Below are 221,681 nucleotides of genomic sequence, written 5' to 3'. Positions count from 1 at the left end.
GTGGCCACACCCACCGAAGGGTGTTCAGCGCTCCTGGATCTGTGCTCAGGAATCCATCCTGTCGATGCTCAGGGACCCCGGTGGTATCAGGGAGCCAAGCCCAGGTGGGCCATGTGTAGGATAAATGTCTTACCCGATGTACTGTCTTTCGGGCCCACCAAGAGATCTTTTTATAAATGGAATTTTTTTGTGTGTCTTTTTAATTTTTATTTTGGTTTTTGGCCGACTGAGTTTGGGGTTACTCCTGTCTCAATGCTCAGGAATTATTTCTGGTGGTGCTAGGGGGACCATATGGGATACTAATGAGCGAACCGTGATCCACCTGGTTCAAGGCAAGCGCCCTACGTGCCCCTAAGCAATTAGGGGTTTTAGGTATCATCATGTTAGGAGTTTTAGATATCATCCTCCCATTCTTATATCTTATAAGGGATATCCCAAATAGATTTCCCTTATCTATTTGGGATAGACAAGGCTATCCCAAGTCACAGAAGAGAAGGGGATCCAATTTTGTCTTTAAAAAATTGAAATCTGGGGGGATGGAGAGGAAGTACAATTCTCTTGCCTTATATGTGACCCACCAGGGTTCGATCCCTGGTCACTGTTCAGAGTAATCCCTGAGTTTAGAACCAGGACTAAATCCTGAGCACCACTGGGTGTGGCCTGAAAAACAAATTGAAATTTGTTGTTGGACCTTATCAATCTTGGAATTTACCAATCTGGCAGGCTAATGAGCTAAAGATTTGTGGGAAAATGTTAATGATCTCTCTGTTCAAGTTTACTGGCTGTGACAGTGGTTTGTTTAGTCAGAATTGAAGATGTGCAAATTAAAATGTCAAATACATTACTGACTGCCTATTTGAGTCGATATATTGTCTATACTATGTATGGTTCATATGTAGACTACTACATGTGCTGTTTGAGTAACTGGAAATTCATTTTTAAACATATCTACATTTACAGGGGCTGGAGCCCCTGTAAATGCACAGCTATTGCACAGCAGGTAGGGCGTTTGCCTTGGACACGGCTGACCCGGGTTCGATTCCCAGCATTCCCATATGGTCCCCTGAGCACTGCCATGGGTAATTCCTGAGTGCAGAGCCAGAAGAAACCCCTGTGCAGTGCCAGGTGTGACCCAAAAAGCAAAATAAATAAAAAATAAATAAATAAAACATATCTACATTTACAGTATCCACATCCACTTTCTCAGGCAATTTATGTGCCTAGAGAAGGGGATCCAAGAAATCCTCTATTGCCAATTTTTCTTTTTAACCTTAGGCTCTAATATGATTCTGCACAGCTCCATTATTAACATTATTAAAATGTATTCATCATTGAAGTGGAGAGAGGCTCAATAAACTGAGAAATGCTTTGTATTCAGTAGGCCCAGGCTTAATCCCTTGCCCTGCATGGTCCCCAAAGAACCTCCAGCTCCCAGCAGAGTTGGGAGTAGCCCTTGAACCCAAGCAGGTGTGGCCCCCAAAACAGAAGCCCTACCAGGTGTGATTCCTGAACCCAGAGCCAGGAGTAAGCCCTGAGCTCTGCTGGATGTGATCCAGTCTACCTTCATTCCTGCTTCCACACTCAAAGAAAAATTATTCTGGGAGATAGAATTTGATCATACCCAGCTCTGGTTCTATGCCCAGGGATCCTTCTTGGCAGTGCTCAGGGGACCACATATGCAGTGATGGAGATTGAACCAGGGTCACTATATTCAAGACAAGTTCCTTACTTTTTACACTATCTCTCAGCCCAGATTTGTTTTTTGTTTTGGACCACACCAAGCAAGCTTAGAACTTACTACTGACTCTGAACTCAGGCATGACTCCTGGTTGGGTTGTATGTGGTGCTGGTGATGAAACCCAGGCCATGTGTAAGACAAGCACCCTGCTCACTGTACTTTTGACTTTGGCCCTTATCTCTAATTTTTTGTTTAAAATATTATTTTCGGGGCTGGAGCAATAGTACAGTGGGTAGGGCATTTGCCTTGCACACGACCGACCCAGATTCGATTCCTAGCATCCCATATGGTCCCCTGAGTATTGCCAGGAGTAATTCTTGAATGAAAAGCCAGGAATAACCCCTGTGCATCGCCTGGTGTGACCCAAAAAGCCTATATGTATATTCATATTACCTCAAATAAAAAATATAAAAATGTGTATTAACCAAAGAGAGCTAGTGGGGGCGGGGTGAGGGAGAAGAGACAGCTGAGAAACAACAGGCCCAAGGCTCAAGGTACATCGGTGGTGTTAAGGACTGATAGAGCTAAATATCCAAACCACACAGTCAACAACACTGAAATCAGGAGACTCGAACTTTAATAACTTTAAAAGGTGCCTGTCAAGATGGCTAGCTGGGGAGGGAGTAGGACTGGTGGAGGGATGTAAACACTGGTGGCAGGATCCGTGACGGAACTTTGTGTACCTAAAAGCCAACTGTGAATCACTTTGTAAATCATGGTGCTTTAATAAAATAAAGTGTGTGTGTGTGTGTGTGTGTGTGTGTGTGTGTGTGTGTGTGTGGGAGGGGGGTAGGGGAGAATACTAAAAAACAAAAATAAAAGTGTATTACAAGTTTTGTTTGTTTGGGGGCCACACCCAGCAGTACGCAGGGCTTACTCTTGGGTCTATGCTCATGTAAATATTCTTAGCATGCTCATCGAATTTTGGAGCATCTGACCCCCTGAACATTTCTGATCTAAAGCAAGTGCCTAATTAGCCTTACTCTAATTGCAGCACTGCTCCTGGATATGTATTTGTTTCCCCCCAAGGGGTACACTGTTCCTGGAGGTACTGTATGCAATACCAGGTTGACATCTGGAGTGCACCGATCACTCCTGTGGACTCCGGATGATATGGGATGGTGGGGATCAAACCCAGATTGATTGTGGGCAAGGCAAACACCCTGCATGCTGGACTACTGCTCTGGCCCTCCCTAGCCTTTTTTGAGGCCGAGAGGAGTTCTCGATTGGTGCTCACAGAGTTCAGTGACCACTCCCAGGGATTAGGTCAGCAGTTCAGTGTTAGGTCCGGAGGGTGTGGTGCTTCGAGGGTCCTGCGATACCTACTTGGTCAGAGACACCAGGGTTGCCTAGTGGTACTAAAGGGCCTTCAAGACTACAACATGTGATGTGGTGCTTCTCCTCAGTGCTACGCTTTTTAAACTCTTTCACGGTAGGGTTAATGTTGTCTGGTTATATGTCTTATCCCTTTCCACCCCTCATCTCCCCACCCCTTGGTCACTTCAATTGCTGTCATAAATGTTCAAGCCTGCCTGCCTTCCTTCCTTCCTTCCATCCTTCCTTCCTTCCATCCTTCTTTCTTTCCTTCCTTCCCTCCATCCTTCTTTCCTTCCTTCCATCCTTCTTTCCTTCCTTCCATTGTTCTTTCCTTCCTCACTCTATATGAGGAACCATATGCAGTTCTAGGAAAAAGCAACTGACCCAGGGTCAGCTGTGTGCAGGGCAAGTGCTCTTTACCTGCTGTACTATCTCTCTGGCCCCTTTAGTTTTCTTCTTCTTCTTTTAGCTTTTTGGGGTCACACCTGGTGATATCCAGGGGTTATTGCTGGCTCTGCACTCAGGAATTACTCCTGGTGGTGCTCAGGGGACCATATGGGATGACAGGGGTCAATCTGGGTCAGCCATGTCCCTGAACTATCACTTCGGTCCATACCTCATTTTTTTTATCTACTCAACTGTATCTGGGCATTTGGGTTGCTTCCAGATGCCCAAATACACTGCCCAAAATACAGACACATATATCTTTTCTTTTCTAATAAGCATTTTTTTTGTAGGGTAGTAGGGTGCCACACCTATAAGTGCTCAGGGCTTACTCCTGGGTCTGTGTTAGGGATCACTCCTAATACAGGAGTGAACACAGGCAGGTTTGGGGAACCACATGGGGTACCAGGGGTGGGTATGGGGGATCAAATCTGGGTTGTTCATATCTAAAGTAAGTACCCCACCCTACCCTACCCCTACCCACTGTACTACCCTTTTGGAACCCTCCTAATACAGTTTTGTATTTGTGAAATATATGATGAGAAGCAAAATCACTTAGCATTCCCTAACTTTGATCAGCTTTAGACAACTTAAAAAATGTCAAAACTTGGGGCTGGAGTGATAGCACAGCGGGTAGGGCATTTGCCTTGCACACAGCTGACCCGGGTTCGATTCCCAGCATCCCATATGGTCCCCTGAGCATAGCCAGGAGTAACCCCTGTGTATCGCCGGGTGTGACCCAAAAAGAAAAAAAAAGGTCAAAACTTGGGTTCAGAGAGATAGCAGAGGAGTAAGGTCCTTGCCTTGCATGTGATGATCCCAAATGGAAGCCTGTAACACATATGGTCCCCTTTGCCCCACCAGGGAGTGATCCCTGAGCGCAGAGCTAGAGAGGCCCTGAGCACTGCTGGGTATAGCCCCAAGCCCCCTCTCCCCCAGAAAATGAAAAATTGTAAAGTTTTTTTTATAATAATTATAAAAGAGTAAAACTTGAGAGCTCTAGAGAAAAAATACAGGGATTAAGACACTTGTTCTGCATCTTGCAGGCCAGTTAAGAATCCTCAATACTACATATATTTCCCTGAGCACCACCACGGGTCACTCCGGAGCACGGAATCATCGGAGTTGACCAATAACCCACTAGCAAATATTTACATTTCCAAGAACAATTATGAACATCTCTTAGGAGAAGAAACAAATCCCCTTGAAAGCCAGGGAGGAAGACTTCCTTAGTTCTGGGATGGAAGCCTGGTCTTAAGAGCCCAGCGGCAAAAGACATTCTTAGGCAGCCAGCACTGTTAAGGATGGAAAATTCCCTGGGGTATCTGGGTGTTATTCCTCAATTGGCAACATACAAAATTGCTTTTACATTAAACATTTGGGTGGAGAAGGATAGAAAATACAGGGTGGGGGTGACAGGGAGAAAGTATGAGGAGGGGGGTGTGGAGCAGTAAGGCACTTGCTTTACACTGGGAAGTCTGGTTAGATCCTGCACACCATATATGGACCCCAGAGCATAGCCAGAATGATCCCTGAGCACAAACCCCAGGGTAAGCTCTGAGTACCGAATGGTGCAAGGTAAGTCTCTAGCCCTACAATTTTCCTTTTCTGTTTTTGAGGCCACACCCAGCAGTGCTCAGGGTTTCTCCTGGCTCGATGCTTAAGAACAGTACACTACTGAGGGTGCTCAGGAGACCCTATGTGCAGTGAACAAACTTCAGACAGCTTCATGCAAAGGAAGTACCCTGTCTGCTGTACTCTCTCCAGTCTCTCTATAATTTTACCAGTGAAAATTGTTGCAACCGTTTGTGGTAACTTGGTTATGGAATTCTTCAATACAAAAACGTTACATACTTAATAGCTATTGAACTCCCAAATCCTAATGTGAAAATAATGTTGTCTTTTCCAGCACAGCATACACAACTTTCTCCTTGCATAAAGACTGCCTTAGATAGGGAGCAGGGCTGAGGTCTTGCATGTGACTTGATGTTGCAGGTTAAATGCTCAGCATGTGGGTTGAGCTGAACTCCACCAGGTGTCAAATTCCTGTCTGAGACATATGATGGACCTTATCTATCAACAAACAGGGATTTGAAGATTACATAATTTTTCGCTATTACTAACCAGAGTCACATGAGATTTGGAAGTTTCTGAAAGCCCCTCAAAGCGGACACTTCTTGGTAAGGGCCCTGGCACCATCTGTCGCAGGAGCACTTTACAAAAATTCTCTCGAAAACGCTTTTAAAACTCTCGCTGGTCCTTTGAGGCCAATTAAAAAACAAACCTGGGGGGCTCGAGCGATAGCACAGCGGGTAGGGCGTTTCCTTGCGTGCGGCCAACACGGGTTTGATTCCCAGCATCCCATATGGTCCCCTGAGCATAGCCAGGAGTAACTCCTGAGTGCAGAGCCAGGAGTAACCCCTGTGCATTGCCAGGGGTGACACAAAAAGCAAAAAAAAAAAAAGAAAAAAAAGAAAAGATTCCATCTCGCACTGGGTGACACTCACAAACGTAAAAAAAAAAAAAGTAAGTAAAAAAAGGTAAAGTAAAAAAAAAAAAACAACGCGGCCAATCCGGGTTCGAGTCCCAGCATCCCATAAGGTTTCCCGAGCACCGCCAGGAGTGATTCCTGAGTGCATCCTGAGTAACCCCCCAAAAAAAAGCAAAAAAAAAAAAAAATCCAACCTGATTGGGGGATTCACTAACTCGGAAGGGAAGCTCAAGGGACCCGACTTATTTCGCAACTTCAGGAAGGCGAAGTTTCCTGCGCCCGACCACCCACCCACCCACCCAACGGGAACCGCGCGCAGGTCGCGGGAGCTGCGAGCGGCGCGTGACGCTCCGCCTCCCGCGCGAGCGCCGGATAAGGAAGTGGCGTGGGCATCGAGATGAGGCGGAGGCCAGGCCAGAGCGGCGCGGGCCGAGGGGCGGGAAGGGGGCGGGGCCGCGGGGCGGAGCCGCCGGGGCTGCGCGGGTTCTCAGGTGAGCGCTCCGTGGCCGAGGCGGGCGGACTGGAGCTTGGCGCTCGGGGGCAGAAGCCACAGGGACCGCGAGGGCATCCTGAAAAGGCGCGGGGGGCACCCTGGACGGGGTCGGCTTTCAGGACCCCGGCCTGAAGCGGCGAGGGGCTCTGGAGCTGCGGGTGAGTGGTGTCGTCCGTGCGGGCCCGGGTTTGGGAGTCCGAGCGATGGAACCGTGACCCTGGTTCGAGTCTCCCCGACCCTTCACCGGCTGTGTGATCTTGGACGAGTCTCGGTCCCTCTGCTAAGCCTCAGTGACCTCAGCCGTGAAAAGCGGCGGGGGAGGGGGTCGGGGGGAAGTACTGCCGAGAGTTGGTGCACATGGAGATTGAAGAAGGAGCCCCCGTCTTCCTCTTCTTGCCGGGGACATGAATGGCGAAACCTAATTAATGGGAGTGCCTGTCGCTCTCTGATTGACCTTGGGCAAGTCCCTTGCTCTGGCCCTCACTTGCCTCATCTGCAAAAGGAGTGTGCTAACTTCTTTTAGATCTCCTTCGAGGCCAGTGTGGGGTTTAGATAGACAGTAAGAGCCCGGGGTGGCCATAACTTCAGGACTGAAATAGACTGTCCCCTCGAGGTTGGTCTGCACCCTGACTCAATCCGCCTTCCTTCCTCAATCACAGGATTCCCCAATTCTGTGATTCTCTTCGTTCTCCATTCCTCCACGCGTAGGAGTGATTTCACCCAAAGGTTGGTGCTCCCTCTGCCTGAACCTTTACCAGTATTTTCACTGCACCGAAAATGAAAGAGGAGGAGGTCCGTTGGAAAAGTCTGACATTGGGGTCTCTGTGTTTGTGTTACAGTGGCGGAGAGGCAAGATGACTTCTCTGCCCCAAGCTTGGAATAGCTGAAGGAGACACCGGTACAAAATGAGAACAACAAAGGTCTACAAACTTGTCATCCACAAGAAGGGCTTCGGGGGCAGTGGTCAGTATCGATCAGTTCTGTCAGTTGTTGGCTGAGGTTCTGGTGTGTCCAGTGACTTAAAAACGATTCAGTGACTCTGGTGATATTCGAGGCAAGCCAGACACCTGAACTGCGTGAGCTGTCAAGTATCTTATGGTGGCTGGGAGGGCGGGTAGGACCAGAGAACGTAGGCGCCTTTGAAAAGCATTCTGGCTTTTAAGGAGCATTGTGAATACTGCGAGTTTACTCTCCTCTGTTGGCCTTTTTATTACCTGTTTGCTGTATGAAGTTCCAGTCGGCACTCGTTTGGCAGATAAGAGAAACTTATATTCAGTAAGAGAGAAGTAGGAGAGTGCCCACAAGACAGGTGGGATCAAAGCTTGAACCTCTTTGCCTGGCTCCAAGGCCTGGTGAGTAGGGGCAGGACAGAGCATGTTGGCCCACACTAAACCAGAATCCGGAGTATCAGCTCTACCTCTGACATGGCCTTTGATCACCAGCAACCCCCTCGTTTACCTTATTGAGGATTGAGGAGGTCAAGAAAGGCTTTAGAACAATTTTTTTACATTCTCTTAAGCATTAGTAGTGTGTGTGTGTGTGTGTGTGTGTGTGTGTGTGTGTGTGTGTGTGTATGCAGAATAGAATAGGAAGTACTGGCCATGTTACTTTTATTTTTCTTTTGTAAAGGAAGAATTTCCCTTTCTCCTTGAAGACTGAAACAACAAGTTTCCCACGTGTGTATTTTTGGAGGGGCCTCCCAAACATTGCTCAGGGGCCCAAAGGCTACTCTCTGCAGTGTTCAGCCGATCAGACTGGGTGCAGCCAACCAGACTGGGTGGGTCAGTATGGGCCTGAGGATGTGGAACTACTCTGTTCCTGTGGTACTGGGGATCACCAGGACCACATTAGTGATGCTTGTAACCCTGATGGCTATCCCCAGTGGTACAGGGGTTTGAACTCCTATCTCAGTGCTTGCAAATTATGCACCCTGGTCACTGAGCTATTGCCCTAGCCATGACAGTTCTTTTAAAGATTGTATTTCACAGGGGCCAGAGTGATAGTACAGCAATAATACAGTGGGTAGGGTGTTTACCTTGCATGGGGCTGACTCGGGTTCAATCCCTGGCATCCCACATAGTCCCCTGAGCACCAGTAGGAATAATTCCTGAGTGCAGAGTCAGGGGTAACCCCTAAGCATCTTCAGGTATGACTCAAAAAGCCAAAAAACAAAATTGTATTTCAGGGTAGAGTGATAGTATAACAGGTAGGGCATCTTTGCCTTGTATCTGACTGACCTGGGTGTGATTCCCAGCACCTCATAGTAGTCCCCTTATATTGTTCATAGGTGTGGCTCAAAACCAAAAAAAAAATTGTATTTCGGTAAATGTTTATTCTTTGGGTGTTTTGTTTTGTTTTAGAGTTTGGGCCATATTTCACAGTATTCAGGAGTTATTGCTGGCTATGTACTCAGGGACCACTCCTGATGGTGTGATGGGATCCTGGCCATCAAACCTGGGTTGACCACCTGCAAGGCTAGCTCTCTACCTGCTGTACCATCGCTCTAGCCACAGTAGATGATCATTTCTATGTTGTGTCTATGTAAGTCTTATTAGGAGTAAGGATTGACTAAAAGGGAAAACTTTGTATATGTATTTATTTATTTATTTGTTTTTGGATCACACTTGGCAGTGTTCAGGGCTTACTACTCCTGGTTCTGCATTCAGGAACTGCTCCTGGTGGGCTTGAGGGACCATATGGGGTGCCAGGGATTGAACCCAGGTTGGCCCACTTGCAAGATAAATGCCTTCCTGACTGTACTATCGCTCCAGCCCTCCTCCTGTTAAAATTTATATATTTTTGCAACACCCTGCAGTGCTCAGTAGTTACTCCCAACTCAGTGCTCTGGGTTTGCCCCTGGTGGTGCTTTGCAACATGTGTTGATCATCCATGTCTCTTGCATGTAACATATTTGTTTCAGCCTGTTGAACTCTCTCTAGTCTATTCCATTTTATGGCGCTGTGGTGATGTTTGTGAAGTATTTAATAGAGTACCAGGCTGATTTGTGCTACTCAATGTATCTATTATTATTACCAGGGAAAAGATATACTGAGTCTTACTATATTTATTTATTTATTTATTTTGCTTTTTGGGTCATACCCGGCTATGCACAGGGGTTACTCCTGGCTCATGCACTCAGGAATTACTCTTGGCAGTGCTTGGAGGACCATATGGGATGCTGGGAATCAAACCCAGGTCGGCCGTGTGCAAGGCAAACCCCCTACCTGCCCTGGTCTGGTCTGCCTTCGCTCCACCCCCTGAGTTTTACTATATTTAAAGCACAGTTTCTACCAAAACACTTTTTGTTAACACTGTACATATTCTGACTTGATGTTGCCTACTCTGTAGTGTGATATAATTGAATAGATAATAGAAGTAACTTTTTTGTTGTTGATTTTGGGCCACACTAGGTGATGCTCAGGTTCTCCTGGTTCTGCACTCAGGAATTACTCCTGGTGGTGCTGGGGAGAACATATGGGATGCTGGGCATTGAGACTGGGTTGGTCGTGTTCAAGGCAAATGACCTACCCACTATACTATCTCTCCGGTCCCTTGAAGTAACTTTTAAAAAATATTTTATTTGTTTATTTAATTGATTTTGGGGCCACACCTCTGGCAGTGCTCAGGGTTTACTCCTGGTGAGACTCGGGGAGCCATATGGGATGCCGAGAATTGAACCGGGTCTGCCATGTGCAAGGCAAATGCCCTATACACTGTACTGTCTACTATGACTCAGGGCCCAATAGAAATAACTTGACAGGTAAAAGAATAGCAAAGATACAGTTCATACAATTGTAAACAATGTATACAAGTTTACTTTCACCTGTGTGAAAGTCAAGGAAGGGAAGTTAGTTGCTGTCCTCAGCCTTCCCCAGGTCTATAAATGGAAATCAATGAATAGTCAGTGCAGACCTGTCCCTAACATAAAGATTCCAAATATGACAAGGTTCTCTCATCCCTAAGGGAGTTTATAGCTTGATGAGGCAGATGTAAAGAAAGGAAATGAGGCCAAGATTTTGCCTCAGGTGATAAATCATGTCATATGGGAATCCCGCCTGGGGATGTGCCAGGGATATATCCTGTCCCCCAACACCAAATTGTGTGGTTTCCTCCTCATCACCCCAAAAGAAAATGATAAAGCAAGAAGGTGTATGAGCTCAGAGAACTCAGTTTACACCATTGGAGTTAGGAGAAAGTTTCACAGAGAATTTGGGGGTATTCTCCAGGGCACCCCAGCAATGTTGTGGAATGGGCCTGATTATTCAAGACTCAGTCCTGGTTATGTGGTGCTGCTGAGGCCTGATAGTGCTGGGCCACCAGGGCTAGGCACGTGAGGGGCATGCATTGTGACACAAGATATCCTCCAGCACTTTGAACTGTCTTCCTGAGCCCCGGACAGTTTTGTTTTAGGACTACAACTGCTACTGTTCAGGTCTTACTCCTGGCTCTGTGTTCAGACAGAGATCACTCTTGGTGGGGCTCAGGGAATCATAAGGGGTTCCAGGGATTAAACCCAGGCCGACTATGTGCAAGGCAAGTGTCTTCCTTACCTTCTATGCTGTATCTCCAATCTTACTTCTAAACAAATGTTTAAATATTTACAGTGCCAGGGTTCAAACCCAGGGCCTTACATATGCAAGGTCCAGTTCTGGTTTTTTTTTTTTTTTTTTTTTTTTTTTTGCTTTTTGGGTCACACCTGGCAATTCTCAGGGGCTACTCCTGGCTCTGCACTCAGGAATCACTCCTGGTGGTGCTCAGGGGACCATATGGAATGCTGGGAATTGATCCTGGGTCAGCTGCGTGCAAGGCAAACGCCTTACCCGCTGTGCTATTGCTCCAGCCCCACAAGGTCCAGTTCTCTACCCACCACATTACATACCCAGTCCCAGTACAACTTGTTTAGTTTCTTTTTCTTTTTTTTGGAGGGGCCAAACCACTGCATGACTTGGGGACTACTGTTGCCAGCTCCGTCCTCAGGAGTCATCCCCAGCAATGCTCAGCGACTCACGTGGTGCCGGCGACTGGACCTGGGCCTTCTACATTCTAAGCATGAGCAGAATTCTTTGAGCTTTCTCTCTAGTCCACCTCAATGAAACTCTAACTGGAAATAATAGAACATCATTTGAGATTCATTCAGTGCTTACCTTTGCAGACTGTGTTTTTGTTGGGTCTAATTATACTTGAAATATCCATTTAATTTATTTGTCATGTTTTTAGCACATTAAAGGTCATGTCTTATTTTTTTTTTTTAATAATCACCATGAGGTAGACCGTTACAAAGCTGTTCATGATTGGGTTTCAGTCATAACACCCATCCCTCCATCTATGCATTTCCTACCATCAATGTCCTCAATTTTCCTCCCACCTACCTCAACTTCCCAGCCTTCCTCTATGGCAGGCACTTTTCTTTTCTCTCTCTCTCTCTCTCTCTCTCTCTCTTCCCCCCCCCCGTCTCTCCGTGTCTCCGTGTCTCTCTTCCTCTTCCTCTTTCCCTCTCTCCCCCTCTCCACCACTTCATTTTGGGCATTGTGGTTTTCAGTACAGATACTGAAAGGTTATCATGTATATTCTTTTACCTACTTTCAACACTCAGTTCTTGTCCAGCGTGGTCATTTCCAACTATTATGGCATACTGATCCCTTCTCTATCTTAAAAAGGTCATGTCTTTCCCCCAAAATTAAAACAGAAAGTCATCCCATCTTTATGATTCCAAGTTTGTTAAATTTAAAAGCTCTTCCCACTGTGATCAGTGTGTATGGCGGGCAGGACAGGTAGAAGGTAAAATTAGCCATAAAGTCAAGTTTTGATGTATATGATGTGTGTGTGTGTGTGTGTGTGTGTGTGTGTGTGTGTGTGTGTGTGTGTGTAGGTAGGTAGGTAGGTTTTGGTTTTTATTTTGTCTTTTGGGCCATGCCCAGTAATGCTTAGGACTTACTCCTAGCAGGCTTAGGGTGCTGGAAATCAAATCATGGTTGGCCCATGCAAGGCCAGTACCCTACTCGCTGTACTATTTCTCCAGCCTCCATGTTGGTTTTTGAACCATATCCAGTGGCCTGCTTTAAACTGATTTCTCCAAGTACTCTTGGTAGTGCTCAGGGTACCTCGCAGTGTGGGAATGGAACCAGGCCTCTGGGTTGCAGAGCTTGAGTTCCAACCTTTCATCCTTTCATGCCATCTCTCTCTCTCCCTCTCTCCACACCCAACCCTCCCCCACCCCCTTCCCTTTGCTTATTTTAAGGACTTCTGCGCTAACTGATAACAGGGATTTTTCCCTTATCAGGTGCGGCCATCCAAAGTCCAGTGTTTTTTATTTGACTTTTTAGTTTGGGCCAAACCCAGCATTGCCAGGGGAAGGGGTGCTACTCTGCGACCTGGCTCTGTGCTCTGGGTCCCTGTATGCTGTTGAGGGATTGAAGCCAGGCCTCTGGAGGAGATCTGTCAGGTCCATTGCCTGGTATTTTTTTTTTTTTAATCTGTGTGAGAAGTGGTCATATTTAGGTAGAAGGAAATCACTTTCTAAATCAACCCAGGCTAAGCCAGTTCCTTAGCACTATAACCTTAGGCAACTCATTGTAGCTCCTGGGTCATTTCCTTCTTTCACTCTGATCTAAAGATCTAGTAGATATAAAGATTCAGTGTAAGCACTGCATTATGACCCAATGCCTGGAATTTGTTTTTGTTTTTGTTTTTTTTTTGTTTTGGTTTTGGTTTTATTTTTGGTCTTGGGCCATACCCAGTAGTGCTCAGAGCTCGCTCTTGGCCCTGCTCTCAGGGACCCTCCTGGTGCACTTGAGGGGACTGTTTGGAGTGCCGGGATCAACCCGGCTGACCCTGGCTGACCGCATGTAAGGAACATGCCTTACCCACTGTACTTTGTCTCTGCCCAGTTCTCTTTTTTGAGGTGGTGGTGGGAGGGTCAGGCATACCGGTTTATGGCCAGGGTTTAACTGGCAGTTCCCAGGGTTTAACTTCTTGCTCTTGGCTCAAGGACCCCTCCTGATGGGTAATCATATCCACAGTCCAGATCAAACCAGGGTAGGAGGCATGCAAGGCAAGTGCCTTACCCCCTGGACTTGTCTGCCCAGCTCCTGGAAATTCTTTAAACCTTGTACATATATCGCGAGATTGTGAGATACTACCTGTTTTGTTTTTGATTGATGACAAATGCATGGAGTTTGAGAGCATAAACGACTGTCCCAGAGGCCTAATTTCTCGAGAGCAAAGGGTCATTTGCTAGAAATACTGAGCTAGTAGACAGAGCATGGACTCCAGAGAGGAAAACTCTTGGAATGCTGGCCCCCTCAGCTACCTGCTAGCTTTGTATTCCTGGGCAACTCTAAGCGATCGAAATAAGTCTTAATTAGAAATGGAATCTCATCTTTGAGAGGGAGTAGCATTACCAACCAGATGGGGTTGGGAGCCTGCTGTGTGAAAGCTTACACCACAGCCTGCCACCCAAGTGAGGAATGTTTTCTGTCTGAGCCTGCTGAATTGCCTTTCAGATGATGAGCTGGTCATGAACCCCAAAGTGTTTCCTCACATCAAGCTAGGGGACATTGTGGAGATTGCTCACCCCAACGATGAATACAGGTAAGCCCCTCTGGAATCCAGGGAATGAACCTGGCAGCCTTTGGCTTTCAGTGTTAATTTTGCTTTGAAAGGCAGGAAACCTTTTGGCCTTTGGAGAGAAATGCTTCTGCCCTCTAAGATTTGATAAACAAATATTTTTTGGGGAGTGGGAGTAGGGGTGGGAGGTTTGGGCCATACCTGGCAATGCTCAGGGCTTACTTCTGGCCCTGTGCTCAAGAATCACTCCTGCCGGTACTTGGGGAACGTTTAGGATGCCGGGAATCAAACCCAGGTCAGCCACGTGCAATGCAAGTGCCTTACCTGCAGTATTATCACTCAGGCCTCAGATTTTAGTTTGCTTTTGAGGCCACAACCTAAAGTGCTAAAGGCTACTTCTGGCCTCGTTTTGGGGTGGTGAAGGGTTGTTATCCTGCTAAGCTTGAGGTCCATGCAGTGCTGTGTTTCAAGCCTGGGCCTCCCTGATTCTAGCCCTTTTACCTCCCCAGTACTTATTTTTTTGAGTGGGGAGTTGCTCGAGTGAGTAGACCTGAGGACCAGTGCCAGGGGCCAGCAGGGCCACCAGGACCGCACCCAGAAATACTTAGGGGTCACCAGGTCTCTGCCCAGCAGTTCTCAGGGCAGGTAGAGCACACGGTGCCAGGGAACAGACTGGGCTAGGGGACATCTCTGTGCTATTTGGCCAGCCCCAGCCATTGCTTAGTTTTTAAAGTATTCTCATCTTGTTTTTTTGTTTGTTTTTTGTTTTGGGGTCACACCCAATGATGTTCAGGGGTTGCTCCTGTCTCTGCACTCAGGAATCACTCCTGGCAGTGCTTAGGGGATCATATGGGATGCATGGAATCGAACCTGGGTCACCCTTGTGCAAGGCTAATGCCCTATTTGCTGGTCTGTCTTTCTGGCCCCATCTGCATTGTTCCCATTGACAGAGCTCAGGGCTTTCTCCTGGCTCTGTACTCAGGGATCGTTCCTGGGGGCATAGGGTTGGGGTACCATGTGGGGTACCAGATACAAATTTGGTCAGCTAAGTACCAGGCAAGTGCCTTATCTGCCGTCTCTCAGCTCTCTCCTCCCCCCACCATCCTGTTCTTAAAACTGAGAGGACAATTCTTTAATTCTTTGGGAGTGTAGAGTTTCTTTGTTTCCAAGGGAACTTTCTTCCTCAGCTCTGCTGACAGTTACAATGTGTCCAAAGAGATAGGCTACTTTTTAAATGTATTTATTTACTTTTTGGGAGGGGTTGAGAATAAGGGAGTTTGTTAGTTACTTGCCTCAGCATCCCATCCTTTTTTTTTTGTTTTCTTTTTCAGTCCTCTGCTCTTGCAAGTCAAGTCTCTTAAGGAGGACTTACAGAAAGGTAAGAATTCCATCTTCTCTAAGATTTTATACTTTATGGCCTCAGAAATTATAAAAAACAATAACAACAACCAAACTCTCTTATCACAGTATCAGGGAACACAGTACAGTAGGCCGTTCGCCATACATGTATGAGGTCCTATATTAGAACCCTGGCACCACAAATAAATAAATGAAAGAGGCATAGTACTTTTGTTCTTTTCAGTCAGGTGGTGTTCCCCTGTTAAAGGTGGTCAGTTTCTAAAACTGCCAGTGAATTTCATTTGTTAGCTTGTTGGAGGCACCAAAGTGATTATCTTTAATATTCCTTGAGTTTTTCTTACTAATTTTACTTTGCACTTCAAAAATGTATTGGCAGGGCTGGAGCAATAGCATAGCGGGGACGGTGTTTGCCTTGCACGCAGCTCACCCGGGTTCGATCCCCAGCATCCTATGTGGTCCCCCGAGCACCACCAGGAATAATTCCTGAGTGCCAGGAGTAACCCCAGAGCACCACTGGGTGTGACCCCCAAAGAAAAAATAAAAGAAAAAAATAAAAGAAAAAAATGTATTGGCAAAGTGGACTTTCCTAAATACTGTAATTTGGGGTGGGGGTGAGGGATTGTTTGGGTCACATCTGGCAGTGCTTGGGATTATTCCCAGATCTACTGGGGGTTGCACTCAGTGATAGTTGGGGACCACACAGTGCCAGAGATCGAACTGGGGTTACACTGGGGTTGGCTACATTCAAGGGCCCCAGGATATACCCAGATGTGTAAATCCCTGCACTATCTCTTTGCCTCTCTCTTATTTTGGCCTCCCAAGTACTGCTAAGGAGTCTCAGGGCCCCACCGGGGTTTCTTAGTGAACTGAGCTGGTGGTTTAGTGCATGGACCTGATGATGCTCAGGCTTTGCAGCACTGAGCATATCCGGATCTCTCAGAGGGTGCTGGAGGCTTTCAGGATTGCACCCAGGTTACCTGGGGGTCTAAGTGGTGCTGGGAATACCTGTTAAACACTGTAAACTTTCCCCGCCCCTTCTATATTGGGTCCCTTCTATATTTCAGATTGATTGCAATTCCTTCCTCCCTCCCTCCTTCCCTCCCTCCTTCCCTCCCTTGCTTCCTTCCTTGAGGTTTTCAAAAGAGGCATTGAGTGGCAATCATGTTTGGTCTATAGTCTACTTTCAGCATGCCTCTCCCATCCTGGGAGGATCCTCCCAACACCCTTTATTTGGTGCTCCCTTCTCTATCTGAGCTCCCTTTTCCCCTAGCATGTGTGGCTGGCCTCCAAGTCATGGAGCAAAACTCCTGGTACTAATTTCGGCCACTCTTGGGTGTTAGTCTCCTATTTTGTTACTTTATGTTCCCCAGATGAATGCAATCTTTCTATGTCTATCCCTTTCTTTCTGACTCATTTTGCTTAGCATGATACTTTCCATGTAGTACCACTTGTATGTAAATTTCATGACTTCATCTTTTCTAACAGCTCCATTGTGTGGATGTACCAAAGTTTCTTTAACCAGTCATCTGTTCTTGGGCACTCAGGTTTTTTCCAGATTCTGGCTATTGTAAACAGCCACCAAAACTTTTATTACAAATATACAGATGAGAAAGGATCTCTTGCTTCTTCTGGCACAATCTGGATCTAGATTCTTTTTTTTTTTTGCAAGTGGGCTACACCAGCTGTGCTTAAGGCTGTCTCCTGTCTGTGTACTCAGGGATCATTTCTCACTCCTGGCTGGGTTGGGCTGGGGGTGGGGGTGGGCTGGAGGGGCTTATGGGGTTCCCAGGGTGCTTCATTGGGCTATTGCTCCAGCCCTGAATCTGGATTCTGTGTTGAATGGTCTTTTTTCTTAAACGTTTTCTTCTCACTCTCCTCCCTTCCTCATTTGAAAAATAGGGGCCACCTCTGTTGGTGCTCAACCCCATTCCCTGGTTGCTTGGCCAACAGAATATGTGGTGCTCTGGGACCCCCAGGGCTACATCCATAGGCTCAGAGACCCTGCTCTGTCGGGGATGAACTCAGTGCCTCACAAATGCTAAGCATGTGTTCTATTGAACTATCACCCCCCCCAAGTAACTCATTGTGAGGGGGTATTGGGGGAGCCATCCCATCCAGGGCTCAGGTGCCATTTCTGGCTCCAAGCTTGGGGACCTCCTTAGGTGCTCAGGGGACCATGTAGTGACAGAAATTGAACCTGAACCTCCTGCCTGCCAAACGTGAACACCAACTCATTGAGCTAGTTATCTGGCCCGATTTGTTTCTTGTTTGTTTTTAGTTTGGGAGCCACAACCAGTGTACTCAGGGGCTATTCCTATTCTCAGGATTGATCCCCTAAAACTGCTTGGGAGACCATATGTGGTGCTGGGGATTTGAACCAGGATCAGCAGGATTCAAGGCAAGTGCCTTATCCACTGTGCTTTCTTTGCCCCTCCAAATTTTTTGGTTTTTTAATTCATGAGGTACAGTTGTAAACTTACAAATTTTTGTGCTTGGGTTTCAGTTACACAATGATCAAGTGCCCCTCCAAAATTTTTATTTTTTTAATTAGCCTCAGGTCTTCATCAACTAAAAGGCAAGAGCTCTTTAAGTTTTTTGTTGTTTTTTTGGGCCACAACTGCCAATGATTAGGATTTACTCCTGTTCTGTGCTCACGGATCACTCCTGATAGTGCTCAGTGTACCACATGTGGTGCCAGGTATTGAACCTGGGTTGGTCACATACAAGGCAAGCGCCTTACTTGATACACTATTTTTCATGCCCCATGCTCTCTAAAATTATAACTCCTAGAGGACAGAGAACTTGTCTTGCCCAATGGCAAGTAGTCAGTTAGGTTGCTTGTAGAAAGTCTGAGTAATTATAGATCAGAATATCTTCACCTACTTTTTCGGAATATTATCTGATCCAGATTTTGTTCTGTTCCAGAAACCATCAGTGTGGACCAGACAGTGACTCAAGTGTTTCGTCTAAGACCTTATCAAGATGTCTATGTTAATGTTGTAGATCCTAAGGTATCTATCTATTTATTTTTTGGTTTTTGGGCCATGCCCAGATGTGCTCAGGAGTTAGTCTTGGCTTTATACTCAAAAATTACTCCTAGCAATGGCTTGGGGAACCATATGGGGGTGCCAGGGATTGAACCTGATTGACAAGCATCCTACCCGCTGGTAAAAGTCTCCAACCCAAATTATCTTTTTTTTTCTTTTTGGGTCACACCTGGAAATGCACAGGGGTTACTCCTGGCTCATGCACTCAGGAATTACTCCTGACAGTGCTTGGGGGACCATATGGGTTGCTGGGAATTGAACCCAGGTCGGCCGTGTGCAAGGCAAATGCCCTACTTGCTGTGCTATTGCTCCAGCCCCCCAAGTATATCTTTATGTAGGACTTGAAAATCTTTTTGAACTAATTACTGCCTTCTTCAAAACTAGGTCTGTAAGTTCATTTGAGTGGTGTTAAACTATTAAATCTATGTTCATGTATAGATTATTTGAATCTAAATAAAATAGACAGCATGTAAATCACTTTTAAAACGCTCCACTTTCTAATTATTTGGGAAGTTCTTATTTTGTTTTTGGCCACACCAAGTGTTACTCAGGGGCTCATCCTGGGTCTTCTGCTGGCAAAGCATTTGCTCAGCCTGTTGAGTTACCTCTCCTGACCCTAAAAGAAGTTATTTTGTTTGCATGCTTGTTTTTCATTTTTGTTTTTAGGTTACACCTGGAAGTGCTTAGGGATCATTCCTGGCAAGTCCAGGGGGACCACTTGGGGTGTTTTCAATTTTCAAGGAGTGGTATAGCAATAAGTGAAAAGTGAAATGTGGGTAAAAAGAAATGTTGGCATTATCTAGAGAAATAAAGCACGTTTCTCATAAAAATAAAATCTTGTCTGTGTGCCAGAATCAAGACTAAAACACAGGGTTAGTCCTGGCACTCCTTGCACTGAGCTCTGATACAGCTGCTGTAACATCTGCTGTAGTCTTAACCTCTGTATTAGAAAGCCTTCTTTGCCAGAATAAAGTTTTTTTCTAGGAATCTGCTTTGGTGTGCCTCTCCAGTAGTTTTCATTTTCACCAAAAGGTTTTTTTCTTAAATTTTTATTAGTGAAACACCATGAGGTACAGTTGTAGACTTAAAAATTTTTGTGCTTGGGTTTCAATTATACAATGATCAAATATCCATCCCTCCACCAGTGCCCATTTCCCACCACCACGGGTCCCAGTATCCCTCCGACCCCCCCATCCCCCCATCCTTTGTGGCAGGGCATTCCCTTTTGTTCTCTCTCTCTCCTTTTGGGTGTTGTGGTTTGCAAAAGAGGTACTGAGTGGTAATCATGTTTGGTCTATAGTCTACTTTCAGCATGCTTCTCCCATCCTGGGAGGATCCTCACAACACCCTTTATTTGGTGCTCCCTTCTCTATCTGAGCTCCCTTTTCCCCTAGCATGTGGGGCTGGCCTCCAAGCCATAGAGCAAACCTCCTGGTACTAATCTCGGCCACTCTTGGGTCTCCTATTTTGTTACTTTATGTTCCCCAGATGAATGCAATCTTTCTATGTCTATCCCTCTCTTTCTGACTCATTTCCCTTAACATGATACTTTCCATGTAGTACCACTTGTATGTAAATTTCATGATTTCATCTTTTCTAATAGCTACATAGTACTCCATTATGTAGATGTACCAAAGTTTCTTTAACCCAGAGACTGATCTTTGATTATCTCTTTTAGGATGTGACACTTGACCTGGTGGAATTAACCTTTAAGGATCAGTATATAGGTCGTGGGGATATGTGGCGGCTAAAGAAAAGTTTGGTATGAATGAAATTTCTTTTTTGAGTCTATTGCCATTTTCCTGGTATTGTAATCTATATTTATTGTAGAGATTTAAAAGATCTAACAGTGTAAAATAACTTCCTTCCTTCCTTCCTTCCTTCCTTTCTTCCTCCCTCCCTCCCTCCCTCCCTCCCTTCCTCTTTTCTCTCTCTGTGATGTTTTGCTCAAAATTTCCCACCACCGTTCAAGCTTACCTGCCAGGGGCAGATGCTAGATAATTTATTTTCCGTTGCGCATTTTGAATATCCTGAGAGCTCTCATGGCTGCGATTGTAAATGTAAATTTCTAGATTGTAAATGGTTGGGTTCCAGAGACATCTCTGTATGGCACTAATCTATTTTGGGATTCAATTGGGAGTCTCTGGGCCAGGGCTGTTGGCGAGCTAAGATGGCATCCAGAGGCAAATTGTAGGCTTGACAGTCAGTCTGCTGGGTGGGCAGAGACCTGGGGAGGGGCAGCCTGGGTCCTCTGCCACCGTGTGGCCTGGATATTCAGTCCTGGAACCCGCAGGACTCTAGTTTTCGAATTTCGCTTGACCTATTTGGTGCTGTACATGTCTTTATAGAGAGGCATTCATTATTTGAAATTACAGATGTGAAATTGAGATGAAGAAGTTAGGTGAGGACTAAAAATATAGTACAGAGATTAAGGAATTTGTTTTGCTTTCGGCTGAGTCTGACACCTGATATCACATGTGGTATTTTCATCAGCATCAGGAATGAGCACAGAGCCAGGAGTATGCCCTTATCACACATGGTGTGGCATAAAAACGAAAGCAAAAACAACAAAGAAGTTGAAATGAGAACCAGGGTTCTGCCTCAGTGCTAGAACGTGGGGCTAGAATTTGTGGATCCTGAACTTGATTCTTGACACCCGCACCCAAAGTTAAGGGAAGTGAAGTGAAGCCCACCCAAGAAGAGAAAGCTAGTGCAAAATCACTTGACTCTAGGCTAGAACTCCACTTTCATAGCTTCCACTTAGACTACTTTTAGCTGTCTGCTTGCATTTTCTTTAGTTTTTAATTTGTAAATAGCATTTTCCACTTAAAATGTTCAAGCTGTCAGGATTGTGATGTGTCATGAAAAATTGTTATTCACAGACTTTTATGTTAGGAAGCAACAAATTAGAGGTAGAATTTCTGTAGTATTTATTTTCAGAAAAAAATATTAGTCCTCTTTGTGTGTGTGAAATGGGGGTTGTTTTTGTTTTGGGGGCCACACTCAAGGATTTGCAGGGCTTACTCCTGGCTCTGCACTCAGGGATCACTCCTGGTAGGGCTGAAGGCCATATGGGTTGCTGGGGATCAAACCCAGGTCAGCTGTGTGCAAGGCAAGTGCCCTGCTCGTAGGACAATCACTTTGGCCATGATGCTAATTTTTTTTTTTTCCAGGGAAAACATAGGAGTCCTCAGGGGCCATTTCTGGCTCAGTTCTTAGGGAGTAACTATGCGGTGCCAGGATTGAACCTAGACCTTCAGAATGCAAAGCATGTATTCTAGCTCTTTGAGTTACTTTCCTGGCATGATCTATATTTCTCTTTTTTTCTTTTTTTTTTTTTTTTGGATGATACTAGGCGTTGAGGGCTGGAGCGATAGCACAGCGGATAGGGCGTTTGCCTTGCACACAGCCAACACGGCCCAACCGAGTTCGATTCCTTCGCCCCTCTCGGAGAGCCCGGCAAGCTACCGAGAGTATCTCACCTGCAGGGCAAAGCCTGGCAAGCTTCCCGTGGCGTATTCTGATATGTCAAACACAGTAACAGTTGTCACAATAGAGACGTTACTGAACCCGCTCGAGCAAATCGATGAACAACGGGAGGACAGTGACAGTGACTAGGCATTGCTCAGGGATCACTCCTGGTGGGGTGTGATATAGGGTGTTGGGGATTGAACCTGAGTCTGCTGTACTGTCTTTCCAGTGTTCCCTGTGCTCATTTTTTTTTTCCTTTTTGGGTCACACCCAGCGATGCACAGGGGTTACTCCTGGCTCTGCACTCAGGAATTACTCCTGGCAGTGCTCAGGGGGACCATATGGGATGCTGGGAATCGAACCCGCGTCGGCCGCATGCAAGGCAAACGCTCTACCCAATGTGCTATCGCTCTAGCCCCTACCCTGTACTCATTTTTTATTTGGTAAGAAAAGGTTCTATTTTCTAAGATGAGAGCTAAGTGTTCTGCATTTTGATAAGAACGTAAATGTAGGTGTGTATGCAAGTATATGTAAAGCTAAGTACGTTAGTAAAGCTGGTCACTTCTAGTCTTTACTGTTGCTTATACTTGCCAGACCTTTCAGAACCTACTATTGTTCTGGCCCCAGCAGGTTTTCCCGTGGGACAAATCTGTGACTCCCAACTTAATTTAGTTTTGTTCTTAGAAGAGATTAGAAAGCACGAAGACTTTCTTTGTGAAATTTTTATGGCCTTGATGTGTTGTTGACTATCTCTCTCTCATCCCTTAGGTCAGCACATGCGCCTATATCACTCAGAAGGTGGAATTTGCTGGCATCAGGTAGCTATTACATTTCTCTTGATCAACTAAATGGGTGTCAGATCTAATTCAGTAACTGACCACATTAGGCATTTGATTACCCTTATATTAAGATAAACAATGGCTTAGAATGTTAGATTGCTGTAGTTAAAAGAAACCCAACAAAAACCAAAAACTAGGGGCCAGGGAGATTGTACAGGGTATAAGATGCTTTCTTTATGTGGGCCAATCCCAGCTTGATCCCCAGTGCTGTATATAGTCCCCAAGAGTCATTCTCAAGTTGGAGCCCTGTAGCTTTTAATATACCCCTTTTTTTGGGGGGGGGGAATGAATCCTTTATCCATTATTTCTAATAGAGCCATGAGTAAGACCTGAGTACAGCTGGAAATGGCCAAAAACAAAAACAAAAACAAAAACCCAACAAAAACCAAAACCAAAAATTCTCACATTAGCAAATTAGAAACATATTGGGAGATGTGTCTATACAATGGTTCCTAATTTGTTGTCTTTTAAACTATATCTCACTGCTTTTGATTTACTGAAATTAATTCTTCATTTAAATTTGTGAAAAAGAAAGGGATTTGGGAGAGATTCCTTTTAAATTAATAAAGCACAGCAGCCACATACTAAAAAAATTTAAAGTACAAAAAAGTGTACATTGAAATATGAATCTTCCCTCGGATAGACTGTTTTTCCTGAAGTTTGCTGGATATTACCCAGCATCTGGTTCAGTCCGCTGATGCAGTGTTGCCCCTCATTATGGTGTTCAGGATCATCAACTTGTCTCCTAATCGTTTTACACCGTTGGTTGTGAAGATGATGCTCTTCTAATTGAGCCATTTTCTTCTACTTTTGGTTGCCAGAATCTTTTTGTAAAGAACATTCATCAGCATTGGATTAGTCTACTCCTGAAAGAAATAATGGATAAAGGATTCATCCCCCCCACCCCCCCCCCCAGCCACCTCAAAAAGTGGTGTATTAAAACTTGCAGGGCTGCAATTCTTTGAAAATCTTAACAATTAAAGGATAGCCAAAGAAGTCACCAAGAGTTGAGGAAAACAAAATGCTACAAGATCAATCCCTCCCAGTACAAACTGGTCCCACTGAACTGGAGGGCCAGAGGTAGAATACCTACATTTTCCTTTGGTTTTTGTTTTTTGGCAGGTGGGGGGGGTGAGGTGGGTGGTGCATTCCAGGGTTACTCCTGGCTCTGCACTCAGGAATCACTCCTGGCACTGCTTTGGGAACCATATAGTATGCTGGAGTTCAAACCCAGATCGGCTGTGTGCAGTGCAAATGCCCTACCTGCGGTACCATCGCTCCAGCCCAACAATATATTTTAATACTGGGATTGCAAGGCAAGCATTTGGGAGGCAAAAGCGTAAGAATCTCTGTTCAACAGTGTCATTCTACTAAATATTTTCCATGGAATCTCAGTAGAACTTTTTGAGAGCTATTTAAGAGTCTTGTTTATCTTTCTTTTGCTCTTACATGTTGGTATGCAAATTAAAAAGAAAGATGTAGGGCATGGGAGGGGGTTCTAAAGGCTGAGTGTCTGCCTGTGTACAAGGGGCCCTGGTTAAATTTCTGGCACTGCATATTCTCGCCAGGAGTAGCCTCCAAATACTTTGGTCCTCCCACCCTCACACATAAAATCATAAAGATGGTTTCTGTTGAAATTCACTATCAAAGCCAGGGTTAGACAAATTATTTATTGAGATATTTTTTCCTTTTTTGTTTTGTCCTTTTATGGGCGGGGGCGGGTACACCCAGAGGTATTGTTCATGGCTTGGTGTTTGGGGTTGCTCTTGGCAATACGCAAATGTTCTTTACAAAAAGATTCTGGCATCCAAAAGTAGAAGAAAATGGCTCCATTAGAAGAGCTTTACCTTCCACATGCAGAGCATGTCCTTGAACCCATTGAGCTATCTCCATCACCTATCAGTGCATCTTACCTATTATATGACATCGCATCTTTCGAGAATGTCGATTCTCTTCCTGGAAGTTTTTGTATATCATTTCAGAAGGTTCATGGGTTTGCTGAAACCCACCCTTAAATAAAACTCCCAGATTAAGAGCATCTATTGTACAAACTCAGTGCACTCTGAAAATTATGTTTGTTGTTGTTGGGTGTGCTTAGGAGAGCATGGTGGTTGGATCAAACCCTGTAGTGCTTTGTAGCTCTTGTCTCTGTGCTGAGGAGTGATCAGTGTTGGTGCTCAGGGGCCGTGTATGATTCTAAGGGTCAAACTGAGTGCTACTGCTTGTGAATTCTTTGTTATGGAATCTATTCATGGACCTTTCTCTTGAAATCTCTTACCAGCTCGTTCCTTTGGCTGTAAATAAGAGAGAGCTACCTTGAAGTCCCCTTGTTTATTTTTGGTGAGTTATGAGAGTAGTAATAACTTATATATGTGTGTATTCTTCCAGGGCTCAGGCTGGTGAGCTGTGGGTCAAGAATGAGAAGGTCATGTGTGGTTATATCAGTGAAGACACCAGGGTGAGATCATTGTGTTTTTTTTTTTTAATTTTTGTTTTTGTTCTTAGGCACAAACCATCATGTCTAAGTCCTGAAATTTAAAAACAAACAAACAAAAGCACAACAACAAAAAAAATTGAGCAGGGGAACAAAGAGACAGTACAGCCAGAAGACACTTGCCTTGCATGTGGCTCACCGGGCTTCAATACCCATCATCCCCAGATGGTCCCCCACCACTGCCAGGAGTGATTCCTGAGCTCACAGCCAGGTGTGACCCCAAAACATAAAAGCAAAACAGAGAAATGAGCATAAAATGTAGTCATCTCACAATTGCCTCTGTCCAGGTGGGCAGTGTTGTCGGGCACTTCTGTAGGTCTTATGGTTGGATCTTTCCTGTTTGGAGTTATTCTTAGTTTTTCAGTTTTTTCCTCTCCCACCCCTCCATCCTTTCCTGTTGTTGTTGTGATGTCCAAGGGCTACATACCTGTTTATTCAGCACCAAAGTTCACACACATATTGTTGCACTGAAAATCACCATGGCAGGGCTGCTGGGATCATACACAGTGATATGAGGCTGTTTTGGGATTCAAACTCAAAGCAGGACAAGGCACGCTCCACTGAGCCACATCTCCAGGCCCTTGATCTTCATTTTCTTCTCTGAAATAGATCTGTTTAATATCGGAGACAGTATGGCTTCCGGCCTGAGGCATCTCAGTCCATTAACACATAATCGAAGTTAAACTCTGACAGATTGTTTTGATGATCAAGATGAGAGAACATTGCAGAGGAAGAGTTCCAAAGATTCCAAAGGAATCTCCTTTGGCTCTCAGTTCTGGTTGGGAAATTCCAAGCTAAGCCACTGTGAACGTTTCCCATCTGGTGGAACCTGTCTGTCCTCCTTTGTTGCCGTTCCCCTGCCTCCCTGAACACAGTGTTTGATACTAGTGGTAAAGTCTCCTCCTTGGGTTCTTTGTGAATGCGTGGAGACATTTTAGGCTGTCACCACTGTGTGATATGTGGAGGATGCTACTGCTAAACTTGCCATAATCATAGGACAGCCCTATAGATTGAAGGCTCCTCTGACCCCAAGTTGCAGTAGTGCTGTTGCGCAGCTGCTTGTGGGGTGCTTAGCACCTTCTCTGGCTTTTCCACTTCACTAGAATCCTCCCACCCCCTACCTGGCAAATCATGACGACCAGAAATGTCTTTGTACTATGCCAAATCTCCCCGAAGGGGCAAAACTGTCCCAAATAGAGAACCAAGTGACTTTAGCTATAACTACTCTTCAAATTTAATTTTTATAATTTCCTTGATGCTTGCATAGTAATAACACACACACACACACACACACACACACACACACACCCACACACACACACACACTACAAAAATCCTAAATATCACTTTGCTTTATGGGAGAGTGGAGTTGGAACTTTTGCACTGTTTTTTAATTTGGATGGGTTGCTGGGTCACATCATTGGTACTCAGGGATCACTCCTGGAGGACTTGGGGGACCATTTGGGGTGCCAGAGTTCAAACCCAGGTCAGCCATATGTTAGGCAAGTGCCCTACCCACTGTACTATTTCTCCAGCCCGTGTGCCTATTTTCGTGAGGGTGCCTCTTATACACAAGGGGTGTGGGGTCCACTTCTGGTGACACTCGGTCAACCAGACTAGACTAGATGGTAAGGTGCTGGGAAATACCCAGTGCAGCCCCAGTACTGTTCAGGGGACCATGTGGTGCTGGGGTTTGAATTCTGGTTCTTGTTCACGCCAGGCTTGTGCCTCTGACTACTCACCCATCTCCCTGTCCCTTTTTTTTTCTTTTTAATTGCAGTTCCTGGGATAAATCCCAGAGTATCACATGTGCAAGACACATATTCTACAACTAAGTCACACCCCTTGCCCTGTTTTGCTTATTTTTGAGCTTTATTAGAATGAAATAAAAGTGTATCTCATCTTTGTTAGCTAGGTTTTTTGGGGGGGGAGGTGGCAGGACCACACCCACAGATAATACTAAACCATCCCCTGCGTACCAGCTATTGTGCTAGGTTCTGGGGATCCATGGTGGAGAGCACAGACAGGATCCCTGCTGCAAAGGAGCTGGTGCCCTAGGTGGGAGGTGGATGCATGGAGTCACCCAGTCCATAAAGGTGGTAATTACAGATTATGACCAGTGCTCCAGAAGAAATTAACTAGGTAATGAGAAGAAATAACTGAAGGTGGCTTGCTTAGTAAATAAGTTAGAATTTTTGATGCAGGGGCTGGAGAGATAGCTCAGTGAGCTGAGTGCTTGCTTTGCATGCTGGAGGCCTGGGTTGATCCCTGGAACCGCATGGTATCCCAAACTCTACCAGGAATGATCCCTGAGAACCAGTGGGTGAGGTGCAAACACAAAACACAAATTCTGGGTGTTTTTTTTTTTCAATGTTTTTGGGTCACACCCAGTGATGCACAAGGGTTATCCTGGCTTATGCACTCAGGAATTACTCCTGGCGGTGCTCAAGGGACCATATGGGATGCTGGGAATCGAACCCGAACCCGGGTCAGCCATATGCAAGGCAAGTGCCCTACCTGCTTTGTTATTGCTCCAGCCCAAATCCTTAAAATGAAGGAGACGTGGCATGGGGATAGAGAATAGCAGAGCACCTTCTTTACAGAGGTGTGCAGGGAAAGTTTCCGTGAGAAGGTGCCTGAGAGACGAGCCTTATCTAGCTTTTGGAGGTTCGGTTCACAACATTCTAGCCAGAAGCAGCAATTATGATGGGTCAGACGCCCAAAGCACAGAATTGAGTAGGGAAACTGATGTCAGTGTTGAGATAGGTTCCAGCCAGTTCATGGAGGACCTTTGGGACCATTACAACTAGTTTTGAATTTATTCTCGGGGCAATTAAGAATCAAGAAATTTTAAGTGGAGAAATAATACAAAAATTTTGCTCTCATTTATTTATTTGATTTTGGGGGTCCCATACACTGTGTGCTCAGGGCTTACCCCTGAATCTGTGCTTAGGGATCACTCTTAGCAGTGCTGGGGGATTATATGTGATAGTGGGGATTGAATTGGAGTTGGTCCTGTCCAAAGCAAGTGCCTAAATCCCTGCATTCTCTGTTTTTTTTTGGGGGGGGGGGGGACTGGGGGCAGAACCAGCAGGGCCCTGCACTCAGGGATCACTCCTGGTGGGGCTGTGGTGACCATATGGGATCCTGGGGATTGAACCCGGTTTGGCTGCATGCAAGGCAAGTGCCCTACCTGTTGAACTATCTCTCCTGCTCCAATAGTTAACATTTTGTTGTGTCTTATTTTGTGCGTGCGTGCATGCGTGTGTGTGTGTGTGTGTGTGTGTGTGGTGCCAGTAATCGAATCCAAGCCTCATATCTACAAGACAAGTAAGTGTTCTATCACTGAAAATCACCCCTAGCCCAACAGTTAACATTTTAGAGTTATAGTTTCTCCCTTCACATTTCTATGTGGTGGAGTGGGAAAACAAATTTACTGAGTGGATGTTCTGCCCCAAAGGGTGTGGAAAGCCTAAGGAAGAAATTATAAGCAGGCTGCTGTCTTTAACGAGTGAGGTCTCTATGAGGTTGGTCAGATAGTTCAGTGGATAACATGCTTGCCTTGCATGCAGCTGACCCAGGTTTGATCCCCAGCATTCCATATGGTCCCATGAGTACCACCAGAAGTAATTCCTGAGTGCAAAGTCAGGAATAACCCTGAGCATCAGAGATTGACGTATGCTTTTCTCCCAGAATGAGCTGTGTGGTAAAGCTCACAGGCCCAGCAAATCTCCATACTTTTCTTGGAGACATTTTGGATATTAGTGTGTGTGATGGGCTGGAGTGATAGCACAGGGAGTAGGCCATTTGCCTTGCACACGGCCAACACGGCTGACCCGAGTTCGATTCTTCCGCACCTCTCGTAGAGCCCGGCAAGCTACCCAGAGTATCTCGCCCACATGGCAAAACCGGGCAAGCTCCCTATCACGTATTCGATATGCCAAACACAGTAACAAGTCTCACAATGTTACTGGACCTGATTGAGCAAATCGATGAACAACAAGAGGATGGTGACAGTGACAGTGTGTGTGATGAGCATTATAATTGGACTGGCAGTTCAGCCACTGGTGCCTCTTAGGCCAAGTTCCTACCCCCATCCCATCAATGGAATTTGTAGACTTTCTCAGATAGAAAGTCCTTCTCTTATGCTTCTGGAACTTTCATGAGTTGTATATGTTACAACGTTTTGCAAAGTTTATCCTCTCTGTAAACTCCTCATCATCCAAGATGCCAGGAATGAAGCTAACTTTTAGGAGTCCCTTGGCAGGACTGGAGAGAGAACTCAGTGGATTAGAGTGCATGCTTTGCCCAGATTTGACCCCCAAAACTGTGTGGTTTGTTGAGAAATGACCCCAAGCACTGTGCTGAGAGTAGCCTCTGATTACGGTCCAGTGTTGCCCAAGCCCCCTAGCATCCCCCCCCCCCAAAAAAAAAGATATAGGCTCTTTTGTTGAAGGTTCTAGGATTTGGCTGAGTGGTAGAGCAATTGCCTTAGAAACTGAGGTCTTGAGTTTAATCCCTGGCATGGAAGTGGGCGTTGGGTGGAGGATCTGGACATACCCTCTCATAATTTAGAAAATTTTTCCTAGGGCCAGGAAGATAATACAGTGGGTTAGGCACCTGCCTTGCATACACTCAGCTTGGGTATATATGATCCCCAGCATCCCATATGGCCCTCTGAACATCACTACCAGGAGTAACTTCTGACTGCAGAGCCAGGAGTAATTCTGGGGCATTGTTGGGTGTGACCCAAAAACCAAAGAGGAAAAAAAAAGAAAGGAAGAAAGAAAAAGGAAACAAATTAGAAGGAAGGAATGAAAGAAAGAGAGAAAGAAAGAAGCAAAGAAAGAATTTTCCAGCAACTAAAGAGATAGCATAGGGCCTAAGGAGCTTACTTGCCGTACACATGGGTTACCCATTTCAATCTCCAGCACCTCATAAGGTTCCCCAAGCAGCACCAGGAGTGATTCCTAAGCAGAACCAGGAGTAAGCCTACCATGTGTTCTTATCTCCCCCAGAATAATCTTCTAGGACTAGAGAGATAGCAATAGCTTACTGTGTGGAGTGCCTGCAAAGTTCTCAGAGTCAGTAGTGGTTGGTTTACTTCCAGGTATAGCCCCCAAACAAAAAAAAAAAAAAAGAAAGAAAGAAAAAGAAAGAAAAAGAAAGAAAAAAGGAAATTCTTATGCCATTTTCTTTTATTGTAGTGAAAAAAAAAAGACTAAGATTTACTTTCTTGGGGCTGAATGTATATTTTATATGTGGGAGACCTGGTTCAACCCTTCATACCACATGATTCCCCCCAAAATCTCTGGAAGTGACCCCCTAATACTGCTAAGTTCCCCTCCCCAGTTTTTGTTTTTTTTACTATCCCTGGCAGTACTCAGGACTTACTCTGGCTCTACTCAGGGATCACTGCTCCTGGCAGCTTTCTCAGAACCTTCGAGGGCCAGGGATTGAACACAGATTGACTTTGTGCAAGGCAGTCTCCTTACCTGTTGATGGGGCACATATCTCTGGTCCCCATCTCAACCTTTTAAAAATAGCCCAGGGGCTGGAGAGATACTACAGTGGATAGGGCACTTGGCTTGCATATGGCTGACTCAGATTCTGTTCCCAGCACCCCCTATGGTCCCCTGACCCCCTCTAGGAGTGATCCCTGAGTGCTGAGCCAGAAATAAGCTGTGTGTGACTGAAAAACCACAAATATACATTTCAGGGGGTGTGGAATTGGTACAAGGTTTAGGTGCCCGACCTGTGTACCACATGGCCTCCTAAGCACTGTTGCTGGGATATAGCCCTGAGGACCCCTAGGCATTGCTGGTGTGGCCCTGGAGACCCCTGAGCACTGCCAGGATGTCCCTCATGGCTCCAGCACTGCAGGGTCCAAGCAGTATCACATCTTTGGGCTCTCACCTTGATCCCCCAGCTGGATTGGTAGAGCATTGGTGATAGGGCCTCTGGGCCCCCTGATCACTGCTTGGGAGGTCCAAAAATAAATAAAAAATTTAAACAGTTTTTACAGTTCAATGGTATATTGACATTGTTGTGTTTTGGTTGTGCTTTCTTTTGTGTGTCTGTTATCATGCACACCCCAAGCTCCAGTGCTTTTATGCAATTATATTTTTATTTATTTCAGGTGGTGTTTCGCTCTACGTCAGCTATGGTTTACATATTTATTCAGATGAGCTGTGAAATGTGGGACTTCGATATTTATGGTACTGTTCCTAAGTGGTGGTTGTAATTGTGACTGGAGAATTTTCGGGTTTCTCCCCAGTTGGTATGATTTTTAAAGGAAGCTCTTGACATTTCCTGAAAATGTGTCCTAAGGGCGAGAGAGAGAGATCAAAGGGTGAGCGCATGCTCTGTGGATGGGAATCCTGGGTTCAGTTCCTGGCACTGCATTATCTACTGAGTATGGCCGGGAGTGACTCCCAAGAACTGAGCTGCAAGGGACCCTGTGCACCACAGGAAGTGATCCCCAAAGCAACAAGAAAATGTATGATAAGATCTTTCCAAATCCTCAAATGCCAAAGTAAAGAAATAAGATGCTTTATGTATTTTCCATATATGCTTAGTGAATTTCATGAAATGCAATCAGGTAGTAATGAAAAATCTGACTTCCCAGAACTTTAATTATTTTTTAAATCCATACAAGAGGAAAAGACATAGTGAGAGTTAATCTACAGCTCAGAACCAAGATTTGCTTTTTCAGTGTTGTTTGTTTTCGGTCACCTCCAGCTGTGCTCAGAGCTTACACCTGCTCTGCACTCAGGGATCACTCCTGGTGAGCTTGGGGAACCTTATGGGGTGCCAAGAATCAAACCCAGGCTGGCTGTGTGCAAGGCAAATGCCCTACTCACTGTATTATCTCTCTGAATCCTTGACTTCTTTCTTGCTTACTGGGTGAGAGAGGAATTAAATTTAGTTATATTAAAAAATGTAGGTTGAGGGGGCCAAAGAGATACTACAGCAGGTAGGGTGCTTTCCTTGAATGCATTGACCCAGGTTCTGTCCCCAGCACCCCATATAGTTCTCCTGAGCCTACCAGGAGCGATTCCTGAGTGCAGAGCCAGGAGTAACCACTCTGAGCACTGCTAGATGTAGACCAAGAAACAAAAAATTAAAGTAAAAAGTGCAGGTCAAGAGGCTATATAGCACAGACGGTAAGACACTTGCCTTCTATGGGTTTGATCTCTGAGCTCCATCAGGAATAATCCCTAATCCCTAAGCACAGAGCCAGGAGTAAGCCCTGAGCACTGCTGGGTGTGCCTCTCCCTCCCAAAGCAAAGCAAAAGAAAAAATGTATAAGTTTGAAGCCATTTTATTTGGAGTTGTATTATTATTTTTATTGTTATTACTTTTATTGTTTTGTAGCAGGACCCACTTTCTCTCTCTCTGGTCCCATTTCTGCTATTTTACTGAGAAGAGAAATTGCAAGTAGGAAATAAAGGTCATTTCACCATCTTTTGTTATTTCTTTTCAGGGGATTTGTACTTTGAGAAAGCTGTGAATGGTTTCCTTGCTGACCTTTTTACTAAGTGGAAGGTATGTTTCTTCTGATGTACTAAGTCTCATTGAATAAACATAACTCTATGTAGATTTGAAAAATACCCTGTTTCAGACCCAGAGTGATAGCTCAATCGGCTTAACAAATTTTTTGCATTTTAGAGGTCTAATTTCAGTCCCTGACACATTGGTCCCCTGAGCAGTGCCAGGAATAACCCCTAAGCACTGAGCCAGTAATAGCCCTTGAGCAGTGCAAGGTGTAGCACCAAAAACGAGAGTAAGAGAGAGAGAGCAGAGAGAGAGAAAGAGAGAGAGAGAGAATATACACAATTTCCTTGAGTAGCTCTTAATTGAGATATCTTAGCTAATGCTTACATTTATTAGAGTGGATTTAAATTACCAATATCACTTGAAAATCACAAAGATCATTTGTGAAAAACTCACAGCTAGTATCATCCTGATGAAAGACTGAAAACTTTTCTGCTGAAGATCCGGAACAAAATAGAAGTGCCTCCTGCTTTCTCACTGTTACTCAACATCTCAGTGAAAGTCCTTTTTTCTTTTTTTTTGCCCCTTTTTGGGTCACACCCAGCATGCTCAGTGGTTACTCCTGGCTTTGCACTCAGGAATCACTCAGTGCTCGGAGGACCATTGGGATGCCATGATCAAACTCAGGTTGGCTGCGTGCATGGCAAGCAACCTACCTGCTTTTCCTTTCCTGACCCTAGATAGGAGTTTAATCTCAAGATTTCTTTTTTCTTTTCTTTTCCTTTCCTTCTCTTCCCTTCCCTTCCTTTCCCTTCCCTTCCCTTCCCTTCCCTTCCCTTCCCTTCCCTTTCCTTTCCTTCCTCTTTCTCTCCTTCCTTCCTTCTTTCCTTCCTCCCTCCCTCTTTCTTTCTCTCTCTTTCTCTCTCTCTTTCTCTCTTTCTCGCTCTCTTTCTTTCTTTCTTCCTTTCTTTCTTGCGTGGAAGCATCTAGCAATGTTCAGAGTTTACACCTGGCTCTGTGCACAGGGATGCAGAGGCAGGCTTTGGGGACTGTATGTAGTGCTAGGGATGGAACCTGGGTTGGCCATGTGCAAGGCAAGAGCCTGAACTCTTGTACTAGATCTCTAGCCCCTCAATATTTTAATTTACTTTTAGTTCATTGTATTATTACTATCATTATTATTATTATTATTATTTTGGTTTGGGGCCACACCTGGAAGTGCTCAGGGTTTACCCTGGTTCTGTGCTCATGGATCACTCCTGGCAGGGCTTAGAGAACTATTTGGGGATCAAACCCAGGTTATCAGCAGACAAGCACACTACCTGCTATACGATCACTCTGACCTGTCAAGTTTTTATTTTCATTTTTAAGAATCAAGAACTTGAGAGTTGGGAGGCAACTAAAAGTGGTGTTGTATAGGCCTTACTTGTCTGATGTCTTAGGTTCAATCTACTGCAATGCAGAGATTGATTTCAATATGTTGGATTCAAAATAGGGGGTTACTGCATACTCTTAATACTGCAATACTCTTAAGTATTACCAGATATAACCCTCTCTCCCCTGAGACAACTAACAAATAACAGTGACAATCACAATTAAAAGAACCAAGCACTTAGTTTTAAAGGAAGAGAAAATGACTCAGGTCCTGGACAAAACTGTTGATTTAATGAAGTTTGGTGAAGGTTGTGTATTCATATAATCTATTGAATAATTTTAAGCTAAAGCCATGGGTAACAGCACTAAGCAGGGGAGTTTCTAATTTCTGAGTCTAAATTTAGTGATGGTGGGGAAAATAGCAGTGTCAGTTAACAGTTATTGACTATTTGGAGATGCTAGCTATTGTAGGGTAAGTATTTTGGCCATATCATCTCACTTAGTCCTTGTGTGCCTCGTACAGTCAGGGAAAGTAAGAGATTGGGATAACTTGGGGCTGGAGCAATAGCACAGCGAGTAGGACATTTGCCTTACATGCGGCCGACCCGGGTTCGATTCCCAGCATCCCATATGGTCCCCCGAGCAATGCAAGGAGTAATTCCTGAGTACAGAGCCAGGAGCAACCCCTGTTCATGGCTGGGTGTGACCCCCCGCCAAAAAAAAAGAGAGAGATTGGGGTAACTTTCTCATGATCAATATCCTATGAAAGTGGGAAAAGATTTCTTGTCTCATTTTATTCTTTCATCCAGAACAGGCCTGAGACCATGGCCCCCGTGCTGTTCTCTGTTTCTGTAATTCCAGACCATAACGCCACCATTGTATCTCCTCTCTGACACAAATGGGTGAGAGTCTCACCAACCAGTTACAAGGCTTTATTTTTTAAAAACTGAATAGCACACATATACACATTTTTTTGGCAGGAGGTTCACACCTGACTGTGCTCAGGGCTTATTCCTAATTCTATATTCAGGGATTACTCCTGTAGGGCTTGGGGAACCATGGGTCCTGGGCATTACCCAGGTCAGCCATGTGCAGATAAGCACTTTACCCACTGTCCCTCCAGTGTCAGATATCACTTACATCAACATCAGATAGATTTAGAACTGAGTTTGAAACACTAGGAGTTTGATAAGTTAGTCCATAACTTTTTTTTTAATGTGGTGCAGAATTTAACTCAGTCTCATATATGCAAGCATGGCATGTGCTTTACCCATTGGGCTACATCCCCAGCCTAGAGTATGATCAAAGATCTTTTCTTTCCTAGCACTGTGCTCTTGGTATATGGCTTATATTTAGGAATTTTTGTTCACTTGGGATATTTACCCTTGTAGGAATATAGGGTGGCGGTGCTGGAGTGATAGCACAATGGGTAGGGTGTTTGCCTTGTATGCAGCTGATCCAGGTTCGATTCCCAGCATCCCCTGAGCACCGCCAGGAGTAATTCCTGAGTGCATGAGCCAGGGGTAACCCCTGTACATCGCCGGGTGTGACCCAAAAAGAAAAAAAAAAGAATATAGGGTGGCATGTAATATGCTCTATTTTGAATATGGTAAATATTAGATTTTGGACTTATTTAGTCCAATTGATGTATTGGGCTTGAATGCCCTGATTGGCTAGGGCTTCAATGACCGCTTCCGTCTCAACAGAATCAAAGGCCTTCTTTAAATCAATGAACGTTAAACAGAGCGGCATCTTGAACTCCTGAGAAACCTCAATGAGCTTGGTTATCGTGTGGATATGGTCGATGGTGCTGAATCCTTTGCGGAACCTGGCTTGCTCTCATGGTTGTCCTTCATCTAGTGTTCTGCTAATCCTATTTAGGATGACTCGAGTGAACAACTTGTAGATGACAGACGATAGGCAGATTGGGCGATAGTTGCCAATGTCATGGATGTCTCCCTTCTTGAACAGTAGTACGGTCCTGCTGGTTTTCCATTGGGACGGAACCTTGCATTCAGACAGGTAGCGTGTGAAGAGCCGAGCCAGTGTATTGATGAGTACTGACGGCAGGTTCTTCAGGTGTTCAGGTCTGACCTTGTCTGGGCCGGGTGCTGTTCGTTTCTTTACTGACGAAATGGCGTGTCAGATTTCGGAAGGGAGAACGTTGGGAACGACATATCCATCCTGTGGAATTTGGTATGTCGGCAAGTGGACATGGCTATCGAAGAGATTTGAGTAGAAGTCATGGATAATCTTCTCCATTGCCGTTCTGGAGGATGTGATGGATCCATCAGGACGTCGGGGGGCAGTCATCTTGGTCTTATAGTTGGCGAAGGACAGGCGGGCGTTACGAATACTTTTCCCGGCTTCTGCCACATCTACCAGCACTTCTGCTCTTCTCTCTTTGAGGTCTTCCTTGATCGCATCTCTGCACTGATTTGCGAGCTCGGACGTTAGCTTGCAGTTGCCTGAGGCATGCGCCAAACCACGCTCTCGAATAAGCTCGAGTTTTCGAAGACAGGCATTTTTTTGTGGCTATCTCTCTCTTGGCATTCCTTGCACAATCATGGAGGTGCTGAACCAGTCGATTGTATTCCTCATCAATGTTGTCAACAATGGCATCTTTCCATGTTGCCGCAATAGTGCCACAAAAGAGCTCCCAGTTGGTGGTCGTTCTGGGAGTTCTCTTTTTAAACTTTGCAGCCCTTTCTCCCCGCTCTGTGAAGTAGAATTTTGCATGAAGGAGACGGTGGTCCAATCCCGTTCGGAATTTTGGGACAACAGCGACATTGGTCAGGCAAAACTGTTGATTGAATATGATGTGGTCTATTTCATTGTGGAATCGTCCACCGGGAGACTCCCATGTCCAACGTTTAGATTCTGCCTTCTGGAACTGTGAGTTACCATGCATGGTCTTGGTCGACATGATTCAAGCCCAATACATCAAGATCCTTCGTGAGCTGTATTGTGGATTCACTACCACAATAGCTGTATTGTGGGCTACACTAGGATCTCACCATTCTACAAAGAAGTAATCATTGATGTCAAGAGAGGGGTTCGGCAGGGTGATACCATTTCACCGAAACTCTTCAGTGCCACCCTCGAGAACATCATGCGACGACTGGAATGGGAAGGAATGGGAGTGAAGATAGATGGTCGGCAACTACACCACCTCCGCTTTGCTGATGACATTGTTTTAATAACACCAAACATCAGCCAAGCGGCACAGATGCTGGCCGACTTTGACCGTGAGTGTGGAAAGTTAGGACTACAGCTGAATCTTACGAAGACAATGTTTATGAGAAATAGCCTCGTTCCTGATGCCCCATTCGCTCTCAAAGGAACAACCATCTCCGAATGCAACAGCTATGTGTACCTAGGTCGAGAGGTCAACATGACAAATGACCTGGCACCCGAGCTGTGCAGGAGGAAGAGAGCGGCTTGGAACGCCTTCAAGAATGTCAAAGAAATAGCTAAGAGGATGAAGAACCTCCGGCTCCGAGCACATCTCTTTGATTCCAGTGTTCTTCCTGCATTAACATATGCCTCAGAGACCTGGGCCCTATGCAAACAGGATGAGAATGCTATTCAGGTCTCCCAAAGAAGAATTGAAAGAGCTATGCTTGGAATATCACGTTTCACTCAAATGAGAGAAAGAATCCGGAGTTCGGACATCCGTCGACAATCAAGAATCAGGGATGTTGTCTCGTTTGCCAAGGTGTCAAAAATCAGATGGGCTGGTCACGTAATGAGATTGAAAGACAACTGCTGGACTAGAACTGTTACCGACTGGATTCCACAGGATGTCAAAAGACCGTGTGGCCGCCCACCTACCAGATGGTCAGACTTCTTCATCAAGATCATGAACGATCGGTTTGAGGCTCTTCATGTTCCCAGAGTGAACAGATGCCATTGGGCTACACTAGCATGCGACAGGGACAAATGGAGACGTTACTGGCGCCCACTGGAGCAAATCGAGGACTAACGGGAAGTTAGGTGATTAAGTGATTAAGTGATTAGTCCAATTGGGTTAGAGATGGGGGTGGTCAATGTAGGTTGTTTTCAAAGACCAAAAAGGAACTGAAATTGAGTTTGCTGACTGGCTGGTGCAAGGTGTCATTTCCTACTCTGTAGATACCTTCCCAAATAGACACCTGAACTCCTTGACAATGCTTATTCTTACCCCATGATGTCCTGACTTTGATCCTGCATTTCTCAGAATCCATTCTCATCCTAATTACAGTGATAAAAGGTGGAATAATTTTTGAGTCTTTGTTTTTGTTGTTTGAAACCAAAAAACTTTGTTTTGGTTCTCAGCATCTACAGCCAGCGTGGTGCTCAAAGGACCATGTGGTGACAGATCAAATTCAGGCCTCCCACAGCTTCAGAATCTATTCAAGTCTTCTGATCCCAGCAGTGCTCTTTCCATTATATTATGCAACTTACATATGTATAAGTGACATATTACTGATAACATTCTGGATAACATAGTTCGTGATGTTATCCAGTATTGTATATTTCCTCAGAGCCCGCTAGAATTGAGCATATTATTATACTTGTGCAGCTGCTTCATGGTAAAGTAAATGAAATAAACATTTTTCTACTCATGCCTAGGAAAAGAACTGTAGTCATGAAGTGACAGTGGTCCTGTTTTCTAGAACTTTCTATGATGCAAAATCTCTTGGTAAGTCTCCTGTAGTTATTTTTGTTAAGCTTCTCCATCCCACCCCCTTATCCATTCCTTGTCATCATCTTCTCCTTTGCACTGTTTCATCTTTTTCATCTTTTTTGTTGTGAAGACAGGGCAAAAAACATAAATAGCACAGTCAATTATTGAACGTAAGAAGTCTATGACTCATCTTAAAACCAATATATAGGGTATACAATTATTCTTGGTACATTATTATATATGTATGATGTAAATATTCAACCCAGAAAGGGCAGCAGAGATGTTAAGTTTTTTTCTTCAGTCACATCTATATGCTTTTTATCTGTTTCAGATGAATTTCCTGAAATAAACCGAGCCTCAATTCGACAGGATCACAAGGGTCGATTCTATGAAGACTTTTATAAGTATGTTTTGGTGCTCTACTGTGCCTTTCGTTGTTTCTTTTTTCTTTCAGTTTTTGGACCACACTTGGCAGTGCTCTAAGCTTGATCCCAGTGTTCCTCAGGGGAGCATGTGGTGCTGGGATTGAATCACCCTTCCAGCATGCAATCCGTGTCCTCAGTCTGTTAAACTGTCTCTCTAGCCCGTTTTGTTTTCTTTTCTAACTTTAAAAACTCTACCTTTTTATTTCAAAATAATTTTTGATCTGTAGAGAACTTAAAAGGGTAGTAAAAATTTATATATATACATATATATATCTCACAACATATATATTTCCCCCGTTAACATTTCATCACTCATCTCTGGCATTGTATGATCTTCTGAGCTGGGAGAAGCCCCCAAGCACCATTTGTTGTGAACCTAAAAAGCATAAATATTTCACCACCAAGGTACATTTGTCAAAACAGTGAGATCAGGGAGATGGCCCAAAAGGATTGGTGCACATGCTTTGTTCGTGGGAGCCCTGGGTTTGATTCCTGGTAGCAGTGTAGCACTGTCCTCTCATTGTTGTTCATCAATTTGCTGGTGTGGGTATCTGTAAAAAACTACGCACGCAGAAGGTTGTGTGTTCGCAGGCTCTCTGGACGGCTCTATCTCACTGCCCGCGTTCGGTGCCCTAGAGCCGCTGTGTGTGGCCTGCATCGGGACGGCTGTTGGCCAAGGGCAAATGAAGGAAGAGACGAGGGCCAGGCTGGTTGATCTTAGTGGCAGTTTATTACAAGGAAGTTTATCCCATAGATGAACCTTATGTTATGGAGGGCCTAGGTTCTCTTAAGCACACGTTCCCCTAGCTAGTCTCCCCGTGGTCCATCTTTCAGCCCTGCTCTCTCCTCCAGCTCCCTTCTAGTCTGGGCTGACACTCCACCCAGTCTGGTAGCCAAATCAACATAAGAAAGCCCTTCCTGACTGCTCAAGGGCAAGGTACCTCTTAAGGTGTTTTTCTCTTTTCCTCAGTCCAATAAACTATCAACTATTCCTGAGGTTATGCAGGAAGGACAGAACAGTGTTATCCTACAGGTATCAGTAACGTCTCCATTGTGAGACTTATTGTTACTGTTTTTGGCATATTGCATAGGCTTTTGGGAGCTTGCCAGGCTCTGTCGTGTGGGCAGGATACTCTCGGTATCTTGCTGGACTCTTAAAGGGGGTTGAAGGAATCGAACCCGGGTCGGCCACGTGCAAGGCAAACGCCCTACCTGCTGTGCTATCGCGCCAGCTCTAATTCCTGATTCCTGGTACCATGCTGAATTCTCCGGGAGCATTGGCAGGTGTGTCCTTGAAACAATGCTAATGAGATTAGCATTGGAACATTTTACCAATGAAATTTCAGACTAATTTTGAATTTCACCAGTTTTTTCCCACTTATGTACATTTTGTGAGTTAAGGTTTCAGCCAGAATACCACATTGCATTTAAACCTGGATTTTGTATTGTGAAGAACTTCAAACTCAGAGGAGAGAAGAATGAGTACAATGACTCCATTTTATTCTCAACACATGGATTTAACAGTAGTTTTTTGCTAATATTTTTCAGATACACCTTTATGTTTGACTCAAATATAGATATTATAACATTTTGGTATTGTCAATAGTTGAAGAGTAGGACATTTTTCACATATAGCAATAGTATGATTGCTTTAACAAAATAATAGGAGCCAGAGAGATAACAGAGGGTAAGGTTGCTTGTCTTGCATGACTGACCCTGTTTCAGTCCCTGCTTCCACATTTGGTCTCCTATGTACCAGGTGTGATCCCTGAGCTCAGAGCCAGGAATTAATTAACCCTGAGCACCACTGGGTATAGACTCTAAATCCAAAAGCATTAAGAAAAATTTATTACTCAGTATCTTGATGCTGGATAATATAATTGTATTTATCTAAAATAACTTCTTAAGCTTGTTTTCTTTTTTTTCCTTTTTTTGTTTTGTTTTGTTTTGTTTTGCAGGAGTGGGGGGTGCGCACTGGGTCATATCCAGAGATATTCAGTAACTTTTCCCTTCTCAGAGCTTGGGGGTAACTCCTGGCTGTGCCTGGGGGATTATACAACACCAGGGATAAAAAATCCAGGCTTCTACCTTGGAAAGCTCCAGCCCATTGAGTTATCTCTCTGGCCTTTCTGATCTTACATTTAAATCTAAAGTAGTCCTCCTTAATTTCCTCACCCAAATGGTTGATTTGATGAATCTGGGTCAGTAGTCCTGTAGAACTCCACCTCCACCTCAGTGCACATAGAAACCTCCCTCTGGAGTGGTGTTCAGATACTGTTGGGAATCATTTCAGTAGGTCTGGGTTGGGTCTGGGATGCTGTTTGTCTTAACCATCATCTGTGGGTAGCAATTCAGCAATGTCTAGAGATGGTTTTTTCTTTTGTTTTGTTTTGGAATCGCACCAGCAGTGCTTGAGGGCTTCTGGCTCTGTGCTCAGGGATCATTCCTGGCAGAACTTGGGGGACTATATGGGGTGCTGGGGATCAAACCTGGGTCAGCCGCATGCAAGGGAGGCAGCCTTTCCACTGTACTATCACTCTGCCTCCTAGAGACAATTTTAATTTTAAAACTATGGATAGTGGGTATCTAGGTATGCATCTGTATGTTCTATAATCAGGAGACAGCACCCAGCATTCATTTGGCCCCCAAAGTCGTTAGTGCCAGCATTGAGAAACCCTCTTTAAAGACTTGACTGGATTTCAGTGTAACCATCTATTTATTTGGGGTTTGGGGGCCACACCCTGTGGTCCTCAAGGACTATCTACTGACTATCTAATGCCCCCTAGTGGTGCTCAGGAGACCATATTTGATGCAGGGGATTAACCAGGGTAGGTTGTGTGCAAGGCAAGCATCTTACCTCCTATTCTTTAATAAGACTTATCTTATTACTGAGGCCTATACTTACTGCATCGACATAAGATTGCAGGTTGGTCTGGTGGTCCCAACAGAGCCGTTGAATACGGCACACTGTGTGAAATAATGAAAGTGTTCCAGGTGCAGTTGGACTGGGTTGCTCTGTGGCGTGGAGTGGAAGAACCCTGACCTCTCTGATTTCCAGTAGTGTGGAGAAATTTGCTGCTTGATTATTGCTACTTCAGGTCGAGGACAGAAGAGTTATCAAGAGATTTTAGAAAGCCCTTTGCTTGGGGCCAGACCGACAGTACAGCTGGTAGGGTGTTTGCCTTGCATACAGCCAACTAAGATCTGATCCCCAGCATCCCATGTGGTTTCCCTGCGCACCATCAGGAGTAGTTTCTGAGTGCAGAGCCAAGAGTAACCCCTGAGCATCACTGGGTGTGATCAAAAAGAAAAAAAGGAAAAAGAAAGCCCTTTGCTTTACAGAAAATATTTTATTCTTGTCCAAGTACAAAGATTTTGTGCTTAGGTTAAAACCAATTCATTTGATCATAGACATTTTATCAGCTCTGGCTTCACCTATTAAAGACTTTAGAAATTGCTTCTCTGTAATCACTATCCTGTTATTAATTCAGCCTTGCTTCCATGGACTGTTTCGTTCCATAACTGAGGGAAGGTCCTCCTCATTCGGTTCCTCTCCTACCTCAGATTAGAAAATACAGGATCTTTCTGTTCCTGCAGTAAAGATCCTTTGGTTTTTGTTTATCTTCGGGGGACGGGGGGGGGGGGGGGGGGGGGGGGCAGTATACCTGGTATACCTGATGGTGCACAGAGTCAACAAAGTGCCAGGAAATGAAACTCTGTGCTAAGCATACACTCTAGCCCTTGAGCTTTCTCCTCTGCACTCAGGTATTTGTTTGTTTGTTTATGGGCCACACCCGGCTGTCCTCAGGGCTTACTCCTGGCACTGAGCTTGGGGATTACTCCTAGCAGGCTTGGAGGACCATATGGGGCACCAGGGATTGAACCTGGGTCAGCTGCATATAAGGTAAGCGCTTTACCCACTGCACTAACTCTCCAGACCCAGGTGTTTGGTTTTTTGGTTTTTTTCAGCTGAGGCCACACTCTGCTGAGTGGGGCAATGAGGGGACACTTAGGTCCACTCATCACAGTGATGATGAAGGGAAACATGCAGTGTCAACATTGGACTCAGGGCCTCACACACACTAGACATATCTCTTCCACCTCAGTCACATTTCTGGCTATAATGACCTATGTCTCTTACAAATATTTTTTATCCCAATCTGTTATTTTTGTTATTGTTGTTGTTGTTTTGGGGGGCATACCCAATGGTGCTCGGAACCTACTTTTGGCTCTGTGCTCAGGAATAATTTCTGGTGGTTCTTGGGGTATGGAGGATAGAACCTGGGTTGGCCACATCCAAGCATGTACCTCTGTACTGTACTACCTCTCCAGCCCACCAATTTGTTATTTTTGATTTGTTTTTATGTTTTGGAGGGTCAGACCCAACTGTGCTCAAGGTTAGCTTCAGGCTTTGTTTTCAGAGATCATTCCTAGCAGGGTTTGGGGGATTATTTGTGATGCAGGGGATCAAATCCAGATCATCCGTGTGCAAGGCAAGCATCCTACTCATTGTACTACTGCTCGGACTCTATAATAACTTTTCCTTGTTAATGTTTATTCAATGCACTTAACTCATCACTTCCTATTATGTGACACTATCATCTTCTTTCCTTTGAAATTGTAAAGGCTAAAGAATTTAATATTCCCTTTGTGTAATAGCTACTTGATTTTCTATTTTCTGGTTATCCTCCTCTCAGAGTGGTGGTGCAGAACGAGAGGAGAGAAGAGTGGACATCACTGCTTGTGACCATTAAAAAACTCTTCATCCAGTATCCAGTGTTGGTGCGACTGGAACAGGCAGGTACTACATCCACGTGGCAGGAGATTTGCCAGGGAAGGAGGTACCTGCTGGAGGTGGGGAACAAAGATGTCTGTGCCTACTCCCCTTCCAGTGCTCGGTATACATTCTACTTCTGGTGAGGTTTCTATTTCTGGGTGGGTCCAAATGTTTATTGTATCACTTGTATCACTTATCCTCCCATTGCTCATTGATTTGCTTGAGCAGGCATCAGTAATGCCTCCATTAGTCCCTGTCACATGCTAGCGTAGCCCAATGGTGTATTGGGGACTCTTTCAGGGTCTGAGGAATGAGACCTGTTATTGTTATAACAATTGTTGCACTGTTTGAGTGCAATTGTTACTGTTTTTAGCATATTGAATACATCATGGGTAGCTTGCCAGGCTCTGCTGTGTAGGCGGGATACTCTTGGTAGCTTGTTGGGCTCTCCGAGAGGGAGAAACTGCATCGCTCTCTTCCAGGAGCTTTGTTTTATAGTCTCTGGATCTTGGCTGTTGATAAGATTACATGGTGCCGGGGGCAGTTTGTGGGTGTGACTACTAAGCTACTGGAAAATGGGGGATCTAGATGGAGGAGGCCCCGTCTTGACCCAAGCAGGCTTGGAGATGTCAGCCATGGGTCCTGCACACCTGGGTTCCTCTGCCAGTCCCTTCATGCATGAGGCTCATCCGAGGGTGTGGAGAGTGCCTTGAGCATGGCTGTGGCTGGGTTCTGGAGGTTTTCAGCTGCCAGGGTTCTGCTTGGGGTGGGGAGGGAGGCTCCCTTCCTGCCTCAAATGTTTATTATATATGTTATTTATTTATCTATTCATTTATTTATTTATTGTTTTTTGCGTCACACCCAGCGATGCACAGGGGTTACTCCTGATTCATGCATTCAGGAATTACTCCTGGCAGTGCTTAGGGGACCATATGGGATGCTGGGAATCGAACCCGGATTGGCCACGTGCAAGGCAAATGCCCTACCTGCTGTACTATCTCTCCAGCCCCCTATATATGTGTTTAATTCAGTACTGTCTTTCTTATGGGTGTGGGGGGAACTATAGAACCAGACACCTTCCGCCTTTTTGTGTTTTTTTTTTTTCCCACTTGATTTTAAGAGTTCATCTTTTCTGAAATAGCACTTCTTCTCTTATGTCTTTTGCTTCAGAGGGCTTTCCTCAAGGAGATAATTCTACCTCAGCACAAGGAAACTACCTAGAGGCGATCAATCTGTCATTCAATGGTGAGTAAGCCCCCCAACTCCCCAGAGCATACAAGCATTTTGCTTCCTCCACATGGCTCTGAACTTCTCTTTACTAATGCCCAGAGACCCAGACCTAATTGAGAATGCCTCCTGCACCCGTCCCTCAAATCAATTAAAAGCATTAGTCAGTTTCAATCCCTGGCACCCCATAAGGTCCCCTGAGCCCCCCAGTAGTAATCCCTGACTGCAGAGTCAGGAGTGAGCCCTGAACACTACCATCTATGGCCCCAAAATAAAAACAAAAAACAGGAAAACAAGAAGAAGAAGAAGAAGAAGAAGAAGAAGAATGAACAACATGCATTTAGTGTTTAGAGGATTAACAAAGGCAAAATGGGTCTGATTTCCCACCCTCCCATTTTTTTTCCTGGAGGTGCTCAGAATTGATTCCTGGCTCTGTGCTCAGGGATCAATCATGGCTAGGCTCTGGGGACAAAATGGGGGACTAGGTATTGAACTCTAGTCAGCCTTGTGCGAGGCAAATCTGCTGAACTCTCTCTCCAGTCCTCAAACGCATAGTCTTTTATTTATTTTTTTAACTGTTTAATTAAAAAAAAAAATTGAGGTGAGGGGGGTAGGACCACACTTGACAGTGCTCAGGGCTTACTCCTGGCTCTGTATTAGCGATCACTTCTGGCGGGGCTTGGGGTACCATATAGTGTGCCAGAGATCAAAACACATGCAAGGCAAGCACCCTGGCTTTGTGTTATCACTCTGACCCCCATATCTTTTTTTTGGTGTGTGTGTGTGTGTGTGTGTGTGTGTGTGTGTGTGTGTGTGTGTGTGTGTAGGAGGTATCTCCAAAGCAGTACTCATGGGACTTCCTGGGACTATGCACAAGTTGTGCTAGGAATAACACCCCAAGTTGTGGGGTTTTTTTTTTTGAGTTATCTCTGTGCCAAAAGTGACATAATTTTACATTCAAACAGTTCCTTATGTTGAAGAGGAGGGCAGATATGCCCAGGACTATCTATATTTCAGGTCAGAATGTGGCAATGGTTATAACAGAAAAATGATCAAGTTTCTCTGAGAGGTCCCTGAGCACCTCCAGGCAGGACCCTGAGCACAGCATCAGGAGTAAGCCTCGATCATCGCTGGGTGTGTTCCAGGCCTCCACTCTTTTCCCTGACCCCACTGCCCCCCTGTGCCCACCATGTACTGAGAGCAGAGTTGTGTGCCTATTGTGATTTCTCAAAAAGCTGTGACATCTTCGTTAAAGACCTTTTGCTTTCTTTCAAGTGTTTGACAAGCACTACATCAATCGCAACTTTGACCGGACGGGGCAGATGTCTGTGGTGATCACCCCCGGGGTGGGTGTATTTGAAGTGGACCGCCTGCTCATGATCTTGACCAAGCAGCGGATGATAGACAATGGTAATGCTTCTGGGTGTCTGTGTTCACCGTGTGTTCATAGCCTGAGTCACTGTATGTCACTGAGCTTCTCCTGACCTAAGACTGACAGGTGTTACCTGGGTGCGCCATTGGAGTTGTCTAGGGATGTGTGTGAGGCGGCAAAAAAGAGTTCCATGATCATTTCTGTCTTTCCCCTTACATCGCTCATGTCTCTAAGTTTCTTTACATAAAAACTATTTTGCTTAACAAAAAAAAAGAAAGAAAAAAGGAAAGAAAGAAAGAAAGAAAGAAAGAAAGAAAGAGAAAGAAAGAAAGAAAGAAAGAAAGAAAGAAAGAAAGAAAGAAAGAAAGAAGGAAAGAAAGAAAGAGTCCCATGATGTAGTCAGTTTGGGAAAAGCTGGTTAATATAGGTAGGCAGGTTACCTAGTTGCAGTTTTTAATATGTGAGTCCTATCTCTAAAGGACAGCACTGATACTGAGTTTCCCAAGTAAACTTGAACCTGGAGGTCCTGTTGGAGGGGGTGAGTTGAATCTCTTTCTTTGTTCTTTATTTTTAAATTTAATTTAATTTTAATTTTTTGCTTTTTGGGTCACACCCGGCAATGCACAGGGTTCACTCCTGGCTCTGCACTCAGGAATTATCCCTGGCGGTGCTCAGGAGACCATATGGGATGCTAGGAATCGAACCTGGGTCGGCCGCGTGCAAGGCAAATGCCCTACCCGCTGTGCTATCACTCCAGCCCCCTCTTTCTTTGTTCTTCTTGGTTTTTGTTCTTGGACCACACTTGGCAATGCTCAGGGGGTATTTCTGGCTTTGCACTCAGGGATAGCTCCTGGTGGTAGTAGGGGGACCATATGGGATGCTGGGGATTGAACCCAGGTCCGTCGTCTGCAAAGCAAATGTACTATGGCTCAGGACCTTTCCTCCTCTTCCCTCCCCTCCCCTCCTTTCCCCTCCCTCCCCTCCCTCCCCTCCCTTCCCCTTCCTTCCTTCCTTCCTTCCTTCCTTCCTTCCTTCCTTCCTCCCTCCCTCCCTCCCTCCCTCCCTCCCTTCCCTCCCTTTCCTTTCCTTCCCTTACTTCCCTTTCCTTCCTTTTCCTTTTCTTTCTCCTTCCTTCCTTCCTTCCTTCCTTCCTTCCTTCCTTCCTTCCTTCCTTCCTTCTCTCCTCCCTTCTTTCCTTCCTTCCTTCCTTCCTTCCTTCCTTCCTCCCTCCTCCTTATTCTTTTCTATCTCCTCATCTTCCTCCTCCTTCTCCTCCTGTTCCTCTTCTCTTCCTCCTTCACTTCTCCTCCTCTTCCTCTTTCAGGTCAGAACGATAGTACAGCAGATAGGGCACTGCCTTACATACAGCCAAACCAGGTTCAATCCCCAGCAGCTCATGTGGTCTCCCAAGCACCACCAGAAGTGATCCCAGAGTGGAGAGCTAGGAATAAGCCCTGAGTGATTAAAAAAAAAAAAACAAAGATGAAAAATGTTAGCCTTTTACTTTTTATTTATTCTTTATTTTGTGTTTTTGGGGCCATTCCTGGTGATGCTCAGGGGTTACTCCTGACTGCTCTCAGGAATTAACCCTGGTAGTGCTCAGGGGACCATTTGGGATGCCGGGATCAAATCCAGGAGCCACTTGCAAGGCAAACACCCTACCTACTCTACTCAATCTCTAGCCCTCCACGTTGAATTTCTTTTCAAGGACATACAGGCCACCAGCCTATCTTGGGAAATGCCTTTGGATACCTTGGTGATGTCCTTCTTTCATCATGTGCCATGTTTCCCCCGAGTCTTGGGACCCCTCTCCCCAGTTTGATATGTGTTTCAGTAACAAAATGGATTTGAGAATGATTGCCAGAAAAAGTTTTATTTTGCTTTTGCAGAGATTCTTTTACCTCTTTTTTTCTTTTTCTTCTTCATTTTTTGATCACATCCAGCAGTGCTTCAGGGTAGTAGACTTTCTCCAGTTTTTGAACTTTAGTAACAGAGGCCTGATTGTCTTTTAGATAGATCATGATCTGACAGTCCAAAACTTTTTGTCAAACATCGAATAGTACAGGTATGATGGCACTCAGTAAAGAGGAAATAGACACACTATAATCTCTATACTTCTTTGTTACACAGGTAACACTGAGGATGTCACTAAGTCTAGAATGTTAAGGTAGCTTTGAGACATTGCCTAACCTGGTGAAATGCCATCATTAATAGACTGAGAGACACCTTTCTCTTAGATACATGTCTAATATGTACATGTTTCTATTCCCCATCCCTCCCAACATTTTTCTTTTCAACCTTTGTTTTTTTTAGGAATTGGTGTGGACTTGGTGTGCATGGGGGAGCAGCCACTACATGCAGTCCCATTGTTCAAGGTAATTAGACTCGGGGTTTATGTACTGAAAGTGCCAGACTGCAGGATGATCATAAGAATAAATTCAAATGGAACTAGAGAGACAACTGGACAGGTTGAGTGAATGCCTTGCATGCGGAAGACCGTTCCTGAGCCCCAACACTGCATGGTACCCCATACGCTGCCTGGAGTAACTCTGAGCATAGGCCTGCGAGAAGCCTCTGAGCACCTGCCAAACAAATAAGCAAAAAAGTAAATAATTAAAAATAGAAAAATTGGAGCTCTTCAACATCCTACTTTTGGTTTTGTTTTTGGGTCACACCTGGTGGTTTTCTCTTTGTGTATTTGTTTTTGGGTCACACCTGGCCATGCTCTGGACTTACTCCTGGCTCTACACTCAGGAATCACTCCTGGCAGTGCTGAGGAACTATATATATGGTTGGCTGCGTTAAAGCAAGTGCCCTACCCGCTATACTATTGCTCTAGCCCACACCTGGTGGTTTTCTGGGGCTGTTCCCTCTCTACTTTGGGACTGTGAGTTGCCAAGGATCAAACCAGGGCCTTCTGCATGCTTTGTAGCCCTTTGGGTTATGCCTCTGGACCTCCACATCTTAATTTTCTTTATTTTTCCTTTTTCTTTTCTTTCTGTTTTTTTTTTTTTGGGGGGGGGGGTCACACCCAGCGATGCTCATGGTTTACTCCTGGTTCTGCACTCAGGAATTAATCCTGGCAGTGCTTAGGGGACCATAAGGGATGCCAGGGATATTGAACCCGGGTCAACCGTGTGCAAGGGAAATGCCCTACCCACTGTACTATCACTCCGGCCCCACATCTTAATTTTCTAGCTGATCTGCATACTAATTTTTTCCCTTTTCAGCTACATAATCGAAGTGCACCTCGTGATTCCTGTCTGGGTGATGACTATAATATTCCTCACTGGATAAACCACAGGTGGGTGTGATCTTGATTCATAATGGATGAATAATTTTATATATATATATATATTTTTTTTAGTGTGTATGTGGGGGGGGAGGCGTGGCACATCAGTTATGTTTCAGGGCAAGTCTTGACCCTGTGCTCAGGGCAGCACCTGGTGGTCTGCAATGTGCCATGTGCTGTGCCAGGGATCAAATCAGGATCTGCTGCATGCAGAGCAGGCACCTTACCCCCTGCACTATTTCTTCGACTCTTCCTTGCCATTTTCCCTTCAAATATATACTATAGAATCTTTTGTCAAAAAAAAATGTGGACGGGGCTGGAGCAATAGCACAGTGGGTAGGGCGTTTGCCTTCCACGCAGCTGACCTAGGTTCGATTCCCAGCATCCCATATGGTCCCCTGAGCACCGCCAGGAGTAATTCCTGAGTGCATGAGCCAGGAGTAACTCCTGTGCATCGCTGGAACCAAAAAGCAAAAAAAAAAAAAAAAAATGTGGACACTAGAATGTGGACATTATGGATGTGATTCAGTGGTAGAGCATTTGCCTTGAAAGTGTAAGGCCTTGGGTTTCATCCCTAGCACCATGAAAGGAAGGAAAATTTTGGGACGAGGTAGATACACTAACTTTCTAACTGTATATCTCATGGTGATTCAATTAAAAATTTATTTAAAAAAATAATCCTCTATTATGTAAAGCAGTAGAAGAGATATGAGAACTATCAATGTTGAAAAACCCAAAAGCACATTTTGGGGGCCAGAGAAAGTATGGTGGGTTAGGCATGTTGCTTATTCAACCCAGGTTTGTTCCCTGGCACCACATATGGTCCCCTGAGCACTGCTAGGAGTGATCCCAGAGCACAGAGCCAGGAGTAAGCCCAGAGCACCTCTGAGTATGGCCCCCAAAACCAAAATTAAGACAGCAAAGTTTGAAGAATTTCTTTTAAACTCATATTTCCAACTCTCACAGACCATAGTTGACCAACATTGTATCTGATCACCCCCATTTGTAGAACAATCCTGATGCCTTTATTCACGGGGGCATTCCTGTTAATTCCTCGGGAATGGCGCATAGAATCACCCTGCCAGTGCCAGCACCTTAACTTGACCCGCTTCTTTGGAACTATTGCAGTCATCTAATAGTATTTGTACTTCTAGTTTCTGTCTAGTTTTTCCTTGATACCAAGTTTCTCAGCAGTTTGGGCCGAATCACTTTTCGTTGTTGAGGGGGCTACCCTATATGTGGTCGAATATTAGTAGCATCACTGGCCTTCATCCACCACGTGCCTATAGTATAGAGCCCCAGTTGTAACAGCCCAGACTGTATGCAGATCTTTGCTGTGTCCTGAGAGTAGCGTAAATACCCGCCACGCCACCTCCTACCCAATAAGAATCATTTCTTTAGATCAGTGGTTTTCTGCTCCCCTCCCCTTTTTGTTCCATACCTAGCAATGCTTGAGCTATTCTGGCATGGTGCTTAAGAGTTCATGTTGTGCTGGGGATAAAACCTGGGGTTCTCACATGCAAACCACATCCACGTCTGCTTTTTGAGCTATCTATCCAGCTGCTTGTGGTGGGGCTGGTGAGGGCTTTTTATTTTTCCCTTATTTGATAGAGAGCTTTCTTTCTTTTGTTCTTTAAAAATCTTCTTGTTTTGTTTTTGCTTTTGAGTCACACCCAGCGATGCTCAGGGGTTATTCCTGGATCTGTGCTCAGAAATTACTCCCGTTAGTGTCCAGGGGACCATCTAGGATGCTGAGGATAGAACTTGGATTGGCTACATGCAAGGCAAATGCCTTACCTGCTATACTATTGCTCCAACCCCCCCCCCCCTTTTTTTCTTTGCTTTTTGGGTCACACCCGGCGATGCTCAGGGTTACTCCTGGCTCTACACTCAGAAATTACTTCTGGTGGTGCTCAGGGGACCATATGGGATGCTGGGTTTCGAGCCCAGGTCGGCCGCGTGTAAGGCAAATGCCCTACCACTGTGCTATCACTCCAGCCCCGCTCCAACCCCTCTTTGACTTCTACTGTCTCTTCTACTGTTTCTCTTTCATTCTGCTTGACTGACATCCACATTTTAATGATTTTCTTCCTGGCAGGTCTCTCCACCTGTCCTTCTCCCTGTAATTGTCTGCTTTTCCTCTGAGATCCAGCCCCAGAATGTGTCTTCCATGATTTCAGACAGCCAATAGGTTCTTTTTCTTCAGAACATCTGCAGTCGTCTGCCTTTCTCAGTGTTGTCTGTCTGAAGCCCAGAACTTGTAGAATGCCTAACAACCCACAGGCCTTTTTATTATTTGTAATTTTTATAATTTTTATTATTTGTTTCTACTTCCTTAACAACTCTTTGCTCAAGACCAGCTTGAAAATTCATTACAAAAATTAATTTCAACCTTGAGGTATATCCTTTATCTTTATCATTGGATATATTCCCCTGCTTGCTTTTGGTCATTCATAGGTGAAAAATCAGGGGCTGAGAGATAGCACTGAACTTGTGCTTTGGATGCAAGGAATGAGGGCTAGCAAAACCAAACCCAGGTGAAGAATCAGTTTCGTGAGTAAAGAAAGGTTATGTGGCCAGTCACACTGTAATTATTCTTTGCCACATGAATCTCTCTAAAGATGCTCTTAGAGTAAGATAATCTCAGTCCGGTAATCTGTGTTATCCTTATACTGGGTATGTATAGTGCCTAGATGGGATTCTTTAGGGAAACTCGATTTTACATGACTGTTTTTTGTTTTGGGGCCACAGTCAGCTGTGCTCAGGGCTTGCTTACTCCCGGTTCTGCACTCAGGGATCACTCCTGATGGGGCTGGGGAATTGTATGTATTGCAGGGATCTAACTCAGATTGGTTATAAACAAGACAAGCACCTTACTCACTGTACTATCTCTCTGTTCTCGATTTTGCATATTGTCACTGCATTTCGTGATGAAGTCACTTCCAGAGTGATTACCAGCATATTCTCACCTTTGGAGATGTGTAATTCCTTTCTTTCACATTATGGCACATTCTCTACCTTATAGATTGGCTTACATCTCAGCCTGAAGATTTGTACTCTTGGCTTTTTTCCCCTCTGGAGAAGCCTGTGTTCTCTCTTGAACATTTATTTCTTTCCCCTCACATTTCTCTTAATTATACTATTTTACTTCACACAAAAAAAGAGGAAGAAAGAAAGATTACTTCATAAGATGCCTCCAGAATCTTCCTCATCTCGTGTTATGCTACTATTATTTAAAAAAATTGTTTCATAGGACCACAGATATGGCGTAGGTATAGAGCACGTGCCTTGTATGTGTATGGCCCTAAGTCTGATTCTAGGTTGATTTTTTTTCTCTTTTGTAACAAAAAGCAAGCAAGGAATCATAGAAAACTCAATATGGTAAAATATAGAATAGGAATTTGAGCTTCTCTTTTTATCACTTATTTTAGATGCCAGTGTATCTTTTTCTTTTCCCTTTTGTGCTGGGCCCTCTAATTTTGGATTTGTAATCTTCAAATAGATGTTCAAAGTATATTCCCAATGATAAAATAGCAACTGTTTAATTATACACATTTCATGCTTTTAAGTTTAGTGTAATAAATAAGGCAGAAAGCAAGCTATCACTCATACAACACTGGTAGAAATTTAAATATTACAGTTGCCTTAAATTTTACTTGTGGTAACTTGAACGTGTTTTCATTGGTCCCCGTGCTTTTCTTCCAGAATTGGCTCTCTGATGTAGTTGTGGTGGAGGATGGAGCCACATTTCAAGGCCCGTTGCCTGAGTGATGGGAGGGTCTGAGGCTGGCCTTGCACGTCGCCCTGTGAGCCATGTTGGCTTGAGCCACCCCGTGACAGGAACAGGAAGGCCTGAGCTGGGCGACTGCAGCTGCTCGCAAGTGCCGTTACTCTCATCCTGGGGGGAGAGCCTGTTTAGGAGCAGGCGAAGAATTCCCACTGTGGGAGCCCCGAGCCCTTGCCAAGCTAATCAAGTTGACTGCAGTGAGAACACAATGGTCCCACACAATGGTCCCACAGTATTATTGGCTAAGAATGAATGTTGTTCTAATGGTATATTCATATCTGAGATAAAAGCGTTATAAAACTAGGATTTAGGGAAATGATGCGTTGTAGCTGAATTCTGTCAGGAGCTCATCAGGGACATCCCAGCGGCTGGGGAGGTAGCTCAGGGGTGAAGGCACTGGCGTTGCACTTGGCACACCCTGGTAGCACCACCAGGAGCGAGCAAGTGATTCCCTGAGCACAGAGCCAGGAGTGCTCCCTGAGCACCACTGGGTTTGGCCCACCCCACCCCCACACCAGAGAGAGAGAGAGAAAGAGAGAGAGAGAAGGGGGGAGGGGGAGAAAGAAAGGGGAGGAGAGGACAGAGGAGGGGAGGAGAGGAGAGGGGAGGAGAGGAGTATGTGGTACAGCTGAGGCACCTGAGGCCCAGAGAGGAGATGTTGACTTGTCTGGGTTCGAACATGTTCTTGGCAAAGTTATAGCTATTGCTTTGAACCATTGAAATGTTGATTTGAGAATGTTTTGGCCTTTCAAAACAGCAATTTCCTAACATTCATATCTTTCTAGTAGAAACTCATTCTCCAGACTGACATCACTTTACCATGCAGATCTTTTACTATTAATGTCAGGAAAGAGAACAGTCACTTCTTTTTTTTTTTAAACTGTTTCTTATTTTTATTTTGAGCCATACCCACTGATGATCAGTGGTTATCTCAGGTTCTGTGCTCAGAACTTAACTCCTGGCGGTTCCCAGGGACCATAGGGGATTCAAACCATGGAGTTTGAACCCAAGTCAGCCACGTGCGTGACAATTGCCCTACCCACTGCACTGTTGCTCCAGCCACTGAGAGTTTCTTCTTTTACATGCTTTTCTTGGTCCCACTGAGGCCACAACTCAGGCTGGTTACACTCCTGGTCTGACCGAAGGTGGTGATTTTTCTAAAAATATTTTTACTTTTATGTTTGTTTTACAGCCACACTCAGCAGTTCTTGGGGCTACTCCCAGCTTCTTTGGGGTTACCCCTACTGTGCTTGGAGGAACCAAACTGTGTTGGAAAATTGGAAAATCCAGCGACTCCCTCATAGGTCCTTGGCCCAGTAGTCTCTTTCATCCCCCCAATGGGGTCAGACTCTTCAGTAATCAGGGTCCCTGGGACCACCCCCAATGGTGCTCAGCCTAGTGGTGCGGGCCTGATAGGTTGCTCTGCTTTGGGACCACCAGGGAGGTGCCCAGCAGTGCCAGATGCTATGCAGTGCCAGAAATCAAACCTGGGGCCTCACACATGCTAGGCAACTGCTTTACTACTTGACCTATCTCCCAGCCCCATGCAGGTGATATTTTAAATTTGGGAGTTGGTAGGGGGGGCAGCACTCAGGGGGCCTTGGGGCTACTCTCAGTGATACTTGACCAATGGGGCCTGTGGACATAGTGATGCTCTGAACTTATAGTGCCGGTGACCACCAGGCCACCCCGTGGTGCTCAGGAGTCTCTAGGACTGCAGCTGGCAATGCTCGGCTGGCCACTTGGATTGAATCTTTGGAACCTTGCATGGACTTTAACCCCAGTCCTTTCTCCCTGGCCCCATGGTGCTATCCTGACAGCCTGATGTCCCTCTGGGCTTGTCCTGTAGCTTGCTGCTTATTTAACACCCTCTCTCCAGCCCCTTGGGCCATCAGTTGTGAGCAAAGTTATGATACATGGTGGGGATAAATTGGTCAATTTTCAAAGCATCCATATCACACATTAACTATAGACAAAAGAGACTGTAGAGACAATTGATCAATAGAAAAAAAGCTGTACATTCTCTCTTCACTCATTCTTTCTTTCTCTCTCTTTCTTTCTTTCTTTCTTTCTTTCTTTCTTTCTTTCTTTCTTTCTTTCTTTCTTTCTTTCTTTCTTGGTCTCACCCAGCTATACTCAGGGGTTATTCCTGACTCTGCACTCAGGAATTACTCCTGACAGTACTTGGGGGACCATATGGGATGCCAGGGATCAAACCTGGGTCAACTGCATGCAAGGCAAACACCCTACCCATTGTACTATTGTTCTCATTCTTTAAAATTTTTTTTTCTTCTGTAAGTGTGGTGATTTACAATACTGATAATGGCAGGATTTTATTCATAAAGTGTTCCAGCCCTACACTCTCCACCTGAGTGTCTGCTTCGTTCCACCAAGCCCCTCGCCGTGACCGCTACCCCCTATAATATTTGCACCATCTGCCTGTAGTAATATGCTTCCTATTAAAAACCATTTTTAATCAATTTCTCTTGCTTTTGGGCATTTTTTGTTTCTTTATATACCAGATATGAGAGATCGTTCTGTATCTGTCCTTCTGACTCACTTCACTCAGCATTATACTCTCAAGATCCATCCATGTAGCAGCCCATCAAATGATTTCTAATCTTTTCCCTCCTCCTCCTCCTCCTCCTCCTCCTCCACCACCACCACCACCACCACCTCCTCCTCTCTCTTACTTCTCCCTCTTCCTTTCTTCCTTCTACTTGTTTCCAGAATACATCTGGCCATGCTCTGGGTTTTCTCCTGGCTCTGCACTCAGAGGTCACTCCTGGCGGGACATGGAGGAACATGTGGGGTGCCAGGGATCAAATGTGATCCGCCTATATGCAGAGCAGTACCCTGACTCTCTCTGGCCCTAATTTCATCTTTGCTGTTGTTGTTTCATTTGGGAGCCACAACTGGTTATGCTTAGGGCTTAGTCCCTGATCTGTGCTCAGGGATCATTCCTAGCAGTCCCAGGGGACCACATGGGTGTCAGGGATCAAACCTGGGCTAGCTACATAGAAGACAAGTGCTTTTCCTCTCCCCTCTCTCCCCCTCCCCTCCTCTCCTCTCTTCTCTGTGCTCCTCTCCTTTCCCCTTCCTCTCCTCTCCTTTCCTTTCCCTCCTCCTCTCTTCTCTCCTTTCCATTTTTTGGGGAGGGCCATAGCTGGGAATGCTGGGGAGCTCTTCATTGCTTTTTTTTTCCATTAAAAGTATTTTATTGCATATGAAATTTGCTACAAAAGCTCAGAAAATTTACAAAGAATTTTAACTCCATCATCATTATATTTATAATTATATCTCTCAACAAAAATTTCTGTATTTTCTTCTTTTTTTTTTTCCTTTTTCTAACACACCTGGTGATGCTTAGGGATTACTCTGGGCTCTGTACTCAAGAATTACTCCTGGTGGTGCTAGGGGGACCTTGTGGGATGCTGGGAATCAAACCCAGTCTGTCACATGCAAGGCAAGTGCCCTACCCACTGTACTATCCCTCTGCCCCCAAATTTCTATACTTTTTTTTTTTTATAATTTATTTATTTATTGAATCGCTGTGGGAAAAGTTACAAAGCTTTCAGGTTTAGGTTTTGGTCATGCAAATATCAAACACATTTCCCTTTACCAATACTTATTTTTCACCACGAGCTCTTCGTTGCTTTGTGCTCAGGGGTTGATCCTGGCAGTGCTCAGGGGACCATGTGGTGCTGAATATTGATCTAGGGTTGACTAGATGCAACGTCCACCTTTCTGACCCTTTCTCACCTTTCTGGTCCATCTCTCTAGCCCCTCCTTTTCTTTTCTTGCTGGGCTACTCTTTCTTACTAAGTGCTTGTCAATCAATAAGAACACCCTGGAGTCTAGCACACTGAATATAGAGGTGAAGTATCCTAGATAAACACATTTACTCCCTGCCACAAGGAGGAGATTCAAATCCAGTTAGGACTCAGGGCTCGTGTCCATGAAATGAATCATGGAAGGGAAAAAAGAATAAGAAAACATTAAAGACATGTTTTGTGGTAATAACACAGGAAGTTGGAATGGGGAGATCGATGAATCCTGAGACAGAGTCATTCATTTACAGAGGTCTGGGATTCCATCAACTCTGTCTGTAAGTTTAAAGCAAAAGGTGCTTATTTCTTGTTTATGTCTTTATTTCTCATTTAGTTCCTATTTATTTCTTTTACAGTTTCTACACATCCAAAAGCCAGCTCTTTTGTAATAGTTTCACCCCACGAATAAAACTGGCAGGAAAGAAGGTAAGTTTCACACACCAGCAGAGCCTTCAAGAGCCTGTCAGATACCAACAGAGTTTTTTTTTTGATTCTGACATATCCTCTGCTCTCCAAATGGTTGCAAAGAGTTTAAGGAATATATCTTTGAACTTCATAAGTTTTTATTTGGGGGGCATATCCAGTGGCAGCAGGGCTTGTTGCTCAGGGGCTTTCTTGGTGGTGCTCTGCAGACCCTATGATGCCAGGGATCAAACCCAGACCTCCAGCATACAAAGCCTGTTCCATGATCCTTTGAGCTCGGTCCCCAACTTCAGAACTGTATATATTTTTTCCATTAGCTTTTGGCCCACACAAAGCCGTGCTTAAGGCTTGTGCTTGACTCTGCAGTCAGGGATGACTCCTGGCAGGGCTCTGGCAACTACATGTCGTGCCCAGGATCAAATCAAGCCCAGGTTGACTGCATGCAAGGCAAGTGGCTTACCCCCTGTACTATCTTTCTGGTTCAGAGCTTTATAATTTTTTTTAAGTTTAAATAAACAGCAATATAAACCCCAGACTGCAAGAAATATTTTTGGTACAAAATATAAAATTTTATTATGCTATGCCCATCTTATTCATGCACTGAGTGAGACCTTTCAGATACCAGTGGGGACAAAGAAGTGAACAAAGATTACAACAGAGGGGGAGTGTGAAAAATAAGATCACATCGTAGCAGTAGAGAAATGCAAATTCGAAGAAAAATGGAGATTCTTTTTCTGCCTACCAAGTATAGTTTCAAAACACATTGGGGCTGGAGTCATAGTACAGCGGGTAAGACATTTGCCTTGGGAATAGCTGATGTGGATTTGGTCCCCAGCTTTCCATATGGTCCCCCAAGCAGTACCAAGAGTAATTCCTGAGTGCAGAAACAGGAGTAACCCATGAGCATTACCAGGTGTGACCTAAGAAAGAAAAAACAATCAAGCAAACAAAAATACTGCATTGATAATTTGGGCTGGAGAGATTACAGTGGTTAAGCTAATTGCCTTTCATGCTGCTGACCCTGGTTTGTTTTTGTTTTTGGCCCATCCAGTGATGCTCAGGGGTTACTCCTGACTCTCTGCACTCAGGAATTATTCCTGGTGGTGCACATATGGGATTCCAGGGATTGAACCCAGATCAGCCACGTGCAAGGCAAATGCCCTACCCACTGTACTGTTGCTCCAGGCCTCACCCCAGTTTGATCTCTGCTACCATGTACCCAGAGCACCACCAGGGATTGATCCCTGAACACCACTGAGTATGTCTCCATAAACCAAAATAACTCAAGTAATAAATAAATAAAACAAACCAAGAATTATATCAAATGCTAGAAAAAGAATCTATTTAATTTTACAGCCTGCCTCTGAGAAAGCAAAAAATGGCCGGGATACATGTGAGTATTTTTTAAAATCCTTTTTTTCATAACTTTTAGAGTCAGGTAACCCTGGCAGTAAGGTTATGTGAGGTCACATAAAATGTTCACAGCCAAATAGAGAGATATGAGTACTCTTTGTATGACCTTTGAAAGATTCACTTAACTACTCTGTATGTGTGTGTATGAGTGTCTGTGTGTGTGTATGTGTGTGCACATGTGTGCACATTTTCTTCCCTAGTGTTTTGATCTCCTGTGCAATGCTCAGGAGGCCCAGAGCCACTTCCAGTAATTCTTGGCCAACTGGCCCACAGTTCAAGGCAAGATACCCTATATATTCTTGTCCTATTAAGTGCAAAATGGATATGACAAAGCCTCAAGACCAGGAATGTAGCTCAGTATAGCGCACATGCCTTGCAAGTATAAGACTCTGAGTTCAATCCCTAACTCTGGAGGAAATAAAAATGTCTTCTTTTTTTTTTTTCCATGCGTCCATTATAGGAAACTGATAGAAAGTATTTTATTTTATTCTATTTTTTTCTTTTGCTTTTTGAATGACACCTGGTGATGCACTGGGGTTACTCCTGGCTCTGTACTCAGGAATTATCCCTGGCGGTGCTCAGGGGACCATATGGGATACTGGGAATCGAACCTGGGTCGACCACGTGCAAGGCAAACGCCCTACCCTCTGTGCTATCGCTCCAGCCCTGATAGAAAGTATTTTAACTTAATTCTTTTTTTTTTTTTTGGTGCTAGTAATTGAATCCAGAAATTCATACATGCAAATGTGCTCTTTCAGTGAGCTCTACCCTAACTCCTAGAAAGTCTTTTTTTTTTCTTTTACTATTTTTGTTTTGATTTTTAGGGTGACCTCTGGCTTTGCTTGGAGGGTACTCCTGACCCAGAGCTTGGGGTTGCTCCCGGAGGTGCTCAGGGAACCATGTGGGGCTGGGAATCAAACCTGGGCTTCCTGCATGCAAAGCATGTGCTGTACCTCCTGAATTATCTCCTCAGCCCTGACCGTGCTCTGAGATCATTCCATGCTCTATGCTTGGAGGTTATTCTTGGTAGAGCTCTGGGGAACAGGGCAGGTGGTTTTATTTTTAGGCCACGCCTGCAGTGAGTGGGGTTTACTTCAGCTCCAGAAGTGCTCCAGGTATATTTGGTGCTGGGGAACAAACTATGGCTCCCATACACAAATAGGGAACTTCTGGGATCTAGTTCCTCTAGCCCTGTAGATGATATTTTTCTTTTTTTTCTTTATTTTTGAGTCACACCCGACAATGCACAGGGGTTACTCCTGGCTTTGCACTCAGGAATTACTCCTGGCAATACTCAGGGGACCATATGGGATGCTGGGAATCGAACCTGGGTCGTGTGCAAGGCAAACGCCTTACCCACTGTACTATTGCTCTAGCCTCTCTAGATGATTTTTTTTTGACTTCTTGGGTCACACCTGGTCATGCACAGGGATTCCTCCTGGCTCTGCACTCAGGAATTACCCCTGGCGGTGCTCAGGGGACCATATGGGATGCTGGGAATGGAACCCGGGTTGGCCGTGAGCAAGGCAAATGCCCTACCCTCTGTACTATTGCTCCATCTCCTGTAGATGATATTTTTAAAGTAGACGAAACAGAAGAGTGAACCGCTTCCAACACTTTGCCTTTAGTTACTGCTATAGGATTTCTGTGTCACTTTGGCATCTATGTCCTTTAATCTCAACAATCCAATCTAATAAATGTGTTAATGACCTCTTTTTTAATGGGAGATGATAGATGATAATCCTTTGCCTTGCAGGGAAAGACCCTCTGTAAGGATGTGCTTGAAATGTGTTCTGAGGTTCTGCTGACAAATTGCGTTTGTGTTTTTCAGCTCTTGGAACTCCAAAAGAATCGGAGAATGCCCTTCCCATCCAAGTGGACTATGATGCCTATGATGCACAAGTGTTCAGGCTGCCTGGCCCGTCTCGGGCTCAGCGCCTCGCCACCTGCAGGTTTTCTGCCAGATTCATTTTGGGGTGAATCTAAAGCTTCTTAGGAGTACAGGGATATGCCTCAAGTTGTAGAGCACATGCCTTGCTGCGTGAGACTGGGTTCTAGCACCAGCTTTGCATAGCGCACTGAGAACCACTAGGCGTGGCCCCTACACCAATTAAAAAAATTGTTTAGGAACTGAGGACATTGGTGGCAGGAAATATGCGCGGGTGAAGGGACGTGTGTTAGAACACTGTATGACTGAAGCTTAATCAGGAACAATTTGGTAACTGTATATTTCATGGTGAGTCAATAATTTTTTTTCTTTTTGGGTCACACCCCGCGATGCTTAGGAGTTATTCCTGGCTCTGCACTCAGGAATCACTCCTGGCGGTAAGCGGGGGGACCATATAAGATGCTGGGAATCGAACCCGGGTCAGCTGCATGCAAGGCAAACGCTCTACCCATTGTGCTATCACTTCAGCCCCCGGTGATTCAATATATATATATATTTTTTGGCTTTTTGGGTCACACCCGGCGATGCACAGGGGTTACTCCTGGCTTTATACTCAGGAATCATTCCTGGCAGTGCTCAGGGGACCATATGGGATGCAGGGAATCAAACCGGGGTCAGCTGCATGCAAGGCAAACGCCCTACCCGCTGTGCTATCACTCCAGCTCCAATAATTTTTAAAAATTTTTAAATAAAGTAAAAAAATTGTTTAGGAAAATCTGGTATGTGATAGGACTCTTCAGGAACGCAAGCTTGAAGATGTTTCACATTTGGGGCTGGAGAGCTAGCTCATATAGGAGACAGGTTTGTTTCCCTGTCACCATATGGTTCCTTGAGCATTCCCCAAGTCCCCCCCCCCCCACCTCCCCCCCTAAAAAAAACAAGTTGTAGCATTCAAATTGGCCAAACGGAAGTCTTACCTTATGGAACTTGAGAGGTTCTATGTTCATTATCATTCTTCAGCCATTACGATTGCTATGAAGGATTGTTCCCCAAATCAGGAGAGCATTTTTTGCTTTTTCACATTAAGAGAAGCAATTCTTGTATTCTGGGCTTTCCACTGGGCTGATAATAGATAGATCGATCAACTGATGGATGATCTTAAGCATCCAGTGTTTGAGTAAATCTTTGAATAAATCTTTGAGATTTATTCCTAGAGACAGAAGACTTTCCTGTCTTTAATTTTTGGTGCTATGGCGACATAATAGTTTTTTGGTTTGTTTTGTTTTTTGGGGGAGCCACATCTGACAGTTTAAACTCTGTATTGTCTGGCCTGAAGCTTCTATTCTTTTTGTCCTTCTTTCTTTGCTTACAGGGCACCCCTAGCTGCTCAGAGCAAAGTTATTTTCTCCCATTCAGAGATCACACTGGGAATTGGGAGGGTGAGGTTGGGGCCATACTCTACAGTGCTCAACGTCTCAGTGCTCAGGGATCACACATGGCAGTGCTGTGGTGGGGGGGGGGGGCAGGCTATATGGTGTCAGGGATCAAACCGGAGTCGCCCATAGCCAGAGCAAGAGCCTTAACTCCTTTGCCATCTCTCCAGCATCCACACTGGGAAATTTTATCAGAAGTTTCCTAAGAACTCTGGGCAGGTGACAGTTCAGGGCTTTCCTCCAGGTGGGGCAGTGCTTTTCCTTGGTAATCACTTGTCTGCTGTCTGTCAGGTCTGTTCGAGAGCGAGAGAGCCACAGTCGGAAGAGCAGCAGCTTCTGTGACGTCTCCTCCAGCCCTTCCCTGCCCAGCCGTGTGCTGCCCACCGAGGAAGTGAGGAGCCAGGCTTCTGACGACAGTTCCCTGGGCAGGAGCGCCAACATCCTGATGATCCCACACCCGCACCTGCACCAGTATGAAGTCAGCAGCTCCTTGGGCTACACCAGCACCCGAGGTCAGAGAACTGATGCGTGGGCAGAGCTGGGCAGAGTGGGAAAACCCCCTCCTCTGTTCAGGGATGGCAGAGTGGCCAGGTGTGGGGTAATGTCCCAAGTCTCAGTTATTTCCATACCAGGGCAATGAGTACAATTGCCTTAGGTGTGGGTATGAATGTATTATCCTCCTCCATCACTGGCAGTATACTCCTTTCAATATGTTAATGCCAAGCTTTTCTTAGGCCTCGGTTCAAAGATACTCACTTAGTTTCTTACTATATTTGTTTGTGCCTTATTGCTAATCGCCAGGTATGACCCCAAAACGTAAAAATCTTTAAAAACCCAAAATAAGTAGTAGGGTCCAGACAAAATTTCATAATTATAACCATCCCCAAATTATCTGTTGTAAAGACAAAGTGTTGTCTTTTTTGTATGTTTATGCAAATAAGATATTGTTATGAAGGGTTTAAAAAAATTGTAAAGGTGTAGAGAATAGTGAATGTTTCCACTCTTTTGAATCATAAGACATAATTTTTCAGGTTTCTTTATATTTATTCTGCATAGTTCATTTCAGTTCCATGTAGAAGAAAATCTTGATTTCATGTACTTTTTTCCAATTTTTTTTTTTAATTCCTGACTCTGCACTCAGGAATTTCTCCTGGGGGCCTCGAGGACAATAAGAGATGTGAGGATCCAACCAGGTCTCTGTATGCAAGGCAGATACCCTCACCACTGTGCTATTACTCTGTGATCAGTTTTTCTATAAGCTTTGTAACTTCAGTCTTCAGACTTATCTCTGACAAGTCTGCTCTGAAGCATCTGTCACAGACTTTTTCTCCACAGAGTTCTCTGAATAAGTCAGTAGAAAAATTCTACAAATGATAAAAGGCTTTATGTTACTTCTTATATAACCGCTCCTCAATGTAATTGGCAAGGAAGTCTGCTCAGTTCTTGTCACATAAACTTCCTAAAGTACTCAGAATTAGTCAGAAGTATTATAGCTTTTAGAATTTTCAGTTGATTTTAGAACACCCATACTGTTATTCACATATATGTTAAGGTTCTATCGCTAGCGGGTAGGGCGTTTGCCTTGCACGCAGCCAACCCGGATTCAATTCCTCTGTCCCTCTCGGAAAGCCCAGCAAGCTACTGAGAGTATCCCGCCCGCACTGTGGAGCCTGGCAAGCTCCCGGACGTGGTATATTCAATATGCCAAAAACAGTAACAACAAGTCTCACAATGGAGACGTTACTGGTGCCTGCCCGAGCAAATTGATGAACAACGGGAGGACAGTGCTGCAGTGCAGTGTGTGTGTGTGTGTGTGGGGGGGGGGGGGGTTTGGGGCCACACCCAGCAACGGTTAGGGTGCTTCTGGCTTTGCACTCAGGCATCACTCCTGGAGTGCTTGAGAGAACCATATGAGGTGCTGGTAGTAGAACCTGGGTCACCAATATGAAAGGCAAGCACCTTACCCACTGTTCTATCTCTCAAGCCTCCTATTATTGCTTTGTTTTGGTAGTACTCAGGGATCACTCTTAGTTCTGTGCTCAGAGATCTTGCCTGGCTGTGATTAGGAGACCAGGTAAAGTGCTGGGGATCGAACCAGGTCCACAACATGCAAAGAAAGTGTCTTGACCCCTGTACTGTCTTTCTGGCCCAGGAGCAGAAATTTAATTATGTGATTATAGAAAATAACTCATGTCACTTACATGAATTAGACTTAGTATTCAAAAAAATCTTAATCCAAGAAACAGTGACCAAAATACAAAGACAGTCTACAGAATCGGAAAGGATATTCACCGAATATCTGACAAGGGGTTGATATCCAGGATATACAAAATACTGGTTAAACTCCACAAGAAGAAAACATCCAACCCCATCCAAAAATGGGGCAATGAAATGAACAGAAACTTTCTCAAAGAAGAAATCCGAATGGCAAAAAAGCACATGAGAAAATGCTCTACATCATTAATCATCAGGGAGATGCAGATCAAAACCACAATGAGATACCATCTCACACCTCAGAGACTGGCCCACATTCAAAAGAACAAAAGCAACCGATGCTGGCGTGGATGTGGCGAGAAAGGGACACTCCTTCACTGTTGGTGGGAATGTCGACTGGTTCAGCCCTTCTGGAAAACAGTATGGACGATTCTCAAAAAATTAGAAATTGAGCTCCCATTTGACCCAGCAATACCACTCCTGGGAATATATCCCAGAGAGGCAAAAATGTATAGTCGAAGTGACATCTGCACTTATTTGTTCATTGCAGCACTCTTTACAATAGCCAGAAACTGGAAGAAACCTGAATGCCCAAGAACAGATGACTGGTTAAAGAAACTTTGGTAATCTACACAATGGAGTACTATGTAGCTGTTAGAAAAGATGAAGTCATGAAATTTACATACAAGTGGTACAATATGGAAAGTATCATGCGAAGCGAAATGAGTCAGAAAGAGAGGGATAGACATAGAAAGATTGCATTCATCTGGGGGATATAAAGTAACAAAGTATGAGATTAATACCCAAGAATAGCTGAGATCAGCACCAGGAGGATTACTCCATAACTTAGAGGCCAGCCGTGTATCCTAGAGGAAAGGGCAGCTCAGATAGAGAAGGGAGCACCAAATAAAGGATGTTTGGAGGATCCTCCCAGGAGGGGAGATGCATGTCGAAGGTAGACTATGGACTGAACATGTTTGCCACTCAATGCCTCTTTTGCAGACCACAACACCCAAAAGGAGAGAGAGAACACAGGGGATTGCCCTGCCACAGAGACAGTGGGGGGATGGGGGGATGGGGGTGGGGGGATATTATCCATGGTGGTGGAAAATGGGCACTGGTGGAGGGATGGGTATCTGATCATTGTATAATCGAAACCCAAGCACAAAAAATTGTAAATCTACAACTGTAAAAAAAAAAAAAGGGAAAAAATAAATAAAAAAAAATTATAATGCCAAAAAAAAAAAATCTTAATCCATTTGAAAATTTTCTAAGTTGCTTTTCCACACTAGAAAATTTCTAAGTTTGCGTGACAGTTGATGTTCATAGAAGGATCTGTAACAAAAGCTAAATTAAACTGATTGTTCATTTTTAAAATGAACAATTTTGTTATTTTTATAAATAACAATTTTTTTTGTTATTCTAAAAACCAGATCTCTGAGGAGATAACACTGCTTTTATTATGATTCGTCATTGTTGTTTGGGGGCCATACCCAGTTATTCTTGGGGTTTGTTCCTGGCTGTGCTTGGCGGTCCATATGTGTGCTATACTGTCTCTCCAGCCCCACAAAGCAAGATCCTTACCCCCTGTCTGGTTTCTTCACATTTTGGGTATTTTTTTTTTGTTTTGAGAACACAATAACAGTCTGACTTACTCATGTACCAGATGATCACTGAGGCAATGGGAAGGGTTTCTGATTCGGGGCCTTTGGCCTCCTTCCACCCTGGATGACAAAAGAATCAGTATTGGTTTCCAAAATTGCCAAAGGCAGGGAAAAGAAAATGGAGATCGTGGGTAGAGTTACTTATGGTCCAAGTTTTCAGTTGGAGTATATGTTCTTTTGGCTTGAATTAAGTTATTTGGTCCTAGTATCAAGGGACTGAAAGTATATTATGTTAGTGTTGTGTACCAAAAACAGAAAGTCACCTGAGTTTTGGGAACATCAATTTTCTCTGTCAGTGTCTGCCATTCTCGTATCAAAATATCTCTCTTTATCATTCCTCCCACAAACAGAAGATGTCCACCCCTTCCTTAAGAGAAGGCTGCCAAGTCCCATCATTCACTTGCACCCAGCTCAAAATCCAGATTCTTTAGTGGATGTGTGATTCCTCTCCACTTGAGTTGGGTCTGGACCCAATAATTTAGGATCTAGAACCTACCATCTTCCAAGTATACTTGTGTAAACCCAGTATTTCATTTCCTCATGACTTGGGGATTTTACTCATCTTCTTTAGCTCCTTATCTGTTGTCCAAGGTTCTTTGGCCCTTGGTGAGTGGTCCAGACTAGTTCTTATTTTATTGTGGTTCTGTGCTCTTTTTTTGTGCTTCAAACCTGCGACATCTGGTAGACGTCCTGGAGAACATGGTGGAACCACCACAGCGAGACTCTAGTGCGCCAGGAAGGTTCCACGTAGGCAGCGCAGAATCCATGCTGCATGTTCGACCTGGGGGATACACTCCGCAACGGGCCCTGATTAACCCCTTTGCCCCCTCACGCATGCCGATGAAGCTCACGTCCAACCGAAGGCGCTGGATGCACACGTTTCCTGTGGGTAAGTAGGTCATGGGAAAAAGGGAAGTTGGTTCTAGACTGGGAGCACCTGGTCTTGAACCTCAGCCCTGCCCCTCCATGTTATTATGCTAAATGTCGTATTTTCTCCTCATTTCCAGTGCCCACCCTTAACAGGGTCCTGCTTTGCCTGGGATTCTTTTCTTTTTTTTTAATTTTTATTAGTGAAACGCCATAAGGTACAGTTGTAGACTTACAAATTTTTGTGATTGGGTTTCAGTTATACAATGATCGAGTACCCATCCCTCCACCAGTGCCCATTCTCCACCACCACTGAACCCAGTATCCCTCCCACCCCCCACCCCCCCATTCCACCCTGCCTCTGTGGCAGGGCATTCCCCTTTGTTCTCTCTCTCCTTTTGGATGCTGTCATTTGCAAATTACCTGGGATTCTTGCAAGGACCTTTGTGGACTCAGTGGAATTGGACTTTGCTTGTAACTGTAGCTCAATATCCACTTCAGGGCAAAGGGGCTGATCTTTGCTCCCTGGTTCGTTTTCTAAGATTAGTGTCTTTCATTCTCATTTATTCCTTTCTCTCCTCGCTGTCTTTGGTATTTAATTTACTGATTTGGATATACAGAATTGGGGGAACTTCTTTCTCAGGAGTCTCTGAAGAAAAAGTGGTTTTCACAGGACTGGTATGGTTCCCTGAGTCCTTCCAGGAGTAAGCCCTGAGCCCCACCGGGTGTCGCGCACCAAATCATAAACAAAAACAAAGTTTGTTTTCCAAATTGATATTTATATGTTTGGTTTTGGCCCATACCTGGTGGTGCATGGGGTTCCCTCCTTTCCTGACTCTGGGCTCAGGGATTACTCCTGGGGGGGTGGGGGCGCCCAGGCAACCACAGCCAATGCTGGAAATCGAACCCTGGTTGATTGCTTAGAAGGCAAGCGCCTTACTGTACCATCTCTCTGGCCCCTGATACTTTTAATTTTTTTCTTTTCTCTTTGTTTTTGGTGGAGGGAGGGTACCCAGGGGCAATTTCTGGCTCTGTGGTTCGGAGTGTTCATTGGCAGTGCTCAGGGCACTATATGGAGGTTTGAACAACTGTCAACAACATGTAAAGTAAGCAGTATACCTCCTATACAATCTCTCCAGTTCACCTTTTTTCTTGTCGTGGCACATTTTTTTCCCCTGAGCCATGCCTTGCAGTGCTGAGGCTATTCCCAGTGTGGTGTTCAGGAGCTGCCTCTGGGGTTGCTTGGGAATTGAAACCAGGGTTTATTTTGTTTTATTTTGTTTTGTGTTGGGGGCCAGTGGTGCTCAGGGCTCACTCATGGCTCTGCACTGAGGGATCACTCCTGGACAGCTCGGGGAACAATACGGGATCGAACCCGATCAGCCATGTGCAAGGCAAATGCCATACCTGCTGTGCTGTTGCTCCTGCCCCCGAACTCAGGCTTTCTGCTTGCAGAGTATGTGCTCCAAACTTTTGAGCCATCTCTCTGGTCCATCGCTCATATTTTTCATCTGTGTCCTGTTCAAAAGAAGATAATAATAGAGTTTTATAAAGCAGTGACTGAAATTAAAATTTAGCTTAATGGATTCTTACAGGGCTGGGAAGGAACAAAGACATTAAACTTCTGTGTTTTTTTTTTTCATGGAAGTCATCCTGCTATATGCCTGGAAATGCCCATTTTCTTTTGTACTTGCTTTATATGAAGTTAAATAAGTGAGAAATGAATTTGGTTCTTTGGTCTATAATTTCAGAGTCATTTCTGCCCCTTTCTCTCTGCCATTATGAATCACATGACTTGTTTCTCGCTGGTGCACCTTTCTCTCCGTTGTGAGCTGGTCCCTCTGGCTCCCCTCAAATTCTCTTACAAGAACCATTGTTATTTCTTCCCTGACCTTTAGTTCGTGCTTCTTGTCTTTCCTCCTCCCACCCATCACACACTCACTGCTAAAACAGACTCCATCCTGTCTCATTCTGCCTTCCCTGCCTTCTGCAAGCTAAAACCCTCTATCCCATCCTCCAAACATTTTTCTCTCTTTCCCTGTCCCATGGTCTCCTGAGCCTGTTCACACATATTTCTTTCACACGGCTGCCCTCTCTTTCTATTCCTGCTAAACTTGTTTAACACTCAGTTCTAAAATACCTCTTGTTTATGGAAGTATTTCAAAGTAGATTTGTCTAATTCTGATTCAGCCCCTACTCTGGGTCTCTCTGTTTCTGTTTTTTTTTTTGTTTTGTTTTGTTTTTTGCTTTTTGGGTCATACCCAGCAATGCACAGGGGTTACTCCTGGCTCAGGAAATACCCCTGGCGGTGCCTGGGGGACCGTATGGTATGTGAGGAATCGAACCCGGGTCGGCCGCGTGCAAGGCAAACGCCCTACCCACTGTGCTATCACTCCAGCCCCTGGGTCTCTCTGTTTCTGAACACTCAGTAGTTACTGTCTTTTGGTTTTTGTTGGTTGGTTTTGATTTTTGGGCCACATATGGCAGTGCTCAGGGCTTACTCCTGCTCCTGGCTCTGCGCTCAGGGATCTCTCCTGCTGGGGCTCAGGGGATCATATCAGGTGTTGGGGATCAGACCCAGGTTGGCCGCGTGCAAGATGAGTGTCCTACCCACTGTACTGTCATTTCGGCCCCTGTTCCCAATAACAGGGAACAGGGGATAGGCCATCTGGGGTTCCCTTCACACACACACACACACACACACACACACACACACACACACACACACACACACACACTGTATTTACCTTCTCAATTCATTTCAGTCCTCTGTGAATGGGTCCTTCCTCCTGTGTTTCTGCGTTTTCCTTTTTATGCCATCTCAGTTGTCATGTATGAGACAGAAGCGCCTAAAATCTTTTTTAGTTTGAATAAGAGAATGAACCCGAGGCCCCGCAGGAGGCTGTGCCCTGCTGGGGAGAGGAGGGGTCCGCTCCCGGAGCCACAGCAATGCGGATAGTATTCCTCAGTGGGGTACTCTACTTCCCGCCTCTCCCACACCCATGTCCCAGCTGCAGCAAAGAAGGGAGCTGGATATTAAGTTCACGGCACTAGCTCTGAGGTGGGAATGATGCTCGGTGGATTTTTGTCTCCCCAGGACCATCGGGAGAGGCCATCCAGATCCATCACCAGACCCGACAGAATATGGCAGAGCTGCAGGGCAGCGGGCAGCGGGACCTAACTCATTCCTCTGCAGAGCTGCTGGAGTTAGCGTATCATGAAGCTGCTGGAAGGTGAGGATGTTTCCAGTGCTCTGGGGGTGGGGGGGCCTCTTGAGCACACACTCTGGCATCCAGGACAATGCACACAACAGGCTATTGATAAACTATCATGTTCTCACACGTGAAGGGACAGCACAAGAACGGGGCCTTCTTTGTTCATCCCTTACCAGTCCAACTGCAGAGCTTGAGCCTGATGTTTTGGCCTGAGATGTTACTTAGCTTTAGACTTTATTCTTTTAGCATTTTGTAAACCCTCAAGGATGAATTTCTTCTAAATATTTATCAAAGTTGAAAATGAATTCTAAGACAGGTAGTTTATGCTACCTGTTTTGGGGATTAGGCCTATGTTTTATTGTTATTTTAGTCATCAAATAATAGAAATCAGGAACTGTTTTATTATTAGCACCATGCTCTAACCAACTGAGCTAACTGACCACTCAGGACTCTGTTTTAGAAGAAGTTAATTTATTTTACTATAATTTGAATGGGGGATTGGGCTTACTCTCAGGGGCTATTCCCAGCTCTGTGCTCAGGACTGACCCTGCAGGTGCTCCAGGAACTGTATGTGGTGGCAGGGATTTGAACTACATCCCATGCCAGGCAAATGTCTTCCCTCTTGTATCATCTCTCTGGCCCCTAGAAACAATATGTCTTGTTTTTGGGCCATACTCATTACTCCTGGCTCTGCACTCAGGAATTACTCCTAGCTGTGCTTGGGAGATCATCTGGTATGCTGGGAATTGAACCCGGGTTGAGTGTGCAAGACACATGCCCGACCCGCTGTACTATTGCTTCGGCCCCAGAAGCAATTTTTTTAACTGGAGCTCTGATTGTGTTACAGGGTATGTGAGAGAATCAACTGTAGGAAGCAAGTCCTGGCTTACACCTGGACTGTCTTCTTATGAGGCTTTGGGACTCTCCTTGGAAAAAGCAGTCAGATACTTTTTGGGAAAATAATCTTCGACCACTTTTTCAGTCATCTTGATATTCCTGGGCTGGATGAGAGACCCAGGCAGGCTTCGGTGCTCTTTACCAGATTAACTTGGTTTGTCTATTCAAGCACCCCACATCTTCCTGGCTGTGTTAGCAGGGAGAAAGGAAGGGGTGGTGGCGGGATGGGAGGTGGGGGGCGGGCAGCCGATCGGGGCAGTGGGAAGGTAGCTGGGGTACCAGGGAAGGAGTCAGAGGAGGCCAGAGCTGGCACTCAGACCAAGCACCGCAGCCTTGGAACCTGTGATATGGGTCCCCGTGTTGCCAGCCTGTGTGCTGAATATTCAAAAATGGCTGGTGTTTTTACCTGGGGTGTGTGTGTGTGTGTGTGTGTGTGTGTGTGTGTGTGTGTGTGTGTGTGTGTGTGTGTGACACCTGGCTACTCCCTTCTCTGTTCAGGGGCTCAGGGGACCTGTCCATGCAGTGCTGGGAGTTGAACCTGGGCACCCCACCACATACCCCCATGCAAAACTTGTGCTCAGTCTTTTGGGTTCTCTCACCGGCCTCAGGACTGTTTTTGATGAGCCCCCTGGACTCCAGGGTAGGCAGGATAAAAGGCTATGATCTGCATTAAGCCAAGTGACGGGGCTCTGTTCTCTGCAGGCACAGCACTTCCCGCCAGCCTGGTGACGGCATGTCCTTCTTGAACTTCAGTGGCACGGAAGAGCTCTCCGTCGGCCTGCTTAGCAACAATGGTGCAGGTAACCCACCCGGCCGCTCAGAGCTGAGTCAGGCTGCTCCGAGCAGGCTCACATCAAGCAGCGACATGAGGAATGGCAAAAGCAGGGCCACGTCTATTTCGGGAGCATTTCAGCTACAATTTTGGGTGACCTATTTAGAAGCAGTGCTGTATAATGCATGGAATTATAAATGGACTGCACATTACGTTTTTAGCCCAGAACACGCTGGTCAAGCCACATTTATCACCCATCTGTCAGTGAGTCGTGATGGAGCACTGCTGTTGAGGGCAGCACCAGGGACAGCAGCAAGGGTCTCTGCATAGAAGAGCTTTCAGCTTTATGGGGTGGCAGGGGGGTGGTGGGGGGTCAAGCCCACCCTCCCTAAAAATCATCCGAAGGATTTAGAGAGGAAAGACATGATCTGGCAGTGTGATCAGGAGAGAGAAGCATGGAACAGTTGCTTGGGGTTGTGGGCATACACCTCACACCTGAAGGGTTGAGTTTGACTAGGAGAAGAATTTGAATGTGAGAGCAGTTTAAGTGGGTGGTATGGGGGAGGAGAGAGTATGAACTTCTATTAATGTACATTTTGTGTCTTCTGAATCTTGTCCCATCATCCCATAGATAATTGTCATTAGATATATTTTATGGATAAAGCAACCTAATGCCCAAAGATATTTGTTCAATAGAGGCATTAAATGAATCTCTCAAATTAGTGGCCAGTTATCCTAATACAAGACTGCTGCTTCTCATGTGAACCTGTCAGGTTTAGGGGAACATGGTTGTGGCTGAGAGGGGACAGATTTTGGGAAGCCTTTAAGAATAGATATTGTATGGGACCGGAGCGATAGTACAGCAGATAGGGTGTTTGCCTTGTATACGACTGACCCAGATTCAGTTCCCTGACGTCTCATATGGTCCCCAAGCACCACCAGGAGTAATTCTTGAGTGCAGAGCTAGGAGTAACTCCTGAGCATTGCCAGGTGTGACCCAAAAATCAAATTTAAAAAAAATTTAAAAACATGGATACTGTACAAAATGAGTGTGAGAGACAGAAAAATTGAAAAACAAAAATGTGGCGCATCTTCATGTCTTTGTTATGAACAAGTTAATTTGCTTTCTGAAACTTTTCTGAAACTTAAGTCTGTAGCAAAGTATAAAATAATGAGATTTCCCTTCATTTATTGGTATATTCATCAGCAGTACTTCTAGAGGTCTATGGCTAAGACTTAGAAACTGGGTTAGTAATAAGAGAGACCTTAATGGATCCTTCCTTCCTTCCTTCCTTCCTTCCTTCCTTCCTTCCTTCCTTCCTTCCTCCCTCTCCTAAGTCAGTCCCCTTGGCAGGCATATGGCAGATTTATTTCATAGTACTTGAGAGGATTGTTTTTGTTATTTAATGACATCGTCCATGTGAAATGCTTGGAATAGGACTTGGCAAGCATGATGGATGCTCAGCAAATGAGAGCTGTTGTTATTGTCTTTGTTGTTTGATGAGTATATTGTATATTCCAGCCATGCTGTGTCTCCTTAGAATAGCCTTGTCCCCACATTGCTTTGCATGAATTACTCCCTTATAGAATGTGCTTCCCTTGTCTCTAACTCCTGATTCTGCCTGGTAATTGCCCTCCCTTCTTGTTCTTTCTCCTATTTTTTTCCAGAAAATGTTAGGCATGTTTCCATATAGTTCCATACATGTAACCTAATCATACTAATTGGCACATTATGATCCCACTGTTTATTTCCATATCTGTCTTACCACTAGACTGAAAGAGTTTGTTTTTATTCATCTCTCCAAAGTCTTTGTACATTTATTGATAAGTAAATTTATATTTCCAAGACAGAGCTGCCATATGTGGGAAGCACTTGAATAAGCCACAAAATAATTTTTTTAATTGGTATGCAACTGTTCAGTTACATAAAAGTATTCTATAATCTTTAATTTAGAGAAGGTGTGGACTCCTTTGATGTTTTGTTATTTTTTAATGAGTGTAATATGGTTACTGTAGTTAAATAGTGTCATCATTGCCCAGATCCATTATTGTTTTTGTGTGTGAAGCAAGAGAAATTTTACTGAATGAAACTTGCTTAGAAGGATGTGAGTGGAGGGACAGAGTGATGGTCCAGCAGGTAGGGCACTTGTCTTGCATGCAGCCAACCCCGGTTCGATTCCTGAGATCACATATGGTCCCCTGAGTCTGCCAGGAGTAATTCCTGAATGCAGAGCCAGGAGTAAGCCCTGATGGACCAGATATGGACTCCAAACAAAAATAAAAACAAACAAACAAGAGAGAAAGACTTGAGGGGAGAGAAAGAGATAACATGCAGGTTCAGGTGAGAAAATGGATTCCCCAGAATGACAAAAGCAAGCAAAAATACAAGATAAGTAAGCAAGATATATGGTCAAGGGAGAACATGGGCTTGATGAGAAAGCCTGATGCAGCACTTTTGTAACCAATCGTGTGTGTGTGTGTGTGTGTGTGTGTGTGTGTGTGTATGTGTGTGTGTGTGTACGTGTGTGTGTGTGTCTATGTCTGTGTCTATGTCTGTGTGTATGTTTGCTTTAAGGGGCCCACCTAGTGGTCTGAGGCCATTCTCATCTGGGCAGTGAGGCCTGATGGTTCCATGGGCTGGTGGTGCCCAGGAGGGGTAGGACGACATGTGCAGTTAGGGATTGAACTCAGGGCCTGGCATATGCTAAACATGTTGTTTACCACAAAAACTATCTTCTGGATGCCAAGATGTATTTTTAAAGGGGCTAAGCGCCATACAAAAGCTATCTTCTGGATGCCAAGATGTGTTTTTAAAGGGACTAAGCGTCATGAGGAAATGATCTGTTGAAACACTGGGCTCTCACAGTCTTTAAACTCTCATCTTTGATCTTGTGTCTTCGAAGGGGAGCATATATTAGCCAGCCTCAAAAGGAAATAAATAAAGTCATTTTGATTTTGATTTTTATGTGCAATCACCAATTGTTAGATCTGTCTTCAGGGTATAGCTGGAATCTTACCGTATGCATTACTGCCAGTTCTGAATCCATGTTTTTTCTTTCCCTCCCTTCCCCTTCCCCCCTCCAATCCTTCCTTCCTTCCTTCCTTCCTTCCTTCAAATCACTCCTTGTGGTGCTTGAGGGACCACATATGGTGCCAGGGATCATAGCCTGGGTAGGCTGTGTGCACAGCAAGTACCTTATCCACTATCCTTCATCTCTGGTCCAGTGCTGTCAGCTTCCCTCTGGATTGCCACAGTAGCCTTGTAACTGACTGCCCCACCATGCCCTTCCACGAAGTTTAATTTCCTCTTAGCAATTCAGAGTGATCCTCCAAAAATAGAAGCTGGGCCATGAAACTTGTCTGCCTAAAACTCTCCAAGGGTTTTCCAACGTACTCGAAGTAAAGACGAAGGTGTATGGTAGCCAACAGTCTCCTGTGACCTCATTTCCTATTCTTCCGTCTCCTGCATTTCCAACGGTTCCCAGATCTTTCAGGCATACTCCCTGTCTTAGGTTCTTTCCTTGCTCTCCTCCTCTACGATGGCCTTATTTGGGGGGAACTTCTTAGCTAAGATCCATATTTATGCCTTTGCCCAGGGTGCTGCTGCACGATTATTAATAGTGCCCCCTTTCACTCCAGAGGTTTTCCCGTAGCCGGTTTCACTTTCATGAGGTAGCCTGATTTGCCACTCTTTTTTGGCCGGAGGTGTGGGCCCTACGCAGTGGTGTCAGTCACACTGCCTGAGTGCTTGTGGGTGGCTCCTCTCAGAATTCAAGTGCAAAGTGTAAGGATTGAACCTCTGATTTGCTGCTTTTTATACTGTCCCTCCCCATCCATCTTCTCTGCCTAATATGTCTCTATGATACTCACATTTTTCATTTGTGAATTTTGTTTTTGTTTCTGGGGCTCTACCCAGCAGTGCTTAGGGCTTACTCCTGACTCTGTGCTCAGGGATCACTTCTGGTGGGGCTTGGGGAGCCATATGAGATGTCTGGGATTGAACCCAGGTTAGCCGTATGCAAGGCAAGTGCCCTGCCTGTTGTACTATGTCTTCGACCCCTCACATGTACATTTTATCATAAATTTCATAAGGGTGATTTATTTTTGTTTTCATTTTGTTCAGTGATTAAGTGATTCATTTTGTTCAAAACACATTATTCTCCGCATCTTAAACAGTTCATGGAACATATCAGTAATTAAATTAATGCTTTGAACCTTTTTTCTGTGTAGAATAATGTGTTTCTTCTTCTTCTTTTTTTATACCCTTGAGAAGCAATTAACTGATTCCTTTGCATAAAGACTTGGGCAGTCTTTCTTTTCAATCTTGCCTTGATTTTTTTGGGGAGTCACACTTGGTGGTGCTCAGTAGCTCCTCCCAGCTCCCTTGGGGCAATGTTCTCCATTGAGAACTGGACTGAGAGTTGTTCTGACAATAGGTGATTTGAACATGTGATATATATATATATATATAGATAGATAGATAGATAGATAGAAAGAATATAGATAGATATAGATATAGACAGATTTTTTTTGAGAGGTGTGTGTGTGTGTGTGTGTGTGTGTGTGTGTGTGTGTGGTGGGGAGGGGGTGTACATATCCAGTGGTGTTTGTTGACTGTACTTGGTTCAGTGCTTCTTGGGAAACTTATGGTGCAGGGGATCAAACCCAGGATTTCTGCATGCAAAGCATGCGTTTCAGTCATTTGAGCCATCTCTCTGTTCCCTGAATGTATGATCTTTGCTGAATGATGACATGATCATTGAGGGAATGTGCTCTGATGAAAATTATCTGGAACAAAGTCTCAGCCCTGCTCTTCAGAGCCTTTGGAGTTTAGTCTTCAACCTTTGCTGATTGACAGTCTCTTTATCTGCGTAACAAACATAAAGATCTTCTTGGGTCTGCCTCTCTACCTCACTGAATTGTAAGGATCAAAAGTAGATCAGATTCAGGGGCTGGAGCAATAGCACAGTGGGTAGGGTGTTTTTCTTGCACATGGCCGGCCCGGGTTCGATCCCCGGCATCTCATATGGTCCCCCAAGCACTGCCAGGAGTAATTCCTAAGTGCAAAGCCAGGAGTAACCCCTGAGCATTGCTGGGTGTGACCCAAAAAAGAAAAGAAATAAACAAATAAATAAATAAAATTGGCTTCTTTTAAAAAAATAAACCAAAAAAGCAAAAGTAGATCAGATTCATTAGGGCACTATTTCCATGTTAGATTCTTATTTTGGGACAAGGTATGTCTAAACAAACAACTGGTTAACATTTAATTTATTTATTTAAGGAAAAAGAAAGGAAACAGGAAAACCTCATCTGTGACCCCACCTTTTCTTTCTGTGCAACACAGTTTGCACCATCTGCAGGCACTGGATTGTGACTCACATTTTCTCTTGCACTTGGACATGAGTCATGTGTGAGTCATGATTCACAGGAGTGGTGTCTCTGTGGGTTTTCCTCCTGGTCCTATAGAATTTGATTTTCAGTGTTGTTGCTGGGGCCTTGTAGCTATGCTGTTCAACTTGTTTTCTACCCTGCTTCCTAGTAGGGGCTACTACATGATGGAACTGTGCAGATCAATTTTGTTTTTTGTTTTTCTTTTTGGGCCACACCCAGTGATGCTTAGGGTTTACTTGATGGCTCTTCACTCAGGGATTACTTCTGATGATGCTCAGGGGATCATATGCTATGCTAGGGTCAGAGCCAGTCTGTCATGTGCAAGGCAGATGCTCTACCCGCTGTGCTATCTCTCCAACTCCTTGGTTTTGTTGTATGATGAAAGCCAACCCATATGCAACACAAGTATGCAGCCACTGAGCCCCATCCCCAGCCCTGTGCAGATAGTTTTTATCCCCTTTGTTTCCTTTCTTTGGGGATGAGCATTCTAGAGATTATTTTGAAAGGGAGAAACAAGTAGATGCCATGTTTTCTTTCTCTTTAGGAATAGGACACAGAATTTATATGTTCATGTTTGTGTTGAGTATTTGATATATGGAGTAGATCTCACCTGAACACTAAAATAAAGTTAGTTATAATATATTGGTGCCCAACCAGATCATGAGGGTGAGTCCTTGGATGCTGCCCTGCAAGCAGGAAGCAGAACCAGGTATCTTTCTACCCATCTTTCTACCCAATCTGGTATCTAATTCCCAGAGACTTAGAAAACACTTGTTAATGCATAAAATATTACATTGAGAATAATAGAACTCCAAAGTACATTTAAGGCTCACCTTCCTACTCTGGGGTCCTGGTTCTTCTTCCTGCTTCCACGGTAGCGTCCAAGGACTCATTCTCATGATCTGGTTGGGCACCAATAATAATAATTTTAGAAGAAAGGGCTTCAGAGTTACTCATCCAGGCCAGGTTGAGGTGTTTGTTTGTTTGTTTGTTTTGTGGTGGTGGTGGTTGATGGAGAGGGGCACCCTGGCCTTAATCTTGGCTCTACTCTCAGGGATTATTCCTGGTAGTGGTCAGGGGACCATATGGGGAGCTGGGGTTTAAACATGGGTTGGACATGTACAGGGAAAATGCCTTGTCCACTGTACTATCTTTCCAGCAGCGGTTGAGTTTTGTTTTGTTTTTAGTTAGGAGCAGTCTCTGTCAGCCAGGGAAGAGAAATGATTTGCCCCAGGCTCAGGTTTCTAGGTGTCACTAGGGACTGGCCCCAAAGATCCCAGACTCATTGCCCTCTTTTGGCCTGAGGTTAACAACCAGAGGAGAACATGCTCAGATTCCTGACTCTGAACAGACGTCAGAGATAAAACCGAGTTGATTTTTTGCACCATTATCTTTCCATGTTCTGTGTCTGGCTTTGGACTTTGGAGAGAGGTTTGATGTTGGGTTGGGGCAGAGCTGATTAACCATGAGGTCTCACTTCTGTTATGTTGGATTATTTGGACTTTTCATATACCAACTAGAATCTGCTTGACCAAAAGGAAAACCTCCGTGGTAGTCAGTAAGAAAGGAAGTGTGTCAGGCTTCATCCACAAGGGAACTGTAGTAGTTTTAAAGAAGTCCTTAAATATTTCTTGAGTGGGGAAGGTAACTCAAGTGGTAGAGCACATGCCAGGCATGTGCAAAGTCCTGAGTTCAATCCTGGCATACACCATCAGGTATGGTTCCCAAAAAAAAAATTTTTTTTTCCAATGTTGTTTCACTGTTGTTTAAAATCTTAGACATGCTTGTGTCCATTAATGATGTGCAGGTCTGTTTCTGATCTAGAAGTCAAAGATGTTCTGAGAACCCTTTTATTGGTTGCCTTTTTTAATTTTTAAATTATTTATTTATTTATTTATTTTGCCTTTTGATTCACACCCAGCAATGCTCAGGGCTTACTCCTGGCTCTGCACTCAGGAATTTCTTCTGGCAGTGCTTGGTGGATCATATGGGATACCGGGGACTGAACTGGGGTTGGCCGCGTGCAGGGCAAATGCCTTAACCTGCTGTGCTATTGCTCCAGCCCCCTGATTTCCTCTTTTTTTTTTTTTTTTTTTTTTTTTTTTTTTTTTATAATTTATTTATTTATTGAATCACTGTGGGAAAAGTTACAGAGCTTTCGGGTTTAGGTCTCAGTCATGTAGATACCGAATACATTTCCCTTTACCGATACTCATTTTTAACCCCGAACCCCAATAGACCCCCACCTCCCACCCCTCCCAATTCTTGTGAGGTAGATGAGTTCTAGTTAATACTCTATCTACTTTGACTAGATAGATTATTTCGATAAAAGATGCACAATTATTGTTAAGAGTTTACGACCCACCCCCCCCCCCCCAATCAGACATGCTGAAACAGCGTTGTGAAATGATTTGCTTTCTACAACTTGGTTTAAGAATAAAATGATGTCGCGCGGCCGCGATAGCGGCCGCGCGGTTTTGAATTTCTGCTATTTTACTTATTGACCCTGGAAGAATTTCTATTAAAAGTTAGCTAGTTAAGAGATTGGTTTCTGTGTCCTGGAGTCGTGGCCGTGCCGGAGAGCCGCTCGTGGGGGGCAGCTGGCGACCCCGGTGGGGCGTGGGGGACGGCCCACAAAGCCCCCCTTCCCATGAGGTCCCCGCTGCTCCCCCCCCCCCCCCCGAGCCCGGCTCAAACCCGCTTTCCACAAGGCTCCCGTGCGGCCGCCATCTTTCTTTCCAGAGAGGAGCGGGCGGGCTGGTCAACGCCCTTCCCCCTCCGGGCAGGCTTGGTGGCGCGGATCAACACAAGTCCATTTGCTTTTCTGCTCCAAGCGGCTGGTTCTCTGTGCTAAGTCCTTGTGCCTCCGGGGCCGTGGCCGTGCCGGAGAGCCGCTCGTGGGGGGCAGCTGGCGACCCCGGTGGGGCGTGGGGGACGGCCCACAAAGCCCCCCTTCCCATGAGGTCCCCGCTGCTCCCCCCCCGAGCCCGGCTCAAACCCGCTTTCCACAAGGCTCCCGTGCGGCCGCCATCTTTCTTTCCAGAGAGGAACGGGCGGGCTGGTCAACGCCCTTCCCCCTCCGGGCAGGCTTGGTGGCGCGGATCAACACAAGTCCATTTGCTTTTCTGCTCCAAGCGGCTGGTTCTCTGTGCTAAGTCCTTGTGCCTCCGGGGCCGTGGCCGTGCCGGAGAGCCGCTCGTGGGGGGCAGCTGGCGACCCCGGTGGGGCGTGGGGGACGGCCCACAAAGCCCCCCTTCCCATGAGGTCCCCGCTGCTCCCCCCCCCCCCGAGCCCGGCTCAAACCCGCTTTCCACAAGGCTCCCGTGCGGCCGCCATCTTTCTTTCCAGAGAGGAACGGGCGCTGATTTCCTCTTTTTAAACTTTATTTAAACACCATGGTTTACAAAGTTGTTCATAGTATAGTTTTTATGGGCACGCTATAATGTTCCAACACCAATCTCGCCACCACAGTGACCTTCCCTCCACTATTGTCCCCATTTTCCCAAACATCTCCCAAAACCTGCCCCCTTAGTAAAATGATTTGTTTTATATTGTTTGTTAAAATTAAATGGCTGGTATGATATGAATGATATGAAAAAATACTTCAGTAACAGAAAATTTGTAAAAATTTTTATATCCCCCTATGGACTCATTTAATCCTTCTCTGAGAGTTCACAAAGCTGTTTGTTGCTAATTGAGCCTTTGTGTTATTTTTTTTTCCTTTTTTTCCTTTTTGGGTCACACCCAGCGTTGCACAGGGGTTACTCCTGGCTTGTGCACTCAGGAATAACTCCTGGCGTTGTTCAGGGAACCATATGGGATGCTGGGAATTGAACCTGGGTTGGCCATGTGCAAGGCATAGCCCTACCCGCTGTTCTATTGCTCCAACCCCAGTGTGTTATTGTTTTTGCTTATTGAGCCTAGTTGGTTTCTGTTATTTTCCCATCAAATTTGGAGTTGTCGCTCCAGAAACTCCCAAGATAGAAGTGCCCAAACTCCAAGATGTGTAGAAGTGGGCCGATGAGTTTACATGGTGGTGCCTGTGGGGTATGGGTGTGGCTACTGGGGCTTCTGGAAGTACGGGGGCAAGGGGCAGGCTGCACACCCCCACTCTGCAAAGGCCCCATCCTGAAAACCTGAAATTTTTGTCAGTTCAGTGCCTCTGCAGAGATTAGTCATAAAGAAGTGGAGTTGGGTCATTGGCATGGCGGCTGCTTGGGAGTGTGGGTGTGGGTGCCAGGGTTTTTTTTTTTTCTCATCCCCCTCTCAGGGGCACCCCAGAGTTTTTAGTGAGAAAACCGATGCACCCATGAATTCTAACAGCTTGGCTTACATCTCTTCTGAGATTTAGTTGTGAATTTGTAAAGCTGGGCCCATGGATGAGTTTACATGGTGGCAGCTGTGGGATGTCTGGTTGCCATTTTGAACTTGAATAGTTGCTTGTATAATTGTAAGTTGTATTGTTTCTTCATTAGTATGAGAATTCCAATTCTTACAGGCCAAATGATTTTTTTTTTTTTTTGCTTTTTTGGGTCACACCCAGCGATGCTCAGGGGTTACTCCTGGCTCATACACTCAGGAATTGCTCCTGGCGGTGCTCAGGGGACCATATGGGGTGCTGGGAATCGAACCTGTGTCTGCCATGTTGGCTGCGAGCAAGGCAAACGTCCTACCCGCTATGCTATCGCCCCAGCCCCCAGGCCAAATGATTTTAAAAAGGACAGCATCTGATTGGCAGTTTACATCTGTAAGGTGGCACTATTGATACTTGTGTCACTCAGGTTGTTTGGGGAATGCTAACCTTCGAATTGAACTCATAGCAGTTCTCAGGCTGAACACAAAGATATGCCTCATCTGCCTCTTTTAAAGTCATGCTTTTTCATTGAGTGAAAATGAATGTGGTCAACCAAGATAGTTTTTTCAGAAAATTTATCTCCAAATGGTTTTGGCTCTTAACAAAGAACAGCTAACATTTTCAACAGTGAAAAGTTATTGCCCAGATGGATAGTCAGGAAAGAGAGATTTTGTTGATTTGAAGAAAAAGAGTCTAAATGCAGGTTTCACCTATTTGCTGTGTGACCGTCAATAAATTATTGAACTTCTCTGAACCTTTCTTTCCTTTTCTCTCTCTTTTTTCTTTCTCTTTCTCTGCCTTTCTCTTTTGTTTTCTGTTTTTTCTTCTCCATTTCTTCTTTTTTCTCTCCTCTGCCTCCCTCAACTTTTCTCTCTGCCCTTTCTCCCTGCTTCTTCTCTCTCCCTCCCTTCTCCTCTACTTTTCTTTTGTGTTCCCAAGCAAGCCCATGGGCGCAACTGGTGATTCTTGGGCAACTGGGCTACTTATTCAATGCCAGGGACCTAGGATGTGGTGCTTCAATGATGGGGATTTTCCAGGCCATGCTGGTGGTGAGCAGGGGCCCTCAGGGCTGCACCTGGCTGTGGTTGGGCTGTGGTGCCAGGAATCAAACTTGGGTTGGGTATGTACTTTAATCATCATACTATCTCTTGGTCCCTGAGCCTGTTTCTTTATCTGCCGAAAAGGATAACATCTACCATATATGTGCCTTATAGTGTGGTTTGGATTAAGTAGAACACTATTTGACAATATATTGTATTTTATTATGATGACTACTCATTTTTTTTAACTCTACTAAAGGTAATTCCGAAGGTAATTTCAAAATTGTTTTGGTCAAAAGATATCATCCTAAAACAATCAAGATATAAAACAATCAAGATATAAAACAATCAAGATATAAAACCATACCATTACCCCTAAATTCTTTTTTTTTCTTTTTTGTTTTTGGGTCACACCCGGCAATGCACAGGAGTTACTCCTGCTTCTGCACTCAGGAATTACTCCTGGCAGTGCTCAGGGGACCATATGGGATCTGGGAACCGAACCCGGGTCGGCTGCATGGAAGGCAAACGCCCTACCCGCTGTGCTATCGCTCCAGCCCCACCATTACCCCTAAATTCCTTCTGCTGCACTTTGTATTCAGCTTCCCTGCTCTCATCCCCATTCCTTTATTACTGGTCTGTTTTCTGTCTCTCTAGTTTCATTTTTCCTAGTGTGATGTGCACATATAATCAGACAGCATGTAAACCTGAGAGTCTTGACAGCCTTTGCTTTTTTAATGTATCTGAAATTTATCTGAGTTGTTGCATGCATCATTAGTAACCATTTATTAATCTTGCCAAGTAGTACTCCATCTATTCATATGCTAGTTGATTATTTAACCAGTTGAAAGACACTTGAATTATTTTCAGGCTTTGAAAAGCTAATGATTTTAGTGACTTTTTTCATAATAAAGCATATATGAAGCAGGGTTTTGTTTTTATCACATGTGGCAGTACTCAGGGACAACACCTGTGTCTGCTCAGGGGTCTCTCCTGTAGGTGCTCGGGAGACCATATGTGGTGCTGGCATTCAAATTGGGGCCATAGGTGCAGCCGCATGCTCGGCAAGTGGCTGCATTTACCTTTGTTCTTTGGCTCTGGGATAGGTATTTGTGTGAACAGACGTTTCTCTTTTTCTTGGGCTAATTCCTAGGAGTTGAATCACTTGATTGGATGGTAAATACATGCATATGTATTCGTGTATGTTTTATTTCGTGCACATCTAGCAGTGCTCAGAGACCATTTGGGCCCTGTGCTGGTGAGTTGTTCCTGGTGATTCTTGGGGAACCAGAGAGTGCTGAGAATTGGACCCAGGCCTCCTGCATTCAAAGCATGCACTGCAGCTTGTTGAGCTGTCTCTCTGGTTTCAGATATTTAACTTTTAAAGAAACCGCAAAACCATTTTCCTAAGCAGTGCACCATTTTGTATTCCTACCATCAGTTACTGGCTAAGAATTTCAGTTTCTCCATATCCCTGTTAGACTCTGAATGACAAGCCATTCTAACCATTCAGAAGAAATATTTCCCTGTTATTTACCATTTTCCTAAAAACTAATGGTTTTGATCATCTTTTCATATATTTGTTTGTGTCTGGAGTGATAGCACAGAGGATAGGGTGTTTGTCTTGCACGCAGCCAACCCGAGGACCCGGGTTCGATTCCTCCACCCCTCTTAGAGAGCCCGGCAAGCTACTGAGAGTATCGCGCCCGCACAGCAGAACCTGGCAAGCTCCCTGTGATGTATTCGATATGCCAAAAACAGTAATAACAAGTCTCACCATGGAGATGTTACTGGGGCCCGCTGGAGCAAATCAATGAACAACGGGAGGACAGTACTGCAGTGCAGTGTTTGCGTCTGTATTGAGGACATGTCTTTTTAAATTTTTCGCCTATTTTTTTTTTTAATGGGCTAGGAATTTTGAGTTTGTTCTTGTGCTCTGAGAGTCTGTTATATACTTTGGATATAAGTCCTTTTCCAGATATATTATCTGCTAAATGTTTTCTCCCAGGTTACATCTTATCTTTTGAAACATTTTATGAGGGATTTCTAAATACTTGTTAGAAAAGATTCAGATGACACAAAAGTAACTAGCATGAGAAAGCACAAGTATGTTCCCTCCTACCACCTCCTACAGCTTTCTTTTTGGAGATGGCCACTGTAGGCAGTTGGGAGGATCAGTCACATCCGTTGTATTTCAAAGAATCATCCTCATTTTCCTTGCAGTCCAGTTAAAGCTAAAGTCATTATTTTTCTCTAAAAGTAGTGAGTTTTGATATCCTATGTCATATTCCAGCAATTCATAATTTGTGGAAGAATGTTCCAGATAAGGATGATGGTTGGGTAACAGTATTTAAACAAGTTATTTTATATTTGCTAAAGGTAAAGGCCCTCCCGTTGATCGTCGATTTGCTCGAGCGGGCCCAGTAACGTCTCCATTGGAGACTTTGTTGTTACTGTGTCTGGCATATCGAATACTCTCGGTAGCTTGGTGGGCTCTCCGAGAGGGGCGGAGGAATCGAACTCGGGTCGGCCATGTTGGCCGCTTGTAAGGCGAACGCCCTACCCGCTGTGCTATCGCTCCAGCACAGCTAAAGGTTACCCTAATTAGTTCAGATGAATTTGGAATATATCCATTTTCTTAAAATAAGCAGTGATTTGCTTTTTTTTTGATATATGCCTGTAAAGGGGTATGTCTCTGTGTGTGTGTGTGTCTTTTGGGTCAAAGAAGAATAGCCTTGATAACCGCAGAGTAAAGTTTTGGTTCATTTGCAGATTTTAGGTCTCTTATTTTTCTCTGATTCTATTGTATTGTTTTGCAGTCACAGAATTTGGACTTGGTTCAGCATTTTTTAATTTTTATTTTTAGTACACTTTGGTTTTTTTTCAGCCCTGACACATCAGAATTTCTTTGCAGAATGAGCCTCATTAAAGCAAACTTTTCATCTTCCCATAGGTATGAATCCTAGGACCCAGAATAAGGATTCGCTAGAGGACAGTGTTTCTACCTCTCCAGATCCAAGTAAGAGGGGTGGCAGAGTCTGGGTGGATGTTGGGTGGTGTTGACATGACATGTTGGCATGAGAAAGCAAGGGGGACCCCTGTTGGAAGAGAAGTCTGAAAGTCTGTTCCAGAAGTTCTGGGATGCCAAAAGGCAGTGGACAAGGGAAGGCTCTATAGCCCATTCCTCTCCGATGGACAGTGAGAGAGGAATAGCCAAATGACTTGTCCCTGAGTGAGATTCAAAGGCACATGGGAAGGGAAGTGGAATCTTTTTTTATTTTTTTTTTTCTTTTTGGTTCCACCTGGCAATGCTTAGGGGTTATTTCTGGCTCTGCATTCAGGAATTACCCCTGGTGGTGCTCAGGAGACCATAGGGGATGCTGGGGATCGAACCTGGGTTTGTTACATGCAAGGTGAACACCCTACCCACTGTGCTATTGCTCCATCCCCGGGCAGAGGAATCTTCATGAGGCCTGTGCAGAGCTGACCTCAACTCCTATATGTCTGCTGGTAATGCCAGGGAAAATTCAGAAAGAAGTCATAGGAAGTGGATCTGTTTACATACTTGTAGTTGAAATTTTCTGACTATGTTGCATTTGTTTTGATCATTCTTATCTTTTAAAATAGCTGCATAGTAAGAAAATGAAATATACATTAATAGCAAAATACTAGAAAATAAATTCTACCAGTTAATAGATCTTATTTTATTTTGCTGCGACCAGTGGGTATACATCACTGACTCTTTTTGTCTCCATTTAATATATTAATTTCACTAATATAGGGAATTTCTTCATGTCTCATGTCTATGTTGTTCACATTGACATATCCCATTTGGAATAATTATATCTTATTGGTGCCCTTTGGGTAGTCTCTAGGTTGTTTTCTTTCTTTCTTTAGCAATAGCATATAATACAAACGCAACACACAATACAGTGTGTATTTCTTTTTTCAGTTCATGTTCTTGGACTATAGTCCCCCAAAGCCGGTTCAGCAAATCTGGTGAGAGAGCTACAGTGCTCAGAGAGGGCATGACAAATATAACCCTCTACTGCTTCCAACTTTCCACTGTAGTTTGGTCAAGTCTCTTCTTCCTGTTCAGGTGCTAGCCAGTAAAGAGGAGCAACTCATCCTGGGTCTTTCAGAAAGCTTGGGTTGATGAATTGGGCTACTTTGGGCTGTATTTTGAATTTTTTTTTTTCATCGTTGTTAGTTTGTTTTTGGACTACACCCGGCAGTGCTCAGTACTTACTCCTGGCTCTGCGCTCAGGGATTACTCCTGGCTGACTTGGGGAACCACGTACAGTGCCGTGAATTGAACCTGGGTCAGCCACGTGCAAAGCAAGCGCCCTACTCACTGTACTATCATGGCGGAGGCGGGGGGGGGGGGGGGGGGGCGGCTCTATTTTGAATTAATGAGGTGTTAATGAGCTAACAAGTGTGTTAAACTCCACTGATTCAGAGAACAGAATGTTGATTGCCAGGGACCCAGGGAAAGTACTAAATGGGTAGTCACTAATCAGTGGATGTAAAGTTTCACTGATTACAAGAGGAATAGACAAACATTGTACAACATTGACCTAAGTTAATAATATTGTACTGGACACTTAAAATTTTAAGAATTAGACTGCATGTTATGGGTTCCTTCACAATAGGTCTGGATCTGGGACTCTACACTAGACCACGTGGCTTGCATCGTCTAAGGCTCTGGGTTTGATCTGTATGATCACAAATATAATGAAATAAAAACAGGGGCTGGAGAGGGCATTTGCCTTGCACGCGGCTGACCTGGGTTTGATTTCCAGCATCCCATAAGGTCCCCTGAGCGTGCCAGGAGTAATTCCTGAGTGCAAAGCTGGCAGTAACCCCTGTGCATTGCCGGGTGTGACCCAGAAAGCAATAATAATAATAATAATAAAATAAAAAAACAGAAATATAAAAAGGACTCATACTACACTAAAATAAAACTCAAGCAATCATAAGGTGTCTGTAATGCTTATAGCTGGGCCTTGGCAAGTTAAATCTTCCCTTTCCCTGTGTGACTTAGCACCCTAGTCCTCTTCTCATACTTAAGCTTTGAATTATGTGGAACTCTGTGGTACTAGGTAGTGGTGCAGAGATCTCTGAACCACTCTCTGACCCTGTAACCTTGGGAGGTTCAACTAGGCCAGGGATTTACAGGGTCCATGACCACACCTGCTCTTTGGAGGGGATGTGAGGGCCAGTGAGGTCATAAGCTGTTTTCCACACTGCACACCGTGCAAAGACAAGGTCCCGCTTTAGACTCAGAGACAGTCTAAAGACATGGTGTATTTCCACTTTGCACTGCTCTCTCGTATGGAGAGTGAGATACTCGCAGGAATCACTCCTGGTAGGCTTAGGGGACCATATGGGATGCTGAGGATCAAACCCAGTTCGGCTGTGTGCAAGGCAAATGCCCTGTGTGCAAGGCATACTGTCCCATCTCTCTGGCCTTGGAGAATGGAAAAATAATTGAATGTCACTAACTTTGACTCGGTGGTTCTTAACCAGGGATGTTCGTCTCCCCATTGAACCATGTAACTGCTGCAGACATTTTTGGTTTTCACAACCAGGGGGTGCCGCTGGCTCCTAGTGAATACAATCTAAACTGCTCCTCAGCATCCTGCAGGGACAGCCCCCACACAGCAGAGAATCACCCAGTCCAAAATGTCAGCAGTGCAAAGGAAACCCTGCTTGAAAGCCAGCGAGCAAGCAAGCGTAGGAGGTGGGGCCCACTCTGCCAATCACAGCGTTTGTTCCTGGATCAGAAGCCTACCTCTTAAAAGTCCCAGCCTCCCCACTGCCCCAGATACCCTTTCTTGATTTCCCCATGTATCCTTTTGGATCTGACTTATTTTTGCAATTCTGAAAGTATTGCTGAATTCCTGCTACCATGTGCTGTTTGCTCCCAGATCCAGCTGAGCGCTCCTCCTTTCCCCGCCCAGCCGCCCTGCAGACCGCCAGAGAGCCTCTGGCTGGAGCTTCCCCTCTGCTCTTGGAATGTTGATTTGCTTCCACATGTAACTCTGCCTGCCCTGCCCTGCTGTAACCTCACCGGCATTGCAGCTGTAGCTTACAATCAGCAGAAGCTGAGACTTGTCAGCTGTGGATCCCATTTGCATGATGGGATCGGATAAGCACGTGCACTGCATTGTCTAACAGACTCTGTTTCTCTTTCTCTTTTTCCCTCCCTCACCCCCCTCGCCTCTTCTCCCTCCCTTTCCTGGCAATTTTGTCACAATCCACTGTGAACTGTTTCTCCCTCCCCTGTGTCCCACACCTGCCCTGGTGACCGCACATACCTTTTTCCCCTGTTACACGAGGCAGTTCTGACACTGTCTGCTCCCCCTGTAGTGCCAGGCTTCTGTTGCACAGTTGGAGTGGACTGGAAGTCTCTCACTACTCCGGCTTGCCTCCCCCTCACCACCGACTACTTCCCTGACCGCCAGGGCCTGCAGAACGACTACACAGAGGGCTGCTATGATCTTCTCCCGGAAGCTGACATGGACAGGTGGGTAGCAGATGACAGCACTTTGCTTTGTCTGCAAGGGGTCCAGGTATCTTTGGGGATGCGTTGAAACACTGAATTGTCAAACCCATGGGTTGGGGGTTTTTTTGTTTTTGTTTTTGTTTTTGTTTTTGCTTGTTTTTGTTTTCGTGCCATACCCAGCAATGCTCTGGGGTTACTCCTGGCTCAGCACTCAGGAATTACTCCTGGTGGTGCTTGGGGAAACCATACAGGATGCCAGGGATCAAACCCAAGTTGGCCATGTGCAAGCAAATGTCCTACCCACGGTATCATTCTTGCCCCAACAAGTTATTTATTTATTTAATTTTTAAATTTATTGACTCATCGTGAGAAAGTTACAAGCTTTCATGCTTGGGTTACAATCACACAACGATCAAACACCCATCCCTCCACCAGTGCCCATTTCCCACCACCACGGATCCCAGTATCCCTCCCACCCCCCATCCCCCCATCCCACCCTGCCTCTGTGGCAGGGCATTCCCTTTTGTTCTCACTCTCTTATTGGGTGTTGGACACCAACAAGTTTTAACTGAGGCGAACCACTGTGGAGTGGGTATAAGGCTCGGATTCTGTGGCTGAAGCGCAGAGCAGATGGGACTATGCACTCTGAGTGACTGTATCCCCAGCCAAGCGCACTGATGGGAACAATTGTCTGCTTTTTTAGGAGGGATGAGGAGGGTGTACAGATGACAGCCCAGCAGGTGTTTGAGGAGTTCATCTGCCAGCGTCTCATGCAGGGCTACCAAATCATAGTGCAGCCCAAAGCCCCCAAGCCCAGCCCTGCCGTCCCGCCTCCCCTCAGCAGCAGCCCGCTCTATAGCCGAGGTGAGTGTGTGTATCAGGTTCTCACATGCTGTGGAAGAGCTCAATTTAGAAGTATTGTGTTTCAACCCAACTCTTTCTGAAATTTACTTTATGTGAACGATAAGGGCTCAGCAGGTGCAGATTTTTATTAAACACCCTTTAATGTACAACTCTTTCTCTCTTTTGGGGAGCCACACCTGGTGGTGCTCAGAGGCTACTCCCAACATCGTGCTCTGGGGACCATGCTGTGCTGGGGAACAAACCTGGGCCTCCAGCTTGCAAAGATGCAGAGTGTGCACTTAGCCCTTTGAACCATCCCTGGCCCCTGCAACTCCTTTTAAGGAAGACAATAAATACAGCCAAGTTTAAGAATGTTACAGCCTAGGTTGGAGCAATAGTACAGTGCGTAGGGCACTTGCCTTGCATGTGGCTGACCCTGATTCCTTCCCCAGCACCCCATATGGTTCCTCAAGCCTGCTAGAAGTCACCCTGAACACAGAGCCAGGAGTAATCCCTGAGCACCACCAGGTGTGTCCCCCAAACAAACAAAAAAAGGATGTTACAGCCTGATTTGGGCAGCACTTAAAGAGCTGACTGCTGAGCCAGAATGAGTTTTCAAAGTTCATCGTGAATATTCTAGACCCAAGATCTTTATTTATTTCTAGAACAGAGTTTGATGCATAGCAGGTTCTCAGATGTAACCTCACTCTGAAGTGTGTGATTATTCCATTCCTCCTATTGTGAACTCATTGTTCTCTTGTTACCGAAGCTTAAAGACTTGAAACAAGAATGGGTCATCTCTGAGTGGCAGAGGATAATAAATGACAAAGACCTGGTGACGCCAATAGAGTTAGAGCCAGGCTCTGGAGAGCGCTTCTATAATTAGTCAGGTGTCTGGAGTGAGAGCGTATCAATCACGTTCCCCCCTAAAAAAAATCAATGAGCAGCCATTAGTAGGCTTCCTCCTGCTAGCTAAAAAGATCCCTGTCTAACCACTGAGTTCAAAACCTCAGATCATCTTTGGCCCCATTAAAACTCCTCTGACCAGGGGGAGAAACGTGGATCTAATAGAGCGAGGTCCGTGGTCGCCCTGTCCAGGCTCCATTGCTTAGGATAAAACTCTGAACTCACAATGGATTTTCTCTGAAAGTACCTTATGACATTTACTACATGCTACTTCTGTCCATATCCTAGGCTCTACTGATTATTAACCTCTCGGAATGCCAGGAAAATTTCAGATTGATCTTTCTTTTTTTCTTTCTCCTTCTTTTTTAAAACTAAATCACTGTGAGATACACAGTTACAAAAAGATTGATCTTTCTACCCTTCACTATGGAAAACACTGTGTCTGGTGTTAGAAAGATACAAATTTTATTAGTGTTTTTGAAACTTTCCCTCCAAAAGATTTATGTATCACCCAGGGTGGAGGGGCAAACATCAGTAGTCTGTGGAATATAATTCCCTGGTATGATAAAGAAGGTAAGGGAAAAGTGAAGGAATGTGGGAATAATTAATGAGGGGTTCTGACCTGATCTGAAGGGTCAGGGATGTGTTTCTTAAAGGGGTATATATATACATATATATATATTTTTTTTATTAGTGAAACACCATGAGGTACAGTTGTAGACTTACAAATTTTTGTGCTTGTGTTTCGATTATACAATGATCAAATGCCCATCCCTCCACCAGTGCCCATTTTCCACTACCATGGGTCCCAGTATCCCTCCCAGCCCCATCCCCCCATCCCACCCTGCCTCTGTGGCAGGGTGTTCGAAGGGGTATATTTGAGCTGAAACCAGAGGCATGTTTGGGAGTTATTAGGGGCAGCAGGTTGCAAGTAGACGGGAAGAACATGCCAGGCAGGTGATGGGTGTGTGCAAAGACCCTGAGACAGGATGAGTCATACTTCTTTTTTTTGCTTCACCTTTTGGGTCACACCCAGTGATGCTCAGGAGTTACTCCTGGTTCTGCACTCAGGAATTACTCCTGGTGATGCTGGGAGGACCATATGGGATGCCAGGGATCGAACCCAGGTCAGCGTTGTGCAAGGCAAATGCCCTGCTCTGACCCCAGAGTCACACTTTCTTGTCTGTGAGAAAGAAGCTGGGATGGTGGGGCAGTAGGAGCAACCCAGACACAGGGCCAGGATGTCAAGAAGCCTGGTCCTCACGATAGAGTGGAATGTTTTGTTTTCTTCCCAAGAGTATTAGAAAGAATTTAACTTTGGTGTCATTGGCCCCACCACACTGTCCACTTGCTCTTCTCTGGAATGACTCATCAGTGTCCTTTGAGGCCGTCATCCAGCTCTTTGTTTTAATGAGCCTCAGGTCATGCTGATTGATCAGAGGCTGCTCGCTTGATTGGACCCTTCCTCACTGCTGTTCTCCTTTGCGAAATGTGTTCTCTTTTTATTTCTGTGGTAACAGGAATCGTAGCATTGTTATTACAATCCCTGGGAGAATAACCATCATAACAGCCTGTGCTACTCACTCAGATTTAGTGAATACCCGTGTGAGTGGGACCTTGTTCCAGAAGTGACTAGGACAGCAGCAGCCCCGTCCTCAGTGTTTGCAGTCTGTTGGGGGATACGGATATTAGACTACTTGTGAAATCTTGTGCAGGATGAAAAAAAGGAATAACTAATTGTGCTAACCCCATTTCAACCCCATTTCGATTTCAATTGTGCTAATCCCATTCTTGGGGCCAAACTAGAGGCCCAGGAGCATTGTCTTGTGGCGTTGCTTCATGAATGAAAGAATGCTGGGGTGGGAGCAAGCCCTCTTGCTGCAGGAAGTAAGACCTAGAGATTTGGTCCCCAGGATGATTCAGCTGGCAAATGAAAGAGCTGGCATTTAACCTGGGTCCTGGGCAAATTAGAAGAACTAGATTTTTAAGTGAAATGAGTCAGAAAGAGAGGGACAGACATAGAATGACTGCACTCATTTGTGGAAGATAAAGTAACATAATGGGAGACTTAACACCCAAGGACAGTAGAGATAAAGGGCCAGGAGGATCGCTCCGCGGCTTGGAAGTCAGCCTCACATGCTGGGGGAAATGGCAGCTGAGATAGAGAAGGGACCGCCAAGTAAATGATGCTTGGAGGGCTCGCCTGGGGTGGGAGATGCATGCTGAAAGTAGACTATGAACCAAACACGATGGCCACTTAGTAACTGTATTGCAAGCCATAAAAGGAGAGAGAATAAAAGGGAATGTGCCTGCCACAGAGACGGGGAGGGATGAGAGGGGGGTGGCAGGAGGGATACTGGGAACATTGGTGGTAGAGGATGGCCACTGATGGAGTGATGGGTGGGTACTCGATCATCGTATGATTAAAATGTAGTCACAAAAGTTTGTAAGTCAGAAAAAAATTTAAAATAAATTAAAAATAAAGGAAAAAGAAGAAGAGCAGCTACATTTTAACTTTGGGGGTCTCCTTGTGTCAAAACCCGGCCTTATTTTTTTTTCTTTCTTAATTTGGTATTGGGACACACCTGGCTGTGCTCAGGGCATACTCCAGGTTCTGTGCTCAGGGATCATTCCTGAAAGGGCTTATGGGACTGTATGGGTACCCCGATTAAAATGGGGTCAGCTGCACACGAGAAAAGTGCCTTAACCCCTCTATGATCTCTCCTGCCCTGCCCTGGTTCTTATATGCAAACTGTCTGCTGCTCCCTCTGAATCATCTGGGAAATTTCCATCTCACGGAGATGATCCTCGGCTCCTACCACCTTCTTCTCATCTCTTGATCCCTCCCTGATGCTGCTGCCATGTAACACTCTCACAGTCAAACCGCAGAACTTTTTTTGATTATGGGTAGCGTGGCTTGGTTGGTCATTGTGGCACTCTTGAAAACTGGTTGTTTCTTCATTTTTTTTTTGCTCTTTGGGTCACACCTGGCATTGCACAGGTGTTACTCCTGGCTCATGCACTCAGGAATTACTCCTGGCAGTGCTCAGGGGACCATAAGATGGTCTCATAAGATGCTGGGAATCGAACCTGAGTCAAAAGTTGCATGCCAGGCAAATGCCGTACCCTCTGTGCTATCTCTCCAGTCCCTTCATTGTTTTTTTATCCCCTATTTTCAAGTCAGTTCAGCTCATTTTATTTGAATACCTGCTGTGGGAATGGAACTTTGTCAGGAGCTTCTAGAAATAAAAGATGAACAAGCTTTGGGCCCTGCCCTCCTCAGCTTTTAATTTGTAAGTGTGTGAAACATACACCCCAGGAGCTCTGTGAGGGTTGAATGCAGACTGCTGTTGGACTCTGCTTGCTTTCTGGCAGAAGTGGCACTCAACGGTGACCTTAATTGAGCATAGGACATCGAAGGTGGAATCCTAAGGGAAGAGAAGGCAACAGCTGCAGTAACTGGTGAAGGGAATTGCAGTGAATAAAGTAAATGGTAGTTTGAGACTGGAACATGATACAGCAGAGTGGGAGTCTGGGGAAGCTGAGACAGGAGAGCTAGGTTGGTTGCCACCACGGGGACCTGGAATGCCAGCGGGCAGCTTGGGCTTGGGGGAATGCAGTTCCATTAGCATCCCAATAGTCTTCAGCCTGTCAACATCTACTCCAGAACATTCCTTGTCAGAGCCTGAGACCTTCATGTGATATCCAGGACCCAGTATCCCTAGGCCTGATGTGCTGCTAGTTGCTCTCCTAACAGGAAGCGCTCACCATCTTGAGGACTATTTAAAAAACAAGAATAACTCGTTTTCATAAAACTTCCCTTTCACACCGAGTGCTACCTCTTTTGGTTCTCCTTTTCTGAGTCTGTCTGGAAGAACAGTAATGGCCTATTAAAGAAGAGCCCCCCACCCCCAGCCAGATGGAGGAAATGATTTTGCTTTTTCTCCCCATCAGGCCTCGTGTCCCGGAACCGCCCCGAAGAAGAGGACCAATACTGGCTGAGTATGGGCAGAACTTTCCACAGAGTGACACTGAAGGATAAGATGATCACAGTCACACGCTATCTTCCTAAGTAAGTCCTTGGATAGTTAAGGGTTTCAGCTCTCGCTTGAGTTGAATCCACTGAGTAAGTTATATTTGTAACATCATGGACATGCTGTCTGCAGAGTGGATTATGGATAGGACACAATTTCGGCTTTTCTGTTTTGGGCCACACCTGGCCGTGTTCAGGGATCCCTGTGGTGCCAGGAATCGAACCCAGGTCAGCTGTGTGCAAGTCAAGCACCTTACTTGCTGTTCTATCTCTTCAGCCCCAGAACACACAATTCAAGACGAGGAGGTTGGAAGGTTGTTTTTGTTCTCTGACAATTAATGTTATCTTCTCTTTTGCTTTTCTCTCTGGGCCACACCCTGCAGTGCTCAGGGATGATTCCTGGCAGTGTTCAGGGGACCATATGAGGTACTGGTGATTGGACTGGGTTGGCCACGGATAAGGCCTTGCTCACTGTATTATCCCTCCAGCCCCAGTAATGTTCTATTTCTAAGATTATTTTACACTTACAGCTCACCTGCTTTTAAAAAGGATTTGGCTCCGCTTAATGTGTTTAGCCTGATGAGTGAGATTCAGTTAAACATGTAGGATGTGAGTCTAGAAGAACAAAGGATGATTAAGATCTCAGAGATCTCTGTTAACATTCTCTGGGAAGAATTGGTTACTACTTTCAAGGGTGGAATGCCGGAATGGTGCTCTGTATATTGAGAGAGTAAAGGTACGGAAGAAATGGAAGGTAATTCTTAGGATTTGGGGGCATGTGCGCTTTATTTTTCAGGTACCCTTATGAATCTGCCCAGATCCACTACACCTACAGCCTCTGCCCCTCCCACTCTGACTCAGAGTTTGTCTCTTGTTGGGTGGAATTCTCTCACGAACGACTGGAGGAGTACAAGTGGAATTACTTAGATCAGTATATTTGTTCTGCTGGCTCCGAGGACTTCAGGTCAGAGACTGTGCTTTCACTGCCTGGGGAGTTCCTTGATTCTCAGAGTTCTCTTCTTTAACTCATGGCAAATGATGTCTGTTTCAGAGGGGGAAAAAATGGAAGAGCAAAAGTACTTCTCCATTGGGTTAAAAATCAGAGACACAGTGGATAGTGGTGATGTCTGCTCAATAATGTAAACATACTTAATGCCAGTCAGTTGCACTTCAAGATGATTTTCAGAGTAGTAACTTTTATGTGTGTTTTACTGCACACGAATGCAAAAAACCCTTGGCGATGATGTGCTCTGGGGTAATCCTTTGATACAAATCATGCTCTTAACATTTCCTTGACTACCTATGCTATCTCCTGTAAAGAAAAATGTGGGTTTTTTCTCAAGGTGCCAGAGATGGAACTCAGGGCCTCATAAAGGCATGTGCTTTCTTTACTATTTAGCCATATCTCCAACCTGGTTTCAAATTTTCATAAATGCTTTATGATTGCGATGAGAAACATCCTCTAAAGCCTGTGCACAGAAACATATTGTTATCTCTGGAATAGAAAGTAAAAGCAACTTTTTTGTTTGTGGTCTGCCTTTGGAACTTGTAAATGAACATGAAAGCCTCAGATGAACGCCACCTCACAGAGATGTGGACCACTCCACAGCCAGGAGACGGCTGAGCTGGTCTGTTCATTGGGAACACGTTTATTATCTCCTTTGTCTCAGTACCAAATCCTTTTCCTTCCCTTCGGTCCTCCATAGCTTAATTGAGTCTCTGAAGTTCTGGAGGACCCGCTTCCTGCTGCTGCCAGCCTGTGTCATGGCCACCAAGCGCATCACGGAGGGTGAGGCACACTGTGACATCTATGGGGACAAGCCCCGGGCCGATGAAGAGGAGTGGCATCTCCTGGATGGCTTCATTCGCTTTGTGGAAGGCCTGAACCGAATCCGCAGGCGCCATCGTTCCGATCGCATGATGCGGGTAAGGACTCTGGGACCCTTGGAAATGTCTCAGGACCCTCTTCCCAGGCTGGCCCACCTCCTCCACAGCATCCAGCCTTGATCATAAGCACAAAATGGGGTGACCCCCGCTCAGGATGCTGGAGGGAGGTACAGGGTCCAGACAGTGACAGGCAGTGTTCCATAGCACGCGGAGGCCCATGCTGCCTGGCCGAGACCTCGTGGTGAGCACAGCCGCCAGAGTACTGGGTAGAGGGGGGTAGCAGCCATATTTGTTTACTCTTGTATCGCTTTATGTCTTTTTTATTTGTGGCCATTCCCAAAGCTACATAGTTGTGTGTGGGGACAACCAGGGTGACAGTTGGTGGGTTCTGGAGGCTATGTGTGCTAAGGCCTCACACATGCAAAAGATGTGCTCATTCAAGCATCACAGTCCTGACCTTTTTATTATTTGGGATTTGGGGTCACAACCAGTGGTGCTCGGGACTTATTCCTGGCTTTGTGCTTGGGGGTCACTCCTGGCAGTACTCTGGGGGCCCACCTGTGGTGTTTTTTTGTTTGTTTTGTTTTGTTTTGTGTTTTGCTTTTTGGGTCACACCCAGCGATGCACAGGGGTTGCTCCTGGCTCTGCACTCAGGAATTACTCCTGGCGGTGCTCAGGGGACCATATGGGATGTTGGGAATTGAACCCAGGTTGGCCGCATGCAAGTAAAACACCCTACCCACTGTGCTATCACTCTAGTCCCCCATCTGTGGTGTTAGGGTTTGCACCAGGGTTAGCCACGTGCAAAGCAAGTACCTTAACCCCTGTACTATCTCTCTGGTCTCCCTCTTGTTTGTTTGGGGGTCATAACCGATTGCTCAGGGACTGCTCTCCAGTCTGTGCTCAGGGGTTGCTTCTGGTGGTGCTCAGAGGACTCCTCATTCAGTGCCGGGAATCAAACCCAAGTCTCGGATGCAGAGCATGTGCTCTCTCTCTCGGAGTGATTATTCTAGCCCTTCCTGGTCCTCTTATGTTACTTCTACAGTTTCTAACACCCTTGAGCACTCATTCAAACACATTCTATCAAGTGAAGACATTGAGACTCAAAAGGATACTCCAGAGATCCCCCTTTGATAAAGGGTAGATCTGAGATCAGGCTGGGTTTGGGTTTGTATGATGTCTGTTTTTTTGGTTTGGGGTTTTTTTGTTGCTTGTTTATTTTTCTTTTTGGGTCACACTCAGAGATGCTCAAGGGTTGCTCCTGACTCTGCACTCAGGAATTACTCCTGGTGGTGCTTGGGATACCACATGGGATACCGGAGATCGAACCCAGGTTGGCTGTGTGCAAGGCAAACTCCCTACCCGCTCTACTATCGCTTCAGCCCCTGTGTGATGTCTATTTTAACAAATACATTGATGCCACCATGATCACGATCTGTATCAACACTCCAAACAAAGCTTCCCCATGCTGCCCTCTGTAGTCATACCTGCTCTCATCTTTATTCTCTGCCAGTCACTGGTTTTCCATTGCTGTGCAATTGTCTTTTCCAACTGTTATATGAATGACATCATATAATATGTAACGTTTGTGGATGCTTTTTTTCACTCAGCACATGGCTCGTGAGCCCTAATTAATAGTCTATTCTTTTTAATTGCTGAGGAGTGTTCCATTATCATCCCTGGTGTGTATTTTTTGGGGGATTGGGAGGGCTACACCTGATGGTGCTCAGGCTTACTCCTAGCTCAGTGCTCAGGGATCATTCCTGGTGGAGCTCAGAGAACCAGATGAGGTGCTGGAGTCAAACCCAGGTCAGCTTCATGCAAGACAAATGCCCTATCTAATGTACTATTTCTTTGGGCCCCATCAACCGTGTTTTTATTTTTGTTTTTTCAACTTCAAGTTTAGTGTTCTTTCCCTAACTATAGTTCTTTCCCTCCACTTTGTATTATCACTCATTATTAGAAACATTTGCAAGAGAGATTGTAGAGGAGAAAGAAACTTGACTTTAAAGTTAGGTAACAAGTGTGAATTCCAACTCTGTTGGGATTTGGGATAATTTACTTGTCTGAGACTCTGTTTTGTTTTGTTTTTTTCTTCTGTAAATTAGGTCTAACATTATGTTCTATAACTGTGATAGGAAAATCAAAGGAAATGATATGTAGAAATCACCTCAAAGAGGCTTTTTTTTTTTTAAGTCCAAGAGGCATGCAGGGACCTTTAGTTTTTTTTTTTTCTTTTTGTGTCACACCCGGCGATGCACAGGGATTACTCCTGGCTCTGCACTCAGGAATTACACCTGGCGGTGCTCAGGGGACCATATGGGATGCTGGGAATCGAACCCGGGTTGGCAACATGCAAGGCAAACGTCCTGCCCACTGTGCTATCTCTCTAGCTTCAGGGACCTTTAGTTTAAATGAAAAGCAGCTTTCTGGCAATTAAACTGAACATGGAGAGGCTTCATTCCTCACTCTGTTACCTGAGTTCCCAGAGGCTCAGGATGAACGATGAGGTGACATGCACTGAGGGACCTACTGAGGGAGCCCACACAGGCTGGTGCCTTGTTTCTGCTTCTGTGTTTTAGAAGGGGACAACCATGAAAGGTTTGCAGATGCCTGGGCCCATTGCCACCCACCCCCTCGAGTCAGCTGGCCCTCCTGTTGGGAAGAAGGGGACCTCAGCGCTCTCTGCCCTGTTGGAGATGGAGGCCAGTCAGAAGTAAGTGTCCGTGAGGAGAGACTCATTCCAGCCCTGCAGGTTTGAGGATTTTCAGTTCCCACTGTGTAAATGATGTGAAATAGGATTTCTGTCTACAAGGGATCTGTAATAAGTGGAAAGATACTTATATGTAAAGAAAGTTAGGTTCATATCTGGTAGATGGCAAATAAAATGAAATAGATAAGTTCTAAATCCTCAGTCTGGGGTTTAATTTCAACTACAGATACATATGGCTTGACCCCCAAATTATTTTTGGTTGGTTTTATTATAAGAATTTCTGTGTGTGTGTGTGTGTGTGTGTGTGTGTGTGTGTGGTGTTTGCACCATACCTGGTGGGCTGAGGGGGGCTACTCCCAGTTTTGTGTTCAGAAGTCACTCTTGGTGGTGCTCCGGGAACCATGCAGTATCAGAGATAGAACCTGAGTCACCTGGGTCTCCTATGTGCATAGCATGTGCTCCAGCCCAGGAGCTATCTCTACAGCCCTGTTTGTTTCATTTTTAAATTTGGGAAGGGTTGTGTATCTGGAGGTGCTCAAAAGCTACTTCTCTCTCTGTGCACTGTATAAGATTCTTCATCCCTGTCAGTGTTGAGGGATCTTGGGCTTGGCTGCATGCAAGGCTAAACACCTGTACTTATATACTGTCTTTATAACCCTATTTTAAAATTCTTATTTATTTATTTACAAAAAGTTGGGAGTGCCACATACACTGGTGCATGGGAGGGCTATTCGCTTTTGGTGCTCCTGGTACCATGCAATGCCAAGGATGGGTGCCAGGCTCCTGCATGTAAAGTATGGACTCAACCCTGTGAGCTATTTTCTCTGGCCCCTATTTTGTTTTGGGGGTGATTTTTGTTGTTTCTGTTGTTTTGGGGACCACACATGGCAATGCTCAGGGATTACTCCTGCTTTGTATTCAGGAATTACTCCTGGTGGTACACAGGACCAGTGGGATGCCAGGGATCAAACCTGGATCAGCTGCTTGCAAGAACCCTACCCACTGTACTATCACTCCAACCCATAGTCTTGACCAGAATCTCTGGCATTCGTCCACATAAGGACAGCAAGTGCATGATTCTCAGGACACTGATGGAAGCACATCTGTATCAATGGGCAGGGAGAGCATCCTAGGAGGTGGGGTTCATGTTGATCTCCAAGGAAGGGAAGCATTTCTTCAGGTGTTAGTGGAGACCGGAGTAAAGCAGAAGTGATTGCGCTGTGCAGGTGAGACTTGCCCCTGGGAACCTTCCCTGCCCTTCTGTCCTCCCAGCCAGATCAGGTTCCTCTGTTGTTGCCCAGCGCACCAGGCAGACACTGGCCAGAGCACACAGCAGTCTTCTACTAAGGGCTGTGGTCCTGGCTTGCTCATCTTCCCGCAGCATGTCTGAGGGCAGAGACTGTGATTTGGGTCTGGTGCACAGGGGCCACCCAGATGCTTATTGACTGATGAAGGAAGGGATACCGAAGGCTTCCCTCTACAGACGTAGGGCAGCAGTAACATGGGGAGACTAGACTTTGTCTCTCTAATGCAGAAGTACACATTGTGCCATGCAATCTGGAGCCTGTGCACATTATATTGGACTTTCCAGAAGAAGCTCCAATGAGCAGGTATAGTCGGGAAGGTGACGGCAGAACAGTGATTGGTGTTGGATGCCTGGCTGTCTTCACATGTTCTTGAAGCAAGAAATTTTCTTTGAATTAAATTTTTTTTCCTTTTGTTTTGTTTGGGGGAAGCACCAGACAGTGCTTGGTGTGGGAATCACTCTAGCAGTACTCAGAGGACCATGTGGTGCTAGAGGTCCGAATACAGGGCTCCTGTGTGCGGAACATACACTCCAGCCCTTTGAGGTGTCTCACAGCCCATTGCTATTGTTATTCTAATATGATGAGGGTGCTGGGTCATGCCCAGGGTGTTCTATAGGAGTGACCCCCTGGAGGTACTTGTGGGACCATCTGTAGTGTTGGGGATCAAACCAGAGTTGTGGTGGAAACAGCCACATGCAGTGGTACTGCTTTATCTGCTCTCATCTCTCTGGCCCACCCTTATTTTTAAATTTTTATTTCTTGAATTGTTGTTGTTGTTTTGATGCTACATCTAGCAGTGCTCAGTGGCTGTTCCTGGCCCTGTGCTCAGATCCCTCCTGGCAGTGCTCAGGGGACCTTCTGTAATACTGGCATTAAACTATTGTTGACTGCATGTAAGGCAAGTGTCTTGACCTCTGTACTACTCTAGGCCTTATTTTTAAAAATTTAATGTAAAGTTCCAACTTGAAAAAAAAAAAGTAGACAGACTAATATTTTAAATCCTCATTTTACCTTTTTTTTTTAAATTTTAATGCATAGTTGGTTCTTGCTTAAAAAATAGACTAGTATATCAAATCCTCATTTACCTATCACCCAGCTTTTATGACTAGTAGCTCACGGCTGATACGGTTTCACTTACATTGCTTTTGCTCTCACCTCCTTTTACATTTCTTTAGTTGGTTAGTTATGGTAGTGACCACACCCTGTGTGCTCAAGGGGCCATGCAGTGCAAGGGACAGACAGATCCTAGGGTCTGACACATGCAAGACATTTATTAAATCCCAGATATCACATCACTTGATCTAGACCACTTCATTGTGTATCCCTATACATTAAGTGCTCGTTTAAAAAAAAAGAAGAAGAAAAGAAAACACCCTAATACCATAATTTACCTTAGTTAGAGCAAATGCTCAATCCCATGAAGAGCCAGCCAGTTTCTTTGACTGATGCCGTGTCTTCAGAGGTGATCCCTCTGTACCCCAAAAGCCAGTGGGTGCATCAACATTGCATGCAGACTCTTACCAGTTCAGCAAGAGGCAGCAGAGGCTGGATGGAGGGTGCTGATGCCCTAGGAAGGAAAAGATACCTGGGGAGGAGTGAGGAGCAGAGGAGAGGAGGAGAACTGGGTAAGGTTGGGCTAGTCACTCAAGGTCCTGGGTTCTCTTCAAGAAATAGCTTCACCAAACCTAGAAGAGACCCCAGAAGTCTACCTGCAAGATTCTTTTGTAATGAGTCACACACAATCCTTTCCCCCCTGGAAAAAAAAAGAACAAGGAACATATGTTGCTGGGAGGGGTGTGAAGCTGGAGGCGGGGGAAATCTTATTTTAATTTGTCCGTGAGTCATCATTTCTTACACTCCAAGGAGCCTGTTTCTGCTCATCCTGGAAGAGGCAGGAGAGCTTGGGGGAGGGGGTGGTGTCCCCTTGAGTGTAGGGTGAGACTTCTCAGTTACTCCACAGCAGGCGACAGGACAGGGGACCGAAGGCCCGGCCTGGCCCCAGAGGAACGCTCCAGGTCACATGGTCTGTTTTCTCAATGCCGGTGGCACAGTACAGACCTTTATATTACGTTCGCTTACACAGCGTTTTCTTGTTTGTGTGCTTGCCTTTTTCTTTTGCTGTATCAGGAACATCTAATTTTGTTTATTATGGAAAACAAGGTGTAAGCACACGAAGATGAAATTTTTAAAAGTCAAATCATTTTCTTGAGGGAGGATAGGAATTCTGAGGAGAGTGTCTGAGAGAAAGAAAAGGGAGCCAGTAATCAGGAGAGACAGAGGAGAAAGAGAGAGAGGAGAGATGAGGAAGACAGAGGGGAGATGGAGGAGGCATTATACACCCTGAGCTAGGATGCAGGGAACCCCAGCATGAAAAGGAATTTGGGGAGAGGAACTTTCGATCCACACTCAGGGCTGCTCAAAGCTTACTCCTGGTTCGGTACTCAGGGATCACTCCTAGTGGTAGCAGGGATTCAGCCCATGCAAGCTAGCACCCTTACTGCTGTACAATCTTTCTGGCCCTCAAGAGGAAATTTTTAAAGACTGGACCTGCCAGTACCTAGACAGTTACACCCACCAGCTGCCATGTAACCCCAACAACGGCCAGGATCCAGAGATTATCACACTCAGCTCCTGGAAGCTTATCATCTCATTCCTCCTTTGGACAAACTGGCAGGCTACCGAATGTAACCTGCCCACACGGCAGAGTCTGGCAAACTCCCCGTGGTATTCCCAATATGCCAAATACCAGTAACAATGATGGGTCTCATTCTCCTAACCCTGAAAGAGCCTTGAATATGGCACTTTTAAAAAAAATCTCAGTGCTAGGACGAAGGAGACGTTACTGGAGCCTGCTTGAGGCAATCGACGAACAACAGGATGGTCGTGATCGTGATCGTGATTTTTTTTTATTGAATCACTGAGATAGACCCTTACAAAGTTGTTCATGATTAGGTTTCAGTCATGCAGTGTTTCAACACCCATCCCTCCACCAGTGTATGTTTCCCAGCACCAGTGTCCCCAGTTTCCCTCACATCATCCCCACCCCTCACCCCCAGCCTGCCTCTATGGCAGGGACTTCTCTTTTTCTCTCCCCCAAAGAGGAGTTTTTAAAATTGCTTCTGTAGACCTAACATCATATAGTATATTGATTTCTCCCACTTTCCTTCCATTCTTTTTCCATGATCACACACATTTACATGGGCTCTTGCAGGAGAAGACAGTTTGGATGGGACCAGTTTAGGTGGTAGGTGCGAGAGGCACCATTCTTCTAGATGAAGATAACCCAATGACAACCTGTAAGAGGAGAGACAGAGACAGACAGACTGACGGACTCTAGATGTTTTGTCCCTGCTGTAAGAGGAGAGAGAAGAGAAAGGAAAGAGAGAGAGAGAGAGACAGACAGACAGGCAGACAGACAGACAGACCGACCACCGACCGACCGACGGACACTAGGTGTTTTGTCCCTGCTGTAAGAGGAGAGAGAGGAGAAAGTAGAGAGAGAGAGAGAGAGAAAGAGAGAGAGAGTAGATGTTTTGTCCCTGCAGTGTGAAGGTTGACTGGTGACACCATCCAGTCCTCATGTGTGTTCTTGCATACATATGTGTTTGAATCCATGACTTCTAGTCCATGGGTCACTGCAAGGGAGGAAACTGTGTAAATGGGAATTGTGCTACGTATCAGAACATGCATATGAGGGACACAAGCTTCCTGTGACTGCTGTGAGTCTCTGAGTCTGGGGATAAGGCTCAGAGGAAACCCTGCGATGTGTTAGGGAGTGATGATGTGATTTCAGTGGACAAGGAAAAGAGCCACACATTTATTCTGCTTTCCTCAGGGTGACCAAGTAATCGGTGTGGAGAAATTTCCCTTTTGAAAAATAATTGCAGGCCAAAGTGATAGTATAGCAAATAAAGCGTTTGTCTCACATACCGCAAACCCAGGTTCAATCCCTGACACCACGTCTTGCCCTGACCCCTGCCAGGAGTGATCCTTGAGCACAGAGCCAGGAATAAGCCCTGACCTTGGCCAGGGGTGACCCTAAAACCAAATATCTTTGATTTAATAGGTACAGAAGGAATGATAAAACATTATCATGGAGAGTCTCCAAGGAACTAATAGACAAGCAGAGAGCATCAGTGGTGACTTCCATTACCAGAAGGAGGCTGTTAGACATTATAGGTCTTCTTAGGGAAATACACAATACACTCAGGAAGATTTCTTGCCCAAATTTGAGACTAAATCATCTTTACCCATAACTTTTTTTTTTTCATTTGGTTGGTTGTTTGTTTTTTGGGTCATCACACCTTGCTCTGTGCTCAGGGATCATTCCTGGTGGGTTTGGGAGACCATCTGGGGTTTTGGGGATCAAACCCAGGTGAGCTACATGCAGGGCAAGAGCTGTACTCTCGCCCTGGCCCCTTACCTATAACTTCTAGATCTCAGTAAATGCCAGACACAGAAGGACATGATAAACAATAAAGAGATAATTGCATCTAGACTATAAATAACTTTCCTATTTTTGCAGTGCCAGTAATCAAACCAGGACCTTACACTTGCAAGGCATGTGCTCCACCACTAAACCACATCCAGTCCCATTTAACAAATACATTGCAAGAATAAGAAGAGACAAAGAAGAGCTGATAGCTTAAAGGAAAATTGAGAAACATAAAATATTTCAGTGTACGGACTTTAATTGAATCCTGTTTTGTACAAACTAAGAAAAAATTCTAGATGATTGGGAAAACACACTCCCCCTTTCTTATTGGTGTAACGTTATTTAGGATACTGCTAATGATAATTTCATGCTTATCATTCTAACACCACCCTCATCTCCAGAGTGCTCTTCCCACCCCCACCCCCCACTGATGGCCCAAAGGTTTCTTCTTCCACCCCCTCCTCAAAGCTCAGTTCAGCAGACAAACTCTTTAGTTCTTGTATCTTTGGCTGTTTGTTGTTGATTGGGGAAATCCTTGATATTTTAATATGGTGTAAGCCATTTTCTTTTAGAGACACAGTATATCTGAAAGAAATATTACTGGATAAAAAAATATGACTCTTCAAAATAATTAGAGGGGGTCAGCAAGTAGTGTAGATGGGTTTGCTCTAAAGTATATAATTTGGGTGCTGGTCATGAAGAAGTTCATTATATTTTGCTCTTTCGTGTACATTTGAGATTTTTCCATAATAAAAACTAAAAAAAGAGAGTGTAAAAGGTTGCTATGGAAACAGATTCTTAGTCTCTAGTATATGATTACTTCATGACCAGTAACAAAAATGTCAAAATTTAAGACTAAAGAAGTGTCACAGTCAGGTTGGTTCCCCGTGAACAGAATGAATTGTGTTGAACACAGGGTGTTTATTAAGCAGACTTCTTGGGCTTCAACAAGAGCCATTATGTGTTGAGGGTGATGGTGGGTGGAGGGAAAAATCAAGATGCAGTGCAGCCCCAAAGAGCCTCAGGCAATCAAAATTGGGTTCTAGAGTCAGAACAGCCTTTTGGTTATGCTGGGTTGGGACAACATAGTCAAACCTTTTTCCCTCCTCATTGGTCATTCATTGGGCAGCCCACAGTGTGGGAGTGCCGTTCTGCAACTGGAACTGACCTTGAAGGGACTGGCCGCTGAGCTAGCTAGACAGGACACACAGCTACTGTAACAATGTGGCTTCATCAGAGAGCTCTGGGAGCCATAATAATGAAATATTTAAGACCTTCACATGAACGTTGTGAAGATTACCAAATGAAAATACAATGATAAAACAATATGAACTGGTGGACTGCTTAAGTAATACCAGTTCCTAGTAAGTTTTAGCCAAAAATAATTAAGAAGCATCAGAACTGGGATGGGATAAGATAGCACAAGAAAACCCTAGTTACCTTGTGTTGGGAGGTAATTTCTGTTGGTTTTCTGTGAGTTGGAGGGATGAGGATGGGTTGATATCATTACATACATTTGAAAGACTTGAAGATGCTTCGAGTCCACACGTTTGCCCCCATTTAGTTCATGCCACACATTAATGCAGCTCTGACTTGCAGAGTATGTTTTTCATGGTCAACTTAATAAAGCTGAGAAGCTCGACATCTTTTCAGAGGATTGGTGTTCATGGGTGGTGTCACTTAAATCATTTCACTTGTCTTTTCAAAGTAATATCACAATTATGCACCAGATGCCTTTTGCTTGTTGGTTTTAAAATTTGGAGTCATGGGGCCAGAGAGATAGTATAGTGGGTAGGACACTTGCATTGCATGCAGCCAACCTGGATTTGATCCCCATCATCCCATATGGTCCCCCCAGCACGACCAGGAGTAACTCCTGAGTGCATAACTGGGAGTAACCCCTGAAAATCATTGGGTGTTACCCAAAAAAAGGGAGCACAGAGCTATAGTACAGCAGGTAGGGCATTTGCCTTGCCTGTGGCCAACCCAGGTTTGATCCCCAGCACCCCATATGGTCCCCGAGCACTCCAGGAGTGACCTCCTGAGTGCAGAGCCAGGAGTAAGCTCTGAGCACCTCCAGGTGTGGCCCCCCAAACCAAAAATAAATTTTCCTAAGCCACACCCAGCTGTGCTCAGAACTTAACTCCTTGGCTCTGGGGATCACTTCCTGTGGGGCGCAAGGGACCATATTGGGTGCTATGGATCAAACCTGGGTTGACTTCATGCAAGGCAGACATCCTACCTGTTGTATTACCTCTGTGGCTCAGATATTTTTTTAATTGGGTGGTTCTCTGATATGCAATAGTAGACCAATTATTATTCAGGAAAGTGATTCTAAGACCCTGAAGAAACAAAGCAGAAGAGTGTGTTTCGGGCAGCCATGGAACTGTCTTCACTCTCCTGCCTAATGAGGGTCTTTCTCCAGGGGGCTCGGGGCATGCTACAGTCATATATTTTTCCTGCTTTCAGGTGCCTGGGAGAACAGCAGGCAGCTGTGCACGGCGGCAAGAGCTCTACCCAGCCAGCCGAGAGCAGTAGCGTTGCTATGACTCCCACCTACGTGGATAGCCCACGAAAGGTAAAAGGAGGGCACATCAGTGGGGAGCTATTCTGGGCTCTCAGACTTGGATGGGGTCGAAAAGGAATCCTGCTCAAATCTAGGGTTCCCTGTGAATGAATTCTGCTCCAAGCCCTTTTAATCAGTTCTTATTGAGGAACTTTGCTCATCGTTGTAAGGAAGCAAACTTCCTCCTAAGTGCAGATGCAAGACAATTCAGTTAAGTTATATTGGTTGAGACCCAAGATCCGGCTTGAGCTTGGAAATTGGCCATCTGGTTCTCCTCTAGCTACCTCTGACTACCTCTGACTCTCCCCGAGGGGAGGCAGAAGCTACTGAATTGGCTTCCACGAGAGCTACTCCTCTTTGTTAGTGGAATTCCCATCAGTTTGCCAAGACTCCTGAAATACACAGATAATGGGAGCTGCTAAGGTGGAAAACCCAAACCTGAGGCCTTACGGCCACCTCTGTGTAGGATTGCAGAAAACAGCCCAGATCAGATGTTTTGTATGGGTAGACTTAGCTATGTCAACCCTTCTCCGGGGAAATTCAGAATCTCAGATCACCCCTATGTGATACGGTGAGTTGATGATACTTTCTCATCTGGTCTCTATCACTGTGAAGTGCAGGAGATTCAATAGATGAATCTATCATTCAAAATTGCGATAAAAATTTTATTTCCATATCATGACATTTATTTCCATATATCATTTGATATTTTTTTTCAAAAGCATGATTTCAAAAAATAAAGGGGCCGGAGTGATAGTACAGCAGGTAGGGTGCTTACCTTGCACACGGACAACCCGGATTCAATCTTCGGCGTCCCATATGGTTCCCTTAGCGCTGCCAGGAGTAACCCCCTGAGCATTGCCAGGTGTGGCCCCGAGCCAAAATAAATATGTATACTAATTTATGGTGACTAGATTTTCACTGACAACTTTTTAAAAAATGTAGAAGGCCTCTAATTTTTAAAAATATTCCTTATGTTTTTATAATTATTTTTCTTTTTTTTTTTTTTTTTTTTTTTTTTTTTTTATAATTTATTTATTTATTGAATCACTGTGGGAAAAGTTACAGAGCTTTCTGGTTTAGGTCTCAGTCATGTAGATACCGAACACATTTCCCTTTACCAATACTCATTTTTAACCCCGAACCCCAATAGACCCCCACCTCCCACCCCTCCCAATTCTTGTGAGGCAGATGAGTTCTAGTTAATACTCTATCTACTTTGACTAGATAGATTATTTCGATAGAAGATGCACAATTATTGTTAAGAGTTTACGACCCACCCACCCCCCAATCAGACATGCTGAAACAGCGTTGTGAAATGATTTGCTTCCTACAACTTGGTTTAAGAATAAAATGATGTCGCGCGGCCGCAATAGCGGCCGCGCGGTTTTGAATTTCTGCTATTTTACTTATTGACCCTGGAAGAATTTCTATTAAAAGTTAGCTAGTTAAGAGATTGGTTTCTGTGCCCTGGAGTCGTGGCCGTGCCGGAGAGCCGCTCGTGGGGGGCAGCTGGCGACCTCGGTGGGGCGTGGGGGACGGCCCACAAAGCCCCCCTTCCCATGAGGTCCCCGCCGCTCCCCCCCCCCGAGCCCGGCTCAAACCTGCTTTCCACAAGGCTCCCGTGCGGCCGCCATCTTTCTTTCCAGAGAGGAGCGGGCGGGCTGGTCAACGCCCTTCCCCCTCCGGGCAGTCTTGGTGGCGCGGATCAACACAAGTCCATTTGCTTTTCTGCTCCAAGCGGCTGGTTCTCTGTGCTAAGTCCTTGTGCCTCCGGGGCCGTGGCCGTGCCGGAGAGCCGCTCGTGGGGGGCAGCTGGCGACCTCGGTGGGGCGTGGGGGACGGCCCACAAAGCCCCCCTTCCCATGAGGTCCCCGCCGCTCCCCCCCCCCCAGCCCGGCTCAAACCTGCTTTCCACAAGGCTCCCGTGCGGCCGCCATCTTTCTTTCCAGAGAGGAGCGGGCGGGCCGGTCAACGCCCTTCCCCCTCCGGGCAGGCTTGGTGGCGCGGATCAACACAAGTCCATTTGCTTTTCTGCTCCAAGCGGCTGGTTCTCTGTGCTAAGTCCTTGTGCCTCCGGGGCCGTGGCCGTGCCGGAGAGCCGCTCGTGGGGGGCAGCTGGCGACCTCGGTGGGGCGTGGGGGACGGCCCACAAAGCCCCCCTTCCCATGAGGTCCCCGCCGCTCCCCCCCCCGAGCCCGGCTCAAACCTGCTTTCCACAAGGCTCCCGTGCGGCCGCCATCTTTCTTTCCAGAGAGGAGCGGGCGTATAATTATTTTTCAACAAATGTATCACAATTCTAAATAATACTGCAAGCAGAATCCTTTGTACCTAATTATTTCACTAGCTCTCTTTGTAGGATAAATTCCTAAAAGTAGATACTAGGATATGAAATTAAAATATGACGAAAATAATCAGTTGAGGCTATAGGCAGCTTCTAGAATCTAAGACAGCATTAAAAAAATAAAGAAATTATAGATTCAGCTGCATGAAAGTTAAAATACACCAATAACCAAAATACTAGATTACTTTTTAGAGCATTCTTCTTATCTGACAACTGAACTCTAAAGTTTGTATGAATGGCCATCAGTCATACCAGGTATAGATTCCTAACATAATTAAGGAGAAGCAAAGTTGTTATGGAATGGTCCTAGTGAAGAGTTCTGGCTAACATACATAGAAATGCCTGACAATATCTTGTCAGGATCTCGTGTTAGGATATGTGGAGGACTATTTGAAGGTCTATTTGAATTTGCATTTCCATAACCAAGTGTTTCCACGGTTTGTTACTCAAGTTTGCTTTGCAATGGCATGTGGAAAATGGCAGCCATCACGATAAAATGGACATCCAGCTATTTCATTGGATGTCCTTCAGTGATTTCTCCTCTTAGAATTGAATAAGAATTGTAGGAAAGCCTGGTCTTTCTTGCTTATCAAGTATGAGTCTGAAAATAAAGCATAAGAAGTAAAAGATTATGAAGGAACAGAAGGATACTTTTTTCTTCCTATTTTCAGGCCACACCCAGTGGTGCTCAGATTCTATTCCTGGATCTTTTCTGGGATATCCACGTAGGGCTGGGCATCAACCCAGGCCTCCCACATGCAAGGATACACTCAGTCCATTGAGCTATGTATCAAGCTAGCCCAGCAGAAGGATAAAGCTTGACCCTTAAAAAAGACGAAAGGGGTGATCTTTCAGAGGCTTCATTTTTGTTTCTAATACTTGGTCACTTGAATCCTACACAAACAGGTCAAGGAAAGAATGGCAGCTAGAGCATCTGTATCTGATAGCATGGAGTTCAGTTACCTGGTGATTTCTCTTACATAACCAAGGGAGAAGGCATTGCTGCTTCTGTAGCCCCTGTTTCCTTAGGAAATTAAGCACCTTTCCTGCCTTGAACTCTCTTATCCTTGCTGGCTGCCATGTTGAGTTTTAGACAGAAGGGGAGACTTCAAGCCTCTCTGTATCTCTCCAAGAGGGTTGCTGGTCACCCAGCCAGATGGAAGGCCAGGATACTGTCCCTGAAGTCTTTTCCCCCACCCTCACCTAACTGATCTGAAGTCTCTGCCTTGGCATGGGTCTGAAGGAAGTTCACGGCTAAGAGAGATGGGGAGTGAAAACATCCAAATCAGGCTCCAATGAGACCAGGGGAGCTTGGCCATACCTTCTTCCCAGGGGCTTTCTACCGCATGTATGGGATATTCTGCCTAAGAAGGTGTGAGTTCCTGCTAATGCTTTGCATTTGAGTATTGTCTGCTTTGGTGATGGAGAGTGTCTCTCTCTCTCTCTCTCTCTCTCTCTCTCTCTCTCTCTCTCTCTCTCTCCCTCTCTTTTTCTCTCATTCTCTCCCTCTTTCACTTTCATTATCCTCTTTCTCTCCCTCCTCTTCCCTCTGTCTCTTCTCTTTCTTCCCTTTCTCTCCTTTTTCCTCACATTCTCAACCCTCTCCTACATGCCCTTGATTCTCCCCATCCCTACTGTTTATTTTTATTTTTTTCTTTCATACTCCTCTCCTTCCCCTGATGGTTCACCACTGGCCAACATTCTGTTCCTTTGCCGCTTTGCTGCGCCGCTGCTGCCGCTGCTGCTTCCTCTTCTGACTTCAGGACGGGGCCTTCTTTATGGAGTTTGTCCGCAGCCCTCGAACAGCATCGTCTACCTTCCACTCACAGGTCAGTCAAACTCTTGGGCCCAGCAGCCCATACACTCCTCATCCTATGTACAGAAGCCACGAGTTGTCTTTCTGCTTGGCACAGAACAGATAGAATTGTGCTGACACTTAGTTGAAGATTGGCTGAAATTGGATTTGCTTCCAGTGGTGTAGCTCCCCCATTTGCAGTATTTGCTGCAGCAGTTAGGAAATAGTCACTGTAAGAGCCAATGATGGCCTGCAGGAGATGGGGTGCGGAAGTGGGAGCACATGCTTATTTGCAGGAATCCCTGGGTACCATCTCCTACAACTTCTGTCAGAAGTGACCCCCAGGCATGCAGCTGGGGGCAGTCTTAAAGTACTGCTGGGTGTGACCTCCAAACCACACTCGCCACCCCATCACCCTCACCCCACCTCCCCCTAAAAACGGATGGCTCAGTATTGACTGACATATTCTCTGCCTGCTTGTTTCCCATGGCCGCCACAGAGGAAGGCTGCCATATACACTACAGCTTTCTTTCCAGGGAGGTCTGTTCAGATAATAAAAGCAGTGTGAAACATGCTTATTTAATTTTCCTCCCAGTACAACCAGGGACATTTATTTTTTATTTATTTATTTATTTATTTTTTCTTTTTGGGCCACAACCGGCGATGCTCAGGGGTTACTCCTGGCTCATGCACTCAGGAATTGCTCCTGGTGGTGCTCGGGGGACCATATGGGATGCTGGGGATCGAACCTGTGCAAGGCAAACTCCCTACCCACTGTGCTAGCGCTCCAGCCCCCAACCAGGGACATTTATAACCCTGTAGCAGGAAATGGTGAAAACTGCAAACATTTATGAATAGACCTATGCATGGCGGGCGACTCTCCTCACCACTGAACTTCCCTTCACTCATTGTCCAATAGAGTTGTTTGTTTTCGTTTTGTTTTGTTTGTTTTGGCACCTCACCTGACAATGCTCAGGGGTTATTCCTGGCTCTGCGCTCACTTATGGTGTTGCTGCAGGGACAGAAGATGGTGGAATCTGGGTTGGCTGTGTGCAGGGCAAGCGCCCTATGCACTCTGGTCCCATTGTCAGACAGGGCTTTGGACCAGGTCTTTCAGTGTCCCTCCAGGTCTTAAAATTCTTCATTTACAATGATGTAAGCACATAGTATTGTTGCATTTCATCCCCATGACCTAACCGATGGTAAATAGAAATATTATCTCATTAAACAAATGTTATTATTTTTAAAATTTGTTTCATTCTGGTTTAGAATTTGTTTTATTCTGGTTTAAAAAAAGAAGAAGGGAATTGTTTTATAAATACCCTGATATGGTAATCCTCGCAGCTCCAACGGTAGGGTTGGTGAGAACAGTAGACAAGGATCTGCGTTGGAAATAGTGGGCAAGATACCAGAAGAGGCCATGAGTAGCCACCAGAGGTTAAAAAGATACATAATTGGAAAAGTTTTTACCTCAGTGTATGGGGCTGGAGAGATAGTACAGCAAGTAGAACACTTTTCTTGCACACAGTCAACCCTAGTTTGATCCCTGGTGCAACATACCATCTCCAAACCTCTCTAGGACTGACCCCTGAGCACATAGCCTGGAATTAGTCCTGAGCATCTCCAGGCATACCCCCCAAAAAATGAAAAGGAAAAACATTACCTTAAATTCTTTTTCCTTCTTTGTGTGTGTGTGTGTGTGTGTGTGTGTGTGTTGGGGGAGGGGCTGTTGTGGGGCAGAGGGGGCTTGGACCACATCTGGCAGTCTCCAGCGGTTAGTCCTGGCTCTGCACTCAGGGATTATTCTTGATGGGGCTTGGAGGATATGGGGTGCCAGGGATTGAACCCAGGTCTGCTGTATGCAAGGCAAACACCATACCCACTGTATTATCTCTCCGGCTCCACCTTTCATTTGGTTTCTTATTGAGTACAATTTTCTTTTCTTTTTCTTTCTTTTCTTTTTCTTTTTTTTTTTTAATTTTTATTGGTGAATCATCATAAGGTATAGTTACAGATTTACAAACTTTCATACTTGTGTTTCAGTCGTACAATGCTCAAGTACCCATCCCTCCACCAGTGCCCATTCTCCAGCACCGATGATCCCAGTATCCCTCCCATCCCCCACCCCAGCCCCCCGCCCCAGCCCTACCCCATCTCTGTGGCAGGGTATTTCCTTTTGTTCTCTCTCTCTCTCTCTCTCTCTCTCTCTCTCTCTCTCTCTCTCTCTCTCTCTCTGGGTATTGTGGTTTGCCATAGAGGTATTGAGTGGCCATTGTGTTTGATCTATAGTCTACTTTCAGCTCCCATCTCCCATCTCAAGCGGGTCCTCCAACCACATTTTACGTGGTGTTTCCTTCTCTATCTGAGCTGCCTTTTCCTCCAGCATGTGAGGCCAGCTTCCAAGCCGTGGAGCAAACCTCCTGGTACTTATCTCTGTTATTCTTGGGGCTAGTCTCTCATTCTGTTACTTTATATTCCACAAATGAGTGCAATCTTTCTATGTCTGTCTTCTCTCCTTTTTTACTCATTTTCACTTAGCATGATACTTTCCATGTTGATCCACTTATACGCAAAGGTCATGACTTCGTCTTTTCTAACAGCTGCATAGTATTCCATTGTGTAGATGTACCAAAGTTTCTTTAACCAGTCATCTGTTCTTGGGCACTCGGGTTTTTTCCAGATTCTGACTATTGAAAACAGTGCTGCAATGAACATACAACTACAATTTTCATAACATAAAATTTGCTTTGCTTCCTAAAATTCAGCATGAAAAACGGGGAGATAGGCTAATGAAGTCAAATGATTCCTTTCCGGTCTTGGTTTCAGCACATGGGTCTGTGGTGGGCATGTTCATCAACTGCCTGAGCCTCAGTTTCCTTACTTGTTAAAGGAAATAAAAATAAATTTTTCATAGGTTTCTTTTGAGGATGAGCTCTAGTGCTTACTTCTCAATAGCTTTTAGGGGAATAAAATCCATACAGAGTATTAAGTACAATTCAGTTACTCGTCAGTGACAAAAAAAGATAAGAAATTTGCCTTGCAACTTTGGAAATTAAAATGTGTCACACTTTGAGTCAAGCATGAGACAGCAATAATGTATGTCACCTGTCTAGCATGGGACTTGGAATGTAGGGGTACAGAGCAAATTCTAGCTGTGTTTAGGATTAGAATCTCTACGATGCCAAGTTTCAATGCCAGTTTCATAGAATTCTGTATAGAGTGTCAACGCCCTATTCTTCCTGTCTGCTCTCCACCCTGATTCCAGGACCCAGAAGTACCTGTGAGCTCCATTAAAGAAAAGGGACCTCTTTGGGACCTCTTATTAATAGGATGGCCAAGTGTTGACTCTGGGGTCAAGCTGTCTACCATGTGCTAACTGTGCAACCCTTGGCACCTGCACTAACCTCTCTCTTTCTCATATCTGGATTTTTCTCCTCAGATTGCTGTGAGAATAGAATGAGATGAAGTGCTTTAGTGGTTCTTTGGATTATGGCACATAGATTTCCATGCTCATATCTGTTTGTGGGAAGGCAGGTAGAGTATGGGGAGTGGGTAGCAAGTTGGTGAATAGGCTTGATTGTACTGGTCAACTCTTTGCTCTTGGGGATTTCTCCTAGCACGCTAGTGGAACCATGCAGTGCCGGGAATTGAACCTGGAACCTTCCACAGAGCCACATTCTTGACTCTTCGTGTGTGTGTGTGTGTGTGTGTGTGTGTGTGTGTGTATGTGTACTAGGTAAATTCTCCCCTCTCCTCTCTGCCTGAGTGTTTGCCCATGGTTTTGGCTTTTCAGAACAATTCCTCACTGCTGAGAAAGTTTCCTATTGACCCAGAGGAGTGGGCAGGTCAGACTCTGCTTCTAATAAGGGAGGGAGATGCCTGTTACATTCCAGTGGACCCCAGTGCTCTGAGGGTTCCGGACTCTGTGCCAGTCTTAGGAAAGGTTGGTTCATGTCACTGCCTCATCATTCTCTCGCTAATGAATGTGTCACTCTGTCTGACAACTAGATCGAGGGCGCACAGTTTTCCTCTCTACTTTCCTGTTCTCTAGAAATGAATTTTTGAAACAAATTTTATTTTAACATGAAACTATTTTTCACCATATAGTTTTAATACACATTTTACATTTTTTTTTACTATTTAAATTGGGATGCCAGTATTTATAATACTGTTAATTATACTTTTCATACATACATGGTTACAATATCACACTCATCACCAGAGCCAGACTTCCTTCACCTGCATCCCAAGGACCCTTCCCAGCCACCATACATCCCTCGCACGGATGCTCAGTTCTGTAGGCAATATCTCCAGTTCCAATGACTTTGACCATTTGTTGTTCCCTAACTATGTTTCTTTATAGCCTCCATGTGAGAAACCTTTTCTAAAAAAAAAACATTATGGAGGTGGTAATACCTACACACATATAGATGAATAAAACTAAATTCCTGAAATTCCACAATATTGTCAATCAGTAAGATGATAAAAAAAATTCTCAAGACCTGTATATGTTTTTTATAAGTATAAATTTAAGAGTGTTATGAGTAATTCTCTGAAATACATTTCAAATGTATTGTTTACAGTGTTTGCCTTGCACACAACCAATCCGGGTTCAATTCCCAGCGTCCCATATGGTCCCCCAAGCACCAGCAGGAGTAATTCCTGGGTGCAAAACCAGGAGCAACCCCTGTGCATCGTCGGGTGTGACCCAAAAAGAAAAAAATAAACAAAAAACTATATAAATGTAAAAATAATCACCTGACTGGGCATAGCACATTCAGTATAAATGAAACGTTGATTCATTATTATGAAAGAATAATACTCTTAGCAAGCAAGGGTAGATATATATTTCTTAATCTGCTAGAGGACAACCCCAAGTACCAGGAGTGAATGTCATACTCAGTGGCAAAGTTTGGCTTGTCTTTTTTTTTTTTTTTTGCTTTTACTTTTACTTTTGAGACTTTTTTCCATCTTTTCTTATTTTTAGTGGCATCTCACTTCTCATCTTGGAGCACCTTGATCTTGCTCAGACCTATTGAGCTTTTTTCCCTTTTAAATACTCTTCATACTCTTCATTTCTCCCTTACTCCCCATTTATGTCACTTCTGTTTGTAAAACTACAACTCATTTCTGCTTACAATTTCTTATTTTCTCCCTGTCCCATTATTTCTTTGAGCTTATTACACATCCTTAATATGAACCAGAGTGATAGCACAGAGGGCAGGGTGTTTTCCTAGTGTGTGACTGACCCAGGTTCAATCCCTAGCATCCTATATGGTCCTTGATACCACCTGGAGTTATTCCCGAGGGCAGAGTCAGGAGTAAACCCTGAACACTGCCAAGTGTGGCCCCCAAACCAAACAAAACCACCTCAACATGGTGCAACTAAAGTTATTCTCTGAGAATTTCTAGACCTAGGGCTGTCCCTGTTATTGTTGTTACTAAGTAAGCTTGGTGGGTTTCTACCGTGCTCCCCACTGTATTTGCTGTGCTCCTACTATGCTGAGGGTACGTCTTGCTACTTAGTTCCCCTGGGAGTTTCAGAGATAGACGAGGTGCTGCTCTTTTCTCTCCCTACCTGTCTTCACCCAGGTAGCAGGAGGGATAGTGTGAGGTGTGATGAGAAAAGCATACCCAATTCAGGAGATTAACCTCGTCTGCAATAGGAGAGGAGCGAGCAGAGTGTATGAGATCTGGAAATTGAATTTTATCGGTGTTTGCATTTTCCAGCCCAAAGAAACAATGGTGAAGGGTAACAGGCTGCTGCCATGAAGCCCCAGCCTGGTCACTGTCATGATGGCTTCCTTTCCCCTTCTCCCCACCCCCCCAGCCTGCTTGTAGGTACTCTGACAAGGAGCCTAGATCTCTGCAACTCAGGCCAGCACATTGTGTGGACATTACATGGTGAAAGTGTCAGCAGTCCACTTCTCTCCATCATTTACGTAACCACTATCGTAACCCCTAGTCCAAAAGAACATGTATCACCTTGACCCTGTGGCATCCTTGGACATCCTTATCATGCTTCAATCCTGGTTCTTTCTTGACCATTTCAGCCCTTAGAGGGATGGGCTACATCTGGCAGTGCTTGGAGGAATAGCATAGGGTCAGGGATTGAACCCAGGCCTCCTGCATGCAAAAACATGTGCCCCAGCTCTTTGAGCTATTTCTCCGGCCTCTTCCTAAATTAAATTAAATTTAGTTTCTTTTTTACCACACCTCATGATGCTTGGGAGCTATAAGTATGGTGCTCAGGGGCCCACATGGTGCCAGAGATCAAAGTTGGTGGTTCAGCCCTCTGAGCTATCTCCCTGGCAGATTTAAACTTTTGAAGCAAAAAATCTCATCATGTCATCCTAAATTGAGCCTCCCTATGGTCTATGAGCTTGGGCTTCTGTGTAATAGCACAGATAGAAACGCCTAATCAACACATTGACTTCTCACAGTGTTCTCTCTCCATGTCCAAGATTAGAGTGCCAGCACACTGGGTTCCTGGAAGGGCCCTGCTTCCTAGGAGCCTTGCAGACGGCTGCATTCTCAGCATCCTCACTGCTCTGGCTTGCCTTTTCTAATAAGTATGCTTATTAATCCTCTTTTGGGGACCATGGCTTCATGACCTCATCTAAATCTAACTCCCAAAGACTTTGCCTCCAAATACCATCACTTTGGAGCTTAGGGATTCAGTCTATGAATGGGGATTAGGGGATACCCACAACTTGTAACCCATGACATTCCTTCCTTTAGGCCAGAGTTCAAAATCCTTTGGCTAGCCTGAGAGGTCTCCCATGATCGAAGCCCTGCTTGACTTTCTGACTGAGTCATTTGGCATCTCCCTCACTCTTTCATTTCACTGATTCAGGCCTTTCTCCAGACCTCTGTGGGCTCCAGGCTTCCTGCTGCCCTGCCTTGGTATATGTCATCCTCTCCATTTGTTTCTACTTTGTACTCCATCATGTCGTCAAATCCTGCATCCCAGACATTCAGAGTTCCAGTGCTTCTACTTTTACCCCTTTGCATCCTTCTGCCTTTGCATTTGCGTAACAGGGTTTAAGTGATGCCCATCTTCCCTAGGAACTGTAAGCTCGAAGAGCTCATTTCCACAGTTCTTAATTCTTCTAAGACATAACTAATTTTTCCATTTTCTTGTGTCTTCTATTTCTTTTAATGTTGACAGTGTTTTGTTTTTTTTTGTTTGGGGGACACAGCTGGCAGTGCTCAGTAACTACTCTGGACTCTCTGCTCAGGCATATTCCTGGCATTGCTTGGGAGACCATATGCGGTGCCAGGGATCAAACCAGGGTCAGCCTGTGAGGCAAGTGCCTTAATTCCAGTACTATCTCTCTGATCCCAGTAGTGACTGGTTTCTTTTTTCTTTTCTAAATTTTATTTTCATAAAGTTGTTCACAATAATGAATTATGTTCAATATGTCAACACCAATCCCACCACCATTACACCTTCCCACCATCATTATTTCGAATTTTCCCACCACCACTCCGACCTGCCTCAACAAGGCAGATGCTGAATAACTTATTTTGTATTGCTTGTTAGGAATAGCATGAGATGTTGGAATTCTAAAAGTTTTAATAGGGTCTGGAGAAATCTCTGCAGTGAGCTGCTCAGTTCCAAGATTCATTTGTGAGTCTCTGGATCATGGCTGTTAATGTGCTTGAATGGCACCTGGAGGCAGTTTGTGGGCATGATAGCCAGGACATCATAGAGGCGGGAAGATGGGAAGGAGCGGCCTGTTCCTGGTCCCTTGAGGCCTGTTCCTGGTCCCTTGAGGAGTTTGCAGTCAATAGTAAGTTTGTGTGTCCCTATTGTAGTGTCCTCCCGTTGTTCATCGATTTGCTCGAGCGGGCCCAGTAACGTCTCCATTTAGAAACTTGTTGTTACTGTGTTTGGCATATCGAATACATCACGGGGAGCTTGCCAGATACTCTCGGTAGCTTGCCGGGCTCTTCGAGTTTGCTGGGCTAGTATGTTTAATTCTTTTTTTTTTTTTTTTTGCTTTTTGGGTCACACCCGGCAATGCACAGGGGTTATTCCTGGCTCTGCACTCAGGAATTACTCCTGGCAGTATTCAGGAGACCATATGGGATGCTGGGAATCAAACCCGGGTTGGCCGTGTGCAAGGCGAACACCCTGCCTGGTGTGCTATCACTCTAGCCCCCGATCTGTAATTCTTTACCTCCTTTGTTGAGTGCTAGGTTCTTGATATTTTTAGACAAAATTGCACATGGGATTTCCCCTCTTTTCTGGTTTATTGTTTACATGTAGAAATACAATGTGTTTTTGCATGTTGTTTTTGTGGCATGTTATCTTACTGTGTTTGTTGTTTTTAAACATTTCTTGGTGGAGTCTTGAAGATTTTTTTAAAAACTTGTGTATTATTTCATTTTGTATTATTGTCATGTCCTCTGAAATAGGGATAAGTTTAACTTTTTTGTTTGTTTTTGATTTGGGGGGCCACCCCTGGCAGTTCTCAGGACTTCTGACTCTGTGCTCAGGAATTACTCCTGGCAGGCTCAGGGAACGATATGGGATGTTGGGGATTGAACCTGGGTTAGAGGCATGCAAGGCAAGCAAACACCTTGCCAGCTGAACTCTCTCCAGCAAACTTCTTTTCCAACCTGACTCCCTTTCATTTGTTTTTCTTGCCTAGTTGTGGTGGTGGGCTGGAGCAATAACACAGCGGGTAGTGCGTTTGCCTTGCATGCAGCCAACATGGCTGACCCAAGTTCTATTCCTCCGCCCCTCTTGGAGAGCCTGGCAAGCTACCAAGAGTATCTCACCTGCACGGCAAAGCCTGGCAAGCTACCCGTGACGTATTCGATATGCCAAACACATTAACAAGTCTCATAATGTTACTGGGCCCTCTCGAGCAAATCGATGAACAACGGGAGGACAGTGACAGTGACAGTTGTGGTGGTGCTTCACCTTGTTTTGGAACCATATGACAAAAAAATAGAAAGAACCATTTATAATAAGATGTTGGGATGGACATGTAGAGGAGAGAGAAACTTCAGCTTTGTTGAGATTGAAGACTCAGAGCATCTTCTAGATATAGAACTGTGCCAGCTGCCATGGGAGACAGAAGGGTGAACTGAAGACTTGATTGACACTACCTTATTAATGTCTGTTTTCCTGCCCTTGCCCTCAGATTATAAACTTAATGAGGGGTGTTGGGTAGACAGGGAGACTTTTATTGGGGATGGTAGTCCTTCCTTCCCCGAAGGAAGCCTTGAAAAACACCTTGGTTATGGGGCTGAGAGTTATTCCCAGAATTTTTTAGCTCTAAAAGGACTCTGGAGTCCCTTTATAGGGCTCAAAGTACCTCGAAAAAGCCAAGTGACTGGACTCAGGAGCACCTTTTAGCCCATTTGTCTCCACATAAGACAAAGTAATAATATCACCTCTACTTGCTGGAGAACTGGGCTGGCAGATATGACAGCTTTGAGGTGACTGTCTCCCAGCAGCAGTAAGGGGGCCTCTGACAGGCACAGGGTTGGAGGGCTGGCCCATGGTGCATCTTTGAGGCTGGTATTAATCTCAGAGACATCCCTGCAGCATTTCTTCCCCTACCTTCCACAGCTTTGAACTTATGGGAAAGTAAGAGGAGACCAGGAATTGATATTGCTGGTGAGGGTTTGCTTGTTTGATTAATTAACTAAATGTCAGACTTAATTTATTAGGTTTTTTTTTTTTCTGTTAATATCCTGTTTCTGTTCCGGGACTCAGACCAGGGCAACACCTCACATGTAGCTGCCAGGCTTCCCCAATATTCTCTGGTTGGTGGCTTTTTTGTGTATGTATCTTTCCTTGTTTAGTACTTTGAATGTTTAAGGAATCCTGACCAGGTATCCTATAGAATATCTTTGAATCTAAGTTGATGTTTTTCTCATGGTTAGACTGCAGTTAGAAGGTTTTGAGAAGAATATTGGAAAGGTGAGGTACCTTTCCCTTTGCTTCATATCAGACAATAAGTAGGATGAACCATCTCATGTAGATGTAGTATCCACCAGACAGCTCCACTCTGAAATTATAGTTTCTATTTATTTTTCTTGTTTTGGGGCCATACCTGACAGTGCTCAAGGGTTACTCCTGACTCTGCACTCAGGAATCACTCCTGGCAGTGCTCAGCGGACCAGATGGAATGCCAGAGATAGAACCCATGTCGGCCGTGTGCAAGGCAAATGCCCTACCTGATGTACTATTGCTCTAGCCCCAGTTTCTACTTCTATATTCTTCCTTAGATTCAAGTCACTAAAACAGCCCACTCAAGGAGGAAGGGGAAGGATGGAATTGAAGGCCACCTTTTGGGAGAGGGGTATCCACATAATTAAATGAGACTTGTGTAAGGGAGATTTAAAACTTCCCTGTGTTTTGTGGTGACTGGCGTTGAACCCAGGGCTGCACACTAGCAAAGCACATGCTCTACCACTGAGTTGTGTTCATCCCAGCCCTGTGTGGAAGATGTTTTGTTTTTTGAGGGGTTTGGGGAGTTTGTGTTTGAACCATACCCACTGGTGATCAGTGGCTATTCTTGGTTCTGTACTCAGGAATGATCCCTGGCTATGCTTGGCACTGCATGAGTTGCCTGGGATCGAACTAGGGTTGGCTGCATGCAAGGCAGTACCCTACCTCCTGTACTCTCTCCAGCCCCATGTGGGTGGAGTTTCTAAGATGAACTGCATCTTACACCAGCTGCTCTCTTCACATGGCTTCTCCTCAGCCTCTGGAAAAGATTGCCCTCTGTTTGTGTAGTCTCTGTTTCTTTAGATTCATATCAGTTCAGGTAGATTATGGAAATAAATGCAGCCACCAGGATTAAAATGTGATAAGATAGGTAAATTCAGGAAATTAAGTTCGGATATTATCTGCAGTTTTAGAAAGTAGCTTGTTTTGGGCTAAATTCAGCCCTGAACTTCTGATAGCAAATAACAATGGAAAAATCTGTTGCAAGATTCAAAACGGTCATAAAATAAAGATAAGCCATTTCCCTGGGAGAAGCATAATGTCTAAGAAAATGTGTTTTTGTACAACCCATGGGATAGAGAGCAGGCAGAAGCAAACTAGGGAGCAAATCTGCCCCTCCACCCACCTCACACTAGTCTACTTTTTTGTTTGTTTTTGTTTTGGGGGGGCACACCCAGAGGTGTTCAGGGGTTACTCCTGGTTCTGCATTTAGGAATTAATCCTTGTGGTGCTCTGGGGACCATATGAGATGCCAGGGATTGAATCCAAGTTAAGGGCATGGAAGGCAAGCATCCTACCACTGTATTGTCTCTCCAGCCCACTACTTGGTCTTTGTTTTGGGACCATACCCACTGGTACACAGGGCTTACTCCTGGCTCTGCACTCAGAGATCACTCTGGGAGTGCTTGGGGGACCATATGGGATGCCAGGGATCAAATCTGGGTTAGCCATGTGCAAGGCAGATGCCCTATTACTCTGGCCCTGCACACCAGTCTGCTTAAGTAATGATTTGTTGGAACAGAGCCATGCCCGTCAGTTTACATAATGCTTTGGTGCTTTCAGGCACCAAATAGCCTGAATAGCTTGACAGGCAATATAGCTCACAAAGGCTAAATAAAATATTTACTGTCTGGTCCTTTCCCCAAAGTATTTGCCAGCTTCTCGTTTAGTGGATCGCTCTTTAACCACATCCCGACTGAAATCATGTAAGTTGCTGGGAACCCCCTCAGTTTAGGCTGGTGAGGCAGTTCTCAGGAGGTGGCAGATGAGGGTGAGCCCATCCAGGCTGTGGGAAGGCAATACCAAGTGCTGTCCGTCTGTGCCTATGAACGGGGTTTGGTTCCCAGCCGTACATTTCTAGCTGCATCTCATGGTATCATCATGCCTGTTGCTAAGTCTTGCTGGCAAGGGGTAGATGATCCGTAACTTCGAACTGTGTCTTATGGCCTTTCTCTGCTTCTTTATAATGCTTGCAAAGCCTGTGTGGTCCTCCCCTTTTTAACCCTTCCCTTTCCCCTTTTTTCTTTTTGCAAGTAAATTGAACCTATTATAGGAGAGCACAAAATGGTTCTTTCTGAAGCAGGGGCAGTTTTATCTCCCAGGAACATTTGGTTCTCTCTGGGAGACACTTTCATTTGTCATAACTCGGGTTGTGGCAGAGAAAATTAGAGAATTGTTATTTGCATTTTAGAGATTAGAAGCCAGAGTTATTGACATTATATGTAGTTCATAGGACAGCTCCCCCCACAGCAGAATGGCCCCTAATGGCAAAAGTACAGAGGTAGAGATTCCCTGTTTTAGAAATTATTTTTTAAAAATTATTGAACAGAAAATCTGATAGTAAGGGGATGGAGCTACAGTACAGCGGATAGAGCACTTGCCTGATTTGGGTTCAATCCTTGGCACCCCCCCACCCACCCCCCAATAAAGTCCTTTGAGCACTGCCAGGAATGATCCTTGAGCACAGAGTAAGCCCTAAACACCACTAGGTGTAACCCAAAAACAAACAAAAACTCGGATAGCCTAGGACTCCATTTTGGAAGTACTTAAGAGAGGGACACTAAGGACTGAAATCGTACTTTGGTCCAGAAGATGCTCCAAACTCATGTTCTTCCTATGTCCTTGCTGTGGGTTGCATCCTTGACCTTCAGGGCACTTGAAGAGAATGATCTGCCAACATTGTATGAGGCAGAGTCTGGCTGCTCCCAGGAAGGGGCACAGTGGTCTTAAAGGAGAAGGATGGTATTTCTCTGGGGTCTGAGTTGGAGTGATCAAGAAAACATTTCACCAAGGAGAACGGCCTTTGAAATGGCCTCCAGGATGGATGGGGGTTTTGTGTATGGTGGGGCAGAGACTCCCTGGGTGAGGGGCCACGTAAGCAAAATAAAACCCACCCTGGCAGGGCACATTGGAGCATGGATTGGTGCCATTTGTACAGGATTCCTTCAGGGCCCTGGGGGTTAGCTTTTAGTTTGGGTAGCTCCTGGGGAGACTCAAGGGATACCTAAGTAAATGAGCAGTGGAATTGAACTGTGCTGTAGGATGATGGAAGTGGAGGTGACTCCCAGTTAGGAGTTGCCAGGGCAGAGGCTGCAGTCAGGGAAAGGTCAGGAGACCCCCTCTTAGGTGCACAGGCCTGAGTGAGGGCAACTGAACAGACACATCTCAGAGGTGCATGTGAATTTCCAGAGAGCAGCCCATGGGGGGAGAGAGAGAGAGAAGCTATTGGATACCCCTTACATAACTGGGCCACAGACGGGCTGATTCTACTTCTGACAGAGATGGAAGGGAGGATTGGGGTGGAGAAGGGAGAGCCTGAGAAATGGAGGTGCCTACCATGATACTCACCCGCTGTCTTCCCCTGTCTCATTAGGGATGAGTCTTCTACCTTCTCTATTCTTTCTTAGTCAGAAGCAAGTTATTTTCTTATTTTATTTTTTATATTTTGTGTATTATTGTGCAGCACTGGGGATCCATCCCAGGGCCTCATACACGAAAGGCAAATACTCTATCACCGAGTCAACTTCTGTATAATTTCTCTTTAAATATTATGGTTTCAGTCAGGTCCTGCAGCGATTTCTTTGGTCTTGGGGACTTATTGTGAATGCTGGCCTCTGGTCGCTCTTTGTTGAGCATGCAGTTTTGGGCATATTACCCCCGTGGAAGGCGACTCAGATCCCAGTACTGGGTGTGGGCCCTCGACCTGGTGAGCACTGTCAAGGACCGGTGGGGACCAGGAACAAGAGAAGCAGAAAGCAGCTTTGTATATTACCAACCTTAAAGAAGGTTGACTGATTGGTTGTTCATTTTAAATCTCTTCCAGGTGTCTGTGGACCAGACGGCTGCGCCACTGTTGGACGGCTCCGGTTTGGGGATAAGCACAGGCCAGTCCACTGACAGAGTCAACAGCCAGAACGCTGGGAACACTCAGAACTCAGGGGAACAGGGCTTCCCCTCTGCAAATCCCAGCGATAGCAGGTGAGATTCCTGACAGCACACGTTATGCTCCTGGGCAGGGAATTCTAATTATTTACAGGTCCAGAGTTCTGGGTTCACATGTTCTGCCTGCCACAAGTTATATCTAAGACCCCCTCCCCCTCAACCCTCTCCTCCCCCAAGCCAGCCAGCTGCCGCATGGAGGATGAACTACTGTCCTGCCTTCTAGGGGCTAAGGGGCCCACAGAGACACCGACATCCCAGGCACTGTGCAGGAATGGGCTTCAGGAAGGTGCCAGGACGAATCCACCCTGAGCACCGTGGTACTGTGGCTCCAGGCCCCACCTGTGACGGGGTGTGGCAGTACCTGCCACTCAGGGAAATGGTGAAAGTGAGCGTCATTCGTTGTGCCCAAACATAACCATTCTTCACGGCTTCCTGAAGGGAGGCTGCTTGGATCTCCTTTGTGTGAAGAAGTGCCTAGAAATGCCCCTTTCAAGGCTCCTGTCCGATGGGAGGAACTTCCTTTTTGCGTTTTGGTCCCCCTTGTGTTTGCTGTGTATTCTCGCCCATTCTGATCCATTTTGCTCACTGTGCCAAAGGCAGTCCATGGCTAAATGGTCTAAGAAACTTGACTTTTGTTCCCCCTACCCCTGAGAGCAGAAATGGGGCCACTGGGGCCCCCTCAAAAGTCACTCCCTTCCCATGGTGCTGTTACCTGCGCCTCGTGCCCTGCAGCTGGATTACTTTGTCCTGGCGAGTGGGTTAGAGGGAGGCAGAGACAGGCCCGAGTTTCTCCTCTGGCCTGAATCCCCAGTAAGCCTGGTGGCTGGCTTTTTACTTCTGCCTGTGGGGGAGGTAAGAGTTGCTCCCGCGCCCACAGGAAGGGAGTCCGTTTCTCTGCTTCCTCCTTGCTTGCTGGCTTGCTGCTTTTGTCAGATAAAAAGGAACTGGGGATGCTTGGGCTGGGGATGACATCTAAAATGACACAAAGTCAGAGCCAATGATTGAAAATGACAGAGACCCAATTCTGTGTCACAATAAAGCACTTGGGATTTATACTGCTTCTCGAATTGGTACTGCATCAGAGAAGTTGATTTCTCTGCCTCTGAAGACATCCCGTAGATGGAATGGCCTCTTATCAGAGCTCACTGCAGGACTTCCAGCATTAGAAGGAAGTTTATTTCTAGGGTCTCTGGCCTTAGAAAGAAAAAGGCTTTTTCAAAACTCTAAGATTCTAAAATGCTCCAGTGGATCTTGGATCCTGGAATAAGGAAAGGAACCAAGAGATTAAAGGAGCCAAAGGAACTTTAGGACAAGCCCCAAAACTGGCCCGGTTTGTGTGGGAGAGGAGCCACATGTGGCTGGTGATCTAGATTCAGTTCGTGGGTTTTTTTTTCTTTTTTTTTTTTCTTTACTTTGTGTGGGGGGTCACACCCGGCGATACTCAGGTGTTACTCCTGGCTCTGCACTCAGGAATTACTCCTGGTAGTGCTCGGGGGACCACATGGGATGCTGGGGATCGAACCTGGGTCGGCCACGTGCAAGGCAAATGCCCTCCCCGCTGTGCTATCGCTCCGGCCCCCTGTGGATTTGTTTACGGGACCATTGCATCATCAAGGAATTCAGGTAGAAACTCCTAGAAATATTTGGACTCTGGAGTCAGCAAAACTTGGATTGAAATAAGATTCTGATGTTTCTCCGTCTTTCATATCACCAATCACCCATCCATGCTATTATTATGTTTAGTGTCCTTGAGCATTTGGGACTTTGTGGTATCAGTCTTGTGCCCAGTATTTTACATGTGAACCTCACAAAAACTCTGAGGGTTCAGAATAATATTATCCCCGTTTTTCAGATGAGAAAACAACCAGCAATAGCAAGAAGTTCCAGAGGCTGTGGAGCTCATGAGCGTCCTTTATTGTTGTTGCTTGTTTTTGGTCCACACCTGGCAGTGCCCCGGGGTCACTCCTGGCTCTGCACTCAGAAATTACTCCTGATGGTGCTCCGGGGATACTTTATGAGGTGCTAGGGATGAAACCCGGGTTGGCCACGAGCAAGGCAAACACCCTACCCAGTGTACTATTGCTCCAGCCCCTGAATTTTTTGTTTGTTTTCAGTGTTGTGTGCCTTGTGAGCTCTGTCTGGGGTGTGGGTTCTGGGATCTGCTTGAATGCCGTCAGTGTCACTGTCACCCTGGGTCTCAGTGTTCAAGGAAGCAGGAAGCATTCTCAGTTTTACACTCTTGATGGTGAACGCACCCGCTGGCTGTGCTGACCTGCCTCTCTGTTACAGCTCCCAGCAGCTGGCGGTGAGCTCCCTGACGTCCTCCTCTACCCTGGCCGAGATCCTGGAAGCCATGAAACACCCCTCGTAAGTGACGCCCCTTGCGTGCAAGTGCAGTTGTGGGTGGATGAAGATGGGGCTTTCTGCAGGCCCAAACCACAGGCTGTGCTCAGGCAGTGTGGATGGGTGGATTCATCCTGACTCTGTTGCTCACGTGCTATGAGATCTCAGGCAGCTTACTTGTCCTCTCTGAACCTCTGTTGAGTGGCTTGTGAAATGGGAGAACAGAGCTGGCTTGGGAGTTAAATGAAATAACTATGCAAATTACTTTTTAATAACTAATAAGTATAGATCATCTCCAAAATTGGGTTCTTTGTCCTGCCCCTTTCTTGTTTCCCCTTGAGACAACTTCTTTTGTTCTGTCATAGGGATTTCCCTTGGTCTAAAGAATAAAGTCGATTTTGATCTGCATCTCCTGATGATTAGTGATGAAGAACATTTTTTTATGTGCCTTTTGGCCATTTGGATTTCTTCCTTGAGAAAGTATCTGTTCATTTCATCTCCCCATTTTTAGTGCTGCAATGAACATACAAGTGCAGATGTCCTTTCTTCTGTATTTTTTTTTAATCTCTGGGATATATTCCCAAGTAAGTAAGTAAAGGCCCTCCCGTTGATCATCGATTTGCTCAAGCGGGCCCAGTAACGTCTCCATTGGAGACTTTGTTGTTACTGTGTCTGGCATATCGAATACGTCACGGGGAGCTTGCCAGGCTCTGCCGTGTGGGCGAGATACTCTCGGTAGCTTGCCAGGCTCTCCGAGAGGGGTGGAGGAATCGAACTCGGGTCGGCCATGTTGGCTGCGTGCAAGGCAAATGCCCTACCGCTGTCCCCGTGACGTATTCGATATGCCAAACAGTAACAACAAAGTCTCCAATGGAGATGTTACTGGGCCCACTCGAGCATTCCCAAAAGTGTTATTGCTGGGTCAAAGGGGAGCTCAATTTCTAGTTTTGTTTTTTTTTTTTTTTGAGAAATGTCCATATTGTTTTCCAAAAAGACTGAACCAGTCGTCATTCCCACCAGCAGTGAAGGAGAGTTCCCTTCTCCCCACATCCTTGCCAATACCAGTTGCTTTTGTTCTTTTGGATGTGTGCCAGACTCTGATGTGAGATGATGCCAGCCTCACATTCTGGGGGAAAAGGCAGCTGGAATAGAGAAGGGACCACTAAGTGAATGATGGTTGGAGGGCTGGCTCGGGATGGGAGATGCATGCTGAAAGTAGACTATAGACCAAACATGATGGCCACTTACTGCCTATATTGCAAACTATAACACCCAAAAGGGGAGAGAGTATAAAAGGGAATGTGCCTGCCAAAGAGGTGGGGTGAGGTGGGGAGGTGGTCTGGGGATGGGGGGGGTGGCTAGTGGGATACTGGGAATATTGGTGGTGGAGAATGGGCACTGGTGGAGGGATGGGTACTCGGTTATTGTATGACTGAAACATAGTCATGAAAGTTTGTAAGTCTGTAACTATTTCATGGTGATTCATTTTAAATATATAAATAAATAAAAGAATAAAGTCAAGAAATTGTGCTCAGGGCATTCAGAATTCAGGTGCTGAATGCTGTAGCAGGAGTTCCCTCCTTTTCAACTTCTCTTTTTGCTCTTTGCTGCCCTTCAAACTCTGACTCGGCTCCCTGCTCATGTGCCGGCCTTCAGGACAGGGGTCCAGCTGCTCTCTGAACAGAAGGGCCTCTCGCCGTGCTGCTTCATCAGTGCAGAGGTGGTGCACTGGCTGGTGAACAACGTGGATGGGGTCCAGACACAGGCCATGGCCATCGACATCATGCAGGTGAGATGGCAGGGCAGGGCTCGGCCACCAGGAACCAAAGCCTTTCTCCGAAGCTTGCGTGCTTTTCAGTTTTGAGATCTGCAGGTTGGGATAAGGACTCCTGGTCGGAATCCACGTGAGAACTGTCTGGAATTAGTGAAAGCAGTCTTGCTTTGAAAGGCACTCTTCTTTGACTTAAAAATCTGGCAGCATTTATTGTTTGAACTAAAATTTTATGGAAGGAACCTGCACTTCTGAACCTCAGAGAACTGTGGTGAGAGTATTCCCAGGGAATGCTCTTCACCAACCTCAGACTCCATTGTTCCCCTAGCTCCTCCATCATGACCCAAAGCTGAATTGAAGACTCTGCCTCAAGAAACTGCTGGTGCTCTGAACATCCTTGTCAGCATGCAGCACAATAGTGGGAGAATGTGTCTAGTTCTCCTTCATCTTCTGCCTTCCTTTATTGGACTTCTTGAGGGCAGGACCACCTATATATTATCATGTGTTTCCATGTTATGAGTGCACAGCATGTTACTTGGTACATGGTCGACCAGAGCAAATGCCTGTATATTTCTTCTTCTTCTTCTTCTTTTTTTTTTTGGCTTTTTGAGTTACACTGGCAGTGCAGAGGGTTTACTCCTGATTCTGCACTCAGAAAGTACTCCAGGCGATACTCAGGGGACCATATAAGATGCTGGGGATTGAACCCGGTCAGCCGCATGCAAGGCAAATGCCCTCCATGCTGGACTATCACTCCGGCCCAATGCCTGTAAATTTCATTGCGTTATTGAGAACTAGAATGGAACACAAGAGGAGAGAATGGGAAAGATTTAGTTGGACGAGGGAGTTCACACCATCCTGGGTGCACAAAGACTCCCCTTGGAGATGAGTACAGTTTCCCAAGTAGTAGTTGGCTGAGTAGTCAACACTGAGATGTAGACTCAGTAACTGAGCTGGTCAGTATTCAATCCTCAGTTCTCTTTATATAGGTCACCATAGGCTGTTTTGCATGACCTTTGCTGCTCACCATGGTTACTGCCCCCACCACTATCACCACAATCATAGTTCTGAGTCACACAATGGAGAGTTATCATCAGTTTAAGTGAGGTGGGGGTACAAGTATTAATACAAAATCAGGATCCTGCTTTTGAGGGAGTAAACATTTTTCAAAATGGTAATAGCATTGCTCTTTTTATTTAGAAACAAAATAGAAACGTAAATTCATATGAATATACCTTATATTCTTTATACGTATGTGTGTGCGTGTGTGCGTGTGTGTGTGTGTGTGTGTGTGTGTGTGTGTGTGTGTGTGCCTATAAAGGGAACTAGAGAGACAGTCCAACAATCAGACCTGCTCAGGGGATAAAATGCATTGTCAGGAATCAAACTGGGATTGACTGCATGCAAGGCAGCTGACTTAACCCCTGGATTACTTCTCTGGCTCAGGCTCCATCCCTTAACTTTTTGATTTTTATTATATTTTTTTTTCTTCCCCACTGCCACTTCCTTTCTTGTTGAAGCTGTGATGGTGACCAGGGTTTGCACACTTTTAGCTGTGGTGCTCATTGGGAGTCACACATCCTGCTGTGGTGCTTGCACACAGGTTCTTATTGCTTGCTGAGGTGCTGCTTGGGTTGCACTCTTACTTGAGGCCCACAAGCTGTGGTTGTGGTACTCAGTGGCGGGAGGTTACTGCAGTGCTCATATCCATGTTTGCAGGGCTGCACGGACTGACTGGTACTCCCAGGTCTTTATATTTGTAGTGCTCACTGGGGCTTGCACCCCTTTTTGTGTCGCTTTTATATACCTGACCACGGCATCCCTGGAAATTGCCTGGTCACAGATAGAGGTCACAGATAGAGTTGCCAGGGTAGTGCTGAACACATGGAACCAGAAATTTGAACCCGTGACCATTTGCTTGCAAGGCAGACACTCAAGGCTCCTATGTGTGCTGTTCCTCTAGATCCTACAGTTTCTGTTTTTTATGAATGGCTCTGTGGTTAAATTATTAACCATTGCATGAGAATAATATTAAACTAGCCTTTTAGTTATGCCTGGGGGAAAGAAGAGGAACGGGATGTGGGCAAGTCAACAGGTTTTATTTTTTCCCTGAGATTTTTTTTTTAATTTAAAAGATTTGAAGTCATTCATTAAATTACATGGATCAATATTTTTTTAATTTTAAATTTTCAAGTTTACTAAATTTAAAGGCATTAACTATGTTTTTCAAAGATTGTGACTTTTGTGCCCTAAAAAGTCTAAAATGTCTCATAGGTGTTATATTACGTATAAAATTGAGTAGAAAAGGCAAATAGTGATAAATGATGCTGGAAAGTAGGAAGGAGAATGAAAAAAAAAAGATTTATATACAAGAACTCTATATACCAAGGAAAGTAAAGCACATGTATGTGTATGATGGAGAACCTATAAAGGACTCTAGTCATGATTGGTTCTGAAATAATTGACTTTTTATATTAAAAGGAAATTAGTGCTTACTTCCATGCCCTCATCTGTAAAATATGTGAGATTTAGTATAGACTTTTTTTTTTCTTTTTGGGTCACACCCAGCGATGCACAGGATTTACTCCTGGCTCATGCACTCAGGAATTACTCCTGGCGGTGCTCGGGGGACCATATGGGATGCTGGGAATCGAACCCAGGTCGGCCCCATGGAAGGCAAACACCCTACCCACTGTGCTATCCTATCACTCCAACCCCAGGTATAGACCTTTGAAAATGTCAGTATTTGTTTCTGGGGAAAAAAAAAAACGGGTAACATGATGAAATGTATATATAGGATTAGTGAACCATGTTACATGAAATGTTGTTACAGTGAAAATATTTTGTATGTATATGGTTATTTTTATAATACGGATTAAAAATGATTTGTCTGTAAAAAAGATATTTGAAGTCATTGTAGCAAAATGTTAAATTTTAAATATGGAATGGTGTTATACCTAGGTTTTCTTTATATTCTTTTTGAAATGTCTGGTGACATCATAGTATGCTTTTGCAATTTTTTTTTTAACATCATTTTTGCCAGGCACAACATTTAACCTAGTGTGGTTGTTCCACCGACAGTGGGTGGAGATGTTCTCCTGACTCCTTCAGTTCAGGCGTTTCCTTAACTCCAGAAATAACTGAGGGTTGTACCTCTAAGCTGTCTCTGTGAGAATTTCAGAGTTGTCATTGTCTCTCCTTCTAGAAAATGCTGGAAGAGCAGCTCATCACGCACGCGTCTGGTGAAGTCTGGCGGACCTTTATCTATGGCTTCTATTTCTACAAGATAGTAATGGACAAAGAGCCCGACAGAGGTCAGAGATGAGGCTGATGCCTCCCTGGGGCAGGTGTTTTCCGGTGGGTGACTGTTCTTCCAAAGGATGGAACTTCCTCAGCTCCTGTGTGCATGCTGAGTTGACAGACCTGTCAGCTCCCTTCAGAGTCTATATTACTGTAAATATACCTGGAGCTGACTGGGTTTTCTCAAAGCTAGAAAGCATTCTTGGGGAGATAGGTGCAGGTGGAAGATAACCCTAAAAGAGGCCAAGGAAACTTGTATGAGAAAATCTTTATGGGTCATTTTATGATAGCTGTTTGCGGGGGGTCAGGAGGCATGAGTTCTATTTTTGGTGCCACATACAGTAGTTCTCAGAGCTTACTCCTGGCTCTGCACTCAAGGATTATTCCTGGCAGTATTATTCCTCCAGGGACTATATGAGGTGCCTGGGATTGAATTTAGGTCAGCTGCAAGGCAAGTATCGTACCCACTGTATTATGTCTGCAACCCCTGATGGCTATTTTTGTTCATTTGTCTGTTTGTTTTCTGACCACCCTGGTTGGTACTCAAGGCTACTCTTGACTCTAGTTGGGGGATGCTCCCAGCAGTTCTAGGGGGACTGCATTGTTAGGGACCAAACCCAGGGCTCCTGCATGCCAAGCAGATGCTCTGACCCTTTGAGCTATCTTTGAAGCTTCAGGGGATAACACATATTGGATAATTTTAATACGTTCACATGACATAAAATGAAGCATTTTATTTACTTATTTTTATTTTTTGCTTTTTGTGTCACACCCAGCGATGCACAGGGGTTACTCCTGGCTTTGCACTCAGGAATTACTCCTGACGGTGCTTAGGGAACAATATGGGATGCTGGGAATCGAACCCAGGTTGGCTGTGTGCAAGGCAAACGCCCTACCCACTGTGCTATCGCTCCAGCACAGAATGAACCACTTTAAAGTGAATGGTCTGTGGCCTTTATGTCGTTGACAGCATTGTGCCACCATCACCTCTCTAGTTCCTGACGGGTGTCGTCACCCTGACCGCTTTCCATCCCTAGCAATTGGCCTCTTGTGGACATTTCACTTGAGTGGAACCCTCCCCGTGGCTTCTTCCACTCCGTGCAGGGTCTGCACCACCCCGTGCCTGTGGTAGTTTTGAATCAGAGAGATCAGAGAGGCAGCACATGTTTGAGCTGAGGGCACCCTCCCTCCCCTCTCTTTTTCCAGTGGCCTTGCAGCAGCCCGCCTGGCACACGACAGCAGTGGACGACTTCGCCAGCTTCCAGCGCAAGTGGTTTGAGGTGGCCTTTGTGGCCGAAGAGCTCTTGCACTCGGAGATTCCGGCTTTCCTGCTGCCCTGGCTGCCCAGCCGACCTGCCTCCTACGCAAGCAGGCACAGCTCCTTCAGCCGCAGCTTCGGCGGCCGGAGCCAGGCTGCCGCCCTCTTAGGTACCCAGTGGGGCCTGGGGAGGGGTGGGAGGCTGGAGGGAGGAGGTGGACTGCTGGAGGGGACAGCCAGCTTCCCACTGGCTGGCTCTCTGGCTACTCCTTGGTCGGCCTGGAGCGATCGCGTAGACTGTGCTTGGATCGTTATGCAGCAATTTTCAGATCAGGCTGCAGTGTTAGACATGCAGGGATCGGAGAGATTAGACAATGTGAGCACTTTTCCCAGGAGGCTCTCAGGGTACTGGGGGTATTCTCTGGGGCTTTGGTTTAGAGGGCAAAGGTCCAGAGGCTTCCCCAGGACTGCAGGTGGTCCTCAAAGGTGGTCCTTTCCAAATACTTGAACTGAGCATGACCCTCGCCTCTGCCCTTCCTCCTCAAATCTCCCTTCCATCTTGAGGCGTGTAAACTCAGACAGTTCTATTTTTTCCTCGTTTTCTGCAACCCTAAGATATTCCTCTCAGAGGCAGTATGCTTGTGGCATGTGGGGCCCTCTGATGGGGAATGGAGGACTGGATTGGGAAGCTGGGTTGGAGCCACCTAGAAAGCACAGCTCTCTATTACAGAGATAGCACAGTGGGTAAGGTGATTACTTGCACGTGATGGACCCCGGTTCAATCCCCAGCACTGCATATGGTTCCCTGAGCACTGACAGGTGTGGCCCAAAACAAACAAAAAAGAAAGAAAAATAAAACACAGGCTCTGGACAGGGCCCTGGGGAGATTTCTCTCAGAAGCAGTCTAGAGAGACCCCAGAACCCTCAGAAATGCCTCTTACTGAGTGTGCCTGGAAATACCAGCTAACTAGGATTCTTACCTCGCAGGCAGAATGGAAATGTGAATAGTCCACTGTTTCCAGATCCTCAGAGGCACCTGGAGCATGTGGCTCCTACCTGCCTTCCACCCTTATCAGAGACCAGCCGCAGGTGAACAGGTCTGAAGTAGGGACGCCATGAGGATTAAGAAAAGAGACAGATGTTTGTGGGCTATTAAGTAACATAATATGAGACTGACATCCAAGGACAGTAAACTCAAAGGCCAGGAATATTGCTTCATAGTTGGAGGCCTGCCTCATGATCTGGGGAGAAGGCAGCTGGAATAGAGAAGGGTCACTAAGTCAATGATGGTTGGAGGGATTGTTCGGGATGGGAGATGTGTGCTGAAAGTAGATAAAGGATCAAATGTGATAGCCTCTCAATATCTGTATTGCAAACCATAATGCCCAAAAGTAGAGAGAGAGTATGGGGGAAATTGTCTGCATAGAGGCAGGGGGAGGGTTGAGCTGGTGTTGGGGGGAGATACTGGGGATATTGGTGGTAGAAGATGTGCACTGGTGAAGGAATAGGTGTTCAATCATTGTATGACTGAAACTCAAAGCTTTGTAACTATCTCACGGTGCACTGTAGCACTGTCCTCCCGTTGTTCATCAGTTTGCTCGAGCGGGCCCAGTAACGTCTCCATTGTGAGACTTTGTTGTACAATGATTCAATAAAGGAAAAGAAAGAAAAAGAAAGAAAGAAAGAAAGAGAGAGAGAGAGAGAAAGAAAGAAAGAAAGAAAGAAAGAAAGAAAAGAGATAGACATAAGAGAGAAGGGCAGACACGATGATCCCTCTCCTTTGAGCAATATAAAGAAACCCAGTAGAGGGGTACTAATGCCCAAAGATAATAGAAGCAAAGGGCAGGAGAATGGGCCTTTAGTAGGAAGTTTCCTTCTGTGGAGAGGGGGTAGGTCAGGGAAGGAACCACTACCACAACGACAGGGGAGCTAAATTCTGAAAGTAGTAAAGTGATAAAGCATGATACCTTACTGATAATGCCATTGTAAACCGCAGTGACCATAGGCAAAAAAAAAAAAAAAAAAAAGGTGCATGCAAGAGTGGCAGGCTTGGAGGAGAGATACTGGGCACATTGGTGGAGGGATGTGGGCACTGGCGAAGGGCTGAGTGCTTGAACATTGATTCCTGGAAAACTCAATCATGAATAATGTTGTAATTGTGTAATTCATAGTAATTCAATATATATATAATATTTTTTTTAAATAAGAGGAAAAGCATGGGGTGGGGGGCTCACAGCCTGATAGACTGAGAGCCCAACCATCCACACAATCTTAATGCTTAGAACCAGTAATCATCAGAAGGAGAAGTGCAGCATTCTTTGGCCAGATAGCTAACTAATCTTTCCAGGTTAGACTTTTACACATCCGGGGCCTTATCTTATTTGGATTAGCATCTTTGTGTGGGCTTTCCCAAGCAGAGATTCTTCTGGGAGAGGGAGCAGAGATAGAGCAGTTACAGGACCTCCGCCCCCGGCGCCAGCATTCTGGGTTTAAAGGTCCCATAAACTGCCCATCCTGTCCACCTCCTTTATCTGTCTATCTGCCCCAGCACACTCTGACCTGCTTGACCAGTAGGTACCGTAAGTGACAAATAAAATAGGATTAGCCCCTCTTTCCTGGCCACTTACTCTTATCCCTTTGTTCTTATCTTTTTAGACTTTTGGTTTCTGGGGCCAGAGAGATAGCAGTGAGTAAGGCACTTGCCATGTCTGGAGCAGACCCAGGTTTAATTCCCGGCAACCCATATGGTTTCCTGAGCACTCTCAGGAGTGAGCCCTGAGCACACAGCCAGAAGTAAACCCTGAGCACTGCTGAGTACAGCCTAAACACCAAAACAGTAAATAAATAAACCTCTTTATTTCTGCTTTATCTTTATTTATTAGAGGGTGAAGTGGGCCACCCACTGTGTGCTCAGTGTCTTTTCCCAGGCCCCTGCTCCTGGGTCTCTGGAGGAGGTGGGCATCTGGTACTAGGGATGGAATGAGGATTGGTTGCAGGCAAGACAAGTGCTACCCCTGTACTATCTCTCCAGTGCCCTATCCCTGGTGACTCTCCAGTTTTTTCAGTCAAGAGGCCTCATACATCCTCCATAACCCTAAATCATCCCAGGCAACCTCAACCCCCAGGATTTAATACCAAAGTCATCGCCCAACCAAGAGAACAGGCAACAGGCTTCTTTATTTCATGCCGTGAATGGGTCTGACCATCCTTCAGAAGCAGAAATGAAAGGAAAGGCAGGTCCCCGTGAACCTTGAGAGAAGCCAGTGCCAGTGCAGTCAGGAAAATCAGGAAAATCGTGACCCCAGGAAGCAGAGCAGAAACTTGAGGGTACAGGGCCAGAGTGATGGTACAGTGGTTAGGGCCCTTGCCTTGCACACAGCCAAACTCGATCCGATCCCTACTACCCCATATGGTTCCCTGAGCCTGCCAGGAGTGATCCTTGAGCCCAGAGCCAGAACTTTGCTGGGTGTGACCCAAAACTAGTTCTACCAAGAAGTAGGGGGGTGCAGAGCTGCCCAGCCATTCACTGCCCTGCTGGTATGAATAGTTTCTCCGGAAACCAAGTTTTACTTCATTACCCCACCCCTCTGCCCCCAGCCTTACCCCGATCAAGCTTCCTTTGGCCATGTTTTATCTCACCCCCCCCTTTTTTTATTCATTGTGAGATACACAGTTATAAAGGTGTTGGTTATTGGGTTTCAGTCATACTACGTTCACATCTGTCCCTTCACCGGTGTACATTTCCCACCACCAATGTCCCCAGTTTAAAAGTCCCCAGTGCCAAACTTTAAAAATTGTAGAGTTGTAGAGCCTCCTTTTCTGGGGGTGTTGGATACAACAATTTGTTCTGGTGTGAACTGTCTCCTGCAGAGTTTATAAAAACCTTGGAACAGGATCTCCCAGCCTTGATACTCTGGCTGTTTTGTTCTGTTTTTGTTTTGGGGCCACACCTGGCAGTGCTCAGGGGTTACTCCTGGCTCTGCACTCAGGAATTACTCCTGGCAAACTTGGGGGACCTATGCCGGGAATTGAACTCAGGTCAACCGCATGCAAGGCTAGCACCCTGCCCACTGTACTATCACTCAGGCCTATACTTCAGCTATTTTGAACCTGCTCATTCTTTGTTCTGTGCCTTGAAGCATCCCAACGTGATAGCATCTCAGGCCTCTCCCTGTTCGGCAACAAGTGTGTGTGAGACCAAAATGTGCCTTGTATGGCCAAGTTTACTCAGGGAGCTCACATTTACCTCCAGCTGAGAACCACTGCTTAGAGGAAACAGAACGATTCCAGTAAGGAACCAGGTTCAGCAAAACCCAAGTGACTTTGAAGTCACCCAGTGACTTAGCAGGTGTCAAGTTGAGAAAGGAGACATTTTCAGAACATAAGGATAAAGGAGCAGAGGTGGGGTTCGGCAGGGGCCATGGAAGGAAGTGCTACCATCTCCTCTGTCCTGCCCCCATTCTCTGATTGTGCTCAGGAGCCTTTGTGGTCGAAGTAACCCTGCCTGATGCAGCACAGCGGTGCAGCACTAACTGCCAGAGACTTGTAGAGCATTTGTGTGTCAGGCATTGTCTCAGCAGAAAACGTTTCCATTTACTCATCATCTCACATGCTAGGATTCGTGTTTTCAGAGTTCACAAAATGAGGCTTTAAGTAATGAAGTAATTTGTCTGAGACTGTGTGTCTCAGGGAGCTGTACCTGGAGGCTCTTCCTTGGTCTCACAAAGGCAGAAGACAAAGCCCGTCAGGAGCCTGAGGGATGCAGGACACGCAGGCCCCCTCGCTACAAGGACGGAGCTCTCGGTACAGTGTGCCTTTTGCTCCTCTCTGCTCCCTCCCGCTGATCTTCCCTGCATGTTCCCTTCAGTCTCGACACTGGCAGCTTCCAACCCACCAGGGCACAGAACCAACCGGCCCCGTTCTTCCTGTCTCCACCACCAACCTCCTGTCTTCTGTCACAGCTCAGAGACCTCAAACCCCTCCCCTCCAGTTCCCGGGCACCACCCTGAGAAAAGTGAAGCCGGCAGATTTTAACTCCAGACCCCCAAGCTGCCCCCTGCCCTTCTGCCAGCTATGCCTTGGCCTCTCCTTGGCCTCCTCTCCACTGTGGACGCGCCACCGAGCTGTCTCAGCTCCTCCAAGGCCACTGCCTACTTGTGCAGAAGACACTCTGCGCCTCAATGGAGCACCCCTAGGGGCCCCCATTTTCTGAATTCTTCCCTTCGCTAAAGCAGCCCCACCTTTAGTTTGCAGGAAGACACCTCCTCTTATGGGCAAGGGTGAAGTGAAACAAAGCAGAGAAGCTCAGAACTGGTTTTTGTTCATCCCGAGTCTAGAACAGCCATTCCCGGAATTACAGGGACCGCCACATTGCAGTCTGGTGGTCAGTCCTTAGTCCTGCCCCTTCTCCCCTGCCTCTCTCTCTGCCCTCCCTTTTCCCTCTCCCCTGCCCTTTTGTTTCTGCGGTGCAGGGGGCACTCCTTTGGTGGCAGTGCCTGCTGGGGGTTGCACACTCATCACTGACAGCGTTTGCTATAGAGCCTCCCTGGGCCTGTGGGGTGGTGCCGGGGATCGGACTTGCACCCTCACCCTTGCAGGGCAGCTGCTCTTCTGGAGGGCTCCCCTGCCCCTGCCTCCACCCCCCGGGCTGATCTTACTTGCCCTGCCAGGGCTGTTGGTCCGATATTGTCTAATCCTCCTATCAGCAGTTCTCCCGGGGGGCCTCCTCATCGTGGCTAAGGCCTATCAGGGCTGCACACAGCGGTGTGGTGCCAGCAAGGCCGTGCCAGAGATCGAACCAAGGGGTCCTTGGCCTGCTCGGCATGTGCCCCAGCCCTCTAGCTAGCTTCCCGGTCTTCAACAATCCCTGGGCTTGGCTCTCAGGACCCTCCTCCTCTCCTTAGGCTCTCCTCTACCTGTTTCCCTCAGCTCCCTGATCTCTCAGCATCGCCCAGGCCTCCTCTGCTGGTCTCTGCTCCCCGAAGCGTCTCTTCCAGTCGACCAGCCCGCATCCCCACCCCCCTCCATCTGCTTATGCTCAGATCTCTCCACCCCTCTCCAGTCCCTCTGCCCACTCTCCTGGCTGTAGGTGATGGAAGGTGCCGTATTCTGCCAGCACTCCCACCCCCTGCCGTCGCTTCCCCCTCATCCCCCTCAGTCATCCTGTCTTGCTGCAGTAGTCAGAGGCCAGGAAGCTCAGCCAGCTCATGATCCTCCATTGCCCTGCCCTCCCTCCAGCCAGCCCATCAGCAGAATTGTCTTCCTGGTATCGAATTTCAGTTGAGACCCAGGATCAGTCTCATCAGTGACCCCTAGTCATGAGTCATCATCATCTCCTGCCTGCATTACTGCAGTCACTGCTGAGGGTGAGGGGGCAGCAGGGGGGCCTTCTCACTTCTACATTTGTCCCCACCACACACCCTGTTCCCCCCCTGCCCCCCCAGTCTATTCACCTCATGAATCAGACCCTTCCCAAAGTAAGTTGAATTAGATCCTTATTTTTTTTTTCCTTTTCGTGGATGTTGGGCTACACCCAGGGGTGCTCAGGGCTTACTCCTGCCTCTGTGCTCAGGCATCACTGAGTGGCGGGGCTCCAGGGACCATCTGGGGTACTGGAGATCGAACCCAGCTCAGTCACGTGTAAGGCAAGTGCCCTCCCCACTGTCCTATGACCCTGGCCCTGGATTAGGTCCTTTCTGAGTGGGCCTCTCCATGGCTTCCAGCTCCCACTAAAATGCAAGCCAACCCAACAGCCCCAGTTCTCAGCATGAGGCCTGTGCACGCTTCCTCCTGCTCCCTTGGCGTCCCCACCCTGGCCCTCCTGTGCCTCGGAACACAGCAGCACCTTCTGCTCTGCGCCCCCAGATGCCCTCGGGGATCCCCCAATGGCACTTGCCTCTCTTCCAGGATCACAGAATGAAGGAGGCCTTCTCTGACCACTCCCGCCCCGCACTGCTTGGTCCCGTACTCTGTGCTCCAGTCCCCGCTGGGATTTAGTAGAGTGACCTTTGTTTCACTCACTGGCTGCGCTGGCCCTGACCATGAACGGACAGAGTTTGGCATAACTGGGGAATGCTGAGTCTGGCCCCTCAGATCTGGAGTCAGTAAACCTTCCGACTCATGCAGAGAATTGTCAGTGAGCTGTGGACATGGCCCCCGACACTTGCCACACGCTGGCCTCAGGCAGCGTCACCACTTCTGGAAAATGCCTGCAGATCTGCCTCCCCCCCCCCCCCCCCACTTGGCTTCATTGATTTTTGTTTTGTTTTGTTTTTTTGGTTTGGGGGGGCTGCACCTGGTGCTACTCAGGGCTTATTCCTGGCTCTGTGCTTAGTATCACTCCTGGCAGAACTCAGGAACCATATATGGTTCTGGGGATCAAACTCAGGTTGGCCACATGAAGGAAGTGCCTTAACCTCTGTACTATCTCTCCAGTTCTCTCTATTCAGTTCTTTTTAAATTTTTTTGTGTGTGGCAGCAGGGATGGGGTGGGGGAGGGCGAACACACTCAGGACTTACTCCTGGCTCTGAACTCAGGGATCACTCCTGGCAGAGCTCAGGTAACTAAATGAGGTGCCAGGGATTGAGCCCAGGTCAGCCGTGTGCAAGGCAAACTCCCTACTCACTGTATTATCTCCCAGGCCCCTGGGTCCAGTTTCTGTGTGAATATCTTCATTTCCTCAGTCCCTTCAACAGGCTGAGGGAACTCTCCCATGACCCCGTCATCGTCAGCTCAAGATGAGATCATTGTCATTTCACTTGAACCGCGGTGCTTAGTTCCTGCAGAAACTTGTGCCCCAAGAGGAGTGGCAGATGGAAAATTGTCATATGTCGTCCAAGGAGGGGGCGGCTAGAGACGGGAGGAGTGAGGGAGCCCTGTTCGTGGCCTGCAGTTTCTGAGGCAGGCTTTCTTTATCTGTGTGTGCGTGGGCATTGGGGGTCATTGGCTTTGCAGCTAGGCAGGAGCCTGTGTATGCGCACACTCGCTTCGATGGCCTTTTCGGAGGTTCCCATGGATATGGTAGCGGAATTTCACCCCATCTGCTTCCTTTCCCATCACCCCTCCCACAGGAAGTGGTTTCTTTTTCCTGTTAAACCCAACCTGGCAGCATTGCAAAATAATTCTGTCCAGAAACATCCCTGAGACCTTTGTCTCAGGATAGAAAATACTGCTTCCCAGTGTTCTTTTCAGATTTTTACTGTATCACTTACTTAAGAAAGATCCATTGTCTAAAATATACTGGCATCATTGCAGTTGGAGTCTTTTTTCCCCCTTTGGGAAAAAAATGTAGGCAGGATTTATAAGGGGAAAGAACCCTATGTATTTGTTTGTGTTGACATATTTCTTTTTAATGCAGAGATGAACTTACCCCTCATTTCTGCAAACTCAAGAGGTGCCTGCCCCCCACTGCTGCACAAAGAAAAAGTTGGACTGTGGCAGCAAAATTGTGCTGAAATGTTGGGGCGCAGCCCGTGATTCTGTCAAGTTTGGTCCTAGGTGGCTCTTATTCCCATCCCTGTCATCCTGGGTTTCTGCTCAGCTGTCTGCTCCTCTGGGTGGGCAGATCTTAGACTCATGCTGCCTCTCAGTCCCAATGTGAATGAATTGGTTCTCATGGAACTTAAGTTGTGATTTCAGATAACTCACCAAAAGCCAACTCAGATGGGTTTGCCACTCACTCAACTTTATATACCTGCTTGCCCACAGCCCAACAGTATAGAATAACCCAATAGTGTAATGGGTAAGGTACTTGCCTTGCCTGTGACTGATCCCGGTTTAATCCCAGACACCCCATATGGTCCCCCAAGCCTACCAGGAGTGATCCCTGAGTGCAGAGCCAGGAGTTAGCCCCAAGCGCCCATGTGTGGTCTCCAAATACCAAAAACCCCACCACTGCCCATCTGCTGTCCTGTCAGTTGTCCAAGCTAAGTCTGAACTGTGAAGCCAGTGGGACCCAGAGTCTATGACCACTTAGCTGGACAGTGCCCTTCTTTGCGCTTTCCAGACCAGCCTGTTCTGAGCCTGGCATGATGGAGAGAAAAGTCACTGCTGGTATTCACCAAGTGTCCCCTCTTTCAGGACAAGAGGCTTTTCAACCTGGCAGGGGCTATACGGTCTCTGTGCCCAGGAAGTGAAGCTTTCTTCCTTCGATTTGGGTTGTGAAGTCAAGAATTAGGTTGATGGTATCATGGCCTGTTTGGTTAGGGTGGTGGTGGTTGATGATGCTGTTGTGATCTCTGGGCATCTCATGCTTGGTTGTGGTGCTCACACACACGGTTCAAGTTGTACATGTGGTGGCACCATGGCTCACAACTCCAGTGCTGCTGTTGAATTCGTGGCCTCATACCACACATTGCAGGCCTCGGAAGTTAGTTCCAAGGAGGCCTTTAGCAATCAGAGTTGCTGCGCTCTTTATCATCATATGTGACAGCAGCTAAGCAGTGTGCTTTGGAATCATGACTGAACATGGGCAAGTTTATGCTTAAACTGGGAAGAATGAGTGGCCGGAGGAGAGGAAGAGAGTTGCAAGTGAGAGTGGCAAGAGAAGCAAGCAGGGGAAGCCCGAAGCACCTTTTCATCTGTATATGCCCGATAGCACAGCGGTAGGGCGTTTGCCTTGCGCGCAGCCAGCCTGGCCGAGCCAGGTTCGATTCCTCCACCCCTCTTAGACAGCCTGGGAAGCTACCGAGAGTATTCAATATGCCAAACACAGTAACAAGTAGTCTCATAATGGAGACGTTACTGGGCCTGCTCGAGCAAATCCATGAACAACGGGAGGACATGCCCGATCCTCAAGCTTTCCTTTGTGCAGCAGTGGGGAGCAGGCACCTCTTCAGCTTGCAGAAATGAGGGGCTCAGTCAGCAACATCATCAGGAGCATGTGGCTAGTGAGTACAGGTCAAAGTTGAGATCTTTTGACTCTGAACCAGAAACATCACCATTTTTTATGTTCTGGGTTTATTTGTAGTGCCAGAACTCAAATTCAGGGCCTCGTGTATGCAAGGCTAGCTCTCTACGGCTGAACCACATTCCACTCATGTTCTGGCTTTGCAAGTATGATAAGCCGTACAACAGTCACGTGGGCATGAGTCCTCCTTGGCACCGTTTATTGTCCTCGCTGACTCCCCTGAGTCCCAGCAGAGGCTCTTGAAAAACTGCTGACTCACAGGCGGTTTGTGTCCTTGTCAGTGATAAACACAGGGTTTCTACCTGCAGATCCCACTAGTAAACTGACGATTCCAGATAAAGAAGTGCCACTGGACTTAGGGGTATCAGGCAGGCTGAGGCACCCATGGGCATTGATAGACTCTCTGTTCTGGCAGTACCTGGCCAAAGCAGAGTGCTCCTGGTTTTCTGTTTGCTTCTGAATCTATTTCAGGCCTTCAGCCTCTTCAGGAACTGAATCATTATGGTCATCTGTAAGCCATCCCAGCCCTTGCTGAATGGAATATTTCTTCCTTCCCTCCCTTCCTTCACTCCCTTCCTTCCTTCCTTCCTTCCTTCCTTCCTTCCTTCCTTCCTTCCCTCCCTCCTTCCCTCCCTCCCTCCTTAACTCTCTCCCTCCCTCCCTGCCCATCCTCCCTCCCTCCCTCCCTCCCTTCCTTTCTCACCTGACAGTACTCAGAACTTAGTCCTACTCTGCACTCAAAGGTCATTCCTGGTGGGCTTGAGAGAACTAAATTCATACCAAGAGTTGAACCCAGGTCAGCCATGTGCAAGGCAAGCACCTCACCCACTGTGCATTCTTAACATGGAGCAGGATGTTAAATCTTCATTTACACGATATCATTTACATGGTTTAATTTCTTAAAAAGAGATGATCAAAGAGTTTAAAACCAAAAAGCAGGGCCAGTGTGATTGTACAGTGGGTAGGGCACTTGCCTTGCATGCAGCTGTTCAATCCCCAGCATCCCATATGGTCCCCCAAGCCTGCCAGGAGTGATTCTTGAGCACAGCTTACCTTCACAACAGAGGAACCTACAGTGATGCATGTCTTCCCAAAGACTTTGGTTTAATAGGTACCCATCCTTACAGTCACATACAGAGTTATTTCAGTGCCCTAAAAGCCCATCTGTTTCTGTCAATAAATGTATTTGTTGGAACCTGGCCAGGCCACTCACTTACAAAATGTCTGTGGCTGCATTTTCACTCTTAATAGCAGAGTTGAGTAGTTGAGAGACCATATAGTGCACAAAGCCTAAAATATTTATTATCTCGCCTTTTACAGAAAATGTGTGCCCATCCCTGGACTAGATGGTTTCCAGGAAGCTTCTAGAATCTTTGAGGGTGGGGGGGTGCTGTTGTTGAGCGATTTTGCTGTTTCATTCTGGATTCTTAGTTGTTTGTTTTTTTTCCTCCTCCTCCTCCTATCCTTCTCCTGTGGGACTCCACTGTGTGCTGATTTAGCTGCCACTGTCCCTGAGCAGAGGACAGTCACCCTGGATGTCGATGTGAACAACCGTACAGACAGGCTGGAATGGTGTAGCTGCTATTACCATGGAAACTTCTCACTGAATGCAGCCTTTGAGATCAAGCTCCACTGGATGGCGGTGACCGCCGCAGTCCTCTTTGAGATGGTGAGACTCCCCTCGCTTTGGGGCAGGGGCCTTGCTTGCCTGGCAGAAGGGCACTGTCAATGCTTCACCAAGATTCCTGCTTCTTCTCTTTAGTTTTGTTTGTTTTGGAGTGACGCCCACAGTGCTCAGTGCTTACTCCTATCTCTGTGCTCAGGAATCACTCCTGGTGGTGCTCAGGGAACCATATAGAGTAGAGTGCCTGATGAAACTGAGGTCAGCAAAGCAATTGCTGTCTCCCCTCCCCCTCATACTATCTCTCCACCCCTTTCTTCTTCCTTATTTTTTCCCAGTTTCGTCTCCTATTATCTTTCACCTGGGGCTATTGAAATATCCACTTACACAATTAAATCGTAGTTTAAAAAATGATAAGTTCTCAACCCAGTGGCATCTGGGGCCAGACAATTCTCTGTTGGGACATGGGGGAGCTGACCTGGGCATTGTAGGATATTGCATCCTATCCCAGTGCTCTTCACACTACATGCCAGTAACATGCCTCCCTTGTGAAAATCAGAAAAATCTCTGAATATTTTCCCATGTCTCCAGGGAGGAGGGTGTATTGTCCGCTATCGGGAATCACTGCTCTTGGGTGAAAAGTCTCTCCCCCAGCCTTTCCCCTTGGATCCTGGGGCATTTGTGTAAAAACAGCCACCTTAACGTCAGGCTGCATATATTTCCAGAGGGGTTCTGTGCTTCCAGAGTTCTGGTAGCTTCTCTTTTTTGCACAGATAGGGTAGCTGGGATATATACTGTTTACATTCTGGTTTTCTTAATTCTGCCATTATGTTTAATATCACTATAAACAGCTCTACCCTGTAGACGATGGGCTTTTATTTTAGTTTTTGTTTTGCTCCATTGCTTCTAACAGTTACAGAACATTCTATTTCCTCTTTGTATCATACCTTATATAACCATCTTTTATTAATGACTATCACTGCTTATACTCTGGTTTTCCATGAGGCACAAGGGGAGATTTTGTCCCTATAGGGGTCAATTGAACAATATCCACCAATACCTAGGAACATTTTCAACCCTTGCAAATGGGACTGCTGAACCCCTAAGGCGTAGAGAACAAGGGTGTTCATCATCCTACACTGCGTGGGACAGTCTCCATGGCAAAATGTTAGCCAGCCCAGATGTCACGAGTGCTGAAGTGGAGAAATCCTACTTGACCTAGTATTCTGCCTCTCTTCCTCTAATCCACCTGCCTCTGTTTCCCTAATCAGGGTATTCACTCTACTGCCACTAAGAAGCCAGCATTAGCACTGGATACTACCCTGCCCCCGTCCCTAGTACCACTGTCTATAGAGTCAAGACTCATTGACCAAACTGTCATTATTTTTGGGAGCCTTCTTTCAAGCACTTGTCCACTCAACTATGCTTCTTGAGCTCAGAGATCACTCCTGGTGGGTCTCAGGGGACCATATGGGAGGCCAGAGATCAAACCTGAGTCAGCCGTGTGCAAGGTAAGTGCCTGCCTGCTGTATTACTGCCCCGGCCCAATTTGCTCCACTCTTTATGCATCTTTACCTTCTGGCCAGAAAAGAATATTTTTCCCTGTGGCTTCGGCTGGGTCCCACTTTCTTTTAACAGTGGCCCAAAGCAGCTAATCACACAGCTGAGAGCAGCTGGAAAGTTAGTTCAGAAAGAGTATGAGAATCTAGGAGATGATCAGAGATACAGCACAGCACTGGCTGGCAAAAGACAGACTGTTTGTCTCAGAGTTATGGGTTCATTTTCACCCCAGAAGCCGGTATCCTGAGGAAGAGGTTGGCCTGGGTCTCTACCTGCTTCTTGTGGCATTAGCACCTTTAGAGAGTCCCATTAAGAGAGTGTCCAGATTGTCTCCCTCTCTCTCTCTCTCTCTCTCTCTCTCTCTCTCTCTCTCTCTCTTTCTCTCCTCTATCCTGTCTCCTCTCTCCTTCCTTCCCTTTCTCTTTCCTTCTCTCCTTCCCTCCCTCTCTCTCTCCCTCTTTCTTTTATGCTGGATAATCAAACCAGGGCCTTATGCATTTAGGCACGTACTCTACCACCAAGTTACATTCTCGGCCCCAGGAGAACATTCTTAAAATCCAGATCAATTTGACAGGATGTCAGCTGCCATCCTGCTCAGCTTACAGAGAGCACTAGCTCTTCCCAGCTGGCCAACTCTGGAATGACCACTCCCTCTCAGCGGCACTAACTGTCTGACCCCACATGCTAAGTCTTCTCAGATACTCCTACCTCCACAAAGCACTTCCGGCTCTCACACACAGCCAGTTTAGCAGGAAGGAGAGCATTTCCTCCGCGGAATTAGCAACTGTCTTTTGAAAGATCACTTTCACATCTGTTTGTGTAAAACCCACTGAAAGTGGCTAGTCCTTTTATCATTTCAATTTAATGATGATGTTTTTTGAACTCTCTAGTGTAGGTTAATTATTATTTTAAGACAATATCTGCATTTGTCACAAATTGCATTGAGGTAAGTGTTATGTAAAATGAAGAAATTAGAGCTTAGAAATTGTTTTTGTCAGAGATCTTGGTGTTTTCAGTTGTTAGCACGAGTATTTCTGGTAGAAAAACTTAAGCATAGCTTCTCCATTTTTTTAAAGAGTCATACTTATTTAAGGTAAGGTATGGCTCAAAGAGTATTTTTTCAAATAATATTTAACACAGATCTCATTTGTTTATCTGACACATGTATCAGCTCTTAAAAACAATGTGCATTCATCAAATTTGTGATTTTTAAAAGTGTCATTTAAAAAGGTGCAGGAAGGGGGCTGGAGCGATAGCACAGTGGGTAGGGCGTTTGCCTTGCACGCGGCCAACCTGGGTTCGATCTCCAGCATCCCATATGGTCCCCCGAGCACCGCCAGGAGTAATACCTGAGTGAATGAACCAGGAGTAACCCCTGTGTGTCGCCGGGTGTGACCCAAAAAGCAAAAAAACAAAACAAACAAAAAAAAAGTGCAGGAAGATAGCTTTATTTTAAAGTCCCTGGGGCTTTAAATAAAAGAGATATTACAGCACATAGGCGGCATGGAGGGCATTTGCTTTGCACGCTGCTGATGCAGGTTCAATCCTGGCACCTCATATGTTCCCCCAAGGCCCGCCAGGAATGATCCCTGAGGACTTCCAGGTGTGGTCCCTCTCCCTAAAATAAATAAAATGAAAAGCTGAGGCACATGTTTCATAGGCACACTCTTGGGTTCAGTCCCCAGCACCGTCAGTAAATGATAACCAGGCTCCAGAGCTAGCTTGGTGGGCTGGAGCACGTTTTGCACACAGAAGGCCCAGGTTTGATCCCTGGTAGCACAGGTCTCCCCCAAGCTCCATCTGGAGCAGCTCCTTGAGCACAGAGCCAGAGTAGCCCCAGAAACAACCAAAAAAAAAAAATAAGTAGAGTAAGCAAAGACGGCGCTTCAGACGAGAACACTGCTGCCGTCTGCTAAGGAAGTGTTACTGCTAGGCCGGTTTTATTGCCCAATAGCTTTCCTTGTCTGCCAGCCTGTGAAGCAGTCTCTTTCCTGCCTTGTCAGGGCTTATCGCTTCTGGCCACAGGCCATCGTCCTCGACTTGCACTCGGCGTCATGTCCGCGAGCTGGCCTGGTGGATTGTCTTCCCCCTCTGATACATTAGACGTACTGCATTTTTTATAAAGGGCAAAATGAGAAAGTCTCAGCCTCTCTCCGGTGCCCTTCCCCTGACATCTCATAGAATGAGAAGGCCCCTTGCAGGAGGCAGGAAGTCGCTGTCTCCAGGCTTTTCCTTCCCGAAGAAGCGCTGAAGCTGCAGCGGCTCTGGTGTGCTTCCTGCAAGGCCTCTTAAAGCGTTCGTGCCCGTCCTGCCCAAGGCTGGTCTGGAACCAGCGAACGTGCATCCATCCTGCCCGACAGCTCAAGATGCTCCCGCCAGCCAGCGCTTGGGAAGGGTTGTCTCTTATCTGAGGGAACTCGGAAATGACACTGCTGATTCCTATGCTTTCCCCCAGGTTCAAGGTTGGCATCGCAAAGCCACCTCCTGTGGCTTTTTGCTAGTCCCGGTTTTGGAGGGCCCCTTTGCGCTGCCCAGTTACCTATACGGCGACCCGCTGCGAGCCCAGCTCTTCATCCCGCTCAACATCAGCTGCCTGCTCAAGGAAGGCAGCGAACACCTGTTTGACAGTAAGCAACGTGTCCTCTTAGGGTCTGTCCCTGTGAGCAAGGCCCCCCGCACCAGTCTCCAACTGCCATGGGCCAAGGAAAATAGGGCGCCTTGCTGGGAGCTGGGTTCTTCTGGATGAGCCCACTTTAGTCCCTCAAGGCTCCGTTTCTCCCCCAAACTGAGGGTGACTGAGGCTTGCCTCCACTGATCCCAGAGAACCTGGTGAAACGGTGTGCAATCATGGGTGGGAGAGGGCAAGATCTCTGATCACCAGGAGAGGCCCTGGCATTCTCACACTTTCCATGCTGCTCACCCATGTCACTGGGTTTGGGTTACAGGAATCGGAACATCACTGGAGACTTGAATCTGTGGTCCCATGCAGAAGAGTTGAGAAAGAGGGAGGCTGGGGCTGGAACAATAATACAGTGGGGAGGGTGTTTGCCTTGCAGACCTGGGTTCAAACTCTGGCACCCCATATGGCCCCCTGAGCCTGCCAGGAATGAGCCCTGAGCATATAGCCAGGAGTAAGGCCTGTGCACCACTGGGTGTGGCAGAGAGTAAAGGAGGAGGAGGAGGAGGAGGAGGAGGAGGAGGAGGAGGAGGAGGAAGGCAGGCAGGCAGGCAAGAAAGAGGTACCAAATATGAAACAGGCCCTGGGGTGCAGAACTGTGAATACCACTAGCCTCAATTCTTATTTTTCTTATTTTTAATTTTTAAAAAAAATTTTTGAGGAGCTGGAGAGATAGCACAGGGAGTAGGACGTTTGCCTTGCACGCAGCCAACCTGGGTTCGATTCCCAACATCCCATATGGTCCCCTGAGCACCACCAGGAGTAACTCCTGAGTGCAGAGCCAGGAGGAACTCCTGTGCATCTCCGGGTGTGACCCAAAGAGCAAAAAAAAAAAAAAAATTTAATTGAATATCCATGAACAAAACTGTTCATGTTTGTGTTTCAGTCAAAGCCTCACTTCTTAAGGAAGGCAGCTCAGGAGGAAGTCAACAGGACCCACACCCGGGCCCTTCCCCTGCCTCCACCCCAGCCACCAGCACTCTGACAGCAGGCCTGGGGTGGACCAAAGGATGAGGCTTGCCTCACACCTGCGTGTGTATCCCCAAGTGCTCCCAATGGTGGACATAGAAACAGCTCGAGCTCACAGGTGCTCTCTCTGAAAATGGAAAAACTCACACCACTGCAACTGCTACCTCAGGACCCATTTCGTTTCTCAGATATAGAAATCACAGGTGTAAAAGAAAAGCCTGGGGCTGGAGTGATAGGTAGGGTGTTTGCCTTGCACGCGGCCGACACGGGTTCGATTCCCGGCATCCCATATGTTCCCCCTGAGCACTGCCGGGAGTAGTTCCTGAGTACATGAGCCAGGAGTGACCCCTGTGCAACGCCGGGTGTGACCCAAAAGCGAAAAAAAAAGAAAAAAAAGGAAAAGCTTGTGCTCCAATGGAAATGCTTTCCTCCCATCCCCTCAGCATCATGGTTGGTGGCAGTGCACCCCAGAGCCTGAGTGTGCTCCTCAGCCTGGCAAGACCCTAGTAAGGTCCTTGTGTTTTCCCATGACAGGCAGCCCCGACTGCAGACAGTTTTGGTTCTAAAGGCCCATCCGTGTGCATGTCCTCTGTGCACATGTTGGGATGCAGTGTTTTGACTGAGCAGGTTCCAGGCGGCCCCACAGTGCCAGAGTTTGCACCACGCTCTTGACACACACATTTTCCTTCACTTTTCCAACGTGGCCGAGCAAGAACCATTTTTATAGTCTTGAAATGCCACATGATGGTTTGTATCTATGACTTTGAAGCCAGGCACCTCCTCCTGTGGCTGCAGATACTCTGAGAGGACAGAGGCTCTTCCCCTCACTTCCAGACATCCTTCTAGACCCCCTGCTCTCGCTGTGACAGCACAGAATTGCACTGTGGCTGGCCCGGGAAGACTTCTTTTTTTTTTTTTTTTGTATGAGCTGATGGTTTTTCCCTGACACTGTAACCTGGACTGGCAGCCTCTGTCAGTTGCTATGGTTACAGCTGAAGACAGGCGTTCTAATTTAAAGGAATAAGGACCTGAGTCTGAACATCGATTTTTCTGGCTTTTGCGCCAACTTCTTCCTCTTATCTCCCCTTTCAGTAACCATGAGTTCAACATCTTACAAATCTGACTAGAATCTGCTAGACGTGAGTGTGTTTTCCTCTTAAAGTTACAATCTTCTCTCTCTTTTCTCTTCTCCTCTCTCCCTCTCTCTCCTCTCTTTTTCTCTTCTCTCTCTCTCCCTCTCTCCCTTTTCTCTTTCTCTCCCTTCTCTCTTTCTCTCTTCTCTCTCCCTCTTTCTCTCCCCCCCCCCCCTCTCTCTCTCATTGCCCAGAATCCTCAGATCTGTCCTACACAGAAGTTCCCAAGCATATAAAGTGTAACAAAGCCCCTACCAGTACCTCAGGTCTTTGGGATGTCATGTCAGTAACTGCCTCCTCAGAGCTGACCCGGCACGGCCGGGTGTGTGTCACCTGTCCAGCCCTGTCGACTCCTCCCATTCTTTGGGACCCCACACCAGCCTGGCCTCCAAGAAGGAGGGCACAGAGAAGGCAAGTGGCAGTGGGAGCAATGGAGCTGGCAATGGGAACGGGCACCTGTTCGCTCTGCACCCCTCCTGAGTCCATCACCTCACCTGAGAATGTTCTGATACTTATTTACTTCAGTTTCCCCCCAGCTGTAAAGCTTGAAATATTTTATTTATTTATTTATTTTTATTTATTTTTTTGGAGGGGTCACACCCGGTGATGCTCAGAGGTTACTCCTGGCTTTGCACTCAGCAATCACTCCTGGTGGTGCTCAGGGTACCATATGGGATGCTGGGAATCGAACCCGGGTCGGCTGTGTGCCAGGCAAATGCCCTATCCGCTGTGCTATTGCTGCAGCCCCATTATTTTTTTTAAGAAGTTTTATTGGATTACCATGAGATAGAGTTACAAAATAATATTGTCATTTTCCTGCTAGGGAAATGTAAAGTTGGTCCTTTCTATTTTTAATTTTTATTTTTAAGTGTTTTTGCTTCATAGAAAGCTGATAACATACATTTGAAAAGTGCCTTTTGTCTGCACTTTGATATAATGAGGCAGAGGAAGTCATTGGCAGGAGCCTGAGAGTGGGCCCTCGGGCTCATGCTGGTGGCAGAGGCCTCCTCCGTGTCCACCCCTCTGTGGACCCTATTCGAGTGTGGGAGGGAGGGCTCCACATCTGTCGGTGTTACCTCCCGTGGCATCAAGGCTCTCCAAAAGTAGGCACTATGGGAAGATGACCCAGAGGTCTGGAGCTCAAGGGGGACAAACTGACTGGAGGGGCGAGGGGCCCGGAAGACCAGGCAAAGAAGAATCGCAGACTGTGGAACCACCACTTGCCACTTGTTCTTTTTTCCCTTTCAGGTTTTGAACCAGAAACATACTGGGATCGAATGCACCTTTTCCAGGAAGCCATAGCACACAGGTTTGTCCCCTCGTCAGTGGGCGCGGTAGGAGGGCCCAAGTGTGTGTCCCAAAAACAGTCGCCCAGTGGGGAAATGAGTCAAGTCCACCCGACAGATTTTTGTTTATCCCTTTTGCCCGGGTGTCAAAGATAAGCACCTCTCCCGCGCCCAGGGCTCCTGTTCTGACCTCATTACCTCCTCCCCAGAGGCTCCCTCCTCAGCTCCCATCAAGACCCCATGACACGAGATGAAAACCTCTGCAGTGTGTGGGGAGGTGCAGGAAGGTGGCCCAGAGGGCTGGGGTGTGCCGTGCTGGCACTGGTGTGTGTGCCAGGGAAAGCCTGGGCAGGTTTAGCTGCCCACTCATCAGTCATGTCCAGCTCTGCCTCTTGGCATCACCACTTCATCGCCAGGTGGTACCTCACGACAGTCGTGGCAAAAGCAAAGCCGTGTGTTGTTGCCCCAAAACCCCCCCAGCTTCCATCCTCAGCATCCCATTTTCCCTCATCCGAGCTTCTGTGGCCGTTATCTAGCCCCTGTCGCCGACACCTCTGCCACAGGATGAGGGCTTCTCCTTCCTTGTCCATCCCTCACAGGTTGCCAGAAGGGTTCTCTGGTGGCCCCAGCACTCTAGAAGCCCCAAGTAGATAGATTATTACTATAGGTGATTATTCCCAGGAGGACAGAGCCACCTGCTTAAGAGTTGCTTGCATACTCACCACACTGCCCGTCACTCAGGACACAGCCTTAATGGGTTAAACCTGCTTTTAAAAAATACCAGATTTGGGGCTGGAGTGACAGCACAGCGGGTAGAGCGTTTGCCTTTCACGCAGCCAACCCGGGATCGATTCCCAGCATCCCGTATGGTCCCCCGAGCACCACCAGGAGTGATGCCTGAGTGCAGAGCCAGGCATAACCCCTGAACATTGCCAGATATGACCCAAAAAGCAAAAAAAAAAAAAAAAAAAAAATCAGATTTAATCCACACCTGGAGTTCTCAGGACTTACTCCTGCTCTGCACTCAGGCATCACTCCATGGAGTGCAGGGGCCATATGGGATGCCAAGGATTGAATTAGGGTTGGCTGCATGGCAAGCACCCTACTTGCTGTATTATCTCTCCAGCCCCAGCATCCACCTTCTGATCCACCTTGGTTCAGATCTTAATCATCTTCTCCAAATGATTGCCCTTTCCTCTTCAGCCCGCCTTCCTGCCCTGCGGTACCTCACATCTGTCCCAGGCCTGTGTAGCACCTAAAAGTTGTGCTGTGTCCCTTCATCTAAACCAGCTCCCACCTTCCTACCCAGAGCCACTTCCCCCGTCTCTCCACCTAGACTCCCCACAAACACCCTCAACCCCTTCCTGGCTTCCCCACCTAGGCCCCCTCCCATCTCCCTCCCTATAACCATCACCACCATCTTCCCCCGAGGCCTTCCCTCCACTCTCTCCATCTCTTCCAGCAATTGGGCTGTGAGAGTGTGTGTGTGTGGGGGGCGGGGGGGGGGGTGTCCCTCGAGGGAAAAGATAAGCACTTTCTCTTATTTCAACAGAGTTTAGCAAAGTGCCTTGCCCAGAAAATTGCTGTTATACAGGAGCTCTTGCATGGAGTGGAATTCTAGATGGGAAATGGAACATTTGTGGCTTTGAGATGAAACACTAGCCCGTCCCTAAAGTCTGTCTCAGAGCTTTCCTGGACCTCTCTGCCGGGGCCCCGGGCACTGTCTTCTTTACCTCTGGACACCTAGCTTGAGATGAGTCCACCCCCTTCCCAGGGACGGGATCCCTTTGTCCTCACTTCCATCTTAGCTTATATTTCCCATCACTTCCTTGAGTGGCCAGCATGGGGGCCAAGCACTATGTGATGAAAGTGCCTTTGAAAGAAAACAAAACAAAGAACCAGGGACCGGAGCAGTGTACAGTGTGTAAGGTGCTTGCCTTTCATGCAACTGACCTGATTCGATCCCCTGCATCCCGTACGGTCCCCGAACCTGCCAGAAGTGATCCCTGAATACAGAACCAGGAATAATCCCTGAATGCAGAGCCAGGAGTAAGCCCTGAGTGAGTGGCCCCCAAACAAACAAAATCCCCCCAAACTTATTTCCTGGCGACCTAAGAAAGGAATAAGAAAAGAATCTGCCAGGTTGATCCATACTGAGTCTCTTCGTCTCCTTAACGCCTTAACTGGAAGTGGAACAGAAGGCAGATAAAGTTGAGAACCATTCCTACGCCTGCAGTAATCAGGAGAGCACTTCCAACCCTGTCCATTCAGTGTGTGTCTGGCTTCATGTATTCTTCTCAAATAGGTCCCAGACAGGGGCATGGGCTGTAGCGCAGTGACAGAGCACCTGCTGTGGCATATGTGAGCCTGGGAGTTCGGTCCCTGACACTGCACACACAGATTCTCCCATCTCAGGCTGGCAGCTGACAGCGAGGCACCGCAGGGAGCTCATTCTCGGAACAGACGGCGCTTCGCCTCCTGTAGTTCTGCCCGCACCAACGCCCTCACTCCATCAGCCCCGGTGGGGCAGGGCTGGCCTGCACCTGTTCGCACATCCTTCACTGTGCCCGCCAGGTAGAGCTGGAATGCATGTGCCTTATAGAAATAGCAAAACCAGGAATAGAACGCGCCATCGACAAGAAGCAGAATCGAGCAAGCCCTGGGAGAAGAGCAACACCCCCACCCCTTTTCCATTTCCAGAACGGGGTAAAGCAGAGCGCCCCGGATTAGCGATCCTCACTTTCAAGAAAGAGACTTCAGTGAAACTTCATTTCCTTTCACTTCAAATATAGCCTTCCCCCGAGAGCCTGCTGTGTTTTTGTTGTTGTTGCTTTGGGGGCCACACCCAGCAGTGGTCAGGGCTTACTCTTGGCTCTGCGCTTGGGGGTTACTCCTGGTGGGACTTGGGGGACCCTATGCAGTGCTGAGGACTGAACTGGGGTTGGCTGCATGCAAGGCAAGTGCCCTACATGCTGTACTATCTCTTCTGCCCCTCTGCTGTGTGTCTGACACGTTGGAAATGGAGCACGTGTGGCTAAAATGACTTCCAGCAAGGCCCCGTCCCTTCGGGAGGTGACAGTCTGGTGGGTAGGGAATTATATGGGCAGGCACATGGCCCACATGTGAGGCAGATTCCAGGGAGAGGCTGGGGCAGGGCAGGTGTACAGGCAGGGGTGCGGGTGGCTGGAGGGGAAGGAGGGCCCAGGAGAGGCTTTCACTTCGGAGATGGGAAGGGGTTTGGGGATGGGAGATGGAATGGTGTGTCCCTGAAGGCGGGTGAGTGCTGAGCCCACCATGAAACAGCCTGGAGTCCGTGTCCGGTCTCTTTGTTTGGCAGTGCTGAAACACAGGCCCTCACACTTGACTCAGCCACATCCCCAAGCTGGGGCCCGTCTTGAAGGAGACCTTTCTAGAACGATCTCAGGCTGATGGAGAGCCCCCTTCAGTCCCATTTGCTCTTTAGCTCACAAGAGGCCCTAATCGGTGCGTCTCTCTGCCCTTGCCTTAGGTTTGGGTTTGTGCAAGATAAATATTCCGCCTCAGCTTTTAACTTCCCTGCCGAGAACAAGCCGCAGTATATCCACGTTACAGGTGAGGCGCTGCATCCTGAGTGATACGAGTGTGCGGGGGTCCCGCATGCAGGCACAGGGGCCTTGAGAGGGGCTAGCCCTGTGCCGCAGCTTCTTTCTGCTGTTCCAAATCTGGGGTGGCAGAACCAGCCCTGCTGACCCAATCCCCCCACTGATGCAGGGGTGACATGAGTCCCAGTGACCCAACCCCCCACCTGGTGACCATGATATGGGTTCCCTGCTGGCCCCAACTGCCTTCCTGGTCACTGTGCCCTGGGAACCCTCTGACCCTGGCCTCTCACCTGATGACTGTGACCCGCATCCCCTCACTGACCTCCTCCTGGTGACTGTGACCCGCATGCCCCCTTTCAGGAACAGTCTTCCTGCAACTGCCCTACTCCAAGCGCAAGTTCTCGGGCCAGCCACGGCGGCGACGGAATTCCACCAGCTCCACCAGCCAGAACATGTTCTGTGAGGAGCGGGTGGGCTACAACTGGGCCTACAACACCATGCTGACCAAGACGTGGCGCTCCAGTGCCACAGGGGACGAAAAGTTTGCCGACCGGCTGCTGAAGGACTTCACGGACTTCTGCGTCAATCGTGACAACCGCCTGGTGACATTCTGGACGAGCTGCCTGGAGAAGATGCATGCCAGTGCCCCATGAACCGCCCCAGGCTCTGAGGATGAGGAGGGGTCCAGGCTGGCTATTGATATTCACTAGGATCAGTCAGACTCTGGGCATCCCAGGGCAGCTGGTCACTGTCGAGATGGGGGGCCTTGGCCTTGGTGGCTTCCCCCCACGAGGTGTGCTCCACTTAAGGAGAAAATACCGGAAGCCGTGGGCGCAGAGAGCAGGTGGGAGGCCCAGACAGTCAGGGTAGAAGCGTTCGTGCTGGGGGAGGGTCAGGCAGTCCCCCTGAATGTTCTCTGATGGGGGCAGGACAGTTCCTTGTTCGGAGCTAAACCTGCCACTCCCCACCCGGAAGTGTGCACAGGGTGTAAGATAACTTTGTGAAATAATGTATCATACGCTCACCCAACTGTATATACCTGTACATAGAGGAGGAATAAAGTGCCACTTGCAGCATCCTGGCCAGCACAGCCTGGCAGCATCAGTTCTGTCTGGGGCTGGCCCGTTGTGGCCCAGGAGGCAGCCTTGGCTGTGAGGAGGACTTCAGAATCCGCTGCCTTGAGTGCGTAGCTCTGAGTTTCCTGAAAGTTCTTCCCACAGGTCTTGGGTCTGGGGGCAGGCGGGTGAGCGGGCAGGACCACAGACGGGGAAGCTGTGGGCTGGAGCTGACGCGGGGCGAATTCAACTATGTGAATGGGCCCAGCTGTGAGTGACCGACCCAGACAATCTGAGAAATTCCCCAGGGAAGCCTCCCCTGCCTGTCCGGAGTTCAGGGTCCACTTTCTCAGGCTCAGACTCAGCCGAGGCTCCCTGCTTATGCCCCCTTTCCCATTTATGCCCCCTTTGTGCCTTAAACTTTGCGGTTTTTTTTTGTTTGTTTGTTTGTTTTATTGAATCACCGTGAGATAGTTACAAGCTTTCATGCTTGGGTTACAATCACACAATGATCAAACACCCATCCCTCCACCAGTGCACATTCCCTACCACCAATGTTCCCGGTAAACACCCCTTTCCCACCCTCCCCCTGCCTCCATGGCAGACAATATTCCCCATACTTTCTCTCTACTTTTGGGCATTATGGTTTGCAATACAGACACTGAGAGATTATCATGTTTGGTCCTTAGACAGTTTTCTTCCCTATTTACGCAAGGAATGTAGCATGAATGAGCACTACCAGAAACAGCTCAGATTCCATATGCATTTGATTTTGAATTAATTATTTGGTCATTACCCCATCAGAAACATTTTGTTCTTGCCAACTTCTTCCCAACCCTCTTGTTCAGTTCCAAGACTCCATATATTGTGTAAGCAACGCCCCGTCCCACCCCACCCCCCTCCAGTTTAGGAAGCTAACTAAACTGGGGCCAGAGAGGTAATGTAGCAGGTAAGGCATTTGCCGTGCACACTGTCAACTCGGGTTCGGTCCCCAGCACTGCATTCCAAGCTTTCCAGTAATAACCATGAGTGCAGAGCCAGGAGTTACCCCTGAGCACCGCTGGGTGTGGCTCCAACTGCCCTCACCACCAGCAGCTAAACTCTGACCTGCTGTAGGGGTGCTACAGGCTAGCGGGGGCGCTCAACAGTCACCTCCACTTCTTCCCTCACCACTCTGTGGCCTTATCTTCACAATCTGTCCTGTTGACCCCGCTGCTGAGCTCAGCCTGGCCCACCCTGGTCTTCATTTTCCTGCAGGCATTAAAGAGCCTCTTTTCAGCATCTCCCCTTTCTCCAGCTCCTTCTCCACTTGGCAGAGTCTTCGGAGACCACGCTGACCGCACCCTCCGTTCTTTCTTCCTCTCTCGTGACTTGAGCTTCGGCCTTCCATGTGGCCCCACGTAAGCAGTTCCTCGGGGGTGGGCTCCATGGCACCTGCTGTTGGTCTGCCTGAGACACACACGGCTCCTCTCCTTGCCTCCCTGCCTCCGTGCCTACCAGTTTCCTGTCAGCTCTTAGCATAGATGTCACTTCTGCAGCAGGACGCCTATTACATCTGCCCACGACACCTGGTACTTCCCTGACAGCCCTCAGCACATTGACACCCCAACATGACTGAAACTTGCCTGTATGATTCACGTCTCTGTTCCTAAGTGTGCGGCATAGTGGCAGATGCTGGAGAAATAATTATGGACTGAAATGGAGCAGTGGAATCCTGGTCTCAAGTCTGGGCCTCGGGCACTGCACCCAATTCTTACTGACTGGACCCAAATTATTTAATGGAACCCAATCTTATCTGTAAAATGCAGCTACTTGAATACTTGTCTAGCACGTATGAGGTCCTGGATTTGATCCCCAGAGACCCTGCCCTCCATCCCCCTCCCTTTTTTTTTCAGCTGGGACTCTAGAGGACTGGAGAGATAGTAAGGTTCTTACTTTGCAAACTGCCAGCCTGAGTTCAACCCCTGACACCACACATGGTCCCTTGAGTACCACTAGGAGTGATCTCCAAGCACAGAGCTGGAAGTAAGCCTGAGTACCCCAAAAATTCAGGGCTGCAGGGCAATATTCCACAGGGCTAGAGTGTATAGTTTGCATGCAGGATCCCCAACATTTCATCGTCCTCAAGAGCAGTGCTGCATGTGGCCCAGAACCAAACACAAAAACTGCAGCTGTCATCGCCACATGTAGACTTGGAGAGAATAGGTGTGTTGATGTGAAAACAACATGGCTTCGTTTCTGGGATGTAGCAGGTCCTTGAGAGTACATCTCTTCTCCACCCCCACCCCGCCCCCTTCCCTTCCTTTTATTTTGGTCTTATGGCTGCAGTGTCTGAGGTTCTTAGTCTCATGGTACTCGTGGTGGCAGCATGCTAGAGTCACACACTCACAGTGGTGCCGGCAGCACAGCAGCAGTACTGGGGATTGCATGGAGCGGGTGGGGATGGTGGAGCAGGTGCAGGGGAGATGGTGGAGTGGGTGAAGATGGTGTACACGGTGGAACAGGTGGAGATGGTGGAACGGGAGAAGTGGGTGGAGCTAGTGAAGTGGGTGGAGTGTGGAACAGATGGAGCCTTGTGGCAGCTTGAACTCACAGCCTCATCCCCAGCCCAAAATTCAGTTAGCATCTTTTGAGTGGTGTCAGTGCTCAGACTCCATGATGTGCTCCAGCTGGCACCCCTGGGATCCACCACCAGTGAAGGTAATTGCTGAGCCCCCCTCTAACCTCCAGCACCCCCACCGTGGGTTAGAGTTTAGCTGTTTGGGGGGGAGAGGGTTGGAGCCATACCCAGTGGTGCTCGGGGCAGGGGGGAGGGGTGCTCTGCTGTGTGGAGATAGAACTCTGGATCTGGGGCATGCACCACATGTGTTCCTAGGCCAGAGATGGTACAGAGGTTAAGGCTCCTGCCTCTTGTGGCTGCCTTGGTTCCAATCCCAGCACCATGTATGGTCCCCTGAGCATTGCCAGCCTTGAGCACAGAGCCAAAAGTGGCCCCTGGGAACTGCCTGGTGTGACCCTGAAACAAATAAAGAGGCTCATGTTCCAGCCCCACTCCCACAAGATTCACTTTTTCCCCTTCCATGAGACAAGTCTTTGCTGGTCTTGAAAGATTAATGTCCTCATTTATAAATAGAGAAACACTGTATTTGGATGACGGGGGAGTGAAAGTAAAGGGGAATGACTGTGCTCATTCCTGGCCTGGAGACCTCATCTCTGCGCTTCTGGCCCAGCTTCCTAGAATAGTGCTGGACACAGCAGCCACTGACCCAGTTGGGTCATATCATATGGTACAATCGCTTGTGAACCTCAGTGTCCCATATGGAGAGTCTGCCATGGCATGAGCTGGGAGGAAAAAACTTAGCTCAAAGTTAGGTGGAAGAGGGGCTGGAGTAATAGTACAGTGTGAAGGGCATTTATTTGCCTTGCATATTGCCAACCCTGGTTCTATTCTTGGCATCCCATTTGGTTCCCTGAGAACTGCCAGGAGTAGGCCTTGAGTATTGTCAGATGTACCTCCCCCGCCAAAAAAAAAAAATTTTTTTTTTTTCAAAAATTTGGGTGGAAAAGAATCAGCGAGCCAGCTAAATACCTGGTCACTTACCCTGCAGAATGGGGCCAGAGCTGGCTAGGCCCTGGGTCCCAGTGGCCCCCATCATCCTCTCTGATCTGCGCTCCCAACTCCTTCAGGAATTGCATCAATCCTTCCCCTCCATCATTCCTCCTACATGTCTCTCAGACTCACCCATCCGCCCCCAGCCCTGCTTCCCAGGCCAGAACCCAGCCCCAGATGAGGATCGAATAGGTTAGACATAGGGAGCGTGTGTGCATAGATCAAAGCCCCTGACTAGGTGACTATCTGATGGAAAGAGAAAGCAGTGATTCAGAGCCCAAAAGGATCTGGGTTTAAATTTCAGCCTTGCCATTTTGTTGTTGCTATGTATTTGATTTGGAGACCAACCCTGGTGGTGACCGGAAGGCTACTCCTGGCTTGATGCTCAGGGTGCTTTAGTTGCCAGGAGTTGTGCAGGGAGCCTATAGGCCGAGCATGTGCTCCAGGCTTTGGAGCTATCTCCTCAGTCAAGCACTACCTATTTTTTTTTTTTTTTTGGTCCTTGGGCCACTCTGTTGAAGGGTTATTCCTGGCTCTGCTTTCAGGAATCATTCCTGGTGGACTTGGGCGACCATATGGAACACCAAATTGAACCCGGGTTGGCTGCATGTAAGGCAAGCGCCCTAGCTGCTGTACTATTGCTCTCGCCCCAGCCCTGACATTTTTTAATGGCAAAAATTAAAGATGGTTTAGTTCTTTTGAGTTTGCTCTTCACCTTTAACTAGATTAATATCCTCACCTTTCTCCCATGTGCAAGTATGCACACACACACGCCCCTCTACCCATTCTGAGTGTTGCTCTTTGGGTTTGTGTCACTGTAATTAGTTGCTGACCGATTTCAGGTCACTAGGTTGAGAATTCCTTCTGGCACATTCCTAAGTCAGAGTTCAGTGAGTGTGTCCATAAAATCGAGAGGGTGGGATGCACCTGGCACATTGTCAGGTCCCTCCAGTGCTGGGGAAGGACACATAAGCCTTAAGCAGTATCAGATCTTAAGCATCTTGACAGGAGTATCCATCTGTCACCCAAAATCAGGCACCAAAGGAGCTAACTTCTGCTGAGAAACAAGGCCCTGGAGGTCAAGACATGTGTGACCTGCTATGGGTGTCACTGTCCATCCCCATCCCCCACATCCACCGGGCAAGTGGTGCCGAGGGTGGCCCCGTAAGATGAGCCTCTTGACAGGGCAGTGATTCTTGGAGATCTGCTCAACCGTCTCACTTCCCCAAGATAGGGAAATCTGCCCTCGAGGTAGAACTGGAATGGAGACCCAGCCCTCTGGCTTCCGGCCCGGAGCCTCTCTCGGCACTGGGTTGCAGTTAGCAGCCTGGTGGTGAAGAGGGCAGGCCCGCGGCGTGTGGCCAGAGGTAGATTTCCAGCATGGCCACTTGCCAGTGCGTGACCCTGGGTGAGGTCAGGGCCTCTCCGAGCCTCCATTTCTGTGAGATGAGACAATCGCCCCACCTCTGGGTGTTGTGAAAAGCACGCCCAGGAGTTCAGGTCAGGAGCTCAGGCCTTGGGGGGGCGGGGGAGCAGAGAAATAGTGCAGTGGGGGGAAGGCACTTGGCAGACCCTGTTTCTATCGCTGGCACCACACACAGACCCCTGAGCACTTCCAGGAATAATCCCTAAGCACTCTTCCCCCACCCCCATTTCCTAAAAAAAGAAGCTCATGCCTGGAATGTGATGCCCCCCCACCCTTTTCTGGACTGTTTGTTGTGATGATATTGCCAAGAGACTGAACCCCGGGGGCCGGAGCGATAGCACAACGGGTAGGACGTTTGCCTTACATGCAGCCGACCCGGTCCCAGCATCCTATATGGTCCCCTGAGCACCGCCAGGAGTAATTCCTGAGTTCAGAGCCAGGAGTAACCCTTGAGCATTGTCGGGTGTGACCCAAAAAGAAAAGAAAGAAAAAGAGAAAGGGGGGGGGAGAGACTGAACCCCAGGGTTTTCATGGAAAGGCTGGAGTAGACGAGTTTCTCCCTTAGGAAGTGGCCCTGAGCCTTACGGGATGTGCAGGAGTCTGGCTGAGGAGGGTCCCCACTCGGGGCACAGGGGTGTGTTCTTGTGTACTGTAGGGCCCCCGTCTTAACCTGGAACCAAAGAAACTTGACTGTATTGTTCCTTCTGTTGGCAGAGGCACCCCATTGGCAAGAAAGGCCTCCCAACCCCACTGGCCCTGGCTCCTGGCCATCCTGTGGGAGCAGCTCTCGACCTGTCTCTCAGCTTCAGGCTTTGCTTGGAGGCACCTGGCGGTCTATTGGGCATAGAACTGAACGTACGGAAGGAACCACACAGACAGGGGACGCAGAAAAGAAATGAGAGAATACAGCCAGTAAAATATTTCTTTTGCATATGGCTGACCCAAGTTCGATTCCCAGGATTCCCGGTGGTTCCCCAAGCCTGCCAGGAGTGAGCCCTGAATGCAGAGCCAGAAGTAATCTCTGAACAGCACTGGGTGTGGCTCCCCAAAAAATATGCATAAATATATATGTATATATGTGTTTTTTTATGCACATATATAATTAAAAACAAGAGAATAACAGAGACTAGTAGCAAATTGGAGAGCCTTCAAGGCCGAGAAGCCGCGGCCCATGCTGCATGTCCTAGAGTTTGGAAAAACTGCAGAATACGGAGCCTCCCTAGGGATTCTGACTCAGGACCTGGGACTCAATACCGGAAGCAGAGACTCAGGTTCTGCTCCCCCTCCATCTGTCAGAGACACTCTGCCCCAGATTCCTTCCTGAGCTTCCTTTACCTGGAAATCCCATTCTCAGAGTGAAGCAGGTGACAGGTCCCAGAACTGTAGTGAAATGGCCAGAGGCAGTATGTGGGAAGCGGGGGGGGGGGGGGGGGGGGGGGAGGTGCCAGTGAGGTACAGGGGACCTAAGGCCCAGGACCCTAAAAGCTGGACTAGGAAGTGCCATGTTCTGTGCTGGATAAGCACAAAGGCCTCATAGTAGACTCAACCGGTGGTTGACCCAGGGACTTTGGGTGTTAACAGGAGGCTGGGCAGATGCCTGAGACTTTGGGAAAATTTTGGAGGCTCAGTGGGAGCATGAGGAAAGAGCAGGAGAGCTTATTGAAGCAGGTTTACAAGGCTTCCTTGGTGACCCCAGAGTCTCAGATACCTTAAATAACAGGTGGTCCAGTGCTTGAGTTGGTTGCTGTGTCCAGGGCCAGTGGATTTGAATCCCTTTATGGCCTTTAGACTGGCACCAGTCCACGGTTAAAAACTACTGTTGCCAGGCTTATTCTCTCTCTCTCTCTCTCTCTCTCTCTCCTCCCCCCCTCCCTCCCTCCCTCCCTCCCTCCCTCTCCCTCTCCCTCACCCTCTCTTGGCTTTCTGAGTCACACCTGGCAATGTTCAGGGCTAAATCCAGGCTCTGCACTCAGAAATCACTCCTGGCAGTGCTCGGGGACCATATGGGATACCGGGTATCTAACCCAGGTCAGCCACATGCAAGGCAAACACCCTCACCATTGTACTATCGCTTCGGTCCCAGCATACATCTTTTTATCCTGCCAATTCGAGCACACAGCTTAGAACAGGACAGGGGCATCAGGTCTGTAAAACCCCAGGATGCAGCCCCTGTCCACTGTGCGGTCCTTACCTCCAGTGGGGTGGGTCCTCTGTTCCCTTTAACTGTCACTTATCCATGTGGCGCAGGCAGGCTGGCTGGGGCTCAGATTCCATGTCCCACTTGGACATGGCTTCCCCTTCAGCCTCTCTCAGTGGGAGTGTTGGTCTGGCTCTCCCCGAGGCTCCCATCGGGAAATCCCTGTCTGCTCCCTCCCTTCTGACCCGGAAGGAGCCCCTCACTTTTGCTCAAGTGATTCAGACGCCCTCCAGTCCCAAGTCTCGCCAAATCCTGGCCTGGACAGGTGTTGGGCTTCTTCCTACCAGCCTGTGGCCTGACCTCCATCTGCTTCTCTGGCTGCAGCACTGTTTCTTCAAGACTCAGCACAGTGTCATTCCAAGGAGGAAAATCTCTTCTCCCAAGGGGTCAGAAGAAAGCATGGCGGTGGGGGTTGGGGGTGGGACTTGGGGGGCAGTTAGTGGTTGTTTTGTAACCCCTGCAAACCCCTTTTTCTCTCAACCCTGTCATATTTGGGGTTTTTTCCTCTTTTTTATTTTTCTTTTTTCTTCTTTTCTCTTTCCTCTTTTCTTTCTTCACCGTCCTTCCCTCCCTCCCTCCCTCCCTTCCCTTCCTTCCTTATTTCTGTCCTTCTTTTATCTCTTTCTTTCTTTCATTTGTGTTTTTGGCCTCACTTGGCAGGGCTCAAAGAGCTGCTCCCAGCTTGATCCCTAGGGCTTGCTCCCAGCAGTGCTCAGGGGCCCATGCAGTGCCCAGGATTCAACTCTGACTCCCTATACACGAGCATGTACTCAGGCCTGTGAGATGTCCCCAGCTCCAACCAGGTATTTTCATCCAGTATTTCCCTCCTGACAATGAGTCTGGGAGGTACACAGAATTTCAGACCTTCCCCATCCCCCCAACAGGAAGCTGAGTGCTGAGAGCACATGAGCCCGCCCCAACCTCAGGCAGCTTGTGGTCCCTGTGATGGGAGCCGAGTCTCTGGCCCTCTCTGGGTACTTGCATTGCACTGATTCAGCATCTCCAGGCTCTGCGTTTCCCCTTTACTTTTCCAGTGTCTCTTCAGATAGAGAAAATGTTATTTTTAAGTCCAGCTCCCCCTGGGAGAGGAACATTTTCCTAAAGCTTTTGATGTTCCTCCAAACCTCATGGCTCACAGTCTGGGTCCTACCCACAGGCTGAGAGCATCTGGGAGAGGCATGATCCGGTGCTGTCCAGGGAAACATCCTGCCTGTCCTCAAGCTGTGTCCCTTGCAGCCTTGTAGATGGGACCTTGCAAGCCATTCGGGCTCGGCCAAGGGGAGGCCTGTCAACAGTCCTCATGATGCTCTGAGCACCCACCCCTGGAGAAAAGTGCTGGAGAAAAGTCAAGGAACTGCCAGGGGGCTGTGGTGACCCCAAGGGGGCAGCTGGCAATGTCCTATGGAAAGTGGTGGTGCTGGCATCGACTCGGTGCCTCTGGCAACCTTCATGGCAGAGACCAGACCCTCCGGCAAGGCTCATTCAGCCCCCTTTGTGGAGTGTTGGAGGAAAACATCTCGAACTAACCACTTTGTTCTGGTTTGGTTTGGGGCCACACCTGGTGGTGCTCAGGGCTTACTCCTGGCTCTGGAGCTCAGGGATCACTCCTGGTGGGCCCCAAGGAAGCAAATGCTGGGGATTGAACTTGGGTCGGGTCTGTGCAAGACAAATGCCCTACCAGCTGGTCTGGACTCCAGGCCCCTGAACGGAATTCTGAGACTGGAAAAGGTTGCAGTGGAAAGCGCCTCCCTTCTGTGATGGTTTCAGGGACCCCTCCCCACTTACCCCTGACTATAGAGATTTGAATCTTTTCTTTTTGGGAGCGGGGGAGATGGACCAGCAAGTAGGGGCTTTCCTTGCACATGACTGACCCAGGCTTGATCCCTGGCATCCCATATGGTCCCCTGAGATCTCAGAGTGCAGAGCAGGAATGAGCTCTGAGCATCACCTGGTATGGCCTTTATCCCACCAAACAAAACTCAAAAAACAAAACAAAACAACAACAACACAAAAATCCAATCAAATCAGCTATTGGTTTATAGAGGGAGAAAGGCGGTGTGACCAGTTCCTGATGATAAACCAGAGCAACAAATGACCCATTGTCCCTGAGCCCTGAACCAGCCTGGCCCTCGAAAGCTACCCAGGGGTTGGGAAATAGTGGGTGGGCCTGACTGGCTCTTCAAGCTTTGCTCCTCCTGGCTTCACATCTGAGCTGAACAGATTCAAACCTTTCCACAGTCCTGGCTACTGGTGGCCGTTATCTAGAAGGGGCCAGAGAGCCTCTTCCGTGGTCACTTCCTCTTTAAGGAGCCCAGAGACTGCTCAGCCTTTAACACCGATGACCTGTGTGGCCCTGAGCAGGCCCTTCACTCGGCCTCAAATCAGGGGGTGGGCAAAAATGCTTCTGCTTCATTTAAGGGGTCATGGCAAGACTCAGGCCATCTGATTTTCAAAGCTGGGGAATGAAAAAGAACTTTAAAACAACTAAATACTCCCCTGAGTGGGCCAAACGTTCTGTTTTGAATGTGGCCAACGATTCTGCCCAGAATTTTGAGCAAGACTAAAACTGAAAGGAAAGGAAGAAATGCAGAGGACGCACTGGAGAGATAGTTCAGCAGGTAGGGCATTTGTCTTGCACTTGGCCTACCCAGGTTCAATCCCCGGCATCCCATATGGTCCCCTGAGCACCAGTGGGAGTGATCCCTGAGTGCAGAGCCAGGAGGAATCCCTGAGCACTGCTGGGTGTGGCCCCTCCCAAAAAAGGAATGCCCTCGGAGGAAAGGTATTAGCCAGAGCTTTTAGGGGTTGTTTGGGGGTTATATCTGACAGTGTCTAGAGACTCCTCCCAGCTCTCAACATGGTGCTGGGGGTTGGTCCCCATGATAATTGCGGGACTTTTGGTATCAGGAGTAGAATCTGAACCTCCTCATGCAAAGCATGTGCCCCAGCCCTTTGCACCATCTCTTCTGCCCACATGAACTTGCTTTTGTATTGAGCCTCAGCAAGTGTGTGTCTGAGGTTCTGTGGGAGACCGAGGGACTGATGGATGTGGTACCCCACTTTTCAGAGGATAAACTGAGTTGGGGGAAGGAACACGCCTGGGTTCTTGAGCACATAGCAGGGGAAGGATTCAACCCCGGTCCCACCAGGGCTCTTCCCATGGAGAGAAAGGAGAATGTAGGAGAAAGAAGTCCACTAGCTTCTAGGGGTGGGAGGAAACTGCCTGCAGGAAGGAGGGAGGCCAAGTCTTGGGGTGTGGGCTCCCACAGGGCCAGATCCAGCACCGGCCACCATTGATCTTGTCTCGCGAGGACCCACACACTGCCCGGAGCTGTCTGACATACAGGATGTGTCTCACCTCAAAGCAGAAGTGAAATGGGGTGCACTTCCCCTTTCGAACCAAGAGGAACCCCCGACTCCTCCAGGACCTGGTGACCACCCCTGGGGACCTCCCTCCACCACACACACCCTCCCTTTCTGCACATCCGCAGGGGCAGCGAGCCCCAGATAGGAAACCACTTCCTGTCAGGCTTGAGGGAAATGGTCCTACATGATTGTATTCATCTCTATTATTATTGTTTCGGGGACACACCTGGCTATGCTCTGGGTTTACTCCTGGGTCTGTGCTCAGGGAACACTCCTGGTGGTGCTTGGGGGACCGGAAGGAGTGCCAGACATTGAACCTGGGTCAGCCTATTTACTGCCTGTACTGTCTCTCTGACTCCCTACTTATTTTTGTAGAGCTGAACTCAGGGCCTACGTCTGAACTTTAGTCTGACCCTGGGCAGTGGCCCATTCTCTGTAAGTCCCCAGCTCCCAACAGTCCCTGTGACTCCAGGCTGTGTTAGGGACATTCATTCCTGGTTTCCCTGACCGCAAATCTTCATCAAAAATCATCTCTGTGGGCTGATTCTGGGACATAGTATGTGCCCAAGCCACACTTGATCCCGGACACTACATGGTCCCCTGAGCACTGCTAGGTGAGAACATGGAGTTTTCCCAATCACTCTCTGGGTGTTTGGGTAACCCCAGCCACTGCCTCCAGGCACTGCAGCGTCCAAGCATCACCACAACTTCAGGTCCTAGATTCAACTGCCAGCCTGGTTGGTTGAGTATCTCCAGGAGAATCCCCCAATACCCTGAACAATGCTCGGAGACTGCCCCCCACCCAAATACCAAAATAACTATATGTGGGTCTGGAGAGATAGCTCATAAGGGCTGCAGCTCAGGCTTTGCATGCGGGAGCCCTCAGCTTAATACCCGGCACTACTTGGTCCCTCAAACACGACCAGGAGTGACCCCAGAGCATCGATCCAGGAGTAACCCCCGAGCACCACTGGGTGTGACCCCAAAACCAAAACCCCAAACAAAAAAAGAGCCACTTGTGTACCCAAGCATCAGGTCACAGGATGGAGAAAGCCAACAGAACACACACCTTGCAATAGAGATGCAGTGACAGAAAGAGCCTGTGGGAAGTGCTGAGAGGCTGGGAAAGGTCTGCGAGGGCCCCGGCTGGCCAGTCTCTGAAGCACCAAAGCTTCCCTGGACATTGCTGCAGCTGGTAAGAAGCTGTCATCTCTTGGGGCCTGGAAAAGGGAGCCCTGAGCAGACACCTGAACTGCAGGCCAGCTCATGGGGCCCTGCCTGCCATGGCTGCCAGTGCCACAGGGTCAGGGTGGGGCAACCTGTCTTCCTCAGCCCTTCTACCTGCACCCGGCCTGGCATGGGGAGGTGCCCATAAGCGGAGCCATTGAGTGTTAGCGCCAGAGCGGGGCCAGAAACTGAGGCCTACATCTGCACTTCTATGTTCATTGCAGCACTATTCGCAATACCCAGAATCTGGAAACAACCTGAGAGCCCAAGAACAGACGACTGGTTAAAGAAACTGTGGTACATCTAAACAATGAAATACTATGCAGCTGTGAGGGAAAATGAAGCCATGAAATTTACTTATAAATAGATGGGCATGGAGGGTATCATGCTGAGTGAAATGAGTCAGAAGGAGAGGGCAGGCTGCTGGGCGGGGGTGGCGTAGGGAAGTGGGAGGAGCTTGTGGCAGGAGGGAAACCGGGACATTGGTGGTGGGAAATGCGCACCAGTGGAGGGATGGGTGTTGGAATATTGTATGACTGAAATCCAATCATGAACAATTTGGTAACTATGTATCTCATGGAGATTCCATTTAAACATAAATAAATAAATAAATAAATAAATGGAAACTCAAGCCTAGGCTATCTCCTGGCCAGGGCTGCCGCAATGCTTCCCACCTCCTTGCTGGGCAGCCTGGGGGAGCCGCCTGCAGGCTCAAAGGCTCAACCCCAGGACTGAGCTCCCACCCTCTGCTGGAATGTCCCCCCACACTGCTCTCCTGTCACTGCCAGAGCCAGCCTGTGAAGGTAGCCTAGAAGTGACCCCGGCACTGAGCCTCCCTATCTCTCCGTAACACGCCTCGGGTCCAGCTGTGTAGCCTGCATCTGTAGCTCCTCGGGCCAGCAGTGGCGGGCCGAGATGGCACAGGGCTGGATTTCTGGCATTCACACCTGCAGTATCCTGAAAGACGGCCTGACAAAGGGAGAGCCTTGCAGTGGGGATCCGCAGCCTCTCGGCATATAGGAGCAAGGGTGGGTGGGGAGACCACCTAACTGACAATGACTATCAGAGTCACGGAATCTACTCCTCATCACCCTGACCTTGCCCCGTGTGCCACCTGCATCGGGAAGCCGTGGCATTCTGTGCTTACTCCAGGCTGCGTGAGTGGGAATGCAGTGGGACCTGCCCGCGTGGGCAAGCCTGAGGTTTGGCTCTGTCATGGGGCCACTAGCTGCAGGAACCTCTGCCTTCCTTCACAAGGGGGTCCCAGAGTCACCAAGCTGGAGCCGCCTGCGTAGAAGCGGGGTCACTCCCCTCCCAGCTACAGAAAGGAAACTGAGGCTAGAGAAGGAGTTCCTTGTCCAAGACTTCCTAGAGTGGTTAGAGGAGAGGTGGACCTCTCCTGGCAGGCCCCTGCGCAGTCTCTATACTGGTGGGGTTCACTCCTCACCCCCAAAAACCCTTAAGTGCAATGAGCGATATGCCAGGAGTCTCAGTGTGAGTCCTATCTAGCCCCGGGCCCCTCTGAATGCCAACTCTCTCCTCCTCCTCCTCCTCCTCCTCCTCCTCCTCCTTCTCCTCCTCCTCCTCCTCCTCTTCCTCCTTTTCCTCCTCCACCCCTTCTCCCCTTCCTCTACCTTCTCCACTCCCCCACCCCCTCCTTCCCCCTCCTCCTTCACCTCTCCTCCTCCTCCTCCACCACCCACTCCTCCTCCTCCTCCTCCTCTGTTATTTTGTTTTGGGGTAACACCCAGCTATGCTCAGGGCTTACTCCTGGCTTTGTGCTCAGGGATTGCTCCCAGAGGTCCTCAGGAGACCATGTTTGACACTGCTTTATCCCTCCAGCCCCTTCGCTGGCCGTGCGTCCAACAGCTGTGGTCTGTCTTCTCCTCCCAGGCCCTCCCGCAGCCTTCCCTCCAGTGCTCCCTGTCCCATCCTTCACTCAGGTTTCTGGGCTGACTGGAGCTGTGTTACATTTCCTCCCCCAGATCCTCAATCTAACCCAATAGCAAAAAATCCAAAAGCCAGAACCTTGTTCCAGCCCACCTCTGGCTGGTGCTACGGGCTTGGGGGCCCTCCTGCATCCCCTTTTGCCTTCAAGTGCTTCTCATGACAGCCATCAAACTTTCTTGTAACCAGACAACATGCTGTGCCTCTTCCCTGCTGGACCCCAGGCTTCAGTGACTCCCCAGTGATTTAGAATGAAATCCTTGCCATGTCCCCCAAGTAAGTTCCATGTCCAACTCTGTTGGACATGAGTTTCTAGAAACTTCCACCTCCATGTTCATCTGCTCCAGCTCATTCAGAAAGGCATGGTGTCCTGCTTTCTGTTCTGTGAAAGGGGGAGGGGCAGAGATGCTCTTCCCTAAGGTCCCCCCACCACCCCTTGCCCTCTTCCCTCTCCTAGGAATCCTGGAAGTTTGGTAACTTCCTCAGAGTTGGTGTCACTTGTCACCTCTTCCAAGAAGCCTGCCTTGACTTCTCTGTCTAGGGCTGCCCACCCCACTTGTCCATCACCCTTCCCTCATAACCCTGTCATCTCCTGAAATTGCCTGCATTGCTCTCCCACTTGTCTTTTCTCCTGAGTCCCAATCAATTCATCAAGTCTGCCAGCTAGAGATGGGGCCGTGGCTGCCCTGGGTCTGCCTTGTGGCTTTCACAGGGACCCTGCCCACGAATGCTCAGAGCAGGGCGGGCCACTCTCCACTCAGCCCAGGGACAAACCAGCCACGAGGCCTCATGGTGGGTGAGTCTGTCATGCTTCCTTGGCTCTGCTGCCTCGGAGACACTTTCAGCTTTTCCTTCCCTCTCGAAACAGGGAAATTGAAGTGTCCTGAGTGCTCCAAGCTGGTTTTCTGGCTGCTGGTTATTTTTTTTTTCCTGATTGGCTGGAGCAGAGCTGGCCTGCTCAGACCTGGGGCTGACTGGCCCACAGCCACGGGGAGACGAGCAGGGACAGAGCTGGGAGCTTCTGCGAGCGAAGTGAATTCTCAGATGGCCTACCCTACTTCTTTTGTGTGTCAGGATGCCCTTCCCTTTATGAAACAAGGGTGATGGAAGCTGGCCTTCGTCCTGGATCGACACATCACCTACTTAATTTTCTTGTGACGTCCACTGCTCCATGGACAGCTGGGAGCCTGGGTGTCTGAGTTCTGGGTTGGCACCTCTTTCTTCCTTGGAGGCATTTGCTGTGTGAGAGACCTGAGCACCAGCTGCGGACGTGGGTGGGCTGTCCCCCTGGCCAAAGGGTCCAATCGCTCTGGTTTTCCCCACAAAGCTGGGGTCACCGGGTGCCGTTTCTGAGAGGCACATTCCAGCTGGTTTGAAATAAAGCTTCTGGCCTGGGAATAGGACTCAGTGATAGAGTCCCCCCCCCAAAAAAAAGAAGATAAAGTTTCAGACTGACAGGTATACCCAACATTTTGGGGGTGGGGCAGCTATGTTCAGGGCCATTGGGGAAACAATTTGGGTTTAGGGGGGCCCAATAAGGGATCTTGGTCTCATTCTACTCGACCATGTTTCAACACCAGTTTCACCATTTACTTTCTGTGTGACCTTGGGTAAGACAATTTCCTCTATTTAAAGTGGGGGAGAATCATGCCTGCTTTGGGGACCTGTGAAGGTTTAAAAGCGGGGTATGCCATCAGATAAGGAATTAATATCCAGAATATACAAGACACTAGTAGAATTGTACAAGAAAAAAAACCCTCCAATCCCATCAAAAGATGGGGAGAAGAAATGAACAGAAGTTTCTTCAAAAAAGAAATACAAATGGCCAAAAGGCACATGAAAAAATGCTCCAGGTCGCTAGCCATCAGGGAGATGCAAATCAAAACAACAATGAGATATCATCTCACATCACAGAGACTGGCACACATTCAAAAGAACAAAAGCAACCAGTGCTGGCATGGATGTGGGGAAAAGGGAACACTCTTTCACTGTTGGTGGGAATGCCCACTAGTCCAGCCTTTCTGGAAAACAATATGGACAGTCCTTCAAAAACTAGAAATTGAGCTTCCATATGACCCCACAATACCAATTCTGGGAATATATCCTGAGGATGCAAAAAAGCATAGTAGAAATGACATCTGTATCTATATGTTTATTGCAGCACTGTTCACCATAGCCAAAATCTGGAAACAACCCAAGTGCCCTAGAACAGATGACTGGTTAAAGAAACTTTGGTACATCTACACAGTGGAATATGATGTAGCTGTCAGGAGAGATGAAGTCATGAACTTTGCTTATAGATGGATAGACATGGAGAGTATCATCCTAAGTGAAATGAGTCAGAAAGAGAGGGACAGACATAGAAGGACTGCACTCATTTGTGGAATATAAAACAACATAACATGAGGCTGACACTTAAGGATAGTAGATACATGGGACAGATAGATTGCTCCATAGCTGGAAGCCTGCCTCAGGAGTAAAGGGGAGAAGGCAGCTGGAATAGAGAAGGGGTCACTAAGAAAAAGATGGCTGGAGGAATCAGTTCGGATGGGAGATGTGTGCAGAAAGTAGATAAAGGACCAAACATGCTAACTTCTCAGGGTATGTATTGCAAACCATAATGCCCAAAAGTAGAGAGAGAGTATGGGGAATCATGTCTGCCATGGAGGCAGGGGAGGGTGGGAAAGGCGGGGGTATACCAGGGACATTGGTGGTAGGGAATGTGCACTGGTGGAGGGATGGGTGTTTGACCATTGTGTGATTGTAACCCAAACACGAAAGTTTGTAACTATCTCAAGGTGATTCAATAAAATTTTAAAAAATTTAAAAAATAAATAAAAAATTAAATTAAAAGGGGGTATGTGTGCAGTTCCCATCCATAGTTCTTTGGTGAGGCGAATTCCATCCTCAGGAAGCCTGCTTAGAACCTGACACAGGGGAGACACAAAAAAATAAGGATAATAGGAAGCAGGCTATTTTTTAAAATTTATTTTTAATTGTATTGAATCACCGTGAGAAAGTTACAAGCTTTCATGTTTGGGTTACAATCACACAATGAACAAACACCCATCCTTCCACCAGTGCACATTCCCCACCACCAATGTCCCCGGTATACCCCCCCTACATTCCCCCCGCCTCCATGACAGACAATATTCCCCATACTCTCTCTCTACTTTTAGGCATTATGATTTGCAATACAGACACTGAGAGGTCATCTTCATATTTGGTCCAATATCTACTTTCAGCACACATCTCCCATCCCAACTGGTTCCTCCAGCCATCATTTTCTTAGTGATCCCTTCTCTATTCCAGCTGCCCTCTCCCCTCCGCTCATAAGGCAGGGGAAGCAGGCTATTTGTTTAGTTGTTTTGGGGTGAGCCACACCCAGTGGTGCTCTGAGTTTACTCCCAGTTCAGTGCTCAGCGTTGTTCCTGGCAGAACTCAAGGGACAACGCTCTTGCCAGAGTTAGAAGCTGGGTCTTCTGCATGCAAAGCATGTGCTGGTCCAGCCTGGTAAGTCATTTCCTCAGCTCTTGTTTATTTGCGTTCTTGGGCTACACTGGGGGTACTTGGGGAACCAGAGGTAGTGCCCTAGATGGAATCCATGTTGGCAGTATGCAAGGCAAGCGCCTGACTCACTGTCCAGTCTCTCTGGTCCCCCTCTTTGTTTTAAGAGACACACCTGACAGCTCAGCCAGTGTGCACAGAGATGCTGCTGCGTGGGGAGCCTCTGGGGCAAGGTCCAAGGTACCGGGGGCCCGAGGCACCAGGGTGGAAGTCAGAGTCTTACATGTGCTAGGCCTGAGCGCTACCACCTGAGCTCTCCCCAGCCCCAACATGAAACAAGCAGCTAAAGGGCAAAGACCAGTCAGAATGACCCAGACTTATGTGCTGGGGTGTTCTCAGGTGGGGAAAGCAGGCGTGGCAGGGAGATAGGGGAGAATGGCTGGAGGAAATGACAGTGAGCTAGACCTTGAGACTCCACGAGAATCTGGGTCAGCAGAGAGAAAGGAGCAGGGCAACCAACAGTGTTCTCCAGCCCAGAGGACAGGTGGGAACTGGAAGGAGCTACTTTTTTTGTTTGTTTGTTTGGGGGCCACATCCTGCTCAGTGCTTACTCCTGGCTCTGTTCTCAGGAATTACTCCTGGTGGTGCTTGAGGGACCATATGAGATGCCAGGGATCGAACCCACGTCAACTGTGTGCAAAGCAAACATCCTACCTGATGTACTATCGCACCACCCCCGGGAGCTACTTTCTAAGATACTTATAATGTTATTGTTCTTTCCTCCCCGTCCCTCTTGCTGTGGTTGCTGTTGCCATTGCTATGGTGATCCGGGGTGGTACGGACACCTGGTTGTGGGGCTTACACCCTGTGCACTGTGGCACTTGCTGGCATCCACACTCGGCTGCGGTGCTCACTGAAGTTTGCGCTTCCTCAGTTCTGGCTGTGCACTCTTTATTCTTGTTGTTGTTTTGAAGTTATACCCTTTGGTACTCAAGGGCTCCTGGCTCCATGTTACGGACCATGTGGTACAGAGGCTCAAGTAAGGGCTTTTGCATGCAGAGCACATGGTCCAGCCCTTGCACTGTCCCCTAAGCCAGTGGTCTTAGTTGATGTGCCCGAGTGATGGCTGTGGTGCTCACCTGACATTGCATTTCCTGGCTGTGGTGCTCACACATCTTTTTAGGTGATGTGTTTGCTGGGGGTCACACCCTTTTTGTCATTTGACTGTGGCACGGTGGTGCGGGGAATGGCAGATAGAAGAGATGCCAGGCTTGCACCCAGTACGTGTGACACTGAAGACCATACTCTCGCAAGGCAACTGCTTCATCTCTGGGCCCACGTGACCATTATGATTTTCTAAGCTTCTGACATGGAGATCACTGAATCATGGGCTTCCCGGGCCCTGTAGCCATCTTCCTGCCATTGGGGATTCTGGTGTATGTTCAGTGATTGAGGAAACATTGACAAACTAGAGGAAGATAAGAGCTAAGTGAGCTGTGAGAAATGAAAGCATCTGTCCAGATTCCCTTTATCCCACTACCTAGAGAGACACCTGGCCATCACCTAATATTCACACAGCACATTCTCAGATCCATCCATTGATTCATGCACCAGCCATCTGTCCTACACTCATTCAACCATATTCCCAACCCCTCTATATACATAGCTGCATCAATTGATTTCAGGCAGAGAACAAGACAAAGACATTCAGTGTCTTTATGAAATGTACAGCAAGCAGGGCGGGGCTAGAGATATGCTTCAAACAATTATGCAAGTATAGAATTGCAGCTGTAAATGACTGTAGCACTGTCCTCACATTGTTCATTGATTTGCTCGAGTGGGCAACAGTAACGTCTCCACTGTGAGACTTGTTGTTACTGTTTTTGGCATATCAAATATGTCATGGGGAGCTTGCCAGGCTTTACCGTGTGGGCGAAATACTCTCGGTAGCTTGCTGGGCTCTCCAAGAGGGGCGGGAGGAATCAAACAAGGGTTGGCCGCATGCAAGGCAAACGTCCTATGTGCTATGCTATCGCTCCGACCCATATAAATGACACTACAGATGAAAGGAATATATGTGGCCAGGAGAACCCAAAGCAGGGTGATTCTGCCTGTCAGAGAGACATCAGGAGGGGCCAGAGTGATCATACAGTGGATAGGGGTTTGTCTTACACGTAGCCAACCTGGGTTCAATTCCCGGCATACCAGATGTTCCCCTGAGCACTATCAGAGCCAGGAGTAACCCCTGAGCATCACTGAGTATGGCCCCAATCCAGAGGGGTGAAGGTGCTGGGGCAGGAATGTCTCCTAAAGGAAGCAACCATTAAAATGAGAGCCTATGGGTGAAGAAGGATAACTAGAAGAATCGTAGAAGAACCGAAGAGTATTATAGGTAGAGAGGCAGAGTCCTGCAAGGGCAAGATGAAATGAGGGGTGTTGGTTTGACATAGATGGGCTTCCCTTGGTTGGTTTGGTCTTAGGGTCATGCCCAGCAGTACCCAGGGCTTACTCCTTCCTGGCTCTGTGCTGGGGGGACAATATGTGGAGCTGGGGGCAAGCACCTTACCTCTGTACTATCTCTTCAGTTCCTGGGCATGGTCATAAGCTTTATCATGAGGCTACATGATCAGAGCTGTATTATAAAATAATTGAGCGCAGTGTTCAAAATCAAAGTGGCAGATGGGCTGGGCAAGTGTACAAGCAGGAGGCTGCTGAGAAGTGGGGGGGGGGGGAGTTGTTGAGGGAAACCACGATGGAACCCTCACAGAGGGGAAGTGGCGAGGAGACAAGAGGAGACGAGAGGAGAGGACGGATACCGAGGGACAATGTAGGAGCGAAAATGGTCATGATTTAGTGATGGGTCTGGTGGGAAGAATTTGTCTAGGAGAACGCCTCGGCTTCTGGATAGGCTATGTTGTCAAGCAACAAAGTGAAAGCTCAGAGGAAGGCGGGAGGGGCTGGGACCCATTTTGCTTTGCATCGGTATGATGCCCGCCTGCACGCAGCAAAGTGCTGGAGAGGCAGGAGCACTCTGGGCTGCCCCGGGCTGAAAGGCTGTGTTTAAGGAAGGTGCCCGTTGCAGTGTGAAGGGCAGGCCGGGACTCAAGGTTTCCCAGTCTTGGCTCTGTGTCCAAGGAGCTGTGTGCCTTGAGGGGGGAGCTTCACCCCAACTGGGCCTCAGCTCTGAAACTGGAGGTCTTGCCAGCCTGCCACTGCAAAGTAACCTGAGGGTTTTTTGTTTGTTTTTGTTTTTTGGGTCACACCAGCAATGCACAGGGGTTACCTCTTGGCTTTACAGTCAGAAATTACTCCTGGTGGTGCTCAGAGGACCATATGGGATGCTGGAAATCAAACCCAGGTTGGCCACGTGCAAGGCAAATGCCCTACACACTGTACTATTGCTCCAGCCCTGTAATCTGAGTTTTTGTTTTGTCCACAGGCACTGTCTAGAGGGCCTTCCTCTTTGGAAGTTTTTCCTTATAGAGTCACTTCCTGACCTAGCATCGAGTCTCGATCGTGGGATCTGAATGGGGTCAGGGAGCCAACACCAAACCTCCTCACTTCACAGAGACCTCCTGAAACCTCTGGAGGGTCTCGCTCCAGAGCCAGACCCTCCTCCTTCTCTCTCCTGCACTGTCCAGTGGGGCAGCGTGTGAAAATCCACACAGTGGGGGTTGGAGTGATAGCACGGTGGGTAGGGCATTTGTCTTGCATGCGGCAGACCTGGGTTCGATTCCCAGCATCCCATATTGTCCCCTGAGCACTGCCAGGAATAATTCCTGAGTACAGAGCTAGGAGTAACCCCTGTACATCACTGGGTATGACCCAAAAAGAAAAAAAAAGGAAAGGGAAAAAAGAGAAAAGAAGAAAATCCACACAGTGGGGCCGGAGCGATAGTACAGCAGGCAAGGCTTGCATGCAGTCAACCTGGGTTTGATCCCAGCATCCTATATGGTTCCCTGAACACCGCCAGGAGTAATTCCTGAGCACAGAGTTCAGGAGTAACCTCCTGCGTGTCTCTGGGTGTGACCCAAAAACCGAAAATAAAGTGTCTTCAAAGAAAATCTGCACAACTCTAGGGCAGAAGCACACTGGGGGTGGGAGTGGGGACCATCATGTTCCTTCTTTTACTTTGGAGGTAGTGATTTTTTTTTTTTTGCGGTCACTGCTAGGACAGACACAACTGGGGAGAACGGTGGGGACAACAAGCAGAGATTAGAGACAGGCAAAGCTGAGAATCTGGGGGAAGCATGAAGAAAGGACATCAGCAGCTGTCCCTGGGAAGCTGAGGTCCTTTTTGTCTTTCTGAAGATGCTTCTTGTCATGTGCCCCTGCCCTGAGTCCTGAAGGTCCTCCTAGGGCTGCCAGATGCGCTCTGAAATAAAGGGATGCAGAAACTCCAACCCTACCCCCCACTGCAAATGAGACAGAGGGGGAAAAAAGAACAGAAAAAAAAGGAAAAAGACTGGAACCTCAGGGCTGAGGTTTCCATGGTGGCTCCACTCTGCCACCCTTCCCATTGGCCAGGCGCCTTGCTCCTGCTTCAGCAGCAGATGCTCAGATACCCAGCTCCTTCCTGATTGGTCAGACTGTGCTGCAGCGCCATGGAAACAGGGCAGAGGAACCAGTCTCTGCAGGGCGGCCTGGGGAGGAGCTGGGATACAGAGGACTGCGTGCAAGGGGTGCAAAGGGGAATAGCACTCAGTAAGGTGGGGGACACCCCGCCTGGGTTCCCAGGGTTCCGGGAGGCTGGTGGGATTCTCCCCTTCTGCTCATTTACCTGGTAACCAGCAACATCTTTCCAGCTTTTCTCTTGCTCCGGACCTCCTGTGTCCTGCAGAGAGAAACTTGAGCAGTGCCAGAGGTGAACTCATTTGCTCAAAGTCATGCAAATGGCAAATCAGGATTTGAACCCATTTTATACTGCCTGATTGACTGGTCCCAGTGCTTCCTTGCCATGAGCCGAAGGGACAGAGATTTCTCATAGGACATTTTAGTTTTAATAGCTGTCCTCCTTTTATTCACCAAACAGCTAGTGCTTCCCACTTTCCTGATGGAGCGTTTTCTTTTTTTCTGATTCACCCAACAACTCTGTGAGGGGGTGAGTGGCCCATTTAACCCTGATAAGGACATGAGAACCCAGAGAGGGCAAGTGATTTGCTCTATGTCACACAGCACATCATTGCGAGAGCGCTGACCTCTCAAATCATGGTGAAAACTCTTCTGCCAAACCACTGGCTCTCCACAGAGATCTCCAGGGGCATCAAGGGCTGCTCTGAGGGGTCCTGTCTGTCGAGAGCACAGTGGCACAGAATACCTGGCACACTGGTCTAGACCAAGCCTTCCATGGCGGGACCCTTGGAAACTTAGAAGCCTGACTGATTCTTGTACCCGGGAAGGGTCTGCATATTGCAGCCAGATGTGTTCCCCCCTCCCTCCCCACCCTGTCATACTCCCTGACCTCTGGAGCTAGTCAACACGTCTGTGTTAGAGGCTGTGCTGACCAGAACCATCCCTGGAATGCCTTGTCGCACTCTTAGCTGAGAAGGCTTCAGGGTTCCCTGTAGTATAAACACCCCCAGCGGTCCCCCCAGCGGTCCCCCCCAGCTTCCCCAGAAGCCCATGGATGGCAGCTGCAGAATGAGAGATATTTTGTGGGGCCATGCCTGGCAGTGCTCAGGGGTTAGTCCTGGCTTTGCACACAGGAATCACTCCTAGCAGTGTTCAGGGGGAGCATATGGGATGCAGGGGATAAACCTGGGTTGACAGCACACAAGGCCCTACCCACTGTACTATCACTACAGTTCCACATCTGAGAGACTTTTTTTTCTTTTTGGGTCATACCCGATGATGCACAGGGGTTACTCCTGGCTCTAGACTCAGAAATCACTCCTGGCAGTGCTTAGGGGACCATATGGGATGCAGGGAATTGAACCTGGGTCAGCCACGTGCAAGGCAAACACCTTACCTGCCACTGTGCTATCACTCCAGTCCCTGAGAGGTTTTTTTTTTTTTTTTTGCACATAGATCTGCACTGCATCAAGGCTGTGGCTGGCTGTCTTTCGGGAAAAGGAGCAGATTGGGGCCTTGCTTGGTATTTGGAATTTACCATCTTCAGCCTCCCACCAATGGCTCTCTCCCTGTTGTTACCTTCCACTGCATCATTTGTGGCTCTGTGACCCTTCAGGGGCGGGGCTGGGTGCCTGATGGTCAGCCACAGCTAAGGGTGAGAGAAAACCCAGGCACTCAGGGCTCTGGCTGAACACAGAATGTTGGGGTCATGCCCTTCTCTTCCTCCTCCACTCCGGCTTTCTGGATCTCTTGCCCCTGAAGCACAGTCAGACAAGTACTATTTCTCCGGCCCTGAAATCTATTTTTGTTTTTCAGTATCTCCTCCCCGCCCCCGCCCCCCCAGGCAACACCAGGCCATGCTCAGGGGCGATTTCAATGTGTTTCTTGGGACTATTCCTGATGGTGCTCAAGGACCACCTGCCAGGAACCAAACCTGGGCCAGCACACAAAGCATGTGCATTTGCTCTTTGGATCATCTCCATGAGATTCATTTTAACCAAGTCTCCTGTCGAGTCTCTGGCAAGTTTAAGTTTGGGATACTCGGGTTTCTCTTACGTCATACAAATCTTTCACCTTTTACAGAAGGTTTGTATTTATTTACTTACTAATAGCTGGCGACACTCGGAAACTCCTGGCTCTGTGCTCAGGAATCACTCCTGGTGGTGTCTAAGGGACTCTGTGGGACTGGGGATCCAACTGTGATGCTTTAACCTCTGTACTATATTTCTGCCCAAGAAAGGTATTATTGCTTTATTTTGGGGGGGGGTCACATCTGGTAGTGCTCAGGATCAAACCAAACTTGGGAATCAATCAAATCAGGGTCTCTTCTATGTATTCAGCCCATTGAACTATATTTTCAGTCCGCCAAGGAAAAGTTTTATTTGGGGAGCACACCCAACTGTGCACAGGGCTTCCTCCTGGCTTTGGGCTCAGGAAGTCTCCAGGTAGAGCTTTGAAGACCTTCCAGGGTATTGCCAGATTGGCTGCATGCAAGGCAAGAGCCTTACCCACTGTACTTTTGTTCCTCCCCAAGAAGCTATTCTTCTGTTCACGTCACAGATCAGAGAACTGAGGGTTGGTGGTATCCTAGGTCCCCAGTTCCACAGGGTATTCCTTGAATGCAGTTTAGGTCTGAATGACACCAGTGGCTGCCCTCATAATGTCTCTAGGAAAAGTCTCCAAGAGCCCCTAATCTTTACGTATTTATTTTGCAGCAGTTTTCGTGCCCTCCTGTGGGGACCCACTGTGCAGCTCTTTCTGAAGGATGCCAGAAAGGGGCTTAAATGAGATGGTGCAGTGAACATTCCTCTGCCGGGAACTGAGTGTTGAGGAAGCCCTTCCTCATCTGTATGCACCTCACGACCCCCTGGAGCCTGTGCACAGCCCCTCTCGCTTTTGGAGCCTGCAGCTCTGCCGCAGTGAAAGCCACATTAAATATTAACAGGGCAGCTCCCAGCACCAGTGACGTCAGTTACGGGCGGCTGGGTGAGGGCCGCCACCACCGCAGCCTTTCCAAGGTGAAGTCAGGAGCGGAATTCAGCTGTCCCCAGGGGCTGGCTGTCGGGACTCGAAGAAGATACTGCTAATGCAAGGCAGGGCAGCAGTCCAAAAGTTTCTCTCTCTCATCTCCCCAGCTCCCTCGGGGCACCAGTGGCGTCCTGATGCTGGCACTCGATCCTTGGGCAAATGTTTATTGAGCACCTGCTGTGTGCCCAGCCATGAGCACGACAAGGTCCATGTGTCAGCAGCTCTGTCTGATGGGGGAGAAAGGGACAGAGTCACGACACAGACTGGCAAGCTCAGCACGGTGAGCTCGAGTGCCTGCCCTAAGCAGAAGGCTGAGAGGTCCTCCCAGAAGCTGCGAGGGCCATGCTGGGACCTGAAGAAGGGATCAGAGAGCAGACCCCAACCTTGATCCCTCTATGCCAATAACCAGTCAATTAGACCAAACGTCCTAGGGCTGCTAGAGGACCAGACAGAGCCATCGGGGCTCAGGGCACAGTGAGAGCCCAGGGCACGTGAAAAACAGCTGCATGCCCTTGGAGAATTCCTTCCCCTTGCCAGGAATTTAGGAATTCCTCCCTGCATGTGCTGAGCAGAGAAACTGAGGCGTGTGCGCGCGTGCGTGTGTGTGTGTGTGTGTGTGTGTGTGTGTGTTTGTGTGTTAGGGGCGAGGGGCGGCAAGCAGTCTCCCATACACAGAGCTACCCTGTGAAGGGGGGCTCTGACTTGAGCTTTTTGCCATTCTCCTCCACATGCCTCAAGCTCCGCCTCAGCTCAGCAAGACACCCTCTCGCCACCCTGCCCAGAGTGGGTCCCTGGCTGCACTTCCACGGTTAGTCTCGGCCTTCTTCAAGTTAAAACTGCAGCTAAGGACAAGCCCGGGGTTGAGCAGGAAGAGCCGCAGGTGTAAACTTGGCCGTGCTCCCTGCGTGCTGTATGACCCTGTATTTGTGCTCCCTCTCTGACTCCAGTTCTCTGTCTGTCAGTTCTCATTTCCTGAGTCTCTGTCTTCTCAGCAGAGGCCAAAAAGAAAAAAAAAACCTATTTTTCAATTCCATACCAAAGATGAGTTATGAATCTGAACAGGGAAAATGTACAGTGTACAAGGCCATGCTGCAAGTGGGGTAGATTTGGAGTAAAAAAAAAAAGAGAGAGAGAGAGTCTGAGGTTCGGAACAGTAGCACAGCGTGTAGAGCCTTGCAATGTGACAGACTCAGGTTCAATCTCTTGCACCCCATATGGCCTGCCAGGAGTGACCCCAGAGCCAGAAGTGAGCCCTGAGCACCACTGGATGTGGCCCAAAGAACAAAAAACAAATGAACACAATAATCTTGGAGATCTGCTTTGTGAGTGGGAAGCTGAGGCTACACTGTCCCACCTGAATCTGAGTTCCGGGCTCAGTGAGTGATTTCATGCAGTGGCATTTCCGGTCAGGGTGACACTTCAATGGTCCCCATTGTTGGGGCAGTGGGTTGGGGACATGCCTGGTGGTGCTAGGAGAGCTACTCCCAGTGGTGGCTAGGTGGCAGGTGGCTCCTAGTGGTGTTCAGGAGACCCTGCGGTGCTCAGGATAGAACCTGGACCTCCTACATGCAAAGCCCTTTGAACTGTGTCTCCACTTAAAGGCGGTGATAGCAGGTCATGAGGCAACACACTCTCCTTCTCTTACTCTTACCTTCATTCCCCCTGTTGAGAGCACAGGGCATGTGTCATGAGCTGCAGGTACCATTGCAATATGCCCATTTGAGAGAGGAGGGAAGTAAGCTCAGAGAGATGCAGTGGCTGGTCTGGATTTTCCTAGCTCTCGGGGAATAACTGACATTGGAGGGGCGTCAGTGTGGTTTCAAGGTGGTGAAAGTTGTCCCAGGAACCCTCCTCTTTCTTTCAGTCCCTCTAGTTCCTGCAATCTTTCCCCCCACATACCCTTTTTGGATTTTGGGCCGCACCTGGCAGTGATCAGGGTTTATTTCTGGCTCTGTGCTCAGGGGTCATTCCTGGTGTGCTCTGGGGACCTATGGGGCATGAGGGATCAAACCCCAATTGGCCACATGTAAAGCAAGTGCCTTAGCAGCTGTATTGTGGCTCCAGTCCCAAGCTCCTGCAACTTTGCTCCCTGCTCCCTGCCCCACCTTGCCACCTCTTGTCTTATCTTCTACTCAATTGTCAATCAACTAGCTTTCAAACTGTTGCTATCTTTATAGCGGCTCCAGCAGGTGGTGTTTGGGAGACTATGCAAGTTTGAGGGATCAAACTCGGGACCTTGCATATGGTATGTGCTCGACCACTTAAGCTCTCTGCCCAGCCCCAGGTATCAAATGATTTCAAGTGATCACCCATCTGAAAGACTGTGGCCACTCACACACACACAGTGATGTATGGGATGCCAGGGATCCAACCCCTGCCCCACCCGCACCTGACCTCTGGGCTCAGTGAGTGATTTCACGCACTCACTGTGTGTCTATACTGTGCCCAAGGTGTGGTCAGGCTCATCCCTCATTCATGGGGAAGTTACTGGGTTCAGGCCACTCACCCAAGCCCCTGGGGATGCACGTGATGACTGAGACATGGGTCCTGCCCTCCATTCCATAGGGAAATGGCAGACTAAAAAAATTAATTTATTGGGACTGGAGAGATAGTACAGCTGATTGGTATTTTGACTTGTACATGGCTGACCAGTCGTCGATTTGCTCGAGCGGGCGCCAGTAACGTCTCCATTTGTCCCTGTCGCATGCTAATCACTTAAGTGATTAAGTGATGGCTGACCAGGATTTTATCCCTGGCGTCCCATACAGTCCCCCAGCACTGCCAGGAGTAATTCCTGAACACAGAACCAAGAGTAACCCCTGAGCACCACCGGGTGTAGGCCAAAAATAAAATTCAATTTATTTAATCACCACAAATTACAAAGTTTATTTATGATTGTTAGGGATCCAATGCTTGAGCACCAATCCCTCCACTGATGTTCTCAGTTTCCCTACCAGAAATGACAATTTTTAAGGAACTGGGAAACAAGTGGTCTAAGGAAACAGAGTGTAAGCTTTATTGTCAAATTGATCTGGGTTCAAGTTCTAAATCTGCCCCTACCAACTACATCCCAACTTCTTCAACTGGGGTGTGGTGGTGGTGGAGGTGGTGGGGAACATGTAACTGAATGAGGGAGTGGAGGAAAATCTGACAACAGTGAAAGTTTCTACACAGGGCAATGACCACAAATGAATCCAAAATCAACCAGGTTTGGAACCAAGGTGTACTTTTGGTAGCACTTGTCTATGTTGCGTTTCTCAGGTGCAAAGAGTTTGTGAATGGAAAAAAGTTTAAGAAGCCCTGAGCCATGTGACCTCAGGCAGGTAAGCCGCTTCTCCATCCGTTTGATGGGTCTACAAAAATTCCCACCTAAGAGTTAGCTCAAGGATCGCATGAGAGCATGTTAGATTAAATTACAGAGCAGGTGCCTGATGCCCTGTAGCTGACCAGTAAACCTTGATTCTGTGGTAATAATGATATGTAGGTGGTAGTTAACCAGAGAGACCGTGGGGGTGGGCAGAAGAGGAAGATACTCCTTGATGGACAAGTGGGCAGGCTCTGTAGTGTAGGTCAGCTGTCAGCTAGCTTTAGAGCAGAGAAGCAAGAGGCTAAAGTGAGAGTACAGTGGGTAGTAGGGTCCTTGTCTTGCCTATAGCCAACCAGATTTGATCCCTGGCATCCCATAGGTCCCCTAAGCACCATCAGGAGAAATTCCTGAGCACAGAGCCCGGAGTAACCCCTGAGTATACTGCTGGGCTGGATGTGGCCCCCAAACAAAAAGGAAAATAAAGCAGGACCATAGTTGGAAGCCTGCCTCATGAGGCAGCTGGAATAAAGAAGGGATCACCAAGTCAGTGATGGTTCGGATCGATCAGGATGGGAGGTGTTTGCTGAAAGTAGATAAAGGACCAAACATGATAGCCTCTCAGTGTCTATATTGCAAACCATAATGCCCAAAAGCTGAGAGTATGGTGGAAATTTTCTGCCATAGAGGCAGGGGGGAGGGTTGGGATAGGGGGCTGGATACTAGGGACATTGGTGGTGGAAGATGTGCACTGGTGGAGGGATGGGTGTTCGGTCATTGTATGACTGAAACTCAAACATGAAAGCTTTGTAACTGTAGGTCACAGTGATTCAATAAAAGAAAGAAAGAAAGAAAGAAAGAAAGAAAGAAAGAAAGAAAGAAAGAAAGGAAGGAAGGAAGAAAGAAAGAGGAAGGAAGGAAGGAAGGAAGGAAGGAAGGAAGGAAGGAAGGAAGGAAGGGGAAGGAAAAGGAAGGAAGGTAGGAAGGAAGGAAGAAGGAAGAAGAAAGAAAGAAAGAAAGAAAGAAAGAAAGAAAGAAAGAAAGGAGGAGGAGGAACGGGAAAGAATATTCTAGTTTGCTGAAACCTGTGGGCAGGGTCTAAGACCCTGGAGGGCCTAGGATGTTCAGGGAGTGCTGGGGAGCTTAGGAAGGTGGGTCTGTGAGTCTGTGTCAGAGAACACGGGGCCAGAAGGAGGAGCCTGGTTCTTCTTGGGGCAGCTGTGGACTGTGCCCGCTGAGCCCAGCCCACGGTATCTGACTTCTGCAGCTCTGGTCCTCCCGGATCCCTTTGTTTCCTGAGTTGGGGCCAGCCTCTCACTGTCTGCAAGAAGACAGACGGCTGTGGCAATCTGCTCGCCTCCTACTAACAGGGAGGAGAAGATGTTTTTTAGCACAGTTGCCTGGCAGGAAACCTGGGTGAAAACTTAGCAACCCTCTTCCTGACTTCCTCGGGTAGGGTTCAAGCAATTGCTGATGGTTATGATTGCACCTCAAGAGCCAAAAGAATATTCTCAAGCTCTCAGAAGGTCAGGGGCAGCAGTAGGAGGGAAAAAAGGGGGGGAGGGGGAGAGAAGTGGGCCTGGAACCTGGTACTTGCTCCCTGCTCAGTGCTCTTTGGGCTTCAGTTGGATAAGACAACTCTTGCGGGCCTCAGGTTCCTCATGTGTAAAAACGGATACTGGTCTGACCTTAACCACATTTGGCAACGGTGGAAAACCACGGCCAGAGCTGCAGTAGAGTGGGTAGGGTACATGCCTTGCACATGGCCGATCGGCTTCAGTCCTGGCATCCTATATAATCTCCTGAGCCCCACGAGGAGTGATCTTTGAGTGCAGAGCCAGGTGTAAGCCCTGTGCACAGTTGGGGTGAGCCCCCGCAAGCACAGCGGTAGGGCGTTTGCCTTGCACGCAGCCAACATGGCCGACCCGAGTTCGATTCCTCTGCCCCTCTCGGAGAGCCCGGCAAGCTACCGAGAGTATCTCACCCGCACAGCAGAGCCTGGCAAGCTCCCCGTGACGTATTCGATATGCCAAACACAGTAACAACAAAGTCTCCAATGGAGACGTTACCCTCAAAAACAAAAAACAAAAAAACAACTAGTGAAGAACTGTGGCCATTACAGAGGAGTAGGTACTAATAGATTCCTTCAACTGCATGTATGAACAGGGGCCAAATGTGGCCTGTGAAGTGTCCCCGTTTCTTTGTTTTGGGGCCACACCCAGTAGTGTTCAGGGCTCTACACTCAGGGATCACTCCTGTTAGGGCTTGGTTAACAATATGGGGTACCAGAGATCGAACCTGGAAGTGCCCGGCCAGCCCCTGATGTGTGCCCGTCCCACCCTCTTGCTGTGGTTGCTGACCTTCCAATGGTGAAGTTCACCCAAACTTTACAGCTGGAAGGAAGGAAGAACTCTGTTACCTGCCTGTGTGGCAGGTCTTTCCTTTCACATATTAAGAGATCCAGGCTTGGGCATGAGAGGGCTGGAAGTGCATGCTTTTTTGCATATGGGAGCCCTGGGTTTGGTTCCTGGCACTGCATGTGCCCCCCTGAGCACTGCTGTGAGTGACCCCCAAGCATCATGTCAGAACTCCTACTTTAGAGAGGGGAATCACTCCCGGGACCTGCCTCGAGTGGCATCATAAATAACCCTGCCCACCTGGGCCCAAAGAGTGTCTACCAGAGTGAAGCTTGTAGCATTTATCCAGATGGTTCCAGTAGAAGGATCTAGAAAAATTTGGCAAGGAATCTGATCTTTTTAACCACCTGCAGCACTGAAGCAGAAGCCTTTCTTCCCCTCATTTGAATGGGGTTTCCACAGGTGAAAGCACCCCTCCACTGTGCCACAGAGCTTAGCGCCTCAGAGCCAGGAGGGGGCGGTGCCCGGGATGGGGCTGTGAGTGCCACCAGCTCACAGATGGCAGCTCCCAGGACATTTTCACACTTCTTAATGCCAAAAACTGCCTTGGAAGCCAATCTGCTCTGAGAGTGGGCTTGGCAGAGGGCTCTGTGGATCCTGAAATCTGTGCGCTCAGGCTGATCTCGCCACAGGGGGATGGAATTTGGTGTTGGCAAAAGGACATTGGGAGACAAAACCTATGTCATAGCAGAATGGCAGAAAGTGGGCCTGATAGGGAAGCAAGTGTCTTATTTTCCTCACCCCAGAATGCAGATAATCACCTTCCTCCAAGGGGTAGGAGGACCGTTGAGATAGTGCTGGGCTGGCTTACCTGCAGGCTAGGCAGAGCTGATGCTGGAGAACCAGAGCAGTGGCGGTGGTGGCGGCGGCCGGTGATGATGCTTTTATCATCATCAGGGGATCAGGGCAGTCGGCTCCCCTGTGCAGCAAGAGGCCTGCGTTTGGGGCAACATCAAATCAAATCATATCTGGGGGGCTGCTGCCTTTAGGTGGGTGGTCCCTCCCAGTCCAGGCAGAGTGCAAACACCGTCGCTCCTGGCATGTCTTCTTGGTAATCTGTCCCTTGCTGTCCAGACTTCCTAGGGAGGTCATTTTCTCAGAGAACCTATGGTGCGATGTGGGGGTGATTGGGGGGTTCCAGGATGTTCTGGGTCTCCTAGTAACTGGGCTCTGGCGGTGCTTGGGAGATCCAGGGTTGCAAGGGGAGTGGCCATTACCAGGACACAGGACAGGAAGCCGCAAGGGAGCACATGTGCGCTTCCATCCCAACCCTGGGAAACTGGTGTGGCTAGTCCCACTTTACAAGTGGTTTGCCAGGGGTATTCAGCAGGCCGCTGGCAGAGCAAGGACCTCATTCTAGATCCTTTTGTTTTGTAACTGCACAAATGTATGTGTGCACCCACGTGATCTTTAGTTGGGGGATCTGCGCTGTCTCCTGACTCAGACCCTGTACCAGGTGGGGCCACTGAGGCTCCAGTTCCTGCCCTAGGAACCTGCCCTGAGTTCTGGGGCAAAAACAGATGCTTGAATCATCAACTTCCTCCCAAAGGTCAGGGAATCTCTTTGGTGTTTTTCAAAGGCCATGTTTCTTTTTTGTTTTGGGGGGTCATACCTGGCTGTGCTTGCTCCTGGCTCTGCCCTCAGGGATCACTCCTGGTGATGCTGGGGGGCCAGAGGGGGTGTGCTGGGGATCAAACCCAGGTTCCAGGTAAGTGCCCTACCCACTGTACTATCGTTCTGGCCCCAAAGGGTAATGTTCCTTAATGTGACACTGAGTAGGGGACTTGTCTAAAGTGGTGGTCTGGGTCTTTACGAGGCTTTAGGGGAGCTGGCAGCTCTCTCCTGTGGAAACAGAATATAGGAAGTTACAAGAGGAGAAGCTTTTAATTAATGAATCCCAAATGGGAGCCCCACCGGGGCCCTTCTCAACTCATTCTTCGAGGTAGTGCAGGCTCATGGGTTTGGGGAGCCAGACAGACCTGAGTCCGGATCTCGGCTCTGCTGCTTACCAGCTGTGAGACGTTGTTTGAGTTGTGGAAGGCCTCTGAGTCAGTGTCTTCATCTGTAAAATGGGTGTGAAAAGCAGACCTATTTTACAAGGGTATCAAGCAACTACGCCGTCACCTGCCTCATGCGGGGGCCTGGTGGATGCTCCTTATGCTCCAGAGCAGGTGAGGATGAGGCCACTCAGGAGAGAGAAGAGTGTGGGAAGCAGACGATGGCACAGAGCCCTGAGACATCCCCATCAGGTCCACTCTGCAGATGGAGACTGGGAGAGGAAAACTGGGAGGACAGCCTGTTGGAGGAGTGAGCAGTTGTGCCCCGTGTAGCCATGAGGATAAGGTGACCTTGAATATGACATCAGAAGGCCTCCAGAGGCTGAGTAAGTAAGTGGTAGAGTAGGGGCAGAACCAGAGTACACTATGCTGACAGCAGGGGGTGGGGGGGTTAGAAGGGAGGTTAGGGAGTCTGTTGAGGAGGAAAGAAAAGCTTCCTGGCAGAACCCAAATGTCCTCCATTGGATATTTATGAACATCCCGATCAATAAGAAGTGAGTTTGATTCAAATACTCCCGTCTACCTCATTTCACTGTTCTGTGATCAGCCTTAGTCCAACAAGCTTTGAAGCGCTAGAGGGACTCTCATTCTTCTAAGAGACACCCCCCTGCCCTGGGCTGGCCCTGCACCCCACCCTCCTACAGGGTGGGGCAGGCCAGTAATATTATCAAGCTTTGCTCTTGAAAGATAGTCACTGGGGAAAAGATCAGCCTGGTTTGCTAACCTCGATTCCGTTTGCAGTGAGCAGAGGTGACTTCAAAACATGAAGGGTGTCCTGGGGTGGGGTGGGGGAGCTTATCCAAGACCTGCGCTCAGTACTGACTGTAACTTTGCAGTAGAGAGAAGAAGGCCCCAAAGTCTGCCCCCCCCCAGCTCTGCTCCCTTGGAGTGCAAAGTGAGGCCAGCTCCCCTCCTCCCCACACCCCACCCCAACCCCACCCCTAGGCTTAAGTTCCTTCCTGTGCTGCCAGAGAGTTTGGTTGGTCCACTTGACTACCAGCTCTGACAGTCAGCATTTCCCCTTGACAGCGCGTCAGACTGTCCTTCAAGGCTGGGAGATGGCTCAAAGGGCAGGAGCATGTACTTTGCCTATGGAATCCCGGGATTCCATCTCCAGCATGACATGGGTTCCTAAGCACTGGTGGGAGAGGTCGCTCAGGTCCCCAGGAGTGTCCCCTCCCCATAAGAAAATAAAATGTCCCCATAGTCCTTAAAGTTTAGTGTCCCAGATTGTAAAGCTGATGTCTGGAAACCGCACACCCTCCAGTCTCTCCTACCCTCGCATGCACGTGATTCCTTAGAGCAGAATTAGCATCCTGAAATCTGACCCCCCTACCAGGCAGGCAGGTAGGGGGGTCCCCTGGCGATGAATTCAAGGTGAAAATTCAAAACATCAGAGCCAGGGCTGGGAGTGTGGTGCCATGGCACTGGCCTTGTGTGTTGGAGACCCTGAGTTCCATTCCCAGCACTGCAAGGGCCCTCCAGCACTCCCCAGGGACCACATGGCTGAGCAGCAGAGGGTGTGTCCCCCAAACCACACAAACAGTAGCAGCACAAGCCTTCAAGGACAGCAGCCCACTCCTGACAGTGTTCTAACAACGGGCCCCATGGTGGACAGCTTTGAAAGGGTGTAGAACATCAGCTTTTTTTTTTTTTTTTTGCTTTTGCAGAGAACTTTTGGGCTCCACCTGGCAATATCAGGGTTTACTACTGACTTTGAACTCAGGAACCATTCTTGGCAGTGCTCGGGGGACCATATGGAACACTGGGGATCAAAGCTAGGTCAGCTGCATGCAAGGCAAATGCCCTCACTGCTGTACTATTGCTCCGGCCCTAGAACACCAGCTTTGGAGAGGTGAGACACACTCACCATCTTGTCTTAAAGTCACCTAGCACCCACATCTCTTGGCATGCCTCCTTTCCCTTTTGACTTTAAGGTCCAGTCTCCCATCCTAAGAGTCACCCGCACCCCGGCTTGGGGGTCTATAATTCCTCAACTTCGTGATTCTCTCATCTGTCTCTCTGAAGAAGCCTATGTGTGCTCTGGAACTTGTCCCTTCTTCTCTCTCTCATTTCCTAAATACAATTTCTCTGCTTCGCAGTTTGTCTTCTGGAATTCTCTGTGAGAACAGACAACGGGCCAGGATACCTGGTGGAGGTCTGGATGGTAGGGTCCACCCCAGGCAAGATCCCCTTGAGTTTGTGTGAGTCCTGCTTTCCCTGGGCACCTCTGGCACCTCCCTGCTGAGGTCGTGGTGGTCAAGCATATAGTGGTGGTTGAGCAGGAGCACCCTCTCACACAGGGACATCTGCTGGGTGATGTGTGTGTGTGTGTGGGACAGGAAGAGACAGCAAGAACACTCCAGGAGCAAGAGAGGTGGTCCTGACAGCATCTGCAGGTATGTGATCCTCAGCCCCCTGAGGAAGCGCATCTGAAATATCCTTGTGTTGTTGCCCTTACTCTTTTCCACCTCAAAAGAGATGATTTGCAGGTGGAGAAATGGGAGTGTTTAATGATTCCAGGACTCAAGGAAACACGCAGGCCATAGTAGAAAGCCACAGCTAAGCACCGGGAAAGCAGCATCTCCTTAACCCTTCATGATCAGCTCCTCCAAACCCAGGGCCCTGGGCTCTGCTTAGCATGCAGTCCAACCTCGAATGTGCCTGATGCCAGGTCAGTCCCTATGGAAACTCGATATCCATAGTTCAGACAGAGGGCTTGTGGGGACACCCAATGCACTCGCTAAACCAATTTTTGTGGGCTAAAGTCCTCATCATTTCTTCAGATCCGGGAGCTCTGAACCTTTAACCCAGGGTGTTTCTGTGACCATCTGTGGTCTAAACTGGTGGTTGAGAACCATTGCTTGGACATGTGGGAGGGGTGAATCCACAGACAGTGTGGGGTGAGGGGAAGAAGACACTGGTAGAGGTGTGGGGTTGGAACGTTGTATGCATGGAACCCTATTGTAAACAGGACTGTAAGCCATGGTTGCCCCAAATTTTAAAAAAAGATTAAAGAGAGATTAAAAAAAGAGACTCCCTCATAACTCTTCTTCTGAGAGTTTTTTCAGACTACAGTCCTCACCACGAGCAGGTCAAAGGCCTCTCCTGCAAGTCTTAGAGATCAAAACCCTGTTCACAGGTAGGGAGTTAGAGGCTTCTGGAGAAAGGCATTGTCCCCAGGACCCAAGAGTCAGGGCCACCTGGACTTAACCAGACAAGATTCAAGTCATCATCAGGAGGAAGGTGAGTGTTTGTCTCCTGCAAACCTTAGAGGGACAATTCCCACAGGGGAGAAACTGAAGGTCACCTGAGACAGAAAATTATACGATCACCCAGTTTACTTCCTTACCCCCCCTCTCTTCACTAGCTGCCACTATCTGTGACTGGAGTGATAGTACAGAATACAGTCAACCTTGGCTTGATCCTTGTTACCCCATATGAACCCCCAAGCCCACCAGGAATTATCCTTGATCACAGAGGCAGGAATAAGCCCTGAGTACAGCCAGGTGTGGCCCCCAAACAAAACACAAGTTGCCACTGTCACTAAGGACAAAAGTATGAGAAACTCAAGGTTTATTCCCACAGACTCCCCTTTAGTGTGTTTATTAAAAAACTGGAAAGATTTCCAGCAAGTCAGACAGAAAAATAAGCACCTGATCTTTAACACCAAGCCACCTCACTAAAAATGGGAGTCTGGCGAAATTCATGGCATTAAGCCTAGAATATTATCTTCCAGTTGGACCTTTTCTGCAAGAAACAAAAAAAAAATATATCTTCTTTCCAAGCCTTTATGGCATCCTAACAAAACTCAGTGAAGAGAATGACCTCGTCCTGTAAGTGAGGCCCAAGTTTCTGAATTAAAGGAGCCAGAACTGGATTCTTTGGATGACTTCCTGTTGTCCAGCCCTCCACAAACCAGACTCACGAATGTCCCAGAGGACGCAGTTCCCACCAGAGAAGCTCCTTCTAGCCCGCCCATCTGCGCTGAGAACTGGGCCTAGTGTGTCTGCAGCTCCCTTCCCTCCCAGAGGCCCCTCCTCCACTGAAACTTTCTCATGGCAAGACTGGGAACAATTTTTCTCACTCCTCCTACCAGTAAACCAGCCCCTTAGCAGCTGGTTTGAGACAACCATTCCAACCCAGCTCAGGGACTCCCTGTGAGGGGGACACCCAGTACGGATGCAGGCATAGCTCCAGTTCATGTCCTTTTCTCATGTCCCCTTCTCAATGAATCCCTGATACAAAGAGCAGCTAAAAAGATTCTCAGACAAGCCTTCAAAATTTTTGTCTGTTTATTTTTTGGCTGACACCCAGCAGAGCTCAGGGTTTATTCCTGGTTCTGTGCTCAGGGAACACTCCTGGAAGGCTTGGTGGATCATATGAGGTGCCAGGGATGGGATCTGGGTCATGCAAGACAAGCGCCCTGCTCATTGTCCTATCCTTCCGGCCCTGAGTCTTTAACACTTATGGTGGAATTCCAGACTTCAGTAGTCTTTTGAGTTAACCTGGGGAGTATGCAAGTCATTCTGTCTAATTGTTGCATCCCCCAGAAGAAAGGGTGGAGCAGAGCAGTGGCACACCCCGTGTGAACTCTGAAAGGCAGACCTAGTTACCTTGGGTTAGATGATTTCTCCTCCAGTGAACCCAGATTGGGACTACCAAAGAAACTAGGAGAAGAAGGGGCTGGGCAATTAGTTGCTTAGTGTTGAGGATGAGCAAATGCATTAAGGTTCTTTAAGACAAGTTAAAAGAAGTCACTCAAGGAAAGACTGAAAATCCATGGAAGCATAACAGAAATAATGAGGAAATACACAGAGTCTCAGCCAGAGACAGGGAGAGTCTGAATAGCCTCATTTCAGGACTCGATGTGCCCCTGATACCAGGAAGACAATTCAAAAGTTACCTCTAGAACCCCAAACTCTTCTAAGTCAACGTGCTGATCTCACTTTAATCACCGAGAAAACCAAGAGAGGCCAGAGGGATAGGTTTGAAAGTGCAGCGCAGGTCCATATGATAGCAGCTGCCATCAGCAGTATCCTGCAGTCTCCACAGAACACAGAGGCAGACTGTTAGCAAGAAAGTCATTCCAGATCAATCCATCCAGATACAGGGAACGTTTCTGCTGCAGAAAAGTGGGCACAACAGTAGAGAAGGTCTAGATTTGCGCCCACCACTGGTCCTGCCCTTAATATAAGAAGGAAGGCTCTTAGAAAAGTGGTTACACTAGTCCTTGAAAAGGATGAGTCAACTCCCACACTCCAGACCACGTTGCAGGAAGACTAAGGATGCCCAACACATGCATGGTGGCCCCCTGCTCTCTGAACCGACCGTTCCAAAGCTGAGATTTTTCTTACCTTTAATGTGGCAGGTAGGGATATTCATTTGAGGGATTATTTTTTTGAGGGCATATCTGACTGTACTCAGGGCTTACTCCTGACTCTGTGCTCAGAGGTCACTCATGGCAGGACTCGGCATAGTATATGGGTTGCCGAGGACTGAACCGGAGTGGATCATGTACAAGGCAAGCTCCCTACCCGCTGTACTATCTGTCCAGCCCTAGGAATATTAATTTTTCCAATGATATGGGAGTCACCTACTCTGTCTTTAGCCAATCTCTAGAACTTCTCTCAGACAACTTGTGTGAAATAAGGGGGAAGACGGAGTACCCTGAAAGAGGAAATTTACTCAACCACTGTGCAATGATCAGGATGTTCTCTTCACTCACTCTTTCCTGGCTGTCCCAGAATGCACACCCCCTTCACTGAGAGGGATATAAAGTCCTCCGTAGGGACCGCTGTCCACAGGCCAAAACCTTTATAGGAGTTCTGACTCTTTTTTTTTTTTTTAATTTTTATTAGTGAGACATCATGAGGTACAGTTGTAGACTTACAAATTTTTGTGCTTGGGTTTCAATTATACAATGATCAAATACCCATCCCTCCACCAGTGCCCATTTCCCACCACCATGGATCCCAGTATCCCTCCCACCCCCCATCCCCCCATCCCACCCTGCCTCTGTGGCAGGGCATTCTCTTTTGTTCTCTCTCTCTTATTGGGTGTTGTGGTTTGCAAAAGAGGCAATGGGTGACAATCATGTTTGGTCTATAGACTACTTTCAGCATGCTTCTCTCATCCTGGGAGGATCCTCCCAACACCCTTTATTTGGTGCTCCCTTCTCTATCTGAGTTCCCTTTTCCCCTAGCATGTGTGGCTGGTCTCCAAGCCATGGAGCAAACCTCCTGGTACTAATCTCAGCCACTCTTGGGTGTTAGTCTCTTATTTTGTTACTTTATGTTCCCCAGATGAATGCATTCTTTCTATGTCTATCCCTTTCTTTCTGAGTCATTACGCTTAACATGATACTTTCCATGTAGTACCACTTGTATGTAAATTTCATGACTTTGTCTTTTCTAACAGCTACATAGTACTAGGAGTTCTGACTCTTACTCCAACCCCAGTTACAGCTCCCTGCAGGCCCCCTTCCACACTCCCAGTGAAACATACTATCAGCTCTGCAGTGTAGCATCAGGAAATACCCGGACATGTTCTAAAAGCCACTCAGGAGAGGATCAAAGCAAGAGCAGCCTATCCACACAGTCTCCCATTAAGCCGGACACAAAAAAAGGGCTACAGCTTCGATCAGAGAAATCTCTAAGAGGTGGATTGTTAGGGCATTGCCGGCTTCTGCTGCAAGACCCTCAGCCTTCCAGAGAAGAGGCCAAAAGGTAAATTCAGGCAAGGACAGGACCTGAGAACAGTCAATGAGGCAGCAACTCTTCCCGGTTTGTAGAACTAGAGCAAAGAGATGCACTCCCCACCCCCACCCCCACCCCACCTCTACACTGACTCCTACTACTACAAAGCTTAATAGAAAGTTGAGTTCATCTTTCCAGAATAAAACTAGTTCTACCCACATCATTCAGTGACGAAGCCCTGACAGAAAATGAGCCAACTTATTCCTGTGACCCACTGAGGATCTAAAACTCCTTTTCAAGGAAAAAAAAAAAGGTTGGAGAGATAGGCACTTGCCTTGCACCCAGTCAGCCTGGGTTCCATCCCCAGCACCACATATGGTCGGTCCCCCAAGTACTGCCAGGACTGATCCCTGAACACAAAGCCAGGAATAAGCCCTGAGCACTGCTGGGTGAAGCCCCTAAAACAAAACCAACAAAACCTTTTTCCATTGTCTTATCTACCTGGTCTTTCCCTTTCAGACCTTAGTGACTTCAGAGCTCAAACAAACCACTGCGAGGGCCCTATCATAAAGATAAATAGGCTAGTATGAGCATTCCCTCCTTGACACAGGCAAGCCCGTGGCCTCTGCCAACAGGAAGCAACTTCAGAAGACCATCCCACAACTGTCCACCCCCTTAAAGATGTCAGAAAGTGAGGGGCTGGAGAGATAGGACAGTGGGTAGGGTGCTCGCCTTGCGGCTGACCAGATTGGATCCCCAGCATATGACCAGGAGTGATTCCCGAGCAGAGCCCTGAGCACTGCTGGGTGTGGGATAAAAAGGAAACAAAACATAATGTAAGAAGGTGAAATCTCTCAATTGCGAACTCCTCAGGCATTAGGGATTGGAGCACTCTGGCAATGAATTTCAAGTGAAATGAAGACAGAACCAGTTCAAGCCCGACAAGGACCCACCAAGGTGTGGTGGGTGGTTAGCAATCCTTCCTTGACAACGCCTGCCCTACACAGAACCTCAGGGTGGAGAGACCCCAGAAGACCCACCTTTGTGGGAGTAGGCGCATACTTTCTATCTTGTCTCGGAGTCACCCACAACCCATGACTCTGAGGGTGCCTCCTTTTCCTTTCAACCGCAGGGTGCACTCCCGTCTGGAGAGTTGTCAACATCCCAACTTAGGGGATGTAGCTCCTTGGCCATGCTCTCTCTCCTCCCTCTTTCTGGAGAAACACATGTTCATTCTGGAATGTGTTCCCTCTTCTCTCCTCCCTGACATTTCCTTAATAAAAATTGGTGGTGATGGTGGTGGGTTGTTGGGGCCACACCCAGTGATGCTCAGAGTTCTTGGCTCTGTGCTCAGGGATCCAACCTGGGTTGACCTTGTGCAAGGCAAGGGCTTTACCCCCTGTACTATCTCGCTGACCCCTATATATATTTTTTTTTGATTCACTATTTTTGTTCTCCCCTGATATTCTTTTCTGTGAAAATAGACGATCTCGAATAGACTATCTTTAGTGTAGCATGGGGAACAATTCATAGTCTTGTCTTACCCAACCTCATTTCCTAAAGTGTCAGCTTTGGGGATCCTACCAGCTCGCAAGCCCTTCCCTCTCCACTAACTTCCCTTAAGGTCTTTCAGGGTAGGCCGAGACTGGCAGGTTCTCTGGAGCTTGGCATTCCCCTCTGTGCTCCCCATCCCAGAGAGACACACTCCTTGGGGACCATATGTGTGTGTGTGTGTGTGTGCACATATATAATATATGCTCATATATATATATATATATACATTTATTTAAACAAACATTCATTGGTCCTTAGGGCTTACTCCTGGCTCTGCACTCAGGGATCACTCCTGGCAGCCTTGGGGATCGTACAGGGTGCTGGTGATCTGGTGTCAGCCGAGTACAAGGCAAGATCCTTAACATGCTATATTATCTCTCCGGACCAACCTCAAATCTTTAATTTAGCATTGGAAACGGTCCATGATCTTGTCTCACCCACCCTCATTTCCCACTGCCAGGCATTTCTTCTCACCATCTCCTACATTTTGCTAAGTCTTTGCCTGTGCTGAGTAGGCAGTTAGGCACTCAAAAAAAACTCCCATCCAGTCTTAGGAGTCTTCTTCTGCATTGTTCTTGCCATGTTTTTAAACTAGGCACGTTTTAGACATTGTGCTTTCCCTAATTTGCCAGTCGTCCAGCCCAGGGGCTGGTAGGAGGGACCCTCAGCAAAAAAGATGGCAGGATTAGGGGAGTTTAGTGACCAGCCGGCCAGCACAAGCTCCATCTCTGTCGTAGCTCACGTATGAACTCAAACCCCAAGGTTACCATTTCCAGACTCTATTCAAGTCATTCATTGGCTTCTGAAAAACAGGGAGCTTGGCAGAACCACTGTGCAGAAAGGATGATAACTCAGTAGAACTGTCTAGAAAGTCTATCACCCGGGCCGCTCCCGGATCTCATGAAGGGCTATTTATTTGGGTGCGACACAGGTCCTCTCTTTCGTGCAAAGGAGTCTGTCTGAAGCCACTATTCTAAGGGTGGTGGCACAGCCCTGTAGCCTGAAGGGTGTAACTGTGCGTGTGGGTTGTCCCCAAAGGCCACTTGCATCTGGCCCTGACCCTGTGCAGGCCCAAAGAGCAGGGTGTGGCCATGCAGAGCCCTTAGGCCAGGCGGGCTCTGGGCGGGCTCGGGGCAGGGCGGCTCCGGCCCGCCCCCTGGGGCACGCGGCCACTCGGCCTCTCCAAGCCGTTGGGTTATTTGTTTTCTGGGTCCCTCTCTCGCCAGACCTCTAACCTAGACTCAGTGGCGCTTTTGCAGGGTGGGGCTCCCCGCGCCGCCGCCCTCCCTGGGCCCCCTCCCCGCCGCAGACTCCACCCCGCCCCTCGGCCCTCTCCCACCTCCACCTTTGCGGCGGTAAAATGCAGCACTCGCAGGGCGCCTGCGCGCTCCCCGGGCGGGGCGGCTATTTATAGTAGGTGACGTCACCTTGAAATACACCGTTAGGGCCGGCCCGCCCTGCCCCCTCCCACTCGCGCCGCTCCCCGCCGCCCGGCGCGGCCGCTCCCACTGCGCAGGCGTCCCGCGGCCGGCCCGCCTCCCCGCCCCCCGCCCGCGCTGCCCTCTCCGGCGGCGGCCGCGGCCGAGCCACAGCGCGCGGGGCGAGCCAGCGAGAGGGCGCGAGCGGCGAGCCAGTGCGCGTGCGCGGCGGGACCGGGAGCCGAGCGGAGCCGAGCGGGGCGCGGGGCGCGGAGCGCGGCCAGGCCGAGCACGAGCGACATGGGCGACCGGGAGCAGCTGCTGCAGCGGGCGCGGCTGGCCGAGCAGGCGGAGCGCTACGACGACATGGCCTCCGCCATGAAGGCGGTGAGCGCGGCGGGCGGGGCGCGGGGCGGCGGTGGGTGCCGGGGCTCCCGCCATTTCCTGCGGCCGGACGCGGGGGGGGGGGGTTTCCCGGGGCGGGCGGCCGGGGGTCGCCCCATCCGAGTTTGGAGCCCTGGGCGCGGGGTGGGCGACAGATGCCCGAAGCAGTGTGAGGGCGGGAGAGCCCCAGCATTCCAGGGTCCTAAACCGTTCCCCGGGACTTGGGGGGGCTTCCCGGCCCTCTTGCCGTGGACCCCTCCCCCCCAACTTGTAATAAAGAATCGCCTAGTGAGTGGCGCCCCGCCTCTCCTGCATTTCTCTCCCATCTGGTGTGCGGAGCTCGCGGGAACCGTCTTCCCACGCCCGGGGGTCTGGCTTTGTGTGGGAAGACCCCCCCCCTCCCCATGCTTCCGCATGCTGCTGGCTAGGCGGGGATGCGGGCGGGATGCGGGCTGTCGACTGGGGGAGGGGGAGACACCCTCCCCCCCCCCCCCCAAACACCTCCCAGGTCTAGATGTTGCCGGGACAGTTAAGACGAGGCGTGACTGCTTGGTCAGGCAAAAGCCCTGTGTGTGTCTTTGCTTTCCCGAGACCCGGTGATCGATTCTGCAGCCTGGTTTCCGGCGAAGGAATCGTGGCCGGCCACACCCTAGCAAATGCCGTGGATTAGACGCCACCTGCGCTTCTGAGGCTTAGCGTTCCGTTCCTCGGCTCCCTCGCCCTGTCTCGCCTCGCTGTTTTATACTGTTGTCTCTGAAATGAACATTGTTTCTCTCTGTGTCAAGGTCACACAGTTGCTAGAGCTTCTTCTGCGGCCACCACTCCGCTGCTATGTTGCATCCACTGTACCCGCCAGCCTCCGGAGACCCGGGAGGAGGGGATCGCCCGGGCCCCTCACCATCTTAGACCCTAAAGTATTGGAAACTCGGGGTGGGACTCAGAAATGTGCACTCGAACCGGCTCATGGCAAGTGTTAGCGGCCTTAACCTCGAGAAGAGTGCATCTGCCCTTTGGCTAGCCTTGGGGGAGAGGGGCGGAGGATGTTCTAGAGAATGACCAGGCTAGCTGAGGCTTTCCCAAAAGTTTAGAATTACTTGAAAAACCTCTGAGACTTTTGCTATTGATATCCAGTGCTTTTGCTGGGGTCACTATTTAGGATTATCCAGGTAAGCAACACTTACTTGCAGAATTGACTTTGCCCTGGTGAAGCCGCCGCCGCTGCCCGGGGCTCGATTCAGCAGTGGCCACACTGGAAGAGCTGTGCCATGCTCTCTGGGTCAGTTGGCTTTTTCAGCCAAAGCAGAGATAATCAAAATGGGGGCCCTCTTTAAGGAAAAAGTAAAAATGTATTGGTTTTGCAGTTCTTTTTTTTTTACAGAAACTGAACTGACACTGCATTTTCCTTGGGAAGGGGCCTTGCTTGAGCTTAATAACTTTCTTCAGGATAAAGCCTCTTTGTGCACACCACCAGTCCCTTCAGCGGGCCTCTTTTGCCCAGCAAGTTTGTGATGTGGGGATTATGCTGGCTGAGGCCTCTCCCTGGACATCTAGTGATGGTGCCCTTGCTTCATGCCCTAGTATGGGGCATGAAGATTGCAGTGCTAGGAACGACCTTTGGGGAAAGATTAGTTAGGGCTCCAAAAAATAGGTGAATTGAGGTTAAGGAAAAATGACCAGAAACTGGAGAAAACCCCATTCTTTCCTGAATGAAGAGATACAACTAATTTGGAGAGAGAAAAAATTTGTTTTCTGGTCTTCATAAATTGACTTAAAAAATGCTTTCCCTCAGCTAGGTACAAGACACAAAATCTAGCTCAAGTTTTAACACATTGGTGCTGGTGTATGCCACTGGTGGCTCACACTTGGATGTAGCTTAATTAACACAAATTACGATCTCTTGGGAATGGGAGTCATACCCTGCGATGCTCAGGGGTTACTCCTGGCTCTACACTCAGAAATGACTCTTGGCGGTCCTCAGGGGACCGAACCTGGGTTGACTGTGTGCAAGACAAATGCCTTACCCGCTTTTATACTCTCTCCATCCACAGCAGTGTCTTTGTTAATGTGGTCAACTTGTTAAGGTAACTGTGAGCCAATGGTCATCCATCTGAATAAGCGTCTGGAACGGTGACTGGGTTGACTCACCACCCAGCATTCAAAATTTAGGCTCTTGTAACTTCCAGAATTGTGATAAACCTTCATAATAATAGCTATTAAATATGAGCTCTGGGACTGGAGAGATAATATAAGTGATAATGTGCTTGCCTTGCTGACATGGGTTTGAGTTCTGGAGCTGCACATGGAACGTAGTGCCCCAAGCCCTGCCAGGAGTGACCCCTGAGTGCAGAGCTGATAGTAAACTTTGAGCACTGCTGGGTGTGATCCGCTACCCCCCAAATATGAATGTGGGCTGGAGAGATAGTACAGGAGGGAAGGCACTTGCCTTGTGTGCAGCTGTTTTGGCCGATATTGTGGTTCTGTCCCTGGCACCACATGGTTCCGCAGCACCACCAGGGGTGACCCCTGAACATAGAACCAAGAGAAAGTTCTGAGCACTACCGGGTGTGGTCTAAAAAACAAAACAAATATGAACTTTGATCAGTTTGCCTGTTCTTTTTTTTTTTTTTTAAGGACCCAAAGGACTGAGGACATGCTTTGCATGCAGGAGGCCTGGGCTTGATCCTTGGCACTGTGTTCTTCCCTGAGCTCTGCCAGGAGTGACTCCCAAGCATTGCATGAGTGGGCCCTGCCCTTTGCCCTCAGTTATTTGGGGGTGGATCTGTGTGTGTGTGTGTGTGTGTGTGTACACGCCACACATGATGATCCTCAGGGTTACTCTTGGCGCTGTACTCTGGAATCACTCTTGACAGGACTTTGGGGTGATCATATGGGATGCCAGGAATTGAACCAGGGTCAGGTACTATCTCAATGACCTTTAAATATTTTTTGAGAGGTCTTGGCAGGGTAATCAAAAAATTGACCTGACAAGCAGGTGTTTGTGTGTTAAAATTTTAATGATGCTGGGGAGACCAGTTTGTGTTTTTTCAATACCACAGGCCTTGAGCGCTTTAGGAGAGGCGGAAGTCTAATAGTCCTGTGGGTTTTCAGGGAGGTGGAAGGACAGGTAAGTAGACTGCTCTAGGAAAGATGGGATAGTGCATCCTAAGGGATGCTCTGATGCCACCCCACCGACTCTGAAATTGACATCCTTTGGCTTCAAGTCCTGTGAAGTGTAAAATTAGCAGTGTCGGGTTTTCAGCCTCTGTTCTAAATTGCTGTTTCCTTGGTCATTGAAATTGTCAAATACTTTCACCTTCCTGTGTTGACTGATGGCTCTCATGTTGCCAGCATCACCTAGATATGGTGTCAGTAAGGTATAAGAATCAGGTGAAGCCGAAGAGAGAATGCAGTGAACTGGACACAAACTTTGCCCATTGGTGGCACCTCATGGCGGGGTGGGGGGCACACCCAGCAGTGCTCAGGGCTTGCTCCTGGCTCTGCACTTAAGGACCACTCCTGGCAAGACTGGGACCATATGGAGTGCCAGCCATTGAACCCAGGTTGGCAACATGCAAGGCAAGTGCTCTGCCTACTGTACTATCTCTTTGGCCTTTGAAAATTTTTTAAGAATCGTTAGAGTCCCTTGGTTTGATTTTTAGCCCTGCCCTCCAAAAAAAAATAATAATTTATATGGGAACAATAGTGTCTCAATAGATGAGAACTGCAATTCCTTGCCTTATCCCATAGTTTGAAGAGACAAGAAATATTGCTGTTTATGATGGATAAAGGAGTATCTTCAAGCTCTAGTAATGTTATATCTAGTTGCTTATAGTGAATGTAGAAGTAGAAAAGAATCATTGAAAGATTCTAGGACCAATATCCTTTCTAGGTCAAGCCTGGAACAATGTTGCATGATCTAAATAGGTCATGTCCGTTTCATACAGTCTTAATATATTAAGTGGATAATTATGGGATTACAAAGCAAAAATTAGCATGGAATTTAATTTTTTTATTACTGAGATATATGGTTGACAGCAGTGTAAATATTGTGACATACAAAGTTACTGGCCCAAATCTATCACTCTTCCTTTTTTTCCCTCATTCTTGCCCATCCAGTGTGGTATGCCTTAATACCTATACGAAGTTGATAACATTAAGGACAGAGAAATATATACTTGAAAAAACTTGAAGCCTGGAAATGTTAAGTGCAGGAAACAAAGTGATAGTTTAAGCAAATAGGAGTTGGAGAGAAAGAGGCACTTGGCCCAGCCAGGGGCTCCAGGCTCTTCCTCCAACAGCTGTGAGATTATGAGAAGTGGAAAGTGAACAGGTGGTGTGTAAAGGGAGAACACCGCTTTGTCACTTGGGTGAGCTTTGTCACTTGGGTGAGCCTATAACCTGCATTGTAGGAAGGAAAGTTAAGGGATGATGTTGAGGCATACTAAAACGGAATTAGAGTGCTAATTTTTAGTTTTATTTTTTGGCAGTACTGAGGTACTCAGGGATCAGTCCTGGTGGGGCTCAGGGAAGTGGGTGGTACTGGGAATAAAACCTGGGTCAGCCACGTGCAAGGCAGGTACATCACCCACTGTATTCTCTCCAGCCCCCTAGGTTGCAGTCTGAAAACCACTTAAATATATTTGAACAACTGAACTTTTTTGCCACGACTGAACATTTGAAATAAAATCATTGCTTTGTTATTCACTGGGGATAGAGGGCTAGACTTCAAAATCTAATTTTAAAGGTACTTGGGATATTGAACATTTCCCATTGCTCTCTTGTACTGAAGTGGGAGTTGTGACCTCTTCTGGACTTGGGGGGGGGGGTTCCTAAAATTTCCCAAGGACTTGTCCTCTTGCTGTTCTGTATGTTGTAGATTAAACCCAGACTTCATGCATGCAAGGTAGGTGCTTTGCCAGTGAGCAGCATTTCTTTCACCCATTATTATTATTATTTTTTAAAGAAATCAGAAATGGGATCAGAGAAAGAGCCCAAGGAGCTGGAGTCATGCTTTGCATGCTGAAAGCCTGAGTTGTAGCTACTGGCACCTTTGGGGATGACCCCAAACCCCAAAATTGGTGTGTTCTCACCTTTGGAATATTATATTAATGGTAGGCTGCAGTGTCACACATTTCCAGGAATAGTTTAGGAGGGCATGTGCGTTGCATGGAACCATCTAAGTTTATGGAATTTAATCGTGTTGCTTATTACTCAGTAATTAGTAACTTGTTTCATTTATAATTCTCGTTGGGTCCAGTGCGCATAGTTCTATTTTACAAATGAGACTGAAAGATTTATTTTCTTGACGAGGTATATGGGTCAGATTTGAACCCATGAGTTCAGAGCTCTCAGTTTAACTGCTGTGAGGTAGAGGACTACCCGTGAGACTTAAGGGTAATATTTCTAGTATTTAGTTACGATTATTTATTTTTTTTTCCAGTTTTAATTTTTATTTGAATATTAAATGACTGTTCTTCAATAATTAAAATGATTTCAGCAGTAACAAAAATGTCTTACTAGTTTAACTATATTTTATAGCCTGTACAAAGACACCTTGTACCATCTTGTTTTTCACTCCAGGTCTGACTTTCTTTTTTTTTTTTAAATTTATTGTATCACTGTGGGAAAAGTTACAAATAGTTACGATTATTGATGACTAAATTCCAAGCATTTTATGCAACAGACAAAATAGTTTTATCTATTCAATAACTATTGAATATTGTTATTTTGCCAAGCTTGATTAAAGGCAGCATTTTCAACTTTACAGGTTCTTACTACAGCAAAAGAGCACAAAAGGCAGAGCATCTTCGCTACCCCAGCCCTACGTCTCTGGTTGATAGCTATTTTGTTTAAGGTCCAGCTTAAGAGTGGGTATTAAATGCCTAAATTCCTCTGTTTGAACTTTAAGGTCTGACCTTTGGGAACTGAGACTCTGCCTTGGCTTAGTGAGGGTTTGGAGAGGTCTTTCAGGCTTGGCTAGTGGTGACTGGTGGTGGGAGCTTAACCAGCTTAAAATCAGTCAGAATCCTGGAAAGAGTAGGTCAAAAAAAGCTTTCATCTCACAGACTCGATCTTTAAAAAAAAAAATGGAGTACAGAGTTCTGCTTAAGACATGTAAAGATTTTATGATGTGGTTATGTGTACCTAATTGTTCATGGGATCCATTTTCTTCTGTTGCAAACCCTTATATCAAATGCAGGCTTGTTGGTAGTGTGTGGGTGTGTACTGTTAAAAATGGGTTAGTAAGGAGTGTGCTGTATCTCTGGAGGACGGGAGAGATGTACCAACCCGAACTTTGGTTTTATCACCAGCAGCTCTGGGTGGCATTTTTTTGGCTCAGAGTTGCTTCAGAGAGTGGATGTTTCCCAAATTAAGAACTTTCAGATTTCCCAAATTCTTCCTGTGCTATTTTTGGCAGTGGATCTATTTTTACTCACACAGTTTATTGCCTTATGAGTTAGTGGGAGGAGGTCCTTAGGGATTTTTGAGTAAGCGAATGGTGTCATAGAAAGATAAATGAGTTAGTAGCAGACCAGGTTACTCCTTATTCTTGGTACTGCTCACCAGTCTGGGAGCAGAAAAAAAGGGGGGGGGTGAAATGAGTACCCAAGGTTGGGAAATGGTGCAGTCAAAGACTTGTGGTCAGGACATCAGCTGGTTGAAAGGCTGGTCCTTAAAGGAAGTGGAGAGGAAGACTTTATAAGGACCTGTCAGTTTCAGGTTTGCAGGCAGAAGGGGAGTGGCATTAAAAGGGATAGGAGATGGGGAGCTCCCCGAACAAGGAGCGGCCTCATCGAGTATCTGAAGTGGCTCTACGGAATATCTAATAGGTGGAAGAAATGAGTGTTGCGACAGATCTTGGAGAAGAAAGGTTAAGAACCGTTGTCTGAAAAATCCTGACTTTGTGTTGCATTCCTAATTAGAACTGCTTGGAAGTTTCTGATTGTAGAGATTGAAATTAAGTCACTGTAGAAGCTGCAGATGCTCTACTCACGCTATAGGTTTAGTATTTAAGTGCTGGGCTTAGGAGTTAGTAATCCAGGCAGGCTGTAAGCCTTAAGAGTTTCAATGGTCATCTGATTTCATTTCGTTCTATAAGATTCCAATCGGGGGAACTCCAGCTTTTATTTATTCTCTAAACAAGTAATAAAACTATATTTATCCTTTAAATGTCCCTTCATTAACTGAATTGTAATCGAAGAGTATTAACAATACTATGTGTAAATGGAGCCAGTTATTTCCTAGTTAGGTCCTGGCCAGCGTTTTGAGAACAATACTTGGCTTACTTACATTAGTCACCCTCAGCTGATGCTGACAGTGATTCACTCAGACTGGCAGGCAACCAGAGGATTGTTACATAAACACTAATACTTCTAGTAAATAATTTTTTGTGTATGAAGGTGTCACTGTAAATATTGCCCAGTAGCCTTTTTGGGTTTTGTTCTTGATGGAGAAGGGATGTGGAAAATGAATTCCCAAAGCTTACTGACACACGCAAATTTTATTTATATTAATGGTAACATTCTCAAGTTTTAACACACTTTTTTTGTTGCTCAGGAAAAATGGGATCCCAGCATTTTGGAGCTGAGGTTCTCAGAGATTGTTTGGACTGATCCCCTATTTTTACTTCATTTGCCCATAAAGGTTGTGATTTGTGTTTGGTTATCATAACTCAAACTAAACTCCAGATTTTTAAGGATACATACAGGCCCTATATGATAAATAAATGTTTCAGATATGTGTTCAGTTCTGCTGATATAGTCAGTGTGGGGCGTTATGTGGTGTCTCTGTAGTGATCTGATACTCAGCATTATTAGTTATGGAATGAAGTATCTCATTTATGTTTTAATACCAAGTCACCTTAAGCAGCTCTCTAAATTATGTTTCTGTGTCATATTTTGTCTTACTGAGTACCTCTCTCGTATCAGTGTGATTCTAGAAATTCAAGCTTTCTGAGATTTGTCAGTCTGTGAAATATTTGCTCAAAAGACCAAATGACCAAAAAATTATCTACAAAGTCTCTTGTGTTTCCAATAAAAGAATGTGAGTCTGTTTAATAGCCCTCATTAGAAGAAAAAACAAGTGTAGTTTGAAATAGTGAAGAGAAGATTGACCATGACCCAAAGCATGGACACTTCTCATGACTGTGAGGAGGAATAAGGAGCCTGACCTGTAGGCAGCCTCAATTGGAGAGCAAGGGGGACCCCAGTGAAGAAAAGGGGGAAACAATCCCTGCGTAAAAGTACAAGTAGGGAATTTAGAAGAGGGAAATTTGGGGGGAGGTTGTAAACATCCCCTGCCCCACCCCAGACCATCTCTGTTTCTGGGCCCACATCTATGGTGCTCAGGGGCGTCTTGACTCCATGCCTCAAAGACCACACAGTGCTGGGGATGTGGTGTAGACCTCATGCATGCTCTCCAGCCAGCTCCCTGGGCTGTGCTTTATATATTTTATTTTGGGGTCATACTCAGTGGTGCTCATGGCTTCTGCACTCAAGGATCATTCAGGGTGGGGCCTGGGGGACCATATTGGATGCTGGGAATTGAACCCAAGTTGACATTGCAAGGCAAGTGTCTCAACCTGCTGTGTTTTCTTACCCCTCCCACTCCCCCCCCCTTTTTTTTTTATGAGAACTTGGCATAAGTTTTCAGATTTTTTACCTATAATGATCAGTTTTGTTACTTACATTCTCGGCCTAATTTTGAAAAATCATTTTTATTTACTTAAAAAATTTCTGGGCTGGAGTGATAGTACAGAGGGTGTGGGGTGCTTGCCTTGCATATGGCTGACCTGGGTTCGATCCCCAGCATCCTGTATGGTTCCCTGAGTACTGTCAGTAGTAATTCCTGAGTGCAGAGCTAGGAGTAAATCCTGAGCATAACAAGGTGTGTCCCAAAAACAAGATTTCTGATTGTCCACTGCTTAGTAGTTCGGTCTATTAAGACGTATATGTCTTAATGTTAATATTTTTTAACATGCTGTTTGTTTCTCCATTGAACTTGATTTTCCCCCTCCTTTAGAAATTTTTCTCTAGTAGTTGAAATGAGAATTTGTATTTTATAATTTCCTATGTTATTTTTTTAAATTCAAATGAAGTCTTAACAGTAGGTTATGTAATTATGAAAATCCTCTTTTATAGAAGATGCAACAGGGTGTTTTAGCAAGTTAATCACTTTGTTGAGGCCCAGGCCAACAGTTTCAGATTCCAAGCCTAAACTAGTTGCCAAAAGTGCTTCAAATTGAGTGACTTAAATTTATCACTATTCAGAAGGGTAAAGGCTAGGGTCAGAGCCTTGTTGTTCAGACCTCTAGGGAATATGTCGTCCTTGCCGCTGTCCTAACTTGATGATTCCTGACCCTCCTTGGTGTTCCTGCCCAGTAGACACAGCACCTATCTGCCTCCCTCATCACATGCTGTTCTCTCTGTGTATTTGTGTGTCTCTGACTTCCTCTCCTTATAAGGAAACCAGTCATCGAGTTTAGGACCCACCCTAATGGAGTATGATTTGATCTTAACGTGATTACATCTGCAGAGATTTTATTTCCATATAAGGTCACATTCCCAGGTATTAGGGAGTGGGCCTTTAACGTGTATTGAGGGGACGTGATTCAACAATCCAATGAAGACCAGTGCCTTATTTCTGTTAACTACGTAGCTGTATGGCTTGGAATTAGTATCATAAAAAACTAATGGAAATTATGACTTGTGAAATGTAACATTTCCATTTAAAATAATTGGCGTTCTCATCTTGGTGCCTGGTTGGGGTTTCTTAACAGGTATGTCAGTAAAATAAGTGCTACTGAATCACTTCTTTCAGCAGAGACTGGGTACCCTTTCTGTCACTAATGCAGCCGTTTAGGCTTGGGGGAGAACTGGGTTTATCAGTAGGGCTCCCATGTAACCACAGGGTGAAGCTGGCCTTTAGACCTGTGTGTAGTGGTGACTCAATAGTGAAATTTGGGGGCTGAAGCGATAGTACTGTGGGTAGGATGTTTGTCTTGCACAGGGCTGACCCAGGTTTGATCCTCACCATCCCATATGGTCCCTCAAGCACTGCCAGGAGTAATTCTTGAGTGCAGAGTCAGGAGTAACTCCTGAGCATCGCTGGGTGTGACCCCAAAAGCAAAAAAAAAAAAGTGACATGTCTATAATTTATAGGCTTATAAGAGAGGTATGGGGGCTGGAGCGATAGCACAGCGGGTAGGGCGTTTGCCTTGCACGTGGCCGACCCGGGTTCGATTCCCAGCATCCCATATAGTTCCCTGAGCACCGCCAGGAGTAAGTCCTGAGTGCAGAGCCAGGAGTAACCCCTGTGCATTGCCAGGTGTGACCCAAAAAGCAAAAAAAAAAAAAAAAAAGTTGACGATTGGTTATTTTTATTTGTTTTGGGTGGGAGGGGGTCACACCCAGTGATGCTTATGGGTTACTCCTGGCTCTGCACTGAGGAATCATTGCTGGCATTGGCTTGGAGATTCCACGTGAGATGCCAGGGACCAAACTTGGGTCAGTGGAGTGCAAGGCAAGCGCCTTACCTGCTATACTATCACTCTGGCCCCTAGTTGGTTATTTTTAAAGAACTAATAGGATTAGAAGTAGAATCTGGAGCAAACTCTAGTCTATATTCTCTGGGCAGTTGATACAAGAATTATATGTCTTTTTTTACTAAAAGTTTCTTCAGTTGTAGCTGAACTAAAGATTTTTGAACCACTGTTACAGCCATTCCATGAATATCCTTATGTCCCTTCATCTGCCAAGATGAAGGCAACATTTCAGAAGTCCTGAATTATTCATTTCTTACTGCCTTCTCACTTCATCATTTGAGTTTCAAGTATTTACTGCTTCTAAACAGATAGGATCTGTGCCAGGGTCTTTGTTTCTTCTCCAGGGAACTTCTTGTCTGTAGTTCTCTCCGAGAAGGATTGATCAGGTTGACAGGAATGTATCTTTCCCTGGATTTTCAGGCTAGGATCTTAGCTTGTATCTTTTGGGGTTTTGCAGGTGACAGAGCTTAATGATGAACCGCTCTCCAATGAAGATCGGAACCTCCTCTCCGTGGCCTACAAGAATGTGGTTGGTGCCAGGCGATCTTCCTGGAGGGTCATTAGCAGCATTGAGCAGAAAACCATGGCTGATGGAAATGAAAAGAAATTGGAGAAAGTGAAAGCGTACAGGGAGAAGATTGAGAAAGAGCTGGAAACAGTTTGCAACGATGTCCTGGCCCTGCTCGATAAATTCCTCATTAAGAACTGCAATGATTTCCAGTACGAGAGCAAGGTGTTCTACCTGAAGATGAAAGGCGATTACTACCGCTACTTGGCAGAAGTAGCCTCTGGGGAGAAGAAAAACAGCGTGGTCGAATCTTCTGAAGCTGCCTACAAGGAAGCCTTTGAAATCAGCAAAGAGCAGATGCAGCCCACACATCCTATCCGGCTGGGCCTGGCCCTCAACTTCTCCGTGTTCTACTACGAGATCCAGAATGCACCCGAGCAGGCCTGCCTCTTAGCCAAACAAGCCTTCGATGATGCCATAGCTGAGCTGGACACACTAAATGAGGATTCCTATAAGGACTCCACACTCATCATGCAGTTGCTGCGAGATAACCTCACCCTCTGGACGAGCGACCAGCAGGATGAAGAAGCGGGAGAAGGCAACTGAAGAGCCTTTTAGTCCCTGACCCCTCCTTCACACCCTCCCCCACCCCCATTATCACCAATTCTTCCTTGCCACAATCACTAAATATCTAGTGCTAAACCTCTCTGTATTGGCAGCACAGCTATTCAGATCTGCTCTCCTGCCCCTTGGAAAGCAGTTTCCAATAAATCTTCATGGGCATTGCTGGATTGATGGTCGCTTTGAGCCCGCGGGAGCTCCCTTTTCGAATTGTGCAGACGAGTGCGTTCTGAATGAGGCATTTTACTATGCCTGCTGATCTATATGAAAGCCCGGGGAAAGCAGTGGGGAATTTTAGAAAGGAGAAATAGCTTAGGAAGCCTACAATTGATATTTAAATGATTCATTTAAAACAAGCTGATAGTGTTTTGTTAAGCTGTACATCTTGTGCATGCAAAAATGAATTGATCCTTCCCCCCCTTTCAGCTAATGGAATACTGTTAAGGGAAGCTGATACAAAAAGAGACCTTGCTCCTTTTCATCAGCTTTATAATAAACTTTAACTAATGTGAGGTTTCAGTAGCGCCTTGTTTTGCCTATTTAAATTATGAAGTGCACAAATCTTCTTTTCAGTGCAATGCATCTAAAGTTTTGATACTTGTAACTTTTGTTTTGGTTGCAATTGTTTAAGAATCATGGATTTTTTTTTTTTTTGTAACTCCTCAGCTATTGTCCTTGTGTATCCTGACCAGGCCATGTGCATCAGCCCATGTCAATCAAGATGGGTGATTATGAAATGCCAGACTTCTAAATGTTTTGGATTTCAGTGGGTAAATAAATGCTGCTTTGGGGATATTAGCTCTCTGCGTATGGTCTTGATTTCTCCTCTCTCAAGTAATTTAACTGGTCATAAGTCTGGGTTGAGTATATCAGGCAGTGAATCATTTGTAGTACCATAAAATTTCCTATAGTCTGGTTCTAACACGCATGTCAGTACATAAAGTTGGTTGGAGAAGTAGGTCAGTTGTAAAGCACAGTTGGTTCCCAGTAACATAGCACTATAGCACTGTCCTCCCGTTGTTCATCGATTTGCTCAAGTGGGCACCAGTAATGTCTCCATTGTGAGACTGTTTGGCCTATCGAATACGTCACGGGTAGCTTGCCAGGCTTTGCCATGCGGGCGGTAGCTTGCCGGGCTCTCCAGGAGGGCGGAGGAATCAAACCCTAGTCAGCCATGTGCAAGGTAAACACCCTACCTGCTGTGCTATCGCTCCGGCCCTCCCAGTAACATACACAAATAAAAGTTTTTGGGGGGTGGTGGATTTTTGGGCTACTGCTCTGGAGTATACTTGGCCCTGGATGTATGAGGCTAATGGGTTTTGCTCTTTGGTGTAGCTCTCCAGTCTAAAGACTCCTGAATTAATAGTGACCCTCTCTGATTCACTCTTTTAAAAGCTGGTATGAGTTACAGTGGCCAAGCAGACCAAAGTGCTGCTGTCCATAGTATATCACCTCTGAAAGGTTAAATTTCTTTAAACTTGGGAGGGTGTTATTTGGGCCATTCTACGGTGTTGGCTAATATTTATGGTAATAGAGTGGAGGCATAGTACAGCAGGTGAGCCCTGAACATAGTTTGCTTTGGCCCAAAAAATAAAGACTAATTGATACAGAATATATATATATGTGTGTGTGTGTGTGTGTATACACACAATATATTCAAATTTTAAGGATTTGTTTTTGTTAGGGGGCCACACTATGTGATGCTTAAGGGCAGCTCCTGGCTCTGAATTAACTCCTGGCAATGCTTGGGGTTGATTGTGCAATTCTGGGGTTCAAACCCAGAATGGCCTTGTGCAAATCAAGCATGCTACATGCTGTGGGCTATTGCTCTAGCCCCCTAAAGGTATTTCAGTTAGATGTAATGTTAAAAGCACAAACTGGATCCATAATCCTTAGTGATAACTCAGAAATCCTTGAGTAATTGAAAACAGAAGTTCCCATCAAAGTTTCAAAATGGAAGAACTCATTCCTGTCTCATCCTACTGTTGAGGTTCAGCACCCCCTTTGGAATTGAATCCTTTGAGTAATATGAGATGTTCAGTTTGGGGGCCAAAGTGATAGTACAGCAGGCAAATGATGCAGCTGATCTGAGTTCGATCCCCAGCATCCCATATGGTTCCCTGAGCATGGCTAGTAGTGGCCCCCAATTAAAAACAACCAGATACTCGATTTTTATGATCTCCAGTAGGATGCCCAGTACTGACCATGCTTGTTCAAGTGAATTGGACCAGGTACACAAGTCTTAAATACTTTTAAAAAGTTTTTAAATTTTTATAAAGTTGTCCACTTATTCATTACATTTAATATTCAAACACCAATCTCACCACCATTGCAACTTCCTACCACCATATTTAGAATGTTTGCACCCTAAATCCCAAACCACGCCCCCCAAAGCAGAACAGAAACAGTTTTGTATTGCTTGTAATACTTTATTTCTTTTTTAAAATTTTTTTAAACACATCAGTCACTCTTTTTTAACCAGCAACATGAAATTTTATTTAATTTTTATTTTTTATTTTTTTGCTTTTTCGCGTCAACACCTCACAATGTTCAGGAGTTACTCCTGGCTTTGCACTCAGGAATTACTCCTGGCGGTGCTCAGGGGAATGCTGGGAATCGAACCCTGGTAGGCCGCGTGCAAGGCAAACGTCCTACCTGCTGTGCTATCACTCCAGCCCCTGTAAATACTTTATTCTTAACTAAAGTTTAATGCTAGACTGGTGGAAATGGCCATGACCCGATCTTTATCCTTGGGATTTTATTGTAGGTAGAGCACAACTTTTACTCATGGGAGTATAACCTATTTTCTCATTCTGAAGTTGAGGTATGACCTATGTGCTGTGCTAATAAATATCCCTTAGGAACCTGTTTTAAGTTGTTCTAATTATAAGTTAAAGTGGTTGTTTAGTTTCTCTTCAATTAGTGGGTCAGATATTTTAAAGCTCTAAGCTTTATATAGCTGGGAAATTTGGCTCTGGTAAATATGTAGACAGAAAAAATACAGATTTAAAATTACCCTTCGGGTGCCAGAGAGGGGACAGTGTTAAAAAGGCACTTGCTTCCTTTGCACACAGTGAACCCAGTTTTGATCTTTGGCACTGCATGTGGTCCCTCCAGCACTGCCAGGAGGGATTCCTGAGCACAGTCAAGTGTGACACAAGAAATACAATTAAAAATTGTCCATCATGGCTCTTAAGCCACTCACATCTCCCATTTCATGACAGCTGTGAAAGTTTTTGCCGCACTTTGCTCAGGGGTAACGCCTGGTTATCCCTGATAGGATGCAGAAGCTATGAGCTTCTAGAAACCATAGAACTAGTAGCACTGTAGCACTGTCCTCCCATTGTTTATCGATTTGCTGGAGCAGGCACCAGTAACGTCTCCATTGTGAGACTATTACTGTTTTTGGCATATCAAATACTCCATGGAGAGCTTGTCAGGCTCTGCTGTGCGGGCGGGATACTCTCGGTAGCTTGCCGGGCCCTCTCTGAGGGACAGAGAATCGAACCTGGGTTGGCCGCGTGCAAGGCAAACGCTCTACCCACTGTGCTATCACTCCAGAGAGATAGAACTAGTAAGCTGCAAAAGCTGGCTCTTCCCCTTGTTCCATTCAGAGTTCTAACTGCTCTCTGGTGGACTCTAGCATCACCATGCTGCCAAATACAGCCCTGAGAATTTGAGCCTCAGAAGTCTCACTTTTAAGGGAGGATTTGAAACTTTTGGAGGTTAGGGGGTTGGGCCACACCCTGCTGTGCTGAGGGCTTATTCTTGGCAGGGCTTAGGGGACCATGTTGTGTAGAAGATTGAACCTGGTTTGGCTACATGCAAGGCAAGCACCCTACTCTCTCTACTATCACTCCTGCCCCAGGAATGGCATTTCTTTTTCTGTTTTGTTTTGGGGCCACACTCAGTAGTGCTCAGGGCTTACTCCTGGCTCTGCACGCAGGAATCACTACTCACAGGGCTTGGCAATGTATGGTTTGCTGGGGATTGAGCCCAGGTCAGCTGTATGCAAAGCAAGCGCCTTATCTACTGCACTGTTGGTCTAGCCCACAGAGTGACATTTCTTTTTTTTTTTCTTTTTGGGTCACACCTGGCGATGCTCAGGGGTTACTCGTGGCTTTGCACTCAGGAATCACTCCTGGCGGTGCTCGGGGGACCATATGGGATGCTGGGAATCGAACCTGGGTCGGCCGCATGCAAGGCAAACGCCCTACCCACTGTGCTATTGCTCCAGCCCCCAGAATGACATTTCTTTTTTCTTTTTCTTTTTTTTTGCTTTCTGGGTCACACCTGGCAATGCACAGGGGTTACTCCTGGCTCTGCACTCAGGAGTTAGTCCTGGCGGTGCTCAGGGGACCATAACGGTTGCTGAGTATCGAACCAGGGTCGGCTGCGTGCAAGGCAAAGGCCCTACCCGCTGTGCTATTTCTCCAGCCCCAGAATGACATTTCTTAATGAGAAATATAGGTATCAGAAGGGATGAAGCGCATAGCTATAAAAGGCAAATCAGAGCCAAAACTGGGGCTGTCCTACTTCCAGGCTCTTTCTAATATACCAGATGAGTTTTTTGATCCCTATTTGGAGAAGAGTCCTAGGAAAGTTACAACAGCTAGTACCCTCTGCCTTGCTCATCCTCTATTCTTTCTTCTTCAATCTATTTGATATTCTAGTAAATCAAAGCTTTCCTTCGAATCCTAATACTGTGCCATGTTTTTGTTTTTCGGCCCACACTTGGTGGTGCTCAATGATCACTCCTAACCATGCTCAGAGGATCATATGGGATGCTGGGGATCGAACCCAGGTTGACCACACTCTATCTCCACAACTTGCCAAATTTTATGAAACCTCTGATCCGGTTTGAATCCTGCCAGGTGATTTGGGGGTCAGTCTGCATTCTTATCCCAAGTAAGTGCATATCTCTCTTAACTCTTCAGGCCCCTCTAGCACCTAGCAAATCAAGAACTCCAAAATGTTTTATGAGCTTAAGACCAAAAGAATCCACTGTATGTTCTCCAATTCTAGTTCATTTTCCCAGAGGACAACTCCCATGCCATTCTGGAGGGCAGAGACTAGCAGGCAGGAGAGGGCAACTGATGCTGCTTCCTGTGAGTGGCTTAGCAGTCACTCTATTAAGTGAGTTGTACATGGGTTTCCTTTCTATTTTGTTCCCCACCTTTTAGTTTGGGACCTATACTCAACAGTTCTTAGGGCTTTACATCCAGGGATCACTTGTGTTGGGGCTCAGGGGACCATATGTGGTGCTCAGGATCGAACCCAGCTACTCTACATGTGTTTTCAAAGTCACAGCACATGAAAGCTAAGAGTCTTGTGAACTAGGTTATAATTTGAGGCTCCATGAAGAAAAGTGATTTAGGTATGGTCACATATGGGGAGGCGATAGCCTGTCTTGGTGCAGGGATCTAAGGTTATGTTCTTTTCCCAAACATGTTGCCTCCAGGTAGAGACTGTACTTCTCTCTCCTTTATATTTGCTTCTTTGTCCGGATCAATCTATATCTATATCTATATCTATGTCTATATCTAATCTATATCTATATACTATATATGTATCTATGTTTTGCTGCTATCTCTACCCCCACTGCAGGTCCGTCCAGCAACGTGGAACTTAGTATTTTTTCCTCCCAGTACTTGGAGCTCCTTATAGCAGAAGGTGAGTTAACCTGAAAATACTACAAATGAACCAAGCCACCACCACTGAAATTTCTTCCTGGCTGGACCCATCTTCCTCATGCTGTTTTCTCACTTTGGCTTAAGATTAAAGAATGACTTTTTTTTTTGCCACATATGGTGGTTCTCAGGGATTACTCTTTTCTCTGTGCTCAGGAGTTATTCCTGGTGGTGTTCAAGGAACTGTATGCAGTGCTGACAATCTAACTGGAGTCAACTGCGTGCAAGGCAAATAGCTAAACCCCTATACTGTGTAATCTCTTTGGCCCTCTGGATTGTTTCTTACCTTCTGCCCCAAACAAATTCTGTCTATAAAACTCTACCTTTCTCTGCCAGCTACTGGGAGCCTCTCAGAACTCCTGTACTGTGGATACATAAAACTTGTGCTGCACAGTGGCATTTGTCATAGTCTTCCTTTAACAAAAATCTTGACTTCCTACTCTGGGGAAATGTCGGGCAGGATGCTAGGGATACCATGGCAGATTACATGTCCTCATAGGACTTACCTCATAGGACAGTTACTTGTCTTTATATGTCTAAGACAGACTTACTCCACCGGGGGTGACGTAATCAAAATACATAAAATAATAAAGTATCTATAAAAATGTCACTCAGGTTCTTCTCTAGGATCCAACACACAACTTCTGCTAAGAATTTGCTGAATTTATGGGTATTGGCCTTAAAGTCAGAATATTTTTGTTTTGTGGCCACACCTGCAATGCTCTGGACTTGCTGCTCTTGGCTCTGTGCTCAGAGAATCTCCCGAAGGTGCTTGGGGAGACCATATGTGGTGCTGGAGATGAATCTGGGCTTGGTCAAGTGCAAGGAAGTGCCTTAATTCTTGATTTATCTCTTTGTCCCCACTGAGACCATTTTTTTTTAATAACAAAAAGAAATCCTTACCCCCACTCTTCCCAAACCTAAGTAAGATGAACCTTATAAGGTCTTCAAGTTTGGTTCTAACATTAATACTAAACTGGCCTTGAGCAAATTCAGGCTGCCTAGCAGCCTGTAAAAACAATGTGGGTGTTTTTGGTGGTCTCTGGGCGTGTCCTTTTCTCTGCTTCTGTTATTTTCAACTGTACTGGGATAGTTCTCATCCTCTTCCTGGCCCATTTTCCTGCAATCCTCACCCATCCCCTCCCCCCTTTCCTTCCGCCCTTCACTTTTGTCCCTTCTGCATCCGCCCTCCACCCCCTTCACTTTCCTGGCCATCTCCTGGTTCCACTGAGATGGTTGCCATGGCAATCATCTGGAAGTGACATCACTTATCTCCTAGGTAACTGTTTCCAGGGCAGTGACATCATTCAATCACCATGGTTACCTTTCAGGAGGACAGCTCTGCAATGATAGTTCTGCAGTGGGCAAACAATTTTTATGTATTTCTGGGGCTTGAGGGCAATGCAGAGAAAATATTAAAAAGAAGAAAATTATCTCAGGAGCAGGCAGAAAAAGATATTTGGTTTGCAAGGGAAGACTGGGAAAGAGCAGACATTCTGGGTTGGACCACTTCTTCCCAATAACTAGGCTGACCATATATCACCAAATTGGGACACTTGAGCGAAAATCAGGCGCTATTACTATTATATCAAAATGGTATGTGGGGGCTAGAGCAATTAGTACAGCAGGTAGGGTGTTTGCTTTGCACACAGCTGACCTGGCTTCAATTCCAGCATCCCATATGGTCCTCCGAGTACTGCCAGGAGTAATTCCTGAGTGCAAAGCCAGGAGTAACCCCTGAGCATCACTGGGTGTGAACCCCTTCCCCCCAAAAAAAGCAAAAAAAATGCAAAATGGCATGTGAATGCTGGGCCTCCTCAAACAAACTAGGGTATGTGGCCCTGCCCTTATTCAGTCATACCTGGCCTTATTCCCTCACAGCACATCTATCAAGCACTGGCTCATTCATGTGTGTGAGAATTGGGAACACTACAGTGGGCAGAAGCAGCTGGGGTTCCTAACCAGTGGAGCACACAGTTGTGTGTGTGGTGGGACCAAGGTAGACACAGAGTCACCCAATGGTTGCTGAGGTGCATGGAGAGTGCCTGGCTAGAAAGAAGGGAAGGAATGAGTTTTTGCTATTTGCTCACGGTGTTGGGGATTGAGTCTGTTTGCATTATTAAAACTCACCCTGGCTGTTGTGTGGTCAGAGTGTGAAACAGCTTTCCTGGGAGGGAACTAGGGAACTGGGCAGTGGCAATTAGATGAACACAGTGTATATATTTGGGAGAACACACCAACAGGATTTGCTAAAGGACAAGATATGGGGGTGAGGGTTAGGTAGTGATTGGGAGTGGGGAATTACTTTGCTGTTATCTAAGTGGAGGAAGTGGGAATGGGACTATGACTAATGGAGTCAGGAGAGGTGCCAGGAAGCAGCATTTAAGGCTGTTTAGTTTCTGGGTTGAACTTGGAAAGGGAACCTCTTGAGCCTGGGAGAAGTCTCAAAAGACCGAGTTCATGCATTGCATGTTGTAGGCCAGGGTTCCATCCCTGGCTCACATGTTTCCTGAGCACTGCCAGATATGGCCCCGAAACAAAAGATGAGAGAGAAAAAGATCAAAAGGGGGAGGAAAGATTCCTTTAATGATTCCTTTAGGAATTCCTTTAATTCCTAAAATTTAATGCCTTAGTCTTATAGCAGATACTGCTCTGCTCTGGGTTCTTGTAGATGACATGTAAGATTAGCATGTGGTCAACCACCATTCTGTTTTTAACAGCTCAGGTTGAAACAGGCAAGGCAGACAGGCGTAGAGGTGTACAGGGGCAGAAGAAGGGATTAAAAGGAGGTTTCTTCTCTAGCGTTAATATACA

The 221,681-nt window shown here is 47.0% G+C and overlaps 2 protein-coding genes across 5 annotated transcripts; both read left to right on the top strand.

Annotated features, from left to right (window-relative positions):
• The first annotated feature begins 6,541 nt into the window (after nt 1-6,541).
• On the top strand, nt 6,542-158,900 carry DEPDC5 (DEP domain containing 5, GATOR1 subcomplex subunit). Of its 4 annotated transcripts, none has more exons than XM_056116472.1 (43): nt 6,542-6,641; nt 7,323-7,446; nt 13,986-14,073; nt 15,381-15,427; nt 18,334-18,419; nt 20,134-20,217; nt 22,695-22,744; nt 25,154-25,223; nt 31,399-31,477; nt 32,746-32,807; nt 38,745-38,814; nt 39,131-39,203; nt 43,922-44,025; nt 45,172-45,246; nt 46,504-46,638; nt 48,914-48,975; nt 49,831-49,904; nt 57,866-57,935; nt 59,289-59,325; nt 61,177-61,297; nt 62,958-63,178; nt 67,230-67,433; nt 70,509-70,644; nt 72,226-72,323; nt 86,034-86,099; nt 89,453-89,609; nt 90,292-90,452; nt 95,292-95,409; nt 96,167-96,334; nt 97,077-97,296; nt 99,840-99,973; nt 108,182-108,290; nt 112,386-112,451; nt 126,214-126,368; nt 128,622-128,699; nt 130,332-130,464; nt 133,652-133,760; nt 134,953-135,174; nt 146,412-146,581; nt 150,549-150,720; nt 154,121-154,181; nt 157,667-157,749; nt 158,100-158,900. In XM_056116472.1, the coding sequence occupies exons 2-43, from the start codon at nt 7,389-7,391 to the stop codon at nt 158,390-158,392; spliced, it is 4,779 nt and encodes a 1,592-aa protein (XP_055972447.1). In that variant the 5' UTR covers nt 6,542-6,641; nt 7,323-7,388; the 3' UTR covers nt 158,393-158,900. The 4 variants fall into 4 exon arrangements, with proteins under 4 accessions (XP_055972447.1, XP_055972446.1, XP_055972450.1 ...); XM_056116471.1 differs by having other exon boundaries at nt 89,426-89,609; XM_056116475.1 differs by lacking the exon at nt 112,386-112,451.
• Nucleotides 158,901-201,256: 42,356 nt separating this feature from the next.
• On the top strand, nt 201,257-213,975 carry YWHAH (tyrosine 3-monooxygenase/tryptophan 5-monooxygenase activation protein eta). The gene is made up of 2 exons (XM_056116482.1): nt 201,257-201,508; nt 212,506-213,975. Exons 1-2 carry the CDS (start codon nt 201,422-201,424, stop codon nt 213,160-213,162), a joined length of 744 nt encoding a protein of 247 aa, XP_055972457.1. The 5' UTR covers nt 201,257-201,421; the 3' UTR covers nt 213,163-213,975.
• Nucleotides 213,976-221,681: the final 7,706 nt, after the last annotated feature.

The sequence above is a fragment of the Sorex fumeus genome, unplaced genomic scaffold (assembly GCF_029834395.1).
Source record: "Sorex fumeus unplaced genomic scaffold, SorFum_2.1 ptg000032l, whole genome shotgun sequence".
In the NCBI taxonomy this organism is placed as follows: domain Eukaryota; kingdom Metazoa; phylum Chordata; class Mammalia; order Eulipotyphla; family Soricidae; genus Sorex; species Sorex fumeus.
The sequence above is the reverse complement of the archived record's forward strand: the minus strand, read 5'-3'. Positions and strand labels throughout refer to the sequence as shown.

Bases quoted from the DNA above. Each gene is read 5' to 3' on its own strand.
- DEPDC5 (XM_056116471.1), top strand. From the start codon at position 7,389: ATGAGAACAACAAAGGTCTACAAACTTGTCATCCACAAGAAGGGCTTC. The intron at 67,434-70,508 runs GTAAGTAGGTCA...TTGTCTCCCCAG, and splicing joins GATGCACACGTTTCCTGTGG to GACCATCGGGAGAGGCCATC. The intron at 70,645-72,225 runs GTGAGGATGTTT...TGTTCTCTGCAG, and splicing joins TATCATGAAGCTGCTGGAAG to GCACAGCACTTCCCGCCAGC.
- YWHAH (XM_056116482.1), top strand. From the start codon at position 201,422: ATGGGCGACCGGGAGCAGCTGCTGCAGCGGGCGCGGCTGGCCGAGCAG. The intron at 201,509-212,505 runs GTGAGCGCGGCG...GGGGTTTTGCAG, and splicing joins TGGCCTCCGCCATGAAGGCG to GTGACAGAGCTTAATGATGA.